Source organism: Pempheris klunzingeri, chromosome 1 (genome assembly GCF_042242105.1).
Source record: "Pempheris klunzingeri isolate RE-2024b chromosome 1, fPemKlu1.hap1, whole genome shotgun sequence".
Classification (NCBI taxonomy): Eukaryota; Metazoa; Chordata; class Actinopteri; order Acropomatiformes; family Pempheridae; genus Pempheris; species Pempheris klunzingeri.
The window spans coordinates 28,913,880-29,177,223 of record NC_092012.1 but is presented as its reverse complement, the minus strand read 5'-3'; the positions used below and the strand labels follow the sequence as shown (position 1 = coordinate 29,177,223).

General features: G+C 41.1%; 8 protein-coding genes across 9 annotated transcripts; 5 read left to right on the top strand and 3 right to left on the bottom strand.

The window, feature by feature from the left end:
- Positions 1–23,100: 23,100 nt before the first annotated feature.
- On the top strand, positions 23,101–43,912 carry aldh1a3 (aldehyde dehydrogenase 1 family, member A3). The gene is made up of 13 exons (XM_070845628.1): positions 23,101–23,228; positions 23,395–23,499; positions 23,976–24,116; positions 26,718–26,847; positions 31,829–31,890; positions 35,503–35,631; positions 36,206–36,319; positions 38,431–38,533; positions 39,586–39,770; positions 40,718–40,882; positions 42,920–43,077; positions 43,405–43,479; positions 43,582–43,912. The coding sequence occupies exons 1-13, from the start codon at positions 23,130–23,132 to the stop codon at positions 43,649–43,651; spliced, it is 1,536 nt and encodes a 511-aa protein (XP_070701729.1). The 5' UTR covers positions 23,101–23,129; the 3' UTR covers positions 43,652–43,912.
- A 4,834-nt stretch (positions 43,913–48,746) lies between these two features.
- Positions 48,747–114,990, top strand: lrrk1 (leucine-rich repeat kinase 1). The gene is made up of 37 exons (XM_070848703.1): positions 48,747–48,858; positions 58,750–58,940; positions 64,615–64,786; positions 66,622–66,801; positions 68,822–68,958; positions 69,306–69,532; positions 70,533–70,660; positions 71,262–71,425; positions 71,941–72,078; positions 73,314–73,426; positions 74,564–74,634; positions 75,743–75,872; positions 77,281–77,393; positions 77,816–78,030; positions 79,697–79,861; positions 80,513–80,685; positions 80,806–80,920; positions 82,124–82,283; positions 83,439–83,617; positions 83,761–83,858; positions 84,058–84,229; positions 84,316–84,485; positions 85,185–85,324; positions 90,894–91,203; positions 94,358–94,527; positions 96,564–96,767; positions 96,847–96,986; positions 97,219–97,356; positions 102,594–102,788; positions 103,297–103,448; positions 104,790–104,907; positions 105,303–105,419; positions 106,729–106,926; positions 107,060–107,274; positions 108,782–109,207; positions 110,027–110,128; positions 112,637–114,990. The coding sequence occupies exons 1-37, from the start codon at positions 48,786–48,788 to the stop codon at positions 112,812–112,814; spliced, it is 6,087 nt and encodes a 2,028-aa protein (XP_070704804.1). The 5' UTR covers positions 48,747–48,785; the 3' UTR covers positions 112,815–114,990.
- A 16,052-nt stretch (positions 114,991–131,042) lies between these two features.
- On the bottom strand, positions 131,043–188,479 carry chsy1 (chondroitin sulfate synthase 1). Its single transcript, XM_070829356.1, has 3 exons — positions 187,764–188,479; positions 183,521–184,016; positions 131,043–134,220 (listed from the first exon to the last, which is right to left on the bottom strand). The coding sequence occupies exons 1-3, from the start codon at positions 188,072–188,074 to the stop codon at positions 132,628–132,630; spliced, it is 2,400 nt and encodes a 799-aa protein (XP_070685457.1). The 5' UTR covers positions 188,075–188,479; the 3' UTR covers positions 131,043–132,627.
- A 3,420-nt stretch (positions 188,480–191,899) lies between these two features.
- Positions 191,900–196,846, bottom strand: selenos (selenoprotein S). Of its 2 annotated transcripts, none has more exons than XM_070829635.1 (6): positions 196,602–196,846; positions 195,768–195,899; positions 194,214–194,320; positions 194,038–194,124; positions 193,696–193,759; positions 191,900–192,476 (listed from the first exon to the last, which is right to left on the bottom strand). In XM_070829635.1, the coding sequence occupies exons 1-6, from the start codon at positions 196,702–196,704 to the stop codon at positions 192,397–192,399; spliced, it is 573 nt and encodes a 190-aa protein (XP_070685736.1). In that variant the 5' UTR covers positions 196,705–196,846; the 3' UTR covers positions 191,900–192,396. The 2 variants fall into 2 exon arrangements, with proteins under 2 accessions (XP_070685736.1, XP_070685744.1); XM_070829643.1 differs by having other exon boundaries at positions 195,768–195,896.
- Positions 196,847–197,938: 1,092 nt separating this feature from the next.
- On the bottom strand, positions 197,939–203,954 carry snrpa1 (small nuclear ribonucleoprotein polypeptide A'). The gene is made up of 9 exons (XM_070835091.1): positions 203,775–203,954; positions 202,308–202,455; positions 201,122–201,200; positions 200,968–201,014; positions 200,770–200,872; positions 200,369–200,448; positions 199,779–199,854; positions 198,869–198,962; positions 197,939–198,263 (listed from the first exon to the last, which is right to left on the bottom strand). Exons 1-9 carry the CDS (start codon positions 203,854–203,856, stop codon positions 198,052–198,054), a joined length of 921 nt encoding a protein of 306 aa, XP_070691192.1. The 5' UTR covers positions 203,857–203,954; the 3' UTR covers positions 197,939–198,051.
- Positions 203,955–213,049: 9,095 nt separating this feature from the next.
- On the top strand, positions 213,050–239,969 carry LOC139201190 (mucin-5B-like). The gene is made up of 31 exons (XM_070830490.1): positions 213,050–213,110; positions 213,274–213,333; positions 213,450–213,711; positions 214,256–214,370; positions 214,665–214,755; positions 214,844–214,950; positions 215,837–216,065; positions 216,693–216,818; positions 217,506–217,623; positions 217,848–217,986; positions 218,333–218,443; positions 218,856–218,925; positions 219,611–219,748; positions 220,656–220,820; positions 220,904–220,998; positions 221,091–221,217; positions 223,850–224,105; positions 224,511–224,563; positions 225,576–225,679; positions 225,814–225,965; positions 226,103–226,241; positions 227,265–227,375; positions 227,718–227,897; positions 228,038–228,277; positions 231,109–231,265; positions 235,010–235,138; positions 235,344–235,494; positions 235,606–235,649; positions 235,736–235,942; positions 236,036–236,214; positions 239,877–239,969. The coding sequence occupies exons 1-31, from the start codon at positions 213,050–213,052 to the stop codon at positions 239,967–239,969; spliced, it is 4,209 nt and encodes a 1,402-aa protein (XP_070686591.1).
- Positions 239,970–242,433: 2,464 nt separating this feature from the next.
- LOC139201102 (salivary glue protein Sgs-3-like) lies at positions 242,434–244,313 on the top strand. Its single transcript, XM_070830373.1, has 4 exons — positions 242,434–242,912; positions 243,216–243,512; positions 243,816–244,213; positions 244,288–244,313. Exons 1-4 carry the CDS (start codon positions 242,434–242,436, stop codon positions 244,311–244,313), a joined length of 1,200 nt encoding a protein of 399 aa, XP_070686474.1.
- A 1,362-nt stretch (positions 244,314–245,675) lies between these two features.
- On the top strand, positions 245,676–254,133 carry LOC139204826 (intestinal mucin-like protein). The gene is made up of 19 exons (XM_070834842.1): positions 245,676–245,986; positions 246,570–246,706; positions 246,937–247,114; positions 247,263–247,510; positions 247,762–247,945; positions 248,127–248,310; positions 249,030–249,208; positions 249,334–249,403; positions 249,528–249,658; positions 250,019–250,053; positions 250,158–250,326; positions 250,795–250,890; positions 250,990–251,030; positions 251,618–251,740; positions 252,004–252,102; positions 252,447–252,575; positions 252,987–253,026; positions 253,524–253,647; positions 253,889–254,133. Exons 4-19 carry the CDS (start codon positions 247,385–247,387, stop codon positions 254,112–254,114), a joined length of 1,956 nt encoding a protein of 651 aa, XP_070690943.1. The 5' UTR covers positions 245,676–245,986; positions 246,570–246,706; positions 246,937–247,114; positions 247,263–247,384; the 3' UTR covers positions 254,115–254,133.
- The last annotated feature ends 9,211 nt before the right edge of the window (positions 254,134–263,344 follow it).

Below are 263,344 nucleotides of genomic sequence, written 5' to 3'. Positions count from 1 at the left end.
CCTCTAAAGTTCAATTCAGAAAGTAGCAGGGGGTGACCAGAGTCCGCTCAGCATAACATCAACATGTCAGGCTGAATGAGCCAAGTGAAATGACAATTCAGTGCGATTATCAGGCCACAAAATGTCCTCCTGATGGGACGGAACTTCATTTTAAAACAACAGTAAGAAGGAGGAAATCTTGAGGTTCAGGGCTCCTATAGGGTGACATAATCAGGGAGTGTGTCTTTAAAAAAAAAAAAAAAAAAAGTAGAAGTAACTTGCAGATAAACATTTTATTTCATAATGACACAAGGAAGACTATAACGTGCAGTTGAAATTTTGAATTTGAACACCGCTGGTTGAAAAGTGGAAGCGTTTGCAGCGATCAACTATAAATCACGTTGCTTTCTCCATTTGTGCACTATAAACAGTATGTATCTTTGAGTTTGGAGTGAGTGCACTGTGATGGAATTCTGTTCTGAAAGCACCACATTTTACTCACTAAAGCAGTTCATGTAGTCCTAAGTAATAAAAAGCCTGTTCTGGATAACACTGACACCCAATCGCTAGAAGCTACAGTCAATGTAAATATGTTACATATACAACAGATATTTTTGTAGAATTTATTTAAGCAATGATCTCTGATATTCTTAATGTATTTAAAGTTTGGAAAGTATTGTGATCTGTTTGGTGTGACTATTTCTTTTTCGTGCGTCTGAGTTCAAATACTCTGTTGTACAAGAATAATTTGGAATCAAATGTTCTTTGATTTTTATGGCAGAAATGTTGGGTGCTTTCTTAAAATTCATCATCTCTTACAGGTAACTCTGTTGTGGAGATCATACTGTGAATTTTTCATTTTGACAATTTAAAATAAAATGTAGGATTTGGGGTTTAAGCAATGCCCACGCCACAGGAAATATATATTTTTTTTCTTCGTCTCTGCATGTGATTAAAATGCGTAGTGAAAATATGTGGCATCCAAAGTTGGTTTTCCTAGAATGTTGTATTCGCGAATCCATTCTAACAAAGCTCCCCCACATTAACGTGTCACTGTCATTTTCATGTTTAAATTTGCATGTTTGTAGTTTGGTAAGAGGATATTTTTGTGAAAACTGCACATTTTGAAATGCGGACTGTGTGCTCTATGCAGGTAAACAGAGAAATTAGACCAAATATTGAATTGGTTTAAAACAACCATGAAGATACACGACTGTTTTGCCCTCCAGAAGGCTCCTCCAAATGTAGCCTTCTTCTCCCCTACTTATGAAGGACACTGCCTTTGTGATCCTCAAGGTCCCTTCACATAGTGCGCGTGTCCAGGAAATGGGGAAAGTTGTGGTTCTTGAGTTCCCTTGTAAACAAACAAAAGTCATGCTTGCAGTCAGTATTACTCCCTAAGACATATTGTTTGGATCCTTGAGTGCATTTCCTTCTCCATAAATTGGATTTTTCTTCCAAGTTTGAACCGTGCGTTGTGTAGGTCCATGTTTACGAGCTAGCACTCTTCTTTGCCTTTGCTGGCACATTGCTGTGTTTGCGTACATGCGTCCTCGTCCGTGTGCACAAGACAAACAAAACGGGGACCCACTTTTTTACTCTTTTTTTTTTTTTTTTGTTAGTGTCAGCGCTATGACTGAAGCACGACGTGAGGCGACGACGTCTCTCTGCTCACGTACATTTTTTTTCTATTTCCATGTAGATTCACAAAAACCTTCATCGCACATGCTGACATGCTTCAAAATCAATATCACAGATTGCGGCCGATCTCACACAAATGAGACGCGTTAATAAACCTGTAAGATGAAACGCTGCCATCGCCCCGCTCATTGGGGCCTTGCTGCATGGATGTTAGTTTCATGGTGAAGTCTGGTTATGCGTTCGGTGTGTTTACAAGGTGTTTGAGCCCAGTTGGTAATCGGTTGTCAGCAGTTTGGATATGATGTCAGTCACAGATTTGGAAGGTCACACATATACTTTTAATTCTCCAGAGTTAACCTCTGGTATGTCTTACTTTCTCTGCCTCCTAAGGATAAACTTTAATTTGGAAAAGGATCCTCTGACTTTGTGAATTAGCTCCGAGTAGCTCTCAGTCTTCCGAATGACAGTTTTCTAGGCTGTATCCTCTGTAAGAGGCAGTCACTGAAATTGAACTCTATCATAAGAAAGCCAGGAGTGTTTGTGTCACTAGGCATTTATTTTCTCTAATTTAAGAACGTGGTTTTTGTAATTATGCATACAGCCTTGGTTTTCTGATGTTTGAAGGAGTAGTTTAACTGGTGTCTTTAAGTACTGCTAATTCTTTTAATGACACATTCTGATTACTAAAATTGTGGATGCAGCTCCCTCCCTTTTTGACTCGCTAATCGTTTTTATAACGCAGTACTCCGAGGTCGGAGTGAAAATAAACGCTGAAGGTTATTCAGTGTTCAACGTGCCAGAATATTGTCCACCGCATTTCAGCTGTGAGTTCCGAACTGTTCATCTTTCTTTACCTGACTCTGGATTTGATACGATGCCATTTTGCAGCAGCAGTTTTGTATTGTGTGTGAATACGTCTGTCATACGTCGACTGCCTTCTCCAATCAGTTCCTCAGCAGACTTTGGTCGTCACAGTCAGGGAAACACTTCATACATGTCTTATGTGGCTATCAAATGGCTGTAAGTCTTCCTCACCATTAACTACTGAATGTACAGAATATGCAGATTTTCAAATGTAAAAAACAAAATGTGTGAATAAACTAAAGTTAACGTTTCTCGTTTGTGTTTGTTTGTATTAGGAATTTACCTTCAGATGTTAAAGGGGGCAGAGATGACAGATTTTAACAGTAAGGACACTTTTCCAACTTTTCTTTCTTTTTTGATAACATACAAAAGATCATTATTATACTGTTAGTGGTAATAACACTACTCACCAAGTTAATATCTGAGTTCTGACAGGTCAAGAAACCTTATTTGGAAGAGAAAACAAAGTTAATTAGTAAAATTATTAGCAGAACTCCCCGTTATACACACTGTAAACATCCATCACAGTTTACAGACCCACTCTTTCATTACTTCTGTGCATTCAGTCTTCCTGTTCACTGAGGGATTATTGCCAATATTCCAGCTGCCTCCACTTTCAGATTAACCTCCAAATAACGAGGTTTAGATCATCAGTTCTTAGTTACTGAGGGCTGACTCAGGTGTGGCAGGAAAACAACCACTAACTAGATTCAAAAAGGCTTCAAAGAGACACGAAAGGACTAGAAAGAAATGCAAAACGACTACAAAGAAACACTTGTGGTTACTTGATGGACAGCGTTTCCCAGATGTTGAATTTTTAATGTTGAGATGTCGACCAGATTATCAACACTATCTTGTTGCTCTTTATATTCCCCCAGACACAGATTCAAACAACAGCACCACAGATTTCATGAGTATATGTACATGACTGTATCGCTTTATATTATTTTCTTCTATAGTATTCTTGTTTTACCGTATTCTATTCTAAATTTAGATCTTTTTATACACGGTTTATGTGTGTAGCATGAAGGGGCTACAACTTACATTTCATGGAGCCACCCTGTGTTGTAAAATGACAAATAAACAACCTTGAAACCTTGATTTATTGGCCGAAATTTAACATGTACATTTCACCTGCCTACGCATTAAGTCCAGTTTTTTTCACCTGCATGCATAAATGCTTGAGCCACTTGAGACATTAGACTAACCTAAGTATACCAATTATTTAAACCCTTATTGCAGGGTTATTCCAGAGCCAATAAGAAAGACTGTTTCATTAATTGAATGACATGTTTTTGTTCACACCCATCCTCCCATTAGCACTTACTGATCTAGTGTGGCTGGACACACTAGATCCTTCATGCTGCTTAAGCAACACATCCTGTGTGGATGCATTAGCCTCTACTATTACTAAGGGGCTGGACCAAACTGCTCATGGTTTTGGTTTTGATCACTTAAAACTGGGAGCAATTGAGCAAGTGTCTGGACAATCGAGTAATTTGGAGCTGGACAGATCTGTTGGCCTCCACTTGCATTGTTAGATCATGTGGTGGGCGACAAGGGGAAAGTTAAAAAAACTCTTAAATTCGACATTAATAACAACGTGCAGCCTCAGTCTCACAACTGGACACTGTGTCCCTGTTTTTCCATACAGGCTTTTGTTCGATTTAAAATGAAGAAATGTGCTATTTCATGTGATTTTTGCTGTATTAATGCCGTGTTCAATAGCTCCTTTAATTGTTAGACTGTGGTGAAGACCGGCTTTCATGTCAGGATACTTGGTGGCAAATCACTCATCTGTTCATAATCAATTTTTCCTACTTAAACCACAACAGCGGAATGCAGTTGAATCAAAGCTGTTAGAATGATACATTTTTAATTCAATTTTAAATTATTTTTCATCTGGGATCATTTAAAAACTGGAAAATTATTAAATCCAAGATAGTTTCACCTCTGGCCACCCTTTCCTGCTTTACTGGACACACGAATAGAGCTTTTAGCAGCTATTTATATCACCACCACGACACTAAACAGACGTATTGGACATGATCAGGCTTTAATTATGTTCCCCACAGTAACTGTTTCTATTCTTTCATTTACTTTGTGATAGAGTGATGATAGAAAGGTCTGCTTTATTTCATTACTGAATAGTTAAATAGAGGAGAGGAAGATGGCTTCATGAGATATCTGTTACTGAAACATTTTTGGAGGAGAAAACACCGGCAGTCCAAGCGGACCAGTCAGAAAGTCCACATGGTATTTATCTCTGTAGCTGCCATTACAATGTTTAGGAGGTGCATGTCAGCTATAGAGTAGCTAAAGCACGTATGCAGCAGCTAACCGATTAGGGTTAGTCCGTTTCTAATTTCGGGGATCATTTAATTATCATCAGCAATATGAAAAGTACCATTATTTCAGTTTTATTATGTAAAAAAAAAAGAAATACCAAATCAAATATGCTAATATTTTGGGACTATTTGAGTAGGATGTGGAAGATAATATTACGGCACCGTCTTCCTCCAGTGTGGAAAGTAAGAATCATCTGATAATAACCACCACCGAGCCTGTACAGGTCATTCCACTCACGCTGGCGTGGGACCAGAGTGTTCCCTTTCAGAGGATAGCTCAGCACATGTGTGTGCCTGCTTAGCTTGGAGGGACTGGAAGCTTTTTAATGCGTGCATGTTTGATTGGTCACCCACCCAAATAACAGAATATAAAAGCACCAGAAAATGGCAGTTTGTCAAGCTTCCCTCCTGAGTTCTGTATCATTTTACAAAAGGCATTTTCCCTTTTCTTTCTCTATTTCCCCTTTCTTTTTTTCCCTCCGGAATGCTGTCTTAAAGGAGGTGGTTTCTGCTTTCGCCTCCATTTGTTCTCAGCAGGACTCAAACACTACACTGAGCTGAGGTGACCTAATAGTGGCTGTGATATACTTCTGTCTTACTTTACCAAACATAGGGTGCTATCGTTGAACAGATCACCGGTAGCATTACATGATAAAACAATACCATCCCTCTGTGGGCCAGCAAGCCTTCAGACAGTAGAAACAATAGCAGCTTTGTCAGGAGTCTGTGCAGCTCTGTGTGCTGTCTAAAAAATCTAAATGTTTCTTCCTCTCCTACCTGATACGGCACCTCCATAGTGTCCCACCTAAATCAAATATGTGCGCCTATCCCCCTGTGAAGGATTTGTGTTCGATTCATGTTTGTTTCTGTGCATTTTTTGGTAGTGTCATATGAGAAAGGGAGGTCCCTTCTCCAGGCCATATCTGAATAAAACACTCAACAATGTTTTACTGTTGTATTAGAAAAGTACAGACTTGCTGGCATAATTCTCAAGGTCTCCAGGAAAAACACTATCAAATGACTGCTTGAAAGGGGTCTCTTGCGGAGACGAAGCCACAGAGAATAATCTAAACGCATCTTATCTAAACACAACACTGGATGTCTTTTTGATACCGAAGTCGAACTGACTGAAAAAGCAGCTGTTAGTTGCTCGCCCTGTTACGGGTGCACAACAGTGAATGAGAATAGATGCAAAGTGAGTTCCTCATCTCCGGCTGCTTCTGCAGAATCAGCAATGCAAAATTCACACATCGAATCCCAGACGGTCTCTGTTCTTACAAATTTAAGCAGCTCTTTTATAAGACGTGGCTATTTCTGGCACCCACAATGCTGAATATTATTTGTATATATGTATTGTTTATATCGTTTTTATAGATATATATTTGTGACTGCTGTAGTACCTCTACTGAAGAAACCACACCTTGATCCTGGGTCTCTAAAGAACTGGCGACCAATCACCAACCTTCCACTCTTTAAAGTACTACACTTGTGTCTCAGCAGCTTTAGGCCCACATATTTAACACTAATCGTTTTTAACCTACTATGGATTTAGATTCCTCAGTGCCTCAATTACCTGATCTCAGTGCAGCATTTACTAACCACCACTAATACGACTGTTACAGTGACTCTTGATAACTGTTTGAGTTTTCAATGTCTGACAGTGTTATGTTTGTTCCCACCCATCTTCACTCTGCACATTAAAGAAATCACCAAGGTTGAGTTTTTACCACTTATGAGACATAGCTAATCAATCAATCAATCAATCAGTCTTTATCTATATAGCGCCAATTCATAACAAGTTTCCATATAGAGCAAGTCAAGAGAAGCGTTCACATGGCTGATAGGAGCAGAAACCAGGACGGTCAGATTACCTGAAGTGTGGATAATCATGGTCGTGGTAACCTATGAGAAAAAATACCATTTTGTTTTTACTTCTACTTTCTGAATCTCTCTCTTTCGACGAAAAGGACACCTTCTGCTTCATATTCAGACTCGCTGATGTTTGTTTTCAAAGTGTACTTTGAAGAAAATGATTTAAGATCACCTGCTTCAAGACACACTCAGGCCTGTATGTTATTGTTGCAGGATGAATGAAACATATTTGTCCTCCAGGAAACGAGAAGACATTCCAGGAGCTGCCATTGGCTCGTTTCCACTGGGCTTTCTCAAGGGACTCTTTATCTTATTGCTCGGTCCAGGAGACAAGCAGCTATCAGGGGTCAGCTGTGTGACGTTCGGCCGCCTTGTGCCGAACTCCGAGAAAACAAAGACTCTCTTTCTGATGGCTTTTGCTCCCCCCGTTACCATAACCAGCTGTTAGCTGCACCATTTTATTAAGACTACATTTTGTGGTGAAAGCATTTCACCTTCTTGCCAGATGCACGGGCCACTGAGGCAGAACCGAGTGACAGAGAGGCCAGTGCAGGAATTCCCTCATGCTCTGACCACTCATACACTCACATGCTTCCATTCTCTTCCCTTTTTTAGCAAACTCAAAAACAAATGAGATTACTGCAAACCCACTGCTGAGGGTAAAAACGATGTATCCTGCGGTAGGCTTGTTACGTCCAGGGCTATTGTCTGAAAAGCTGTCTGAAAAAGTTCTTTTTGCTTCTCTCTTTCTTTTTGTTTTTACTTTTTTGAGCACCTGAGCAAGTGGTGCTGTGAAACACATCACTAGGAAGGATGTCGAACTCCTATCTGACGACACACATATGACTGATGCTGATTCACACAGACAAATCAAAATATGTCAAAGCCCTCGTTCTCCTACACAAGACATAGTTTTTCACTCCCCTCTTGATAGTTTTGCTTTTATTTCCTAAGATCCTGAGATACCGGCCTTCACAATACAATGGAGGTGAATAGAACTTTTAATTTTTAGAAAATTTTAAATCAAATAATGTGCACACTACTCCAGATATTCCACATACCTCAACATTAACATTTTTATTGGAAATGTGGACGTGTGATCTGTGCATGGATATCTTTTCTGAGCCAAGAAAAATAAAATTAAAGGGTAAATGCACTCAGAACACGTTGCAATCAGAATGCTACCAGATCAACCAGACCACACTGAAGGTAGTCATTATAATTCCCATATAACCTGCTCAAACAAAAAAGGTGGACAGTCCCTTTATTCTCAGTTTTGGCATTAAAATAGATTCTGATGACATTTCTAATGGTGAATATAAACTTTATTTTCATAATCTTTGTTCAGTAAATTATACAATCTTCAGGTTGTCAGCTATTATGAAGATTCTGTAATGTTTTCTGTCATTGCTATGGTGGTTGCTATGGACGCTGCCATCACTGAAACCTCATAGCTTGCATGTTGTTTTTAACATTTCTCAACACAAACACAAAAGATTGTCCTTAAGAACTCTAGAACAAAATTTCTCCTTTGTTTCTGAGGAATAACAATTGTTTTGGGCAGTTTTTGAAGGCTAAGGAAGGACATGGAGGAACTGGGACACCAAACGCTTGTGACGCGGTCTGTATATTACTTCAGAGTAACAGAAATTACACATTTACATTTCACCAGAAAAATATTATTCACACCCTCCGTAATTATCACGCATGACCATCATTTGCAGGTGAACTAAAAAGGTTAAAGACAGCAGGCTGAGGACACACTACTGATATTGTTTCTGTCCTGCACTGATATGAATGAATGACAGTGTAACAGAAAGGTCACACACACACACACTACGCAATTATGAAAATCTATGCCCACACATGCACTTCTGTTTTTTCTTCTCTCATAATGTGCATTGTCCTCCTTCATTTTACAGGTTTTGTGGGCTGTTTTTGTCTCTCGTCTCATCTCGGAGTAAAATGAGTAAATAGGTGATTGAATGTTTTTCCCACATTAAACAACTGGCTCTTGGCTCATGCTGCACTACTTTGTGTACGGCGTGTTTCCCAACCTGTTCTGCCATGGCACACTATTTTTCCCCATGGCACTCCACTGCCTCATACCAAAACACCACAGCGTATCACACCCATGTTCAGCTGTGTTTGTGTGACTTACCACCGCAGTATCATTCACTCTCACTGTGAAATCTGAGCTTGTTGTGATGAACATAAAGCTGGTATCCAGGCTGGAGGATGGCAGCCACACACACAAGGTCACCTGCACTCATCTGTGTGACAGACTCAAAATGCTAAAGTAATATAACATGCTGAATTAATGCTAAATGTTACTGTTTGAACTTTATTACATATCCTCAACTCACCACTTTTCTAGACCTCACCTCAAACCCTCAGGTCAAGGTCTGCTTTCAAGTCACCAGGTCAACTGTAGGATGGTGGATATGAAGGGAAACCTACAGACAGACAGGAGATATGTTGGCCAGAAATCAGTTCATAACCTACTGTACTGCAGGGGACTTTTGTATTAACCTCAGTGCTGCAAAAACTCTGAGGTTTTAGGCTTAGAGTCTGTGATTCACTTACCTGCTGAGCTGGAGAGAGCAAAGTCTCATTACCCCTCATGCAAGAGCTGGTGGGGGGGGGTTATAGAAAGCACCAGTAACACTGATGAGTGCTTTGAGGCCTTAATGGGAGAGGTGGAAGGACTGCATCAGGAGTTCAGAATCACAAGGTAGCCCCTTGGACTGTACCCCCCCTTTCCTTTCCCCTCTAGTTCCTGGTGTAGTCACAAGCCCATTCAGTGAAAAAAGAAAATTTGATAATAACTTACTGGGCAGTTAATGTTGCTGTGACATGTTAGCTGGTAAGCTGGTTGTTAGCCATCACTAAAGTAGGGTTACGAAGTTATTACCGAGCTTGTTTCTATCTGTACAAAGTATGAGGGTAAACGCCCTCCAGTTGGTGCTCATGGTGAAAAAACAGCGTCAGTGTCAGTTGTGTTGGATGAGATTGTTTTGTTCTGCGCAACCAAACTATATGATCGAAATATGATCGTATTCCAATTTTTCTAACAAACTCATTTTTATATGATATGACCGAAGTACAGCGACACATTCTCTGCCTTTATGACAACATACATAGTTCAAGACGTTAAACCAAATATAATTTTCAGTTGGTGACTAAGACTGAGACTACATTTAAAATTCTTGTCAAGCTTAATACTGCACAAAGTGTATGGAAGGTGTGCTGAAACTCTCAGCATCATTGTCCGATCGCTGCAGCGCTCTGTGGTCCGGATTGTTTGTTAAGTAGAACAGGACATTGTCCCGTTTTGTGTAATCAGTGTTACAGATGAGGATCTAATGTTGAAGGGGAAAGTTGAGAGTTAATACCTTGTATTTAGGTGGGTGGAGGTTTGAGGGTGGAGGTGGAGGTGGAGGCTGAGGGGAGTAAAAGGAGCGAGGTTCCCAAGTTCTCCTGGTCTGTAGATTCCCTGGTGAAACGGTTGGGGTGGATCAGATGTGGTTGGGAATTTCAGAACAGCGAGCTATGCTTTATGTATTGTACAAACGAGCCTGTATTTTAGTACGGGTGATACAGATCCAGGAAGAACCCCCCCTCACAAAGCATAATATTGATACCAGGGATGCCAAGCCTGCTAAGTTTCATCCACGCCATGTCCCTCTTCATTTCCAGGAGGAGTGTGCAGAACACATAGAGCAGATGCAGGCAGGTGGTATCGTTCAGCCTTCATGTAGCCCTTAGCCTGCCCCTTTGGTCCTTGTGAGGAACCAGGTTTAGGGATCTCTGAGTTAATTATCATTGGCTTAATAATCTTATCGGAGGGGATGCCTACCCACTACATAAAGCCTGCTGGTTTTCAATCCCCAAAGCAGGTCGAAGTCAGTTTTTATAACTTGACAAGGACTGTTTGAGTTTAATGTGTCAGTGTAATATACCATGCACATTTCAGAGACTCGTGGATGTGGTTTTTGCTGATTTGGTCTATGTCTACGATATGATCGCGTTGGGCCACACATTTCTGAAGCATCTGTCATGCTTAGATAGTGTTGCTCAAGTTGCCTGAGGCCAATCTTCAGGTCAGGTCCTCTAAGTGCAACTTGTTTTCTATATCAGCAGAAGGGGTTAAAGCACATCCAACCAAGTAATGAAGAAGTAGCTTGGAGTGGCCTTAAAATCAAACAGCGGTGAGAAGTTTTGAAGCGTCCGTATCTTATTACCAACAGTTGATAAAGGGGTTTGCAGACATAGCACACCTTAGCATGTTTGATTCCTGTGTGCATGACAAAGAGTCAGTTTTGGCTCAAAATGTTAGAAGCTTCCTAATGTCATAATAACACAAAACCTTTGGGAGATTTCAGGGCAAAATATCAAAAATACAGGCTTGGTTTACACGACATGTGCTGTGTATGATCATAGACCCCACAGCAGGGTAATTCTGTGGGGTCTATGATCATCCTTGATTTTCCTCTAGTACCACCATCAGGCCAGCACTTCCACACGTACACAAGATATATCAAAGCCTAAAGGGGTGACTGCCATGAAGTGTAGCACGCACACGTTCTGTCGCACATCTGTAACTAACGTTAATGTTTAACGTTAGCCCTAGCCACAGTCTTTCCCTAACTTTAACTACATGGGGGGCGGCTGCAGCTCAACAGATTGGTCACCTGCTATTTGCAGGGCTGGTAGTTTCAATCCCCATCTCTCACTGTCTTGTGCTTGAGCAGGACACTGAACCCAAGTTGCTCATGTTGGTTGAGTCAAGTATTGCTGCTGTCGGTGTGTGAGTGTGTGTGAATGGGTAAAAAAGACTATGTTCTATGTACATGTTCAAGCGTTCTAGCTGCCTAACCTCAACCGTACTGTAGTTCCACTTAACAGACAGGCTGACTAAGGGATGTTAAAATATAAATGTCTAATACTGTCATCCTTGCCTGGCACTGCAGTTGCTCTACTGTATCCATCACTTTTGTATTGTCAGGTGTAATGAACACAGTAGGCTCATCTGGTCTTATATTCTCACTCCTGATATACTTTGCATGAAACTGAATTAGCATATGGTTCCCTTGGTTTTTTGGGTTTTTTTTTTGCCTGTCCAGAATGCACAACATTTAAGTACACTACATTCACTGTAAAAGTGCAGAATATTTTTTGTTCAGAGGGCACTGATGCATTTGGGTTGTGCAAACTGGCTTATAAATAGCCCTCAAGAACCCTCTGAACAGGGGCCCAATCAAGCTGAATGCCTCATATGCATGAAAAAGGACAGTTTCAGTACAGTGTGGGAGAATTTAACATTTCTGTTTCAGGACTTTGCCTCTGTTCAGCCACATACCGTAAAAGCACTGAACAACAACCTGCTTTTAAAGGGAAAGCAAACACAGAAAACGGCAGGACAGTTTCAAGTGGTAGATGCTCAAATGTGACCGGGCTTCCTGTTTCAAATGGGCTTACTCACCAGCTATTTACAGTTCATTTGGCCCACCAATGCCTCGCATGTGACTCTAGTTAGAAAATAGATACTTTTCTTTTCTCTTCCACACTCATCTTTGTTCCCATGAAGAGCTCTCGAAGCTTCCTTTTCTCCTCTGTTTTAGTCGGTACTAATTGTTCTTATTATAGACATGATTAACTCTTCTCTGTAGCTGTAACTTTAGGAGAATAACCAGACGTTTTTGTCCGACATGATTAAATCCATGAAAGGAATTTTGATTTGTTTTTCTTTCCGTGATTTCCTTTACAGGTTTATTTTTACATCATCAGGAAAGCAGTCAGACTCCTCCGAGAAACTTTTAGAAGTACTGTGACAGATTGTTGTTTCCATTGTCCAAAGAATAAGTAGGACAAAACATATTTCACATATGACATTTTAGAAACTAAGTGGCATGAAGGAGGACTGCATCACTTGACCACGAACATTTTATTGTAGAAATTTGACTTGTTTTTTATGCAGTGTCAGAAAGGTGTTGATTCAGATAGAATATATAGAAAATCTATACCTCCCCTCCTCTGCAGACCATTGCCTGCACCAAACACAGTGCAGTTTGAATAGTAGGGGCCAATTAAAGTTTGTTGTCCATCTCTCAGGTCCCTGTAGATATTATCTGTCCAATAAATCAAGTGCTTAGTGGAACCTTTCCGCATTCATTAAAACCTCAATAATGAACCTTGGACAGCTTGAAATGCCAGTCTGAGGGTTGTTTGTTCAAAATCATAGTGTGGACTAAAAAGTGAATACTGGAAGTCATAAATTTAAGCTGTAATATAATTGTTTATTCACTGGAGTTCATCCTCTTTTGTACCTATGAACCCATTCCAATACCCTGACAATCACTGATTTGGTGATTTTATGGACAAAAACGTCCAGACTAATACTAATCCAGATTCGGTTGAATTTGACAAAAAGATGTGTAGGTTTCATACAACATTTAACAATATTTAAACATGTGGTTAGGACCTAATACCAGATGGAAATAGGATTCTTGTTACTGGCATTTTGGAAAAGCATTTGGGACAGCTCACAACAAGGTCAAGACACACCTTGGAAATGCTCAAACTAGACAACGTGCTGTGATGGGCATGAGCAGGGAATCTGTGTGCTGACTGGAGAGTTTTTATCTCAGATCTTAGACAGGCAAATTGTGGAGACCGGACCAGGTGTTACGAGCAAAGAGTGTGGACACTATGAAATCCTTTCCCTGATGTGTATTTGAAATGTTGATCACATCTCTACACCCAGGAAACACCACACCACGGTGCCATGATGTGTGTGTGGACTGTCTACAAGTGAGCTACTCTGAAACTGTTCTCAAAATGAAAGAAGTATCTGTATTCTTAGTGCTGGTGGCCTGGCTAGATTTTTAGGGTAGACAGATTGTTATGATGGTTCCGAAACAGATTTTAAATAAAGAGAGAGGAGCAGGCAGAGAGAGATGACTGTGTGTCCAGACACCACACACTGTGTGCACTAATCCAGGATCCACTCATGCTTCCCTGAACAGCAGAGGAGAGCAGGCCAGCTATCCTAAATGCTGTGGGAGTCTCTCACAGAACTGCTCTGAGTTTCCACACAATAGAGCGTATTGATTCGACGTGTATCCAAAACAGTTCCACTGGAGCTGTGTACTGTGTACAAGTAGCCTCTGAGAATTTCTCTGCAACAGGAGAATAGGTGATATGTCCTCTGTGGCACTGCCATTAAAGCATTGCATTTCTAAGCAGAGAAACACAGCCCCAAGTGTGGCTGTGTGTGTGTGTGTGTGTGTGTGTGTGTGTGTGTGTGGATCTGAATTACTGGTGTTGTGGGGACATGCATCTGTTTACACATTGTAGAGACTTGCCTTGCCTCCAGAATGCAGGTCCCCTCAATGTAAGCCATTAAATCTTAGGGTGAAGGCTTGGTTTAATGTTAGGGTGAGGTTAGATTTCAATAAAGTAATATTAAATACTGAAATATACACTAAACATTCGTAAAACAAAGCCTGCCAGCAGGATTAAGGAGGGAAATTAAGAACTGTGAACAGGACAGGACAGAGTGGACAGAACTGAAGTTAAGAACATTATTTATTTATTATTGATTTTTGGACGAATGTAAGAACAATCACTCTTGAGTTTGAGTCAAGGCCAAGTCTGAAAGGGGCTCATCATGATCACATTTTAAATGTCACTGAGATTGCGGCAAAACTAATTCAGCTTTTAGAGTTGAGACCGTTCTAGGTTTGCTCTTAGACTAGACTAACTGAGGTTAAGCAGTTTTACTAAATAAACTAGACTAGACTATCACTGAACAATAAACCATGTTTCCATGCTTACATGTTAGAGATTATTTTTAGAGATCTCCTTCAAACTCTTCAAAATATATTCTAATTTTCTTTTGCTTGTGTTTTGCCACACCCTCGATAGTAAAAGATGGTTTTTACTGTCCTCAACAAGGAACTATTTTTCTTTGTGGAAGAGCAGCAAAGTGAGGTGAACAGCTGTTAACATTAGGGGTGGTGTATATACTTGAGATGCTGTGTTATCAGATGGGGGCCGTATATATTTGAGACTCTGAGTACTCAGTTTTAGGGTGTGTCTATTAATAGTTATAAAAGTCTCCAAGTCCAAAGTCCAAGTCAGCAACTGCTCCTGTGCATGCTGGGATTTAAGTCATGCATACAAGTTTCTGCACAAAAGAACAAGCCAAATATGTCATCAGTATGTAAATATGTCATTTTTTTTTTTTTGATATCCCAGTAGTAGAAATGTTGCTCACTATTTCTAACATTTTCTGACATCAGCTCCATCCACTGTCAGCTAAATTTGTTTTGGTGCACTTTCTTTAGGTAATTGTTCAATTTTTATTTGCATTCCAAGGCTTTCTAAGTGCTCCTTGAACTAACCAACAACCTCTTTATGGATGAACACATTGCGTTAAGAGATTCCTGCCAGCCAGCCAGAACCCATGTAATGAATTTTTGTCACTGTTAATCTGCCAAGCATGTCAGCAAACTGAGACAGATGAATGTCAAGATCCTCCAGCAAATAAAGTCCATCCAAAAAGTGAGATATAAGATGAAAGGGATGAGCATCATGTTCTGCTGTGTGAATGGAGACTAGCAGTCCTTCTTATTTCCCCACTTCCAACCTCTCAGCCCCCCCCCCCCCCCCCCCACCCCCCACCCCCCACCCCCCACCCCACCACCACCACCTCCAGGCCAAAAGGGAGATGTAAACATTGTTCTGTCATTCAATCCTGCACATTAGAGTGGAGCTTTTGCATCCACTCACAATGCTGCCACATTCTTCAGTCCAGAGCAGCGATGTGGGCTCCGTCTGCACTGTGACACATTATCTACCAGACTGCCTTTCATCTCAGCAGCCTTCTACGGCACCGCGCACTGGGCAAAAAGATGTACGAGGGAGAAAGATGACATGATTTTTAGTCTTACTTTAATGATGTAGCGCACTATTTAACATCAGAGGTGATAGGCCAAAATAATTGCTCAGTGTTGTGTATGTGTCTGGTGGTACGTTGTTGTATTTAATCTGAAACTTAAATACAGTATTTACAAGAAAGGAAACACAAAAGTGGGGATAAACTTCTATGGAAGTCCATAGAACATGTGCAATAGATTTCTGCATTTGAGACTTCCTGTTGGGTCCATACACACATCAGTGAAATAAAATAATTCAGTCACATTGGTTCTCTTAGGTTTCTAAATGTTATTGGATGTTATTGTTAATGGGGTCATTAAAAAGGGTCATTTTGGTGTGTTTGAAAAACATATATGCAGGTTAACAGCTGTCCCTTTTCCAGCGATGGGGAAAAGGCCTTTTGTGAACAGTGTGCGACACGTGATGCTGTCAGGAGTTACACTAAAGTGTGTGGCCACTACAATTCACTGCACTCTGTATCACCCAAGACAAGAGGTTACCTCGGAAAACACTGCAACAAGCAAGTCAGCTGACTTGGCACGGTGGCGGTGAAGATCTTCCAGAATGGTAGAACTTCACCACGCTGACATAAAACGGCACTCAGGGGTTTTAATGCTGTAGTTTCCCTCACTTTTATCTACAATATACCAGAGAAATATGCCGAAAGTGCAGAACCAAGTGTGGCAAACATAATCAAAACTATATCACCTGGCTGGCACTCTTGTCATAACAACACCTCATCTTCACCTGAGCAGAGGCTCTGGTTACAGAGCAGGCTTGTTGAAGGCATCAGAGCGCCTGATTATGCCACGATGATTTCAGGAGTGACACACCAGTCAACTTTCGATGTTAGCGATAGCATCGTGTCTAAACACTTCATCAGTGGCACTGAAATTCAAAGTCCCCCTGTTTTCAGCATCTGTGCTGAGCGTTTTCAGCACCTCCGACTGGAAATTTGGACTCAGGTCAGTTGCATCACCTTTGGGAAGCCTAATGCAGAGGCTTTGTGATCAGGGGAGGACTTCTGGAAACTGTCAGGCATCCTCCATGAACCCTCCTCACTTCAAGCAGAAATAAGAGCAGTGCAAAGTTCTTCATGTTTCAAAGGATCAAAGGAATGATCATCTTTTCTAATCTTATCTGGACAACATGCTTAATGATGGTAGCTCCCTCCTGTTGTTGTTTTTCAGTCAGTTGTCAGTATTACACTAAAATAGACCTTTTACTTAATCACTGCTTCATCACAATCATATCTAACTTTCTTCCCCAATTGTGCAGTTAAATAACTGAGATGCCATCACGCAGGAAAGTTAATCTACTGCCCATTCGGAACAGCGACTCTATATCTAAGCTCCTTTGTTTAACACTGTTCGTGAATGAACTTGCAAATTGCTCTGATCTGCAAACACAAAGCACTCTCTCACTCCTTATAACAGACCGGGTAAGAGGCTTGACTGATGTGAATTGGTGAGAAACAGCCAGGAGTAAGAATCTCTTCCTGACATCAAAAGACTGCCATCTCACTTCTGTCAGCTTAGGCAGGGAGGGATGACAGAGGGCCGCCAGGCAGACACATATCCCTCTGCAAGCTGAGCCCACAGAGCGCTCTGCACTGAATGGATGTTGATGCCGAGGCCTGCACCGCTGATGAAACCCTGGGTAAATATAGTGCCAGAAAGAAAGCTGAGACAATGACCACAGTCGTTCATCCCAGTGCGAGAGTTTTGGTTTGAAAACCACTGCCTGCGACATTTTGTTCAATTATGACCGAAAACTCTGACATCAAGAAGAAACAACCTAATCCTGATTTAATTTCAGTTTGATGTGCTAATATGGTTGAATTTGCGCACTACTACCTTTTGGCTAAGAGGGATCAGATGAACTGCACATTTCAGTTGCATGTAGGGATAAAACTCTCTCTGATCTTCAGCTGCATGTACACATGGACTGTATTAGTGCAGTGATCCACTATTTGTTATTTAGAAAGGAACATTTTGTGGTCTTTTTATTTGCCCACAAATAAAAAGGGTAAAGTGCACCACACTGCTTTATACTTTACTTACTGTTTACATTACTAAGTAGTTAGTTACAGTTTATTCATTTTATTATTACTATACATGTGCTAAAACTGTTTTATATTTTATTTTATTATTCATTTACATGTATTATATTCCTATATTTTAACTTCGTCTTAGATTCAAATTTTTACTTTTATTTGCATGATTTTCTTAATAATTATCAATTGAGCACTGTTGGATGGAACTTTAGACGTTTTTCATTGTCACTGACGGCTTCACTGTAATTGTGAATAAATGCCAGAGTAAAAAGGGAAATCTACTTATCTATACTGTGTATAAACTAAAGTATATAGTGTGTGAAATAAACATTGCCTTGCTTGATATGTGAGGACACATTTCAGCCTTGAAGATGTATTTTGAGGTAAAACTTGTGCTTTAACAATCACAGAGGAATTGTACAGTGACTAACGTGGTGGGACTCACTTGTTTTCAGTTTTTTGAAGGCAGCATGTGATATTATCATATTTATACAATTTTCTGTTCTGTTCCGAATGCCACATTTCCATTCAGTCTCTCTTCATCTTTGTCTATCCTGACTATGAAATAAAGACTGTTGCTGCTCTGATTTACAAGGTGGACAAACTTCAAGAAGGTAGGACAAACCTAACTAATGGAAGCCAAGGAATTCTGTTTTAAAAAAAAAACTAGCACTGTTTTTTCCATCCATATTTTATGTTCTCTTCTGTCCAATTCAGTCTCTTTGAAATTCTGTCTATATTCAACTAAATAACTAAACCTGACTGGTATATAACTAAACCAATATGATGTTCATAGCTGAAGTTTTTTAAATGACTAATGTGCTACATTTATCTACCAGACCAGAGTTTCTGGGAGGTGGGGGGGCTGGCTGGCAGGCGGATAAGCGCAGAGCTTTAACACCAGAGACTGGGCTTCACATTCCCAGTCCTGCCTGTGGTTCGGTTCAGGCTACAGGAGCATGGTGGTTAAGGTTTAGGAAAAGACTGTGGTTCTGCTTACACCTTAACAAAAACACTACGCCGAGTGATTTAAGTCACTGCAGACATTTTCTGTATTAAACAAGACCACAAAGACCACAAATGCAGCAGAACCAGACACTTTAATCAGCATTTCATTATTGTGTTAATAGAAGACATAATGCGGCCAGCATTACATACATAGCTTACAAACATGGCTGCTGTTGTACATTAGTTGTATATAAATGCAATTAAAAGAATGTCACCATACTAACAATCCCGCTCTCTTCCTGCTGTGATGATCTCTGCTTATTAGCTTTTCAGACTTTAAGATCCTGGAGAACTTTCAAACAAATGATACTTACTGTCCTTCATCTGCAATATAACACACTTCACTGTCTGTGGTCACAGTTCCAGCCTCAGCTCTCCTCTCTCCCAGCTAATACTCTTGTTTACTGGCGGCAGAGAGGCTCATGTAATTGGGTAGGCCTTCCCCTGGTCCACTTTTTGGTACAGTATCAAAATATAAGCTTCTGCCTGAGTTGTGCTGCTTTTTCTATCCTGTATATTTTGCAACAAGTGGAGGAGCGGTGCGTTCTCATCAGGGCCTGAAAAGGGCCTTTGTTTGGCTCTGAACACCTGGACAGAGTTATCTCAGTGGTTCAGACTCTCCCTCCCTCCCGCTCTCTCTCTCCTTCTCTCCCTCCTTTCTCTATCTGTCCATCTTTTTCAATCTGAATTGTTCTCTCCTTCTCCCCTCCCCTCTCTCTCTCTCTCTCTCTCTCTCTGTTACGCTCTGTCTGTGTGTGTCCAACTGCAGCAGTGTGTGCACAGGCATGGGAAAGTGCTTTAAGTTGAAAGAGAAAGGAGCACAAGGTAGGAGTGATATTTACGGTCAAGGCCACTCTGGTGGTCACATCTGAGGTCACATCCATTCCAGACAAGGTCCAGGAGATTCTCAGATACGTCAAGACTGAGAGCAGAGCAGTCAGGAGTCCTGTTCAAGGACTGTTTTTATATTAATCATGAAGGCTGTTTTCCCCCAGTAGCTTTTTTAATTGGCACCCTCGACTTAATGAATTTGTTTCCTTGAAATTAATCATTTGAGCCCTGAATTATTGGAATAGCTTAATTAATTCCCTCAAATTAATAAAATTCTTATCTTAATTCCCATATTTCCTTTCTTTGATACTTGGAGAAATCTTTGGGTCTCAGCTTTAACTGCTACTTCACTTCTAAGTTCGTTCACGTGGACTTTGAGGCTGTACTTTATCTTCTGAAGTGTATCATGTTGTTATGAAATATGATTATTACGTGTTTCTAATATATGATTGAGCGCAAATATGACAGAGCAGCACCGCATCAAACCACAACCCCATCATATCAGCACCTCTCTGTTCAGAAGGTTTGGCTGCACTCTATGATAGGACTGCATTACAAAGTACAGTAGTTTCTATTTTTTAGGTCACTCAGTATAAATTAACATTTTTGTTCCATAAAACCATAAAATAGCTCAGTACTATTCTTCTGTAAAAACCTACATGGACAGTGTGGACTTTCTTTTCTATTTAGACACTATACTATAAACTATCTCATATATACTATTACACTGCATGCCACTATATTTTACTTGATACTTGGATATATTATTTCTGCAGAACCTGTATGTTATTTTTATTACACAGTGGTTTCTACATTGTTTTAATATTCTCTTCCATTCTTATTTTGACTCCATAAAATGTGGTCACATGATCATAATGCTAGAGCCTTTAGACTTCATATAGTCACTCATACACACCATTGAATTTCTATTAGTGGAATTCCTGTTATTTATAGTTTGCTTTGATGTGCTGTGCTCATTTGAAGTTACAATGCTCCATTTGAGATCACTTTAGTTTTCATTTATGTAATCACTGGTTTCATTACACTCATTACAGCGGTATCTGAAATGAATGATAAACGACTCTTTGTCTTTTTTCACAGGCTTTTTAACAAATAAAAACAAAGGAGAGCGATCACACACTTATTTACACCTTATTAGTGCATTCAGGTTATAGTCTGTGTCATGAAAAAAAGCAGAATGCGCAAAAGTCTGCCTTAACAAAAGTCAGATTGGATTTACACCACAGTATATAGATCACATTTCCACTCTTTATACCCCCTGCACCAAAATAAAATCCTTTTAGAAAATTCCTTGTAGATTTCAAAAAAGCTCCTCCTACAACAACGGTACAGGGGGCAAAATGTATGGTTTATTTACTATATTTGTAATTACTGGCATCATTTTCACAACATACAAACACTGATTTTGGGCTCAAGATCTCATGTAGCAAAGAAAATTAAAGCACTTGCATGGTAATAGGTGACACTGATAAAAAAGCATTATATTCACAGGACCATCAAGGCGTTGTGTGTGTTTATTATCATATATGTACATGTTTCATAAGCATTTTTGAATAAAACAATCATAAAAAGTCAACCAACAGCGTGTATTGTTATTGATTCACAACACATCAAACTTTCCTTTGTGCGAAAAATCTAACACTAAAGTATTTGAAATTAGCCAAATCTTGTGCAAATTGCTGTAAAAAGTTAGTTGCTGTTATGTAAAGTGGTCTAGATTTTCACTTTATGTACCTTACACAACTGTAAGTCCTACATTTGTACTGCTATGCATCTCAGCACAACACAGTCAAAGTTACACAATCTACACAACAGATAGATATTACATTTTATTTATCACCAAACAAAAACAGAGAGATGCATTATGAAGGTGAAGTAATTCACAGTTGCGCTGCAATGCTGCTCAACAACATAATATTGTCCATAAAAGAATGATGTGGATGTCTCGGGGAGTAAGAAGCAGATATGATGTTGCTATATCCTTAGAGCTGCGTAGTTTTTTGAGCACTCTAATTGTTAGTACAGCACTTTTGTGTAAGTCAGTTTGGCTCTTTACATTAATATGGTTACAAATGGAGGTTTATTGAGAAAACTGAAGCAAAGCAATTATAAAATACTGTATAAAAAACACAAACATTTGCTAAAATTTAATCAATTTACTTCCCCATTTCAGGGGTGTGAAACAAGGCTGGCGTGTTAATCTAACACTATTTAAAGGATGGATCCTCTCATATTTTACGTGTGTGGACAAATACCATCTGCAGAGCTAAACCAACAATGAAGGGGTCCCACTAACAAGTACTGTGTGTGTATCAAAGCCAGATAGATCTTAATCCTCTGTGCCATAGAGCTCCATTGTTGTCCAGAAACTGTTAAAAACACATCAGTGAGCCCATCATCAATGCTGCATTGGGTGACAACACACACTCTAGTTCATTCAGACTCAATCTGATATACAACATCCTACTGCCTGAAATAATAATCCGCTGCTGGAAATAGTCCCCGACGAATACACTACTTCCTTCTGTCTGAGTAGTGTTTAGTAAAAACTTGGGACTTCGTTAGAACAAATAGATATTTGTTTGCTGGCTCCGTCTAAAAAAATATTTACGGTGATTCCTCACTTCTCACATGGTTAATCCCTCAAACTGTTTGAGCAATCGACTCACCCCCTCCAAAGCAGGTTCCTGCTTATTTGCATGGGTCTGGGCCCATGCTTTGCATTTCATATTATTTCTCCTGACTTATCCTGCCGAGGCCTCTCCTTTCCTGCCCCTCCTCCTCTCTCTCTCCTCGTCTCACCCTCCTCTCGGTCAATCACGTTGAGCCTCTCTCTCTCTCATTATGAAGTGTTAGAAAGTTGCTGAAGTGAGAAATGAGCCTGCGAAAGCTCGTTGTCCTAATTAAACTTTGACATAAAGAGTGACAAGAAGCGATGAAGGGGAAACAATGGCAGACTGTGTATGAGTGCAAGTCCAGAGCGAGCAAGCAGCTTTGTCCCCAAGAACAAAAGCATTTGTTTGCATGTGTTCAACTCCATTCAACTTCACCAGGCCCAGGTGCAAAAACCAACTTTGCGAGGAACATCACAACTCATAACACCTTTGCACGGTTGATGAACAGCCTGCAGTCGGCCCAAATAGATCGACGGGAGCAGATCAAAGCTGCTGTGTTAGAATGTAAATATTGTGCAGCAGAATGAATTCAGTCTCATTACTTTCATTGCCTGGACTAAAAGACACAGCAAAGTAATTCATTTGTGAAATTTTACTTTTGACTCACCCTTTGCTATTGAAAAGGTCTCACACACACAGCTCATGAATGCTATTCACACCTCATTAGTAATAAATAGGATACATGTTGCTGGATGTTTCCAAGGTGCTGCAAGAAGAAGAATACCCTCAGATATGGACCCTTGATTATTGACAGGGGCGGAGTTGGCCTCTCCTCTTCTGCTGTGTGAGGAGGGAGGAACTCCACATTCTTATAAAAAGCCAGTGGATGGGCTGACACTGTTGACTAGACGGAGCAGACAGACTAGCTCTGGGCTGTACTGCTGACCTAGAATGGCACAGAATGGAACAGCAGAGAATGGAGTGGTCGAAGATATCCCAGCTTTGCCTTTTCCTCAACCTGTCAAAGTCCAGGATATCAGATACACCAAGGTAAGGGAGCTCTGCACAGAAACCAAATACAGCTGCTGCAAGTAGAGTTTGTAAGTGCCAAGACAGTCAGTGCATGTTACCCTCTTTGTATTTTGGTGATTGTATAAATCAGGTGTAAGGTGAGCCACAAACTTAAACCATTACAAAAACTTCCCACTTTCTGCAGATTTTTATCAACAATGAATGGCACTCATCCAGCAGAGGAAGGACATTTCCAACTTTCAACCCAGCCACAGGTGTCAAAATCTGTGATGTGGAAGAAGCAGACAAAGTAAGAAGGCATCAATTGCATTCTTATACAATGTTATTAATTATTAATAATTAAACTTTGTATATGAAAATATATTTAGACTTGGTTTAAGACTATAAATTATACCACTGAATGAAAACGTTCTTGCCAAACTTGACTTAAGTTTTTGTTAATTTAAGGTTTTTGTCACTGTCAGAAGGAATATCTATGAAACACAGCATGGCATAAGAACTTAATCAAATAGATAAGGGCTTTTTGCCAAATTCGGCCTAAATGTTATCTACAAAATAGAGTTTTATATCCGCAAAATAACCTACAGACAAAACATTTTTAAGCTGCTTTTTTATCGCAATATTTCAAAATAAAAGTATTATCATTACAACCACTCCACTTATCACGCGTGCTAATGTGATTGCGAACTAGAAAAAGTCACTGATTGCAGTAGTAGTTAATCCTTGTTGCTCAGGGACCTTATTCCGCTTCATCGTCCCCTGCAGGAGGATGTGGACAAGGCGGTGGCGGCAGCCAAGGCGGCCCGGCAGAGAGGCTCTCCGTGGCGGAGGATGGACGCGTCCAGCCGCGGGAGGCTGCTGCACAAACTGGCCGACCTGATGGAGAGAGACCGGCTACTGCTGGCGGTGAGCTCACTTCTCTGAAATGTTCCTACATGCTGTTCAACTTCACATAAGAGACACTGACTCACTTAAATAATTCGTAAAGAAGTGCTTGTTTTGTCCTTGAATATATGATGCAGGTTAACAGACCAGAAACTGCATATTAAAATCAAACTGGGAATTTAAAAGGTACAACTTACTGCTAAGTGTATCATCCTGGTGTTCAATTTAATTACCAAGAAGACAAATAGATTAAATTAAATACATCAATGACGTGTGTGTGTGTGTGTGTGTGAGGTGTGGAGTCTCAGGAATCATTCAAACCAAATATTAATTCATTCCAACATTACATTTCCAAAACTTCAAAAGATTCCTTTGAATTGGTCATTGTTGCTGTTGATCACCAGGAGACAGCAGATCACTAATAAACATGCTTAGGCCACCAGTATACTGGTTTCCAGGTGTACATAAATTATGTGGAATAAGTATTCAAATCCTCTTCTTAAATAATACTACGCTCCATTAGAAACAGAAGTCCTACATTCAATTTAAAAGTTAAAGTACAGGAGAATTAGAAAATGTACTTAAGTATGAAAGGTACAGTTACTCATCATGCAGCAGAATATTTGTGGGGCATTAACTCGTAGTCACCATTTTAAGTTTATAAAATTAAAGTATAATCATGGTTGTTATAGATTTTTAAATAATCTTCTATAGCTGTCGGATAAATGTAGACGTGTGGCGTAGAAAGTACTCTCTAAGACTTTTTCCTCTGAGAACAGAGTAGCATACAGTAAGCAAAGTACAAGAACATTTGAGCGTGGTATTTAGGTACTTTAGGCGTTACTTCCAGAGCTACTTTGCACTGCTGCTCACTATTTCTTTTTACAGAATTCTTTTTTGTTTGATTGTTTCTTTCCCGCTTGTGTCCATATAATCAAAGTGCCAGATCTGGACAAACCCTGAGCAATGAAATATCCCCTAATGACCAGTCAGTCCATGCAGTATGCAACTAACTCTTGCTATGTTTCAACTGAGTGACAATAACAGGCCTTGTTCGCATTGACTGCCTGTTTCTAGTGTTGCTGCTGGTTCAGATTTTATCCATTACAAAAAGATCTCAATTATAGGAGCAAGTACTGTCTCATAAGCAGCAAACTTATGGGATTTCCCTGCAGCTGAAAAACGTCCATGTGCTCTCATGATATTGACTTATTCATATCAGGGATTGGCCTATATTGTTGCATGACATCATGACACCGAGACCCCACCCCAGTCTCTCTTTTTCTCCTTGTAATGATTGCTGGATGTTACTCTCCCTCTCTTTCAGATATTGTTTGGAATGAAATCCCCTTTGCTGTGCCTTTTCACTCTGTTTAGCTGCCAGCTTGCATTAAGACTCCGATCTGTAAATGAACCATTACAGATGTGAGTGAAGTAATAATACCAGATTGCATGTGACTGCTAATTGCAAACATGCTCTGGAGTGGTAGTGTGCAGGGTATGGCTAATTACACTAAACTCCTAGCTATGTTTGGGGAAATAAGGACCAGATTCAGACCATTTAACTGTACACTAAAGTGGTTCAGTGGTTTTAGTGTCTGCTAGAACTAGAGAACCTTACTTCTTCTTATTTTTCTTTTACAATGAAATAAAAGTAACTCCAGTAAACATGGTATAGAGGTTAGAGAGAAGTATGGTTCACAATGCAGTGTAACTCATGTCTAATACAAATGCAATCATTATTATGCCTTACCATGATCAATTATCAACTCAGTTTTACATGCTTGGCTTAATGTCACGTATTTATCAAGATACTGTACACTGCAGCGGTCCACTGTGGCTGACATCCCACTGCACCACCCTTGGCTCCACATAGAAACTACCTCGCCAGCTGTTTCAGCCTCTGTTAGCCCCTAGATTAATTTACCTTTATTATAGTAATTATTATTATTATATCTGGAACCAACAAGTATAACATCATTATAAATTCCTGGTATATTGTATAACAGAGAAATAAAACAGTTCGTAGATGGCCAGCAGCAAATTTATGGGCAACCTGCACTGTGCAAGTAGAGGCCTGGCAGGTACGAGCGATTGTAGATGTTTATTTAAGGGTTACTCTGATTTATTACAATTTTGTTCTGATTTTTATACTTGAGTCCAAAATTTAGATCAGTTATGGCAACACTGCATTTGCCAAAGTAATCGCTGAGACCTGGAACACGTCACTATAATGAAGCCCAAGCAGTCAGACACGTTGGAAACAGTTTATCTAGATTATCTAAATCACTTCATTTGGAGGAAGAAGAAGTTCAGGATACTCTGTGGCATGGGACACACACACACACACACACACACACACATCATCTTTAGAGATCACAAGAAAAAAATCTCACTCATTAACTTCAGTGTGAGTAAATATTATTACTTCTGATAGGAATGATGGTTAAAACTACAGTTGTAATAAACTAGAATTACACTTGAAGTCAAAGTTACATAATTAAGCCTTTGTTATGGGGCCTGAGGATTTTTTTTTTTCAGTGTCACCCCTGCAGCTAAACATAGAAGAGAAAAGTCAATAAAATGCATAGAATAGTGATGCTAGTTTTTCTGATCCTGTAGACTCTGGAGACTCTGGACACAGGGAAGCCCTTCCTGCAGTCCTTCTTCATTGACCTGGACGGCAGCATCAAAACCCTCCGTTACTACGCAGGCTGGGCTGACAAGATCCAAGGCAAGAGCCTGCCCATAGGTGAGTGTGTGCCATCTTCTTCAAACTGTCGTGAACTCAACCAATAAAACCGTCATGGACGAGAAAGATATGAAAGATCCTCAATGGTAGACAACACGGCAGCTTAGCGCAAACACAAAACCCCAAAGACAACTTAGAGAAAATAAAACCTCATGCAGTCAAACATATCTATGTGTAAAACGTTGGGTGGCTCAGAGTTCCGTGTGTTGGTTTAAGTGGGGGGGCATTGTGTGGTCTGTTTAAACAGCTTTATTGTCGGAAATATAAGAATATATGTTCTGTTAGATGCATGAAGGACAACTAAAGTTCTCTAAAGTGTCTCTTGTGATGACATGAATAGGTGCTAGTTTCTAGTGCACAGCATAGTTTGTTAGAGTACATGGGTCTTATGCACCATTCCTGTGTCACTACATTAATTGTAGTCCAAGTCAATTTCTGCACAAATACACCACTTAATGAGAGCCAGCAGATTTTTTCTTTATGCTGTTACACTAATTTGACAGTATTTTGACAGCATGAATTAGCAATTTGTACTCTCAAATGAGTAATTTGTCATCCTAAATCAGGCTACTTAATTCCTGCCATGACAAATTATCTAATTTGTGTTCACAAATGACTATTAGTGACACAAGTTAATGTCACAGCAGGAACTGAAGTTAAAATTTGTTTCCAATCCGGTCATTTAGGGAATCTGAGCCGCAATGTTTTGGTATGGGTGGTCAATTAATTCATTCAATTATTTATTCAATCATACAAATTTATTATTTGTGTGCACAGTTGTGTTTATTCTCTTTATGAGCTCCATACAAAAAATGTAAAATGAATATATATGAATAAATAGACAAAGCCAGTAAGAGTGTGAGCAAAATCATAAGTGAGTTGAGTTTCCAGTGCGTGTTCAAAACATGGAGGAACTTTTTTGCACTTGCCCCCTCGGGGCCTCTGTAACCAGTGCACCATTGGGAAACAAGTTAATTACTGAAGAGCAAGTGACTTGGCTTGGCTCAGGATTGTCCTCAGCCCTGGGTGGTATCTCACCCAGCCTCTTAATACTCTCCCCTCTTGTCAGATCCTACTTTGTGTCTCCTCTGCCTCGGCAGGACAGCGGATAGACAAAACACGCTTGCCTTTTCCTCTCGATTAGATGCCAATAGAGTGGTGAGAGACGAAAGGCACGGCAGGACAAAAGAAAGAGGAAGAGGCTGAGATAGTAATCAGTGAGGTGCAACAGTCTGTGGGGATTAACAATCAGTGTTGGCTCAGTGCCTCACCAAGCCGGCAGCCACTCAGCCAGTAACCCCCACTTTTATACTGGAGCAGTCATCAAGATGAGACACGTAATTGAGTTGTAGTTTGATATGAAAACTGCACAATCAGAAGCTATGTGCACACTGTGGAATGCAAACTGGAATTTCAATTTTGCAAACATAGTTTCACTGGATGCAAATGAAGCCAAAGTAACTATTTTTCTGGATAGGTCAGAATAGAATAAATATCTCAGTAATGGCCAAAACCTTCTCCCTCATTCATTTACACACTATTTACTGACTACTGTGCACTTGAGAGATAAGAAAGCCAAACTAATGTGCATGGCATGTGTCCACCTCTTTGAGACAGAAGGAAACATGAGCAAATAAATCTAAAAGTACCTGAATTTCCCTTTTTCAATTTCACTTTTGATTTCATTCATTCCTCTTACCAGAAGTGGACTGTTCTTCTGAATCAGCTGAATCACTTGCGCCGCAGACACAATAAGAGGTTGCTCGGCTGCTTTCAATTTCTATTTTACAGAAAGAGTCATTTTCACAAGAGCTTATCAGTCACGCTGACCTTCCCAGGTCAACCCAGACTGACGAGGCTTAGCTACCCTGCTCACTCTCAAAGATCAGCCATGAAATCATCAGATATAAGAGACAAAGAGTTTATTTGACAGATACATGTCCAAAATCGTATAAACAGAGCAAATATACAGAGAATCCAAGTGACATCAAGCTAACAGTAAAGCAGTACAACAAATACCAGCATTCTCCTAAACCTATAATTAATACTTTAGGGTTTTGTTGTTATGTAAGTATTTGTTATGTAGGTGATTATTATGTAGTTCAGTTAACATGAGCTTTCAGGTTGACTAAAGTGTTCAGGACCAGCAGCTGTAACTATGCTTTTTTCTTTTATTAATGGAGCCTCTCTAACCAAAAACATAGTTTCTGTTTCTTTCTTCCACTGTGGTCATTGTAGATGACAGATTTGTCTGAAAAAAGTCAGACCATTTAGGACAGCACTGCTCAAGCATATTTATCCTAACATTTGGTCCAAGTAAAAATGTCCTTCTGACAAACCTGAAGTGAATTGCTGAATCAGTATATACAAAGAATCAAATTACAAGTTGTTCACATTCAATAAATAAATGATAAAAATGTATAATGTATAAAACAAAAAAGCATTCAAACAAACAAACTGGTGGCAGCTTCTTAAGAAGGAATCTGTGGTTTGTGGAAGTTTCATTACACTAAAATGCAGCTTACCAATGAATGCAATAATATAGGACCTAACACTGTGATGAGTTCTTTCACTATTCTTTGAAAAAGCACCCTTTTTATAGTGGGGTATAGCTACTTTACATAAGAGATCTCAATACCACTTCTTATTTAAACTTAGAAATAAGTGATTTTAGCCCCCCACCCCCCTTTTTTGATATAACTCCATCAATACCATGAGATATTCCAGCCTTCAGGCGAGCTCTGCCTCTGATTTTGTATGTAGCACCTGAAGTACATTTTGCCGTAGAATATCAGTTTGTGCTAGTTTGGAATGAAGAGTGTTAGCATAGCAGAGCAACAGCAGCCCTGAGGCTGCCCCTCTGATTCTTGTGTTACATGCTGATAGCAGCTCCCCCTAACACTTTTGTGCACAGACGTTTCCCCATTGACATCCCCGTTGAGGGAAAATAACCTTCAGTAAGCTGCAATTGAACATGGACTCACCCACTGACTCAAAGATAAAGGCGGCTGAAGATGAGTCCTGTCGTGGGGGAGTCTCCCAGTCTGTGATCAGTCACGGGGGAAACTGGAGAAGGTCAGGGTGAAGACTGGAGGGCCAGGTTTGGCCAGGTATCTGCTGAGCCTCTGACAGTTGTACAGTACAACTTCACTCATGTACAGGGAGTGTTGATATCACTATCACGAACACTAAAAGGATTAATGTAAAAACAGCTTAACAATACAACAGAAATAGTGCACTTGGATGTTAAAGAGCACAATGGAAACAAGGGAAACTAAAGCATAACATTGATTATGGAAAAGCCCAAAATGTGGCTTAATGCAGAGCAACCTCACTTGAAATCTGCCCAAATTAGCTTTGTTCATCTTTATATCACTTGATTTTGTTTAAAATAAAAGTATTTTCACTCCAGCCATTATGTGATTTTTTTTAAAAGCTGGCCAATTTAGTCCAGAACTACACATTGAAGCATTTTCTAATCAGAGAATGAAGTCACACTCCTCACACCTCTATGTGGTTTAATCTGAGTTTTCTGTTCTTTGTCTTGGTATCAAGGACAGATGTGACTCCGTTAGTTAGTCTGTGTGTTAATCCAGTAGCACAGTACACACCCACTGAGCCAAAGAACAAGTGAGAGCTGCTTCTCAGAGACAGACTCTTATTCTGTGAACTAGCAAAGTAGTTAGTTGGATTCGAGGGATCACCATCAAGCGAGATTCTATCTCGCAAGGCTCCGAGTTATGTTCCTGTGGCCGAACCACAGTGGTTCGCACCAATCAGTCACCAATTACATGTGACAACAGCGAGAAGCAACTTTTTTGAATTCGAAAACAGCAGTGGCGGCTCCCAAAGAGGTTAGCGCAGATGCTGGTAAAGAATCAGTTACATCTGAACTAGAGAGTATTTCTTCATTGAAAGAAGAGCAATGAACTGTCTTCTGTAAGAGTTTCAACTCCACAATGGTTCATTGATCTGTTTGGTTGAAGTTAGCCAATTGGTTGTTAAATGATATAAAACATATAAACATAAAATGCAGACATCAAGCTAAAAACATAAAAAGAATCAAGTTTGAATAGATCACTAAAATTAAGCAAAAGCAGGTTGAAACGCAAATCTTAAGTCTGAAGGGAGGGAGATCCAAAGTTTAGGAGCACATTCCTTTTGTCTTCAGCCTGGAGCGAGGAACAACCAACCAACCCTGAACAGAGGACCTCAGATTCCCACTGGCTGCCGTAGCTCTTTACTGTACGCACTGTGTGGGACCATGTGAGGCTCCAAACGTGATCACAAGAATCTTTCGCTGGATTCTGAATTTAATGGGTAAAGAAAGTGTAAAGAAATTAAAAGTGGTGTGGTATGAGACTTTTTGGAGGATTTTGTCAGAAGCTTGGCACCACTTGTAAACAGCTCAGGGATGTCTCACTAAGGCAGGGCAGGAGAGAACTGTACTAGTCAAGATGGAAGAAAATAAACGTGTGAATAATTCTCTTCATTGCAGCAAAGGACGTTGCTTAACTCATAGCCATGTTACTCAGCTAGTGACTGCATATCAAATAATTCACATGCTGGTCAAGACTCAAAGCCTGGCCCATAAAAATGCCAGATTACAGAGGGTAGGTTTCACAGAAAAGGGTAGAGAGCTTTAACCTTTGATTGAAAAAAATGACTCCAGGCCCATTTACTAACCTTTTCTGTAGCTTTCCCCCACATCTCTGTCTTCTCTCTGTATGGAACTTCAGTTAGGAATCAGCAGATGATTGTATTTGACAGTTTTAACTTGAAACCATAACTGAACAACTTTCTTGTGCAAACATCCACTTGAGCTCAGTTAACCTTGAACTTTTAACGGTACCTTTATGCAATAATAAAAAATAATATGTGGTGAAAATAAAAGAAAATAAGTACTGGCAGTGCCGGACTAAAAATCTCCACCTCGAGTACAGTGGATCAAGCTGATTGTGCTGTTTCTGTTTTTGTACAGATGAAAGCTTCATGTGTTTAACCAAACACGAACCTGTTGGCGTGTGTGGAGCCATCATTCCAGTAAGTCCAGAGGGGATCTGGTTTGAATTTATGAGCAATAATATATAATAGGAATTCTTATTACCGTTAGTATTACTTTGGCTTGGTGTGAAGGACTTCTGTGAAAATTTAACACACACATACACACTGGGGTGCATTAATAAAGTAAAACAACACATAACATTGTTGTTTAAATATTGTCACAGTGTGTGTGTGTGTGTGTGTGTTATTCATTTATTATTTAGTTATTATTTAGTTGACGAGATCCAGGTACATTCAGGTAATCTGACCATTCTGCTGTAGCACAATCTGTTCTCAATGATTATTTGAAAAATCTGAACATTACACAATATCTGATTTATAACTTTTATAACTTGAGTCCAACACACTGTCACGCCAACTACTGACAGGCCCATGTACACTCTGCTTAAGGTTCTGCTGTAGTCTGGCTTACTGTTTGTCTACATATGAATCATAACCATGAATGTGTTTTAAGAATGGTATCAGAGAGATAAAGGTATGCTCTGACATTTTGGGGGGAAAAAAACAATATGCTTGTCTGCTGTCATCTCCAGTGTCAGAGAATGTGGATATCAGTTTAATCTTCATGAATCAGTGCAGAGATAGGTCCAAGCCCCCGGGAGCACAGCTGGGCTGTGTGGCAGCTTTGGCACAGTTTTGGTCACATGACTCCCTGGGATCCAGGAAAACTTTCTGTCACACACATCTATTCCAAAAGATGCAGCCGTAAAAGCATAAAGACATATTCCTGATCTTGACGCATATGTCTTTCAATTATCAAAATTTGAATTTGAAACTTTTTCGGCCTAAGCACTGGGTGAGCAGCCTTCATGGGGACGACTGGGCCGCCATGTTTGTATACATTATCTATTGCTTAATGCATCCACGGCTTGGTCCTAGAGGCTAAGGTTCTAAGTAAGGGACAAATTTATGATGAAACATGAAACAATTGCTCCATAAATTTCAGATTTGATCTTTTCATTTAGTTTTTTATGGTTTTAACAGCAACACAGGTTTGTGCCCAATTCAAACCTGAAAAAGTGCGTTTTGGTGCAGCTGGAAGGTTGTTCTTTATGTTAGTACAACACCACAACATCTTGTGGGAATGGATATGTCAAGAAAGTGCATCACTGTGGCACTGTGGTTTCTTATGTCTGTGTTCATTTACTAACAATAAACAAGGAATTTTATTATGATTATTATTCAATGACAACAATGAGAGATGTCCCTGATTTCCAGTCTTTGAGCTGTGCCAGGCTAAACAAATTCCAGATCTATCTTTATAATGGACCATGGATTTCTAATAATTAAATACAGGACTTCAAGATGTTTCCCTACATTCCAGTTGTTCGCCAATTGTTTATGCCAAAAAAAATTAGCGTCTTGTCCTGGTTTGTTCCTGCATTGCGCACTGAATTTGCTCATTAGAGAGTAGAGTCTCTCTCCTCGGCCCTGCCCCTTTATCCCTGTTGGAGTGACATCACACTCATAGAAATATACTTTCTTGACTGACCTTGTTTGCAATTTGAGGTGTCCTTTTTAACAATTTAACAAAGATGCTTTTTGAGTTGCTGAGGGATTTCTGTGTTGCAGTACCACAATTGGCCACAGGGACAAATTGGCAGCAGGGCTTCATTCATAAACTAGACACACAGAGATAAAATTGATAACAATCTTCTCGTCTTACTATCCCAAAATGTCACAGCGTTCTTTTATCAAGCCTTAAACTTTAGCGGGTTACAGTCTGTAAATGTTAACATGTCTGGAGCTACGCTCAAGCTTAATTGGAACGACTGAAGACTGAATAAATGTGTATCGCTGGTAGGGCAACTGCACTCAATTTAAAAGCACTGTCTTGATGTGCGGATGAAACGAAACCCTGGTAAATGTACCAGAAACCTTATCTTAATCTTTGCTCTCCCTAAACAAGACGTCCTCTCTGCTAATCCCTTCAGGGCTATTCTTACAGGAACACACAGCTCCAATCCTGTGCTGCTTGGATTTACTTTCACACTTTGGAATATATGTATTTTTTTTCTTTTGATAATAACTTCATCAGATTTAGGGTGGGGCAATGTTTGGTGTTTCACCGTATTGTATTGCACATGAATATAATTTCTACATCATGACAGAATACAGCCTTTCACTTTATCTTTGAGAATAAGCCTATAACCTCTAATGTTGCTTTGGCAACAAAGGAACAAAACGGCTGTTGTTTGACATGGGAGATTATATCATAAAAGTGAAATTTATACTGAAGGACGTTGTGTAATTATTGAAAGTACTGCTGGCGCTCACACAGCATGAGTCATTGTCAGAGGAAAACAGGAAACCTTTCTCCCGACTTGTGATCCCAAGATCCCTTAATGGTGCTGAATGTTTCCAAAGTGTTGTAAAAGTTAACAATGCCTAAACAATAAACATGCAGCACTCACATGTATTGCCGTCTAATTTGGGTTTGAGTGCCCAATTATGTGTCCATTGGTTTCCAATGTGGAAACGAGCAACTGGAAAATATATGTCATCTTTTTCTGAATTTGTTTACTTTGAATCATCTCCAGTCTTGACGATTTAGAGGTTGTTTTATTAATTTATCTTTTATTTTCTCTCCAGACCGACATCCAAGCGATAAAGTGAATTTCGCTCTGAGTTAACTGGGGAAAGTACTGATGGCACATGTGGTGCTTGGATTAGTAGCCTCAGTTTGTACCTGTCACGTGGTTATTATTTCCATCGGAGACTGTGGCAGTGATAATTACAATTGACTCACAGAAACAGACTACTGTTTATATGACTGAAAATATACTGGACACAGTACAGATTGGACCCGTTATCCCTTCAGTGCGTTCCTTGTCTGCTGCAGCCCACCCCCCCAGTTTGACATGCCCAGAAAACTTCTAGAGGAACTCATCCAGGAAGGCATCTTATCCAACACGCACCTTGACAGAAAGCCGCAAACCTCTGAGCCCGATCTTGTTCAAGGTTTCTTCCTGTTAAAGGGGAGTTTTTCCTTCTGTCTGATGCTGCTCATGTGGGGATTCTTGAATCGTAGAGTCTCTCTTAAAGAGTTTGGTTGAGACCTGCTCCTCATGGGAACCGTCTTGAGATTACATTTGTGATGAATTGGCGCTATATTAATAAAACTTGATGGATTGATGGATTGATTGAGTCATCTCAAGCGGTTTCTCTGAATGTGAGAGAGCAGGGGCTCAACTCAATCCTTCAATTAGTCTTTAGGGTTGGGTTAACTACAAGGTAGTTCATATAATATGTATTATATTGTTCAACCACATCTGAAGTCAAACGATGGCTGGGAAAACCAGAATATGCAATATTAATGCAGAACGCTGACATGATAAGCCTGAAGGTGCTTCCTGTTTCAGAACCTGATCTGGAGTTCCTGTCTTGAAGAGTAGCCCTGCGTTCAAATGTAGTTTTAAAAGCTCACCTGGTGCATTTTGTTGAATTATTTGTGATAAATTCAGTTTGACTAAATTCAGTTTACCCCTCTCTAAAAGTAGGATTGTGCCATTTGTTTATGACAGTGTGCTTTAACTGACTTGTGCAGTTACGTATCGAAAGCAATCAGCTAACATGTGTTCTTCTGTCTAGTGGAACTTTCCTCTGCTGATGTTCATATGGAAGATAGCACCGGCCCTAAGCTGTGGAAACACTGTGGTCATCAAGCCAGCAGAACAGACCCCCCTCACGGCCCTCCACGTTGGATCGCTCATCAAAGAGGTCTGATGTTAGGCTCAACATGCACAGTGGAACAGATCTAAGCCATGGGCTGAGAGGGGTTTTGACTTTAAACCTCTCATTCCTCTTATTGATGAATTCTGGGCCTGTTTTCTAAGCATCACAAAGCAATCCCGACGGTTCTTGTCCTTCATTAGACATAATCACAGTTTAAGAAATGTTTAAATTGGAATTTCACTGTCACTGTGATCTGCTAACAACTTCAGGAGAACAGACTTCATCTGCTAACACACTGACAAGTAAATCAACAGCATTCTTTCCATATGAGACAATGATCTTGCACAACAAATGTACAGTGTTTTACTTCATACTTTACAGGATTTTTTTGTCACTTCTTTCAAAACCTCACACAATGAAACAGAATGCAGCCCTCAATCTATGATGATTCTTTTACTTCTGAGGAGAAAAAAATGTTAAGAGATACGAAATCACATTTACCCCAAGATGTCAGAACCCCAGTCCAATACTGGTAATGCTAGTAGGTCACATCAAAAAGACCCCCCTTAAGTCACTGATGATTCCCTGCACTAACATGTTCTCTGGGTTCTGATTTCAGTCGGAGTTCCCTCCAGGAGTTGTGAACATTGTTCCAGGGTTTGGTCCCACAGCAGGAGCAGCCATCGCCAGCCACATGGACATCGACAAGGTGGCTTTCACTGGCTCTACAGAGGTATGTGAGCGTATAACAGCGCACTTCTCCTGCCTAATCATCATTTAGACAAATAAATGAAACACAAATATCCTCAAATACATAGTATTTGAACTAGACTTCAGCAGAAGTTGTCTGTGTTCAACCAGTCAGTGACGGGCAGCCCTGCCAACTTGGCCTGGTAGCTCTTGAAATATCAGAAAGTATTATCCCCGTCACAGGAGCTTTTTTTCAAACCTGTTGTACAGGAACTGAATTTAGTCTTTGGTTCCTGCGGCTGAAATACTGGTAAAGTTCCTGAGTTTCTTTAAAGGTTCTTGGTACCCTGGTTCCAATAGTGGAAAGGCCCCGATAAAGGCAAACCACAATCATGTGGTATAAATACATTGCAAAAATGCAATTCTAAGTAGATCATTCCAATATTTTTAAACTTGGCTCCTATTTTCATCCATCTTGGGTTTCAAATAGATAAGTACAAAAATGTTTCTAATTGGTACTAGAGATGTGACGTTCGCGAACGAGTCGAGTCTTTTGAACGGCTCTTTTAAGTGAACGATGAGAACTGATTTGCAGTTGCGAGCCGTTCGCTTGCGAGTCGTTCTTATATGCAAATTGCCCACGTTGCCTTCATGTGTCACCTGTGTGCCCCACAAGTCTGAGTTGTCCACGCTGCCTTCATGTGAACGACTAATGACATCTCCGAGTTTGAGTCGTCCACAGCGCACTCCATTCACGTAAACGCAGCTAAAGATGCGCAGCATTAGGGGAGGAGCCCTACTGGACTAAAGACATTTACATTTACCGCTGGATCAGGGAGCAGGAGATATTAACAACTGAAGAAAAGTCATTTGTTATTGTTTCCATTGTTCTGATGTGGATTCGAGTCAAGGAGCTGAGTTCCTGTTTGTAAAGTATTTCAGGTGTACACACACCAGGTAGTTTAGTACAATTATGCATTCACATTTGTATCATGTCCTAATTTTTATTCTAGTTTTATTTATATTTTTTAATATATATATATATATATATATATATATATTCTTATTTATTATTTTCATATTTTTTCTGTATTGTTAAAATGTGTGGAAAATTTCACACTAAAGTTATTTTGCATGGAAGTTATCTTTAGCCTGCGTAGTTTTTATTGTGCCACAGTTTTTTAGGTGAAGGGAAAATTCAAAATAGTGATTTCACTGTCAAAGCATGTTGGTATGGCACCATCTTATGGAATGATTACACTGAAAACACAAGCCAAATTAAATTATAATCAATATTTCAGAATAAATATGTATAAATTTGAATTATTCTGAACCAAATCTTATTTTACAACTGCTACCAGTGATTGTTTCCTTGATGAAAACAACTTACCCCTGGTTGACTTCTAATAAATAAATAAATAAATATAACAACGAGTCAGTCGTTTGAACGGCTCTTTTGAACGGCTCTTTGAAAGGAACGGCTTCTCAAGATCCGGCTCCCTTCAAAGAGCCATAAATCCCATCTCTAATTGGTACAGTAGATTGACTCCATCGGCAGGTGGGATGGAGAGCAAATGAGCTACAATGGCGGCAATGTAATCCCTCAGGGCGACAAGTTCATCTATTCAAAGTGCTTGTTTTTTCCACTGATAGGCTCAGATTGCGGTTCGAAGTGTCTGACAGCATAATGTAACAACATATTGCATTAATCTCCACAGAGACCGACCTGTAAGATCATCTAAGCGTTACATCGCTCGGTTCAAAGCCACCAGACAAAATGACCAAAAATATTTGACAGTTATAAGTAAAGTTCGGTAGGCTTGAGTAGAACAGTCCAAAAGCTATTTCTTTTTAAACAAAAAGGATCCTACAGGTCTATCTCTGTAGGGTTCCCTTCCTTAATGTTGTCAGATACTTCAATCTACTGAGTGAACAATACCATTGGTAATCATTTTGAACCTAAAATATGTAAAAGAAAAATGACTTCTTAAGCAGAAAAACCAGAAGACATTATTATCACCTGGCCCCAACACTCACATCTGAGGACTCTCTTTTGTTCTATGACTAGGTATATGTAAATGAGTTGTTTTCCCAGTATTACCCATGATGCAATAAGATATGACCCCTAATTGCTGTGGGCCGTCTTGAGTGCAGGTGGGCCAGCTGATCAAAGAAGCGGCAGCCAAAAGTAATCTGAAGAGAGTGACTCTGGAGCTGGGAGGGAAGAATCCCTGCATTGTGTTCGCTGACTGTGACTGTAAGTAAACGTGGCTCTGCGTCATTTTTAGTAATTAAATGCGACATCAAAATATTGTATTTTGATCATTTAAGCATCTACAGGAGTCACAGTATGACCAGTTGTATGGCTCCACTCATACCTGGTGTTGGTGTGAATTCCTTAGAGTTTCACTTCATCACTTTACTACTCAGAAATACTGAATATGGACCCTGTCAAGTCTCTTCTTTCACCTGTGCAACTCATTTTTTGTGCCTTTGCTGCCGTCTTACAACTATAAGGTGAAGATCCCACAGACTGTCACACTATCAGAAAAAAATGCTGTAGCTCAGTGGAGAACTGCCGGGGGGCTGCAGGGAATCATCCCTAGCTTCAGTTGCTGTGCTGCTGACAGTGCTGTTATTATAGAGCAGCAGAAGAGGAAACAGCCTCAGTACATCCATGTGTTTGTTGGACTGATAAACACTCCAGCGTCATATTCCTTGATCAGCACGAAGCAAAACTAGCAAACAGCTATGAACTTTACATTTCTGGGTCCAGTTTGGTGTGTTTACTGTTTGTCTTTGTTGGACATTTAAGCTAATTGCAGTATGAAATACACTCATATGGAACTAATTTACAGCAGCAAAAATGTTTTGGGATAAACGTAATGCTGCCAGGATTAAGTGTCTGATACTGACTGTGCAGTTGACTTTCTATCTGCACATGACAATTAAAATATTGTTAAGGTCAGGGATGTAGGCACTGAGGTCCTGTCTACTATAACTAACTATAGGCAGTGACTGCAGGACGGAAAATATGTAAATCACAACGCTTCATCAACTCACCATTAATTTTCTCCTGATTAGCATTTCTTAGCAGTACTTGACCAAATGTCTGAGCAATACTCCGCGTGACACAACTACATCAGTTAAACTGCAATGCCCTCTCCCATCACGGAAACAATGTAATCAACCTGATCAAACCCAAACACAGTTCATTATCTATGTTAACACCCAGTTATTCAGTAAATGTTAAATAGATTCTTTTTTGTACCTGTGTGTGTGTGTGTGTGTGTGTGTGTGTGTCTACAGTGCAGCTGGCTGTGGAGGAAACCCAGAAAGGAGCTTTCTATAACCAGGGTCAGTGCTGCACGGCTGCATCCCGTGTCTTTGTGGAGGAAAGTATTTATGAAGAGTTTGTACGTCGCAGCATAGAAAACGCCAAGAAGATTGTTATAGGTGACCCGCTGGACCCCAAGACATCACACGGGCCACAGGTAGGGACACCCTGGACATTTAGGGGCTGCGACACACGTTGTGAACACAACATTTACATACCATCACCTTTTAAGTTGATATAGTGAACTTGGTAGCGAACAGTAGCTTATTTACATATCCAGCAGAGATGGAACAACATTACCACTGACCTGGAGTCATTTTTCTGGTCCAATGTCTGTTTTAGCTCAGTTTTTGGTTCTCCTTAGTTCCTTACCTGTTAATTAACAGCTCACTAATCCAGATCAGATAGGCCATAGAAGAAATCTGCCCTTTAAAGGACTATGGGGCTGATCTGCTCCAAAGGAGTTTAGTTCACATAGACAGTAGAGCAGAAACTTTTTTATAATGATATCTGTGTTTTTAGTAAATCTCGATCAGTCATCAAATACAGTATTTGTTGTTTGAATGGTTGTTGGAAAACTGTCCATGTGTCTTGGTGAACTTGTAATTTCTTTATTTTTGGATACATTTAAATCTGTCCACAACATTCCCTGTGATTGATCTGACGTACTGAGACGAAACATGATAAAACTTTATTCAGCAGAATTTACAACATGTTGATTTTTATATTTACTTCGACAGTCATCTGTATACAAGATGAAAAATAAAGGAGAAAGGACATTGAGCACAAACTGATTCAGACAATGGACCATTTACAATTACTGTCTAAGCTGATTATTTATCTGATGAGCTGATGATCTAAGTGGAAATGTGATTTTTAAGCTTTTAAGTATGTGAGGTTACATCATGTTAAATGCTGAGGAGATACTTTAATATAGAGGTGTCTATATATAGAAGTGCTACAGACCTCCATTTAATGTCATCAATGACATGTCATGTCTGTGTGTAAGTCTGGAGTCAGGACATTGCTGGCCAAGCTTATTGAGTGCTGTTATTAAACTGAGTCATTTCCCTTGTATGCTTGTCTGCCTGATGGTGGCTCCAGATTGACCAACAGCAGTTTGATAAGATCATCGATCTGATAGAGAGCGGGAAGAAGGAGGGAGCCCGGCTGGAGTATGGAGGAGCGCCAGTGGGCGAGAAGAGTCTCTACATTCAGCCCACCATCTTCTCCGGGGTCAAAGACCACATGCGCATCGCCAAGGAAGAGGTTACAGCTTTCTTTAGTTGACTACAAATGAAGTGGGGTCAGTGGGTAGTGAGGCGGTGCTACCGGGTCAAAGTAAAGCCTGACCCCCAGTGGTGCAGTGTGTTAATTACACCACAGACAGGCCACTGGTGAGGAGCTGAGCACACAGGGAATGTCTAAGACAATGGAAAACAGGACAGAATATTCTTTCTAGGTAGAATCTAATTATTTAGCAAATAAATCAATCAAAACTGCTAACAGAAGCCCTAAAACTATACTCATTTTAATTTATCATCACATAGTTTTGACTCAACATGAGCACTTTTTTCATTTTTATCTGTTTGTTTTTTTCCTGCCAGAAATGAGCTTCCATAGTCAGGAATACCTTTAACTGACTGAGAAAAGTGATTTTCACCAGGGTACTGGTGGGTACACTGGGTGGGCACAGAGTTCTTCCTGTGATAAGGGAACAGAACTATGGACTATGGGATATTCCTATTTGGTGATACTGGCACCTAGTGCTTCTTATTGGAACTGCATGTTGATATGTCACAAGGCCAATTATAGCACCCTTTTAATTTAAAATGACCCACTGGCCATATAGGGACGTGGCTGCATAAGGCCCAAGGGCTGCATACTCCTAGTAAGGACAGTCCTGCTAACATACCTGTAGGCAGGTTAGTGGCCATGTTTTGACAAAAAAGTTTTGGCTATTGTGTCATTAACATTATTCCTTGCTGTATGTCAGTCTCATACAGATATCTTGTATCGTCTTGTTCAGGCACTTCATTGAGGCTTACACCAATTTAAATATTCAAATCCAGTTCAATTGTTTTACTTTTCAGATCTCATTTCATCATTTTTATATCTGCAACATCTTGTACACAAATTTCTCCAATATTCAGAATGACACACTCAACCACACGTCAGGGATGTCCCACTCAAGTGGTCCTGATCCCAATCTGATACTTGTGTTCACATGTTGGTTAAATACAGTGTGTATGTAGCACATTGAAATAGCACTTGTAGACGAACATCCTGAGTCAACACTATTACAAACAGGGAGGATGGCACCCCTGAAAATGATGGGATATGATCAGCTAGAGAGGTATTAGAACTAGTGTTACAGCTTCTTCCATCACTAATAGTCTCCAATAGGCTTCAACAAAACAAACTAAGTGATTGTACTTGTACTTCCTTCTGTCTCTAGTTATTTGCTATTTTATTAGCATTTAAAGATAGTTTCACAAGTTATTTAAGATTCAAATATATTATAGCACCAAATGACACGATATGTAGTGCAGATTCAATAGAAAGATCATAAAGCAATGACACATGCTACCTAAAGAAAGGAAGAACTTTACTCAAAGAGGCGCCTTGTTCACCTCTATTAAACATATTGCTTGAACGAAAAAAACTATTTCCAAATACAACATTAAGACATTCTTTGTTCTTGCTTAAAAGCATTAATGCATTAATGTACTTTGAGGATTGAGGTTCACAGTCATCTATGGTAGCTCCTAAACACTCCACATAGCCACACACAGACCATGTTATAACAGGTTAAAGAAATCTAAAGTGCAACTATTTGAATATATCATTTATCTTTAAACCCCACATAATAAGTGTGATTAACCTGTCAAATAGATATGCTTAAAAATGCTGATCTGTGGTCTGGAGGCACTCTGTCCAGCTCTTCAGCGGCTAACCAAATGAACCATCGTGGTTCATTATGAACTCCAATACTTACAATAACAGTCTCTACGTCTTCTGTATTATATTTGAAACTTTACCTACATTCAAAAAGTAAACATCAGATCCCCTGCTTTTATAAAAATAAATTATGGAAATACATTTGTGAAAAAGTACATCTGGCCCAGAGTACAGAATTGTAATTCTGTTGCATATAGGACTGTATTGAACTAGTTCAGCTGTTCTTTGCATTCTTTACACTCGTGTTTTTTATATTATTCTAATGGCCATCAGGGAGGACAGCAAGCAAAATAATTTCACAGTAAAATGTGACTTCCTTCTATGTCTATATCTTCTCCCTCTCAGATCTTCGGTCCAGTGCAGTGTATATTCAGCTTTAAGAGCCAGCAGAAGGCCGTAGAGAGAGCGAACAGCTCACAGTATGGCCTGGTGTCAGCGGTCTTCACAACGAATATGGACAGAGCTCTGGCTGTGTCTGCAGCCCTGGAGACTGGCACTGTCTGGTAGGTCCCCGTCCACAGTCCTGACACCAGAGGAAAGTATTCGGACTGGCTTCTGACTCCCTTCTTCGCTGTTCATTAAATATTACATTTTGGTTGTTTTTACTGTACAAAATTCAGGCACAAACAGATTAAGTAATAAAATGATAAAGTGTTGTGAGAGACTGCTGCAAAGTCATTAAACAACAAACACAACCTTTCTTGCTCAGCCAATCCCTGCTGTCCATATTTCAGTGCTGGTAAAGGCTTTATTAATGTGATTTTGTGGTGTGTTTACAAAGGACAACAAATGAAATCAAACCATTGCTCTCTCTCCCTTGCTCTGTCCAGGATAAACTGCTATAACGCCCTTCATGCCCAGACTCCCTTTGGAGGGTATAAGATGTCAGGCAATGGGCGAGAGCTGTAAGAACCATCACTGTTTCTTCATATTTCATACTCCTCACTTATTCCTGTTCCCTGTGATTTCCCTAACCTGCCTATGTGCTGTCTCTGTCCCCCCTCCAGGGGAGAGTACGCCCTGGCTGAGTACTCAGAGGTGAAAGCAGTGACCATCAAACTGAGTGAAGTCCTGTAAGAAGAACTGGGAAAGTCCAACGCTCTGCACTTCCCGCTCCAGCACACACCACAATTGTCTACAACCCACAACACTCCCTTCTGTGTCTTCAGTCATGATGTTGAGATTATGGTTGGGCCAATATGTCTAATATATTTGGTCTACACAGAGAACCAGAGCCCCAAAAGAGTCACTGTTTGTTCACCTTTTCTGTGATCTACTGTAGGTGAGGATAGGGCTTCACTCAACAGCCCCAGTAATGACAGCATATAATACCAGGAATCCTCTGCTTTATGGGTTTGTCTTTATCTAATTTCAATTTTTTCTCATGCCCTAATAATTTATTCACATTCTCTCCAGAAATAAGTATGTGATTTGGCACTACAGTAATTATATGAAACAGACAGTGTTCAATAGGTACATTTCCAACTAATTAATTCCAAGTAACCGGTGGCTTAACCCAAGAAGCATGCATTGCAGTACATATGAAGAATATGGTTTTAAATGGGACAGTTCTTCCAATGAAATTCCAATTTTATCTATAATTAGTACCTACAAAGTTCATACGATACAAAAGCACTGATATGATTGTTTGTCAAAAAGAATATTAGCAATAGATCCACTCATTAAATGATTTTTAGAGCTTTCAGACATGTCTCCTGGCCTTCATCACTCATCACTCCGGTGGTTGAGCGTGTAGTATGTGGGGGAAGATGGTAATGCCTGTCTGCCTGTCTGCCCCCTGCAGCACCTCCTCTCTTTTGTTGACGTATCCTGGAAAGCATTTTTCTGACTCTGTTTAGTGACTTAGACATATAATCTGTGAACAAAGAGAGGTGACATCTTCCTCTCTGCGTACGACCGCCTGTTATGCAAAATCTTTGAAAGTTTAATTAGCGAATCTTTCAGCTGGAGCGTTTTAGTGTCACAGTCTTCCAGCTCTACCCCGGTCTCTCTGGGTCCCTAAGCAGACCTCTATGAGTCTAATGTTTTTACTGCACAGGAAAGGTAATAAAAAGAGATGAGAGCACGACTCTGAGGTGCTTACCTGCATGTAGATTGTCTGTGATGTCCATAAATATTCCAGTACTTATAATAATGCTTTTTTTGCTAGTCAGGCCCTGAAAGCAGACTGATACACAAATGCACGAAACAGTGATTAATCAACAATGACGGGATCTGCATATGAATTCCATCAAATCTCCTGACATGACACAGTGTGGGAACATCAAAGCAGAAACACTGTTTATTTTTGTAATTGTCGAGTAGCTAATGTATTAAAAATACTTTTTGTTTTCTAATTCCAAGCGCTGATTCTAACATTGTGTGATCTAATACGGATGTTCTCTCTGCTGAGGAGAATGTGACCTCCCTTTCAAACAGGAACTCTGTTTTCTGTCCCAGATAAGGTAACATTTACCTTGCCAGTAACATTTTAGTACTGTAACAACAACAATGTTATCAATGCATGGATAGTGTCACCAACATATATGTTTGATGTTTACTGTCACACGCTGGAAACAAGTCTGTTCCTGCATTTTTCTCACAGTAGTTTTGTATTTAAATAGAAACTCTGAATAAAGAAAATCAAATACACTTTGTATGTTTGTCTTTACTTCTGATGTATAGCAATGCATCTTTTATACAAGGAAGCAACGTTAAGTTGCAATCAATGTATTTTCAGTGTCTGCACACACAAACACACACACACTGTGAAAGGTGGACCAGTTGTACATGGACATGTAATGATATGACAGAACACTTTATTTGATTTTATTCAATGTATATTTTCTAGGTATGAGTCCACTGCCACATACCACATTACTTATAGCCTACACCACAACACTATATTTAAATGGCAGATATTCTGAGCCTGAAGCAGTAAGGTCTTGAGAGCTTCAATGGGATAATTTAAGAGTAATTTCAGTTTAATATTGCAGAACATAGCAGCTCAGGTAGCACGTCACTATCTCTATCGGACACTGAGGCTATATACTGTTTAATGCAAAATATCATGATAATTAAAAGCCCAGAGATGCTTTACAGACACCGGTAGTTCTTTTCAGTGGGACATCCTTAATCAACAAGGCACTCATCTGAAGGTGTTTTTTCTGTATAGCTGCTGTTGTTACAATAGTGAATAGGAAGCTTAATAAGAAATAAGAGTCTTTGGTTATGAATGGGAGATGTTTTGGAAAACAATATCCTGCTGTGTTGCTGTTGTTGACGAAATCTCCTTTGGTTTATTGTTGCCACCAGCTTTTATTTTGAAATTTCTACGTTGTTTTTTTGATTAAGCGAGCGGCTGGGCTTTATTTTGAAATCCATCAGCGGAAATACCTCCGTTGTCCGGTGTGGCTTGACGCAGCGTGCGTCTGGATTGGAAAAGTTTGCATCGTGGAATCAGGAAGTCCCGTGAAACGCTTCTGTCAGACAGTGATCTGTGCGTGCTGCTGCGGGGGATTTTAGCGCCGTGAAGACCTCCGATGAAGCTCCCTGGACTTCTCCACCATGTAGTGAGTTGGCACGTAAACGCTGTTGTGTCATAACGTGGAATGTCTGGTGATTTAACGGCTGCTGTGAGCGCAACAAGTGCTCTGCCTCGTTCAATCCGGTGCGTGACGTTGTCATCAGACAACAACAGACAAATCTGCATTCAAAAATCTGCCGATTTAATTAATCATTGAATGCATTTGAAATAATTCACACTGTGATAAATCACTAGCATGTTTTCCATGGTCCCAGGGTGTGCTTTTCATTTCGGTATTATCATAATCCAGAAAGAGGCGCTGATTTGAAAAACACACCATTCTGCTGTTTGTGAAGGTGAGATGGAGCTATTCGTGAATAGGATCCAAATTAAGTGGAAAGGTATTTTCCTATTCGTTAACACCAATCAAACGAGTTGAGCTGCCATAGAGGTGGGATATGCATTCAGTGACTCCATTTTTTTAATAGAAGAGGGCATCCACACTGTACTGTACTGTAATGTCATGTCTAAACCATGTCTTGGAATATTTAGTTCTCTAAGATCGTGTTTTATTAGTGGGATGTCCTTGAAGAAGCAAACCAAAGACTGTTGTCCACAAGTTCTCCTCCTCTTGAAATCCTTAGAGCTCACAGAACTGTCTTTTTGGGATATCTTTTTCATTCCTCTTTTTCATTCCTCCTGAGGATGTCCTCGATAACAGCAGCTCCAGGTAACTGGGACGTTTCCACCTTCTGTGAACATGATCCCTTTAGAAATGCACACCAGCAGGAAGGACCTTTTCTTTGCTGCTCCATTGGGTATCCGAGAGTTTCTGTAGCTGAAGGATGACCCTTTGACCTGAATTCTTGGTATTGCCCGGCATTTCGGAGAGATGGAGATGAAGGTGTGAGGGTTTTGCAACTACAAATGCCTGCTTGTCTTTGCTCTTTCCACTAAAACAAGATTCAGGCGGTGTGTCGGGGAACGTATGGAGCTTCTTTCATGTAGCCTGTAGACTCTGGACTAAGGATTCTGGATTCAGTCAGTCTTGCTATCATAACCGTGGCCATGGAAATCTTTTACTTTCAGATGGTTTTCCTCTAGCACAGTCAGCACCTCTCCTGTTGTAGGCCTTACATTACACAGCTGGATGAAGCTGCTCCCTTATGGCCAGCCAAAGCTTTAACAGTTCTGTTTGAAAGGAGAGATACCTGTTTTTGTGTGAGGCTTGCTGTTCCTTGATTGCATCAAGAATAATCATAAGGACACTATCAGACTGTCTAAGCAGCTCAAGGAAGTTCCTTGTTTGAAAATGGAGAGGCTCCTATCACGACCTCTGGTGTCTCTCTGTGTTTGTCAGATTGCAGGTCGTGGTCGCTGCCTTTCTTTTAGAGGCTGAATATGCTGAGCACATGTGGCTGATTTTATGTGCGGCCCATTTCCACTGATGCTTTTCACCACTCGGAACAGAAAGCAGCTGAAGTAGCACACAGCGTCCTTCTCTTTTTTTAATTAGAAAATGTAATTTTTGTGTGTGGTGTTTTGACTTTGGACATGTTGGAATTTGGAAACTGAAGCAAAAAAAGTCAAATTCTGCAAACATTAGATTAAAAATTGAACTTAATTAAAAGTAAAATAATAATAATCAATCGAACTGTTGATCTGCGTCTAAAATCCACATAATCAGTATATTAAGTATAATTCTTGTTAATATATTAATATTAAATTTAATACAATTACGTATAAATTATATAAAAAATTAAATAAAGAAAGTCCGATTTTTTTTATGAGTAATAAATTTCATAAAGCAAAAAAAGTATCAAGTTGCATTGTGGGAAATGTAGGTTCTTGACCAGTCTTTCTTTTTAAAAAAAATGTTGTTTGTCATGTTGTTTCCGCATCTTTTATGGAAGTGAAATACTGAATCACTGAGTACCCTTTTATGCTCTCTCACACTGAATTCCTTTTTTTGCGACCCTTGTTTAAAAATAGTTGAAATGGTACACACAGTGTAGTACAGTAGTGCTGTAACACACATACATCCAGTGACTAGAAGAAGGAATGCCTGTGCAATCTAATCCCTGCAGTAGAGCCTTGCTTTATGTAATGTATCCTCTACAGTTTTTACCTCTTCAGCAGGCTGTGATTTCAGTCCAGTTCATCTGTTAGTTTGTTAGTTATTAGAATATATCAAAATGAAAGAGTTTGGTGTAGAGTCAGGAACTTTAAAACAGATTTCTTTGCTATTTGCTATTGTTTTCTTTGAATTTGTATTTTATAACTAACCACCATATTTCAATGCAGAACATGTCAAAACATTTCCTACTTTTGAATTAACACGTTTAAATGATTTGTCGAAGGTACACTGTTGCTAAAATAGGAAAATATTAGAAACATATATATATATATATATATATATATATACTGTAAGTGTATCCCAATCAATGAAATACCAGCACAGCTCCTCAATCTTTTAAAACACTTACAAAGTAAAGGTCAATAGTTCTTTAATAACTATTGTACATCTCAATTGTGCCTGTTTGACTGGTTGAAGGATGTTTCGTATGAGTCCAGAGAGCCGCATGTGTTGCTTCATCACTGCTGCTTTGTCTTTGTGCAGGGAGGCAGCTGAGCCCAGGCCAGGAACTCTGCTCTGACAGCGATCAACCAGTGAGTCCAGTAGTAATGTCCTACTGGTCTATTGGCCTTCCCCAGGATTCCTCAGGAGACACTCACACCAACATGGAGCAACAAATCGGTGAGTAATCTCTCTGCATCTCATCCATGCCTCTCTAAACTCTGTCACTACAAAGCCTTGTTCTCTTGCTGTGGTCTCAGAGGCACCAGGCAGGTTCAAACTGAAATGTATCGACGTGCGGAGCTACTGCGGCTTAAATTTAGCAAAAACAGAACTGAAACAGCCCTTAACTGTTGCTTTCCACCCATGTGTACCAAGGAACAGGGAAGCTGTTGTGATCTGCTCCATTGAGTTCCTGTCTACGTCAGAAGTGATTAGATTTCTTGTTGCTTGCTTGTAGCCACCTTGTGCCTGCATTTAAAACACACATCAGTGTGTATGTACAGCAGCGTTTGAGAAAGTGAGAGACTTTTCTTCCAAAACAGTTTTACAAACAACAGCTGCTTGTCGGCCCGATGCTCCTGCTGGGTGCCAAATCAGCTCATCATCTTATACAAAATGTCCTTTTTAATGTCTCTTTAGCATAAATATGCATCTCTCAGACTCTGAGTAAAGACCGGCCTGTCTGTCTCCTGTTCCATCTTACACTAAATGTGTGTGCTCTGTGTAGATGAGACTCCCTTTATGATATCATAACGGGATCTGTTGATCATGTGAATCACGTTGATCTCCTGAGTCTGCTTTGCTGTCCTCAAGTGGATTTTGGAGAACGTAGGAGGAAAACCTCCACATACATACAAGTATGAGCCTGAACAAGAGCAGACTGTAGGACCTTTAATAGTCATGGCGACTGGTCAGTGATGGTCCTGTGGTGTGCTTGGTTGTGCTTGGCTGTCTGTTCTTTGCAGTTTGCTCAGAATTTAACCTTTAGATTTTAGTCATGTAATGGTTCCTTCCCAAGCTTTGTTTTTACTCCATACATGCTCCAAAACATCAGTAGCTTAGTTTGAGCTATCAGGTGAGTTGATGTAGGTACAATGTTAGAATGGGCTTAAGGTTAAGGTAAAGTCCCTTAGGCACATAGTGGCATATCCATAAGAAAATCACTTCAAGTTGGTTTGGATTTGTAAGTACTCCTCCAATTTGACTTTTTTAGTAGAATGTAGGTTCTAGAAAGCAATTAGTTTGAGGGATAGTTGCATTTAGACTTATGTGCATTTATGTGATTACTAATTGGCAAGCACAACTACTTTTTGGAGCTTTCATCTGCAGCTGACATTTACATCTGCTTCTTCTTTTATGGAATGGAACCGGTTCAGGTGTCTGCATGTGAACCAACTATGGACCCTCAAGCCGGTTTTGGTCCGGTGTTCACACCCAGCTGATGTCGTTTGTTCCTGGCGTTCATTCAGTCTCTTGTCCAATCTCCTTGCTGTTTTACTGACGTACTGACGTTCCCCACAGCCGTCATGTGTGATGTCATGTCACACACCGCTCCATTCTTCCTCTCGGGGGGAAGTAGAGTTTAATTCCCACCTGTCGTTATAATTAAACAGACTTATGGTCATACAACAGTTATTTTCCCTTCCCAAGTGCTTGTGTGTATTTGTGACGCTCTGTGCTGCTGCTGTTCAAGAGCTAAATACACACTTAGAGTGGGCAGGCACCACCCATGGGTGATACATATTGTCTCTAAGAGGGACAGCCCTGCTATATGAATTATGTGTTGAAATCGCATAGAAAAACTGTTGGCTGGAGTCCCCAACTGAATGCATTCAATGTGTCAGAACTTTATATAAGCCTATTGTTCTAAATATTATTAGTACTATTATTATTTTTTTATTTAAACATGTAGTCTCATTGAGATTTGGATCTTGTACACAATAATAAACATGTATAGGTTAAACATACTCAACTACAAGTGTGATTGTGAGTATAACCTTTTAGAATGTTAAAGTGAAGTGGGAGAATGCAGTTTCATATATACTTACACCCACTTTTCCAAGTTCAGTGTGAACAGGAGGTACAGCTAATGTTTAACTGTTCTTACAGTAACCTGACATAGTAGGTGTGACGTTTAAGTGCAACCTGACAGCAGAGGTAACCAGTTTTTGCAGTCCAGCCTTATAAACAAACGACATACAATGCAGCTCCCTCCTGTTTGTTAAAGAAGATCCCAGTTTCGACCTTCTGCTTGCTTGATAGGTGTTCCACATGGGTCTTAAAAGTGAGTCACAAATCTTTTCAATTTCAGGACCCTGAAGAGTTTGGATAAGTGGGCTGGATACTCTTCGGTGACCTAGAGAACAGCATAGATTTAGATTCGCCAGGATTTAAAACAAGCTTATGTTTGATGAGAGAGATCTGAGATGTCTCAAAATCAGACTGTAGATTGGCAATGGCCTGATTAAGAGAGGAGCTACTAGTATATAATTTGTATGGGAAGTACAATAATATATGTTCAATCTGTCATCTTTTACATTTTATAGTAGAATTCTACTACAGGAGGCCCCTTTTTATATGGCTTTATTATGTGGTGAAGCCCATACTGAAGCTGGAGGTCTGCAGTCCCAGTAGAATTACTTCTAGAGGGTTGTATCTCTACTGAGGCCTATTGTTGGGTATTTGTGTGTTTTGAGGAATTAGTCCTGCGGTTAGGTAGTTGTTCAGGGGGTTTCAATGCATCAAACAGTCCAACATCCTCCTTGAGGACGGAGGGACTTTGAGCAGTTGCCAAAATGTCGTAGTTATGAATATATTCTTGTATGTAATATATATTTTTAATGTCAAGGGAATCAGAGAAAAGTCATCAATGTGACTAACCAGCAGGTCAACACAATGCAGCTAACATACAGGTGAGAGAGATTTGCTGGTGAATAAGGAATTAGAGCTGGGATATCTTCTATGCACTGTAACCTCCCAAACAACTACCTAAGCCCAGTACTAATTCCTCATAGAAAAACACACAACAACAGGCCTCAGCAGAGATCGAACATTCTGCTGGGACTGCAGACCTCCAGCTTCAGTATGGAGTTCACCACATAATAAACAGAGTTGTACCAACGCTGTAATGTAATTGCAGCTGTGGACTGTAGCAGCATCAGCTGCTTTTAACAACACTTTTCATTTTTGGGGGTGGGGGTGTGACGAGGGAGGGTGTTGTTAGGACAGTTGCTATGCGGCGATGTGAAAGGGCCTTTATCCAAAAATGGCCAGAATTCAATCCAGCTTTTGGCCTTGTGAAGCAGACATGACTGCTGGTGATGTTAATCTGGTGAGATGGGAGTCAGAGTGTAGTCTGTCTTTCATTTTAGTGTCATACTGTTGAGGACAAAACTGTGGAGGTAACCCTCCATTCACTTCTTTATCATTGGCGTCGTGAGACAGACGATTTCCAGTTCAGCACAGATCACTGTGTGCTCTGAGCCACTCATCCAGGAAGATAGCCTGGACGGGCTTTCTTGAAGTGACATGTGAATTAAATTTACCAGACACCACCCAAGGCAGACGGAGATAATTATCTCCGCTGTTGAGGGGATTAGCAAATAGGTCACCGGCAGATTGTATTGTTAATTAGCCCGTCTAGGATTTTCCTGATTTCTATTCTTAATCTTTTTATTCTTAATTTGGCCTCAACTTTTAGTTTTAGTTTACCTTTGTTGTCATGGTATAAAACCTTTTATTCCTAATGTCCGTCCTGAATTCTTCTGAAGCTTACGTAAAGATTCCTTTCTTCATTTTGGTTCTTGAGTTACATTTTTCAGGGGGGTTTGTCTTTAGTGTGTACCAGCAGAGGTGTAGAATTAAAGTGTAGAATAGTTTGTGGTGAGTGCTCACTTCTTATGACTCATGTAATTGAGCCCGGCGAGGCAGTCGGTTTGAGTGTAGACGTGTTTGTGGGGGTGAAGGAGGAAACATTTTCCTCTGCATTTGGGCTATTTTTAGTTACAGCTGCATGTAAATCAATCTAGTGGAGTAGATTGTTTTTAATGACAATATAACAAAAATAGAAATGCTTACTTACTTAAAACATGTAGTTTCATGATGGTTAGGGTTAGGGTTAGGGTCTTTCTCTGTTTGCAGCTTCTCAAATGATTTCTCTGTTTTACATCATAATAAATTGATGATCTTTGGGCTTTTGACCCAAAGATAATCAAGACATTTGATGATGTCATAAATTGTGATGGGACTTTTTCGCCATTAAACAAATGTTCAGTCTAGTTAGGTTTCCACCAGACAGTGCGATTACAGTAGGTCATAGCAGAGACGGTGTAAAAGGAGACAGGAAGCTCAGAGAGTGGCGTAGCTCTTAAACAAAGGAGCACCATTCCCCACTCCCTCTCCCCGCTACTCCCTCCTCCTGTTTCATTACCGCTCCCACCCTGCCTCCCCATCCTCCCTCTCTCCTCAGCCTGTCATAGAGTTAGCGAGGGGGCGATAAGGGGAACGCAGCCAGGATGGCTGAGGATGCTGGGTAGAAGCCACACAGCAGCTAAAGGGCAGCCATGAAAAGAAAGCAATCAGCTTTAGATGTGATGGAGGCAGAAGGAAGAGGAGGATTCGCTGCTGCGCTATGAGCAGGTTAGTAGGAGAGACGAGCAGAGGGGCAGAGCTAAACGCAGACCGGAGCCTTGTTTATATGCTGCACATGTAGGACTGGCTGAGCCTTAAAGCTGCTCTGCGCTGAGCTTTGACTCTCCTAGCAGTTTACTGACATCAGATCTGGATCATCTCTGACTCTGATGTCACACTGAATATATTTCACCTGCTTCAGATGCTTTTCAGCACCTTCAAGAATAAGGAATTTGTCCACTGACCTGGCTAGGGGTACACTACCACTGCTGGGAATTGAAGAAGAATTTTACTCCTGCGCCACTTGTGTAGTGAAAGGGTTTTACTCTGTGTAACAATGGTATTTATAGGAGTAGGAATGGATTGCTTTTTCAGTATAAATTAGAGTGCACCATCTGGCCACCGTAACTGTTATGGCTGTATCTGAACAACTTTTGTTGTCATTTGTCATGTTGGCGACGTTTGATCCCTTTAACATCACTGCGAATGGACAATGGTCATTCAGAGACATTTGTGTCACTTTTTCTCTTTAAACGTTTGCTGTCAGACCCACATCCTGACAGGAGTTGGATCAGCCAATCAGGTTTACACGCTGCATTGTTGAGACTTGGGAGTTGTATACGTCAGCTCTTCTGAGAGCCTGTGGTTGTGATGAAGACCGGGGGTGGATGGGCTGGAGGACGGCTGATCGATATTGAGACTGAAATGACAGCAGCAGAGAAAGCAATAGTTTTGAACTTTGGCAGCAACGACGTGATTGGCTCACAAAGGTCGTGGCACGATCTGAGTGGTTTAACTGAAAGAGTGGACGCTCTCAGTCAGCTGATTGAGTTGAAGGCAGGAACAGACAGAGAGAGGGAGAGTAAATAATACATAGTATAGCATGAAGACAGTCAGTCATCCTGATTATATATGAATTATTTTAGATGGTTAGTTTTTTCATATTTGTTTAAAACAACCATGCAGCAACCAAATCAAAGGATTTGACAAAAAAGAAAAGACAAACGGTGTCTGTGCGTGTCACAAGCCTGTAACAAGATCATCCAGTCATTTAATTTGGACCGTATAAAATGGTTGGACGGCCGACCTTCCTGTCTACCTGCGTACCTGCATACCTGCATACCTGCGGAAGCCCTGCCTGTGAACTCGCTGTGCATGAGCGGAGGCTTCCACTAGGCAAGGCAGACTCACTGTTAAAGCTAGCGAGCTAGCGAGGCCAAATTTGAGCTGCTGTTAACCAGCACGAAGCCCACACCCGCTGAGCCAAAGAACGAGAGAGGGCCACGACTGTGCGCCGTGACAGACTGTTATTTAGTGGAGCTAATCTGTTAGTATAAAGCACACCCTCTGAGCTGAGTGAGCAGTAACTATAAGCTTAAGATAACATTAGGTTTGTGACGGCTGTTTTGCTTGGGTTTCTATGATTATGGCATTCAACAGAGTTGTTTTTTGTTCGACTGAAAAGCTGAGAGAAGCTAAGCTAAGCGGTTGTGTACAGAACAAATGAGATAGTGATGCACGGCTATCCTAGATGCATCAGACAGCGCTCTTTGAATGGAGGGGGTGGGATATTTTCAGTTTGGTACTTTCAAAATCTAGCTATTCTTGCTACATTGTCCAAGGGTGGAGACCCTACCTCTTAACATGTGTCAAGTTGTTCAGTCCTGGTAATTTGGTGACAGGTCGTTTTTGTGGTAACAGCAAATGCTCCTTCAACAGCTACTCTGTCAGAAATACCGGTGGACCTGTTTCCAGTGCAGCCAAACAAACCCAGGTTGTTTTTGATAAAGAAGTAAATCAATAATCAGCTTTTTTCCATTTAGAGCAACCATGATCTGATTTCATGCCACACATGGCGTTAGTAGGAAAAGGAGTTGGTTAACCTTCTGAGGAGTCTCATCCTACTCTTCTTTCTCTGGCTGCTCTGGCTTGTTCCATTACTCTTCTACAAAAATTAAAAAAGTTCTGCTGATGAAAAATCGCTAAAATGATTGTTGACAGTTGCCTCCAGCAGTAGCCATGGTTTAGAGAGTTAATTACACAGTGAGGGACTGTAAATCTGGCACATGCTATCGGCCTGAATATGGAAACTAGCTAAATCTCAACAATCTCTTTCCAGAATCACTGACTCCACCTTTAACTGCAGCGTTTCAAAAGAGGAAGGCTGTGGTATGGTTATCTGTGAGTCATTACAAGTACTGGGTCATCAGGCACAAATATGAAGCTGTTGAAAATGATAAAGAGCATTTGGTATCTGTGAGAACATGAAATATATATAAACCTTATGTATACAGGTACGGCTGAATTTTGTGTTGCTTGATATTAGAGTATCGGTATAATCAGTAGAACGGCACCATTGATTTGCAATGCGATCATTGTCTATTGGTTATGTGTATGGTTTAGTGTGACAGCTAATTGGCTTGTAAATTATGCTGCCACTTTTGCCTGTTTGAATACTATCGACAGCCTTCCTGAAACCAGTTCCTTCTTGTGGTCCAGCACTGACGGAGGGTAAGTGAAACAGTTGTTGAATGTTTGGTGTTGAGAGGATCAAGATGGAAATTCCCCTGAAAGCTTCACACTGACACTGATCAGCAATACTCGTATATGATATGTGATGGTAGTTTTGTATAATAGTATAAATACTGATCACTCCCTCGAGTCTCACAGGATGTTTTTTCTGAATCACCATGTAGGGAATTGTGGACGGTTAAAAGTTTCCATTGAAGCCACTGAATGAAATTCTATTAGGTGCTTTAGCAGCTTCTTAAGCTCCTTAAGGCTCCATAATCCTTGAGGCAGCATTCATTGCTGTTTTTCTTTAAAGATTATTTTTGTGGAGTATTTGCCTTTGCTCAATAGATGACAGAAGAGACGGTCGGGAAGCAAAGGATGCGAGTGAGGGGGAACTGCATGTAACAGAGGTCCCGAACCAAAATCGTACCGGTGACACTGTAAAGTACGCACCATGCTGATGGGGGTGCCTCCAGTGCGATTTTACACATCATCCCACACCACATTCAAATGTGTTTTGCCATCATTACATGAATAAAAGGTAGACTTTTCCCCAGTGATGGACAGGTAGGAGCTATCAACTGAGATTGACACCATCTTGGTATTACCTGTTCCGTGTCTAGTTAGTTATCTTATCTGGATATTGACATCTGATCACAGAGCTTTTGCATCTCCGACTGCTGTTATCTTAGTTCTGCCTGCACTATGATCAGATCTCAATGTGCAAAGTTGGTAGGAGAAGTCCGTGTGTTCTGTGGTCATCTGAAGTGAAAGGAAGCCATGTGGGATACTTTTGAGGAACCGCTACGTTGTGCAGGGTGAGGGCCATTTGACAGATGGAGACAACTGAAACATTTTTCAGTAACCTTGCTAACTAGGCTTATGTTAATGTGGCTCAGGCTGCTTGAGATAGCAGGAAGAGGTGCAGTCAGCTTTCAACTTGTTGGGAGAATTTTCCAGTTAAACTGGACAGATATATGATGGCCTATCACTGCTGTGCGCACAACTCCTGCAGCCATGCATATGTATTATTTTTGTGAGCACTTTCACAGCACATGGCCTCATGTGACCTTACATTAAAATGATTCCGTCGATTTCCACCCAAATTGTTAATATCCAGAGAGAAAAAAGTTGGGGTTGGAAAAGTTGGTGCATACCTATCAGACATATTTGTCTTCCACTGGAAGTTTCACATATGTGTGCCGTCTATGACATAATTCTGTGCTCCATTTCATTCATATGATCAGACACTGCCCGGGTCCTGCTCATTTGTCTCAGAAACAAAGCCTCCTGCTCTTTTCTCAGCCCCTCTGTAATCACATTCACTGCTGATCACAGTGATGTTTACTCTCCACTTTTGTTTGTTCTGGTAGCAGAAATCAGGATTGCATGTTTTCCTGGATCTCTAAACCAGATGGACCAATAAAAGGAGAAATTGAGCACTGGAGTAGATGCTGACAGCCTCATCCCTTCTCAGTGTCCTCTTTTAGCTTTCCCACATAGGTCGTATAAGGCTGTGTGATAGAGGAGTATTGATGTGGATGGGAGGCACATGTAGGTCTAATGGTTTCATTCCCTCGGGCTTTCTCATATAGCCTCAGCAGCCCAGTCGGACTCTTTCTGTCTTAATTATTCATTGAAAACCCACTGGGTCGCAGGGTGCAGGCCCATGCAGCTCAGACACAGCTGCAACAGGAAATGGATGAAATGAATAACTGCCCTGAAAAACATGAGCAGTTCTTACTCATTCTGATAGTTAAATCCAAATCCACCACTATTTTTAGGGCAGGTTTCATTACAGTTTGTGCTTCAGCTGCTTGTGTTACGGGCAGAGGTTTTAGCTGTTTTACCAAGGGATGTATGAACAGTATGTAATGTGTTGTCCCTGAAAAGGAAAACATGCTGGTAACCACCAATTACCAACTTCCAGTTCCAAATTCCCAGCCTTATTCTGAGCAACACCTTTGCAGGTGAAAATAAAGATGTATTTGCTGTAGTCTGTTTTCAGTATTACCCAAGGATACACACAGAGGTGTCAGAGTTGTAAATGTAGTGCAAACTTTACTCGGCAATCGAGGGATCAGCCTTTTCTCCAGGGTGAAAAAGAAACCCAGTACAGTGCAGGCACATGCTTCAGTAGGCTGACATCCTTACATTTAGCTTGTTTTAACACCTGCAGTCTGTAGATGATGATAATCAATCAAATCCTTTACACCGGCTCACAGGGCATGTAGCACACGACAACTTTTAAAGTCACCACCAAAGTGTCCTAGGGCGAAACTGCCAGCAAGTCAGAGTGGGACCCACACACACCAACAACAGCGGCAGACTATCATTTCCACTCAAACACAGACCCACACAGAGTTTCACCAGAACCACAGAAACTACCAACATGAGAGAGAGGAAGGCAGATGTGTTACACCACAGGACATCAAGGCCTGTGTCTGATTAACGGGAAAGACAGCTGTTTTCTCACTTTGAAAATAGAGAAAATAAATCAACATTCCATGTTGCAGATCCTGTCGTGGTTCCTAACTAGCTAAGTGTTAAAGCTTGCTATCTATCTAGCTACTTTGATATGTACTATAATCTACAGCGTCTCCATTGACTTACGTGAGGCACACTATCATAGACTTTTATGAGGACGGAGACACTGCAATGTTGTCGGTGTCTCCTACTTTAGGAGTGTGTGAAATCGTTTAATCTCCCCCTCCCTCCTCCCCTTTAATTTGCACCCTGGTTGTAAATGAAGAAATGAGCAGGCCCTGGCTGTCATATAGTGCAAATGCATTGAAAAAAACTTTTCATCAATTTTTTAAAACAAATATAAAAGGTGCTGCCAAAAGCCTCTGTATGCTCCCATTCTTCTTTTTAACTCCGATTTGAACACTGTTTTCCCTCTGTGTCTGTCCTCTGTGCTGTCAGGCCCTGAGAAGGAAATGGGAGCCAAGGCGTCGTTGGTAGAGGGTCCGGGGCCCGGCGCTGCACTGGTTCCTTCGCCCACTCTGGAGAACATCCAGGCAGCGTATGAAGACGGAGATGAGGAGGCTGCCAGGGAGCTGATCCAACAAGCCTGTTGCGTGGAGTGCAGCGCAGGGAGACCCCGCATTGACGGGGTGAGTACACCCATAATATATGTGGCACATTCCCGGCTGCACCACTGGTTGGGATGTGGACATTGTGTTATGTGGGATGGGAACTAGGGTCACAGTGATGTGCTGGTAAGTCTTTGCTTGTGTTATATGGACAAATCTCCATTTTGATCATATACTGCACATATTAGGTTTGGTACAGTACATCTCTGATAGACTGGAAACAGTTAAACTGAGTGTCTGATAATTAAAATATTAAATTGCATTAATATTTAGCATTGTGTATTCAAAAAATGTAGTTTTGTGAACTATATGGTTCAGACTGGGACCTGCACTCACTTGGCAGCATGTTTTTAGACCAGAGATCAAAGGAGCTTTCACAGCGAGTCTGACATGAAATTATAGTCTGCTATTTTTAGTAATTCCCAAATTGGGGACACGGATCCCCAGAATGGGTCGCATGTATAGGAAAAGCAGAAAAAACATGATATACAATTTGCCCACAGCCAGTCCGCCAAAAAGAAGGAGATAATTTGAGCCTGGTAGTCAACTCCTCGTCCCTTTGAGCCCCTCGATCAGACTGTAGTCATACTGGGTAGCTTCCATGTGTGAATGTGTGGAGCAGTGCACTCCTGGACTCCTTCTGAACTCTCTCTTACTGGAACTTCCCTCGATAAAGAAGGTGTGATTCTTTTATGCCTTTTTTTTTTCAAAAAGATTTACAACTGAAAAAAGTATTTTCTACACGGGGCCACAAACTCAATCAGGATGGAAGGATATAGGATAGAAGTTTCTCCACAATCTTCAACCTCCTCAGCTGCAAAAAAAAAAGATGAATAACAAATGATGCTAATAAAGAGCAGGCTGTGCTAAGCAGATACAAACATTGTTAGCCATCTACCGGTTATGTCAGAGAGGTCAGTTGCCCGAGCAGAGCATAAAGCATATTAAAACAGCAGTGTGTTCAGCCTGCTGCTATCTGGCAAGAGTTGCAGAAATACCCACTGTCGCACCAGCAGACTACAGACTGTAAGACTCATCCTCAGCACTGTTCTTTTTCCTTATGTAGCAGTTGTGACTCCAACTTGCATTTCTTGTGCAAACCTGTGTTGTAGAATGACAAATAAATGAACCTTGCTCCCTGTTCTTTGTGCACTATGTTTCTATATCTTCTTCAGACAAACAAATCCACAAAAGTCAGAGAAAAACCTTATTAGTGTGGCTTTGGGTTAAAACATTTAGCAGTCTAAAGTCATTTTTAACTAAACCAATATCCAAGAGGGGTTTGGGATTAGAGCTAAGTAATAATTAGAGTTTAAGATAAGTTCATATCACAACTGAATGTTGGCTTCGAACTCTTTAAATGTACATCATGTCTTTCCGCTTTTTTGGTATGTTATGGTGACTTCAGTCTGTACTGAAGACTCAGCAAATTTTCTAAATAACGTGTGGACAGGGGATTCTCCGGTCTCTCTGAAGTGTCTTTCTTTTTTCTTTGCTCTTATCCTGTGTCATAGTTACATTATTCAGTGTTCCCTGCAGTGGTGCAGTGCTCTGTGTTGTGGTGTTAAGAGGAGCGAGTGGGTGTGCTTGTTTTTATTTTGTGAATGTATCCTCAGGCGTCAGCAGAGATTTGGCCTACTTCTGCCTGTGCCAGTGCAGCTGATTGGGCTGGTTGCACGCTGCTATCCTCCAGGAGAGCACGAGATCTAAAGATGAACCAGAATCAGAAATACAAGATGCATGCAGAGGGGAGATGAGGATTTCTGCATACATCTACGAATCCATTGATATTATCGTTACCGTCATTTCCACCAAAAACTCTGTTAAACCAACTAATGATTGGTGTCAGTTGTGATAAGCATAAATGATTTAAGTCATTTGTCAACTTAAAATACCAAGCATGTGGTTACAGGTGCTAAGTGTGAGTATTGCTGTTTTTATTCACACCAGCTGTGTGGCTTGAGTCTGTTGGACAATGCTAAATGGATGGACTGTACTAGTATAGTGCCACATAAAGCACTTGAACACCAGACAGTCACATTCACCCATTCACACATCATTCATGCAGGAGGTATCTAATTTGAGTGGAGGATACTATTCATTGACACATATTCACACTCCGAAACTGTGCTTCTTAATCAATGGCATGCCAAGCAGCCTCAGCTCTGCTCTGGGCTGATAATCTAATGTTACCATGCCAACATGACAAACTAAGATGGTGAACATGGTAAACATTATACCTGGGAAACTTCAACATGCTAATATTGCCATTTTGAGTCAGTTTTAGCATGCTGACGTTACCATTATGTGCTACTGTGCTACCTCACAGAGCTGCTTGCATGTCTATAGACTCTTAGTCTTGTTCTGTTTTGTGTGATGAATAAATGAATGTTTGTGTGCACAGCACATGTTGAGAAATGTTTTCTTTATCATCCGTCTCACGTGTTTCTGATTTAACAGATGCGCAGCTATTTAAATCAATCTAGCTGTCACCACAGGCTCACCTTTCACTTGCACTATACGCATCTAACCACAAACTGAGGCATATTTTTACGCTTCCGATTATTATGCTGCTGATGTGCTGCATTCACAACGCATTCTAAGTTGTGCTTGTGATCTCTGCTTTTTCTCATCTATAGATGTTCTTTTGTTTTTATAAATGCTTAACATAATTACTGCTAAGCTATAATTATGAGTTACAGCACAGACCTGCACACACACTTTTACTAGTAAGTGAAAGTAGTCACACTTTTTACCAGTAAGACTCACATTTTAATGCCTTTGTTCATTATCTGGAATCTAAAATCATTACATTTCTACACAGTCAAAGAAATAAAGTGTCTTGGTCATATTACAGCTATAAAATCCTATTACACCATGTCACCAAGCATCTCTCCTGATGGGCTGCTGACAGCTCCATCACACTGGATGATAATAAAGGAGGTCATACAAGCATCTGGTTCAAAAGTAATTCAGCTGACATCACTTAACATTCTGCACTGTGGCTGAAATGAGTCGCCCTGCTCTACATCACTCTGACCTCCACCCTTTTTTATTCCCACTACACATAGTTTTGTAGTTAGGTGATAGAGACTTGGTTTCTTTATAGCCTGCCATGCTCTTATCAGTCCTGTGTATTTGTGTACAATCATGGAGATAAAAAAAAAAAAGTGCAGTAATTCACCTGACTTTGAATTGTCATATAGTTAGACATGGTCGAAGTTTAGTGGAAAAGGATATGAATGAATGGTGCGAATGCAATGTTTGTGTTTTAACGTGGCGGTAGTGTAAATTGGGCTGGAGTTTGATTTCAGTTTCTTCTTCTCCATCTTAAGTTCTTAAGCACCAGTGAGTGTTGAAATCAGAGTTGCCCAGTTTTATCCAGAATGATGAGAATGTTCATAATGAGTGTGGTTCTGTTTGGTTGATATTGTAGATGGACTCTTGTGTGAATGTACATAGACCCAGAACTCAGCTATTCTCTTTCCACCCAGGACTGCGGCAGTGTCAAATGTCAGTACATTTGTTCTTCATCCTTTCTGAGCCTGGATTTTTATTCAATTCCAAATATAAATGCAGATTCTATATCCTATTTGAAGATTGAATTGTTAAATAACTGTTCCCCCTGAATCACCCATATTGGGTAATGTCTTAATAGTCCGGCATATCTGTCTCATCATGGACCAAACTGACATTGTCAAAGGAAGAAGCATGAAACTTAAACTCTGTTCAACCAGAAAAACCAGTCAACCATGATCAGTGTGCTGCTCTAGCCAACAAGACAAAAACTACATTACGCTTCATTTATGTTTGAGACTGTGTTGTGTTCTCCTCTGTTCAAGTCTGATGCTCTTTTCATAGAGGCTCTACAGTGTTCCCAACAGAACTGCTTTGGTCATTTGTGTCTTCACATTAAATCCACTTGACCTAAGCTCAGCCTTGGAGATTCTTCCTTCTCTTGTCCTCTCATTTTGGGGGTCCCGTCAGGTTCTATATTGGGTCCCTTCTTATTCACTACTCTAGACATGACATTGATTTTCATTGCTACTTGGATGATGAAATGTTTGAAAAGAGGCCGACCTTTCTGATTTTTGACGTCTTTTGATGCTCAGGTGACCAAAGTGGTGCTGTCCAGCTGAGACAGCTAACCAAGATCAGGTCATTCCTTCCCCCTGCAGACTTAGATAAGGGCATCCATGCTTTTATCTCTTCCAGACTTGTTGCAACTCACTTTACTCTGGTATCAGCAGGTGAAACATCCAGATTCTGCAGGTGATACAGAACACCGCTGCCAGGCTTTTAACATGTACCCAGAGAAGCAAAGTTACACCAATCTTTGCAGCCATTTTAAAATTCATTTTAAGATTTCAGAGCTTTTGTTATTAAAGCCTTGAATGGTCTTGCTCCTGCCTATATCTGTGATCTGTTGACTTTCTTTGAGCCTGATCACTGCTACAGATCCTCTAGTGGGACCCTACTATATGGAATCAGATTTGTTTCAAAAGTTTCAAGCAAAACTTATTAAAAGTCAATCAAAATAAATGGATTTGAGAGAGAAAAAAATGAACTCAAGCAAAAAATTATAACCTTCAAAATAAAAAATGTCTCTTGAAAACAAATAATTCTGTCTTTTATTTTCTTCAAGGATGTAGTTTTGCTCTCGCCCTCTCTCTCTCTTTTGGTTACGCTTCTGGCTTTTTCGTTTGCACTGCCAGATTCTTTGTTTGAGTTTTGACACAAACCTATTGCGTGGGCGGGCTCTTTCAAGGGCGCGTTCCTATTGGCTGTTGAGTTTTTGAGCGACACGGCTGTGACCCGGAGGTTGTTCCCCTGTTTGCTTGAATTGACTCCTGGGGATCTAGAAAGTTTTTTGAACTTTTTCTAATCACCAAGCGGGAGAAAGAATCTTTCATTCGCCATGCAAGGCATGCATGAAGAGGAAGCATAGGGGGGCATACAAGCAACTGCTTCAAGGAAACAGTGGAACAACCTCCGGGTCACAGCCGTGTCGCTCAAAAATTCAACAGCCAATAGGAACCCGCCCTTGAAAGAGCCCACCCACTCGATAGGTTTGTGTCAAAACTCAAACAAAGAATCTGGCAGCGCAAATGAAAAAGCCAGAAGCGTAACCAAAAGAGAGAGAGAGGGCGAGAGCAAAACTACATTCTTGAACAAAATAAAAGACAGTTATTTGTTTTCAAGAGACATTTTTTGTTTTGAAGGTTATAATTTTTTGCTTGAGTTCATTTTTTTCTCTCTCAAATCCATTTACTTTGATTGACTTTTAATAAGTTTTGCTTGAAACTTTTGAAACAAATCTGATTCCATACTACTAATGGGTCCAAAAACTCAAGCTGTCACTCAGTCACTAAAGGTTCCCGGGCCTTTTCTGTCTGGGGCCCCTCAGCCGTGGAACTCCCTGCCTAAAGATGTCAGGCAGGCAGACATAGTATTGTGTTCAAACCTCTGTCTTAACTTTTTATATTACTTTATCTTCTTTATATCTCAAGTTTTGTTTCTTATGTACTTTTATTATCTGTTTCTTTTGCAAAGCATTTTGCAACTTTATTCTTGAAAAATGCTATATAAATATATATAATAATATATATATAAAGTTTGTCATTATTCCTGCTAGTCATCAGTAATGAATTTTGTCCTTGCGTGTGTGTGTGTGTGTGTGTGTGTGTCACTACAGGTACGTCTGCTGTGTGTGGCCACTCGGCACGATGATCTGCAGAGTGTGTGTTACCTCCTAAAAGAAGCCCGAATCACTGTGCCCCAGGAGCCATCCAACACCAACCCAGCCATCCTGGCAGCATATTACGGCCACACCAGCTTGGTCAAAGAGCTGCTGGATTCTATACCTGGTAGGAGGAAAAGGAACGGCTCAGCATTCAAAATATACGGAACAGGGCTGGCAAAGGCCATTTGATGTAATGCAGCTGCGACACGATACATAGGATGCAGTTTGTTTATGACATGTTTATGGTGTTATAGTTACTGCTGTGAAAGTTAATGCTTAAAGGACTTTTAAAGTGAAATAAGTATAATATCCCCTTTGGCTCTGGAGGAGCTGTGTCAAGTCTATATGAAATATTATATACCAAGATTATGCCATAGTCTGAATGAATACTTGAGTCTGATTGGCTACAGGTGTCCATCCTGTGAAACTGTTCACTGTTCTAAATGAATGTGCTGGCTGCATTAAATGAGTAACCATATCAAGAGGGAAGCAGCCAAAACCTCTGTGTACAATTTATTCCAACTAGTTAACAAGTTAACTTATTTCCGACTGTGACTGTTATCCCTCACTAATTCATCCTCTAAACACCACGGGATGGTAACTGTAACCCACAAACTGCAGGAAGTACACTGCCCCTCTGACCGTCTTTGAACAGACCACACATGGTGATCATCTCTCATGGGAGCGAGCCCCATTTTACGTGTGATCTGGGGCTTCAAAAACTGTTGATGAGTGGAAAATCAGGGCTACAGTCCTGCAGTATGAATTCATATCTCCTGTGGTATCTAAGGTTCGTCCTATAGGTTCGTCCGCTGTATGTCACATGAACCATCAATTCCTGATAATGGACACCTTGTCGAGCATTATCCCTTACTTATTTCATAGTGATGTCATACTTAGCCTGGATTTGGAGACTATGAATTATTAGAACAAAAAGCTGGAGGAGTGGAGTGGGTAAGATATGGGCATTTACTGGGCACAGGGGGCCCAATATAAAAATACCTAAAGCAAACTACATTATGGGTGTGCAGTGCTAAATAACAGGAGTAACCATTTAACAGAGAACATTCTGTTGTTTTAAAGATTTGTTTTTCATTGGTTTTGTCAATCTGCTCTCTGGTGTTTAACCCTTTATGACCTACCATCAGTCCGCCAGAGCATTTTTTGTTTTTACATTTACTGTACTGTACTATAGTCCCATTTTTTGGAGTATTTTAACTTACTATACATCAATACAACCCTTACATCCTAAATTTTAATAATATGTATAGATTCATGCCTATACTAGGGGGGCGGGAGTGGAATTACCGTAATGACACCATATTGGCTGTAAAGCCCAATGTCTCATCTTTCAGAAACTGTTGTTATTTTTCCGATGGCACAAATTGTGAGCGAATTACGGTAATCCAAAGAGCGCTTGCACACTCGGCCCACTGGCAGGCCCATAGGTCTTAATGAGTTAAAGGCTACCATAGTACAGTATACCCTGATAATAATGCCTTGGTCTTAATTACTTATCAACCTGAGAGAGCCAACATGATCGGCATGTCTTATTCATATTCATTCATAAGTTAAATAGATATTTACCACTGAACTGAAAGTAGAATTTAAGCACATTTAAACAAAGATAAATCAGCTGTTTTGATAGTATACAGACTGAGTCTATGTACAACTGTACCTATTAAAACCTCAGAGAAATAATTTATGTTTTTTTGATGATGTGTTTTTTAATATAATCAGGTAGTTTAAATTTAGTAGTAGATACTGAGAAAAAAAAAAGCCCAATATCATGTTTGACCTTCTCATCAGCACTGAAAAAAACATCATAGAGAGAAGAATCTGTCTGACAGAAAACCATGGAGGGTCAACTCAGAGTCTGAACTAACTAGAATAACCTGTGCAGTGCAGTCTGTGCGGCTGTTAATGATGACTGGTGTTGGGTCTCCGTCTCCCTCTTAGCTATAACTCTGAGAAGAGACTTGCTGAACTGGATGCTGGCCACATCTTGCCAGCAAAGTCACCTGGACGTGGTCCGGCTGCTGGTCCACGGCTACGATGTCGATGCCAAGGACTGTGCCATCCACAGCGATGAGTTCGCTGTCATCACTGGACTGCCACTGTACGCTGCTGCACGAGCAGGTAGGGAGACGCACACGGACAAACTCCAAACGTTATCTGTGCTCAGAAGGCAGCACATTTTGTATTTGCTTCTTCACTGACACAAAATCCTCAAATCCATTTCTACATGGTTGTCAGAAAATAGAGAGAAACACTTAGGTGTTTAATCGCTTCTGCGTGGCTGCTTCCCTGAAGCTAATGTGGCTGTTTGCTTCCCTCACTCGCATCTCTTCCTCATGTCTTACAATAGCTGCCTGTGGTTCCTTAGCATAAGTATGTATGTTTATCCTACAACAATTATGTGATCAGTATACCTCAGTATTAGCTGAGACTGACATCCAACTAAAATAATTCCATGTAACAATATATTCCATTCCATATAAACAAACATGTTTCCAGGTAATTCTTTTAAAAAGAACCAACGTGGCCTCAGTTTAGCTTTAGCTTTTTTTTTCTTTCAAAATTCCCTTATATATTAGGTTTGAGTGTTCAGACAGTCTGAGTATGTGTATGTGGACACATTCTACTGCAGGGTGCATAGTCTTATGGCATGCATCGCTGTGGTGGTTTAATCGCTCAGGCAGAGCGTCTCAGAGCCACAGGTTCGGGCTCTATGAGCTCCGGTGCCTGCAAAGTACAGTCAGCAATTTCCTGCTCCAGTAAAAACAATCTCAGAATCCACAGGCTATCATCTGATGGCAACTTTTGCCCCTGGGGGCAAGGGCCAGTGATTCTGTGATTTCCGATGTATCAGATGCAGTCTAATGATACCTGAAGGGTTCTGAGATCGCATTTAGGGCCACTGCATTCCACCTCTTTCCATGCTCTCCATGCAGACTGTTGCTCAAATGTGATTGGTCAATACCACTTGGACGAAAAACTACAAATGGAAATGCTTCTGATCCCAAAATCTGACAGAAACACTGCAGCCATACAAGAAGTGGGAGGTTTTAGACTGGCCAAGTCAACCTCCACACTTCAACCCTATAGAGCATGCATTTTACCTGCTAAAGAGCAGACTGAAGGGAGAAACCCCCCAAAACAAACCACAACTGAAAGAGGCTGCAATGAAAGCCTGGAAAAGCATCACAAAAGCAGAATGCAAAAGTTTGGTGATGTCAATGGGTCACAGACTTGATGCAGTTATTTCAAGCAAAGGATTTGCAACTAAATATTAAGTCTTTTCACTTTAATCTATTTTAAGTCTATCTGTTCCAATACTTTTGCTCACCTAAAAATTTGGTGTTCCGTTACAAATAATGCTATCTTCTAAGTTGTGTATCAGATCCAGATGTAAATACCTGGAAATAAAAGCTGAAATGTTGATCTCTTGTCTCATATTCATCTTTTGATGTCAAACCCAAATGTTTTCAGTCTACAGCAAAAATAAAGGAACTGGCCTCACTGTTCCAATACTTTTGGAGGGGAGTGTACATCCCATGAGACCACTAGTTGCTGGATATCCTGGGGCACTTTGGAGAATTCCATTCTGCTTGGCAGAAGTCTGGAACTCCACAGATGTGAATGAGGTTGTGCTGTCTGTCACAATTTGTTCAGGCAGACCATAAGAATCAAACAGTTTCCTTGTAGTGGTAGCTTGAGACGTGACTTGTGATATACTCACTTTGTATATGAATCAACAACAATCCTGTGAAGGTGTTGCAGATATTTCCCTTTCCAAGCATACCATAATGAGCAGCCATCAGGAGAAACCACTGGTAAATCTTTCATCAGACTTTCTATGATACACTGGAATACGGAGGGTGCAGAGCTCGTTCCAAAGGGAAGTCTGTTATACACAAAAAGTCCCATGTGGTTGTTGATGGTGGTGTAGTTATTGGAGTCACCATCCAGCAACAACTGCTGCATGTAAGCTGTAGCTTAGAGACTCCATCAAGGGTTGCTATCAGTTCCACTGAACTAGAAAAGGGGTACATCTCTGTTTCTAACTACCTGATTTACTGAAACAGTACTGCTGTCAGGTACTGCACACTGTAAACGCAGAGGTTGGTGGAGTGAGCAGTGTGTTTTTGTGTTACAGGTAATGAGGAGATAGCTAACTTCCTGCTACAAAACGGAGCAGGATTCTCCTCGTACACCCTGATGGACCATCCAGCCTTCAGCAAACACCTCCTGAGACTCAAACTACAAGAAACCTCCAACACAGAGGGACAGGAGGTCTGTGTTCTGGAGGCAAAGGGGGGGAGCACCGTCGTTAATCAGGATTTATATTAACACAGTTTCTCCTTCCTTTTTAACTTTTGAAGAAATCATGTGTCACTACTGTGCTCATTTCTGTTCTATCTCAATATTATTAAAACCATTATAAGCCATAATGAGGACGAGTGTGCATGCAAACATACAATAATACAAGTTTGTGTTTCTGTATTCTAAAACAATCACAATATAGTGGTAAGATGCACCGTTCATTGTTTATGGATTAGAAATCTGTCTGTGGTTATAAGTAAATTAAATTGAAAACCAAATTTGTGTGTGTGTGTGTGTGTGTGTGTGTGTGTGTGTAGGTTGTCAGTGTGTGTTGGAGTGGACTGCAGCTACCCTGGTTGGAGCTGGACTGGTTCATGGATGTCTCGTCACGTATCACCCATCTGGATCTGTCATCCAACAGCCTGGCTGCCCTTCCCTCTGTGGTGCCCTGGGGTCTCATCCACCTGCAGACTCTGGATCTTTCTAACAACCTGCTGAAGGAGCTGCCAGCTGCTCTCAACTCAGAGGACGTCATCTGCTCCAGGTACGCGTGGCAGGAGGTTGATGCAGCAGAGACAAATATATTCTCACAACACAAGGATGGCAGCTTGTCCTCCGTCGTGGACATGATGGATGTCCTCCAGTTAATTACATTTGTTGTGTAATGTAAATGTATCAGTGCCACAGTGGTTGTTGGTCCTACTAGAGGCTGCATTTATTCCAGTGAAACAAAGTCATCTGATTTCTCATATATAGGAATAGGTGTGACATAACTGCTATTATCCTCAGTTTAAATTGAGACTTTAAAGGAACACTCCAGTATTTTTCAATTAGCATGTTTTCTGTCATCAGTCTGATGTGAACCAAGATCAAATTCAGCTGTGTGTCCATTACAGTGATAGTTCTGAGAAACGTTTCCTGTTAGTCCAGGTGAGCACAATGACAATGGGTTGGTTTCGTCTGCTTGAGTATGTCCATTATATGTTTCTGTAGAATTTATTCTATACAGTGGATAGAAAGTGAATATATACCACCCCTGCAACATTTTATTATAGTACATTTCATCCGTTAAAGTGGGACTTATGTAGTATACAGACCATATGTATGCAGTGGAATCAGTTTAATTAGAAAAAAGATTTAATGAACAACACTGAAATATGTAAACACCTCCCTGATCCAGGATTGGACAGAAGCACCTTTTCCAGCAGCCAGAGCTACTCGTCTTTTTTTTTGGCTGACACACCTGGATTAGAAGATCTGGTGGTATTGTTTTGGTGACGGAAGGTGCTGTAACCTTTCTAACGTTCCATACAAACAGCCCTTTTTCAGGAGCAGCTTTTCTCTTGCCACCCTCCCACACAGGCCAGATGTGTGCGATCTATTTGATACTGTTCTGTGACACACGTGCTGCCCTCTGTTGGCCATAAAACCCTTTTCAAGGTTGCCTGTCAGACCAAATGCCTGCCAGTCATCTAGTTTATCATCTCATATAGAAGAACCTGTCAGCTGCCACCCTCTCAGCCTCCCTTTTTCCTGTGCGTCAGTTTACAGCAGGTGAATCTCTCTCAGAACCAGCTCACCAGTTTGCCACTTGGACTTCTCCATCTGACCCGCATCCAGAGACTTTCTGCAGCCAAGAACCAGCTCACACTCCTGTTTGACATCCCCGCCAGTATGTTCCAACTCAGCTTATATATAAGCATTGCATGTATGTAGGAAGAGAATTTGAATATAGATTTAAAAAATATGTGAACTGAATTTTAGTCAGTTGCACGTCAAGGTCTTTGGCTCAAGGACGACACAGAGAACGGCAAACTCCAACTTTAGTATCATAGTGTAACTGCTGCTCTCGGCAAACGTCCCCTCAAATCCAACTGGAGGGATGGATTTACTCTTAAATCAGCTATCACTTATTAGTAACGTGCCTGAAACAGTTTTTTTCTTTTTTTTTTTTTTTGTCTTTATTTCATTGTTTTTCTTTTTGTAACCAAACTCCACCAATTAAGTTACTCTGTTGTTTAAGATTTTATGTCCCTACACGTCCTGCTGGTTCTAGAAAACATCAGTTCCTTTTGCTCTTTTTGCAGTAATGACCGGCTCGATGTACATTATCCCGTATATCTCATTATATGGAGGTTGCTAAATATTTAACATTAAATTTACCATTTAAAGACAGATTCAGAATTATTAGGGCTAGAAGGCCTTTTTTTGTCATTAATTTGTCACATGCGCAGGTCTGATTTCTTCTGTGTTCTTAAATTCCATCCTGTCAGCTACTAACTGGATCGGTCTTCGTAAGCTAAAGGAGCTGGATGTGTCCGATAACCGTCTGAGCAGTCTGCCCACGGCGGTCATGCACTGTTTGAAATCCCTGAGCTCCCTCAACGTGTGCAGGAACAGTCTGAGCACCTTCCCGGACCCTTGGGCCTGTCCGCTGGTAAGAAACCAGATACCACCACTTCCTGTTTGCTTTGTCTGCTGACAAAGGATTTTTCTTTTAATTAGAATATAACATTCCAGTTGCTCTTGTCCATGTTGGATATTCTGGGTATTTCTATGTGGAGTTCATTTGATGATATATTTGTCACAGTAAGCCAGTCAGTGTCACATCATGGTGTTAAAGCTATCTGAGAGTCATTGCTAACATGCCAGACAATGAATGCTATTTTTGAATAAGTCTTTTATTATTGTTATTCGACGGGTGCAAAGCCTTGGTTGTTGGTTGTGCAGAATAACTAGAGGAGGGCTACATGGACTATCACTGCATTATCATAATTTAGATTTATATAAGTTATATTTAGAGAAATATTTAAAATATCGTACAGCAACAATTTACATTTGTCACATTGAGGCTCATAGTTTTTTGTAGTTTCACTGAAACTAACTATAATTTAAAAGTAATGTTTCCACATAATAACACAAATGGAAATTCTTCTTTCTCCTCCCCTGCAGAAGCAATGCAAAGCTTCCTCCAATGTGATCGAGAGTCTTCCAAACACCATCTCCATCTTCTGGAGGACTCAGCTGCAGGAGGTGGACTTCTCTGACAACAGCCTGAAGGAGCTGCCCTCATATATCTTTGAACTGGAGGTGGGAACCATCATCTCCATCTGTTATTGTAGAGACGGAGTGTCATTAATAGTTAAAAGTCTCTGGATGAAACAAAAATAAATTCATATAAGAAACAAAGTAGGCAGGCACCTGTGTGATCTCTTGCAGTGCCTCCAGATGGCACTGCTGCTATGTAGTTAGCTCCATGTTTGGGTCACTGACTCATTCTCAGCTTCGAAGCACCAGGGGATAGTTAGATGCAAAACTATTTGGCTGGCTTCACCAACGCTAGTGATAGAAAGGGGTTTTGGGATTGAATTGTGCAGCTCTTCCATAGAAACGCAAACCAAATAAGGATTTTTCACAGCTTTGGAATGTACCAACACGAGCAGAGAGATGCAAAAATCAAATAAACAGAGAACAACAATTGTCTCATGTCTTAATGTTCTCGTATTTACATTTTTTTTTCTTTAATATGAATGAGATGATTGAGCTGCAGATAGCCGGCCTTTCTCCACTGGAGCTCAATCTACAAAAATAAGATGCGTTGACCACCAATCTGTTGACCAAATTGGTGTGATTTACATCATGACTACTTTTTTTCCATGTTTTTATTGTCATTGTCATTATACAGTTAACCATTTGTTTGGAAATGTGTCCAACATATATCCAGCAATATTATGCAAGTCGACGTCCAAGAAAACCCGCTCATGATAAAACATGACAATATAATGGAGTGTGTCATCCATCTCACACCTCCTTGTCTTAAGTCATGGAGTCATGGAATTTTTTTTTCATCCAGCTTCATGTCAAACCATCGCTCATTACTTTATTTTACAGTACGACTCCACGCTGATGACACTGTGTTGACAGTATTAGTAATATTTACAATTGTTCGGCATATTTACAATTTGCCGTCAGTCTTCTGCTGATTTCTAACAGCACGACTTGAAGCTCTGTGCTGTGAGGTTCCTCTACTCTATCATTCAAAGTCTTTCTTTTTTAAGAATCTCCTTCTGGAAGCTGCTGCTGCGTCAAGCATTAAAATTTCTGTATCATACTTTATATATGTTTTATTTTTGTTTGGCTTCAAAGCCGCCAGAAACTTCTCTTAGATTTGAGACAATACTTCTTTTGAAGCTTATGTTCTTGTTAGGAAAGCAGACTAATGATACATTGGTCTGCTTTTTAAAGTGCCAACCGTCTGTGTATTCCTTGAAAGGAATGTGTGGTTCACAGTATCTCACCCCTCCTCCCACTCATCTTCCCATCAGGCTCTGGTCTCGCTGAGATTGTGTGGGAATCACATTGCAACACTCCCAGCCACCAGCAAGTGGAAGTGCTCTCAGCTCAGAACCCTCGACCTCTCCAGGAACCAGCTGGGCAAGTAGGTCCACGCAGATACACACTGCCGGAGTCAGCTGTTACTGTTCAACGCACATATGAGTGAAGAAACATTATGCAGCTTTAATGCACATCACAGTTCAGTCAGTCAGCTTTAAAGAAAGACTGTGATACAGTTTATTTAGGTAAAAACTGATCTAGTCTAGTGTGGGGTTTGATAATTTATAGAATCTGAATCTGTGTAAATGAATTCCATTCATTTTGAATTCCTTCTGAAATGTAATACGGTTGAGCTTTTGACATTTGCCAGTAAATAATATATATGAATATATACATGAATATGAATAAAATATAGAGATAATTAGCCACAACTCAAAGGTTAGATCTGTCATCAACTTTTTTGGGATTAGAAGGTAAAAACATTGATTTTAAGCTGTAGCCTAATTAAACTTGTAGCTACAACCTTCAAATCAGCAGCATAATACATGAAATGTTGATTAAAACTGTATGTGTGCACATTGAAAACCAAGCTCACATTGCTCGCCTTATGTTTCACAAACACCTTGATCCAAATACTAGAGGTCCTTATTCAGAAATACTCCGCTGAAAATATCATTTTGATATGTATAACGGCTAAACTGGAGCTTCTGAACACTGTCTTATTTAACTTCCCATAACACAAAGTGCACTCCCACTTGTGAAGTGATGTTACATGTTATGAGCGGAGGTTCCTTTTCTGACAATCTTTGGCTGAATACAGACGCCAGCTGCAGAGAGCACATGAGGTCCAACACAACAGCCAAAGGCTTCACTGTGGTTGTTGGGAAGTTCCAGCAATAGCATTAATGTTTGTTGTTTTAACCAGCTAAAGCAACGGCAAGCATGCAGACGAGATGAATCTGATGCCATTTGTTTGGTTACAGCCTTTTTCCTTACATGTATTACAACACCAGTTGTTACTGAGTGTTATTTACTGTATCGTAGAAGGCTCAAGGCAGAGTTCTTCTCTTTCTAGCTAACATTTTAGTTCTGTTTCTTGGCAGATATGTGTAGACAAGTGAGTCATATTAAGCTAAAGCCCTTATACAGTATACTGTCACCAGGTTAGAGATGAGGACTGCTGTTGTTCTTTTTGTAATGTTAGTCTGCTTTCATTCAGTGGACACATTGTATGTTTTAGAACAGAGGAGGAGCCCAAAACCAGGAGGCTGGCCTTCTTGACTACATGGCACAGGAGGGACCCAGACCCAGGTAGATCTGCTTTACATGCATGGGAATGATTTCAATCGAAGCACCAATTAACATAAAGCTGTGTTTCCCCTTGATGCTAATGTGGGATGAAATGATATCAGGACTGTCTCTGCCGTTATTCAGTCCCTCGGCTGGTAAGATGTTGTGATTGCAGCAATTAACTTACAAAGCTTTTTGAAAGCTTGAGATTTCGTCCTGTCCTTGATATAGTGAGAGAGTGTCTACAGCATTGTGTTATTCAGGTGACACCTCCTTAACCTCCTAAGAGGAAGCTCCCTGGCATGATTTTTTTTATCTTTGGCTTTGATATTTTTAATTGTTGCAATAGGCTTTTTGTACAATGTCTTTTTATTTGGCTGTTTTGTTGTTGTTGTTATGTGTGGTGTGTCCAGAGTTCAAACTTGCGTAGCAGAACAATGTTTTCCCTTTTTATATCTTTTCATTTATCATCTTGTGTCCCCTCAAATGACTTTTTCCATTAAAGCGTTCCCACCCACCAGGTTTGGGAAACACTGCTGTAAGACACAGCCTCTATATGAAAACAAACAGCAACCTTCCACGTGAACTGAACCCTCTCTGACCCCTTACCTCAGACTAACCTTTTTATATACAGCGTTTGTTGGGAGTAAACACAAACTTGGAGAAAGACCCGTCTAACATATTCCAACTTAATTCCGAGCTAAATAAGCCTCTTTAATTGCTCTCCCTCCTGGTGAGCTACCTGATAACACGCTAGATGCTGTCGTCTCTTACAGCATTGTAACCTCCTAACTCTGCAAAACTTCTGCACTTGCAAAGATCATTTTCACTCCGCTATCTAGTAACATATTATGATTATTGCTAAGATCACTAAACCGTCACAAGATCCTGCTGGGGCTAATTATTGTGTAACAGTGTATTTTATCTGTATCAGTGTTAGATAAATGTTTCATCCTCCTCGATCCAGTTCTGTGGAAGGAAATGCATGCTGGAAGTGTTTGGCACAAGCTCAGTCAGACACAAGTCCATAACCCAGCATTGGTTCCATTCTGATAAACTGTATGTAGTGTCTCGCTGTGTGTGTTTAAGCTCACATGCTGTTACCCTCTGCATGGCCGTGTCTTGGCAGTGTGTCCCATAGAGTTTCCCATGATTCTGCGGGATTCACTGGAAGTGCTTTTCTTGAATGACAACCAGCTGGAGTGTGTTCCCCAGTCAGTGTGTGGTTTGCACAACCTCACTGAGCTCTACCTCTCCAAGTGAGTCCCTCCGTTTGTCTGCCAGCTTTCACCTGCACGTGGTCCCTCTCAGTCCTTCCTGCGTCACACTGATGACATTCATGTAAAGATCGTCAAGTTATACAATAATCCTCACCTCAGTGGGGTTTTTTTGTTTGATTTTTCTCTCTTCTTTCATTGAAAAGTATCTGAGAGGTGCACTGCAGAGATAATGCAGTTATAGAGCTCGTTTCTTTAAGTGCTCAAGGTGAAAATGTAAAATGCAAACAGTTTCCAGCTACTAGGCAATGTCTCTATGTACTTGCCTAATTCCCTTTAGCATATTCACTAACATTCTGCAGGCGCTCACAGAGCTGGTCACGTCATCTCAAATCCACATCCTTTCTAATCCCTTATGGTATCTTATCATAACTTACTATCTCACTGAGCTTCCAGCACTACCTATTGTGTGAGGATCTGAGATTAATTTTTGATGAAGTACATCCTCAAATTGGCAAAGCAATTTTCAGCATATTGGATTTTCAGTTTAAAATAACAGCGGTGCCATCAGTTAAAAATCAGGTATCATAAAATCAGTTGTGATGGTGAGACGCTGGTCAAATAACACATTGCTTTGGCTAAATAATACTTTGTTTTGTGTTTTTTACACCAAAGAACACCCTGTGTTACCATAAAAAGTGCAGCTTTTTTCTTGGCCTGGCCACCCAAATCAAGTCAGTCCCTGGGAATCACTGCTTGGTATGAGGTCAGTCCTCCTACTGCAGCCGTCTGCAGCTGGTTTATATAAGCAGCAGACTGCTCTGCTCTCACACACCACCCAGAATGATTGAATTGTTTGGGAAGTAATGGATACACAGTATCCTGTTGCTGCCAGAAACGACTTTGAGAACATCAATTTGACTGTATTCCAAAAAATGTGAAAAGGTAGCACATTTTAAATTTCTAAGTCAAGGAGGACAAAATTCTCAAATTTCACGTTTATTTGGCTCACATCACATGCGGCACAAAGCTGAGCAGTTAAGTGCTCTGAAGAAGGCTTTGTGTCGAAAGCCGCAAGCGTTGTTTCTATTGTGATGTGAGCCAAATAAACAAGTGAAACGTGAGTGTTTTGTCCTCCTTGGCTTGTACATTTGAGATGTGCTATCTTTTCCCATTTAGCTTCCCGGATTTTGGGTTTTGCACTCCACTGAGAATCACATTGTTGAAGTGTGACCTCCTTTTCTAACTCAAATATCTATCTGTTTCTTAACATGGGGTGTAGGGCCCCTGGTAGGCTCTTTTAATGAAAGTCTGTGAGGTATAAATAGCTTGATTTATGAAATTATGAATTAGATCATTAAAAACAGACTAAATGATGGCAGGTAGCTTTGTGTGCGCCGTCTCTCATGTGAGTTGTTGACCCATGTTGTCTGACATGCTCTGGTGACAGTAATCCTGGGATCCGGGAGCTTCCAGCAGAGCTTGGTCAGCTCTCCAACCTGTGGCAACTGGACATTGACGACCTCAACATTACTAATGTGCCTCAGGATGTAAGAAAAGAAGGTACTGTCCAAATGTCTTTACAGACACCTGCAGCCGACTTTTCAAAAGAAGAAAAAATGTGCAGAAATGTTTTGCTCTGAGTTTATAATCCTTAAAGCACAGCTGAAGCTTCAGATAAGCTTTTCATTATATTTTTATATGTTTTTCAGTATATGTATACCTTTAATGGCCAATTTGAATGGGATGAATGATTTCAGCAAGCAAAGCCTGTCTCATCAGGCACCTGACTGTAGATTTAACATAAATTTGAAAAATTCCTTAAAGGAAAACTATGGTTTATAAGCTAAACCTTCATAGCTAAGGTCTGGGAAGATCTGTGATAATCCCAAAAAGTGTAACTGCATGCATTTGTATCTAGTGTAATTGGTAATATGATTTCCAACACCCTGAAAACCAAATCTTGACCTCTCTGATTTTTGTAGGTCCTGCATCTGTGCTGGCTTTCCTCCGGGCACACCTTCGAAACGCAGAGCCTTTTAAACTGCTGAAGATGCTTGTGATTGGTCCACCACGGCAGGGCAAGTCGGCGCTTCTGGAGGCTCTACAGACCGGCAGGTCGTCCCCCTTCACCCCAGTGGAATGCAGCATCTCCACCTCCACCTGGGAGCTGGACAAACCCAGTGGAGGCAAAAACAGCGTGAGGACAGTGCAGACGGCACACATATTCAGTACACACACATACAGTGCATCGTCTAGATTGCAGACGATAAAGATAGGATAATCAAGAACTATGCCAATGAAAGGGGAACTGAACTGTGTTGTACCTACCTGTAAGGTTCTACTTTTGAAAATACTGCAAAATCCAATAATTACAGTCTTTCCCAGTAGGACTGCTTCATTTAATGAGCTTTTTTGTCATTTCTGTAGCTTTCTCATTCAGAAATGAAACAGAGTGTGCTGTACTTAGTATGTGGAATGGCAACACCCTCAGAAATTCGTTCAGCCCTTTTGGGTCCAGTCAGGTGAAACCTACCCTCTTTTTTTGGGATCAAAAGATAAACTGAGTAGAACCCACCCTGCTGTGTCTGACGATCTACTCTGCCAATGTCACCCCTCTAAAGGAGGTGGATATTTTCTGTCTGAGAGCCTGAGGCTTTGTGGGATTGACTGTGGTCACTGGAAACTGGGAGCCAGCGTCAGTGGAACTGAAGATTGTGGCCTTTTGGAGAAGGTTCTGTAGTGCAGCTTCCCAAGTGCCCAATAGCCAGCAAATCTGAACTTCATGAACTTAACATCTGAAGTTTTTACATTCTCAGATGACCTATTTGAACTAATTACTTAAGTTCAGTTAAGTTCCATTTTTAAGGTAGCAGGGAAGTGTATTCATATGTTGAACCAGTTCAAAAAGCTTTACGGTGTACATCAGATGGAGATTTTTGGGAGCCTTGATGCAGATCAGTCTAGTAGTGCACTTGTGATAATTTCATGGTCAGGCACATGGTTCAGGCTGGTGGACCTGTGGCACACTTAGATACAGATGGGACCTGAGGGAACACGTTATTAAATATCACAAGCGGACATTCTAGAGGTTTAATCTTTCCTTTAATCCCCTTTAAAGTAAAGTCACATCACATTTCCATCCAAGGAAAATGTACCCACGTCATGTCACATTTCTAATGCGGATAATCTAATGCGAACATACTGTTATCACAGACTTTAAACAGCGTATAAGAGCAACGCTACAGTTTGCAGTCTGGTAGTGACATAATGTTCTAGAAATAGTGATAAAACACTAAAATGATAGTTCCATTCCATTCCCAAACACAGCAGTAGTGTTGCTATTGGCTGACGGAATACATCCGCCAGGTCAAATTCAAACAAAGCTGAACTCTGACCTGCAAAGCCAGCTGGAGAACGGGAAAAGCATGCTCAGCTTTGTCTAGCTTCTGTGGAAGTGAACGGGAGTTGGATATTTTTATACGGGAAATGTAATGTGACCTTTATTTTATTTATCCAGGGTTCAGTAGGATGTCAGATACAAGACAGAGTGAAGACACACATCGGGGTTGAATGGAATTTGCGGGATTGAAAATGTAGATTTCAGAGTTGAACAGTCTCTGTTTCTTGGGATAATTCACATTACACAATGTCAGCAGTTTTACTTGTAATAATAACTCTCCACAGTGAGGTCTGTGGGTCTGTTGTTGGGAACCGTAACAACATCAGGGAGTGGATCTTTAATGATGACTTTCTGGCATTTTCAAAAAGTCACCTCAGACCGTTTTTTTTTATTCCTGACTCATCATGTGGTCACTTTCCAGGTCCTTCTTTAGAGTTGACGTAGCTCTTGTCTTGTTACACAGAAGGACTCAGTGGCGTTCAATGTGTGGGATATCGGTGGTCAAGCCAGCATGTCTACAGTGAACCAGTGTTTCTTCACTGATAAAGCTCTGTACATGGTGATCTGGAACCTGGCTCTGGGAGAGGAGGCTGTGGCCAACCTGCAGACATGGCTGCTCAACATAGAGGTGAAATCACACCACGCACACACTCCAACAAACACACACACTCTGAAGAGAGCCCGGTTCCAGCTGTACTTTACTGCGAGTGGGTCAGAAAGTGACGGGTGTGACTGTAAGAAGCAGACAGTTCTCATGGCCGAACAAAGAGATCCTGTTTGTGCTTCCACTGGAAGGGAGGGGAGCTCTGATTCAAAGGAAAATCTTTTGCTTGTCAGACCACATAAAGCAGCCACAGTCTGATGGGTGTCATTTAATGGGGGCATGATGACATGGAAGATGTTGAAACTGCCTTATTTCACTGAAATGGTTCATTGAAGTCTAATTACTCACTGAAACATTTAATAATACCTTCCCTTTGCTTCATACTGATTCGTGGTGTTTACTGCATTAATCACACCTGGGTTGGTTGAGTGATGCTTTCCTCTGTTGTCCTTATGAGTTTTGTTATTTCCAATCTCAATTTGTTTCCCAATCCCATTTTAATGCAGCCAACCAACCTAACCTGCAGAAGGCTGATCAGTCCTGAGGATTACATTTAAGCATGCTGAAAGGTTTTTGTGTATGCAAAGCTGACGAATCAAATCTGTGTATCTTTGCTCATGGTTATCCTTTCTTTCTTCGATAAGCATGCTCATCCCTGTGTGTTGTGGTCTGTAGGCGCGAGCACCCAACTCCGCAGTGGTGGTTGTGGGAACACATTTGGATCTCATCGACACCAAGTTTCGCACCGAGAGGCTGGCCACGTTGAGAGCTTACATTCTTGCTCTTTGTCGATCCCCATCAGGGGCTCGAGCCACCGGCTACCCTGACATAACCTGGAAACACCTGCAGTAAGCACACGCTTTCCATTTTATTCTTTGTTTATATTGATAAGAAGATGCTGCGTTGTTTGCGTATGCTTCATGCCAGCTGAGGCAGCATCACCGGTGTGTGTCTGTGTTGGTGCTCAGTGAGGTGTCCTGCAAGACCTTGGAGGGTTTGGATGGGCTGAGGAAGCTGATCTACCAGGTGACTCTCTCCATGAAGGACAGCAGCAGCTTTGGCAGTAAACTGCTGGGGAGACTGGTGAGTGAGGCAGTGTGGCTGATGACACTCAACAGCGTGTGCCAATCAATCAAGCAATCTTTATTATATAGCGCCAATTCATAACAGCGTTTAATTAATTAAGAGAAAGACCAGGATTCAGGAATTAAAAATTAAGGATCCAAGAATCATGAGCAGCATCAGATGCTATATTAGCCAATATATTAGTGGGAGGAAAACTTCCCTTTAGCAGGAAGAAACCTCGAACAGAACCAGGCTCAGAGGTGGGGGGGGCTTTCTGTCGGGTTCCATGTTGGGTGGAGGTTGGACAGAGAGAAAGAGAGAGAGGTAGAGGGGTGGAGAGGGTGCACAAAAAACAACAACCAAAATACCAACGGCAACTATAGTGCTGATAATTGGAATGTGACTGACAATTAGCAATATGGTGACAGTGAAAAACATGTCAATAGTTAATATATGAATAATAATAATACTATAATACTAATATCAGTAAAAAGTGACGGCAGCTGATTATCCGCAGCAGTGATTCATGAAGCCAGAGAACCACAGCAGGAGAACCAGGACCAGGATCCAGAGGAACCAAGTTAGTAACAGACATTAAGTCTGGTTAGAGAAAGCTTGACAGTTGGGACCAACAGAGAAGCTGATTGCTGAATACATACAGTAATACAGATAGTTCATATATCACTGATAATTCGTTTTTTGTTTGTATTTTGTTGTATGATTGACACACTTTCATAAAACATGAACAGAATGGGGAATAGTGTTCGGTATTATTTCCCATGAGTGAGTCAGGAACTCTTAGAGCAGAGTTTGCTTCATGTTGCTAATTGGCCAAACAGTAGCAACAGCAGCAGTAATAAGAAGGAAGCTCTGAATTCTAGCTTTAAATCTAAACTTTAACTTTTGAGATAAGATAATAGAGGAAGGCACTGGGCTGCAGTGACGGACTAAATTACATTATTACTAATTACTAAATTGCTTTAACAGTGGTATTCTGGAATTTTTAATCTTCCTCTCAACCTCTGCATGTTTGAACATCAGGTCATAGTCACACAACAGTAAAGACCAAAAGACAACACTACACCAACATTCCTGGAACCATTTGATCAAATACTGTGTGAGATTAGATCAAGAACTGGTTAAAATGATCAAGTACTTCTAATCTTCCTTTATATTATTCGAAAGCACAAACAGATTTTCCGCCAACATCTCCTCCACCAGATCCCCAGGAGCTACCTGACCCTTCAGGAAGCTGTGATAGCAGAGAAGCAGAAGCGAGATGCTGAGGGAGAGGTCCAATACCTCACTGACGACCAGCTGGAACGCGTCATTGAGCAGAACCCAGGAAGTGACATCAGGGACTATGAGGACCTGCAGACTGGTACTTCAAACGTCCCCACCAATGTTAATTAGTAATATAAAGCAGTGTTGAGAAAGTTACCAGAAAACTGTAATCAGTGGCTCATTACAGGTTACTAATTGAAAAAGTAATTATATCGCTGATTATCCAGATGCATCACGTTACTCACTACAGTCAAAGGGGCTTTTAACCAACTCCACATACTCTACACATCACATCTTTTGTATTTAACATGTGCAGTTATAAAAAAAAAAATTAGACATTGTAGTTTAACAAGCAACAGCCCTACAATTTGTAGTGACTTACTCACCCTCTGTGGCTGCTCACCTCAAAGCGGTTACACACCCTCCAACTAAACTAAACTAAACCCTCAAAACTAAGTGACTCCTGAGCCAACATACAACATTTAACTTTGCAATAACTTTTAGTTGTTAACAGGACACACACACACACACTTACCAAAGTCTTCAGCCACTCTGCATCAGATCAGATCTGTGATCTACATTGATCCCCTTTACGTCTCAACAAGTAAACACAGTCTGTTTGAGTCGCAGCGTCATTGATTCACATTAAATCCAGTTTCTTACTCTTGCACTTGTGGATTAACACACCTCGTTGGATGTTTTTCATTGTGTGTGTCTAAAATTTCACACACAGATGTTTTTGAAAAATCAGGTCCGTAGTTAATTTGATTTTAGGTTATCATCTGTCCTAATTGTCGTGTTTCATGTTTCACTGAATATCCAGTATGTATTCATTGGTTAGACTGAAATCACAAAAGAGTACTTAAGCTCGTATATGAACTTTGTGCCGTGCGTGCACGTTATGACAGAAATAGGAGTCTGACTTGTGAGGTGATTGGTTGCTTCCAGATTTCATCAGGCTGTCTGTAAGGAGCCAAGCTGACCTGCTGATGCTGGTGTGGCAGAATATTTCCCAGATCAGCAACATTGGCTATTATCTGTTTTTTTAAATTTGTACATAACTGTTCTTTACATTACCTTCAATTTATAGAATGGTTAAGAATTTGTTAGTATATCTTATCTCCGTATGTACATCCTATTTAGTGCCCCCCCCCCAGTTCTGGTTGAAGATTACACCCTGGACTACACCATTCATGCAGGACCATCATTAACACAATGCTTAAGGCTCTTTTTTTTTTGCAACCACATGCAGCCATCAACTTCTTGATAGAGACGGGGACCCTGCTGCACTTCCCTGACACCAGTCACGGCCTGTGCACCCTCTACTTTCTGTGCCCTGTGTGGCTGTCAGAGTGCCTGGAGAGGATCATGCACCTCAAGTCCTCTCGCTCTGTAGCCAGGAACGGAGTGATCCGAGCTGAAGACCTCAGGGTGAGACTCAGGAAGCAGGTGGTAGCATGGAAAATAAACTCCAGACAAGCTGCTTGAATTTTAGAAAGTTTCGGCTTTCCGGTTCTGTTGTTTTATGTGTTAATGATGATACTGACTTGTATGTGGTGATGTCTGTTGTGCAGATGCTGTTGGTAGGAACAGGGTTCACCCAGCAGACAGAGGAACAGTATTTCCAGTTTCTAGCCAAGTTTGAGATTGCTCTGCCTGTTGCCAACAACAGGTAAAATGTTGTCTGTGTACTTATTGATACAAATACTGATTCTCTGCACATTTTAGAGCTCATGCTACTTTGCTAGTAGAAAGCAAAGGATAGAATCCACGTTTTTCTCAGTTTCAGTACAGTTTTGACACCATACAATATTCACTGGCAACCATGCAGGTCTTCCTTGTTCTTCATTTTTCCTTCTCTCTTTCTATAGCTATCTGCTACCCCACCTCCTCCCCCCCAAGCCAGCTATGGACATCCATGGCTTCCGCCAGCAGACCAACAACACCCTGCAGCGCCTTGTCAAGATGAGCTTTGTTCCCGCTGGCTTTTGGGAGCGCTTCATTGCCAGGATGCTCATCAGTCTCACAGAAATGGACCTGCAGGTGCTGAAATCAGCAGATCATTCACCTATGTGCTTGTACACCTTAAGATTGTTACATTAATGGCCTGAAATATTGTGTTTGTGCAGTCATTTGAGCCCCAAAAAAACACCAGGAGTCAGCGCAACCGGAACTCTGTGATCTACAGCTTTGCTGGAACCCAGCAGAGGAACCGCTGCAGCACCTTCAGAGTCCGCCGCAGCCAGACCATCTACTGGAAGGAGGGGCTGCTGGTCACTTTTGATGGAGGTTACCTCAGGTCAGAGCCGAGGCTAGAGGGATTTGGGCAGTAATTTAATAATACAAATGCTCAAGTGAGTAAATGAAGATTATGAGAAATTCCTGTCAGAGGCAGTATTCTGGTGCCTTCAAGGTTATAGTGGTTCACAGGAAGGGGTCTAAACTGCACAGTTCAACCTGAACATAACAGTCTGTCAGGGTTAGTGTTAGTTAGTTTTGAAATTCTGACAAACGCTGTCTTATTGAGGAGGTCTTGAACAATAAGAGCAAGCACAGCAATACTGTGTATCCAAGGGCCCTGTTTGTGAGTGGTGAAAGTTCATGGTGTTGGTGCATGTAGGGCATATCCATCTCCACTTTCAGTAGTTAAATGTTGCACAAAGTAAGGCGCCAACCAATCAAATGTCACTTTCCATTCTCTCTCTGTTGTTGGTCATTGGCTCAACCGCTTTCTGCAGCCTCCATACAGCAATGTGTCTGACCACACTTCTTTTTAGGACTGACACGCCCATGGGCACAAGTATGTTTGATCCTCATGCTTCCAACACAACATGAGCATAGGGTGTGAAAATGGCTAATGTGTTGGTCAGAAACTAGCAATGACTCTAGCGCTCTGTTGTGTGCCACTTTGCGCCGGGTGTAAGATAGGGCTAAGATAGTTCTAGATAGTTTTGTTCAGTGTTTGTTTAATATATGATGCATATTTGTGTCTCTCCAGCGTGGAGTCGTCAGATGTCAACTGGAAGAGGAAGAAGAGTGGAGGCATAAAGATCATCTGCCAGTCCGAGATGAGGGATTTCTCCGCCATGGCCTTCATCACAGATCACGTCAACTCTCTGATTGAGCAGTGGTTCCCTGGTCAGTGTACTGCTCTCATTTCTGTGGATTAATACCCCAGCTATTGGGTTTTTATTTTGGTTATTTAAGTGCAGCTGTTTGTCTGAACATTAATTTTACAATTTTGATAGATTTATTAGAGGAAGAAAATTGGTTTGATAAAAAAAACAGTTCATATTCAGCAAGGTAGGTTATCAAAAAAGTCTTATTAGATATCAATTCCAGACATCATACTGGCACCAATATTAAAAGGTTTCAAAGATACTCAGCTCTGCTTGAGCTGCACAAATAGAAAAAAAACTCATAGTGGTTATTTTGAATAAATATGATGTTCACATGAGTCAGCCCAAAACCACATAGCATGACTGAGCAGGTTATAGAGAAGCTGATCCATAAATACTCCACTGTTATTGTCAAATAATCCTTGTGTCATTTGTGGTCTACATACTTGTCCTTAAATGTTTTTGGGGAGTGCAATGTTAAAGATACAGTGACTGTGACAGTGACATATTATCAGCTTTAAAGCTGTTGGCGTGTCCAGCAGACACATAGCTACATTATCATCCATATGGAGTCGTGTCTCCGTCCACCTGTTGAACAGAAGTCTAATATTTGCCCCTGGGTTTCCCCCAGGAAAGTGATGTGTTTGAACGGGCATGTTGAGATTATACAGCCAGCCTCTATGTCTGATATGAGCCATTAATATAACCAACGTGAATCCGCTGACGTTAAAACGTGAGTTCAATAACTAAACTAACTTCAACTCTGTGCACACTCTGTTTGGTCAAGTGGTGATACATAAAGGCACATTAACATATCTCCCTGATGCAGAGATTTATTGACATGAGCCTACTGACATTAGATTGTGAGTCAATTTGAACAATATCTATACTAACTGCAGACTGTGTAACGGAGCTATCAGGGAGACGACTGGGGCAATATTTGCTTTTAAGGTTGAGGCCTGGTGTGCACGTCACAGTGTTAAAGGAACAATGCAGTCTGCAGTTGGAGACTATTTTCGTCAGCTGTAAACCATTGTATTCACCACGGGATTATTCTGGTCGGTGTTTACATGCCACTTCAGGCCTGTGTTAGTGAGGCGTTACCACACCTGGCTGACCAGATAGCTGCCACTGAGCACAAACATCCAGACTTCCTGCCCATTCTTCTTTGGAACTCAAATAAAGAAACCCCAGAGAATACAGACGCCGTATAAGGTGTCCCGTCAAGGATATAAACACACCTGACCATTGTTGCAATATATTTAAGGATATCTCCCATGCAGCTGTAATCACTGTCTGTTTCATCTTCTAAAACTAAAATCTGCTAAAGCCTGTGGTCAAGACTGTGGGGAGATGGACCAATCAGAGGCAAAGCTGGAATTACAGGCCTGCTTTGGCTGCACTGGTTGTGTTTTTTAGGGCGCAGCTACATACCAAGACTAATTCTTTTATCAGCTTTTGTGAGGATGTGTGTGCCGGCTAGAACCTTCTGCACACACAACAGCAGTAAACCCTGATTTACTGCTAAACTCAGACGGTATCGTCTCCAGAAGTGGATATCGGAGAAGCAAAGAGAAGCTATACTGAAAATCTGGAAAAAGGGGTTTAGAGCCAACAACCTACGTCAGTGTGGAAATGCCTGCAGGACATCACCAGCCTCAGGAAACCGTCCCCCACAATGTGAGGACCATAAACTGGCCGACAACTTGAATGTGTTTTACTGCAGGTTTGATAAGCCAACATTCACACCTCTCCCCCGCTGATCACACACCTGCACTCTTAGGTCTAAATAGTGCGTGAAGGGGACGTGTGTCAGCTCTCTCAGAGGCAGAAGATCCAGAAGGCACCAGGCCCAGACGGTGTATCACCGTCCTGTCTGAAAGCCTGCTCTGACCAGATGGCCCTCGTGTTTACACAGATCTTCCACAGATCACTGGAGCTGCATCGTCTCCTGTTATAATCATCCCAGTCAATGGATTCAATGACTCTGGGCCCTTCGCTCTGACATCTGTGTTCATGAAATGCTGTGACAGACTAGTTGGCTCATCTAAATGTCATTACAGCACCCCTTCTGGACCCCCCACAGTTTACCTACCCACTACATCCTGCAGTACCTCAACTCCCCAGGGACACATGCAAGGATCCTGTTTGCAGACACCATACTTAATAGCACTCCGTCTGCTGTGGAAACCTTAAGCTTTCTGGGATCCACAATCTCCCAAATTGGGAGACCAATATCGACACAATCATCAAAATGGCCCAACAGGTGATTTACTTCCTGTGCCAGCTCAGGACGTTCAACCTGCCCAAAGAACTGCTGATCCAGTTCTACACCGTAATCATCCAGTCTGTTCTCTGCACATCCATTATTGTCTGAGGAAATCATCAGTGCCCTCCACTCAGGACTAGTTCATCTTCAGAGTCAGGAAACATCACTGCAGACCCATCGTGCCCTGGACACAACCTGCTCCTACCCCTCTCTGTAGCAGCTACAGGGCACTGTGCATCAAAACAATCAGACACAAGAGCAGTTTATGTCCACATTACTCTGATGAACAGCTAATTCAGCAACATAGCGTCAATAACTCCGTAACACTTAAACATCCACTTACCTGTGTGTGTGCATATCATTGTTACCGTCCAGTGTGCAGAACTGTGCAAAGGTTTTAGGCAGGTGTGAAGAAATGCTGGAAAGTAAGAATACTTTCAATTCTGTCTGGGATCACATGAATAGACAGAAGGATTTGGGGCAGCCTACATCCACAGAGGATCTGTGGTTAGTTCTCCAAGATGTTTGGAACAACCTTCCTGCTGAGTTCCATCAAAAACTGTGTGAAAGTGTACCTGAAGAACTGATGCTGTTTTGAAGGGAGGTCACACCAAACATTGATTTGATTTAGATTTTTCTTCTGTTCGCTCACTTTGCATTTTGTAAATTGTACAGTACTGTATGTATACATCTATACATGCACATGCTGCACATGATCAGCTTCTTCATGTATATCCATTCCATATTTATGTCTTTGCACTATTTTTGTATACATTGTTGATTAAAATAAATCTGGCTCAGTGCAGCTCAAAAGCGTGACTAAAAGTTTAAATAGACACACAGACAAGCAGTCGCTGGCGCACACACAAGCATGAATTGCCCAGGGTCACCAAGAGTTGTGTATGTGTGGAAGACTTAACTATTAGTCAAGACAAATTTTATTTATATAGCCCAAACTCACAACTCACAACATGCCACAGGGGGCTTTAAAATCTGCACAGCGTATGACATCCTGTGACCCTCAAATTGAATAAGGAAGACCCTTCCCCCATAAAAACCCTTTAGCTGTATAGCTGTATATACTACATGTATATTTCCAGCAGATGTTTCAGCTCCACGACTGCTGGAGTTTCAGCAGTCCTGCCATGCAAAGCAATGTTTTACCAGACACTTATACACAATATATAATATTTACACTACAGAGTCATGTGGGCCACGTTAGTACAAACTATTTTTATTGTCATTAAATTGAAACTAAACAGAAAAAATGTGTTAAAGTGACAAATTAAATGCAAATAAAGTAATCCTGCCACACTTCTGATTTGAACCTCTCGGTTGCAATGTTGTCAAGATTTATGCTTCAAAACTAACACAGAGCTCAACTGAGCATTAAAGACTAGTCCTTCATTAGAATGTGCAAAGCCTCATGAGGGCACATGCTCTCAACAGCTTGAGGTAGTTCTCGGTGGAAGATTCCGACGGGATTCCGGCACTCCACCGGAGGGCAGCAACAAACCAGTTTTTAAGATTTATTTTTACATCATGCACAGGAACTCCACTAGGAACACCATGAGATCATGAAAGATTTTCAAAATAGGTCTAATCTAATTCTGCCTGTTTTGCCCCTGTGACTCACCGAATCTGCAGCACACAGAGGTATTTCACATGTGGTGAAATCCGACGTGTGTTTTAATGAGTTAATAAGAGAAATGTTTTTCAGTACCCTTTGTGGGTTGATTCACACCTATGTTATTACGGTAAATTAGCAGGTCATACTGTGTGCGAGTGTACAATGCTGTACCTTTAAACAGCCAAGTTATTTAGCATGTAATCAAACTATGAAATTAAAAATGTAAAGAATAAATGTTGACAAGAGGTTCTGGAGAATCTTCTGACACAGGTTTTGTAACACAATTGGGAAAACCACAGACTAAAACAAAAAGGAGAAATAGCATATTTGGCGACTTAGCATAAATGGGTGTGGCCTGTACAAGGAAATGCAGTGTGACATAAAAATCACAGGAATATTGAATATTTTAATGGGAAATCATCTGTGCTTGTATTTCGCCTTTCTAGTCTTTTCGACCACTCAAAGTTCTGTATCACTACGCTCACTTTCACCCATTCACACAGCATTCATACACTGACGCTATGCTTCAGGAGCATTTGAGGTTCAGTGTCTTGCCCGAGGACACTTCAACATGCAGACTGGAGGAGCCACCGATCTTCTGATTGGTGGACGATCCTCTCTACCTCTGAGTCACTAATGTGTAATGGTCAGTGGATTTTGAATGAAAACGCATTTGACTTAACAGCACCTCCTTTGTGGTTGACCGGTTTAATGTACTAAGTTCCAACTGTGGTCCCATTTAGAGGAAAATATATGCTAAAGCAGGGTGTGCTTTAGGGTGGGACTACCTTATGACTAACCAGTAAGAGGCGGGTCATGCCAAAACCTAACTAGATGCGGGGGCCTTCATAGAATGAACATCCCTACAAAACCAAAATGGTGACGGCCTAAATGCCAAACTTAAGGCTTCAAAATGGCAGACCATGAGCCAGTGACGTCATGGTGGCTACATCCACTTCTTATATAGAGTCTATGGGACAAACACAAACAACCCTTTCCTCTCTCTGTTATCAGCAGGGGAAAAGTAATGATAATGACAATAATAAAAGTCAAAATACAACAGGATTCCAATTCTGTTTCCTGTGTGAATCACTGTGTGATGGTTCTGCATTTTGCTGCATTATTTTGCAGTTGCTGCACATTTTCTTTAACTACTTAGTTTGTTCTTGTTGACAGAACCACCAAATTATCTGATATAAGAGCCTTGGCGCTAAAAAGGGACATGTATTATGTGCATCTTTTACCGTGCATGATCATGCCAGACAGATAACAAAACATGCATTGAGGGAATATCCAAACCAGCTTCACTTTATACTGATCAGTCTTTTCCAGTCAAGTTCTTCATTAGATCCGCGTGCTGTAGTTTCTGCATTCTGTCTTTTTTTTGTTCAGTTTCACTGGAAGAATGTATAACAATACATAGGTGCCTAAAAATGTGAGACTATTATCATTCCATCTTAAAGGTGAACATCATTATGTTAATTATTATTTAATAAAATCACAGAGGCTATGTTCATATTTATGTTATTATAACCTGACAAAGTCACACATTTGCAGTAGAGAAGTCATCTTAAAACTGAGAGTAGCCCAGTTCTATCTATTGTAGGTTGTGCAACAAGTTCAGTGTTCAGCTTTCAAATAAGCAAGAGATCATGTAGATGTCCTTTGTCTGTGTGTCCTCTGTTGTAGCTCTGACAGCCAGTGAGAGTGACGGGACCCTCCTCATAGAGCAGTTTGCCCTCTGTCCCCTCTGCGCCTCACTGGGCCAACAAAAGCAGGCTGAGTTCCGGGCAAGTCAGCGCAATCAGGTCGGAGAGAGGGGAGGACGTGAGGGAGATGACGGTGGAGGAGAGGGTGCAGAGGTTCATTACTTTAACATGGAGGACTGTGTGTTGGCTGCAGTGGAGAAGGAGCACATCATCTGTCCTCAGCACCCTGACCAGCCAGTCGCCCTCCAGGAGCTGGTCCCAGAGCTCTTCATGACTGACTTCCCTGCAAGGTAGCCTCTCACTATTTTAAGGACTGTGCTCCCTGTGGGCCTGACTGACTTAATATCAGAGAAAGTTGGATATGGATGGAGGGCAGGGTCAGAAAAGGTATAATGGTAGTAAGGTGTAACGCTGTCCTTAGAGATCTCTTTTAATGTATGTTTAATAATGGTGAGTGCACATAATTAAATACAGTATGCAAAGAAAAAACCTGCTGCAGCTTTTAAAAAGATGCCAGTTCAAAAACACATCTGGAAATCCAAGACAAACGCAACAGAAACCTGCTACAAATGAAGAAAAAAAAACTGCTGCAAAAAGCCCAAACTGAAACATCAACACAATGCAAATACAGAAATAATGCAAATTCACATAAACCCAAAAAACTGATGCAACAGATAGTCATATAGAGAGTGATAATGTGAAACAGATAAAGTGCATATGCAGCCCAGCCAAAGTGCTCCAGGCCTCTAGGGTGAGTGCGAAGTAGAACAGCGTGATTTTGAAAGTGAGGGAGAGAGACCGGAAGGAGCACGTATTCTTTGGTACATTCTTCTTATGTTGCCTCTTTACTACCCTTTTTTTTTTCCCAGCTTTGAAAACAAACGCGCACTCTCATCTGGTCTTCCTCTCTCAGGTTGTGCCTCTGTGTGTGATCAGTACAAGTCAGCAAGGTTTGACTCATAACACACAGGCCTCTGTGTGTGTGTGTGTGTGTGTGTGTGTGTGTGTGTGTGTGTGTGTGTGTGTGTGTGTGTGTGTGTGTGTGTGTGTGTGTGTGTGTGTGTGTGTGTGTGTGTGTGTGTGTGTGTGTGTGTGTGTGTGTGTGTGTGTGTGTGTGTGTGTGTGTCTGTACGTCTGCAGCATGTTGCGCATCCTGCTGACGTTACACATGCCCATGCAAGTGACATCAGCAGTTCACATCCTGCCTCAAGCATATTGTTCAGCCTCAGTCACCACTATTTGTTACATTTTTCTCTAATGCTGCATAATTCCATTAGGGTAAGTCAGCAAACCTTGTTTTTTTTTCGTTTTTCCTAAATTTTAGACAGGTTCTCTGTTTCGTTGCCATGGCAACGGTGGCCCATGTCGATGCAGGGGCTGGAAAATCATAAAAATTCAAATGAAGCTACATAAATACTGAAAACAGATGAAACAATAATGAATAACGTGGTCTAATTTTAGATCTCTGATAACAGTGTTCACTTGTTGCTGGAAACTGAAGCCTGACTGCTTAGAGTCACACGTGCGTGTGCAGGTGCTGGATGGTAATCGCACACAGACGTACATACGCACACGTATGTGGGACATACATGATCATATGTGCGTAGATCTTGTCCTCTGTGAGCCTTATCATCCGTCATATACACACACACGCACACACACATATATACAGTGACAGTGGGCAGGTCTCTATGGCTTTGGCTCCATAATGAGTTTCTGCCAATTTGTTGCCAGTGACAGCATCTGTTGATATATTGTCAGGGTTTGAGGGGAACTGCCACTCCTTCAACTATTGGAATAAATACCCAGTCTGCCTCTATGTCATACCCACACACTTACACATTCACAGTCCATGAAGTACTCAGTGTTTCTGAGTACTGTGTGTATATGGTTTTTGCTGGATGGGCGGTTAGTTGTGCAGGCATATCTCTGTGTATGTAAAATAACACAGACCCATGGAAATGTTTGCTGTAACAATTAAACAGCTCCTCCAAATATTAGTGCGACTGTAACTGCAAATGTTTTGTACTGAGCTCTTAAAGAATATAAGAGGGATGTTGATCTTAACAGTCGTGCCTCTTACTAACATCATCCACTCTTATAGCTGGATAAGATAAGATAAGATACACACATTAAAATGAATACACAAATTTACACAAGTAATAGTGCACCCGCTCCTATGTGCCTGAGCTAGAAGTGCACCATTATCTCATGTAACAATGCTGGTATAAGTGTGCACACATCAGGCTTAGATTATCCTGTTACTTCTGGCCAATATCAGTTATCATTTCGTTAAAAATGTGGTAGCAGGCAGGTGGTGGTGTTTATGTCCTATATGAAGCTTAAAACTGGAGGTGTGCACGTTACACTAAGATGTGATGTTAGATAATCTTGGACAATCGTTATAATCCTCTCTTTGTATAATTTTATGTTGTGGTTTGGGTCATAAGTTAAACAAGGACATTTGCATTGGCAGTTTATAATTCAATTGAATATAACTTGAGAGATGATACAAAGCAGTGATCAAGCTGTTGACTGAAACTATATTGAATGTTTGATAAGATGTTTGTAATTCAAGGTTCACTAATTAACCTCATGGAGATGACAACTGAATCAGTGACAAATAAATCTCAACAACAAATTCCATCTGCTGATGAAGATCATGAGATAGAGATAATAGCTCTGGATAAAGGCTGTAAGCTGACCTTGAGTTACAGTTACTTTGTCAAAAAATAACAAAAGGATGATTTCAGGCAGTATCTGATCAAATAAGATTTAAGCTTTGACCAATAATTTGATTCCAACTCAGAATATACATCAAAAACAAACAGGAAATACATTATAAAGCATGTAAATTGAAAGAATGGGAACATAAATAATAATACAGTAAAAATACAGTAATACAGGGTGGACAGTGACGGCTGGAGAACATAAAAGCTTTTAAACTGGATTTAAACTCAGTCAAAGCTGCTGCAGCTTCCAGTTCTACCCTCTGCTGTTTGTTCCAGCTCTCTGGTGCTTCTCCATGGTTAGTGGGCACTGACAACAGACTGCTGCCTGATGACCTGAGAGGCTGACAGGGGTCGTATGGTAAAAGTGTGGTATATTCTGGTCCAGACCATATTAATAGACGTGACACAGCCTGCTCAGAGGTGTGAGGTCTGGCTTTTTCAGGACTCAGCGGCAGTGTTTGAATTAGCTGAAGCCGAGTGACTTTGGATACATTTGGCTGTTGCTGGTTATAAACAAACCAGATTAATGAAGCCCCTTTATTTGGAGATGAAATTGAAAGTGAGCACACTTGAATTATGTGTTCCCTTATGGTACACATCAGCATGAAGTACAGCAGGTCAAAGGTGAAGCAGGAAGTGGGTCATTAAGTATCGATTGTGTGTGTCTGTGTGTGTGTGTGTGTGTGTGTGTGTGTGTGTGTGTGTGTGTTAGGCTCTTTCTGGAGAGGGCACAGCTGGAATACTCTGAGGAGCAGAATAATATCCTTGGCCAGGGTGGCAGCGGGACCATCATCTACCGAGCCCGTTATCGTGACCAGCCAGTGGCCATCAAGCGCTTCCACTTCAAGAAGTGTAGGCAGCAGACCATCAGCAGCACCACAGGTACAGAAACCAAAACCTGTGCTCTCCCTGCTACTGTGAGTCGAAACATCTGCTGCTCTGGTGCAGCTGTGATCCCGCAGTAGTGTTTAATCTGGCATTATTGTGAGCAAAACTGTGATGCCCCTCCCCCTTACTCAACACCCCAAAACTAATAATCAGGTCTTTAATAATCTTGTTCCCTGAGCTTGCTGTAGGCCTGATTTCTAGCCAGTACGCCCACTTTCAGGGTAAATAATGACTGCATGCTGCCTGCAGGAACAATGTCCCTTGGTATGTGCCTAATATAGATAAATAGTTTGTTTTCAGTCATGATTCTCAGACTATGACATTGCACTGCTTTGGTGAAACTGTTTTGCATGAATCAGTCAACCTACAATCTCTCTACAGCAGAAACATGGACCAAATGACTGATCATGATGTGGATTTAGGGAGGTAACGTGACCCATGTGCTTGAACCCAGGTCTCCTATTGTCAAATGGATTAACAATATGGATTGTGGCGTTTCCTTTATCTTCCCTGTGCAGATCCACAGTATTTATTTCTGCTGCCTTAGCCAGAGGTCACCTCTAAAGCCGTTTCTAAATTGCTCTGCCTGCTAGCTGCAACTAGCCTGTCACTTTGGGTAAAAGATGTAACTGTTCAATAATAAATAAATGAATAAATAGACATGATCAGCTATTAATCTGTCCAGAGGAACAGAACCTGTGGGAGTGATCTTACCTGTGTTTTCCTTGTGTAATGCATATATAGTCCCCAGGCACTGCAGCATAGCTTCCTTTATATATGGGCACCACATTGTCCTATCCTATACAGTCCTCTGATACATGTCTAAATGCAGGAATAGAAGGGGAGTGCACATATAGGAGAATATGATCAACTAGAATGTAAAAACTTCCCCTCTGTTTAGTTTTCTTCTGAAAAAAGGACATTCATTTAGTTTTGTAAAGCAATTATAAATCAGTAAAAACATAGTTTTTGCATTCTTATGTTTGGAGGATAAACTACAAACTCGACTGTAATCCCAATTGTTACAGTTTTCTCTGTAACCGGCTCAGAGTGTCTATTCTGAACAGCATCATTTCGCCAGCCCACCAGTCTCCCGTCCCTTCCAGGGATGTGGAAATTCATTGATCTTAAGTGAAAAAATAATCCCATCACATGACAAAATTGTCGAACATCAGTCTCATGTTAATAGGTGGTGGTAGAGGGGGGGGGTATCCCTTGGTAACCCTCGGTAACCCTCGTCTCTCTTCATGGTCTCTGCTATCTGATGTTAATGTAATGCTGCGATGACCTTGAGATGTGGTTGAGAGCTCCAAAAGTGTTATCTCAACAGACATGTCTGCAAGCTAAGCATGTACAGTAGACCTTCTGTTGAGACTAACTTATCGCACCTCATGTTTACATAGATGGAGGGAAGATTAGATTAGATTCAGCGCTATCATCAGCTTTATCTTTGTCATTGGACGAGGTACAAGCTCTGAGACAAGGAAGTGCAGTTTAGCATCTAACCACAAGTGCATAAAGGGGTTAAGAGCAGAGGATGCACACACACACACATAGTAATGACAGTATGGTCGGTATGAACAGTGTGGAATAGATACGCAAGATATATGCAGCAGTTATATTCAGCAAAATATATATATATTATATATATATATTGCAGGTATAAGTAGAATAACAGAAATAATGAGATATACTGAGCAGACATGATGACTACAGTTTGTTATAAATCAGATATTTATATTTAGAATAGACAAACAGTGTCTAGAGAGACAGTATTCTGAATACACTATGGGTCACATATATACAGTATGGACAGTAACAAATGTGTAAGAGTGTGTGCAAGCACATATACTACAGGTAAGTGTATGCACAGCAGTGTGGTGGTAGTAAAGAGTGTATTTACTGCAGGAATTTTCAGTATGAGAAGCTTTCTGAAAACTAGTCCATATGAGCTCCTAGAGCATTCTCTCTAAAACTATTCCTTCTTTTCACTTTGGGGCTCCTTCTCGCTCTTTTGTTTATTTCCTCAGACACCATGGTGAAACACCTGCAGTCTGCAGATGCCTGCCGGAGCTTCTCTGAATTTCGCCAGGAGGCCAGTATGTTGCACTCTCTGCAGCATCCCTGCATCGTCTCTCTGGTGGGCATCAGCATCCATCCACTCTGCTTCGCCCTGCAGTTAGCCCCCCTAGGCAGCCTCAACACTGTTCTGGAGGAGCATCACAAAGGCAAAGGTGCACAGAGTGATCTTCAGACTGGTGCCGCGATTGTGTCTGTATCAGTAGAACATGGAATTTTGTTTTGTCTTTGTAGGCTCCAGGTACATGCCCCTAGGTCACATGCTGACCTTCAGAGTGGCCTATCAGATTGCAGCAGGACTGGCGTACCTTCACAGGAAGAGCATCATATTCTGTGACCTCAAATCTGACAACATCCTGGTGTGGTCTCTGGAGGTCTGTACATGGATTACCATTAGAAAGCCGTGCAATTTAGATTTTAGATGGACAATATATTTATGAAATAACATGTAAATCTGCTAGACTTTGGCAATAAATAGACTTATTTCATTTGTTGCCTGTGCTGTTTTCTTTATCAAGGGACACAGCCATCCTAAGTACAGCAAACAGCCCTGCTGTTTCTATCACAGGATTTAATGTGTCCACTCGTTTGTGTGTCTTTTTCCAGGTGAAGGATCCAGTCAACATTAAACTATCTGACTATGGCATTTCTCGGCAATCCTTCCATGAGGGCGCGCTGGGGGTGGAAGGCACGCCAGGCTACCAGGCTCCTGAGATCCGACCAGGCATTGTGTACGATGAGAAGGTAATGCCCACCTGTTCCCAGCCCACATCATGTGATGTGTGTGGCACGATGTCTTCTATGCTCTTGCATCCTCGTTAGGCGGACTGTGATGCACTTGGCAACACATACAGTACACAACAAGATATCATGTAAACCTCTTGCCAGATTTTCATTAAGTATGAGCAATCAGCTAAATTATATGGATACAGTGCGTATTACTGTACTACGTATTACTGTTTATGCTAATAGAAGATTACATTGTGAGAACAGCCAAGTCACAGAATCACAAAAAAAAAGGACAAGGTTACTCAAGGAGGTAGTTAAGAAACAAAACATAACTAAAATTAAAATAAAAAGTCTGAAAAACAGACTGACCTAAATACTGGGAACCCTAATGTGTATGGAAAGTACACTGTCCGATGATAATGTGACTGTACATTAGTGAAAGTAGGTAATATTGTACATCAAAGTATTGGATAGACTATTGATCAATATTACTATGTAATAAATGTATGGATGAAAATAAACATCCGTAATAGGCAGATATAAATTGCCAAGAAATGTGTTCAGCATCAAGCTTTCCAGAGATCATTTTTGGTGAGTTTTCCTCTAGTGGCACCATCACTTTTGCACACCAAATATAAATCTACATATCATTAGCTCCAAGTCTGGAACCATACAAGACCACAGTTGTGACAGCAGACATCCTCTGTTTCATGCTAGTGACAGTGATAATAATGCCTCTCTCCACCATGAGATCATGCAGTATTATTTAGTTTATTTTCATGCCTCTCGTGGTTTGAATTCCTCACTGAAGACAGAAGGATTCTCTCAGAACAAGCCCAAGCACAAGCAGGGGGGTTTAAGGAGAGTGCTTGTCACAGACTCCACATCCTCCATCCTCCACCCTGCAGCTCTACGCTGCATGTGATCCATTTTTCCTTCTTCTCCAACCGTAGGAAAGTCTGCATAGAGGCACTTGATTCTAACATGGGACACATGCTGAATTGATAAAGGAGGGTACTAAGCACTTTGTCTGATGCACTAATCAATAGGAGGTGTTAGGAATTAGCACTGCCTCAGTATTTATTCTGCCCACCAACAGGGGGTATAATGTTACCGTGTTGTCCTACCATCCGTAGATCTGTGTGTTTATCTGTATGTGTGTATATCCCTGCCGCTCTCATAAACGCAGTATCTTCATATTTGGCAGTAACGTGTCATGGATGAGCTGATGAGATTTTGTTGTTCTTGGCCACAGCTCAAGAATTTATACAGTAATTATGGCAGAAATTCACACAAAGATCTATTAAGATAAAACTAAAGCTTAACTTTGATATCATAACGTTCTGAAAAAAACCACTAACCACCCCATCATGTCACATCAATTTCCTTTATGTATGCTTATATCATAAATTAAAAAAATGCCTCAAGGGACCTCACGAGCTGTACAGCAAACAGCATCCTCTACTAGCTGCTATGTAAAAAAAAGCACTATTGGGGATTCTTGAATCCTTAATTTTGAATTCCTGAATTGTTGGGTCTCTCTCTAATTACAGAGTTTGGTCTAGACCTGCTCTTTATGGAAAGCGTCTTGAGATAATGCTGTTATGAATTGGCGCTCTATAAATATAGATTGATTGATTGATTGATTGACTATTGGCAGTAGAACTTTTTTTCATTTTGACAAACAGTCAAAGTTGCACACACCTATGTTCACACTCGTTGCAGTTGCCATTGAGCTGGGGCATGTGGACAGTGTTGGGTCACACAGGCCATGCTGTGAGGATTGTTCTGATTCTGATCCATGTCTTGATGAGTAAGACGAGCATGTGTAATTCTTCACACTATGCACACCAAATTCCAACTTCTATAATGAATTTACCGTGCATGTAATGTTTTTTGTGTTAATATATGGAACACTGAATGACAACATTCTTTACATTAAATCATGTCTGTATGATTCAAATGTTATTTCCTCATGTAGCTCACAGATTTCAAAAGTGGCAGACAAAAAAAAAAACTCACTTAGACCCACTACTCGGATGAGGACCACTGGTTTTCATAAAAGGCATAAAACCGTGAGGTGGTTATTCTAGTTTTACTTGTCGCTAAAGATGATTTCCATTAAGAGCTGGTGGCTTTGACTGGCTACTTCCTCTCTTCAGCATGCTGCCTTTCTGTCTGATTAGCACCACGTGTTTGCTTTGATGGCGAAGGACGGAGAAAAGCAATAGATACATGCAGGTTTTTACCATGACTGTAAACCTTTAACACAAAGGTTAAAGGTCTCAAATGTTAAAAGTTATCTAAACACAAGACGCCATATAAAAACAAGAAGAAAAAGTCCGAAATCAGAAAATATCTGAGCCAAGAAAAAGACATTCAGTCTTCAGTCTGAGTATTTGATTTTAGAAAGAAATCCAAACAGTCATTAATCTGAAGATGTGCTTTTCACAATAAAAGCAGAGAGAGACTGAAGAGGAGGGAACCAGAGAATATTAGATCACAACTCCTTAAATGACTAAAATGAATGAATTGAATAACAAAATGACCATGTTTTCCCACTGGTGAGCAAGATTATTATGATAATATTGCTTCATACAGTTCTGTCACAAATTGGGTGGAGTGTATTATTAATAGCTTAATTAACACAATAGACACGGTGTTGTGCACAGGCCATTGATCTTGCTCTTGGAATACTTGACTGAGAATTAGCGTTTGTTTTAGCAAATGGCATTTGATTCAGCCGGTTTTTATTCCAGACTGATCACAGCCGTGTGTGGATCCGATACGGCTGGCCCAGTCTGCTCGGAGCCCCTCCCCTCCCCAGGGAGGCTAGCTTTACTAGGGCTTACTGTTTTACTAGCCCCTGTCCCTGTAGAGGACGCTTTGAAAGAGCAGAGAAAACTATCCGTAAGCCTCCACCTCTATTCATCAGCCTCTTTCCCACAGAGTCCGCTGACCTCAGCCAGTCGAGCACCTTTTCGCCTCTGCTGGGCGTTAATTTCACTTTTTGATGTGGTTTATTCTAATGAGATGCAGACGAGGCTGGAGAGGGAATAAATGATGGAGAAAGAGGGAAAGGAACGAAGTGGATAATAGGGAAATAAATGGCCATCAGATTCACGGCTGTGAATGTGTTTGCCAGCTGTGAGCTTGGCAAGAGATGGAACACATATTTTTCACTTGAGGATCTGGACAATATACAATAACACCAATAGAGCGCTGTTACAAGCCGTTTGTTTATAGGCTTGGATAATATCAACACTGCTGCCGAGTGATGATTAGGAATCTAAAACAATATTTGTTTATTGTAGGTGGAATGTAATGAATGAAGTGTGCGTTATAGACGTGTGTAAAAACAGAGCCTGGCAACTGATTTTGCTAATTAGGTGTGAAGATTTTAAGAGCTTGTATTCATTTTTCATCGCATGCCACCACAGCCCCGTTCTTCATATTGGTTTAACTAATCCAGGCTGTCATACAGCTGAAATCACGTTAATTCTCATCCATACAACCTGCACGAGAAGGCTTGAAATTTAGTGTTTCATGAAGTTATTTCCCTTCTGCTCTCACATGATTACACACGTACTGTGTCTGAGTTAGACAAATCAAGTCAGAAACATTGAGCCCAAACGGAAGCAAACCTACCTGAACCCGATTTGCAAAATTTAATTTTCAAAGAAAGAGACCACGATCCTAAAGGGACCAGAGGATAATTAGGCCTGATCCAAAATTAGGTCACAGGCGGTCTTGGGAATTAGAAAGGTATCTCAATCAAACACTTGCAGAGATCGCTTCAGTGTGACGCTCTTGTTTTAGTGAAATATCCTCGTCGAATGTTGCCATAAAACCGTCTTGTCACAAAGAATTAAGATAGCAGAGGCCGCTCCAGTTCTAGTGGCTGAGGCTTCAGTAATGATCCTCAAGTCTGTGTTCAGTGAAGATAACAATACAACACAATAGCTGGATGGAGTATTGTGTGGTGGTTATTTGTTCTGATATAGCAGCCGTGTTGAAATGTATTTTTCATCTCTGATTCTGTAGGAGAGGAGAAAAGTGGGTGCCAGATATGTTTTTATCTGCACCGCTCCACTTCATTATTCAGCTTCTTCATTTGTCACCCAATACAATATGATACAATATATAACACAGTAGCTTAACATGCCATGCAAGGAAATACCTGCACTATAAAACAGTATGTATGGCTGTAGCTGCCTTATTAAGGTTTTACATTTAGTCTCTGTTCAACAAGGATGAAAGCTGTAGACAAGCTGGAGAGTGAGAAGGTTCTAGGGTAGTCACATTGAGGTCAGGAGGACTGCCTTATATGAGCATAGTGTTCCATAGCCCCAGCGACGCTACAGCATACCACAGACCTCAAATATATCTGGTGTCACTACCGAGTGATGTCACTACAGAAGTAGTAGAGTGCTTTGGGCTCTGCACTTCTGTTTACCTCCAGAGATATTGTGGGAGGTTTCACAGGGCCCCAATCACTATCTGTGACCGTTCAGAGACAGGAATCCACTTGGGTATTTTGGTGCTCGGTTACAGCTTTCAAGGACGAGTTGAATCAGGAAGAAGGGACAAAACTGTGATATAGCTAAGTTTGTCTTTGCTCTATGAAGAAAAAATGTTTTTTTTTTTTTTTTTTAAATCACACTAATTGAACAAAGGTGCTCACAAGAGGAAAAAAAATAAAGAAAATCCGAGGCTTGAGTTTAGAAGATGAATGAGCTCCAGGAGATAAGAGGAGACCAGGATGAGCCAGAGTCCTGTTGCTTTTTAGTGTGGACAGTCTGTCAATCAATGTTTCCATTGTCCTTATCAGTAAAAGTCAAGCTATCAGTATCATTCACCCCACCCCCACCCCCTACTCCCCTGCTGATAAGCTCTCTGGGATAACTTTGTTTTGATAGCTGAAGGGAAACTATAATCCCAGTTTTGGGGCATACATGTATATATTTTACAGCTGTTTTTATGGCATCATGCCTTTCTCTGACTAACTGTACTAACTGTTCTTAGTAAAAGTGCTTCCATGTGTTTACCTAACCCTGTTTTCTTCTCCTCATATTCATGTTTAGTTCTGCTGTGGGATCAGTTCAGTCGTCTTTATCTTACATTTATACTTTCCTGACACATGTTACATAACCTCCCACCACACACTCATTTAAATCGAAATTGCACACATTGCACCCAAATCTGACTGGAGGTCTTCATGTTTTTTTTCCTCTCATCCTCACTAACTAAAGGTGGACATCTTCTCCTACGGTATGGTGCTGTATGAGCTCCTGTCCGGACGGAGGCCAGCGCTGGGGCACCACCAGCTTCAGATAGCGAAGAAGCTCTCCAAAGGCATCCGGCCGGTGCTCGGCAGTCCTGAGGAGGTTCAGTTCTACTGCCTCCACAGCCTCCTGGTGGAATGCTGGGACACTAAGCCTGAGAAGGTGAGCCTCTTGTTTTTTCGTTTCCTTGTTTGTCGTGCATTGTAGTAAATTAGCGAGTGTGGCTAGGGTAGTGGATGAGCTGGAGACCAATAGGAAGACATTAAAAAAACACTGATAATGTTCTCATCAGCCACCACAAAGACTCAGGGCCAGTACCTATGGCTTGCTCATGTGTTCCAGTGCACAAAACTGATCATGTTTATGAGTGGGAAGCCTGTGAGGGATTACGCCCTTATCATATGAGATGGTGTGAACCCTCCATGCAGTTCACCCTCCCAGCTTAGCTCCTCACTGGCAGCTAAAATACTGGCGTGCAGCATGTCTGTCATCAGCCTGCCACAAGACAACCGTATTAGCAGAGAGAACAGCTTAAGCCCAGTGATATAATAACGTGTGTATATAATGTGTGTGTGTGTGTGTGTGTGTGTGTGTGTGTGTGTGTGTGTGTGTGTGTGTGTGTGTGTGTGTGTGTGTGTGTGTGTGTGTGTGTGTGTGTGTGTGCGTGCAGAGGCCAGTGGCCATGCAGTGTCTGAGGCAGATGCAGGAGCCCAGCTTCCCCTGCCTCAGGTACATTCTGTCCTGTGACAGCCACTCGCAGCTCTTCCTGTCCCAGCTGCAGGGACACAGCGCTGTGTTCTGGAATGGAGACAAGGACGACAGGTTTGTTTCAACTCTTTAGCCTGCTAAGTGTAACACCAGCATACGGATGTCCCAGTCTCACTGTTTGCCCATGATCCGGATCGTTTATGATCGAGCGCAGTAAATGCGACATGTCAGAATTGCTTTTGCTGAGAGGAAATCGTCTCAGATGACAGTGTTGATAATGTCAGCGACATGTCACAAAAGATACATTTCTTTCTTTTAATGGTTTCCTGTAATGGTGTTTTTGAGAGAGAAGCTTGATTGATGTGTATTCATTGAATTATCTGTCCAAAAACTGCACCAATGTTGGAAATGTTTCAGATTTGTCACAATATCTAAGACTTCTCCAGTGTTGCTGGAGGTCTTTTTTTTCTTTCTGAATCCAATAATGTATGATCTGGCTTAAAGCCTACATGACACCCAGTCCTATATTTTTAAATTGCTGCTAAAGTCCTTCAGCCCAGGCAGCATAGTGATTTGTCTCTTCAGAGCGTTAACCCACAGCCCAGCCTCTCGCTCCAGGTAAGGTAAAGATCACAGCTTCACTCTTCTAAGACCATCTCAGACAAGGATTTTCCCTCAGGACTCAAGGGGACTACAGAAGTGTGCGATTTTCATTTTGAAGTTCAGGATCAGAGTATTTAAGCTCTCTTTACCGTAACAAAATCAGTTTTAAAAGTGCATATACATTCCGCTCTACAACACCCTCAGATGCTTATACAATCATACACACACACTGCTGACTCCCAGCTTTCTGATGTAATAGCGCCATTGTTTTCCATATGTGGCAGCAGGATTCCAGGCTAATCTCCGTCCAATAAAAGCAGCTTTCATCCCTTCATCCAGGTGGTGTTAATGACTGCTGCTGACTCCTGTAGACTCCTTCCTGCTGTTAACTCCTTCACTGTGTCAAGGTTCCGTCGCCTCCCCTCCCCCAACCCTCCCACTGCCCTTCACTAGATCACGACCTCTACGGGAAGCCGTGGACAAGCACTTTCAATTATTCAAACGATGCATATCCTTATTTTCACTTCTTGCTCCGTGGTTCAGACAAAAAGGTTAAATCCGTCTCTTTCGTTGGGCCGCCTGCTCTAATGCATTTGCAGGTCAGGCTGTGTTTAGTTGCTGCATCACCTGATCTCAGCAAAAAAGATAATAAAATAATAATGATTTCATAATGTGGTTAAATACATGGCTAATCTATGAAAATAAGACCAAGGTTATAACAAAAAATCTTTTAAATCTACAGTGTCTGTGTCATGTGGCTCTACAGTCTTCTAGGATTTTATCCAAAGCAGCTAGAATCAAAGTGTGTGTGTGTGTGTGTGTGTGTGTGTGTGTGTGTGTATTGTTGTTCAGGAACTACAGCGTGGTGAATGTGGAGAAGGGCCAGGTGGAGGTGAAGAGGATGTCCTGTCCAGGCAGCAGGATCAGCTGTCAGATGAAGATGGGTAACACTGTGTGGATGGCCACTGAGGTACTCACCCAACCAGCTCTACCTCAGATCACATTCATGTCTTTTTACATGGCACAGCACTGGTTCAGCTTATAGTTAAGCTATGTTATGTGACAGCCTTTGGTAAAGGGCAATCACATCAAATCATGTAATGATACACGCATTGTTAGCGTAGATTAAAGAAGGAGTTCAACACAGGTTCCCTTGAATTCACAAATTTTAGGTTTCTTTTTATGTTCAGATTAAACAAACAAATATAGCATTTTAATTAGTGAGCTTTAAAATCGTTGGTAGGTTTAGAAACCTTGAGAATCCAACGTAAAAAGCTGTAAACAGGAGTGCTCAGTGAGATGTTGTATGCTTTACACAAAACTTGTTTGCTATTCTTTGGTATTTTGTGTGTGTTTATGTGACAGGAGCAGGAAGTGTTCATCTACAGTCTGAAGGACATGTGCCCACTTAGTCAACCCCAGAAACAGTTCTCCTGTCCAGCCGTCATCACCTGCCTGTTCCCTGTACCAGCAAGAGAACAGGTCAGGTCTCAAGCCCCCCCCCACACACACACACACACACAGTGTTGTACTCATGTGTATGTTCATCACTGTGTTAGTACTGTGAGAAAGAGAAAGACATTTTTGTGAGTGGAAGATCACAAGTTTGAACCCCTGGATGGATGAGAAAATGTGGGTCTGTCCATCAGTGATAGATTTTATTACCCAGAAACCATCTACGGTGACATCAGTCAACTGCCTTAATGTGCTGTGTTTCTTGATAAGACTCAAGGTTCTCTGGAGCGCAGAGAACTGGAATAAATGTTTTTTTTATCATTTGTGCACAGAAATGTGTTATTTGTATCCAAAATTAGTCATTTGTTCCCTTATAGGATAACCCTGATATTGTGGGTTCAAAAAGACAGGTAAGCACAAAACGTTTTGGAACTCAAATCATCAAAGTACGGCCACTAAAGTTGCCGGTTGTTGCCCCTGACAGGCTCAGATTGTTATTCATAACGTGTGACAACATTATGGACAGGATCCATACAGAAGTGTAGGGTAGACCAGCAACTGTTGTGCTCTGCATGGTAAAATGACTCTTTATGCCAATGGACTCTGGTGGCTTCGAAGAGAACGATGGAGCAGTTCTCACAGGTCTTATTAATCTTAATCTGTTGGGATCTTTTTCATAATGTTGTCAGACACTTCAAATAACAATCCTGCCAGTGGCAAAAAGAAGCACTTTTAGTGGGCGTGCCGTAAAGAAACACATCGCAGCCATCGTAGCCTGTTCACAGCTGCCAGCTGAGGCGATCTACTGGACCGATTCCATAACTTTTTATACGTATCAGTAATTCAGAACACAGAATATGTAACCTTTAAATTATTATTTAATTCCTTGGCATGACATTGTGTTTGATTAAAGTGAAGGCATAGAGACATTGATGGCTGGGATGTTCACAGTTTTATGACAGCCAGTAAGTGCTAATAGCTTACCTGCCTCTCATACCTGCCCTAAAACATCCCACTGCCAGTAGCATAACTGCGAGTGTCAGGGACCAAGCAGCACTTTTGTGGGGAAAGTTGTTTTATGGTCTGTTCTGCTGCCCCCCCCCCCTCTGACTTCTGACCTGCTGTCCTGTTACACATCTACACCTAACGGCTGTGCACCCTGGGTACCTTTTTGAAGTCGAGCTGGTGGAATCCAGGTGTGAGGATGGTGATGGGTGGGCCCCTGGAACATCATTCAGACGATGGGACAAAAAAAGCTTTTGTTGCAGGAGACTTTGGGTGTAACCTGGTTATTAAAATCTAGATGTAAAAATATCTGCGTTCCCCACCTGTTCAGAGCCTGGCCAGAGTGCTTGCGGGGATGTCCGACGGCCTGGTGGCAGTGTATAGCTTGATGGAGGACCTTCCTCTGGATGGGGAGACCTACCTGTGTTCACACACCCTCAACAAGACGGTGTTTGGTCTAAAGGACTCAGATCCCAGACAGAAGCCCTACCCAGTGAGGAGCATGGCTCTGGTCGACAGCGGTTCCCAAGTGAGCAGATAACTGCATGTTTGATAAGTCACTAAGAAGGTTGAGGAATAAAACGACATCATCGACTCATCAGTCAAACCCATGTTTTTACACGATGACTCCGTCCTCACTGTGTTTATTCTGTCCCCGCCAGTTGTGGTTCTCCAATGGTCCGGGTGTGCTGGTCATCGACTGTCTGAGTCTTCTGGCAGTCCGAAGGCTGGAGCCCTACAACCCGCCATCCTCCATCGTATCCATGACGACCAGCTTCAGTCTGTGGGGAGAGGAGGCAGTCTGGACCCTGGATGACCACATCAACACTCTGCTGCTCTACCATGCTGCCTCCTACCAGCTCTGTGCCAAGTACTGGTGAGTGGAGCGTTAATGTGCAGGATTTGGGTTGGTGAATGTCAGTCTATGACAAAAAGCGTCATTTCCAGGAGGACAGCGACTCAGGAGGCTCATTCTGCCGTGCCTCGACATCATATTAAAGATATATCAGTAATGGCACACAGCTAATTAGTAAACATAATTAGTACATGATTAATTAGAAATATCAAAGACATGCTTGAGGTAATTTATAATCAGTGTCTTCATTACAGTTTTTCCACCAGAATAAACACTTTTCCATCCAGTGCATTTGACATCAGTCAAGCTGGTAACAAAATCCGCCTGCCAGCAGCTCTAAAGCTCACTTATTAACACATAATGTCTTGTTTGTTTAGTCCATACAAAAAACCAAGTGGGTAAAAATGTCAGGTTGTGGTTTTACAGTTGATCATGTGGTGGACTGTTTCTTAGCCCAGGGCTCTAACTTCCTGGATTCTTGTCGTCACCATAAAGTTACCACGAAGCTCCAGGAAGCAATTCCTGAGCGTTGATTCATAAAGCTTGGTCTGAAAAGGCTTATTGTAAAAGGCACGTCTTATATTAACCAGGCAAAACTGAACCGAGATTAATCTCTTCCATTAGGCTGGTGTGGAGCTAACGTGAGCTGACTACGTCAAGTCTGGTTTAGTTGATCACATTTTACCACAACTGATCACATCAATCACACAGTGAAGAAAACAGATGATAAGATAAACACACATAAAGTTTCACTCCCTTGCAATTATTAAAATGATGCGTACATCGTAATGATGAAACAAGTTTGCAGTTGGTCTACTTTTCAGCTTTCCCGGCCAAGTATGTGTGCACACATCAGGAATTTGACTCCAGTTTTGTGTTGCTGTCAGTACACTTACTTAGGATTTAGCTGCAGAGAAAAAACATGCAGCAGCTAGATTGAACAGTTTGAAGAACTGATATGTGTTGAAGCTAATACACTGATATTAGCGTATTATAAACCTTTGTTGGACTTGATTCCTAAAATTTTATTTATGTAATTTTTCTCCTCCATTTTCAGCTTTGGAGGGGTGGGGGGGGGGGGTCTTTCTTTGAATTGTCTCTCCAGAGGTTTCTCCAGGTTGTTTTTTTTATGTGTTGGGGAGTTTAAGAGTTGGACCGAGTTCGGAAACATTCCTGATGTGAGTCTGTGAGACTCATTAGAACACTGAGTGATTCTGACCTGTGTCGGGAAACCTGACGGTGACTGACAGTAACTTAAGCTGCCGAGCAAAACAAACAAAAGTCTCTGACCCGTATGATCCATGAAGCAACATGATATCTTTGTTATTCCAAGTTGGCTGGCTAATGCTAATTAGTTAGTTGTACACTTACACAACAATGATGTAACACACCTCATTCCTCATGCAATCTGACATTCACAGCTGTGCTTTTGCTGTTGATCAGGAGGGAAAAGTGTCTCATGCCCCAGTTGAAACATAATTGAGTCTTGATCTGAGTGGCTGTTTTCAAGCTCGTGTCATGGTTTCAGCTGCAGAGATGCCAATCCTCTTCGGGACGTCTTCACCGTGCAGCGTCCTGCAGGGGTTACCACGGTGACAACCGCTGACCTCAAGACCAAGGACCAAGACCAAGAAAAGAAGCTGGAATGGTCTAACGGAGAAGTGACATTGATCTACAGTGAGGGGGCGGGCACTCAGATCATCCAGCACCAGGATTCACTGACAGACTACTGCTCCGTATCATCTGACTGCTCCCTGGAGCTGCTGGGGTCAGACTGTTCCAGCACCGCAGGCCTCAGCTCATTAGCCAGCCACAGCAGCGTGCCACTGCCCTCAGACCACGAGGAGGCTGGCAGAGATCTGGACCTGGAGTCTGCAGAGACGGGGAGCCCTGCAGCGCCTCAGCTGCAAGCCTTCACTGTGCTGCCAGTGAATGGCACTCTGTGGATCCCCAGGTACAAGATGCTGCACACCAGCTGGACACAACACAACAACACCTGCTAAAATGAATCAGTGAGCTAAATTTGCAGCAGCAAGTAAATATGAATATGATGCCATTGAATAGCGACAGATCAAATAAAGGTATTAAACATACCCATTTATAATTGTAATATTAGAATTCTAAAAGCTTAACAAATGCAAAAAAAAGAATACTGGAAAAATAAGTATAAACCATAAATATACATACAATTTAGTAAAATCTTATCTTATACAATTATACGTGCTGTAAAATAGATGTGTAACACATCCTCAAAAGCTGTTCTTTGTAAGTTCTTGCACCATTAAACAGGAAATTGTAGGTACAACACTGAAGAATGTGCAGAGTTGTTAGCTTGATGTGTTGTAATTTGATGTATGTTGTGTTATTTTGTGAAGTGTATTTTAATGGTAATGAAGAGAATATCCAGTTCCTTGTAAGTTTTTGGCAAAGATTTTGGTAACAAAGGTTATTGTACAAACATATTGTTTAACAGTTGACACTCGTAAAACAGGTCTGGCATGTCCACCGTATTCCATATTACAGCCTATACTCCAGTTAGTGTTCAGTAACAACTAATCTCTATGGAAGAACTAGTTTGTGCACAACCCATTTTAATTGAGTGGTGCCTTTATGTCCAAAGAATTAAGACTTTTGTTTTAAGTAGAATTGAACTGAATTGAAAAATAGTTGATGCGACCTTGTCCAGTGTCCAGTAGTATTTGTATAAGGGCACATTTATGCTCATCACATGCTCCCATTCTGTGTGTGTGTGTGTGTGTGTGTTACTTGACAGGCGCGGAGGAGATGTGATGGTCATTGAAATGCAGTCACATGCCGATCAGCTGAGGGGGCGTGTCATCGCTGTCCTCAGTCCACCTGGATGTTCCTCTTTGGGGTGAGCTCATTTCCTGTTTAGAGCGCTGGTGTTGAACAGTCTTCACCAAGTGTGATGCTTGTTTGTTTTTCCACTGCTTTAGTAATCCTTGTATCCGTGAAGCACATGTGACGGTGGGTTTATTCATTTAGCAACATTTTTGTGGCTAGAAACTGTTTTTTGAATTGCTGATTTTATTGGCTCATATTGACTAAACATGTGTTAGGTGGCAAATTTTGAGAAACCATAATGGGAGGAATGGTTGTATTCAATTTCCATTTCCAACACTAATATCCAATACTTGTGCCAGTTAAGTGAAATGCAGCCTTTAAAGAGCAGAAAAAGCAACATTTTGAACAACTACATCAAGATGTAACAACATCAGATTTCCAAGCAGTTTGTGGTTTCCACTCAGCTAGAGGTTCCAGCAGCGCTTCGTATAAGGAGAGTGCACCATGAAGACATTAAAGCACACTGGTTGCAGGGCAGCTCTGTGTAGGAGATACCCTATAACCATGTTCAGTGGGAGCTGCATGTGTCCATCATGGCTTGAAGCTGGGGCAGTTGCACCAGGACACTAGCACTAGAACTGGGGTACAAGTTGTCCCCCCACTTTTTGGTGTTGTGGTTGTCAGGTGGTAATAACATCTAAGCCAGTCATAGAACCGTGGTGATAATGTCTCAGTCTATGGCGTCTATCATGTTGGACCTTTAAGTCCTAATCAACCAGTGTGTAATTCACTCCTGATTAATGGTGAAAACCATTTGAAATCTATGTATGTAATGCTAATGAGCCCAATTAAACAAAAAATTAAAAAAATTCTGTTAAACGAACTAATGTTGATCCAACATCTCGGTGCCAAAGTCAAACAGAAATCGAAGTAACATTAAAGCTCAGCGCACCTTTCTTCAGAGAATGTGAGTGTTTATTGGGTCAGTAGTAAGACTACTTTCATGACTTAACATGTTGGCTGCACTGGCTTTGAACCCTGTAGGTTTGGGAGAGTAGCTATTCTACCCAGTGATCCACAGTGTCAGCTGGGGAAATCTCTTTTCCCGATAGAACATCAGCTGATGTGTTAATGAAAGTTTAAGCCCGGGAAGACGCTTCCACAGCTTTCACATAAACGCCTCACTAGCTAGCGTACTGCTCCCCAGTGTACATAGCAGATAGAACTAGATCTCAGCCAAACAGGCGAATGAAGATTGTATTGGTACAGTGGTTATTGGTTTTAACTCCTGTATATGATTTTTACAATATAAATGTGTTATTTTGCATCTACTTTAACATGCATTTCCTAATTTTCTCTTTTTTCCCTCTAATTTATCATTTTTTAAAAATTGCTAAATTTACTGTGCATAGTCTGGGGCTTTATCTTATTTTAGTATTTTAATCTGTGTAGGAATAAGTACTTTGTAAACTCACTATGACCCTCATAGTGAGTTCTAGATTGGGTTTTCTTCCACCTGCATGGAGCCCATTATTAGTTATGCTTGAAACCATTCCCTGCTGGGGGAGGAAAAGCCAAAGAGCTATATATTAATTTACCGATGCAGCCGCAATAAAGCTCAGCAAGATCCTTCATCATGTGCTTATGGTGCTTTGCTGAGTCTGTAATTATTTCTGTAAAGAAGCCAGCAGCTGGTCCTCTGCAGAAAGGACTTCTGTGTGAGTTTCCACGGAGCCGCCTGGCCTTTTAGCAACAGGCAATAAAAGGGCCACCCAAAGCAGGGTCCTTAATAAGCAGTTATTTCATGGTGCACCTGTAACGTGGGCGACACGTTAGGGGGTCATGGCTCAGGTCAAGGCGGGGGTCATCAGGCCTGTAGGGCTTTATTTGTACCACATAGCTGCTGTTGTGTTATCCTTCAGATGTGATGATCCTACCTCCATTCCAGCTGTGTTTAAACCCTGAGTTATTCTGTGCTAGCTCATGCGTTGGCTCGATGTGCCTCACAGCTCCTGGTGACCTGACAGAGCGCAGCCTCACCTGCTCTTGTAATCACGAGGCTGTATATCACAGAACATGAACTAACAGCTAATGACACGCCTCAGAAACATGAAACAACAATGGAGGGAGATAATTCTGGGTTGTTCTGCATGATACATGGGGGTTGAGCTCAGGATGCAGGGTCAACAGAAAGCCCTCCTTCCTCCCAAAACGCTTTGTGTCACATGCTTCATAAATTAGTTTCTACTGAGATTGCCTCGTCCCCTTCTTTAACAATGTTCTTTGATCCATTTTATGTTTTTGGAGTAGACGTTTTAGAGCAGAGAAGTGCAGGAATGTAGTTATTTTCCAGCACTTAGACAAATAGTAACGTCTGTGCTAACAGTGCATTCAGTGTCCTCAGTGGCTCTCCAAGGAGCCGCCTCCTAGAACTGCCCACTAGCTTCTAGGAAGAGCTAATTACAGTGCACAGAGATGTGCCACCAACTTTAGCTCCTTCCCCGAACTGCATCCCTCTTTCGCAGATCGATCGCTTCTCTTCCCCTCACTCCCTCCCTCTTCTCTCTCTTTCGCCCAGGGTCCTGGAGGAGGCAGCGCTAGTGGCGAATGACACAGTTGTATGTGGCTTTCATAATGAAAACATGGAGTGGTGCCTGTGTGTCTGGAGGGGCTGGGGCTGCCACGAGCTGGAAGTCTTCTACCAGTCCTACGAGGAGCTGGGCCGCTTGGAGACCAGCATGAGGAAAAGAAGGTAGCTGTTGTGCAGCGACAGCGAGGTGCAGAATCGCAGCTCTGTATGGAGGGTGAGCCGAGGGGGAATACACACCCACAGACTGCCAGTGTTCAGAGCAGGGGGCTGCTGAACGCTGACATCAGGGCAAAATGCGGAGGCGGGGGGGGGGGCTTCCATAAGGGCTGAGCCTCAAGCTGTGCACAGCGGTTATGTCCCGTCACTACGTACTTCAGCACCAATAATAAGTTAAGACCTAAGAAATTCATAATCCCACAGCTGACATGAAAAGCCCTAAAGCTGAGTCACAGATCAAGGTTGCCAAAACAAAACTTGGACGCTTTAGCAGGTTTTAATGTTGGTTGCATTTTAATGTTTAGTGCTATATGCCATATTGGCGCCTGGCTGCAGTCTGTCAGCCAGTTTGGTTTGACTGGGATTCAGTTCAAGACTGTCTCTGACTGCAGCTGCTGCACTTCGTTGTTTATTCTCTGTCTGTCTGTTTCAGTTTTCCTTCATTTAACTATTCCAATCTGCAGCTTCATGCCCTCCGGAGGAGACACCGGGCGGGGGCTTTTTTTTATTTTATTTTTTTTAAGGCAGAAGTATTGACTGTTTTTAAATGAAATGGCATTGGAGTTCAGATTTGGGAGACAGCTGTGATCCAGAAACAAACTGCAGTGTGTAGATGGGTGCATGCCAGTGACACTGACACTTTCTCACACTCAGAACACAGTGTTCCTCTCTTTTCCAGGATATTTTAGCCCTAAACTGTGTCATATGAATCTGCATGCCAGCCGCAGCTCCCAGCACTACCAGAGTGGTGTGTTAGCAACAAACTAAAATCTGTGTTCTGTGCTGCATTGAGCAAGAGACCAGCTTCTGTACCTCAGTATCACCTGAAAAGGTGAAAAAATGTTGAGGGTTGGGTTTTACTTATATATTAATTGGTAGTTTTTATTGTTTCTTGTCTGCCTTTCCTTCACAGGGTTCAAATCACCCTCACGTGCACTGCAGAGATTTTCAGGAACTGATGCAGCACGTAGTGGCCGTGCTCATTTTACATAATGTGGTCGACAGCATTGCATCATCAGTTCAGCGATGAACATTGCTTCTTTATTCTTCTTTATTAAAACAACATGTTGCGATGAATCCTGTCGGCCGCTTTCAGGCAGAGTAGCTTCTCAGGGTGTGTTTGCTACCCCTGTGATTAATACATGTGTTACTTCAGATAGAACCCTGCGAGTGAAATATTTGTCACCAAAAGTAACCGCAGGTATCCCTTTACGTCAGCCAAGGCTGAAATCAGAGAGATAACAAAGTTAAAATAATGTGTTTCAGCTCTCATGAGGCTTTCACAGTGTGTCAGTAGCTTATTACGGACGTTACAGTTGAAAACCAACAAAGCAAGAGTTTTTTTTCTAAATGAAAATAATAAGACTGTCAAATTGTACTGTTCCAAACAAGAGTACACACCAGTGCAGGTTATCGACAGAAAACACCACCAACATTTTTCAGCTTTTCAGAAACACTGTTTGGAAGTGGAATGGAAGAAAACCCACTACTGAGTTACAGACGCTGGTAGAATGGAGGCAAAAGGGGTCAGACACTGGCGCTCTACAGGCTCGTCTGTCCGTACCCATACATCAGCCCTCAGCGCCAGCACCACATGATCTGATATATATCATAAGTGCATATATCCTTTTTGCTTGTTTCCTTCCTTCTTGGTCTATTCACACACGACTTCACTAGTGTTCCCAGGGGACGTCATGAGATAGAAATGTACCCACTGTGCTCATACTGGATGCTTCGTTCAGTGTTACTGACCAAAAGGCAGCACCCATAACCCCTCCGTACGAAAGAGAAGAATGGACGGGGAGAATGTGAGGGCCAAATGAACCTAATCGAATGAGATAATGAATCACATGGCACTAATGCTCACATTGTCAGATGAAGTCCGTTGGGTGAAGTGTTGAAGCATTTCCAGAAGGATTTTTACATGACCGACCACAGACATGGCATGACGTGCAGGATCAAAACCACAGGACAACACTGAGAACAAGGCTTTGGGTTTATTTTACATAAGTGAGACAGAGGTTATTTATTTCTCAGAATTTATAATGAAAGTGTATTGCAATAGAATTTTTGTGTATATAATCAATGTACAATATGGTCCTGAATAAAGTTCTTATGATAACTCATTTCTGAAAATGGTCTGCTGTAATCACTGAGAGGCATTCATGTGCCGCACACTCTTGGAAGGAGCGAGAGATGCCTCCTCTGATGAAGTGATGATGAAAGGTGGGAGGAGGAAGCTGTTAACAAGAATCCTGCTTGGTATGAGGAACATAAGAGGCTGCTTCCTGCTCAGGAATTTGGCAAAGCTTCTTGCTTGATGGTTGGAAAAATTCCTTGTTTGACCTGTTCCTGACTTGTGTGTTTACATGTCACAAAATCAAAATCCTTTATCATGGCTCAGCATAACTATTGGAACTGGTCCAGTAGATCACCTACACCAGCAGCTGGAGCAGGTGACGAAAGAGCTACGGTGGCTGTAATGTAATGCTTTGGCGCAATTGCACCCGATCAGAGTATCTCCTCTAAAAGTGCTTGTTTTTGCCACTGACAGGCTCAGATTGCTATTCAAAGTGTGTGCCAACATTACAGAAAGGATCCCTACACTGATTTACCTGTAACATCCTTTTTGTTTAACCACAAACAATCGTTATGTTGCTCGATTCAAAGCCACCAGACTGCAAAACGGTAATTTTACGCATGAGTTGCTGGTCTACTTCTGTTTGTTTTATTGTGCGACTTTGTGTTCAGTACAATTTTTTTTTTTTTGTAACACACAATAACGCAAACAAAATAACTTCCTGAGGAAGCAGTAGACCGGCCGCTCCAGAGCTCTGAGAGGTAAAATAGTTGTTTTTGTCATTTGAGTCAGGTGGGTTTGAAAACTGATACAATGGCTGTTTCTCATTAAACCAAAAGGATCTTATCTCTGTAGGGATCCTTTCTGTAGCTGCACTGTAGCCCATTCACAAGGCCCAGGTTTAAACTGGAGTTGTCCTTTAAAGATAGGTAGTCAAAAGTGTGGCCCCCACACTGGTTACAGCTGTGGCTACAGACATCATGTTTTTGGGTTAACTGTTCTTCATTCTCAAAATGTAACGATGCTCCCACCTTTGCTTCTGACAGACAGTAGTCCTGATTTGCACTCCCATTAGAGGTCTTTACCAGGTACATGTAAACAGACTAATGAACAAAGCACAGATTCTGTCTTCAGTCTTTTCTACTGAAGAAACACCAGCCACTTCCAAACTCCTCAAGTTTTGTACGTTTGCGTCGCAGCATGGGCAGTGGCAGTTGTTTGACAGGAGAGAAGTCCATGTGCCGATCATCCATTGTCTATTATCTATACCACTTATCCTTAGAGGTTCATGGGCAGACTGGAGCCAACCACAGCTGCTGATTAGGCGAGAGGCCGTGTACATCCTGGACAGGTCGCCAGTCAATGACAGGGCTGACTCATAGAAGCAGACAACCCTATACGCTCACATTCACACCTACGGGCAATTTAGAGTCAACAGTTAACCTGCATGCTTGACATTTGGGCGGCTTACATGTATGTTAACACAGATATTTTTGAGTAAATTGTATTGTTAGGAAACATCAGTGAAAAAATGTGGGGAAAAACTTGAACTCTGAGCGATGTTTGACCCTAAATGATCCAGAATCCTGAAAAGACAAGAAGCTACAGAGATTTTCTTGGAAGTACCTGCGGGCCCTCCTGTAAACAAGATGACAGGGCTGGTGCCAGGAGTTTACTCAGCAGCCAACATGGTGGCACTGCAAATATCATGAATGATGCTCTGTCATTTAAAAAGACTTGGCCCTCTGTTGCACTGATATGAATAAATCATGCTCAGTCCTCGGGTGCTCTCATTTACCCTCTGCTCAGGCCAGAATACCCACAGCAGCCCCGGCCTCACCGCCGGTACAGCAGTCTGATGAGCTCCTCTCTCTGAATCTCTGCTCATGATCAAATGCATTCTTATCTCTTGATTTGTAACACAGACAAGATTTAACTCCAAACTGTGTTACTGAGCAAAAACCCATTTTTTAGCTTGTCACATGGATCAGAGGTTCATAGGTCTACTTTTTCCAGAGACCATCAGACAGAAGAGGGCAGTAGAGAGAGGAATTGATGGCTAATCTGCTCTCTGACATGCTCCCTTGATGCATTGCTGCTGTCACTGTTTTGGAAGGTTTCCCCTTTTCTCTTCACTTCGTTGAGTTTAAGTTTGTCATTCTAGGCCTCTGAGTCATGTTCATGACTGTTATGGCATGTTCTGTTTGTCAAAGTAGTACTAACTGAATGTTGAAATTGCAATCATTATGGGAAAGTGTGACCACTCCAATCAAATTGTATTATTCATTGTGTACTACAGTCATTTTAGCGCTGAACCTTCATTAATTTGGCGCTCACATGAGAAAAAGGCAATACAGTAGAGGGTGACGTGCTGAATTTTAGTTTCTTGTATTGGTCAAGTTGCTACATTTCCCATAATGCAATGAATAGCATGTTTTCATTAGAGTAAATCCACCCAGCCGGATAATGTCTTTTGTTTTTAACCCTTTAACGCCAAGTGTGTCATATTTGATACATACGCCTCTACATCATCAGTGTGATATTTTTTTGTATTTTATCTGTATTTTATATGTTCTGTGAGCAATAAATTGGATTTTTTTTTTTTGTAATTTGTCAGAAGGTTCAATAAAAAAAAATTCCAAAAAATTTGAATTTTCTGGCAATTATTTCATGGTTCAGGCATTAAAGGGTTAAAGCAGCCTTTCTGTTATAGATCTGTAGTCTGAAATAACCCTGGTGACATCAGCAGTAAACTGAGCCTTAAAATAATTTGAGTGTCTTTTCACAGTTTTTTACTTCCACAATTTACTTTTAATTTCTCTTGTTCACTTTTTCAGAACTCTTCATGCAGTTCTTTCTACCGACATACAGCTCAGCTCAATAGTTAATCACACACCCAAAATGCACTAATGCAACCAAAACACTTCATATGCATCTCAGTATCAACTGTGGTACCCAAACACAACATCTGTCTGCCATTAGAAAGACTTCATTCATTATATAATGCCCATTAAAATCACTAGCAGTAGGTAGCATTACTGTTAGTGGTACTATTGTCTTTGTAAAATTATCCTTTATCTATTTGTTTATTAAGTGATTTAGCATATCCAACAAAGATGAGGTAACTGTTCTATTGCATTGTTTGTGCTTCCTTACCATTATATGTTACCATATGCTTCGATATGGTCTATTGCCATTTTTGTTTTTTATTTGTTTGAGAAAGCTACGGATATAAAAACACAACAGTGCTCGTCAGTCCTGTTGTCTGTATTTGGCCACAAGTTTTCACCCACATCACACCTTATGTCTTCTCTTACAACACGCTCGGAAAAGGATCTTTGCAATCTTCTGCAGAAATGTCCAGGCATCCAAGATTCTTCACGTCCAAGAGACATCTGATCATGTGGATGGTGGTCATAAACTTTCCACCTCCATGAGGAAAAGAATTCCTCTATGGGGCTGAGGAATGGAGTGTAAGGTCAAAGGCGAAGACTGTAAACCTGTGAAACACCACATTGTCCCCACACAACAATAAAATGTTTTGGATTAAGCCACATTTGTCCCATTTCCTCACATGGCACAGGTCTTCCATGAAGGTCATCAAGGCACTCGGTGTCCCAATTAGGCTGTAATGGGTTTTTTTAGGTTTTAAGAATAAATTTAGCAGTTTTGACAATAGTTTGCAGGGTAAATATGCTAATGTAATATACACAATGTAGCCTCTTGAAGATGCTTTTATATACTGACCATGTATTGAGACATATTTTCTTAACCCTTTCTTAATCAACCCATTAAATTAGAATGCTGATGAAGCTGCAGACCCACTGAGCATCTGAGACATGTGAACCATCACCAGACAGGACAACTATCTGAACAGCATATCAGCTTCAGTTCAGTTTTATCAGTTTTATCTGACAAGAAGCCATTCACCAAGCCAAACAACAGGAAAGCTATGATAATGCAGGACTTACTTCCTCTTCCTCCAAGGTACCTTCTCCATGCAGCGTAGAGAGTGGTGGCTGAGTACAGCATGTCTGCAAACCTTCACATAGTCTCTGTCACGGTCGATTTTCCTCTTGTTCAGCCTTGAATAACGTTAAATAAGTAAACACCATCAGGTTATTTGGAACCAAACGTGAGATACAGAAGAGTGAAACTCTTTATTTCTTTTCGTACAAGGCAGTTTATTCCTCAGATTGCAGAAAGTACAGTACAAACCTGGAATACAAAGGATTTGGACTCAGAATGCAAGACAGCTATATTTCTTCTGGCAATAGTTTTTAAGCTTTAATGCTCCACTTCCCCTGATGGTTTGGGATATTCCTAATCAGTCCGTAAAGCATGGAAGTCACTCAGAGTCTCTTCTTATGGATTAAAGATGGGATCGTATGCCATTAACTACATTCTATCAGTGAAACCTCTGCCAGCCTGGATCACACCTGTGCAGGCCCTTCCCCAGTACTCTATTATACAGAAACTGTCTCTAAAACTCAATTCAATAAAAACTCTAGTTGCATATGCTCTAGTGTGCACAGGTCAAGATGGTCTTCTACCTCTTTTACTGTATGTTTGCGTGCTTGAATAAACTTGCTTTATGATCACCAGTGCTTCATGTTTTCTACAATTAAAATGAATGCACGTAGGTTATGAGTAATGTATGTACTTTAAATAAAATAAGCACATTTAGGTTTCGTGCCTTAACAGGGTGCAGAACCCCACGTGTGCTCTCTGCACATATGTGCCTTACATATAATCACACCACCTTCTCATATTTTGCAAGTGCCTCAAAAGTGTTTGGTGATGACTTTTCCATAACACACCATCGCTCATTGTGATACTTCCAAAATGGTCTTCTTCTATAACACGATGTCAGAGTGGGCTATTTTATCAGCTAGATTTAACCACTGTCTATATTGGGGACGCACACAGTGAATTAGGTTGCCAGGTTCCATAGCAATGGATTTGGATTTTGGGTACATTCACAGCCAATTTTCAAGCACCATCTGTATCTGTGTCTGTATCTGTATCTGTATCTGTATCGACACATGCATGATCATCACCTATCAAAGGCTTTATTGAAAGCACTGCAGCCAGAGTTCCTTTCCTGCACTTCATTTGCCCAATGAGAGGTTTTTGGTGATCAGTTTTGGAATTTGTTAAACTGAGTTGGCAGAGTAAACTGAAAACATGAACATCAAGCCATTTGTACAACTACAAGGGCGCACATTTGATTGCCCTGATGGCTACCTACAACCCCAGATACAGGTTTAAAATGCTGGATGTAGGGAGATATGAACAGGCAAGTGATGGGGGCATCTCCATGGAGAGCAGATTTGGTTTCATGTTGCTTCAACACAAACTAAGACTGCCCCCAACAGCCAATATTCTTGGAGAAGGAGTCATGTAATCCTTAGTGATACTACACAACAATCTCATTCGTCCCTTTGCAAGTATGTCAAGGACTTTGAATTCAATGACAATTATTTTTAAGCGATTTATATATCCCTCTAAATCTATCATGATAATGATTTTCCATTTATCAATACTTTGTAAGTTTCACATTTTGCTGAATAGGGATGAACAGATGGATGATTAAGGAACCCACTTTTAATTTTGGTGGTGCGGTGGATCAACAATTAGAATTTCTGCCTGACAAAGCAGTGAACGTTGTCAAAGCTTGTATCACTCTGCACAACCTCCTGGCCTTCACTGCTGACGCCAACACACCTGGGAGCAAATACATCCCTGCTGAGTGTGCAGACTCAGACACTACAGGGTTACTGAAAGAAGGCAAGTGGTGAATAATGGAGGCAGGGGACACAACATGTTTTGAAACCTCTCAATCCTCTTTACCTTTCAAGGTATCTGTATCTGGCAGGATAGGCAAACCTGGCAAATCCAAACATGTATTCCGGGTGAACTGGGATGTTGGTGGAGTCCGTATGGTGTCCAATTTCCACCTGTGGAAGAATTTTTCACGCAGAAGGTCAGGGACCTATATTCAGAGTGGGTTATGCTAAAAGTCTCCAGTGAAGAGGTGGCTGCTAGGATCTGTGGTTAGAAGACCATCGGTGCCTGTCGCCCCAGTAACCTGAGAACCTGCCCATGGACATCAGAGCTGAAGGAAACTGTCAAGTTGAAGAAGGAGGCCTTTTGGGCTTGGTTGGCCGAGGGGTGTCTTGAAGCAGCAGACAGGTAGTGGGAGGTACTGTAAAAGGTACTGTAGCTTCATCAGTTACCAAGACAAAAACCCTTTCAGTTGGCCTAAAGGAAGTTTTGACAAAGCCCAAACAAAGGGCTTGGCTGACAGTTCAGTGGCTGTACGAGGTGGCTTGGCTCAGCCTTTTAGGTAGGGTGAGGAGATTGGACATCCAGAGGTAACCTGGAATAGAGCTGGTGCTTCCTCCCATTGAGAGAAGCCAGTTGTGATGGTTCTGGCATCTGATTAGGATTCTTCCTGGGTGCCTTCCCTCTGGGCATGACCCTGTGGTAGACCCAGATCTTTCTGGAGGGACTATATGATATCATTTGGCGTGGGAATGCCCCAGGATCCCCGGTGAGGGCTAGATTGGAGAGATTGATGTCAGGAATACTTTGCTAGCCTGCTGCCCCCATGACCCAACTGCGGATAAGCGGAAGAAGATGGATGGATGGATATTCTTTTGCCTTATTATTTCAATATACTCTATCCCTCTCAATCCAACGTATTCTATCACCCCCGAGCTTTGCTGACAATAGTACATTGATTTAACGTTCCCTGTCTCTTCTCAAATCAACATGCTCTGACAATCAATCAATCCTGTGAAAACAGCACACAGATAAATCCCATTCAGAGCTCACTCAATTCAATCCAAGCCATTCAATCTTACACACACACACACACACACACACACACACAGAGGTTTGGCTAAAAACAGCACAGAAGTTCATCTGGAAATGGCCCAAACTCAGCCAGCCCCTGGTGTCCTCATGTCTTCTACTCAGCACTGCCAGCCCTCTCAGCTCTTCTGGGAGGCAACACATCTCTCCCACACATGCATACCTTTGCCCCAAGGTGCTATACACTTAGAAAAATATAATCTCCACACCCCAAGGCAATCTATGTTTACCATGTCAATCAATATATTGTTCAAGTCTGTATCTAGGTTTGGCTCCATTTCAGGGCGTCACTCATTAAATGCTAACACCACCGGCACAGAGGAGGAGAAGATGCAACACTATGAAATCAGTAGAATTTAGAAATGTTTCTGCTTACAGTACCTTATTGCACTTTGGTGGCACTTGTGTTGCAAATCTCCAGCCTCCCTCAGTAGCTGCAGCTGTAGTGGCATGATGTTGCAGTTTTGGCTGGCTTGCCAAATGTTGTGGTTGACTTTCCTTCCTCTTCTTCAACCTTCACTTACCTTAGATAAGTAACTACTATGAATCAAATATGAATATACTTGAATATACTTTCTCATCATTAGTGCTTCATGTTTTCTATTATCAAACAAATACATTGGTATGCAAGTAATGAGTGTACTGTGTTTAATTCAGGATCTAGGTTATACTATTTTCTTTAACATGGCATCACTTCTTACCGTCATTGCCAAACAAACGCCAAACAAACATTTACATTCAGCTTTAGCCCGATCATTCAGACTGAGATTTTCCATTAGTGGGTGAAAGGGTCAGTGATTCATTTAGCTAGTTAACATAATCAGATAGTTAGCATGTGCCTCTTGCGTCAATCTTGCGCAAGAGGCGCTCGTCACATTTTCATCAGCTTTTGCAGGACTTGCACACCAAGTCACACTCACACTGCTTTCATCCATTACATGTCACATGACAGCTGAACACAGATGAAAAACTACTTTCAGCTTCTTTGCAAATGACAGTCCTACTGCTTTCAGTGCCTTCACATCAACGCTTCAACCGAGGTTTACTCATCAAACAACAGTTGAGCTAATTTACACTTCAACTGACATTTCAGCTGCTGTGAATGCTGACATACCAAGCTCAACTTCAACTCATAAATCACAATTCCAACCATCTCCAACTATCTGTTTCTTCCATAAATTTAACAACTTAACAGCAGATGAGCCATCAGTTGAAGAAGAATGTGTGGAGGGAAAACAGAGGGAGGCATGAGGCAGCAGAGCCAAGAGAGAGTAGTGACACACGCAGAAGCCAGTGACTTAAACCTGATGTCTGTTGTGCAGCAGCCAGTTCACGACAGAATACAGCTCGTAATCACACGTTCCTCAATCAACAAGTGACTGTCCTGTGTCTGCTTCTATAACTTTGTCTTTTGTTGGATATTGTCTGTCATTGAAGTCAAATAATAATAATAAGATTGGCACCAACTGCAGCATCTGTGGACTAAAGCTGCCAATAATTAATTTCATTTTTGATTGTATAATGTGCTCATAATATATCACAGCATACATCCAGAGCAGCAGATGTGTATATATGTTTCTCACATGCTGGGTCACCATTACAGTTCTACACAGGGAGATAATGTTGATATTAGATACGATTGAACTTGTGAATTCATTGTTCCTTGTTGGGATGGAAACCCACAAAATTTAAATCATTTAACGCTCTGATCCTAGGGTGAAGCTCTGAGTATAAATATATACTGTATAGTGTCTGACAAATGCCAGCAACACAGCATGGTATGTTGCTTGTGCATCTATTGGAGTCTGCTGATGTGTGTCATCCCGTCTCTGAAGCAGCAGACAGGCAGGGGGAACCTTGAACCTTTCAATGACAGTTTGATCTCTGAGTTCCTCAAAGGTTCCTCAGAAGTTCAAGCAGGAACTTGGTTAGTTCAGACTGTTTCTGATTTCCTCTCAGCTTAGTTTTCTCTGCCCATTAATCCACACTGTTCGGAGTTCTGACACAAATAAGAGGAAGATGATCAAACTAGAATTCATGAATAAACATCATCTTCCTATTTGAAAAATGGGGTAGCTGTTTACACTGAAGGAGAGCGGAGTTTATGAGTCAAGAAAAATCAAGAAAATATGTATGAGGTAATATGAGTATGAAATGTTTTTTGTTGCTGTCACCTTTGTGTTTTCTCCTGTCTGTGTACTGGTACCACAGATCTGTTTCATTTTTATTTATTCAAAAACCAAATAATATTTGTCCAGGAGTATTTTCTTAGATAGATTTAGATTTTCAAGGGTTCACTTTTACTAAGTGGTTCCCAATCTGGGGTTTGGATCTCCCTTTAGGTCACAAGATAAGTGTTGGTGAGAGGATTCACAAGGTAGGAAACAAGGGAAAAAATTACTTCTTCTACGCAAAATTATGTTATATTATCCTCTGATGTTTCTCTAAACTTTTCTTTTTTTCTTGTGAAATATTGGTTTTACTTACCAAAGTCTATAAAAATAATTCAACACAATCTTTCTCTACCTCAACTGTTCATAACTCATACACACATACAACCGGTCATGGGGTCACAAGTGGCATCCTTTCATTCTTAAGGGCCCTGAGTCAAAAGGGCTGCTTTTACTGATACATCTGGCCACAGTGGAGGTTGAAGGATGCTGATGTCAGCAGGCCGGTCTGTCTGTGTATCCATCAACAGTTTGGTTTGAGTGATGCTGTATCTCAACAAAAACTGGCCACATTACCATGTATTCTTATGGATGGTCATATGTGTCAAAACCACATAGGAACATTTCTTTGGTTTGTGAAGTCATCCTCAAAACTAATTGCCAAATTTCAATGAGGGTTTCCTCACAGGATGACTCCTAATGTTATCATGGTTATCTCCCAACCCTGTCTGTGGTGTCGCCAGGACTCTCTCCACTGCGTACGGAGCACATTAAGCACAGAACTGCTTAGCTTTTGTCAGTGTACGTGTATTGATGTGGTCTGATGTTTATTCACTGAGCTTTATTGTTTTCTCTTTTCATAATTAGATTATTGGCTAGTTGGCTCTGTCACACTGCTAAGATGATGTTAGTTATGCTTCACATAGACGCGGTGTCTTGCATGCAAACTAACCATGGCACTAACCTGGCGCCACTATCCTACACGGATCACGTTTCTATAGTTGTAGTTGGCCTTAAACATAGCACACATGGTGGAGAAGAAGCTCAAAGCTCCTGCTTCACATCCTATTTGTTTCCCATATAACACGTGTGTTCATGCTCGTGCAAGTGGAACATACAGGGAGAAAAACACATACACACATACAAGTATATACAGTAGTTAGATTACATATTGTGTTTTATTCTCTATGTTTGAAATAATGTTGGATAAGAGTGCTTCTACTATTTAGAGCTCTAAAACCCTCTCTTGATATGGTATTTTTGGTTGTAGTTATCAAATGGCTAATTAATCAGAAGTCCAAATTGGTATTTTAGTATATTTTATGAGATCTAACTATCTTTTCCCTTCTTTAATTTTTAATGCTGCTTCACTGTAATCTTCTTTAATAAAGACCTTGAACTTGAAACTAGTTTGAATGCAACATGAAATGAACGTGTGTGTGCGGTTGTTCTTTTAAAGAAGTTTTGTGTGCATAATGTTGTGGTGAAAAACAACTTAAATCTGCAATCAGAGTTAGAGTGTGACTAAAGGGGATCAGAGCTGGGAGGATGGGAGACAAAGTCGGGGAGGCTGGAAGGCTGGGTTATGAAATAAACAACACCCCCTCAGAGCAGGACAATGCCTCTGTTGTTTACCACAGTTGCTTCTGGTTCAATGTCTCAAGGAGATTTGGCTCGCTCAGAGAAGACTCTGCACAACACTGATCACTTCCACACCTTACTGTGTGTGTGTGTGTGTGTGTGTACTGGCATGTGTGGCTGCTTTTCATGATAATGATGATGTCTTTAGGACTTTCAGCAATGACAAACAAAGTCTGAAGGAGAGCAGAGGATATATATATTTAGCTCCAGTCGATACCTTCCATCGCATCAACTCTTCTTGTCTGTAACTGAACCTGGAAAATGTGTGGGCATAGTGAAAGAATCAAGTTTCATCTTATCTCAGTGACCTGCCTTATTCTTTCCTGTTTCAAGATCTAGAAACTCTTAAATTCTGTTTACTCTGGTAACACTGCCCACTGATCTTTTTCAAGTCTAAAAATAATAGTCTATGGAAAAATTCTAATATATTCCAAAGCCTATCTGCAGCTAACTTTACTTGTTTATTTAACATTATGTGCTTCAACAATCCAAGTTAAGTTAATTCAGTAAGTATCTTCTGAAGTTGCTGTTTTTTCTTTTCCCCCTTTGTGTTACTGTCCCTCCACCACAAACTCACCATCGGAAACTCTGTTCATGGAAACATCGTCTACGTGGCCAATGAATGTGTACTTATCCTCTGAAGTTTCAAAACTGTCTTTACACAGAACTCCCCCTCTTATATTGATTTATTATTCAGATTATGTTATTAGATTGCTCTAACTTAGCCGCTGCTGATTTAAACGGCACTTTAATGCTGTAACTGTAGGAAACTTTAATTAGGAGTTTGTTCATTTTAATTATACTACATGCTTTTGGTTAGTTTAATCCAGGCCCGGAGCACATGGAGAGACACTGAGCTTTATAGTTTTCAGCAACTTTTACATTCTCTAATTAAAAACTTAAACAAATGTTTTTTTTATCAGTATGTTTTAGATCCAGCACTTAATTAAACTGAATAAATACAATTTAAATACTACTACTACTGACTTAGCCTGTAAGAATGCATCATATTTTATGAGTTCATCAGTTATGCAGTGGAGAAGAAAAAGCAAAGTAAATGTATAAAGTAGAATGAAATGGAAATATTCCTCAGACCTGTAGGTGAGTGCAGCACTTGGACGCTCGTCGCTTGTACTGTATGTGGCGTCATTCTCCAGATGTTGTCGTGCCCCTCCTGCTGCTCAGGCTGTTTCTCAGACCGCTTCGTGCCCGGCCCATGTAGCTCCTAAATGACAGGACCGGGCAGAGCCAGCGTTGTGGGGCTGAAACCAGGATTAGGCCTTACTTATTGGCAGCGTACTGTCGGTGATCAGCGCTACACTCCTGTACCCAGGAGACTATTTGGAGGGCATGTTTCAAGAGATTGGTTCCAGATAAAAGTAACCCCCTCAGTCAGAAATAGACTCAAACACCTCCAGATCCCGTCAGGAAGCCCCCAAATTGTTTTCAGCTCAGTTTGCCTTCAGGAAACGACAGCATTACGTCTAATGAAAACATTGTGTGGCTGGACAAGCCAGCACAGGAAGACTGAGCTGCTCCATCTCCTCAGCAGTTTGCCTGCCCAGGATTACTGCCCAGCACCACATTAATATGCATTTGATTTTTGTTGTCTCCAACAAAAGATTAGAGCCTGAGTCTGTGTGCCAGAAGTGGCCTTCAGGCAGAGTTTGTGACAGATGTGGAGTGTTTGGCTGATTTTAATTCACATATGGCAAATATGATTATCAGATCAGCTCTCAGCTAGTGATGGCCCAAGATGTTTTTGAGAGTCTGCAGACTTTCTTTGATCTGTAGCCTTCAGTGCAGGCGGATCCATCATCACTCAGCACTTCTCAGTATCACTCCGTTCATTCCAACATGGTCTGTTGCTGCAGCGGCCGACACCACCCAAGCCTCCTCCTCCATATGCGCCAGGCTTTTGTTATTTAAGATTTAATTCTCACCTAATTTCCATGCTAGTGTTTAAGCTCGATTGCATGTGTTTAAGGAGGCGTTAGCTCACCAGCAGAATCCTCTACGCTGCTTGGAGTCTTATAGAGCCCTTCAATTCCCTCCGCTAGATCTAAGTGTACGACCATGTGCTGTAAGTGGCCAATTCATTGACATTAGCCTCTCTGACTGAGAGGCAATTTCATTTTCTCATGTAATCTATCTCCAAATAAGGGTTTTTCATCAATTTTTACTGTCCAGTGACATCAGCCTCTTTACTGCTGTGGTCGAAGACAGAAAACAGGTTAATCTGAAGCTGAACTATGAATCAGTTTCTGCACCGAGCATCTACAGCCAGAGAAATGTAAACCAGAGGAAGTATAATTCCACCATTAACATTAACTTGAAATACTTGAAGACAGCTTTGGAAAGAATAAAAAAATGTGATGGAATTAAAAATGTTCCTTTAAATTAGAATCACATTCACATCCATCACATCCAACACCCAAATACATTCAAGTTGGTTGTTTTATATAACTGTTGGTCTGTTGTTGGTTATATGGGACATCAACACAGAACAAGGCAGCAGGTCTGTGTTAGAGAGCAGCAATCAGTACAAAGCACACTTTGTTCTAATAGAGCACATCAAGCAGACGGTTGATTTTAAGGGAGAACAATGGGGCCAAAATTTAGTTAAATCCTTATGCATGTTATCTGTCTTGGAGCTAGGAGGACACAGTAAGTATGCGTTAAATGAGAAAAACCCCCACACCTTTAGATAACTCCTCAGTTAGCTTTGAGCAAGCACATTTCCAACAATATCAGTGTTCCTTCAACATTATGTAAACAGAGGGATGAGCCATCTATCTATGGATAATGGGACATAACTGCACCTCTCTCTGCCTGTCACTGATACTGGCTGGCAGTGATGTTGTAGCACAGCAGGGAGTTTTAATGGAACCCTCTGTGGTCTCATCTGGCTCCTATCAGTCTGATCAGAGTAGCAGATACGGCCGTCTGCTTTCTGTCTGCTTTCACTTCCACATCCCGCTGTGTTCTCTTCACGCTCTGCCCTGTGTGCTTAAAAGTTTCACTGATAAAAGACAAAGCTCTCCTGATTGGAATCTGGAGGATTTAAACAGATCCCCAGCTCTTCAGTGATTGAACAAACAATGACTATACAGAAAGGCTTGACACTCCAGGATGGATGCATATTTGCAGTCTTCAGTGTACACAGGCTTTGACTCTGACATCACCTGCAGTCTATAGCAGTCAGGTATCAGCGTTGCCCTTTCAGATATCTAATATTTGTTCTAGAAGTTATAGAACCGATTAGTGACACTTCTCCTGTCCACTACGACACTGTATCACACATTAAGCACCACTAAAAAATTATTTATTAAGAGAATAAATGTGTCGCATATACTTCTGAAAAACATGTTTCAGCATCATCACGTCAGCCACAAGTACGATGCAGGTATCGGGCGGTTTTTAAGGTAATATATGAGTAGCTACAAGGCTGGCTTCGGTCTAGCCAGGGGTGCCCAGAAGTGGCGTGGCACCCCCACCACCACTGGACTCATACACAGCATGTATCATACAAGAGGTGAAATGTCAGAGGCCCCGCTGTCTCCATGTGTGTCTTTAAAAACTGACCGGTATGTCCATAAAGCAGCCACTTACTGTGTGTGTGTGTGTGTGTGTGTGTGAGAGACGCAGATGATAATCCCTAAAGTGAGTGTGCGGTCAGCAGAACGAGAACATTGTTACTGGTTTGCTGGATTTGCTGGCCCGGATTTCCAACCCTGGTACAGATAATTATTGAGTGAGCAGAAAAATAGACACCACTGTACAGTGTAATTTAATGTATTACAGCAGTTGGAAATAGAAGTAATAAACACTGTCTTTGAGAAACTTGTCATTTGAGATGGTTGTGGATGTTATGCAGGACAGCTTGACAGGTCTTTTCAATATTTTGGCACCTCCATATATGTTAATGAGGTATACAGACACACAGTCATGTTCTCAGATGAACTGTCCAATTAGAAACAGTAACTACGCCAAAGTGCTTTATTTATTAGCATTTATAACAAAGTCTTTAATAATAAATGGCCATCTGCCATTGCTACCAAACATTTGTAGAATTGTTCTATGCGTGTTTCTTCATGCCGACATCATAAAACATAATGACATCGACAATTGCAATTGGCATGTCTTTTGTGAAATAAATGCGGTGTCGACAAACCTCTCTTACACCCAGACAAGACTGCACATGAAATGTCATGATACACAGATGATCTTCCATTTTCATCAGAAATGATCCGTCATTGTCAATTCCCGCTATTACTGTAGTAAGTGTGTAAAAAGGAAAATAACTGACCAAATAAACACGTTCACCCATTAAAGAGCTGCAGTAATGACAATTATCTCTTGTCCAACACCGTTATAATAAACGTGTGTATGTGCACTCATATCCAAAGTAGGTGTGAAGAGAAGAATTGAGGATGATCACAGTCAATCAAACATCAGCTTCAAAGTCGGGATCAGTTGGAGCACAGGGCTGTGGCTGTGATGACCTCCCCCCCCTCCTTCCCTGTCTGCCCCGCAGCAGACACAAAAGCAAAGTGTTGACTTATCCCAGCATTTGCTTTGGAGGCCCCGTTTTATTGTCGCTGCAGGGGCTTCCGTCTCAAAGACAGGGATCACACACACAGATCACACAACCACCGATGAGATTCCACTAAGCGGCTTCAGGGTTACTGTTCGCAGCCCTTCAGCATTTACTTGCAGCTACTGAATGAAATGTATTGCTGTTGATAAGTTAGTGACGTTTTAATTAATTTCACAATCGCAATTTCTGGGAAGCCTTCGTGGTTTGAGCCTGTTGTGAAATGAGTCTTTTCAAGGAGTTATGAATACTAGCACAGGAATGTCCCCAAAGCTAGATTACTGACGAGGGAAAGCAGGGAAAGCTCCAGACCCAACACTCTGAAGACACCGTGTCACCATTTGGGCTGGGTATCACTTAAAAAACACATTACCAGTGCCAGTGCCATTACACTTAAAGGGATACCGATAGCAATGTAGTACTTCATTCAATACCTTTTCTCCAAGATCGATGAGGGGCTTTATCATGTTACTCATATTCCCAATTTCCTCGCATTAAATCGAAGAACGCTTATTGGTAATTGGCTGTGAGCAACACCTTACAGTAATTCTTAGATCTGTGATCAGATACATGTAGTGTTTGACTGGAAAAGTTTCCATCCTACCTGGTCGATACCTTAAATGGTGCTGATAGATGATCACCACTTAGGCACAAGCTAAAACTGAAACAATGAAGGTTATAAGGTGACTCCTGCATTTACCTGTTGTTCCTATAGTGCCCATCATCCTGTCAAGTATAACTGAGAATGTAATCAGCTGAGAAAAATACCACAAAAAGCAGCAAAATTGATACTTTTCCCCCCATTTTATTTTTAAATAGAAAACCTTGCCCAGCTGGACAGAGTTGAAAGAACAAAAATGACAAAAAAAAGTCAAAGAAAATAAAAAAAACACTATGATTCATTCTGTTACATCAGTCTTAAAAATCAGCCATTCATGTTGTAATGCTGACAGAGGAGCATTAACTCAATGGGAGTGCTACGGCGTACAGTACCTGCCAATAAGCAACACAGACAGGAGCAGGACAGTGGCCTGCCACGAGGAAATGTTCTGCCCTCAAACCTGTAACACAGGACCAGACAATGTGGGTTTTCACATCACAGCTCAATGTAATCAGCACTGATGCCACACCTCTGTAGACTGGGACCAGCCACAACACTTTTTATTTCAACATAAAAGAACGTAATTTATAAAAAGAGACAGTGATGTGTGACTTGAGCTGGCCGACCAGGGAGTCGCTCAAATTTCAACCCACTGGAAAAAAGGCCAGACTGGTTCCCACTTCACCCATCAGAAAGGCCTGGGATAGAGAGCTTTTGTGTTTACTCTTCATTATACAGCCAGTTTCATGTTTGTGCCTGCAAAACACCACCCACACATGCACACACACATGCACACACACATGCGCCCACACATGCACACACATGCACACACATGCACACACACACGCACACACGCACACACACACACGCAAACACAGGCAACATGATACCTAAAGCAGACTGTGCAAAACTCTTTGGTGATAATGAGTTTAAGAAAAGGAACATAAAAAAAAAAAAAAAAACACTATCCCAAATCTGACACGGTTATACAATCTTTCCAATATACATATTTCAACAGTCAGAGAGTAGAAAATGGAGCCTGTAAATTCAATAAATTAGACAGCAAAAGATGAATTGCAGATATAAAATCCAGCAGTTGGGTTCACAGAAATTAATAATAAAGTGTAATACAAAAAAATCCTGGAGAAACAGTAACAGTGTTGTGTCATATTACCAAAACCTAAGAAGCGAATGGAAAGGAAAACCACTGTAAATCAAAGAAATCAAATTAAATGGCCCTTAGTAATCATTGAGATTGCTGTGATTTAAGTTTTCATTGATGACATGTTCAGAATCAGTCTTTTGTAAACATTTACAATCAAGAGTTAAGTTATGTTTCGAGCACTGCTGGTCTGAGAGTACATGGACACCAGTCTGTTTTCTGTGCACGAGACAAATTGAATATTTAAGGACCATGACGGCGTACGCGAGGTACACATTAATAACCCCGGCTTCCCCTTCTCCCACTGTCCTGACAGAGAACATGTAACAGGCTACAGGAGCGTCAGGCCCCTGCTGTAATCAGGCTCACACAAGAATATTGGTCAATATTCCATCTATCATTAATCCAAACACATACTTCCATACTAGAGCCCAGACTGTATCTATGAATTGTTCATCATGGCGGTTCTGTATATTTTCTTTTTTAAAAAAAAGACATATTTTCAAAATATATCCATGTAGTCTTTCATTTCAGTAAAAAATAAATTAGGTAGTGAAAACACCACTAAGAGGAAGAAGTGAGAACAGACCGGGTTCAGGTTCAGTTTGTGACAGTCTGCAGCCCGGCTTTTCTCACGCTGTCCTAACTGAGCCGTTATTGCTGGCCAGTCTCCTGAAGCCGTGGTCGTTCTTCTCCAGCCAGAGCTCGGCCAGCTGCTGGGTGGAGCCATGCGACGAGGCTTTGGAGCCCAGGCACATCTTATATTGCTTCGCCTCCAGGTTGGGGTCACATATGACAGGGTGGTGGACGTGCACTATCCCTGTGTCTGTGCTTCTGAACAACTTAATCCCTGACTGGACAAATTTATTAAAAAGGTCCACGTCCTCTAATCCCCACCCCTGTATAGAGGTATCAAAGCCTCCAGCTCGGACCAAGTCGCCCTTGTAGACGCAAACGATCCCAAAGCCGTAGTTCCTCCACAGGCCTGTCTTGGAGGTGAAGACGTAGTGGTTGTTACTAGGGACCTTCCCAGCGTACACCACCTTGGGGTCATACTGGCTGAAGATGATGGGGAAGTACGTCTGCTCCCCCAGGGCGGTATTGGTCCGACATCGCTTGAGGAAGTCGCTGGTGAAGAGCAGATCCACGTCACAGTAGAAGAGCAGTGAATCGTTAGAGAAGTGCAAGGAACCCACTTCTAACGCCAGAGCCCTGGAGAATGAGCCAGTGACGGGCTTTATCTCCATCTCGGCCCGCGGATACTTCATGTGATACTCCCTCATCAGCTCCACCTGCTTGACCCGCTCTGTGTTGTTGTCTGTGCTGAAGAGCAGGATCAGCAGCTTGACGTTCTGGTTGGGGATCAGACAGACTCGTTCAAAGTTGGCCATGAAGCGCACAAAGATGTCGTAACGTCCCGACAGAGGTACCAAGATGTTGATTTTCTTCTCTTTTGGCTCCCTCTGGTCCTGGCCAGAGGTGGCCAGCTTGAAGGGCACCAGCATCTTGAGGGAGTTGGACAGAAATGAGAGGGAGTCTGACTCCTTGTTGATGTGGCTGGCCAGAGCTCTTGCATCCATCTCCTCCTCCTCTCTGAACTGGATCTGGCTGAAGGTTTGCTGCAGGTAGGCGTGCCTCCTCACAGGGACTGTCATGGTCTTTCCTTTGTGTTTCTTGTATAGCAGCAGCAGATCCAGCACATACTCTGCCCCGTATAAGGGATTTACCCGCCGGTAGCCGTACTGGATTTCTTTGAAATCAATGACCCGTCCCCGTGACTTGGCATTGGCATTGATCATCTCCATCACTTGCATGATGATGTCATCGAGGGCTTGCCTCTGGGAGGAATCCATCCCGCGACGGGGCGGCTGACTGTCAGACGAGGAGAACAGGTACTTCCCTGTTAGAAACTCCCACTCCAGGACCTCCTCTCTCTGCCGTGGGTGGAAGCGCATAAATGAGGGAGGCATGCCAAGCTGGAGGTCCTCTCTGCTGGGTTCAGCCGCTCCGTAGCGCCCCATCTGGACAATCTCCCGGTGGAGCTGAATGGTCCGGTGGCGCAGGTCTGCAATCTTGCGACTAAGCATATAGCTGTGTAGGCGATACTGGTAGGGAGGGTTCTTGTTGGGGTGGAGGGTAATGGCTCGATGGATCTTGCTGTTGTGAAGATCTCGTATGTAGCCCTTCTTATTTGGTTCGTAGTTCTCATAGAAGAGCTGCTGCATCTGTGAAGACAGGAGATGGATTGGAGTTAGTGCCACTGAGCATTTGGAACACTGGAGATTCATTAGTACATTAGGCCCTAAGCACACGTCCCTTTGTTATCCCTGTACAAATGACGGTAGAGGGTTGACCAGCAATTTTTGTTCACAGCTGCACTCAGAACCATGATGTTTATGAAAGCTACTCTCTAAACTCTTGACTCAAAGATTGTTTGAAAAATAGAGATGTATTCGTGGCCAATATATTTATTGCCCGATAAGTATGAAAATTCACCAGTGAGGAAGTCTGGAAGTTCATGGTCCGCTTGTTTAAGAGGCGCAGTTGATAAATTACTCAGAGATGCAAAGTCTTCTTCCAATTTCCCTGTGGTCAACTCCATGCCCGCTCTACATCTACAGGCAGTCCTCTCTACCAGCAGTGAGTCTCTTCACATGAGCAGCAGAGGAAGGAGGACAGAGGATGGGATGAATGATGTTAGCGAGTTAATTGTAAAAGGCCAGTGGTGTTAGGTGACTATTAATTAGTCAGTATGTAATTGGATTTTGGATTTGGATTTTGTAGTCAAAAACATGCTTGTCTAGAAGGAGATATGGTCTACATGAATTTACAATGAACAAATATTCTTTGATCGAGGGATGGTGACAGCCAATCTACTCAAAACTAGTGCATGTAAATACACTGAAAGTAAACCAGTAAGGAATACTCTTTGTTGTGTATTCTTTAGATACTCACTTACATGTTGTCAGCAGTGGACTATGTAGTGGGTGCTGTGCGACATAATCCTTGAGATCCTTAATTTGGATTTAGTGAATTTACTGCAGACCTGTTGGACTTTTACAAATCTACTGTTCCTCAGCTAAAAGTGTAAACATTGGGACAGCTGCTTGGGAGCAGCTGGCTGGATCTCAACCGTGGTCAAGAAGGCAGGGTTTGTGTCGTTGCCTCCCAATGAAGGGAGCATCAGAACAGCTGCAGCCCCCAGAAAGTCTAATTTCAGCGTACGGCCCTGGAATGCAGCCACAAGCCTGATCTCCTGGGAAACGCCATACAGGGAATAAGACAGGACAGGCCTGAGAGCTATGGAAAGTAATACCTGAAGCTGAATATGATCACAGGAGCTGCCTGAGTAACTCTTTGCTTTTCCTTGGCTTTAGCCCGCATTCCTCTGCACCTAAGAGGGCAGCCTGCCAATCAAAACACACTGTAACCTTGTCATTAATGGAGGGCTTGAGCCAAGCTGTGCCTTCGGAGGTGAAGGGTCAGCCTTTACATCTGAAACCAGGCCACTGCATGTGCAGCAACTGTCAGAAATTTATGTGTAGCGTTCTGTTGAGCAGAAAACACTGCCTGCAGTTTTACCTGACAGTGTTCACATAGAGACCATTTCAGACATGGAACACGTAACATTGATGGCGATGAAGTTTGGCATTCAGACATAGGTTTACTTTTACGTCACAGCTTCATTCAGACATGACTGGATATTTACTGTAAGCTACTGCATGTTTACAGACCAGGTGTGTGAGAGGAAGCCTGCAGCCTGATAGCAAGTTAGAAGAGTCTTTTCTGTTCTCTAACAGGCTGCGTCACTGGTGGATTTTAAAACCTATTTTGCCTTTGAAACCGTATCTATGCAGATCCGCCCCCCCCGTCTTTCTGTCCCTTCTTTTTGGTCCATCTGAGTTTGACATTGAATGTAACAGCTGTGAATAAAACCACTCGTTGAATGTAAATCTATTCTTTGTACATTGTAAATATTATAAAAGTGATAACGCCACTACTGGAGTATTGGAACATGTTTTCTTTCACCATTCACCAGGTGGTTGTTTGTGCTATTCCTCTCAAACTTTGAAAGAAGCTACTTTGCATTAAAAAAAAAAAAAAGATATTTAAACATCTACAAACACAATCCGGGATGTGTTATTACTGTTGTTGCATACTTCCTTTTCAGAACTCCCTCCAATAACAAAATACTGAAATAAAAAAAAATAAGCATGGCGTAAACTGCATGATAATTACAAGGTATAAAATAAGCAATGGACATTTCATTTAATGATTGTATATACTATGTGTATGTTGCTGCCACAGACTCAGGGGAACGCTGGGACGTCGTTTAGCTTGCAGTGATTCCATTTCTCCATTTTACAACAAAAATTATTCACTCTATAGTCCACCAGCACATTTTATCTGCTGCTAAAAAAAAATGCTGTTTTACAAATTGCAATGAGTAACCACTGAAACAAATTATGCCGCTGCACTGGCCTAATGCTAATATTACACATTAGATTATGCATAATGACGGTCTCACATGGCTTCACTATATAATGTTTCTGTGGGTGAATCTTTGCTCACAGTGAGCGTCAGCCTGATTTGGAACAGGTTTTATACACATCTCATCTGATAAAAATCTCCTCTACAACTCTTTCACAGGGTCTTCTACTTTATTACAATGATAATGTGCATACAAGACAATAACTGAGATAACAAGTCTCCAGTTACTGCCATATGCTTTTGTCTGCATGGGTTTTATTCTTGGGACAAAAGGTTTGAGCTATACAACAAACTGAGTAACTTCTCTCCCTTCCACACAGTATTTTTCCAGGCCGGTTCAGTTGACAGTGATGTTGGAGGAGAGCTCTGTGCCAGCTCAGACTGTATCCAGCAGGGTAACACCAGTGGTCATCAGCTGACAGCCAATTGGTCAGGATGTTTATGTCTCTCTCCTGCGGCTTCACCATCATTAGCATCCTTCCTAATTACATGACCTCTACTTTTGTGGCCACCATTGCAACTTATGACTCATTAGTGCAATTTCTTCACAGTCATTAACCTCACAACATCCCTGGCCCAACTACAGCGGTTCTCTAACAAAGGCAAGACAAAGTTAAGTCACAAGTTATTGCTGAGAGCTGAGGCCTTGTGTGCTTCATTTCACACAGCTGTTAAATAGCTGTGGGAGGTGATGATAAAATCTCAATACTGAACTTAAATAAGCTCTTTTAACACTTTAAATGGTCTGGTGCACTTATAAACTGTAAATAATTTCCACCGTTGGGTCTAGTATAAAGGGGTTTGCCTCATGCCTCTTCAAATTCACTATCCTATTGAGTAAACTAAGTTAGTAATTAATGAATGGGGAAGGACATACTATATGGGTTGTTTGAATTTATCTGAAAGAATTACGTGTTAGTTCCAAAAAGTGACAGCCCTATCAATCAGCTGACTATCTTTTTTAGCTTGGTAACACAAACACAGTTATCACAGCAGAGCAAGAGAAACAGTATTATCAAACCAACAACACAGTCAACGACAGAGGGAAAAGTTATCTGAACTGAAGGCAGATGCAAACTAGTGAGCACAGCCTGTGAGTCCATGAGAAAGGGTCTGTGCTGTGATTACATTACTGAAATGATACCATTATCCTGCAGGGGTTCAGACCCTAACTAAACACACAGCTACATGCCATAAGATCACAAATGCGCTGAGATTTATCCTCTGCAGAGAATCCCTCTCCAGCCTGGCAGCCCTCAGGACTCAGCATTGCCGGAGGAACATTGAGAGAACATTATAAACCAACGACACAAGAGACTGAACACCAGACACCAACCCAGTTTACTCTTAACATGTATCAACACACAGGAGAGGTGTGATTGCGTTTGGCTTCCTACGCTACCCCCCCACTATAAATTCTCATTTCATATTTTTCATTTAACAATCTCAGTGCTCCTTAAGATAGAATCGAATGAGTCTCCTGGGTAATTTAACCATATTATAAGTTTACGTTCTGACCATCAGGTTTAATTATCTTCTGTCTCTTATCTCCTCATCACATTATCTCTTTTCAGTCTTCTCTACCACCTGGAGCCCCACACTCCCCCACGTCACTTCTACCAAGCGACTTTGTTTACTTTGTAAAGATAGATGACACACAATCCTCATTTTCCCACCCACCTGCTGATACCACCTGTTCAATATCCACCTCTTCCTTTCCTATCCTAGCTACCTTTTCACCCCCTCCAACCTCCAAATGAGGTACTAGCAGCAAGAGTGAACCCTCTTTTAAAGAAACCCACACTCAACCCTTCTGATCTGAAGAATTACAGATCTGTCCCTCTGCTTCCATTTTATTTTTCTTCAACACCTGAACGTGCTGTCTTCACTCATTTCTCACATATCTCCACCAGAACAACCTTTTTGACCTACACGAGTCTGGCTTCAAGGCAGGCCACTCACGAGACCTGCCCTCCCTGCTGTCAAAGAGAACTCCACAGTGCTAGATTAGCATCCCCCTCCTCTCCTCATCCTGCTGGATTTTACACTGGTGTTTGACATTGCCAACCACCAGATCCTCCTCTCCACCCTCCAAGAACTGGGAGTCTAGGACGCTGTTAAAATCCCACAACAGTGACCACACTTCCAGGCTAACTTGGAGAGAGTGTCTGAACCTTGTAGCCTCACTGTTGGGGGTCCTACACAGTTATGCTATGAATTGCCTTCCTCTTTTCTCTTTACACCAAGTCACACGGCTCTGCTGATGACATTCAATTAAATCTGTCCTTTTGCTCGTCTGAAGCCCTTGTAGCAGCACAAATCTTTGCATATCTGGCTGACATTTTTTAATGGATGTTTGTGCAAAACCAGAAACTCAGCCTCAACAAGACTGAGCTGCTCTTCCTTCCAGGGAAGGCATCTCCCATTCATAATCTCTCCATTACCACTGAGAACTCTCTAGTGTGCTTCGGACTGCAAGGAACCTGGGAGTGACACAATTTAATGTAATCTTCCTTAAAGAGAAATCATATGGAGAAGTAATCAGAAGTACAGAAATGTCTCTATGCTTTCTTGTTGCAGTTGGGAATAAAAATGTTGCCATAGTTACTGACTTGACTAAGAATCTTAAACTATCAAATGTATTAGTCTAACACAAATTGGTCTTGTTGCAGCACATCACTTCATTTTGTGCCCATAGCACCAAATGTGTCACACAGACAGAGAAGCAGTCATGGTGCAGTAGTTGATCTGTGTAGCAAATTTGACAAAAGTACTGTTTTTGTTGACGAGCATCAATGCAGGGAAATAGGATGGTGGCGTATCCTGACTTGCTCACACATCAACCCACAATGACATGCATCAAGACAACATTTTTGTGTGATCTTATACTGACAGCAAGTGCATCAGACTGTACCTCAGGTTTCTACAAAGTCCGCTTAATGTCAGCAGTGACCACACAACAGAACAAAACATGAGTTTGCTGATTGGATATTTCTAACCAATGGAGTCATAAAAAGAAATGACATCAGAATTGGAGCACAAGGTTAAGGTGGACCTTTCTCAGGGGAAGATTTTCCACCATTCAGTTGTCTCTTAATGTCAGTTTTTGATAAGTGACAAAATCACATTCAAGCATTAAAGAAAGACTGTCACTTTCAGTGGACACTGCAAACAATCTTAGACATAAAGATCAGTTTTGAGTTTACTTCAGTTTTTCATTGGTGATACTATGCTGCCTTAGAAATGACAGAAACAGAAATGTTCTCAAGTCTGAGAAAATAACCCCTGATGAAGTCACAGTGATGTCGTCACGCTTCTCTCAGTTCGAATTTGGAGACAGAAATTGTTACAGAAAACCTGCATTATTTGGATTTTGAAAGATTTGGGCATTTAATCGCCAGAACTAATGAAAAGATGTGATTGAGTCGACTAATGGTAAATATTGTGATTTGGGACGTTGATGCATATTGAGGACTAAAGATCAGGGCATTATGCTTTATCCTCCATTGATTTTGACCATTCTTAATCTGTCTCCTGTGAGTCCCCAACATTTTTTGAAGTGTAGCACTAAATTGCTGAAAAACTTATTTAACATAAATAGCAAAAGATACTCCCGTCATACAGCAGAGTAAATGCATGCTAGCAGAAACCCATCAGCACAACAGACTGTGTGCATGCTTGTGTGTTTACAGATGTAGGCTTGTGTGTGTGATGCTGACAGGCTTGGAGCAGCAAGAGGAGCATGTGTGGGCAGTGGAAGTGAAGCCTGAGGCTCAGTCAGAGCAACATGGCTGCTGCTCTGGCTGGGTTTAATCTGCAGGACAATAGGCAGTGCCTGCCTCTGAGTGGGCCATGCAAATCTAATTGGAGACGGCATTATGCTGCTGTAATTGGCTCTTTTGTAAATGAGGGTGGTCTGTCTAAACTAATTTCTCAACTCAGGGAAAAACCTCTCACACCTTAGACAACTCCACAATAGGTCTGGTATTGAAGTGTGTGATGGGAGGTGGTTGTGCTATCAACAGCATCATGATACCAGACGACTTCATCAATATTTGCCGTCTAACCGGTGGACTGTTGGCGAGTGAGTCCGCACTGAGCTGTGGATTGTAAAGCTGAGATCTTCACTGGTCTGAGCGTGTTTCATCACATCAGAGGTAGGCTGACGTCCTCTGACTGCCCCTCAGCAACTGCATAATGAAACCTACAGATTCTTAGTGGTACTTTGAAGGACTGTCCATGTAAATGTTGACAAGCAGAACTTGAATATGATTGATCTTTTGAGGAATTTCTGATAAATTCTGGGTGACCACTATCCTGTGATTAGAATGCACTGACTGAAGAAGTGATGAGATGCCAACCATTGCAGATTGAATGTTGAAACATATCCTGGTGCCACACACTGAGACTAAGACAAAAACGGTTCCCACTGGCAGGATGTGTGGAAATTGAGGACGGCTGAACTTGCAAATGTTCCCTGGCAGACAGGATAATCTTATTTTGATTCCCAAAGATGTTTTCTACTCCACTCAGCTACAAATATGGACAAGCAAAGATTATGATGATCATAAGAGGTGGGTATACTCTAAATCTTTACACTAAAGGGATATTGGAGATTTTCATGGCAGTGTGAAATACAAAATAAATTACTAAGACTGAAAAGTCACGGCTTGAATTTTCCTGCTTTTTCTCTGCAAAGCCTCATCTAAAAACTGTTGGTCTAAAACTGTGTGGCTCCAGCACAAACCAATTACAGACTTTATAACTTTTCCAGCTGTTATTCCATGTCTGTTGGTGTTTCAACAATAAAATGTATTTATATTTCTATGTGAAACATTTCCAGTAACATTCTGTGACACCAACAATAGATACTGTCTGCGGGGTCAAGGATTTGCAGTTGAGGAACTGTGCAGAAACGCCTTACTCTAGTCTTTCTGATGACAGGATGGCCAATCCAGTTCCAATCATAAACAAATGAGGAGTCAGATTAGTTTAAACAACAGTAAGAAGACAGAATAATGCCCATTAAGGCATGTAAAAGCCTCTGGCGAGAGGAGAGATTCCGTAGAAATGACTGATGAGTCAGCAGAGGAACTGTAGAGACAGTGAGGGTAGTGGCCTCGATTCATTTGATGAAGTACCAAATAAAGACAAGGTGCAGTTTGAACAGGACCAGGTCAGGATATTAGACAGACGGGCGGCAGGATATGAGAACAGAACAACAGACTTAGTACTGCCAAACAATGAGGAGAGAAGAAAATGTACCCTAATTGGGCAAACCCTACAAATATTTCTCTATACTTTTAAGCAGTAGAGTGAAAAAAAAAAAGATACTAAAAGCATAAATGAAGACTAAAGACTAAATTGAATAAAACAGTAACAACATCTATAATTTCTATTAATCCAATACATGAATACAAAGCACACTGCTTGAAAAATGAAACCTTTTCCTTTCCTGTATGCTTAAATAACATCACCAGGGTTACTGGCTACAAACTGCTAAAACAGAGACATTCCAGTTCCAACATTATTTTCCTGTTCGCTCAGTTGGAAACTGACCAAATAAAAAAAACAAACATGCTGACAGATGTTTATCTTTTTCAAACTGCTTTTCCAGAACATAGCAGCAGTGTGAGTAAGCAGGCTGTGCTGTTATTACGGAGAAATGGCCACAAGGATACGACGCAAGCACTGACATGTTCCTATTGGTGTGCAGTGCAATGCAACCAGCAGTATCTGACTTCTAACAGCACTCTAACCAACGTTATGCAACCCCGTCGCAGTACGCCGCACTGCATCCATCTACCCATCCATTCAATACATTGGTTTTTTCTGTTCAGGTTTGCTGCTGCTGGTGGTGACCACTGCCACTCTGTCTGTCAAGTAGCATAATAAAATAACACTGAAATCTCATTTGGTCTCAGTATACAGTGTAGAATCTTTGGCAGTTCACTTTACTATTGATTTCCTCAACTGTACGGCCATGTTCCAGTTAGGTCATCCCAAGTCTTGTTGATGCAACACATTGGCAGATAGCCTCAGTTGACAGACTAGCTGGAGAAATCTAGACGAGGAAACTGACCGAGCAACACTATCCCCCCCGTCCGGAAACAACATTCCACTGTTTCCATGACAGCAAACCTATGAGAACGCATTCATCATACAGCTAAAGGTACGATCTAGGGCTTTAAAGTAAAGTGAAGGATTGTTTCTTTTACCTTGAAGTCCAGCTTTCACACTGAAATTGGGGAATACATTCCAGTCAGAATCTTTCAGAATTCCTCTGCTTTTAAATTTATTACATCGCAGTCTTAAGAAGGTAGCCTAAGACACAGGTTTAAATCATTTGCACATTATATGTAGTACATAAACATTTAGATCATAACATCGTGTGTGCTGGGTCAGTTAATGTGGTTGCAGTTGAGTTCAAAGGTCAGCCATTTATGAGGACTTACCCAAATGTTACGAGATACTGAGTAAGCAGATAGACTTTAATGGGCAATGACTCGTACAAGACTGTTGATATTCATTTTATTTTCTCACTGTCGACAAATCCCATGTGCAGATCAAAACCAACAATGTATATCCAAAGCTGGACGCAAACTACAGTGAACAGCTGTTTTAGAAAACTAATGAGCCTTTTTAAAAGATGAAACTATATTTGTGTTTGAATATTCACAACATGACTATGTGCCACAGACAGGAAGTCAGAAGATGGATAAACACATAGTTGGTTTGTGTCTTTTCATGAGATTTGATGAAAATAGGAAAAATATAGAATCATACCTTATTCTCTTAACTGCAAGTGCACTAATTAAGAGTATAGTGTATGTCTGAGTGATATTTAATTCAGTTGTAGTTTAATCATTTATCACAGTGTAACAAATCTTCAGGCAGACTTTAAGAGGACAATCATAAGTGGCCTTATCACTTAGTGCTACCACTGAATATGAGCTCTTATTACACCAGCATGCTGAGAGCACTAATAAAGGAGGAATGTGAACGGGCCCTTTGGTTTGTGTGTCCACTGAGGATTGGACGGGACTGGGTGACAGGGAGCAGAAAAGGCCCTTTGTTCCCTCCAGCCGGTCCCCCTATCCAGATGTCTTTTTTAGCTCAGGCTCCCAGGGAGAGATGGGAGATATGCACTGTTACGACTCAATTACAGAAGGCCACATGAAGAAAAAAAAGTCCTCGGATGTCTTACAGTTCTCTGAAAAAAAACCAACTAGAATTATGACAAAAGTCTGTGAGACGAGTGTTAGAAATCATATTTTTCTCAGATCTGACTTAATTCTGTGATCTGACTTTTGCTCAGAAATGACTTCAGGCCGGACAAAATGACAAAAATCACTACAAAATTGTATCATTTTACCAGGAGAGATCAATTTGTGAAGCCAGGCCTTTTATCAGATTTTTTTCTATTTATCTGATTGCGAATGAACCAACAGTCACACACTGTAACTGAAACCTGAAGCAGATCAAATCACTCTAAGATAGCAGACATAGTTTATATCCACCCTGACTTGATTTTTCCATCCTGTCCTGATCCTAATGACACAGTGTGGATCAAACATCCTAGAAGTGGGGGACTCGGGGGACCCACCTGAGTCATGATCAGATGTCAGGACATGGCTTCAGCCAGAAGTCCTTATTCCCAGTCTTAAATATAGCACCTCTCTTTTGACTTACCAGTGCCAAAATGGAACCTCAGTGGGGGACAGACAGGTTATCAGTGGAGGTCTGACAGATGATATTATATCCAAACACACTAGGAGTAGTTCAAACAAACAGTGTTTTAGAAAAAGAGCCCATTGAAAGCTTATCTCTGAAGTCCCAGTTAATGATGCAGCAACAGCTCTCCTTCAGATAACTCACTGTTTAAGTATAGAACACTGCATGTATGTTTTCATGGTACAATTTACAAAGGCTGCATAAAAAGTGCCTTTGTCAGAAAGTCATTACGTTCACAATGTCTCGCTTATTTTTTAATAAATTTAGGCCTGATCTCAGTTGTGGAGTGCTGAAAAGAAGTCCTCTAAAAGTGTTGAATTTCTACCTTTGGCAAAGAATCAACAGAGAAAGAACAACAGAACTTGGAAGACAGAAGGAACAGAAGGAAGGAGAATCTTAAAGAGGAACTTGCGGGTTAATTTTATACATTTATATTTAACCTTGTCTGAAAATTACCATTTTTAAGGGTAATGCAGTCATATGACGTGACATAAAGGAGTCTCTGTCGCTGCAGCAGTAGGAGGTAGTGAGTCTAAGCTGACAGTGAGTTGTTTTCAGTAGGTTGTAGTGGCATTACACCACATATCATCATGGTAAATTATTGTGCAGGTTGCACAAACTCTAACCTATCAGCACATGGAGTCCAGTTTTCCTAGCAGGAAAAGGAGAGCTGCTACCTTTGTGCGTGGGTGCGTTTAGTGCCGGAGTGGAAATGGGACGTTACTGCTTCATCCGTTAAAAAAAAAAAGTGCTCATTTATGGCACTCATTTTAGACCAGAGGATTATCTTCCCAGCGATGTGATGGAGTTTTCAAACTGAAAGCTGTTGCTGTTCCTTCAGCACACAGAGCTGCTTCACAGGGAGCAGCAGCTTCTGATTCTGCCGCCGCAGCAGGCGGTGCTCACGGACCCATCAGAGACTCAGTTTAACCAAAACGTGCTCTGTGCACCGTACGTCTGGTTTTCTAACTTTTGCTAACTTCCAAATTTGTCAGCACACCGATTTCAGTGATGAGAAGCAGCAAGTGACATATAGTAATTGTAATCAGGCAGCGATCTGTCTCTCTCTCTCTTCCTGATCTCTTGGACTCCTAACAGGCTCATAATTATATGGCTGTGGTCTGTCATAGTCGTATGAATAAATATTTACAACCTCCTCAGTATCAAGATTAGGTTCAGATCCATTCATTTCTATTGTGTAAATCTAATGCTCTCCCTTATGGTACGTCACTTTTGGTTTGGCTTATTCACATGCGGAAGTAAAGTTCTCTCACAAAAATGATTCCAGGAGTCACTGTAGGGAATATATGAGTATATTTTTATGAAATTCTAGTGTGTATGTATCTACAGTGTGTATGTTTTATACACGGTGCACAGTTCTGCAGAAACCATAGTCTTATGCACTGCACAGAATATAGTAGGATGTAAAGCTGCTCAGTAAAAACTGTTCAACCCATCATTCTGTGTATACGGGGAAACCGAAATGGTAAACGGTCTGTATTTGTATAGCGCCTTTCTAGTTATTTCGAAGTGCTTTTACATTACATCCTCATTCACCCATTCACACATCATTCATACAGGAGGAATCGAAGGAACCTAGGAAGGACAAAACAACCACTAGGACAGTACACAGGCCAAAAGCAGAACTACACACTTGCTTCATTTCCGTCTAGATAAGGCTGCACTTTAACAGATACACTCAGTTAGTCTGATGTTTCATTTTCCATCAGCTGAGGAGCCAGAGTTCATTGAATATTCACCAGCATGAACAGGTGACCACACAGGCATCTTGATCACGTTGCATTGAAGCCACTGGTCACCAAGGCTCAGCAGAAAATTCAAGACTATAACAGCTGCTACTAATTCCTGATAATGTTACTACTACTGATTAATGCTACCAGGGGCACCGTGGCTTATAATTATGGGCATTTTTCACATGATCTTGGTGGTCATCCCCACCTCACATCTCAACCACACACACACACTTAAAACACACCTCTACTCAGTAATTTACCAACCAATTATCAGATCCACCCCACCTTGTAAGGTACATAAATTAAATGATAATTCCCGTTTGGTACAACTTGGCCTTATTTTCAAATGGGTATGTAAACAGTGGTGGAAGACATTGACTGGGATAGTACCCAGAATTACTGCTGCTGGGTGACTGTAATAATAAGATATATTGGAAAGGTTGAATTCAATTATCTTGCTACTGAGGGGCAACAGAAGCTACGGTATGGAAAATTACTAAATAATTTGTGAGCAAAGCCAAAATGCTGAAAGAATACACCATTGCAAAAGATCTGAAGACTTTCAGAGTGACTTTCATCATTCCATACCGGAGGCTGCCGTTTCTCTGATTTACAAGCACTAAAACTCAAACTCAAGAGGTACACATTTTCATCTTGAATTTATGAAAACATACCAAAAACATCCACTCAAAGACAAACACAGAAAGGTGAGCCTCAGGTTGCTGGCTTTGTATGACAGCCCTCCACCATGAACTGTGCAAACACTTATAAGGACTTCAATGACAAGCAAAAAGAGAAGAAAAAAAAACTGGAGTGGTGACAGTGAGAGGGTGGATGTCCTGCCTTTAGTTCAGAAGCAGTGGATCGTGGTGTAATGGTGAGGACTTGGGGTTCTGCAGCACAGACTCAACTAATGCAGGATGTGTACTGTATGTCCTGACTACATTCTGGTACCACAGCAGAGAGATTCTGCTTCCTCCTCTCCCTCAATACATAACTCCTCTTAAAGTGCTGATCTGCTACCAGGAGAGGCCAGGATCATCCCTTTCAGACCAGTCAGCTGCTGACACACCATCAGTCCAGAGCACAGCTCCACTTCTGTTCATTAACTTTTTAAAAGAGGTTTGTCTCTTCTCCTGATAATGATTTCATATATGCATCACATAGAATAGAATTGAATAGAATAGTATTGGTTTGAAATGACCAACAATACTGTATGGTTACATACAATGCAATACAATGCATATTAATAGCAATGGTTACCAGTTCCGTCCTTACACTTGCCATACCCCGCAAAAGAGGCTCAGACACTTTCATTTCTTATCACCGTAACCTGGAACACTTGACTGAAAAGTTTTTCCCACAGTTGGATCAGGTGTGATATGGATGAAGCCCTCTTGTCAACACAGGTCCATAGCAGTCACTCATTATTCTAAGAAGAAGGCAACAGCTGACAGCTGCTTCATTACTGTCTGCCTACAGAAGAGTCCGACCATGGGTGGATCCATGGCATGAACTGCTTTCTGACATCAAGGCAAAGGCCTAAATTAAAACCTTCCATGAAAGTGAAGGGAAAAACTACCCAATATTGGTCAAATGTTTCTTTTTTTTTTATTGTTGAAGGTAATTATAGCTGTGTGGTGGGCAACAGCATACTTGTGGAGCCCTGGTGGGCTACGGAGCTAGCATTTAGTGAGAGCCGCCCAAGGAAGCTGGAGAAAGAACAGGAACTGGGACGTGGGCGTAGGAAAGCTCGGAGACAAGTGTTTCTGCACACACACATACACACACACACTCTGCAAATGAAAGTGAATATGTTTATGCAAGTCTATAATCTGCACCCCAGTCCCTGCCCTAAACAATCCCTCCATTCCAAAAGCAAATCTCCCTTTAAATTCCTGCTTTTCTTCTGAGAGACAACAGTCATTATTCAGACAGCTTTTAGAGGTCGCTTGGAAGGGAAATACACACGCAGGTCATGCAAGTAAATTTGGACAAACAAATAATGCTATGCCCTTTGTCTGATCAAATAAACATCCCAGTGTAATCAACACAGAGCTACTGACATTAATACACTCATCAAGATGGTGAATATGAAACTTCACACTAATTTGAACAATTCTTTGACCAGCAGTGCTTATGTGTGTAGTGAGTTCCTTCTCAGTTACTGAGGTGCTTTGGTCTGTCAGGGATACAGGAAGTACTCATGAAATAACTGAATGTCGCTGTGTGTAACAGCTCCTCTGTCTTCTACCAATTTTAAGAGTTTCTATTCTAAAATATAGAAGCATTCATTTTTTTATGACACTCTTGGAAACACTTTCTATATGTGCGGATCCTTGACTTTTCCATGTTTTTTTCTGTGTGTATGTGAAAATTACATATATAACTAGTAAAGTGCATTTATATGCAGCAGGACTGGGAGATAATTCAATATCTTGTATCCTTTGAGTGGAAGCGATATTGTAATGATGTGACGTGACATTTTATGAACGATTCAAAAGGAACTTGTAATAAAACTACAAAACTAAACTAGTGTTTCACACATTTGGTCTGATGCATAACAGTTCAAATCGGATCAGGGATCAACTGAAAGAACTAAAATGCTGCTGGACAACCAGTAAAAGTACATTTATTTATTATATTTAAATATATATTATTATACATATCACTATATATTTATTTGATCCATAGTATAATAGCAATAGGTTTATTTATGTCTGATACTGTCTTAGTTGCATCTCATTTAATATAATTATATCATAATCTTCACAATTACTGTTCACTATTACTGTAGATAGAGGCAATAGAAAGAGACAGACACATTTCACAATACATAACTGAAGCTTATTGTCTGTCTGATGAAGCACAGACTTGTTGAAAACTCACTACATTTCAAACTCTTACTGGATAGTGGCCCTGCGGTGTCACAGTGATCCAAGCAAAGCCCACAATGGTATATATGGATATGACTGTAGCCTGCTACACCTGTGATGATCACACAAGTTATTGTACTGCATGTCTGCTCTATAATGGCATCATTTAAAAAAATACATGAAAATACAAATACATAAGTGATGTTTAAAACTAATCTTCACATTGTTTGGAGTAAATAGAGAAAAACTGGTTTGCCATTATGTGAGTATGATAGACACCCTGAATAGACAACAGACAACATTGCCGCTCCCACAGAGGATCTCACTTCATCGGCAGAAAGTCAAAGAAAGAAGGTGTCCCACTACTATACACAGTGCAGTGCAAAACAGAGAGTCACAGAGATCCGTGATCAGTCAGCACCAAGGATGAAAACAAACTAATTACAGGTGAATTATAACAGACAATAATGTGGATAAAATCTCTATATCAATCAGCCTTCTTAATGTTTATATAATCCTTAAGGATCCTACAATATGACTCCCACTTTGTCACATTTAATGTAAAATACCTATCTCACTGCTCCTAATGATGTTCCACCAGTGCGGTGGCTGATGTGCTTATACATGTAACCCATTCACAACTGAGATTAAGCTGAGGGTGAGTGACGCATTTCTCCACACAAAGGAGATACTATGCTCCAAATACCTTCTGAGCCCAACCTGTGTACGGAGCAGAGGTGCTGGTGGGTAATGGTGAGGACAGAATGCCTGGTAAAACTGCAGAGCAGCGAGGTGGAGCTGGCTCTTGAGTTCCAGGAGTGTCTGCGGAATTCAGTTGTGGAGCTGAAACATGCATACAGTGATTTGCCCCTCCCCCTAGCCCTGTGGCCTGCCCTGGGGGTGGGATGGCGGGTGTGGGCTACTAATTACAACCCTGTCCCTTTTTGATCCCACCGACAGCATGGCTGTCTGACCTCCAGGTAAACGGGGCAACAGCTGTACGCTGATGGTTATGGCTCATTGTCCAGATGTCACAGCTGACACAAGGAGCAGACCTGGGAAACTATCTGGGATCTCTTCGGATTCCTCCCAGCGGCCATGTGACAACCGCTGGCTGCAGACAGTGAAAGGAAATATGCATAGCCATTTTTACAACCTATCGTCTTTTTGATTACATCTGAATATGGAGAAGAGTTGTTTGGGCACTTTCAGATGTTTACATGCATTTCCATCCAAATCAGATGCCAAGTTCTTTCTTTTGGCATTTTAAAACCTGCTTTGGTCTAAAATAAGTGCTGTTGAAAAACATGTTGGTTTCATGTCACATGGAAAAAATGCTAAACTTTTAGTTTAAGTAAATCATTTCAGTCATTTCATTCCTTTGTTGCACCAAATAAACAAATGTAGAACTGCATCAACTGGCATTGGGGATCACTGTCAGCCAATCACATCATGCTTAATGTGGATTAGGTGCATTCAAATCTACTGAGGAGAAGCACACACTCATCTTCCCATCAGAGCCAAGTGTCTCTACAAATGTAAACCATTTATTTTGCAGTAGGTTTGAGCCTTACTTAGTACTGGTGGCTCCTAAACTGAGCTGCTTTCCTTGACCACAAAACTGACTACAAGCAAAGATCTCTCAGGAATTTACCAACAATGTTATGTTCTTGAAACTGGGGGTGAGAGGTGAGAAACTCAGCCTGATCCAACTAAAGCCGATCAAGCCAGATCCACTTTGGTTCATGCAGAAATGTAAAGTCTTGCCTGCGAGCTAAAAGGACAAATACAGCTCTCTCTGTAATAACTCCTGATGTTAAACTTTTGTAAACTGGCACCCAGTCCCGAACACGTGCAATCAGGACTTGAGTGTAACCGCTTTGCGAATGAGCTGCCCTGCCTTGGGTGTCACTCCAGTTCTAGCAAGTGAATGATCCTGCTGGCAAAAAGAGAGTCAACAGAGTGACAGTGGCAGCGCAGGAGGCCCAGGCTAACACTATTATATCAGAGGCCACGCTGAGGGCAGCAGGTTGCCTGGCATCACTGAGGGACAGCTGGGGGGGATGGTGCTACCACTAACTGAATTTGCAGAGCTTTGTAGTCTTGATCTTGACAGGAAAAGGGGGGAATAGGGAGAGACACACACTGTCTCACACACATCCCATCACTTTTCACATTTATTTTGTTGTCATTGCTGTGTTGAAAACATACTGAACTCAATGCCGAGGTACATATCGAATCACGACTACTGCACGCTATCAATCATTTTCATCTTCCTGTTGGCCACAGCGACGTTAAACTAAAAAAATGTAAACAATGGGAGATGGTCTATGTTTAAGCAGTGAGTGCAGAATGGCAATTAACTAGTGGGCACAGTGACCCTCTCACTGCAGGGGAGAGGGCAACAAGAATGCAGGTCTTGACTTGCTAGCTTTGGTGGTTTTCTTGTAATCTAATGAATGTCCAGCCAAACTAACCATTGCATCATAAAGACAAACAATTTGCTTACTGCTGGTTTAGTGAAACAATTACAAGGCGGATCCAGAGCTGGAAGGATAAGCAGATATGAATGCATGCCCTGAGTGTGGCTTTAGACACGTCTCCAGTGTGTTCGAACAGCTGGCACAAAGAATGATTTTTGATGACTGAAAGAATTCAGCATGAAACATTCAATCACTTCATGGTTTATCTAGTGGGGGAGGATGTGTTGTTTTGCATTTACAGCACTAAGAGAACATGATGCCCCACATTGTTTGACCAGTGTTTTCATTCAGGGAGTATTTTCCATCAGAGGGAAATAAAAAAAGGTGAACAAACGCAGTGCGATCAGCCGAGATACTAGTGCAGGGGGCTCCAGCAAAACACTACAGGGTCACATCACTCTGCAATCTGCCGCTGTAGCCAAACAAATACATGTAAGGGTAGATTCCTGGTGGAATATTTTGTAAGGGAAAGCTGTATTATCACAGCTTATCACAGCTATTATTACTGTATTATTACAGTTTAACAACAAATGCTACAGGCGACAGCAGTAAACATACTTTTCCATATGTTTTGTCCGATTCAATAAATGTGTTTCCATTCAGTTTTTAATACATAAATACAAAACCACATCAAAGGAAAAAGCTGCAGCAACAGGCACGACTTGGCTTGTATGGACATGGAAGAAGTGGAAGGAGCACAGAAAGTTTGATTGTTTCAATTTTGATGTCTTTTCTTCTCTTGCCATGACTGAATCGCCTGAAACTGCTGTCTGACCATAGCTGTCATCACCCACAAAGGTGCAGGCTACACACTTTTCAGAGTCACCTTTCGAGCACGGATCGATTTCCTCTACGCAGATTTTGGCTCGAAGGTTCTTTTCAAAAACTGGCTTACGGGATTTTGGTTCTGGGCAAAACTTTATAGTTAATCCCAGCTGTATGGTTTATATAATTAGCAGAATATGGATATAGGTGAAAGTATGACAAACATTTAGTGCACTAAGTGGTATGGAAAACCAAATATATGTGAAACCAAACATTCAAAACACCAGCTAACACTGGAAGCCAGGAAATCAAAATTCAGGCAAGCTTTTTAGTTTGTGTCTATACATAGTTACATTTTATCACACATAAAACCCATTTTAGCTACGTCATTGTAGGGTATTGAGCGTGTACTGATGAGGGAAAAAATTAATTTAAGCAATTTTAGCATAAGGCTGGAACACAACAGAGCGTGAAAAAAGTGAAATGCATCGTATGGGGAGTCAAGGCAACAGGTCTGAACAGGTCCTCTGAGAACATGTTGTTCTGCTTAATAATCCACATCATCCACATTCTCATTGAAGCTAGCCAAAGTCACAGCTACTACTGAGCATAATAAATAAACAAGTCCGTGTAATGAAGTCTCGGCTTCCTAAAGAAATATTGTTGGAGGAAGTGTGTGATGTGCCAGGGAGTGCATTAGCCAGGGTTCAAACGGAAGAAACCACTTATTGTTCTCAGAGGAAATGTCCAACAGTCACAGTACATAAATACCAACACCTACTGTAACTGTTTCATTAGTCTGGCCGCTGATCTGATCAAAATGTCCTCTGTCTCTATTATCTTTTACACTTCTTCAATCTTGAATCTTAATATACTTAATGGCACCACCCACCACTACTCAAACTGAGACTGAGAAGTCACCCAGTGGTGCTATGTAGAGAAATTCATTAAGGTTCAACTTAATGCAAATGTCTGATGCACAGGGAGCAACAACCAATCGTGTTATTTTTTACTGACACAAAAGTATTTCAAACGAAAGGTAGAGTAGAGGCAAAATAGAGGTAAAGTCGATCATTGCAGTCAACAAACTTAAACTTGCAATAACTGATTTTCTTTGCCAATTAGGAGCTTCAAACAGTTAGGAGTGCAACCATAACATAACATAACATATGATCACCTCTTAAGAAAACTATTTTGCAAACACTTGCTTCCAGCAGATAATAATTAAACAAATAAAGATGAATTATATGCTGAAGTTGCTCCATTTAAGTGCTATAGTATACATTTCGGTTTGTTTTGAGAATACTCAACAACCTCCTTTCAGAAACAACAGGAGTTCTTAAGATGGCTTTTAGGATCATCTTAGCTTTAACATGCTTTTAGGACACCGGGCCCACATGGACCCCGGTGATTAGCCTCCCATTGAGTAACTGCTGCGTTCTGCTTCCTCCTCCTCTTCCCTCCTGTGTGAGACTGTGAACAGATAACAGCAAACAGGGAGAAGTGTGGCAGCTTTGGCCATGCGGACATGGTAGAGCTCAAGTGCACTTGCACAAAAATGGTTTGGTAGGGTTTGTAGAAGAGCGTTAACCCTGTGACTACTTCAACAGGGTTAGGGTTGCATTTGGCACTCTGAGCCTGTATCATATGACTCTGCTTGGTTCAAGCAGCTAGCATGATGAATGGTGGCACTACATCAGTGTGAAATGACTCTCGAGAAGAGACCCACGAGATGAGGTGAGGCATGCAGGGCAAGTTATCAGCAGCTGTGAGTGTTTGTATGTGTGTCTGCAGTAGTCTTTAAAGTCAAATCCTTTGACATTAGGCATGAATTCCATCAAACTTCTGCTTCACGCACAGAGAGAGAAAGAGAGGGAAAGAGAGAGGGAGAAAAAGACTTGCTATGATGCATGTCTGTTTTACCCAATAGGGCTAACAGTGCAATAAAGAAACAGTCTCACTGCGGTAGAAATGAGGAAATGAGGACATTGGCAGGTAATGAAAGAGAAGTTTTAGTCTGTGCTTTAAATGACCAGCTGCATACAGTTTTATGTGGAGCCCTAGCCACTCTTTTCGAACACATCTTTTCAAAATGGATTAACAGTTGTGCCAACGCTTTTTCTAAAGCTATTCTGAGGCACCAGCATTTTCCCTTTCTCTGAGAAAATGCCTTCAAAAAAGGCAGCGACGAGTGAAGATTTCCTTTCAGTCAATCGATTTGTTGCTGCTAACCTCTGAAAGGAGGCCACTTCTCCCTTGGCAATCATATTCACCTCCCAGTCTAATTAAAAGTGTCCCAATACGCAACAGATAAGTGGGAGAGTATGACTGAGTTTCATGTTGCTTGTCAAACCATGCACAGGGGAAGCTTCGTAGTCCGACTCTGAATTCACATTCAGTTAATTAAAACATTCTTACTGAACAAAATGACCAGCACTGCAACATTCACTAGGTACACACGCCACATTTCAGAAGACTTGACTTGGTCTTGCTCCAAAGGGCTTAAGACTCGAGGCTTGAAATTTGAGCCTTGGACTTTACTGATTTGACTTGATTTGATTTTGCCCCAAAATACTTAGATCAGAAAATCCACTTCTATGAAATAATAAGAAACTTGAGAGGTGAGATGGATAATATGTGCAAGTTACAGTGTGATCTGACACATGGGGGTTAACCGAATGAGTGTAAGACGGCAGAAATAGCTTTGATGAAAGAAGCCAAAAAATCTGAGGTCCCAAAAAGAGTTACATGATGAAGTTTCCTTGTCGAGAAGTCAGAATAGCCAAGGGCAAATCAAATAACAGAGGGCAACAGAAACGCATTATAATCCTCATGTCTGCATCTGAAATGAAGAACAGCCAACTGAAATTAATGAACCGTCTCTATCTGGCTTTGGTTAAGTTCAATAAATAACACTGCAGTTTATTTTCATCCTCATTTCAACACAATTATTGATCAATGAACCGCAATGTAGCAATTATATGGGAGTAAAATAAAATAAAGTTGGGCGATCGTACCTCTATACTGACACTGCTGCTACTGTTACTCCTGCATGTGGAGCTGCTACTGTCACCGCAAACACTTCAACTGTTAAGTGACTATACTGTCACCACTGATCCTACGGTTGTATTTCAGAGCCTGAAAGTCCCTACTGACTATTCCTCCAAATAGCAACAGAAAAAGGAGAGGCAAGAAGCGGAAAGCTGGGATGCCTTGGGTTTTGAAACAAGCTCAAGTGTCGGGTTGGAGGATTTGCCTCGTCATAACCTGTGGATTTGGGGAGACGACTATTTTGAACTGAGGAAAGTGGAGCAGGGAGAGGAGTGAGAAGATGGAAAAAATGAGCGCACTTCTAGACAGGCTACACAGGTTAGGGAGAAAAGGGAGGAAGGAGCTGAGGAAGCAGTAGATGATTTAACTCAGGGAGTGAGGAGACATGTCATGATAGATGTCATTATCGAGTGTTGAGGGGAAAAAAGAAAAAAAAAACCCACATATTTCTGCTCCAGGCGAGATATTTAGGCAGGCTGCTTCCTTTCCTCACTCTCTCTGCAGTGGACGTGAAGGAAGACAGTCTGAGAGGGCTACAGTCTCTGTGCTTGGAGCTGTGAGTGTAGTCTATGATAAAACAACTGCATTACCAAATAGCAGCTTGTGTTCACACGTCAATAACTTTAGATGTTTGATGTAGATATGCTTTGGAGCTGTTGAAGGACCACAGCTCAATGTGTCACACTGCTGCAACAAACTACAAGCCACTGCCTCAAGCTTAAGGCATGAAGATCCACGCCAAGATACAAACGACCACAACAAATGAATGTGTACTGCCATTATTGCGCTGACACATGTAGAATGCTAGAAGCAGCAGTCCGGTATCCCGTCTGCTACAGCTGGGCAAAGCCCGCATTTCAGTCAGCACACACTACCGAGGGATGATGAATCACCTATTCAGACCCAGCCAGCCTGGGACGACGGCATCAAGGACAGACTCCAGTCAGCGAAACGCCTGCCCCATGCTCCACGAGGCCTAATGAGTTTCCATCGGCCTTCTTTTTCTGTCTGACAGCCTCCCTCTGCAGCCCTGGGACTGTAGGCTCTGCACAGTGGTGCTGCCAACCTTGCACCTCAAAGATTCATCGTCTAAGAATGCAATCAATCTGCGCTATTCCACACATGAAAGAATACCCTTATTTTACAATCTCCATCTGGACCAATCAGTGACAAATATAGCAACCGCTGCTTATTTACTATATACTTAGATTTAGGTATCCTTAAGTGGACATGACTTAAAATGTACTTAACCTATTCTTTATTACACCACTCACTCAATTAAAACAAAAGACCTTGAGTAAAGGATCAGCTGTGGTTTTGGCACATGGTGCATGAAGCAGGCATTGTTCTCTAGTTTTGGTATCTTGGTGACTCGACATGTGCCACCAGTGGGAGAGGAAGTGGTGATGGTCATTGGAAGTCCTGTATATAGGCGTATATATTCTTATTGAAGCTCTGCAGGTCATGAACATGGCACACAAAAGATGCACTGGCACTGCTGGATTTATAAGAATACAGCCAAAAGATTACTACTCTGCTGTAGGGAAACACTATGTTTCAGGGTGTAGTGGTATACTCAGCTGTACATGGTACATCAGGGTGCTGAAAATGTTCTTTGAAAATGACACTGACATGGTTGGCCATACCACATGTTCACATTCATGTAACTTTTCCTAGTACTAGCAGTCTATCAAATTGGCCACCACAACAATAAATCCTCTGTGTGTGTAGTTTGCTGGTAATCTATTCAAATCGATAGAAAATAAATAAATGACTATCAATTAAGTGATTTTCAAATAAACCATCACATATTTGTTGGCAACACCTTTAAAGTGGTTAAGATCTCATTTTAAACTGGACTAATTACCTCTTGAGTAGTTTGTTGAACATAATAAGTAACTGGAAGACAAAACTTTGGGCTGTGGTAGCGTATGTTTTATCAGAACCTGTAAGTAGCCTGTCACACAACTGACTTAATATTTTCTGGGGGAAAACATAAGCATTGTAATGGTATTGATACAATAATAATATATTTAGCTTTTGCTAGTGAAAGAAATCTCAGATTCCTGATTTCCCAGAAAATCAGAGGCAGCTCCACATCTAAAAATTGTTGTGGTGCTAATTGATTGATGTGGAAATACTATGCATAGCGCCTTTGAGGCATGCCTGAGGACAATCGTCCCCCTGTGTCTGGGCTCTGATTCCTTCCTCTCTCTGAGGCATCCTCACCTCTCCCCTACAGTCATTCCTCTAGCAGCAACCTGAGCCCTCCACCCAGCTCCAACCTGCTGCAGCTCACAGACAAAGGCAGCTTTCTAATCCCACAGCCACACACAGCACTCTGCACAAGGAGCAAGGAATTCCTTCTCCTTCAAGTGCATATGCATGAACACACACCTTACACTCTCAACTCCTATAGCTTGCTTTTTTCCAATCCTGCCACAGTGAGGGCAAACTGTGTTCTTTCTATGTGCAGTTACATTAGGCCCAAATCTTATTATGCCCCCCAGTGATTCCCTAGCTTCTCAGCAAGGGGGAGGAGGGAGAGGACTAAGCTCTTTCACACACAAACACACACACGCCATTTTCTCCAGAGAAATAAGTGCGGACATTGTCCGAAGTTCACACATGTAGCACCCAACAGGATATTGTTGGAGTCAGAATAGTTCTCAGCTAGTGTAGATACAGTTTGGTTTGGGCGAGTGGTGACACCTGGGTAGAGTGCGCAGGAGGAGGAAAAGGACTCTGTAATGATGACTGTTTTTCCAATGATAAAAATACCACATGTATGTGGACGTGTCTGCCTTATCAGCAAAACAGTGGAAAATAATATACAGGCGAGCAAAAAAGGAGCACGGGGCAGCTGCACTCTGCAACATCATCAGCATCATCATCACACCCACTCGCTCACTGTGAATTCTCAGGACACAGGCTCAACCGGACATTACACTGACTTTGTACTAGGGAGCAGGGTAAAGTCCAGTTATTGCCTGGTTAAACTGATGCGGACATTTATGTTCTCACATACAGCTCCTCCGGGTAATTTCTAGATAAGTTCAGGGTTACCGTGCATCTGTGACAGGCACCACACACACACTCACCCCCCCCCCCCCCCCCCCCCCCCCCCCCCCCCCCCCCCCCCCCCCCCCGACAAGCGTTGGAGGGTTTCTGTCTGTCTGGACAGATATGCTCAGTGCAGGTTACATACTGATGACTTTGGTACGTTTTGCCTGGAAGGCTGCAGGAATTCAAACAATGTCTGGATTCTATTTTTTGACCATGGATTCACATAAATATCACATTTTCCTTTACAGGGAGCAGCATTTCATTAATGTGGTCTTGACATCCGAGACAGTTTTATCTCCTCATTCTGAATCACGCTACTGGAAATATTCATCGAGGACAACAATTCTTTAGATGCGACCTTCACGTCTCAGCATAGGTGTTTCTAGGATTTGAACAGATCCGAGGTTAAGCCAAGATCATCTGCTCCTTTTTTTTTTTTTTTTTAAACCAATACAAAAGTTCTGTATTGACTACAACAATGAATTTATCTCTTTTGACTCTGGTTTTCATGAATACTCAGATGGTGTTTTGCTGTGACCGATTGGCTATTCTAGTCATAGTTTGGGAGAGAAATAATCTACTCAACAAATAAAAATGGCCTAACTGCTGTTAAGGAGGTCACTAATACTGAGAATGGCTGCTATATTCAAAATATTTTTGGAGTTTGTGTGTAATAGCTTTCCTGTCTGATGTGTAGCAAAAATACAGACCATTAATTACCATTACATCATGACCAATCCTGTTGGCACGTCAAGAGATTCCAATAATAATAATGGACTTAACAATGCTGCACCCAGTGCGTCTCTCATTTTGGAGATGAACATGCGGTTCCTTCTGCTGTGTGATGACTACAGCTATCTTAATAAAGTCAAATGAGAGAATCCTACAAACAGAGCATCTGTACTCGTTTCCACAAAAACCTGGACCACATTCACTGCCAAGTGAACAGCATTATTGGGAAGACTAACATACATTAATCCAACCCATTACAGACTGTGTCTTAATCTTATTAATAGTTGTATTTTAACAGATATTGAAGGTTTGTAATAGATACTAAATTAGAGCATAGAGAAAAGTAGCTAAATTAAACATCCGTTAAAGTGATTTGTGATTTTGGAGAGCTGTCCTCAGCCAGCTAAATCCACGCCAACTGTGGCTTCTGCATGGATGTAATGTTTATGGACCTGTCATACCACTGAAATGTAAAGAAAAGACAGAAGTGACAGTACATTTACTGTCTATTTGCATGTGTCTTGTCATATGCCGTGCTTTATCACTCCCTCTGGTGCTCCAAATAAACTCAGCTCTGCTTTATTAAAATGCCAGTTTATGAAGACCAAAAGAATCAGACCCAGACTCAAAATATTTAGATTGAGATTACATCTCATGCACCACTTGACTGTAATGTCTTAGTAGCATTGTTAACTAACTGGAGATCAGCACAATGGTCAGCTGTCAGTGAGTCCAAACAGACGTGTCAGTACCCTGGTGGTCCTCACTGTATGCACACTGTGATCACTCCCTCCTGAGGGCTGTGGATTTTTACAAATTCAAAAGATAGAATTTGCCTTCATATTATACTAGTTATAACTTGTGGGTGAGAAACTATTTCCCTCAAGTGTTTTCTCAGTTCTCCTCTTCCTGACATCACAAGCAACTAGCTGTTCTTGCCTGTCATTAGTCAATTATCACCTTGTGGACAATATGATGTAGTCTAGTGGGTTTGTGTGGGAGGGGAGTCTCTCCCGACGTGTGAGAGAAGTACCTGCATGTTACAGCAGCCACAGGAAAGTGAATGCTATTAGGGGTGGTTAAGTTACTTTACTCAGCCATAAAGTGTGTAGGTAAGCTCAGGTTGCAGTGAAATAGTTACAGAAGGGTTGTGTGGTGTGTTTGCTGCCAAAGAAGAGAAATAAAAAGTCCACGTCATGCAACGCTACTACAGTGGCTTCCTGCATTCTTCACAGCAGATTTGGTCTGTAGGTTCAAAACAGATCTGGAAAGGTCACCTCTAAATCATTTTGATCACAAAGTTGCATCCTGAAAAGAGTGACAAACATGTATGTTTTCAGAAAGTGCACCAGATGACTAATCGCTAGGGATGGGTATCCAGAATCCCGTACTAAATTGGTACCGGTCTGTGATTGGTCAGTACCGAAACAATGAGAAGCTGGAGAGGCGGTGCTGCTGCTGGTATTTATGTAATGTTATGTTATGTAAATGTCTATTTATTTACAAATAAAAATAAACGGAACTTTAACTTTATTTTTAATGATACCCGTCATTTGTTTCTGGCCTTCTCCTCATACAGCAAAACATTTTCATGTTTTAGTCAGGGAGAGAGGGAGGGAGACGGCCTGTTAAACCTCCTGACCTGCTGAATTCATAACACAGTCGTTCTTATTTACATATTTTCTCATAAGTACTTTCCTGACCAGCAGTCATTACCAGGCTGCTGGGCTGCAGATAAAGTCAGCCCTTATGATCACAGCATTGTATGACAAAATAAACAAAAGACAGCAGCTGTGCTGTGAGATCGGCTACACTGACATTTAAAAACACAGCCACAAAGCATCTGTCGCCACATCTGAATGAGATGTGAACGAGAATTTATGCTTGTAAAATACCAGAGGACAATGAAGCTGCGCCTCAGCAATGACAGAGGCTTTAGACATCTGTATGTCCTGCTGTACATGAACTCCAGACCAGCAAATCTAATCAGGTAATCATATATCGTCCAATACTCATTTTCTTTACACAACTCGTGACAAAAATAAACATTTTAGATATAGTTGATTTAACAATTGCGACCAAGAAATGTACTGAGTTGGATGCTTACAGTTTAAGAATAACAGTGACAGTGAAATATATCAGTGACAAGTGTCGATTTGTACTTAAGATATGATGACTCGTGCTTTTGGGAGAGAATATTAAAAAGTGGTGATTATTCCAGTGTCTTACATGCAGTTTTTAGGGCAGGATGGGGGGGGGGGGCATCCTGCCCTAAAAACTGCATGTAAGACAACTGATCTAGCAGAAATTTGGGCCAATTCTAAAATGAGTCTGCCCAGTCCGTACATCATCTGGCCAGCTTCAGAGCAGCATTGTTATGAGATCCAGTCCAAGAACTACTGCCACCATCATTAAATCCATTCAGGCAAGGCACAGCAAAGTCCTTTGACAACGTGAAGCTCTTTGACTCCCATTAGCAACAAAATGACTGCAACCAGGAGTCCCTCAGCTTATTCACATTATCAGGCGGATGTTAATGGGGACGGTACACAGGTAGGAGCTCCTGCAGATAACAGTATCAGAAATGTATTTACACACATCACATCTCCCACAGCAGCACACACAGCGGTGTGTTTTTACACTGAATAAATGCATAGTGTGTGTACATACAGGCGTTCTACACCACAGCTACCATCCTCTTGCCATTGGCTAAAGTCCAATGACGGACTACAACGGGAACAATAGAGGATTAGCAGTAATCCACACAACTATATGGTTGTTTTTTTTCTTCTTCACCAACTCTATGCAACCACACATCTCACACTCTTCTTCTCTCCCTATGACTCTATACACTTAGTCAGTCACATATGAGTTGTGCTTCTAGGGAACATAATGAGCGACACAAAGCATTTATTCTGAATACTGATTAATTATTTCAGATTTAGGTCTCCAACAATGCAATTTGCAAGACTTGTGTGTGACATGCGGTTATCCTATTTCTACTTGCAGCTACAAATCAATGATTAAGTTAAAATGATCCCTTATCCATGTTAAATCCTCTGTACACAACAACATACAGCATGCAGGTAAAAGGCCATGGTGATGTGAACATGAAGTGGTATCAGTGCCAGCTCCTCTGTGATCCATCTATGAGGAGGAAACACATGGCGAGGAGCTGTATGGTCATTGTAAGACTCTTAGAAACTAATCTGCTCTAATTGGATGCTGGAGGCTTAACAACACCGCTGTGATTGACTGTGATGGGTGTCATGATGGATCGAGCGTGATGAATGGACCAGCCTCAGGGTTCCTGCTGCAGCTCTGCCAGGCCCCAGCTGCCTGTTTGCTGGCTGTTATGCCGTCTGAGACACAGCAAGTCATTATTTTCATTATCAATTAACTTATTAACCAAAAAAAAAAAATCAGCTAAAGCAGCTGATTCAGCTAAAGCAGCTGACCCAACTGGGCATAATGGTGCACCTAAATGGAATGTAAATACCATATATACCTGACATCCATACATTTTCAAAAAATAGAAGACCTGAACTGATGAGAGGACAATTAGAGCAGATTTAAAAAGTGATGGACCCAAGCACAGCCAAACAGAGGAAGAACAAAAACACTTGCAGCAGCACGATAAAAGAGAGCAACAATAAGGAACATTTCCTTGACTCCACATTTCAGACACTTAATCTTTTCTCGTGTGATGATGAGGAAGCACCAATGTTGTCAGAGCTGATATAGATTTCACCTAGGTCCGTTTGGGTATTAGGGATATTGACGCACAGACCAGTCAATAGTGGCAACATGAGGCCCTACTGGGACTCAACTCAAGTCAATATTATTTACAAAGCCGAATTTGCCCCCAAGGGGCTCAATTGGACTGAACATGATTTGTACCCAGTTTGACATGAAGTGGGCAATTAACACAAAGCAAATCAGCAGTGACTTTAGCCAAGTCATAATTAAATGGGCGTCGCGCTGTAGGAAAGGACAGGAGTTATCAGGAAACGTGTGGTGAACTAAGACTACAGAGGCTATCCAATCCAATGTGCACAGACCAGAGCAGAACCAGAACAATGAGCAAATGTTTAGATGATGACATGTGGCTGGATGGACAGACAGATACATCCTGCCATGGATGGATAAAGATTATAGCTTACTGGTTAGTGCACTACCCCCAATGTAGGACAACGTCAGCAGCAGAGTTTAAATCTGCTTTATCTGCTGGGGAAACGAGTAGCCGCTCCTCTGCTGGGCAGAGAGAGCTGCTATGAAGAAGAGGAGGAAGAGCCTCTGACCACCTCACCTCAACCAGTACTGAAACAAATTTGGTTAAGTTTAGCACTGCTACCTTCACCTGCTTACAAACAACTTTCTCACTTTCACACACACATAGTAAATGTGAATTGCACTATTTCCTTTATTTCAGCAATTGTGTATTTTTAATTAATGAAAATCTTTCTTGAAATTATTGAAGCCTCCGGCAATGTTGCCTTTGTTAAAGTCATGCCAATAAAGCAAATTGATTTGAAATTGAGAGAGAAATAAGCATTGAGAAAATAAAAATCATGGAGGATTTTGGTGGAAAACAGTGTATGCATGTACACAGTAATGTGTTGATGGTGTGTGCCTGTGTGTCTCATAGGTCTGCTGTTTACCCCCTGTAAATAATGTTTCACTATTGAAACATTTAACAACAATACATTTATGTAAAATGTTAATTATCAAATGTAAAAAAACAAAAAACACATGAAGCAGAGAATGAAATCAGGGGCAGGAGCTGTGAGGAGACTCACTACAGCTGTAATGTGTTGTTGTGCTGCTTGTCTGTGACATGCACTGACATATCTTACTCTCTCCCACCCACTGCTGCAGCCTTTCTGTTAATCTGATGGAATTCACTTCAAACTTGTTGTGTGGTAAAAATCATATGGATGATCATCATATGTCACTATGACTTTTACAAAAAAGGGCTTGTTCTGACATGAGATTGACATGTTTAACCCATAAAATAAAGCCTTACCTACGTTTGTATAACTGAAGTATTTGACACTAGCTTGCATCGACATTAAATTCTTAACAGAAAATGAATCTCTGCAAAGTTCTGTAGTGCATGTTGTTCTGACGAGCAGTGGGGACAGGAATGCGGTGATGGACAGGCAGAGGGCTGAAGGAGAGGTGATAATGGTTGAACAGCAGAATGTAAAACAGGCAGGAAGATACAATTTATGGACAGATCAAAACCTCAGGTCGTTACACTGTGGCACATCACAACTACCTGAGACGCCTGCACGGGAACAGCTAACATATTTTACATTCCTGGCATGATGCATGCCCCTGGAAACCCTCCAAACAAACGTACAATGTTCTTGGATGATGCTACCACACTAAACATAGTCCAAACTACCACAAAATGATGCCAATGTGGGAAATATAAGATATAAGAGAGTGCTCCAGAAAACAAAAAGACACGTGCTGCTCTCTGGACTCCCTTTACTTTCTTTCAAATTCTTTCGTTCCAATAGTTTCCGGTATTTCAATTTCTCCGGGAGTAGAACAAAATTCTAATAAAAATGATACTGAACCTTAGGATAGTGCCTGAATCAGTTCCTTTTTACAATATGTGGACAACAATGATAAAAGCAGCACATTTGTACGTAATATAGTGGTAACCTTATCGCTCTTTATAGACCGAGACCAGTCAAAATATGCTGTCAGCAGAGTGCAAAATGGTGAGATAAGGTCTTTCTGCAACAGTAAGTGCAATAAATAGAGAGCTGGCTGCTTTGCTCATGTCCATCCATGGCTTCTCACCTCCACACAGCCAGGACAACTAAATACAGATTGCTTCCCTCTTAATCTTCTTCCATTGCTTGTTGAGAGGAGCAGGAGTGTTTCACTCCACTTCCCTCAGGCAGAATTCAAAGTGGCTTTCCACTGATCCTGCTGTCGCCCCAGGCCCCAGCACTGGTGGTGTAAATCATGTAAGCTACATTGTTTTCCATCCAACGCTTTGAGATTTTGAATTCAAATAGATGCAATATGTAAAACAGCCTCCCAAACAACATGCCTGTATCATGTGGAAGCTGTTAATGAATCTGGGCTTCAAAGACATCTGTGAACCTTTGGCTCAGTTTACAGGAGCTGCAGTCCTACAGTGTGATATGGACTGACATTACAATAAAACTATTTCAGATTTTGACAATTTTACACTACTATATGTAGGCAAAGTTCTAGTACTGCTGCTTGTGTTTAGACAAAATTTAACATTTGATTTTTGAACTTTTCTTGCATGAAAGTTCATGCAGAAAAAAACATGTTTATATTTCTCAATGTAAGGTAGTGAAAAAAGTATAAAGTACCGAAAGTCATGTAAAAAATACAAACACCATACTACTAGAGTAGTAGAGATGGGTGAGTAAAAGGTTAGAAATTGTACACTGAGATTTGAACCACTGGTGCTTGTTGAAGGCCAACCAGTAACAGTAAAATGTGCCTGAAAAGAAACTTTGGCGCAGAGGAGAAAAAGTGGAGGAGGAGAACTGAAAGCAGTGGCTCGTAGATATGCTGCCTGCTGTCTAAATGAGCCCAGGAACCCCTGCCTGGTCACTGATTGAATGGCACACACACACACAGAGCTCACCACAAATGAGATGGAGGTAGGTGTTGAATAAACTCACTGCTGCTTCTGTTGACGACACATCCACTCAGCACTATAGTCACCAGATGTGTAGTCACAACACACACACACAGCAGAGCAGCTGCAGCCATCTGGATGAGACTGGATCCAGGTCTTTAACCCTCTCGCTCTCACACAGCATTGTGTGTACCGTTTACTGTGGAGCACAATAATGCTAACTATATTCTACTACTGGTGTTTGGAAAATCCTGTCCTAACCTAACTTGAGCTTTGAAGTTTACAGTTCATTTTCTTGGCAGAAGGGACTAATAATCATCTTCCTTTGGGTGGATTCATTCCCACTAGCTTGATGACAAACAGCGGAGGCTGATTTTTCTGGGACAAAGTATCCTTGTGAGTCTCCAAAGATTTCAAGCACTTTGAAGGACATCAATACATTTGACATTTACATACAACTTTCGTAATTTTAGTGGGGTATTAACCTCCACTGATGATGTAAATGAGCCTGTAGTTCATTTTGTTGAACACACCAATGAAATGTTTCAGTCATGTCTTTCACACATCTGTGAAACAGTGGAATGCAAGACAGCATTCTATGCATGGAATACTGGAACATGGAGCTGAGTAGAAGAGACTATTGACACTAAGGGGGATATTTAAGGATCTGCAGCCCATTTTAGGTGCTTAAAACTCATAGCCCTCATTTACCAGAAAAAAAAAGTGTTTTATGCAGGTAAAATGAAAGAAAAGCTACCCCCTGAAAATTGTGTGTGTGTATTTATGTATATATTGTATGTATGAAAATTGTTTTGTATATATTTATTTTAAAGTTCGGAAGCACAAAATATGGGAAGATGGAATTGGAATTTACATAACCCTACATAAAAGGTTCTCTATAAGACATTCAGATCATTAACACAGCATTAAACACCTACATGCTATGTGAAGATATAGTGGAGTAGTAGCGACTCGAGCAGAGAATTAAGTCACACTAACTGTGTGTGTGTTGTAATCCGAGCTTCTCTATCCTTTGTTTTGGTTGTCTGGTAGCCCCACCTGCGTGTGAGTCCATCGATCGCTGAGTGAGCAAACCCGTAGCCGAAAAAAGAGTCAGAGCTGCTGCCCAGTGACAGACTCGGATACTACTACTAAGCTACTGAGCTAACAAAGCTAAAGCCAAAGAGTAAATATTAACATGTGATATTTGGCTATTCAGCACCAAAAATGCATCCTAACTCTCAGTAAATGTGCCCCCATGTTCATGGCACTGTGGGGGTGTGATAGAAAAATAAAGGAGCAGGGCAAATGGGAGTGATGTAAACCTAAAAGGTGTAATAAGTCATGTTAATTGAATGGGTAAATAATAAGTAAACGCTGACTGCTTGGAGCTGTAGTGTTTTTTCAGTCTCACTAACATATGTGAAATTGTGCCAAGCGGCCATGGAAGAAATTTAACTTAAAGCATCAGTTTGGGTTTGAGCATAAACCTTTTCAGGATGTGGCTGAGCTCACTACGGGTGCTCCATATAGTTTTAAGACGCTTGACATTAAAAGATTGACACAGAACGACATAATGAGGAGTAATGGCAGCCAGGCCGAGCCAGCAGCAAGCTGACAACTGCTGAGCCCAATTAACCATAGTGAATGGGCTAATCCTTCCACAAACACACACACACAGTCTGCACGCATATAAGCAAGAAGATAATGGATTCAAATTACAATGAAATGAGAATAGTGAGTCAGTAAGTAAGTAAAATAAACAGAACTAAGAAAGAAATCAGTCCGATTGAATGCTCATATGAAAAAGAGCTAGAAAAGGAAAAGTTATGTGTTGTTAATTTCAACAGCAAGAGCAATCCAAGCTAGACACACACAGAAATGTTAATAACCTAAGGCACCCATTGAGATGCACTTAGTTCAGACATGTCAAACACATGAGTTTGTGTATGACGTGTTGTCTGACCATGTTAAAAATCCCAAGTGTTTTAACTTGATCCAATCAGAACAGGTAGAGACACTCATGCTCAAAGGCCTGCTGTCACAGAGAGAGGAGAGGCGCAATGAATCGTACTAATCACTCATCCATGGCTGCCTCTGACAAAGTCTTCATTGTCTGCTTCAGGTTCCTCCACAAACATCTAACCAAAGAGGACTGCAGCTGATCTCCCCGCAAACGCTCAGCGAACAATCTCATCAGTTTGTCTAGAGATCAAAAGCCTCATTCCACATCTAATGCATCTTTCCACATCACTGTGAGCTCCACAAAGAACACTTTCTGCTGTGACTCAGAACTGTCTTCAGCCTCTTGCTGTGAGCTCAGCATCTCAGCAGAATTTGACGGATGGAAGGAAAAAAGGAAATGCTAAAACAAAGTGAGGAGAAGCAAAAACCTGTGGTGTAAACTAAAAGTGAACGTTGAACAGCAGGACAAAAACAATACATGAAAAACAAACAGCAACAAACAGATGACCCGCCTAATGTTTTTAAATCTAGACTTGGCAGCAGCAGTTGTACTGTTGAGCTAGACAGCCAATAGGAAACACATTACATCAAACAGGACATTAACAGATCATAAGTGTAACAGCAGTAATCAGGGGCTGATTTGGCTACTGCTTCAAAATTGGAAATACGAGTTTCTTTCCATCACATCTTCTCTTTGCATGCAGGAATATAATACAATAAGAGAGAAGATACACTTTCTAAGCTGGTATTGAACCTGGTTGTGGGTAGAAGCTGACTCTGCAGTCAGCAGATGGCAGAGAGAGGCTGGCCATCCCGCTGGGCTGCCTGCCAGCCTTTAAACAAGCCCATTTACCAGAATGGCTTGATCAACCTGGTCCTGGGCTAAACTTGGAGATGTTGTGATGAGCAAACCTCCCGCACCATCCCAGTCCTTAAATGTCCCTGCAGAGTGTCTACGATAAATCACTGTAACCTGGACTGGACTGGGCTTTCGAAAGTCTTAACCATTATCAAACTTTTTGGAATTAAGGTATGGACTGTCCACTATCATTGTTTAAATTGACTTTTCTTTTTTTGGTTCCTAATTCTCCAACATTTCCGACCAGTCAGTGGTTTAATTCTTGTCAGGGCTTTGTCCGAGTTAAAGGAGGGAGAAAGAAAAATGTTCGGAGGGAGAAGGCAGCCAGGAGCATGACTAAGGCCTACAGCGGCAGAGCTTTAGAGAGGTTTAGAGTGCCAGTGCCAGCAGCTTTGGCCAAGCAGACAGGAAAGAGGAGAGAAGGCTTCTGGGTACAAGAGAGACAAGAGAGGAGGAGGAGAAAGCAGACAGTCAAACTGGGAGAGAACAAAGATCTAAGTGAAAAGAGGGATGTGGAAAAAGGGAAGAGTTGTTTCAATACAACTGGAAAAGGTTAAATTAGGTATTGACTTTCATAGACGGGCAATACATTCACTAAAAGAGTGTAAAATGTTCTGAAGTCCCTCCTGAGCGTCTCCTCTAGAGGGAATGCCGACTGTAGTAATGGAAAAAAACAGTGCATAGCAACAAACACGACAAAGGCACCATTCACGCTTATCATCCCATTTGTGTCGTATCAGATACGATTTAATACACATTCTTTCACAATTATTCGCATTTACTGCATCTCAATTAGCCCGACAAGAAATCTCAGCACCCTCACAATGACCCGCCAAAAATGCACAAACTGCTAACTGCTAAATGGAACAGATGGATCACATTTTTCTCAAAAGTTGATGTGCTTTTATGTTGCAAATGGAATGGAGAGTATGTGATAGTCTGAAGATCTGTCGTTAGGACTGTCATCAGAAAGAATAGTGAAATAACTGAGTGTTATAATAATTCCACATACTGCTTGCTGATTAAGCACATTTAGTTTTACCCTTTTAACCTCTTTTTCAATTGTGGATAGCAGTCTGATCTAACCAACACACATACAGTAGCATGAAGTGTAGATGGGGTAACAAAAACCGTACAGTTTTATATAACCTTAGGGAAAACTGCGGCTTTGTGAATGGAGAGGAGAAAAGAGCAGAAATGCCAGCATTCTCCTTCAACAGTCCTGGCACAGTTGGTAAGCATACAATTAGAAAAGAAAAAGAGGAGGTGGTGTAAAAAAGGAAAGCAGGAGCATGAGCTGGCAGTGGGCTGGACTCATAGGAGGAGCCTTGCTTGCTCCGCAGCCCTCTCTCTCTGGCTGCGCTGACTGGGCCAAGCTGGCCCAGTGGGGTTAACCTCAGCCTGGGATTAGGGAACTGGCCTAGAAGGAGACTTTTCTAACAGGACGGGCCTCAAGCGAGAACATTATTCCTTATTCTTACCCTAAACCTCACTTACTTTTTTCTGTGAAGTTTGTTAGTATGAAAATCAGATTCACCAAAGTCTCTTAATTTGGAAATCATTCACTTTAGCCTGATGAATATTATCATGCATGAGTAAATGCACATTTCAATGATCATTTCCCTTATAATTGCGATTTAAGACCACCTATTTCACTCCCTTTGTTGGCAAGTTTCATTCACAAAACTGTTAATCAAGAGTAAAAAGGAAGATTTTCACACACAACGCCTCGAGTCCTGCTGTTAGAAATTAGCAGAAAAAAAGATAACTTTATGTTTAATAGTGTCAGTAGGGGGTTAATTAGGGAATCAGACACAAGTAGAAAATATTAATAGAACAGCTGCCAATGATGTGTCATCAAAGCAGAGACACACAGAAATGAAGAATGAATGGCCTGAATTAAATTTAGACACTAAAAAAAAAAAAGAACATCTCTAAAGGCAAACAGAGTCGGTCAGAGTGGATATGACAGTCAGAGATACTAAGCCAGAGAATATTATAGCCTACAATTAGCCACTGCTGGGTAAGTATTGTTTAAATAAAACTGTAGACCTATGGTGAACAGAATATTCATTTTGATTCATATTTTCTTTCAGTTAACTTCAGTGAACTTTGTAAAGCACTGTGAGACAACTCTGTTGTGATATTGGGCTATACAAAATAAATTGAATTGAATTGAATTGAAGTGAAGTTCATTTTGGTATCATATTTGGAATGCAAGTTCATTCAGATTGAGGCATTATGTTTACAGGCCAAGTGAGTGTTCCTGAAGCAAAACGCACGGATCTGTGCCACTTGTGAATTTCATTGGGGCCTACGAGAAATTGGAATTTGTCACAATTCAACTTGAATCGCTGATATGTGCCAGTTGAGAATGAAACTGTTCATTCAAGTGGTTCGTGTATGAGACACAACGTTACGCTTGTCATGCTTTCAAAGCATTTTCCCATGATCAGCTCTGCCACATCAAACAGACAGTGGCCGGCCACTGAGAGCCAAGGCTTTGAATATCAAATCATCCAATAATCCACCTATAACAGGATTTATTTTACATATTGACTGATTATATAATTGAATAGGGCGTTTTTACAGGAGACTGGCCAGCTCATGTTGTCTCTGTTTTCCCGTGGCTCTTGTTAGACTCATTGTAGCAGCTTGACAAAAGCCTTGGCTTTGGGTCTGGAACATCTTCAAAACAACCACTTTTTTCACTGACACACAGTCATTCAACACTTTGCAAATCTGAAACTCGCCACATAGTACGAGCACAATGAAACTGACACGATCAAAGTGGCGCCACAGTGATCTGATAACCCACTTTACACCAGGCTTTAAACCAGGCCAGGCACCACTCAATGCAATCGCCTCTGGTTGTCTGCACGGCAGCTCTCCACGACACATTCAAAATCATTTTACGATAACCTAATTTGCTCTTCTGAAGTTTTTATAAAATGTAGGAGTGTGACTGAATATACCTCTGGATTTATATTACAAGATATTAGGGTCTGTACTAGTTCTTTTTTTTGTGGTGTATTTTATTATCACGCTGCAGCCTCTTTTTGTTCCCTCTGTCTGCTGAACTCCTACACGGCAGAGAGGCTGTGCTGGAGACACTCTGAAGTGAAACATAACGTTTTACTCAAGGTGGCGGCAACTACTTTTGTTCATGTTAGTGTACAAAAACTCTGCAAGTAAAAAGCCAATACTTTCAATCAATACAATCAATAGACCCTTTCAGCGAGTATAAACATGCAGAAAAGCAATATTTCAGTTTGCACTGCCCGCAGTCTTTCATCCACCGCTGCAGTGTGAGCAGAGCGGGCTAGCTCGGTTAACAATGAATTATTACCAACAAGCTAAAACAAAAGCTGTCTGTAAACTGTTAAGCTTAGTTTGCCAGTCTGTTAGAGTAAATGCTGTCCATCATTACCAACACAGCGCCACACAAAGGAGCACCGTCTCTACGGGTCTATTTACTCTTTCTACAAATGAAGGCAGGAGTAACTCCTGTTAAAGTTGCTGATGATATGGCGGTTGATGGTTTGATCACTGAAGATGAAACATGCACACAAGTATTGTGGATGAGTTTGTTGATTCGTGTGAGGCCAGTTGTCTTCAGCTAAAACACCAAGAAAACAAAAGAAACTACTTCTGATTTCAGAGTAAGCACAAAGACACACCAACAAGTAGCGATCAGTGGTGACTATACTGGATATACTAAATGGTAGTCATTGATATAAAATTGCCATAGGACCTAAACACAGGTGTCATACACAGGAGAGGATTACAGCCATTACAGCCACTGTGGTAAATAGGAGTTGTTACTATCAGGGCACATGCAGAGGGTACTGCAGAGACTCCTTGTGATATCATCATTGGGATTGTTGGTAATGTTGTTGCTGTCTAACACTATGGAGTGCTGTGCTGTCTGATGTCTGTATTTAATGGTAATGTCTGTTGTTGTTGTATATGCCTAATGCCACTACCCAACTACAGTATATAACAAAAGCAGATCACATCAGCCTGGTGAAGCCTGTTCCACAGGTGTTAGCAGTCTATTTAGAGGCAACACACAAAAGCTTATGATTGTGACATTTGTGTGATTTATAATACAGAAAAGCACCCTGCAGTAAATCTGTCTGCTCAGTCAGGATGAGTCTGTAAAACAAAGTGTTCTGCCTCATTATCTAAATTAAAGATGTGTGAGGGGGGAGTGAAGGGTAATAGATACCTACTGCAGAGCAATTATAACTCTGAAAGAAGCAAAATCAAATCAAGAATGTTTCTGTTTGCTCTCTGACAACTATAAAGACCTTAAAAATTATGACAGTATTTTTGGATGATGTACAATAATCTGAAACTTTTAAAAGTCCCTGTATGACTGATGGAAGGTGGATTCAACATACAACAGAGTTAAGTGACCTTGGACAGAATTAGGAAAGCGTGATACTGAAGTTATACTAACGTAGTAAAAGATCATTTCAACGGTCTTCACTGCACCAAGTATTAGATTGTACCAGTGCAGGTCAAGTGTTCTAATACATTATGTTTGGTGTAGATGCTGGCATGTAAAGACACTGATTTATTAGCAGCTGTTGTTATTCAGTCTATTCCACAGCAGTGCACTGATTACACCTGTGTGTATGTGTGTAAAGTAATTGAGGGAGCAACTCTAACATCACTAAGATGTCACTCTAAGACATTGTGAGACTTAAGCAGAACACTTGTTAGGTCATTGGCTACCAGTGCAAATAGATCCTTCACATTTTCCCTGAATGTTGACTGTCTCACTGCCGCCTCAAGTCAAAACTCATTTCTGTTTTATATGGCTCAATAGTTAGATATGTCAGAAAGGTCCAAGCAGCTCTCCTACCGGGAGACTAATTGCTCCTTAAACACATACATGAACATTAAATCTTACCAACATCAACAATGCCAAAAAACGTAGCACACACGGTGGAGGCACAGGTTATACTGACACTGCTGTATGAGTAGGGTTGGATGTGACAAGTCAGCTGACAGCCAAACAGGGGAAAGAGCCACTGATGGTGTAGCATGAAAGAAGCAGCTGATGCCAATCAGGTGATGGTTAAAGGGAGCAGGCTTCCTTTTTCTAATATAACTAAGATTTAGCAATGCACAGAATGGCAAAACTGCTTAGTAACTAATATACTTACAGAAATAGCCATTATTGGTTAAAATAAAAGTGTGCACCTGTAATAAACAAATCAAACCTCCACATAGTAAATCACTATGATATGTTTGGCATAACTGATCAATCTCAATAACAGAAATATCAGCATTATTGCCTGATACTGATAAGCCCACTGAAATATTGTGTAACCCTGCATTCAAGAACATTCTATTCTTTAGTGAAGTCGAGCAATCAAGCAACCCTTAAACTACATGGTAGCATTGTTAATCATCTTACAAGCATCACCTTGAAGTAATAAAAGGAAATGACACATCACACAGAGAAAGGGTACTTCTTATTTGAGTCTCATCAGGTGCAGAGGTATACTGGGCAGAAACTAAGAGGCTAAGTAGACGGCATAAAGATGCTTACACTGAATTCAAGGAGCAAACTAAATTCTGCTGGTATGACATCAGCCATGCTGACGTGAGGCAACACTGAGCCGCTAAGAAGGCAGCAGGGCTCAGATGACCGACATTCACTTAGAGCAGGTTAGAGCAGGCACATCACACTTTAATGATGCTGCAGAAAATGATCTGAGGTCAGTTTGAGGTCAAGGTTTTTGGGGAATTAGAAGAAAGTTCGTAAAAGGCCCTGATCAAATCTGAATATACTGGAACCTTTTTAAAGATCTCAGGGTGTGCTTTCTACTCAGCCAAAAACTTCTGGGATTGGCTTAGTAGCTTTGAATGCTGCAGATTAGTCAAAACTTGCTTTTTAATCAGCAGCCAACGTGGACTCCATTTTCAGCAGACCAACCCTGCATCATATACTTCACATTGTGTGTGTCATGCCTGATGGCTCGGAGAAGGACTTGTGATTCACCTGATGGAGCTTCATCCGGACTACAGTTAGCCATGAGCGCTGCATTCCAGCTACAGTGTGTGTTGAACTCTGTGTGCCTCATCATGCTGCGTATTGTGATCCTCTTACGCAAGCGCCTGCCAGCGCACCAGAATGCATGTCGGAAATAGAAGCTGTTTGGGCCGAGAACCAAAACACTCAATGAACCTTTCTTAATCAGGCAAGTTTCAACTCTACTGCAGGTACAGCACCATGCCTAGACAGCCAGTCTGAATGGGAGGTGGCACTGCTGATTTCCTTCAGCCCTCGCTTCGTGCCAACCACCAACCATTCAGTCTGAAAACAATTAGGGAACCCAAGTGCATGAAAGGAGTTACTGAAGGCATTCGTGCAAATGTAAACATGTTCTGAGATGGACAGAATTCACGGGGCCAGATGTGGCGATCCTGCAGTGAGTGTGTTACAAACATTCTGCCTCTATGCCCATTATCTACAATCTGTGTACAGGATGCACAGACACACAGCTCTTATATGTGCACGGACTCATTATGCTGATACTCTGGCTGATGTAGGAGAAATTTACCATTAACTTACCATTAAAGATTATATTACTGCTCATTATTTTTAATTAGCTGCCACCTGCTTTGCACATACCATTGCTGGTCTTTCCCCTAGCACACATCACTGACTATGAAACTAGAGGCCTATATTTTTTTCAAATGGATATATTCTTTTATACAAATCTTCTCTAAAAAGCATGATATATTTGTCAACTCTGAAATCTTCCACAATTTAAAGATGTGTAGGAATGGCAATACTGCAGAGTGAATGCACAATGCAAGTTTGTTAGGATGTAACCACCACTGGTTAAACAGGGTATAATACAAACACTGTTGTGAATTATTTCTATTTACAGAAAATACAAATTTACAAAATTCAATTCATTATATTTTATCTTTTGTACACATGCAGCAATACCCAGGTCTATGTACACAGTATATTTTGTGCTTGAATGGATGTGTAACACTGCTTCTGCCACTCTGCATAACAATCCCTCTAAGATTTAAGAGGAAGTAGCCCCGACAACACATTTATCAGATTAGATATGAAGTCATGTGCAGCTGGCTGTGAAACAGGCCAATTCCTAAGTACAAATTGAACTGAGATAGGACGGGAGAAATGGGAATGCAGTTAGTACTGAAGAACAGAGGCAGTAAGCTGAGAGTACAATGGTGCTGTTGTTGGCAGGACGAGTCCGCATGCAGCAGCGCACAGTGAGAGGGCCCAGCCGCAGGTTTGGCAGCCGTGCAGGTCACTCAGGAGAAATTAGGATTAGGAGGTGGACTCATAGCTCTCAGCAGCGCAGCCTTGTGATTCCATTAGCTGTGTTGGAGCTTGTTTGTGAGCTGGCGTGTGGGATGGGGTGGGGTGGGGATGGAATGGTCTGGTGCTTCTTAGGAAAGCAGGTTACTGCTCACCTCAGGGACGTTATCACCACACAGAATAAGCAGTTTGAGTTGAACATAACAGGTCCATTCGGAACCTGCCTCTCAACAGAAGGAGAGTAGGATCAATCCACCAGCTCAAGAGATTTAAGAGGCGTATGGGTCAGCTTCTCTGCAAGCCTCTGTGACCTATGGTTACCCATAACACCCTTCTCTGTGTAGGTCCGCAGAGATGTCCCTCTGTGTTTTTGCTTACCTATAATTCCAGTTTAATACATCTTTCTAAATTCATCTTAAGTTTGTTAAATGAGTGTTTGGCTTCTGTATGAAGAAGTGTTCATATTCGTTCAACAAAATAAAGCATGAAAAACATTATTCTGGTATCTGTACCAATTTTCAGGTAATGTATAGACCCCAAAATCAAATATTTTGGATGACAATAAGGCTGCAACTTATGATAACTTGTATTATTGATTCAACAATCACCATTTACCATCATTAATCATTATCAATCACTTAATCCACAAATTGTTCCAGCACCAGACGACACACTTCGCAATTCATATACAATGCAATGGAACCCAAGTACTCCAGAGCCGTAGTACAGCCCAACAGGAACAGAATCAACTGACGCAGTGACAGCAATAACATGGAACAGCATATGGCATTTGTTGCGCAATGGCATTTTTAAAATTGACACATGCCTCAGAGTTCTGCTGTGAATGGGCTCAGGTGTGGCCAGCAGGCTCTATAGCGCCTCCAAACACAGGACATGTTGGAATAAAGTTGTTTTGATAATGAAATTCAGTGGGATCACCGATCTCATCATTCTCAACATACTTTTTTTTTTTTTTTTTCGCCTTACAGTAAGTCAGCCATTTTGGAACTCATGCGTTAAGTTTCATTTTCCAAACACATTTGAGGCCTTCAGATTTGATTTGTGCACCCCTGTTTGAACCAGTAAATACTTTACCATACCATTTGATATTATAGTTCGGTTCGTCCACGTGCCATGTGGACTCTTTAACGCCCCTTAATTACTTTGCAAATGCATCAGATGTACGGGGTTGTGAATCTTTGGCAATCTCAGGCCCAGGTCGGGCCAATCACAATCGTTTATCTAATATGGGGCGAGTTTGATACAATGACTGACAGAAGGTCTGCACCCATTGATAACATCCCTTGGAAATTGAAAATGAACTGAATGGTTAATGAACTCGCATTTGAGAACTGGTCTGGCGAAGGTGAGCCAAAATATGACCGAACTATGACAGAAAATAGCACTTACTCAGAAAAAAGCCCACCCACAGTAATGAAGACTTCTGCAGGTTGCAGTGGTCGCTACTAGACCTATAAAATCTCTGTCTCATTAACTCATCCCAAAATGTCACCATCCTGCATACCAGTTCACTGCTGCCCCAGCCACACACAGCCTGTACTTCATGCTGCAGAGCTGTAATTCATGCTAATTCAGCACTCCGGCCTTCTATTTCTGTTTATTTCTGAATCATGTGTGTAAACATTTATTTGCTCTTTGGGCCTCACTCGAAAGGTCTACTTTTAGCACGATACGAAGGCACTGCTGAGGAGAGACAGGGGAGAAGCACACAGAGCGCTGGCCACAGGATGTCTGAAAATACACGAGGCTCACCACATACTGGGCCGTCTGAACACACTCCACAACAGGAAGAGACAGACACATATTGTATACAGATGCAGACAGAACGCTTCAGCCTCTCATTATTATCATTATGATAATTATATTATCCTTATTACTACCATGATGATGATGATTATTATTATTTATAGTAGTAGTAGTAGCAGTACTAGTATTTTACAGACCAGACCAGTGATATGTCCAGAATAATTCATCGTCTTCCACATTTTTAAAAACACTATTTAGTGATAACTTATTTAGTTATTACTAAATTAAGAGAATAATTAAGAGAATTTCTCCTGTATGATCTGATGTGCTATATCAGTAGAAAAAAAAAAAAAAGAACATACACCAGTACCAACATGTTTCGACCATTTTTTCTTTCATTTAACAAAAGTATGTGAAACTGCTCGGTGTTAAAACAATAAACCTTTACTGTAAGAAATACAGTCTAAAGTTAGAAAGTCTAAAGTTGAAATGTTTGTTTGATTTGATGTGTCCAAAAAAAAGGCCTCCATTGGGGAGAAAAGAAACATTGCACTGAGAATTTACGGTGGAGGAAAATGAGAACCAATGCCTTCTCACACTGTAGGACTGCGGTGAGGGGGAGAGAGAGTGACAGGACCGGGGGAGGATGGGTTGAGAAAACAGTCAGCGAGATAAGAGCATGTTGGGGCATCGAGTGTGGGCGGCTGGCTTCCTGTGTGACGGGCCACTGTCCTCGTCAGCATGTTAGTGTGCTCCCTAACACAGGCTCTCATTCTTTTCTGCCCTGTTACTCAATCTTTGGTCCCACAGCAATTACACAATCAATATGCATTGTGAATCTGATTATGGTGTGTTTTCAAACCAATGGAGGGAGCTCCACATAGATAATAATAAATTACAGAGCTGGGTAGAAAAGCTAATGGAGTGCATATATTGGCCCATTAAGGACTGAAACATGATCAGAAACATTAGCTTTGATTCTAGTGAAATTCCTACAATGAGCAGCATCAAACAATTCCACTATTTTGTTTTTCTAGTTTTTAATCTTGACATGCATTGTGGGCTTAGTGTTGTGACATATCAGCAGAGATGCAAGAATGTCAGATGGTGAACACAGCATGTGGTCTACAGTTGGAGTGAATTTCATAATAACTAAGATCAAACTGCAGCGACAACTGATGTAGCAATAACTAAATAAATACATAATGCATCACAGACTCAGGCTGCAGAGGATATACATCAGATCTGATGGCAGAAAAGTCAACAAAGGGCAATCAGACATTCCAGGGTTTTCAATTAAATGTGAAATACAGACTTGAGAGAGAGCACTTTGAAGGAGTTTTTGGTCTTATGAGGGGAGTCAGCAGACTGCAGACTGTACACTGAGCAGATGATTCAGCAGTTGTTACAATCAGTCAACAGTCAAGGACACTGGTCATTATTTATTGCATTAGTTGAGCACATCCTCTCAAACACTGCGACTGCAACTGTGTGTCTGTGTGCTCACCCTGTAATAGACCAGTAGTCTACCCAGGCTCGTCTGTCTCTGTCTAAATGCCTCTGCTATGTTTTGTGTTGGGATAGATCCTTTCACCCTGTAAGGTTTTTTAGTTATTTATTCTTAACTTTTTGTATTCAGAACGTCACAGAACATACAAATCACAGATCAAACAAGAAGTCTTATTTTTCCTTCATTTACCTTTTGTGAAAACATGTAAAACATGTTTCTATTTATGAAGAATGAGTTGCCTTGCCAACAATGTGACGAAGGCAATAACATGTTGCGTGACTTTAGAAGTAGCATATTAGGCTGTAGGGGAACTCCTAAGAAGGCCGGGAGAGGGACAGAGATAATAGCAGCTTTATGCGCTATATTAAGTGTGTTGAAAAAACTTCTAACCAGGATGTATTGAGCTACGGGCAGGACCAGAACATGTGAGAGTGGTCAGCTGGATATTGCCGTCACCTCTTCGTCACGAATTTAAGTCTGTTAAATTAGGGTGAATCCTGAATGGCTGGCATTGATATAAAGAACTCTGTACCCCATCTTACAAAGTAGGACACCACAACCTGCACACGAAGTCGTGTCCTTAGTTCTTAGGATTGTTTGTTAGGTGTTCACTGGTTCAGTGGTTGTCCTATCCAAGTTAACTCGATAGGTATAGGAACTTGGATAGGACAACCACTTTAACCAGGTCAACCCAAACCCCCACTGACAATGGAAGATCTATCAAAGTCAAGTTTTGACCTTTCAAGAGGAGGTGATTTTTGAAAATGAATAAATAAATACATAAAGCTTTCATTAAATCAGTCATATTAGTCAATATTAAATCTGTCAGTTGTTCATTTGAAAGGATAAAATGAATGAGGTATATTTTTGGCTGAAGAATTAACGGTAAGAAGTTCACTTTTGTGGAGGTTCATTTTGTATCCTCAGTAGGAGCCAAACGTATTTACCACCAGAGATGTAGCAGGATTCGACATGTATGAAAAGGAGGTCATCTGCATAAAGAGATAATTTATGAATTGCTCCTCAAACAACCAGATGGCAAAGTGTTCAACCGCTAAGACAAGAGGGGAGAGAGGGAAAACGAGGTATACTGAAGTCCACACGGACTGAGACAACTAGGGTAGCATACAGTATCCTAATCCAGGAAATAATTTCAAAGCTAAAGCCAAATTTCTGTAGTATGAAGAAAATGTACTTTCGCTTCATCCCGTCAAACAAGTCCTGGCCGTTTCCCTGCCTTCTGCGATGTTTATATACGGAGGTTATTTCTGCGAGACCTGTTTACTAAATGATATTTTGATGACCTTGGCGCATTTTGTTTTGGGCTTGCAGTGACTTCAGTTGTTTTGTTGGTTGCTGTAAGACAGTCCTGATAGTTAGTCAGTCCTGTGGCTGTTTAAAAAAAGTAAAGTTTGTCGGGTAAAGGGCTAAATTGACAAATAAATCAAGAGACTTCTTTCACTTGAATTTCCTCTGTATCTTCACAACTGGACGTCCACCCTGTAAGGCTTTTATCATGCTATGGTGACAAAACTAAAAGAGCCATTCAGTAGTTCTACATACTGAACTCGTTTCATGTTTGAGAGGAGACTGTTTCTTCCACAATAATTCTCCGTCATTACAGCAGGACATGGCTACCATGACAACAAATGCATTCAACACAGGGGGAAAGAGGAAGGCTTTACGGTACACTGTAACTGTGGCGGGTCTGCCATCCTCTACAAGTTTTGTTGCTGAAGCTGTCCCTCATGCTTAAAATAGTCAAAGAGCAGTAACAAGGGCATACATTTTTGTCCATATTTCTGCCTGAAATTTACCTGAACCACACTGTATTGAACTAGCTGGTGAAAATGTCTATTAATAGAACAGAGTTGTCAGTTTTGCACCTCTTTTCATGTGAAACAGTGAGATTCATAAAGTGCACGGTCAGATTTGCTCACTACTACATAACCTATATCTACTAAACCAACTCCATTTGAGAGTTTTACCTTGGAGCCTGCATTAAACATAGACAGGTGAACTGTGGATCTCTATTCCAATTTCTTCTTGTGGCTGACAGAACAGACACAAGCTCAGCACATGCTGAAGACAAATTTTAGCATTCAGCGATGTCCTGTCAACTCAGATAGTCACTTCATCAAACCTCCACATTCGTGTGTAATTTGCATTAGTCTTAGTGGGCTGATTCATGTGAACACCGGTCATGTGAGCAACAGATTTTCGGCACAGCCATGTCTAGACATGTCACAGAGCAGGCTGGTTGGAATAAACACTCAACATTCAAATCAGCTGCCTGCTGAATTACAGAACTGAACTACGGTTAAACCTAAACCGCACAGTGAAGAGGAAGCCCTTAGTGAGAGCAGGCACAGCTTCTTTTTTTACACTCACAGTATATTCACTTTAGTCTTTTGAATTGAACACATGCCAGTTTAGGCTATGTCCACCCTTGACTGATATTATATGCAGATCGATTTAGATTCAATATTTGTGTTCGTGTTTGCTGCATGTCTCTGCCATCATGCTGCATATGTCTCTGCCATCAGTATTGTGTGCTTTAGGTGATTTATGTGTGTGCAATCACACCACTTGAAAATAGCATACCATTCTAAACAAAACAAAACAAAACCTTTTTGTGTAAACATAACACAACAGTGTAGGCAGGACACAGTGTACCAATAAATGGAATGCAATTCTGTAAACTGAGTCAGGTCAAAGGTTAGCTCACAGGTCATGGTCAACACACAAAAACAAGGATCACTGTGACCTTATGATGGCCTACACCTTGTCATAACTGTGTTAAGACAGAGATGAAAAGAAACAGGCTTTGTTCTCTTATTCCACTCAAAAACATGGATGTTAGCAGCCAAATGTATGTAAGGTCCAATTCTGACTGCACATAACCTTGCTGAACACATATAATGCCATGATATCAGTCATCAAACCACAAGAATATCTAGAACATAATCAATCATGCAGCTCTCTTCCTGATGAACTTTTGTAGCCGTACTCTGAATCCTTCATGATTCACTACACAGAGTTAGTTATTATTTATTACCATCTGTACACCAGTACAGTATAATACAGTGCTACAGTAAATCCTCTTATTCTGAAGCTCAATATATTCCACAGAGAACTCCCTGAATGATGAGTAGTAACGCAGCACGTAGCAAGTAGCCACAGGGACACGACTTGGATCGAGTCGAGGGAACCGGAGTATGTCATTTACAGGGATATGAAGCGGCAGGTACAGTGTTCAATGGTTTGCATTAGCCTCCAGTGCAGAATAGGCCTTTTTCACAGCAGACATTTTGACTTGTCATGGTAGGAAAAGCACAGGGGTTACTACTAACAGTAATGACGGTTCTGTCCCAGTAAGTCGTGACAATAAAGCAGCACTGGCAATGCCATGCCCAGAAACTAAAGCACCTAAATGGAATCCAGCCCTCATTCATTTGATTATTTACACTGGTGCTTTTCCTACTGTGACAAGTCAAAATATCCCTCTTGAGAAAAGCCTATAAGGCTGGAAACAGAAAGTTGGCAATTAACACCTTCAGCATCTATACTACTTTACTTTGATGGAATTCACTCTCAAGGTGATATCTCAGTCCTTGTCTCAGTACTCAGTGACTATTGAGCTGCTATAATGCGTAAAGTTTATGGGTGAAAAATAAAGTTTATGGGTGGGGCTCAGGTTGTTGGTTAACACATACTTCTACAGGTTGGGCCGTAGATAGATAGATAGATAGATAGATAGATAGATAGATAGATAGATAGATAGATAGATAGATAGATAGATAGATAGATAGATAGATAGATAGATAGATAGATAGATAGATAGATAGATAGAAATACTTTATTGATCCCCGGGGGGAAATTCTGGATTGACTCACATAATGGGTCGGGTGAATGACCCTCACACCACAACGAGCAACAATCTACTTTTTTTGTTTTCATTCATTTAATGTAATCGATTACATTGTAATTTTAATCGAATTAAAAGGAACTAAAATACACTCTTTCCCAGTCATTTGTATTCCTCCTATGACATCAAGTGGCACACTGATCCTCTGTGGCAGCTACTGACACCTGAAATCTGAGCAGCAGCAGAGTGATAACTGACACCGATGTAAGTGTGAAGTCATTGCAATGGAACAGAAACTGTATAATCTAATGGTATGATTAAGTACTCCTATTGATACTCGGTATTGACCCAAAGTACACACCCAAATGCAAGTACTTCACTGTACAGTGCAGACCAGGGGTTTTTAAAGTCCGACGCTGTGGGCCTCTCTCAGACAAAACCGAGACAACTGAAGTCCCAGATTTATGGCCTTTCATTCAGAGTGGACATAGGAGATAATGATATGCAAGTGGCATGGAATCTAAGAATACTACCCCTCCCTTAAATGTGAAGTCTTAAATCTAGTTGGGTTATGTACCCTGAATTACGCGTGTTCTGGAGTCAATAAAACGTGAGATATGAAAACAAAATTAAACCATCTTACCTCATAGGACCAGACACACTGGACTCCGGCAAACCTCCTGACACACCGGCCCACCTCCACGTCCTCATGGGTGGTGTACATCTCCTGCAGACACTCTCGGATGTGGGGCACCATCCTCTTGAGGACCTCGCGGCTCATGATGACCCCTGGCCCTCCCATGCAGAAGTTCTCCCCAGGCTCCAGGGCCAGTTTCCCCAGTTCGTCCCGGGCACCCATGCCCGTTTGGCCCAGGAAGACGGCCTCACTGCTGTTCAGGCTGCGAAGGAAGCTCTCCAGCTTCTCGCTCTTGATGTAGACATCATCATCGGCCCTCATAAACCACTCATACTTGTCTAGGTAGTGGTCGTGCATATACTTAAGCATCATAAAGGACTTCTTCTGGGGTGGGTATGAGTCGTCCACATTCCTCAGAGCCACTATGGGAATGGGTAAGGAGGTGTCAGAGCCCTCGCTGGAGAAGAACTCCACGCGACCTGGAATTGTCTGTGCCCACGTCCTGTAAATACACACACACAAACAAAAGGATGGAGTCAGAAAAATGTTTGATGAAAAAGTAAGATTGTATGCGACAACCTGCAGTAACAGGAAAGAAAACCAGAGCCAGAACACAAACGGTCAGAAATCTGGACACCATATACGGCCTAGTTTGTATAGCAGTGTCAGGGGAAGTGTATATTTTTCACTAAGCAGTGTACATTCTTAACATCATCCCTCCATAGGTCCAGAATGAAACCTCTTATCCACAGCAGCCCGATACATTCAGCCACCGGACCTGCTGTGGACTCAGTGGCACTCACATCTCAGACATACAAAGCAAAATTGCTCTAGTTACACACACACACACAAGTCAGGAAAAAGAAATCTTAAAATATGCTTCAGGTCCCTGTCACACACATAACGTGCAAGTGAAGTGAGCTGTCATGCAGCTGCTGTAGACAGCTGTACTGATTAAAGGGCAAGACATGCAATAAAAGTGATGCAGACATAGATGCAAATGCTTTTTATGCTGCAGACACAGATGTGTTCTGCGTGTTTCTGTCTGACACATGTGAAATGGACAACAAAACAATGCAGCACACACCAAATTCAGAAGCTGTGTCTTGTCCCATGGGTCTGACTCAGAAAGCTGAACAGTCCACTAGGACAATCTTTGAGGCTTTAAGGACCCCTGATTTAACTTCTTTTTAAAGATACTTTTCTTATGGATGGAAGTCTATGAAGCATGTTTCTATCAGATATTATCGACTTTCTTCACTACATCTGCATTAGAGGAAAGAAGTGGTGCAAAACGTTGTCAGTTATCATGGTTTTTATCATCCGAAAAAGGATGAATATACATTTGGGAAACATTTACAGTCTGCGTTGAAAAACTGTGACGCTGTCCTGTAACCTGTTAATGGCACTGAGACTGATGTGTGATGGTTCCTCTACTAATGTACCAAAGAGCGCAGAGGGAATCCTCAACGTAGGAAAATCTGAGAGACTTGGTGACCTGAGAAGTAACACTGAGCTTAAGCTTATTAGCTTTTTGATACTCATCGCTATAAGTTATTGCAGATGGCCGTAAGCTAACATCACAGATAACGGCTCTCACTGCATTCATAATCACCGCTGAGATTGCAGGCATGTGATATTTGTCCTTGCAATTTCCTCTTAGCCTGCATGATAATTCCACTGAAACCTGAAAATAAGTATTCAGTCCAGGTGTGAACACTGTCCAACACCGTCTTAACCCAGAGGCACGTGAAGGATTGAAGGATTCTTCTGGCGTACTCAGTGTATTTTCTACATCATCATATCTGCATAATACACTTGCAGTTCCTTTATTATTTTGTTTTAGCTTTTGTGAATTTTACACAATTATCCTAACTTAAACACTGTAAAAGAAACAAAACTAGGCTGTTTTTTTTCCAGCTGGCCTAAAGGCTACAAAGCTCTAAACCAAGGTTGGAGCAGAGGAGCCTGACCTGAACATGACATTACTTTAACTTACATTGATCATTAAACTGAGCATACACTCAGTCTTTGCCCTTCATCACCTTTCTGTACCTTAAAGCGTTTCAAAATCTATTTCATTACGCACAGGAAGGTTTTTTTTAGTGGCAAGTCTTTCTAGAGTGCAGACATATTGTAGATTTGTGCTTGTTTTTGAGAAAAACACCAGCGCATTTCTAGGACTACACTGTTTCTCATCAGTGCAGGAGTCGATAAAATTGTGAAAGCTTCAGCCAGAGGTCCCAGGACATGCTCAGTAGAAATGTCAGGACAACTCTACAGAAACAAATTGAGTTCTGACTGAATGACTCTGTATGTAGTGCAGTGAGGAAATGCCAGCGCTCAGTCAGACCTCGGATGTGATTCTATCAGGTGGCTGTTGAAATGAGATGGTCTGAGAGGCCCTGGTTTGGCATACTGTCTTGGTAGTCTTGTAGTCCTTAAGCAGGACTAGCAGACCCAATATTTAAAAAGGCACAAGGTTTATTTATTTGCCAGTCTGCAATACAGGGTTCCACAACAAAATGTAAGTTGTAGTCCCGTGATTCTACATGAGAAAAACTAATTTGATGGTGGAGAGCGGAGGATTAGTTAAGGAGTCTCAGAGTCTGAGGAAAGACGCTGCTCTGTGGTCTGATGGTGCGACGGCAGATACTTCTGTATCTCTTGCCAGACAGCAGCTGGGTGAACAGGCTGCAGCTGGGGAGGGTGAGGTCTTTTAATATACTTTGAGGAGCTCTGCACAGTGATATCAGTGATGCTCGGTAGACGGCAGTAGGGCTGAGTCACGAATTTAGTGGGAAAGGTAATTTTTCCGTTTAATTTTCTCTGGAAAAGAGAGATAAAAATGATGAAGATAATGTGATCCCCCCCACAGCCTATATCAAATAAGCGTGTTCCCGTATGTCTGGAGAATATGAACTGAAGGTCAGGCCATCTCTGGAGCACCACAATGCTTCATTTACAGTGACATATGATACATTTTACTTTTATCAAAACAATGTAGTTTGGATATTGTACTCAGTGATATTTCAATCAAGTGTTCAGCTCTAATGGTCCCAGTAATGTCCTGCTGTGCACATCCCATGCCAACATATACATGTTCAGTGGAATTAATGAGACACTTAGGAGACATCAGGCTTGATGACCTCTTAAACCCCACTGACCTGCCAGTGGATCGGTCAGTACAAAGTCATTCACTGCAGCCAAACCACAGAGCTTTTTTTTTTTTAAATGCCAGTGGAGAACCTAAAGTAGCACTGCAGCAATTAGTCAAGCATTCATTTAGGGGAAATTTTTAGAATTTTAGAATCGATTAATCATTTATGTAATTTGCAAAGCCAGGCTCTCACACAGTCTGACTGAATATAATTTTTGCTTGTTGGATAAGACGAAGCAGCACATTTAAAAAGACACCACCCAGGATTCTAGGATTACGATAACAGCATTTCTCTGTTTTCTGGATTTTGTTTAGGACAAATGGAGAAATAATGAGACCGATTAAGGACGCAAATAATGATTAATTGTAGTCCTAACACAAAAAGTTTCCACAAGATGCCAAATCTGTCTGGCTGAAGTTTGGAGAAGAGGGTTTAAATGACGCAGCAGAGGTAACACACATTCATCTGGAGCAGCCTCACAGAAACATGGAGTCTTTGGGTTTGAATACTTCCCTCAGTCTGTACATCACATTGCTCCAATCAAGAGTCACATTATGATGCACTGATAGTGTGGAGTGAAATTATTTTAGCCACAGTAGAAGCCACTGAAGGGGACATACAAGTGGAAACTGCATTACAAGCAGTTTTAATGGCAATTTTACAGCACATAGCTAACAGTTAGTTATGTGTGTTTGGGGATTAAGGAATCACCAGGCTGTGCTTGTATTTCCACCATGTCAGTACATATATTAGCACACATTACGCAGCACCTAATTTGGTACATTTTTGTATTTTCCTATTAATTCTATTGTGGAAACAGATTACACATTACTGAAGGGCTGGCTGGCAGCGGTGTGGAGCAGGGACAAGAGGTGGAAACGGGTAGAGATAAGTAGCCATCTAATAAATGTGCCGTATAAAAGGCCTGTGCTGAAGTGTTTTTATCGGTCCACATTAGCTTGTATAGCAGGCCATTAAAGAGCTGCAGTTTTAAGTGAGGCTGCTGGACCGTTACCTTCCGTGTGAGACAGAAAGCAGGGCGGCTAGTTCGAGGGAAAAGCGGCATTCCTGTCCGACACATCACATACCTGTGTGCCGCCACGGCTCGGTTGTTCAGGTACTTCTGGGCGGTCATGACACCAACGAAGAGGAAATTACTGGACCTGGAGCCAGGCTTCTCGGTCGCCGGTGAACCGTTATCTTGCGGTGGCCATAGTACTCCGCCGTATTCCTTTCTGAGACCCCCGTTCAACCCACAGCCAGCGGGGTTGGCTTTTCGTTTCTGTCCGGCTTTCTTCAACTCGGTCGCCTTGGGTAAAATGAGTCTGGAAGCCAGCGTGAACCCGACTACCAGTCCCAGCAGAACACTAAACCATGCTCTTCGGCTTCGACCTGCCATTCCCCAAAAGTTCACCAGCTCGCCGTGCGTCCGCACTGTGTCCTAAAACAGCGTAGGTGTAGAAGAACAAAACAAACCAATGCACTGAATTAAAATAAAATGAGACAAAAATAATAAAAACCGGATGGGTAGAGCTCCCGTGTCTCCAGAAAACCGGGCTCACACACACTCTCTCATGGTAGAAAAGCCCCTTTCTTCCAGTTGCCTACGTAGCATCACAGCAGTCTCCTTGAAGCCGCCACCTGAACCGCTCTGTGCCGCCGCTCCGTCTGACCATCAAGCTGTCCGACGCTACCAACCATCGGAAAACTTCAGCGCCGATCGACAAACGCAGCAGCTTCTGTCTTTGCCTTGAAAAGCGGCCCCATTCTCGGCATTATCTCGCCGTTGGAAGTATGTCGGACTGTCGAGGGAGCTGATCGCGAAGGGTTTAACAGTGATTTGACCCAACGGCATTTCCGTAGGAGCGCTCTGACTGGCTGGCTGGATGAATCCCTTCTAGCCACACAGATGTCGCTGGTTCCGGAAGTGCGTTCCTTCAATCTGTATCACTGTCTCTGTTTTTTCATGACATGACTTAACATGGCGATTAAGTGATCGTGTATATGTATGTTATCAACGCCCACTTCAATTATTTCCACTTTGTTTCCGTGAAACCATGTTTTATTCGTCATTTATACTTGGCCAACGACTCAAACTACTACAATACCCATGGGCCTCAGCTGCCGTTGCCATGGAGAAGAACCCAGTCGTGGAGTGCGAGTCAGAGTGGGACCGAATTGCAAACGCGCCATTGTTGCTGAATTCACCCAAGTTAACCACAAAAGTCAATGTGAATTGATTTAACTTGCAAGTTAAAATCAGTTCTCTCGCAAGCATAATCTAGTTTCTCCTCACCGTTAGCTGTGCATGTTATATCATTTTGGGCTCAGTGATTGGATGTTTCTTGCCGAAATGCACTGTGGGAGTCGTAGTCCCCCGCCCCCCAATTTTATACACGCAAGCTTAGACCCGCTACTTTTTATTAAAAGAACCAGGAGGTAGTTGCTATTTTTGTTATTTTTTCTGGGAGAGTTCCAGTCTAATCCAAGCCGTAGAAGAGCCCCGAGCATGGACGTATAAACGGTGAATAACGTAACATGGTCTATGAGAAGAATTTATATACAGTTAATGGAAGAATTAATGTGACTTTTACTTCCGGAGCCAGGCTCCTCCCACTTCACAGTGGTATTCGGTCTGACGATGATTCGTTCAGGCTCCAAGGGAAAATGCCACTTCGCAGGACCACTGAGACCATCTGCAACATAAAGCTAGGTGCATATACACTTGGGTTGCGCTCTGTGGCAATTATTAATTATTATTATTATTATTATTATTATTATTATTATTATTATTATTATTATTATTATTATTATTATTATTATTATATTAACAACACCAATATAACAACAACAATAGATATAAACGTCAGTAAAATTACGATTACTTATTACTATTATTATATCAATAATAATTGATTATCATTACTAATAATTTATTATGGGGAACCACTGCTTTTCCGTGTAGTAGCGCCCTAAAAGCTCAACTGAACAGCCTAAAGTAAAAATAAAATAAAACTCAGATCTGTGGAAAAAAAACATTATTATAAACATTAGAAAAGTCTCGCGAAACAGCAAAGAAATGTTTTGTGAACGCCTAAAAATGTAATCTAGTTTTTTAACTGTTTTTGTTGTGTATTTTCACATTACATGTGTTTACATCACTAAAGTTATCAAGTAGTAAAAGCGTAAACGCAGCACGTCTTCTCAGCCAACTCTCTGGTCTGGAGCTCCCCCGTGTGGTTGTAGTCGTCTACAGCAGCCAGACAGTGTCAGGAGAAACCTGAGCATTTGTTTTAGTGTTTCCAGACAAGCTGAAGTTGTCGTTCGACTCGATCTGCATAATGTGCAGCAGCTGAACACATCCATACACACATATCTGTGTCCTGTAGCTCTGTCAGCCTCTCGCCTCTGTCTAGATGCATGTGACTGCATGTGTGCATGCAAGCATGTGCGTACAGAGTGTGGATATGTGGGTGTGGGATAAATGCGACTACTCTGATTATTATCATGTATTGTAATGTAATCTTGTGGACCCCTTTGTCACACTCCGGTTCTAACACATGTATTATGTGTATTATGTGTATATTGTGCTAACATGTTGCATTTGCAGGCAACAAGGAACCAGCACAGTTTAACTGACAGGGTTGTCAGGTTTACAGTGTAACAGGCCACACAATCAGAAAGAAGTGACTGTTGCGTTTGTTTTAGAAATAAATATGGTGAGAGGAAGAATAATTCATACACATTTCATCCCATTAAGTCCATTAATTGTTATTCACTGTAAGGACCACATCGCTGTGTGGGACAGGGATGCAGGGTTTATGAGGGGATCACAAGGTGTAAAGGAAGTAGGTGAATTATCACCATCACCTGTGGAGCAGATGACCAGAACCGATTGTGGGTTAAACTTTGTGTACTGCTGAGTTTACATTTCTCAGGGGGTGGGTCTCACTCGTCTGCTTACCTGTCAACAAATCCTACGTGCAAACCCAAACCAGAAAAACACTGATCATGCCAGCAAGGCTTGGATGTGTATCCAAAGCACAAAGTGTCCTTCCTCTGTGCCACAGAGCTCCGCTGTTGTCCCAAAAACTATTAAAAACCCATCAGTGAGCCACACTGTTGCACTGGGTGATGTGTTCCTTTATTATCATGAGTGCACACGCTGTCATTTTGATTAGATCCCACATACAACATCCTGTTGCTGCAAATACTCACCACAACACCAAATATGGATTAATCTGCCACTGAGTTGACTCTTGCACCATTTGCTCCTGTTTGACTAAGATTTGTTGAAAACTTGGGAGTCCAGCTGGTTTAGGAAATTACTGAGCCTTAAAAAAAAAAAAAGGAATACATCTGTGAGCCATTTTTAAAGATTTACGTCTTCAGTGGGACACAAAAGGGCTCGAGGCTCAGAGCAGCAGACAGGACCGGGGAAGTTAGAAAGTACTGAGAGACCAACTGGCACAGTGGTGCTGAACTATTCATGGGACTTGTTGACTGTTTGAAAAGCAGTGAATAAAAACCAAGCAGACTTGATGAGACTTCAAGTTTGGGTTTCTGGGATCAGAATCCTTGCTGATACAGAGGAGATCTTAAAAACTATACATAAACTCAACATTCATGCTGCCACTACTTTTAAATCAGTGGAAGTTATTTACCGCTGTCATTCCAATCATTACTGAAGACAGACGTCACACTAAGCACAGTTAAGTATAAGGAAATACCAAAGGTTACGACTGACATCTGTTTTCTTTTATAAGCTGTTGGAATCTACATTTGCTGAGATATTAAACATCATCAGGTCATCAGAGAACAACCAGCGCTCCTGTGGGCCCCCAAATTATGATGCATGACGCCTTAAAGCCCTCACCGTTTCAGTCAACACTGTGCTTTAGTGCTGCCAGTTCAAAAACTAATGAGCAGTTATTATAAGTTATCCTGTGGAATATTTGACTACTAGTGCGGAGCAGTCTTTTAAGTTTGCTTCCTGCCAACGGTTTCAGGTGATGGCAGCACGCCAAAAAAAACACAGCGATCTGAACGACGCGAGATTTTAAGAAAAATCACCTTTACAAATATTTTAGGAGGACAGAAATACACACATTGATGTTGGATGGATGTCATTTGTTCGTGGATGTCTCTATGAATATAGGAAGTGTTTAGAAAAGCAGCAAGCACCTTCAGGTGCTCGAGGATTCACAGCTGGACAAATACAAACTCCCGGTGGCCGAATCTTTATTGCATAAAAATGTGTGCAACAGTACAGATATACCCTTGTTATATTTTGATAGATCTAAATGTCTGAATTTGTATTTTCACACTACTGTTATTGTGACTGACCGTGGTTCATCAGGTCTATTGATTGAAATAATAAAATACATCAGAAATAAACACAAAAACACAGTGACTGTAAAATTCATCAGCCAATCCTACTGGTTATGTACCGTTTACAGGAAAGGCGTCATAACAAGCCGTCAATTTACCCCCTAAAAGCATGACTCACGATAATCACATCATCTCTGATGCTTAGCACAGACAGATTAGAGACTACATGGGAAATCAAACAGGAAAACAGCTGTATGCTATTAATGATGAATGGAAAAATGATATTGGGGACTTTGTGACATTGTCAGCTTGATTCAATCAGCCAGTGTGCTCATCAGGGTGTCAGAGGTCAAAGGTCACAAGGACCAGAGTCTCCGACGTTCTTTAACCTCATCCACCAGATGACGGCCCTCTCCTGCCAGGTCTCCAGGCGCAGGAGCCTCCTCCCTGTCCAGTCAGGGGATTGTAGTCTGAAACGCACACAGAAGAGCAGAATGCAGACAGCTGCTATGGGACACACACCGCGAGGACTGCCGACCGATCCAACTTAGAGCTACACAGCAGGAATGTACACCTCCGCCATGGAAGTGATGCAGATGTGTGTTTTGGCTCATAAAACACAACCTCTGATTGGTTACTCACAAGTTGTCCCGCCCTTATCTATACCCTGCTTTATGCTCCATTTTCCTCTAAATGAGTCCATAATTAACTAAATGAACATCCTGCGGTGTTGAAGACTCATCAGGAAAATGTTTGCTGAGTTAATAAATCAAGTGAGAAATTGGCTCATTTTCTCATAGACTTCCATACAATTGGACTTCCTTTTGCACATAGCAGAGTTAGTTGCCCCCTGCCGGCCATTAGAAAGACTGCAGGTTTAGGGTTTATACAGTCTATGGGTCAATGCAAGGCGCCATGTTGGTCAGACCTTGTTTTGCTGTGCCCCGTGAGGTAAGTGGTGTAAACATTAATATGAATGGTAATATTATGTCAAGCTATAATTCCAATTGCGTGAGGTTTACTTTTTACCTTTTCCAACCTAATTGTAGCTACGATGCTGTGCTACAGAGCAGTAGCAATTCTGCTCACAAACGTTGTCTTTATGTTAATACAGTGTATCTTATTGTAATTGCCAGAATATTGTTTTCATATGGGATTTATATCTAAAACCAAACTCTGTTTTGCTCTGCCCAGCACTTTCTGCTGTCATTGTACACAGTCCCATTCAAATAAATCAACTAAACTGAAACTGACATTTAAATTCCATTGTTACTTTGTGCAGATGAAAGGGCATGTCACATGTTTTTAAAATTGAAAAACTGCAGAAAAAAATAAGGCAGGAACTAGCATCACTGAGGCAAATGCTATTTACACCCGGGTGTCAGTAGGAGTGTAAATATCTAATGTGGCTATTTACACCCAGGCATATGTTGGAAAGAGTTGTGTTGTACCCTGCCTTCTATATTGTACTTTAACCCAAACCTAACCAACTGCAAATGAAAACTGATAATAATGAAAGTCTACACATAGATACATAATAGTAATCTATTTTAACAGCTGGTTTCACACAGGATTTGAACCCTGATCTCCTGGATGAAAAAGCTAAGCTATGCTAACCTCTCTCCTCCCCACTGAGTATTCAAAGCGTTACTGTGTGCCGACGGCGGCTCAGCTCCTGTGAATACATACCCGCGCTGCGGAGTGGCTTCTTTGGTTTCAGCGCCGTTGTTGAGGAGCCGGCCTCTTCAGTGGTCTGCAGTGATAGGAACCAATCAGATGCTACAGTGAGGGACTCAGGTCATGACCGTGCATGTGTGTGCGAGTGGTTAGCCTTAGTTAACAGCCACTACAAACTTTGACCAGATCACTATTTTATACACAAGTAGTCGCCTGATTGCAGGGATAAGATAGATAGATGTTGTTTTGGTCTCCTGTGAAATAAATCATGAATCATTTTCCATCATCAATCATTCCACCATAGTGAACAAGGCCTCAGATTTACTGTGACAGATGATTCAACTTGAAACTCACTTGAGAGCCTGCAGTTCCTTTGTAACTCTTTCCCTGTTGCATGCTCTCCCACATCTCTATTTTCTGCCTCCTCTTCTCTTCTTCTTGCTGCTCACAAAAAGACGTCGCAAATTCAGTTCAGGCCCGACATCGCGGACAGTCGCTCATCTTTCCTTTTTTTTGTTTCACTACTGCACCTGTTGCTGTTTCTCTCTGAAGATGGCGGCTTTGGCATCGAGCTCCTCTTGCATCCTTTGCCGAGATGCTTCCATGGCCTCCTGTTTTCTCGCCACTGATGCAGCATCTTTATAAAAAACAAAAGCCTGAGCATGACATTTAGCCCTCATTGATAAGCAGCAAATTGCAATGTCATAAGATGCTTAATAATAGGAGAATTTTATTTAATTTCGTGACCTGATCATCCCTTATTTTTACTGTGGTGCAACTTCTCAGCATTTCATCATCTCTCAAAAACCCATTTACACACATATGATGAAGTCTTACATAAGCAACACGGCTCATGTACGTGGAGCAGGCAGACATCAGAGAACAGGCTGCTCATATAGAGCAGAGATGGAAAACATACTGCAGTGTGTGTGGTGTGCTGGGTCAGGGGGAGAGGAGGACACAGAGACAGAGACAACCATTACCCCAGATACAGAATGGGGTAGACTGGAGTGTTTAGATGGCCAATGATGTGTGAAAGTGGATCAACATTTACGTGTTCTTCTCTAAACGTCCTGTTTTACATCACTGTTGCACAAAAAACATTTAGTGTGAATAGGGGACAGACCAGTCACTAGTGTCTTCTGTCATACTGACTCACATAATCAGACATTTGTCATCCTTGACTTAGCCGGCGGTATTTTGTTTTGGTGGCAGTGACGAGCTCATACTGACACTGAATGAAAATTAATTCATTTGTTTTTGACACAAAAATTAAATGTTTGGAGTGAGTGAGTGACGGCCAGGTCAGGACAACAGTCACACATCTCTTTCAGAAACTTTGGATAATCCAATAAGCAGTTTACAGGAACTACATCTTTCTAACTAATGCTATGTTGGTTAACATCTGCATATGTCTAATAAGACGTTTTTTTGAGCTATTATAAAAACAAATACATTGTAGTGATATTTTTTCCCCCAATACTGTGCCTTAATATGGAATTCTGCCTGATTCCATTGACTAGAGCTCCAAAAGTTAATCAACTAGCTGTCAACTATCAAATAAAACTATTTTGATCCAATAATCAGTTTGAGAAATTCATTTTAAAAAAGGTCCACATTCTCTGATTCCAGCTTCTCGAATGAATGAACATATATATATATATATATATATATATACACACATACACACACACACACATATATATACACATACATATGTATATACACACACATATATATATATACACACACACACACACACACACACACACACACACACATATACATACATACATATATATATATATAGTTTCTTTCTTCCTCTGAGACAGTAAACTGAATATATTTGAGCTTTAGACAAAACAAGACATTTGAAGAAATCACTTTGGACTTCAGGAAACACAGATAGACATTTTTCACCATTTTCTGACATTTTACAGACAGAACTAATCGATTCATTAAGATCATAACCAGCAGGTTAATCCGAGGTTGCAGCCCTATCATGGACTCATGGATCTGACCTTAAGCTTCCGTCTTTGTACCAGGTATATACACAGGTGTGCAGGTACGGTGCTGGGGCTGACCTTGCACTGTTTGTGGGGGTGGGCTGCCGTTGCTCTGGCTGGATCTCCTCCTGCTTAGGTGCTGGATGAGCAGGTAGACCAGCACAGTCACAGCCAGCAGGTACCATCCATACTGGGACAGAAGCTCTCCTACTGTGGGGGGGCAGGAACAATCACTTTACACATTCTGGTGTTTTAAGACAACTTTTTATGTCATTCAACTTAAAGACATATTTACAATTAAAGGGTTAATGATCCAGATCACGTTAATAAGAATCAAACTAAGATCGAAGGAAAATATTGATTAACATAAGAGGAAATAGATTAAAGAGGCTTTGTGGCTCTTTTGTTTACATGAGTGGAGATGATTTCACTCATCATGATCACAGACACCGTGTCTGTTATTTCGTATAGAGATACTGATTTTATTGAAGATTCAAATCAAATCAGATCAAACTTTATTGTCATTTAGCTGTACATACAACAGCAGTGCAGGCAAAATGAGACAGCGTTTCTGTCGGATCCGAGAACGAAAACACACACACACACACACACACACACACACACACACACCTGCACCTGTAGCCTGCTATGAAAACACAACCATATTTCTCACTGCAACGACTACAGAATTGACAGAAATTACCACATTTCCCAGAAAATCATCTTCAGGAACAAAGTACTTCTACTGACAACTGCGGTGTATTGATGGAGAGTCACGTTAATTGAACACAGACAGAGCTAATGCTAACTACTAGCATGCTATCGTTAACTGTTACTAACACTATTGTTTCGTGTCAAATGAGAAGTAATAAGTTTGCTAACATTAAATAAGTTGTTATCATGTCAAGTTACCTGCGAAGCTCAAGGAAGTCAGATCCTGGTTCTTCGGAGGCTCCTTCTGCGTCTGATAAGGGAAGTGGTCGTCGTCGACGTCTGTAATCTCCACTTCTTCCATATCGAACTAAGATAAACGCGGTCAGCTGAGGACACGGAACCCACGAAACCTGTACGGTGATGAGCAGCAAATGTTCTCGGCTGTGAAGTTACTCGCCGTGGACGGAACTCCCTCCTCTGTCTACCATCTTTGCTACAGTTGCTAATGCTAGCCAACAGAGACAGTAGCATTAGGATGACGTGGCCTCGTGCTGCGTTTGCGGCCGTGGGAAACCATAGAATTGTTAAAGCGACGTCTGGTTTCAGTTCAAAGTGTTTTGTTGAGGTATTGTTGATTCAACTTTGTAATCATTTTAGAGGATGCAGTTTGTGGTGCTGTTCTAAATGGACGTCGCTACTTCGCTTTACAATATGGTGCACAGAAAGAGCATTGTTATTTAGGGGCAGTAGCTGTTATGGCAGGACTGAGACAGTGAGGGATCTGGCATGGGACTGGGCAAAGATGGGCAAACATGATGATGGACTGTTGAACCTGCACAAAACAAACTGAACCACAGCTGTTGCATGCAAGAAAGAGCATTTTTATATGCAGCAGTCACGTCTGGGTTCACAAATAATCAGAATGAGGAGCTGCTGAACCCAAGAACCAGACATTTATCGAATTATCCATTCAGCACTTATTCCAGCACTCCTGCTCTATTACTGCACATTGTAATGACACAGGCTGCCCCGGATATGCCCCCTTTTTTCTCCTATTTGTAACATGCACACTGACAGCTACTAGAAACTGGACTTTATGTGTGTGAACATGGACCATGAAGCTGATTGAAACCACTGCAGAAAGTAAATTTAATAACATAATATGCAAATGACCGGCCTCTACAAATAATGACCCTCAAAAACATCCATACAGATATGGATTAAGTCAGTATTCATAATGTGGTGTATTGTTCAGCCTATGAAAACAGACATCTCTGCTGTGTCTGAAAATAATGTCAGTGACACAAGTGTGTAAGAGAAAACCACATACTGGTATGCAGGCTTTCAAACGTGTGCATTTACCAAATTTAAGTATGAAACGGAATAATATCATTAGTTGCTTTATGGGAACCAATGCTCAAGTGTTCTACCAAGCTGAAAGACAGGATATCCTGGCTTTTATCATTTTTATTCCTTCTCTTGAGTCGTCGAACTCTACTGAGGGGAAACACCCTTTCAAAACAGACATTTCAGATGGCCTGCACTCAGCTGGGAATATCAGCTGACCCCTACAAGAAATTGGTCCCACACAGCAATATAAGAAATCAGTTTAATGTAAGTCATTTTACAAAACATAAACCGCCCTGATAAATGTATATCAACACAAGAAATCTACAACATAAAAAAAACAAAGAGACTTTCAGGGTACTCATGAGCCATTAACATGTGGCTCTACATCCATGCTCTCATTATCCTCCTCCTCCTCCTCTTCTTCTTCTTCTTCTTGATCTCCCTCATTCATCTCCTCTCCAGCACCTCCATCCACATGTGACTCCATCTGTGCAGTGTCACCCTCTTCACCCTCCTCAGCCTCTTCCTCCTCCTCCTCTTCCTCCTCCTCCTCCACCATCCCAGCTGGACCTGATTTAATAAATGAATATATGCATCAATCCATGGCCGTCTGTCAGCCCCGAGCCCACCGGCTCCTCCTACTGAAGCAGCTGGACACTAGTTTTCAGCTCAAGTTACTCAAAACAGGAGGTGATGTTTGTTGCATTTCTTATTGTCAGCAGCAGATTAATGCACCATCATGGTGCTCTAGTGAGTATTTGGAGCAGCAAGATGGTGTATGTGGGACTGAGTCAAAATAAACTACAGTGTGTGTTCATGGTAATGAAGCAGCAAGCCACCCAGTGCAATAGCGTGGCTCACTGATGTGTGTATCGTCTGAACAAGGGAGCTCTGTGGCACACAGGAAGAAGACATTCAGCCTTTGGATACACACAGTACTTGTTAGTGGGATATATTATTAGTTCAGCTTTTTATAATAAGGTAGGTTAAAAACTACTACTAATTACCATTCAGAATCTACTGCTGTGATTGGCTGGCAATAGAGCTGCCTCAGTATGCAATTTTCTTACAACTCCTGAATAATAATGCCATGCCATGCCATAACAGGAGTAACCCCCCCCCCCATGTTCTACAGTATTAGTGGAGTTCTGGAGGAGTGTTTGGTCAGCACTGACCTTGTCTGAGATCTCTGCCTGGGATCTGACCGGCCTGCAGCATTCCTTTCAACCTCTCCACCTCTGCCAACGATGAAGCATTAGCGATGGCGTTCTGAAATGCAAACACACTCATGTAAATATCAGCTAAAATGCTCCGACAAATTGTATTCCAAGAGTTTCAGTTACAGACATGTTGGAGGGGAAGCCCGCTGCACCAAAATGTCACCACCACTGCATCAGAACTTTAAGAAACGTCACAAAGTCGTAATTACACAACCCAGTGGAGCGGTGTTTTCGACTGAACTCATAGCAGTCACCTGCTCTCTCTCTCCACTTCGAGGAGGAGAGGACATTGGGCAATAGGTGGGGTACACCCTGGACTAGTCGCCAGTTAATCAGAGAGAGAGACAGAGGAGCATTCACACTCACGAGACGAGCAATTTTCCTATTAAACCTAACCTGCGTGTCTTTGGATTATGGGAGGAAGTGACTGACACGACTGTCAGTTACACACAGTACAGCTATGAACATCTAGTCAAGAGTTTCAAAATAAAACCAGCAGAGAAGGAAATATGGGTTTTGTGTATGATATACAGTACTAAGGGTGGGAAGTAATTAAGTACATGTACTGTAGTCAAGTACAATCAAAGGAAATAGACTTTAGCCTTTCCATTCTGTACTCTTCACCTCTAATTTTGTACTTTAATCCATTCATTTGAATGCAGCATTCAAATACTGTTTTGAAAATCGATTTCCATGGCAAGCATAGAAGGCTCGAGTCACCTCCACATTCTGAGGATGACTAAAATGTGATTGAAATGGACATTAATGTGTCCCGAACAGAAGCTTCAAGTGGCAAACGTGCACATATTTCACATTTTGGATGATAGAACTACAAGACCCAATAGCACAACGTCAACAAGTGAACCTTGATTGCTTCCACATCAGCCTGAGACGGCCCCGTCCTCTTCTTCTCCGGCTGGGCTGCCACTCCGGGAGTGAATCTGAAAGGAACGCACATCACTTAGACAAGGTGGACGCGCATGGGCTTCTCTGACCTCTCAACCAGTGTAGTCAATCTCATGTGTAGTATCTTTTCTTGAGTCTAATAAGCAGATACATTGTCCACAGACAGCAGTCCTGAGCAACACGGAGGAGTGTTTCTGGCTTCAGGTTTAATCAGATTTATGACCTCCTCTATGGAAGGTATGTTTTTGCTCACATTTACTGAAACAAGGATCAAGTGATTAGCTTTTGGTGCAGATCCCAGATTTTTAAAAGAATTCCCTTACACTGTGAAACACTACAAAAATGTAAATCTGATTTTAAAGTTTTGGGATCTTAACAGCACATAGATAAGAAATATGCCAATCACCATGTGTATTCTGCTGTACAGATCTACTGTACATGACAGGTGGTGCTGGTGTGTTTTTGTTTTTTTTAGCATTTAACCCGTTCCAGCAGCCAGGATCCAGTGATTCTGAGGAGCTGCTGTCTAACATGGACTTTCAATCTTACGTTTTCGTTTTCCTGGCAATATCCTTTGCAAGCTGAGCACCTCGTTTGCCTTTGAACATTTTCTCTGCTTCCTGGCGTTCCTATGGCGATATCACACAGTCAAAGTGAAAACCCGCATTAATCACAGGAAGAGCTTCATCTAAATGGGGGCAAGGCCAGGCAGGAAAATGCAAAAAAATCCACCAGAACTCCTTTGGACATTCAACAGGATGTTAACTCCAGGGTGGAAGAGTTTAACACATTGTTAACAACCACTGTAAAGCTTAAAATGTAAATCTGCCACTGTAATGCCATACTACTGTTTTAGCTTCCATCTCCAATACATATGATGCATGACTAACACCACATGCCAGGTGTTGAATACTGCAGAGGTTCAAAAGTACCCGCTCACTTGCACTTACCTTGAGCTTTACCTTCTGGAAGTCAAGCACACGGATCTGTGGGATTTTGTTGATGACATAGAGCCTGTAATGCTTCTTGTTTGTCACTGGGTTCCTTAACAAGCTGGAAATTCAGTTATTACAAACATGTATGATCATAATTCAGCAGCACACAAGAAGGATCAATAACCTATTTATGTAGAGCATGGGTATTCATACCTGAGAAGGGTCAGTGTCTTTACTGAGGCCAGAGGGTCCAAGTCACCCTACGCATGAAAACAATCACAAACTTGTATTCACCATTTATTAAGAAATATTAATCTATAACACTGAGACGGTTCTCTTGCACAGACAGCTGTTGAAATGCACTCACCAGCTCCTGAATGTTGTTGTTTGTGAGAACCAGTTCTGTCAAACTTGGCAGAGATTGTTCCAGATTCTCACCTATGCGACTGGAGAAACAGTTCAGAGGGTTACAAGCATGCAGCCATGTGCACTATGACCAGTTTAAACCGTCTCCATTAAGACAGTGTGACATCATAGCTCGCATATAAACCATTATCAGCTCCTGTCTAAAAAAAAAAAAAAAAAAAAAAAAAAAAAAAAAAAAAAAGGGGGTATGCAATCAATAATCAATAATAATCCAAAAAATATATAATTTTTCAACTATGCAACTTTAAGCAATTAGCAACTTTCAGACACCAAATACATTAAGCTTGAAGTGTGGGAGCTGTTACTTAGTTTATTAGCAGAGGCTCTGGGTAAACAGTTATGTATATTATAACATGTGTGTCTGGGGCTTTATTGTGAATGATAAAACGGATCTCATATGCGCTGCCTTTGACACTGTGGAGTAGAGTTTGTTATCTGGGTTCAGACCACAGAGCCTCCATGTTATCATGTAAGCCTCACAACTGTCAGCTAGAGGGCTAAGGTTAAAGAGCAAAGTAAGCGTTCTATGGATCATGAGCAACATCAACAAATATCTTTTGTATTAAATGGTGGGAAACTTAAGTCCACTATGAAAATACTCCATTACAGATAAAAGTTCTGTATTCTTAACCTCGCTACGGTAAAATTAGCTACGTACGACAGCAACATTTACTTAAAATACTCAGAAATCCTTAATTTCACAGTACACTACAGAGCTGACAAGATGTAATAAGAGCAAATTAGATCGATCCGAAAGTCTCCATAGATGGATGAAATGTGTTGACTAGCCAGTATAAATTAAACCCACCATAATACCATAGCTTCTGCTACTGGGGGCCCACTACCTTGCATGTTTTGGATCAAACCTGTCTCAAATGACCAGATTGTCATCAAGCTCTGCAGAAGCCTGACAACGACCCATTCATTTGAATCAGGTCTGTTGGAGCTGGCAAACTTATAAAGCATGCAGGCCGCTTTGGCTTTAAGAAACATCACACATGAATATAATGCATATGAATTATAGTAGCTCCTTGGTTAATCTGTGCATACAGCAGCAGGATTTTTCTTAACTGGAACATCATATTGCATTTTTTTGGACATTGGAAGGAGTTGCAACGATAACTTACCAAATCCTGTTGTTGTTCATTAGCAACGTTTTCAGTCTTTTGAGCAGAGGGAAGCCGTCCAGTTTTCTGACTTCATTATCAGAGAAGTCGATGGTGTCAAACTGGTCCAGAGTAGCGCCAAGATTTTCAAGCACTGGAATTTTATAACCTGTGAGATGAACAAATATGAAGGTTGATTAGGAACTTTTTCTAGGCCTTGAAAAATCATCATTTTTTTCCCCCACAGAGATCAGGATGCCATAGATGACACATAAAGTGACTGACAGAGACACTTAATATGAGACATTATTGGTCAGTCAGCTTTTCAACAGAGGGGTTTTGGTTAACACAAGAGGAATTCCTCTGTAGTTTCCCCCAATGTTCCTGTAAACCAATTCCCTCTGGAATAACAATATTCCAATCAATAGGAAAATATGTTTTTCCTATGCTCCAACATCATGTCCTTTACATGGTGTCATTATTTTGAGTTACCTTTACTTGAAATAATTTCAAATGCTTGCTAGAAAAGGGTTTCATCAAAAACTAGATTTGCCGCAATCTTATCAAATTTGTCGAGACTATTAGCTCTATTTCTGCGAGGACTGGAATAAACCTGTCTGTTATTTGGGACTGTCAATATTGTAAAAGCATTTAGAAGAAACGAAAAAAGCCAAATTCCATCCACGGCCATTCTATGATTAGTAGGAGTTGTTTTGTTGTCATTACCACTGCCAGAGAAGCTTCAAATAAGGATATACACAGTGTACACAGTAGATGCCCCATTCAGGCTTGTGAGAAGCCTGTCATCATGTTTCTCTGGGGGCTGTGGCCTGTTCTAATAGGACTTTTATTTCTGATGAAAGAAACCGAAGAACACAATGGTATAATTCATTGGTGACATTTTACTGTTAAGAACGTGTTGAATTGAATACACCACAACATGGAATCTTACATTTAAGCACAATGTTAAATTACTGTCCCGATACTAATGTAAAGTTGTTGTAAAAGTCAACATGATCAAAAATAAAGGTTATTTTAATAAAATAATTGAGCTTCCCCCTCCCTCACTGTCTCCGGAAGCCATGTTAGCTGTCTATGCAAGCTAGGCTAGGCTAGCTATGAGAAAGTCACACTGAAAACTTTAGAAAATAGTACGACTGTTTCCACTAAGGTCACCAAGTCTTCCGCTCACTTGTGTCTTCGTGTCACTTTAACTTCATTCTCAAAGCTGCTGATAATACAAACACTGATTTTGGTAGTTGCGTTACTTGAGCGTTCTGTCATAGCTAACAGCTAACTAGCTACACAGTAAAACAGTTATAACGTAGGCCCATGTAAAGGATGTTTTGCTGTTCATATCGTGGAGTTCACACACTAATTTATCACGTTTTGACCCAATTTGGGCTTGAGGCCCGCGGAAAGCCTCAGTAAGCTAACGATAACTTAACACATCCAACGAATACGTAGTGGTGAAGAAGTTTAACCGACCTCGTAAATCCAGCTCTCTGTCTCTCACGGGGTTGGTATATTGAGCAGCCTGCTCAATTAGCTCTGCAGACAATTTCACCATGTCGAGGCCAAGAATAGAGGTTACCCTCTTTTATTATTTCTGAATTAAAGAACCTTCTGAGTGCACCACTCCAAACACGCTGCTGCTGCCCGCCCGGAACAAAGGTTTCAATCGCTGTGTGGTGAAAAAAACACTGGCTTTATTTTGTCGTAACGCCCCCGAGCGGCCGGAGGACAATAACACATCACACTGTTTAACAAGGCTGACAGGAGGGCAAGTTTGAGGTCCCTCTCACTTATATCTATATATGTAGATGATAATAATAATGATAATAATAATAATCTTGGCCATGTGAGTGTGTTTGTGCATCTATTTTTGATATTTAAAGCCAGTGTTCAAATGATCTACTCATTATCAAGCTTCTGCAGAGGCCTGATGATCCATTCACTTGAATCAGAGAGAAACATCTAAAACAGGGGTGCCCACACTTTTTCGGCTTGCGAGCTACTTTTAAAATGATCAGGTCAAAATGATCTACCTACATTAAAAATATATTTATTTATATATATACTGAGTATACTTTATATATACGATATATGTTGGTGTATACACTAATGTAACCCTTGGTATTACACCTAAAAATTGACAGCAGTAATGCACATAGGTGGCAAACAGTGATGCACACAATATATTATAATATTGCACACAAGTGACAAGACTAACTGGAACATTCAATACATTTATGGTCACTACCTTACTCTGATGACTTGCACTGAATGGAGTCAAATATCCCTTCCTATCCTATTCCCCATCCCAGAATATCCCTTCTTTAGTAGATATAAATTGGAAGGCTAACCAGTTCACTTTGCTCGCTGGAGTTTTGCAGTACCTAGCGCATTTTGACCGCGCATGTCCCTGCCCGCGACCCGTAGCAGAGAAGAGATCTCAGACTGGCCATCCTGTACGTCAATCAAGTCGCAAAAGCCATAGGGAAGATACATAGAGTCATTCATTTTCTTTTTTCTTTTTTTTTTTAATGTCACACGATTTACCCGCACCACCTTCGCGATCGACCAGTAGATCGCGATCGACGTATTGGGCACCCCTGATCTAAAACATGAACTGACTTAAGTACATATTTCTGTCACCAACACGTGCATATTAAAACTCAACATTTTGTTAAAAAACTAAATTTTACCTGTGAAATCTTTGCAGTCACGTTCAATCATCCACCCATCCATCCATCTATCCAACCACTTTCCTCTGTTTGTCAGCGTGCGCTGTCTTGTAATGGTAAAGTAAAAATCTTACAGGCACAACACATTGTGACTGAAAGTATAGCCTACTAATAAAATGCCACACTACAGCAGACTCTAACTAACCAACAGTAGAGTAGTTTACTTTGTATGTTTTGGTAGTTTTTGGCAGAATTTTGGCAAATGGGATAAATAGTGAAGTATGACTTGACATGAGTCACACTAAATCTGAGGTGTGTGTCACACACACACACACACACAAGAGGGCAGAGTTCTTACTTGCTGTGTGCATCAAAACAGAACAAAGCTCTAAATTGACCTCCAAAGCTTCATGTCAGGATTTCAGGCTGTACAGCTCAGACAAATCAAAAATGATCTTTGAACTTTAAGGATAATGCCTGGTAGTTTAATATAGTTTGACAGTTAATAGCTAATTTGTGTTTTTCCACAAGCTTTTATCCAAAACATAATAATCTAACAACTCAGGCCTTACTGTGAATGGAGCTATAAGGAATATAAAAGAAAAGGTGAAACAGATTTGATGTTTGATTTGGTGTTTGAGAAAGATCATTTACTAAACTAGAGAATGACAGACGTAAAACGGCGAAGAACTAAAAAAGTAACTAAAACATGATTAAAAAGATGAAATCTCTCAGTTAAATCACTTGATTGGTGGGAAAGGAAAAACAATTTTCTTATTTTGCAAAATCAATTAAAAACGCATATGGCTGTCTTTATTCTTTTGACTACATCTTATAATCTAAATAACCAGTGTCCGATTCATGCTATTTCAGGGGTAGGGCAAAAACAATAAAAAGGGCAGCAGCACGCAGAAAGGTGTGACATATATGCAGTGGAACAGTTCCAAACCCTGGTCAAGATTTTTTTTTTTAATTCAAACAAAGTCAAACCGTTTGTCACTTCTCAATTACAGTTTTCTGATTAGCGAGGATACAGAATCTGAAGATCATGTAGCACTTACAAAACATAAGATTTAAAAGTGCTGTACAGCTCTTAGTCAAGCTAAGTAAAAAATAAAACACTGGTGTGAATGATTCTGTTCACTGACAATATTTGTCAGCCTTCCATACTTTTCAGTTGATCACAAAATCTGTGTTAATTTTGGTAAAATTGTTGCGATAGTTAAATATTCAAGGAAGCAAAGGTAACTGTTATTATGACACTGGTGGCAAACTGCTGAACCTTTAATCCATCAAAAAAGTGCGTCAGTCTGAGTTAAATTTCCACTGTTCTATAAGAATGTCACACTACTTCATGCATTAGAGCTGAATATTGACATTACATATAAATTATGTAAAGTCATCCTACATGAACACTATTACTGGGCCTACTGGAATTCACAATGCTGCTGTTGTTTTCCCGTACTCTGTCTGTATTTTTCTATATTTTTCATCAGTTTCCATCTTGCTTTTTACTCATCAGGTTTAGCTCCCTGTCCAGCACCACTCCTGCTAGACAAACAGCAGCACCCAGCATCGCCCAGACCTATCAGTCTAACCTGCTGCTTACTGATAACAGCTCGTGCACTTACACATGTCAATATCAACCTATTTGTAGCCTGTGCGTATTCTGGACAGATAGTCATCTGGAGTTTTTCAAGAAGTTGGATTGGTGGGATGGATCAAAATAATGCTTGTGATTTTCATTATTTATGTATTTCAGAACAAGCGGTCAGTCTTGCAAGTGCAGTTGAAAAATGTAGAATACAATTTTAGGAATACAGTATTTGATATGAAGCTTACAGTTTAAGCACGTAGATGCATGGCAGCACCATGTCACACCTCCTTAACAACTAAATATTTTTATTTATTAGTATTTTATTTTATCTTGAATGGAAACTGTTGCTCATGCAGCAACTGCAACATAAAACAAAGGGACAACTCCCACCCTTGAGACAGAACCAAATGTTTACATCCAGCAGAGAAACTAAGCAGCCTACATCTTCTCAAGTATTGTACTTCACTTGAGTGTTTCCACTACATGTTACATGTTCCATCAATTCCTCCGACAGCTAGCATAGCTGGTTACTTTGCACTACTGTAAAGGTTTTAGGTGCAAAGCAGATCAGATTATTAAATTTGATGCATTGTTATAGATTTAATTACCCAACTGCATACTGTATATGACAGTGAGATTTAGCTCCAGTAGTTAACTGGCTAGTGTGTAGTGTTCCTGTGTTAGCTCGCACGGCTAAATACTCATCTTGTCTGGACAATTTACAGTAGAGTTGATCCCTGCCTTAATTCAGGCTTGCTATTTGACCGTTTACATGTCATTAAAAACCTCAAGCCATTGGGATGTGTCTATTGTGAAATGGTAAACGCCATTTATTCCTGATGCACAAAAATTGTTGGTGATTGCCAGTCTGCCAGTCTTCTCAGATTTATTTCGAACACCTGAAGTGTAACTTGAATGTGCTGCTTGAGGGCATTAGATGCACAAGTTTAGATTCTTTGATCACTAATTTAATATTTAACAAGAACAGGTGAGTGACGTGTAGCCAAACATATCAGCAAACAGTTAGCATTTTTGCTAACACCAAACATTAAAAGAAAGGATATCAATGAACACTAAATCACTCTATATGCAGATGATATTGTTCTCTTTCAAAAAAAAAATCTCAGTTTCCGTTCTTGTACTATTATTAGATTATTAGATCTATATGGACCCTCTTCTGAGAACTATGCAAAGGCAAATGCCCCTAACCTAATGTAACCTGTTGTTAGCACGTCTGAAAGAGATACCAAAAATCATAAAAACATAAGTGTCTTATAAGATCAGTGTTCACTTGGGTATTGCTCTGTCTTTATAATTTGGGGCAACTGTAAGTTTATTCCAGGGAGAAAAGAAAATAATAGCACTGATTCATTACCATGAACATTTAACCTGTAGTTTATTGTCACTCAGTCTCCCATACACCATCTTCCTGCCCTTAATACTCTAAAAAAAAAAGCACCAAATATGAATGAAATTATCTGCAATTGAAAGTAAGCTTGAAAGTTTTCTCCTAGTTGAGTAACTGTTTTTAAAGGCGTCTTGAGTAGGAACCATTGGACTTGGGGCTGAGTGTCACAGACAGGATTTAACCACTTAAGTCTTAGTCACTGATTACCACTTATGACGTGACTGCTGTAGTTAACTTTGCCAATGTTGACAAGGTGCCTTGTGTTGCTAACACACAGTTGACAACACTGAACAATAGATGAAACAGGTTTACTGTGATTAATGACTATTTTCATGTCAGAGGAAGCGTGTGCACTTTAACACACTCAAACATAGGTTATTTATGACTCATATAACTACATCACAGTTACACACAGGTGCTCTGGCTAGTCTGTAAAGCACAGGGCTTTGTCACCACAGACAGGGGTCCACATACTAAATCCTACATGTGGTTAGATTTCAGCAACAGCAGCACTTTGTTTAAAAGTTGGGGAAAGATCACTTTTTCTGACTTATAAAGCCAGATGAATCCAAACAGTTGACCAAGCTCCAAGTCTGCCTTAAGGTCATACAGTCCTGGATGACCAGCAATTTTCTGCTGTTAAATTCAGACAAAACTGAAGTTATTGTGCTTGACCCTAAATACCTTCAAGACACATTTTCTGATAAAATATACTACGCTGGATGGCATTACTCTGGCCTCGAGCACCACTGTAAGGAATCTGGGAGTTATCTTTGATCAGGATTTGTCCTTTACTCCCACATAAAATAAAGTTTCAGGACTGCCTTTTTCTATGTACATAACATTTCTAAAATCAGGCCCATCCTGTCTATGAATGATGCAGAAAAACTAGTCCAGGTTGGATTATTGCAATTCCTTACTATGAGGTTGCCCCAATAAGTGTGTGAAGACTCTCTAGCTGGTCCAGAATGCGGCTTGTATACTGACGAGAACGAGGGGAAGAGATCATATTTCTCCCGTACTGACTTCTCGTCACTGGCTTCCAGTAAAATCCAGAATAGAATTTAATTTCCTTCTCCTCACCTACAAGGCTCTTAATGGTCAGGCTCCATCATATCTTACAGAGCTCATGGTACTATACTACCCCACTAGAGCACTGCACTCCCAGAATGCAGGCCTACTAGTGGTCCCTAAAGTCCTCAATCAATGATTCTTTGTGTTAAATAAAACATAATCCATAAGGCATTTCATTCCTTTCAAAATGAATTTGCTGTTGAAACTTAGTAGTATATAAATAGAATTAGTAGGAGACAGGGTTGTATGGTCAAAGGAAGCTTGACAGCCAGGATGAGTGTACCACATGTTACCTGAACACATAGCAATTTGGATGAAACTCTAAATAAAAGTATAGCCTACACTACTAGTCTTTGTTGGATTGTCCATTATTATGTATACATTCAGATTTCTTGAAATAATCCAGGTTAACCCTTGTATGGTGTTCGGGTTTGTGGGCCCGATTTCATCCGTTTTCATATTCTTTATCAAAAGAAAAATTATACGATTAATAACTTTTCAAACTCAGACTCATCAATATGAGCCAAGGTTAATGAGTCTGAGATTGAAAAAATAATTAATCGTATCACTTGATAAAAAAATTAAAACGGGTCCCACAGACCCGAACACCATACAAGGGTTAAACCACAGGTTCTGGTTTATTGTGACTGGGCCCAAACCACTAGTCTCAGCCTAGTTATCATTGTTGGTTAAAGGAGGTGAACGCTGTCCAAACACACTTTAAACCATTGTAGTCACATTTCAGGTTGACTCAGAAAATCCCAATATTATGCAACCAAAAGAAAATAGGACTAATACAAACAGAAACCAGCAATGGAAATTTCGTAAAATGACAATGTTTATCTTGTCATTGACTAAAAGTTCAGCTTCCACTCAGGTCTGTTCTTATATTTTTCATTGTGATCTTCCATTCTTTTTCTCAGCTCTGACTCTGGTCTCATTTCAGACCCTGTCGTTTTTCCTCTGGCCTGCTGTAGTCCTTCCTCTTTTCCTCCGCTCCCCAGTCCACTCACCAGCCCCTCATCACGTAATCAGCTCCCTAAAACACACACCCACTTACTTATCCCTTTTGCCATCCACTGACAGAATGAATGGGTCATCATCTTAAAACAGGACTAAAATTTCTCAAATGGCAACAATGTAGTAGCAGCTGAAAAAGCTGCCAGCTCTGAGAGCTGAACCAGTCAGAGGTGAAAAAGAAGTAGCGACCTCAGAGTCTGCACAGGTAGAGCAAAAGAGCAATCATCCATTATGACACCACAGGTGAACCTGGTCAACAACCCCAAACTTTGTGTGTAGTATACCATACCTTCACAACATTTGTTTTCAAACTAAAGTGCACTGAAGATTTTGTACATTTTTAAAGATTATCTATTATTTTATACATGCACATCTTGTCACTTACAGATTCTGGGTATGACACAATGGCTGTGGATTGTGGGTGAGGAGGTGGCAGAAGATGGCAATGTGTCGTGTTCCAATGCCTCTAAAGCACCTCGTCCCTTCAGCCAGCTCTGTCTGCCACATGCTGTCTGTCACCGGCAACATAGGGAAACGGTATGGATACTGGGTCAGTCTAATTATGCAGTGCCGGTGTCCTGAAACCCTAGGATGGATGGATGGCTGGTTTCTGGAGATTGGTTGCTCTCAAGTTAGGCCCATTTCAGCACACAACTCGAAGGAAACTGCTGTTGAGAATCAAAATTGGCTTACAAGCCACTTACCATCATGGGTTAAAAAAGCAGTGTGGCCCTTCCCAGTCCATAATGAAAATTAATTGATAATTAACCTTTTTGGTTTGGTATCATGTATTTTATTGCTAACAATACAATTACACAGGCATGGGTTTTTATGTTATTTGCAGGCATCTGAATTTCATATGAGGTCCAAATAATTGAGTGAAATTGTCATTAGAACTTTTCTTTTCTTCACTGCTTTGCCTGAGTTGCTATTTCCCCTCTTGCTCCATAATGTTCCTACGTATGGGTCAAAGTTTCTGTAAATTTATTGTCAAGTTCTTTTTGGTCCATGTGCATCTACAGCTCCTCTGAAATGCACATATTCCTTCCCATGAAAAATGTGTGTGTTTATGTATTCAAATGCATCCAAAAGACACATCAAGAATCCTGCTTAGCACTTCTGGCTGCACAGGCAGTTTGTGGTGCGCATATATGTTTTCACATAGACCTCTAGATTCACTTTTCCTTCAGTGGACACATCAGGCCAAAGCTTCCTTGTACACCACAAATATCACAAATCGTATAATAGGTAGTGCTGATTTTTCTATATCACAGCTAACAACTGCAGCAATGGAAAGCTGGTGTTTGTGAGCACTAGGACACACCTTTGCCTGTGGCCTTAGGTGAGATTTTAACTTGTAGGTCCTCTCCACATGTTGACCAAGCTTTAGCCAATTATATATATTGTGGAATCAGTGAAAAAATATTTTCTTGTTTGAGGCATTGTTATGGGGTACTGCTGTGGGTGTGATTTAGAGAACCTCCTATGAAGCAACATGATTCAAATAGCATGACAGAACACAATTGCTGATTAGTGCTGCTGCGTAGATGGCAGTTACACCCATGCACCATAGAGCAGACCCACATCAGCCAGCCACATAATGTCATTTGGGTGGACAGTGAAACAATACTAATGGATCTATAATGAACTGAGGTGAATGTAGGTAATCTCTGCTTTCCATTCATGTTGAGTCATTGCTGAGTTCTATTGTTAAAGATGACTGCTGGTGATAAGAAAACAAAAGACAAAAGTGTTAATCGCTCAGCAATCTGAACACACCTTGACCAGGTTTAGCTTTTATCGCTCGAGTGAAAAGTTTTTATTTATCTAAGGCTTTATATTATATCAACTCTTAATTGGTCACAATGTCTTTTGTTCAAATGTTCTATTATTCCCACAGGTGTAAATCAGATTTGGTTGTTGTGCTTTCTATTTGAACCTTAAATAATGTCAGAGCTGTATCCTGAAGCTCTGAGCCTGAAAAAACAGGACCTTTGCTTCTCTACTTCCTCCTAATGGCATGTGTCCATCTGTCTCCACACCAATACATTGGAGGTGATTGGAATTTAAATGACAAGATGATGTGCTCTAAGTTGAAGGGTCATCTCCACTGGTCTATTATGTTGCAGGTGCTGGTTAGAGTTTAAATTAAGAAATTGGTCTTTATGGGATAGACAAAGTCTACTGTTAAATGAATGTAAATATATAAAACTTAAAAGTCAAATTTAACTAAACACATTCTCAGGTATTCTATAACAGGTACCTATTCTTTTATTATGACATACATTATTACTGAGTTTGGGGGCAATGAGCTCAGTAGCATTTTATAAATCTGATTTATTTCAAAATTACCATATACTGCTTAGCAACATTGGAGGGCACAGACGATAACAGGCTAAATAAATTTTGTTCCCTTGTACCTCTGTGTGTGTATTGATACACAGACATCATTAATTCAGAAGAATTACGCTCTGTATTGTGGACCATAATCTGAAGCCAAATGAGCATAATTACAAAGATACAGCTTTGGAGTAAAAAGTGATTTCTACTTCATTGATGTATGTTATATGGATACAGAAAGTAACCATCTATATGGTTGTATGGATGTATCTGTATGATCCAACAATACATCAGATGGACCTGGTAAAAACACCAACACCGTGTCTGGCCATCATTGTGGACGTGGATTCTACATTTGTGCAGGCTGGGGGCTTTAGGTATTTTTCTCCATCACAGATGTTGAGTGAGAGTGAGGTGAACATCTGAATGTATGCCCTGTAACCTCGCCCTTCATATCAGCTGTGTGAAGGGGACCAGGAAAATAAATGGGACGGGCAGGACCAGTGGTAATGAATCACCATGTGAAGCTATGTGAATGCCACTCCCTCACCTGCCACATTAAGACCTTCCCCCTTGGTATAAAGAGCTGGGCCTCCCTCCCATCTTCCATAGAGTTCCCGTGGAGAAGCAAATGGCTATGGCTAACAAGTGGCTGCTATGTGTGGCCCTGTCAGCCTTCATAGCTGCCTGGCACAGCGGTACATATACTATATTTCTTTACGCAGCTTGACAAATATAACAAATGGAACTATTACTGCTTCAGATGTTGAGCCATGTGCTACAGCAAAGCTCAACTTTATTCTATTTTAATGTACTTTGAGTTTTGATTTCTTGACAAATAAGTCTTACTTCTCTCAACAGAGGCAAAGTCTGCTGTGAACACCTTCCCCTCCATGTCCCAGATTCCTGAAAAAATAACAGGTGAGCTTGTTGGTTGTTGGTAGTATCTGTAAACTGACTGTTACCATGTGTGAACATTCATTAATGTAGGTAAAGACCTGTGTAAAATATTGCTGTGGTGTTATGTCCTGATCTAGGTGTGAGTCCCATCCACAACGGCCAGGTTTGCAGTACGTGGGGCCACTTCCACTTCAAGACCTTTGATGGGGATGTTTTCCAGTTGCAGTCCACCTGCAACTACATACTGACCTCTTCATGCAGGAGCACTTACAAGGATTTCAACATCCAGATGAGAAGGCAGGAGGTTGACGGCAGTCCCACCATCAAAAATATTGTTATGAAGCTGGAGGGTTCAGTGGTGGAGCTCTCCAAGGGCTCAGTGGTCGTGGACGGCAAATTGTAAGTTTACCATAAACCCTTTCCACTTTCCCTGCACCATTTATCGTTTTAGACTGGATTATACATCTGGGTTATACTTAACAATATCTCAAACCCTCACTATAAAAACACCAACAGCACTAGAGTGGATTTCAGTAATTACTTGATTAGCATGAACCGGAACAGTTACCATGGCAAGTTTAGTATGTTAAGTTAGCAGTCTATTAGTGGTGTGTAAACACTGTTGGCTACAGTGTGTAGTTACATAAATTCATGTTGGCAATTGGCAAACTTTGTTCTTTGCAAATGTTTTAAGCCTAATTTATGATGTTTTATGCAACTTGATTTTGAGACATGTCCTTTGTGAAAACACTTGCCTGTGTGATAGTTGTTATTACAGCATGCTCAGAACCTAAAGACAGTAAAATTGCTTAACAAAATATTGGCATCAACTGCTACTCACTGATGCCTTTTCATATTTCACAGCTCTAGTCACAATCTCCCATGAAGGCATAATGGCCAAAATAATTTGATTTGTTTTTCTTTCTTTTTTTTCATTTTGCAGAGCCACCCTACCACTCAGTCAATCAGGAGTGCTCATCGAGAAAACTCCCACCTACATCAAAGTCAAAGCAAAGCTGGGATTGATTGCTATTTGGAATGAAGAGGACTCTTTTCTGGTAAGATAATGGCTACAGAAAACCCTGCCATGGCCATTATTGTTCAAAAATGCTGTCAAAGTATAACATAGAGCTAGGCTGCACACTAATGTATATACATACATTTTTTGGTTTTCTAAAATAAATAACCCTTTAACCCTTTATTTGATTTATTCTGACCACTGGTGATCTGTAGACAGCGAAAAGAGAGTTGATTTATAGTTACTAACAGACAAACTTGTTGAATGCCATTGAGGCTGTGCTGTGGGTTCTGTCTGCTGCTCGTCATGATGGATGATGGGTTTGTCCTCACAGGTGGAGCTAGACCAGAAGTACAAGAACCAAACCTGTGGTCTTTGTGGAGACTTTAACGGGATCCAGGTCTACAATGAGTTCTACAGTCATGGTACATTTTGACCCACTTTAACAGTTTAACAGTCAGTGAAGGTATAGCCACACAACTGAGCTGTGTTTCTGTGATATTATCCAAACAGGCGTGAAAATATCCCCCAATGATTTTGCTAACTTCTGGAAAATGGATGGACCAACTGAAAGCTGCTCTGACTACACACTGGAATCAACGCAAAACTGCAACGACTTGGTGAGGTTTTACCCATTTACATGAAAATCAAAAAGGAAAACCAGATTTGTTAGGGGGTGGGCATTATTTCCAGATAAAAATGTGTCTTGTGGTGTCAGAGCACAGCTGGAATACTACCGGTCTCAGCAACCGTGTTCTGTCAATGGCTTTTCCACAGCCAAAGTACACAACTGACACTAATATTAAGTTTGCTTTGAAGAATCTATTCACTCAAAAGAAAGCCAGCCTATATTCTGAATACTGGTTGTGTCCTAGTAGAGTATAATCCACTCTGACTAGTGCTAATGCAAAAAGTGATACACAGCATAGAAGCAGCCATAGTAATAATCCCTGGTCATACCAGTGGCGGTCAGTGGATAGAGGTCAACTGACCTGTCCCCCATCAGTCACATCAGTCAGAGTAAGCAATCTTAAAGGGGCTCTGTGGAATAATCTTGTAAAGAAACAAACGCTATGTTTACAGTCAGTGTTGCTCACCAAAGTATTGTTCATACTTTGGGTATCCTAGGGCCCAACAAACGTATGACGCATGTATGAGTGCAATTTTTGTAGATTCAGGCCCTCTTGTTGGATTTTACATCAGCTTGTGATGGCAAAGATGATTGAAATAAAGATTCAATTCTCATCTGATTTCAGTGGTACCACTCATTTTATAAAGAGAGTACAGATAGTTCTAGTTATTTAGACATATTCAAATTGCATTGTTACTAACTCCAATAAAACCAATGTTCCAAATACATTTATAATGAAGTTTCCAGTTGATACAACACTGTTGTCTCTATTGGATTCTTAAGATGATCCTTGTATACATCAACATTATTCAGATAGATTACTTATTAGTAATCTCTTACTCCACTTTCCTTCCTGTCTGTTGTGTGTCCTGTAGAAACCTCTGTGCGAGCAGATCCTTACAGGGCCGGCCTTCAAGAACTGTCACAAGCTGCTGGACATTGACTCCTTCACTTCTGCCTGTGTTGCTGACCTATGCCACTGTGGCAATAGCAAAGCTAAACAGGCAGACCCCTTTTGCCTGTGCAATACTGTGTCTGAGTTCTCCAGACAGTGTGTCCATGCTGGTGGAAAGCCCCAAAACTGGCGAACCAAAGAGCTCTGCTGTGAGTACACTCATTAGACACTGCTAATGAAATCTTGCATCAGTAGGAGGGGTTGTCAGCTCTGTCTGGGCTTTTGTCTACGCACTCAAATCATGCAAAGACACACTGTAACTAACAGAAACAGAAAATGCTACATTTAAAAATAATGTGCAAATATGTTTATATTTCATGCGTATGACCAAAAAAAAATAAAATGTTTCAGCCATCATGAAGTCTGTGAACACAAGAGTAACTCCAGGCCTCAGTTTCAGTCAATACTGGTGTTTGTACAGTAAGCATGATTCAAGAAAGTTGGTGAGGAACATTGTGAGGAAGAGAATTGTGAGTTTAAGTACTTGACATACAGTAGTTGATTAAAGAGATCATGAACTTTGACTTAGAGTTGTGATTAAAATGACCAATTTCAGGCCCACCCACACAGGGCCTCATGTTTGTTGTAACTTTAAGACTCTGCAACAGACCACCAGAAAAATGCTGTATCTACTGAATCCTTTTTTGTATTCATACATTTTATTTCACATTCACACCCACAGACCAGTGGAATCAGGGTAGACTGGGGAAGCATGTATGAATGAATGCTATCAGAGAGGTTGCAACAACTGATATAAACAACTGATGTATTCACAGGGAAGTCATGTCCCGAGAAAATGGAGTACAAAGAGTGTGGGAGTCCCTGTGCCGATACCTGTTCCAACCCAGAGGCCAGCCAAACATGTGACAACCACTGCATCGATGGATGCTTCTGCCCTGCAGGTATAGCTGAGTGACGCTCATACATATATGCATACAGTGCACACACACATCCGTGCTTGTTCTTCCATCTTTGTGAGGTCCCCTCATTGATATAATGCATTCCTAAGCCCAATAGCCTAACCTTCACCATCACGACTAAATGTGTAAACTCATATCTTACCCTAACCCTAGCCTAAAACTAATCCTAACCTGAGCCTGAACCTTATCATGTTTTAACCCTTTCATGCATGAATTACGATAACCTCAGTCAGGAGTGTTTTTATTCATCTTTAGGCATGAAAAACAAGATTTGTCTCCATATTTTTCTTTCCTGCTAGGGTCCCTTTTTCTAGAAGGTTTGAACAGAAACAAATGAGCAACTTGGTGTTTCTGGCTGTCTGTCGACCATCTTTTTTTTTCACTTGCAATGGCTTGGCACTGGGTAGCAGTGTATGAGATGATGCAACAGCATCCACTGTAGTGGCTGATGAGCAACTATGCCATCAAAACGCATGCATATACAAGAAAACTTTTGAATAACTGCACACTGTAGTGACCTCTATGCATGAAAGGGTTCATCTTTAAACTGTCCTTTGAATCTATCCATTGTGAGGACCAGCTAAAATGTCGTCACTTCTCAAAGCGTCCTCACTCTCATACACACCCACACAGTGTGGTCTAATCCAGCAACACTTTACTCACTTTCAGGGATGGTGCTGGACGATTTGAATGGAAACGGTTGTGTGCCACTGAACAAGTGCTCCTGCAGTTTCAACAGCAAGATCTATGGGCCTGGAGAGTCCTACACCAGCAACTGCAAAAAATGGTATGATACGTAGTATGTCAGTCACTCCACATTATGGAAAGTGTGTTTGTTTGCTATGAGAATTAAGAAGTAAATTTGTGTTTGTCCAGTACAAAGATACATTCAGTCCCAGATAATGTTCAGCGTAATTTAGTCAAATTTTTATGTAAAAATTTTGGAAGTAGCTGCAAATTAGTCAATAGGCTACCCACTGGCAATTAAGGTTAAATTGTGTGTGCTGACAGTGTGTGTGAGAGTGGTCAGTGGAAGTGTACAGAGGAGAATTGTCCAGGAACCTGCTCTGTGGAGGGAGGAGCTCACATCAACACCTTTGATGGGAAAGTCTACACCTTCCATGGGGACTGCTCCTACGTTCTGGCTAAGGTAGAACACATCATCATCACTGCTATTATACCACACACACACACACACACACCTGCTAAGGTGATACATGCACAATGACGTTGCTACACAAGTCCAGACACCAGTTAGCTAGTGTTGTATATAATAAAAACGAAGGAGTAGAGGTATGTATGTCATCTCCGTATCATCCCACGTATTAAATCAGATCATCTGATATTTAAAAAGGCAAAATCTAAAAGGTGACACAAATGTAACCAAAGTGTCTTCTGTATTCTGTACCATTCACACTGCCATCTGCAGGTATGTTTTATCAATTGAGCAGCAGTTGAATAGTTTTGTGTGTGTGTGTGCGTGTGTGTGTGTTCAGGACTGCAGTGGAACCCAGTTTGTGGTCCAGGGAGAACTGGTGCAGTGTGGACTGACTGAGAGTGAAACCTGCCTCAAGTCTATCACCTTGGGTTTGTCCGGAGGGGCTAATGTAAGTGTGAAACACACAGAGACACTGTCACACACAACTCTATCTATCTTACCTCACAGGCAGAAACCCTGAATCTAAATGCAATATGATGGAGGAAAACACAATAACAGTTTTGTTTTACTCATCTTCAAATACCAAACCTGTGGTTGGCACCCATAATTTTCCAAAGCATACAATGAAGTTGGAGATTGTAAAATGGGTTTTTCTTATAATTCAGCCAGTTTATGGTTCTGTATTTATTTCAGTGTGCAGTGAAAATAATCTTGCAATCTTGGAATCCATCACAGTGCATACTGTGTCCACTTTTATACTTTATCAGTGTTGCATAGTCATGCAGGGCAAGCAGGATTTTTTGTTTTACAGCAGAATTAATTCATTTCAGTAATAATGTGTTGTCTCCTTTCACATGAAGGTGATCACCATCCAGCCCAATGGCAAGGTTTATGTTAATGGCATCTTCGCTCAGTTACCCTTTTCTGCTGGTAAGTGTTAACCTCTGAATTTTTCTGTACCTGCCATGTAGGAAAGATGCACTACATACATACATGAGATACAGCACATCTTTCTATGTAATGTATACCACCAACAGTTCATCTGAAAGCGTCACTGCACTAGCAACACTGGGCGCCTGCATGGAAATGTCTGGATATTGGGAATGTGTTGGTGTTAGTGTGTGTCGTATGTATTACACACTGAGAAAGAGTTCTTGGTGACATGATGTGACCATGTGAGGTCACTTTGTCAGCTCCACAGTAGGGTTCACTGTAACAAGGACTGGTGTATACTTTGGAAAGAAATTACACAACTATTGTAAAAAAAAAAAAAAAAAATCAATAAAAAATAAATAAGTAAAAATTAAATGAATTAAAAAAACATACAAATGGTGCAGTATTTTTAAGCACAATTTTCCAACTCCTACAGAAGCTCATTCCAATGAACATCCAGTTTCCACACAATTCAAACAACGTGACCGTCTTTTCTGCATAGCCAGTGAAATCTAATTTGTTTGTGGCCTGGATAGGATGACAGCATGCACAAAAATATAACATGCTTTACCTGAACTGTCTTCCTGATTTGCCACATGGACACACAAATAGTATTTGATTCTGTCTCCTCCCTTCCATTGCTTTAACAACTCCCATCCCCAACCTTTCTCTTAACCCCCAGCTGGGATCACTGCCTTCAAGGCATCCTCGTTCTACCTGCTGGTCCAGACATCTGTTGGTGTTCTGTTGGAGGTGCAGCTAAAGCCGATCATGCAGCTTCATGTAACGTTGACCTCTGACCATAAGGCCAAGACCTGCGGTATGTACACTACAATGATCTCTGTGTGCTCTCAGACTGGAAACGTCCCACAGAACTCGAACAGTGACGGTGTTATTGATCCCTGTTGGTCTTTGTGAATAAAATAAGGAAAATAGGGGCACATCAAACTCAATCAACTATTCCAGCACACATGCATACCGTGTACACTTGTTCAAATGAAATTGTAATAGAAAATCAGTGTTACAACATAAACAGCATGTGAAATAGTATCACACATATCAGCTAAAGGGAGAAGATATGAACGCTGAGCTTGAAAACAGTCAAATGGTTATACAACAATGTGGTACTGGTTTGCTTTAACATCATATTTCTTGGCTTCATGAGGCCAGAGGTGCTTATTCACTGTAAAGTGATGATATCAAGCTACCTTAAATCAGCAGTCATACTGCATAACACAATACATAACACAATGATTACATATTCAGTATTCCATGTAATTCTATTTTCAACCTTTGATCCTTTTTCAAACTATATAGTGGAGTTATTTTGCAAAGGTACATTTTGGTGAAATTTACAGAAACTATAGAAAATTTTGATTAGGTTTAAGGATTTTAAAGATCTTATTGGTGGACCTAATATTTTGTATTATTCTGTAATGAGTAAACAAATCTTAAAGTAAAGTAAAACCCTACACAAACACAGACAGCAGGTTTTTCTTTTTAATTAGCTGCTCTTGTGCCTCAGTGTGGCTCATTTTCTCTGTATTGAATATTTATGCAGTTTGGAACCAGAACCAAATTTATGCAGTGTCTTCAGCATTGTAAAAGTGATTTGTAAATGATGACTGTGCCACCCTGTGGGGACAAAGCACTCACAAGATCAATTCGGTTTACCTCCAAATTAAAGGCTGAGGTGTCGTCATTAACAAGATGATGTCTGCCTGCAGGTCTGTGTGGGAACTTCAACAGCAACCAAGCTGATGACTTTCTTAAGCTCAGTGGTGTTCCAGATGCCACAGCAGCTGGTTTTGTCAACAGCTGGAAGACACATGCTGGTTGCCCCAATGTTAAGACCAACTTTGAGAACCCCTGCAGTCTCAGTCTGGATAATGGTAGGTCTCTGTCTCTTAGATTCTCAGTTATCACTGTTTCACTCTTCAGAATGACAAACTCACTGCTTGTGTGTCAATGACAGAAAAATACGCCCAGCACTGGTGCTCCATGCTCAGTGACCCCCAGGGAGTGTTCACGCCCTGTCACTCAGAGATCAGCCCTGACTCTTACAAAGAGGTAGGCCTCACAGCTACAGCTCTTCCATATTTCTGTGGACTATACCTATACCAGTCTCCAGAAGTGTTTATTTTAACTTTGTCTCCTCACAGAACTGCATGTATGACAGCTGTAACTGTGAGAGAAGTGAGGACTGCATGTGTGCTGCCGTCTCCTCCTACGTCCACGCCTGTGCAGCTGCAGGAATCCAGATCCGCGGCTGGAGGAAAACTATCTGTGGTGAGTAGTGAGGAACTGTGAAACCGAAGAGTGTGTGTTATGTGTGTGATGTGGAATACTTGATAACAGTAGCATTAAAAACCTAAATATTTTCAAGGGACCACGTGTCCTCAAACGTATCAGATGTCAGTTTGAACAAGCTTCACAGAGAAATCCAACATGGACTCCCTAGCACTTAGAGTGCTGATGGGGGAAACAGCCTTTTGAAGCACTGACTCACTATGAAGCAGTTATGCTGATACAATTAAATCCACTCCTTTACCGCTTTTATTAGTGATATTTTGTTCAATAAAGCTTGTAATATAAAAATCCCAGTCAAACAATCAACATCTCTGTTTTTAAATACTTAAACAGACTGACGAGAATATCACATATTAAAAACCAGCGTAACAGCTTCTTTGTTTAGGGTGGTCATGTGATTTTTGACGTGGTAAAGCAGCCAGTGAAGATCTGGCTGTGATACTTCTGCTCTGAGGAGTCGATGCATCACTACTTTCTGACATACAAGCTCACTTTTTTAATTAGAAACAACTGTTTCCCCAGTTTGTTCTATTCTACATTCCCACTGTGACATTAAGGGATCTAATAGAGTTCTAACATATTCTAACCAAATTAGTAAGTAACCAATATTTACTACAAATTATGAATACTTTATAATCATTTATTTTTCTTATCATACCCTTTTTTCAAATTACATGACTTTTCTTTCTATGTAAACTGTATAAAATGCAATCCCTGTTGTGTGTATGCAGAAATAACGTACAATGAGATTATTACTCATGAAGGACACACTGTTATTTTTAAAAAGACACACTTGAGGTGGGTCTTTTTCCAACTGGACAAACCAAATGTTTTCCTGATTGTGTGAAATCGGTGGAGCTAAAAATTGTCTGAAATGTAATCAGATGTTCAGCAAAACACTGAGACATAGTCTGGTTATTTAGTCTTGTGTACTCCTCTATGAAAACTGTAAGCACAGACTTTTTATGATGAAGTCATCATGGATACAAATGAATTGACTGGCTGATATATGATTCAATGGTATATATTATACATGCTCCCACCATGGAGGTTTGACTGCATGAAAAAAGAATTTCTGGTCTTGATAGCATTTCTTTCTGTGTTTGATAACATTAATGTTAAAATCTATGTTCATATCTAGCATTGGCAGCAGAGAGAGCTTCCACTGTTCAAACGTTGAAAGACAGTACTGTATGTGATCAAAATATCTATACAAAGCAGGAGTTGAGCCACTAACCAGAGTATTACAGAAGCAGTCATCTAACCACTGGGCCTTAACGTGCATCACAAGACTGAATAGAGAGGCACGAAAAGCCCCGCAGAATTAAGCTAATAATCTTGGCAGTTAAAGCTGCAAGAATGCCGAAACTCTTAAGGTCCACTAGGGAGCAGTATGATGCCATGGTAGCCAGGTATGAATTAGCCTCATCATGTGGCCTCTACATTGTCTTTATGGGATGGTTCCAACCTGAATCAACTGTTTGGATCAACTGAAGCCAGGCTTTTCACAATAAGTTCACCTTTTTGGAATTGTCCACAGATTTGTATCACACCAAACACACACACATAAGTGAACAATACAGATACATATCAATATTTGACAAATACTACTGATAATACTAAAGTTACCTTTAAGTGGTGTAATTTCGAATTTTTGCAATTTCCAAATGAATTTCAATTAAATTCATAATTGAACCTTTATTATGCTGCAAGAGCAAATAGTGCAGCTGGTAAAAAGCAGAAGTTATAACATTATACCATCTGAACTCGCACACAGTGACATATAGTCAGAACCATTATCCATTTTGTTACAGAGGAAAATACACTCATGAAGACAGTGAAACAAAGAGGAGTCAGAGGTGTGAAAAACCAGGATAGATTAATATGAAACACACTGATCAGACAATTTGCACCAAATCTTGCATGCTGAAGGTGGAGCAGATAGTCAGTGTGTATATCAAATAAGGTCAAATAAAGACTGGGCCCTCCAGACACTGAGCATAGCTTCAGTGAGTGAATGTATGAAAGAATAGTCTCCTCCAACTTAGATTCCTGATGTGTGAATGAGTGAATGAGGATGTAATGTAAAAGCACTTTGTGTGACTGAACTGGCTAGAAAGGCGCTACACAACTACAGACCATTTACCATTTCCTGTAAGTTAAAAAAAAAATCCTCCGGCTACAGGATGTAGAGGTGGATTTAGTATATTTTGCAAATTTGTAAAATTGTTACAGCCAGAAATTGACATGGTCTATAATTAAGAAGCAGCTGAATGTACTGAGCACATAGTAAGGATTATGTGCATAATAAGTATAACGGATTTGAATGCAATGCGAGTTATACCTTCCCTTCAAATTTTACATTTGCACCACTGACTGCCACACAATCATGTCTAAATGTAGTGATAACAGTATTGATTATAATCTAACTAAAAACAACAAGGAAAAACACATCCAACAACCTAAAATGTTACAGCAAAACTACAAACAAAATCTTGCAGACATATTGTAGCACAGTGGGCAAAACTGTGCAAAACCTTTGTCGTGGGCCTTTAAACATCTTTAGTTAGTGCAACAGCTTTTCACTGATTCTGTGGTCTGACCCCCACAGGTAAATATGCCAGCTCCTGCCCCAGCAACATGGTCTACTCCTACAACATCACGTCCAGCGGTCGCACCTGCCGCTGCCTCGACACCGCAGATCTCAGCTGTCACATCTCCTTCCCGCCCATCGATGGCTGCATCTGTGCAGAGGGAACTTATCTGGATGACTCTGGGAAGTGTGTCCCACCTAAAGCTTGTCCCTGTTATGACAAAGGCACAGTGGTGCCGTCTGGAGAGGTCGTCAACAAGGACGGGGTCATGTGGTACGAAAGTGATGTTTTTTATTATGTTATTGCATGTGATTGCAGGTTGTACATTATAACTCATGTCTTAGTCTTCAGGCCCCAATCTGAAATGTTTTTGAGCACTCAAATGTAAGCTATATTCCTATATATAATTATAATAATTAAGAGTTTGACTCACACATGAAATGGTAGTTCTAAACCAATCATAATTGAAATTGCTGACTTGCTGTACTCCCTGTGATAAAACACCTGTCAATCAGTTTGAGTGGCAACAGTTGACAGGCAGGTCAACAGCTGTCACTCCCAACTGCTGTCACTCACCATTTACTCTTTAACTTATTTGTGATATACTGAAAATCACAAAGTGTGCTGCAATGTTATTTGTGTATATCAATGATTTATTTACATATATTTCCCCAATAGCACCTGTAAGGAGGGCAAACTCAGCTGCATTGGAGAGTTTCTCACACAGCCATGTAAGTTATATAATACAGCATCACCTTAGTGCCTTAGAGTGCTACACTACCTGAGAGTACCATAAATGGCAAAGAATTTCTTTATGCTAATCACCAACTGTCCTCAGTTACCAGAAATTAGCATCTATGAATGCTGTGGACAGAGATTCATAGATTTGAGCGAGCCTACATGTCCATGACTTACAGTAATCTCTATTTCAAGTCAAATCTCTCAGATTCAAAGGCTTGAACCTTGGCTGCTTACATTGTTAAAGATAATAAATATATATATATTTTTATTAGTCTTATATTTCAAAATACTATCTGAGTTTATGACAGTGTTTTGAGGAAATGTGTTCATTTGTTTCTCTGAGTGGGATGTTGTGAGATCTAATGTATTATCTCTGGTAAAAAATACAATCACAAACAGCTCAAGAGCTCATTTGTTAAATGCATCTACTTATCTACTTTCTGCACTGGAAGCATTTTTCAAACTGATGCTACAGGAGGAACTAATTTGCTGTAACCTGTTGTGAGCAGGAATCAGTAGATGGGGGGCTTAAAATAAACATGAAAGTTTAAATGAATGTGCTTCGGGTATTTTGGGGAGACAATTTGCAAAAATATCCTTTAAAAAATCGAACTAAATTCAAACACATCAAATATTCTCATGGTTTTGTTTGAGAATACATGCAAGCTTCAGCCCAGCCAAAGCTGTTTCCTGCTGCCAGGGGACAGTGTTTACAGCAGTTTATAGTAAACATCTAAAAGAAGAATAGTGACAGACAGAAAAAGCAGCTGCCAACTGGCCAGCATCACTTAAAGATGTTACAATTTAATTTTGCTCTGTAAATTATATGTGAGACTGTAATTCTCAGGATATTTGACATTGGGCAAAATTATCTGAGCTCCATTAATTAAGGTGTAAAATGAACAGTCTTGAATGTTGCATTAAATAAGGACAACAGTGGTGTAAGATTAGTGATTCATTTTAGGAATACAGTAAAGTGATTTCAGACTTGTCTTTTCTCAGCTGCCTGTGCTCCTCCCATGGTGTTCTTCAACTGCTCTGCCAATGGTCCAGGGGCAAAAGGAACTGAGTGTGAGAAGAGCTGCAACACATTAGATATGGCCTGTGTGAGTCACCTTATCCCCAACATAAAGGACAATTTACATGAAAATACAGATTGGCATTAGAGGTTAAACTTGTTATCTGCTGCAGCAGAAATTAAACATGTGACAGTGGGTTGTAAGTTTGATCTTTTCTCCAGATGACCACAGGGTGCGTCTCCGGCTGCGTGTGTCCATCTGGGATGGTATCTGATGGTAAAGGAGGCTGCATCAAGCCAGAGGCCTGTTCCTGTGTCCACAACGGCATCTCCTACCAGCCTGGAGAGACCACCAAGGTGGACTGCAACACCTGGTAAGTGAATCACAAGTGGAAGGAAATGCTGTAAAGCTTAATTCTTTTGGTTATACCTCCATCTATGACTGACTTGTATAAACAAAAAGATTTCATTATTAGAAACCTAATGCAATCTTATCTATATCTGGTTACAGCACCTGTAAAGACAGGAAGTGGCAGTGCACTACGGACCAGTGTGATGGAACCTGCTCAGTTTATGGTGCTGGACACTACGTAACGTTTGATCAGAAGCGCTTTACCTTTGATGGCAGCTGTGAATACATTCTCGTGCAGGTATGAATGCACACAAAAACAGCTGGTGAACAGGGTGGGGTGATGGAACTGATGTGCATTTTCAGACACAACTTTCTGGACTGAGGACTTTCTCTGCGACTGTGCACTTTGTGACCCATCTCAGACAAAATCATTAGATAATACCGGTTCTACGAAAGGTTTTGGTATGATGCACAAAATCATATTCTTAAATGTCATTGTTCCCTTTAACACTAAATCATTGTAAATGTGCATCCTTTAAAAATTATTGTTATGTACAATTTTCAAATTTTGGTCAATGGTGTGTAACACGTACGCTCTGAGACATGTCCTCCATCATTCTCTCAAAGATCTTATTACTAACTTTTATATCTCATCTACATGCTTGGGAACCTCAGTAACAAGGGTTTAGATTAATCCTTATGGCTACACTTTTACTGCTTTTACACAACTAACAAAATGCCAACAAGCGGAACTTATTCACAGAGAGGCTCGTGACAGATCAGTAGATTGAGCTGCCTTCCTCTTTGTTTCATTAGATAGTGTAGGCCTACTTATTTCTCTTTTAGCATATCAACGCTCCATTGGATACAGAATATTGCAGGGACCGTGTCTGCTACCACTGTCTTTTTTTTACTTCAGAGTTAGCATTGCTGTAAATTTTCCAAACAGAACATCATTGGATTTCTCAACAGATATTACCAACACCTCTAACTCATCTGGCTTGAAGCTGAGGGCCAGTCATTGTTTTTACTTCAATGTTAATGTCATTCTTATGTCATTATTTTTCAATGAGAAAATAGATTAAGGAAAGTACCATTGGTTTCTAGGTAACAGACATAAAAGTTGATAACTGATATTGGATAGAGTATTTAGGTTTTCCTAACCTGAGATAAGATGAAGTGAGATAAAATAGAAATCGTAAAGGTAGTTGGAATTTGCTATTTCTATAGGCTATTATGTATGGCCCCAGGAATATAGGAATCATGAATTGAATTGTGTATGTGTGTGTGTGTGTGTGTGTCCTGTGTCCTGTTTCCACAGGACTACTGTAGCAGTGCTCAGGTTAATGGAACCTTCAGAGTGCTCACTGAGAATGTTCCCTGTGGAACCACAGGAACCACCTGCTCCAAGACCATCAGGATCCTCCTGGGGGTACACAGTCAATCTAAAACCTTTTCAAAAGCCAAGTGCATTGTCTGACTCAATGTCAGACAATCACACAAATAAACAGATCTGGCATATCTAGCAGTGCTAAGACAGTCAACTGGATTTGCTTTGGATTCTTAAAGATGTTGTGCCTCTCCTCCAAAAGGCCTTTTCAGTTTTCACAAAATCACTTTATTATTGAGGGTGATGTTGATGGAATAGAGGAGGACAGAAATAGAGCGTCTCACTGTTGCAAACAAAGTGAAGCAACTGTTGGCAATTATTTGATGGCTCCAGTAAAGTGGTAAAACTGCCTAGCAAACATTTCCTTTCTGTTATTTTATCCAGAGCGCCGAACTGATTCTAACAGAGGGAAGCTACCAGTTGCTTTCAGGTGGAAATGGAGACACAGCTCCATTCCATTACAGCACTATGGGCATCTACCTTGTAATTGAAGCCAACAATGGACTCATTCTCATGTGGGACAGGAAGACCAGCTTGTTCATCAAGCTCAGTCCAAAATATGAGGTAACCCTACAATATGTGAAGGAGGGCTTTGGTTTTAATGTGGCTACAATTATTTTGTTCAGACAACAAAGGATAAGCTTTAATTTGATATTTAAGTTAATCAGCATGATATAATTACCACTACTATGTTAATTTTTCAGGGTCATGTGTGTGGGCTGTGCGGCAACTACGATGGCAATGCAAATAATGACTTAACTACAAGGAGTCATGCTGTGGTGGTCAATCCACTGGTGTTTGGGAACAGCTGGAAGGATTTACCAAGCTGCCCCGATGCTCAGAGCACCACGAGCCCCTGCACAGCCAACCCATACCGACAGTCATGGTCCCAGAAACAGTGCAGCATTATACAGAGTGAGGTCTTCTCTGCCTGCCATTCCACGGTAGGTTTCTGTTTTTTTTTAACCTTTCAAGCAGCAGGGCCTAGTGATGATGATTCATTTTTCAGCTGCTCTGCCTGTCCCTAATCCAGAATAACACTGCTAGACGGGCTTTGAGACAGAATGAATCCTTATCATTTTTGTAACCACTCACTTTACATTCAGTCCCTTTGTCAGTATCTTGTCCATGAAAAGGGTGCTCAAAGACAGACAGCTAGATTGCCATGCAATTTGCTCTGGTACCCAGCAAACGAATACAGAACATCCCCCTAATGGCACCAGGCCATATTTCCCACTTCAAGATTCAAGATTCAAGACCTTTATTTGTCACATACACAGTTATACACAGTATAATGTGCAGTGAAATGTTCTGAGTGCCTGTTCCAGGCTGAAACAATAATAAAATAAAATAACACACAAAGTTTAACAGTAAGAGTAGAACACAAGATAAATATATATATATACACACAAAATGGCGTAGTTCCAGGTTGGGCGAGCAGGACTTGGTGAGAGAGGCAACATTTCTTGTAGATGAGAACCATCAAAATCTTTTTCAGACCATGTCAGGCTAATTTTACTCCATATTTTCAGACACTTGGAATTAGAAGATGTACTTTGATCAGGCACAGTTGCCCCGAAGTATTATGATGCAGCCATTGAAGCCTGTTTTTGTAACTGCTCGCTGACAAGATCTACTGGACCAATTCCAATTACCAATTAAAGCTGCAAGCAGCGTTGGAGGGCCCTCGCACCTTCCTGCATGTCGGGGTGTGCGGCGGCTTCGTCCTGTTGCTGGACTCTGACCCTTCCATGCGGATCAGAATTTTCATGTATTTTGGACAGTGCATGAAGCAGTTACATGTCACTTCCTGTGTCCCCTATGTGGCGCTAGAGAACAGTCACTAATCACATCCTGTATTCCAGTATATGAAGCGTTGACTACACTGTGAAAATTTCATGCAAATCAAATGATTATTGGCACGGAGGTGTTACTTCCTGTTTCCACCAGGTGGCGCAATGAGTGTAGTTCTACATGTACGTGTTCAGCAGACCCTCTTCTCTCCACTGATCAAATTTGAAATATCTGTGATTTATCTCCTGAGAGAGAGAGACGTTCGAGAAAAAACCATGCACTTCCTCCCGCCACTAGGTGGCGCTATGACTATTGTTAGAAATTGGCATGTACATGTCTTCAGAGCTGGACAGTCATCAAACGGTATAAATTTGGTGAAGATAGGATCTTGTACAGTGGAGTTACAGCACTTTTAATGCTCATGGCGAAGGAAAATGTATTATCGAAAATCGCCGCGTTGTCACGGCAACAGCTTTTGACGGAGTGCATGCAGTTTTCACTACAGACCAACATCAACGTCTTGAGGCTTTCCTGACCAAATTTGAAGTGGATCTGATCAACTGGCTGGTCTTGAGCCATCATAATGTAAAACATAGCATTTCCTGTCACCACCAGGTGGCGCTATGACTGTGAGTGAACATTGACATTTAGACGTCTTCAGGGCGGGACTCTCATCAGACATGTCAAGTTTGGTGCTGATTGGATCATGTACAGTCAAGTTATTAACAACTTCCTGTTTCATTGCGAGTCATGGCGAGACACTGAATTTTGACAGCTCGCCACGCCCAAACCGTTCCAAATCTGTAGAGACCTTTAATAACTTTTCATCATTAATGCCTTCTCTACCAGCTGACCAAGTTTGAAGTCGATCGCTTCAACCCCCTCGGACTAGTTCGTTCATTTACGTCCCCTGTAAATCGCCAAAAATGTGTGAAAAATCCAATGTGGCCGACTTCCCGTTTGGTTGAGGTCATCACTCCAAGAGACTTTTTTGTTCGTCTCGAAGAGATACATGAACCCACCGAATTTTGTACATGTACATAAAACGCAGTTCCGGGGCTGAGTTTAGGTGGCGCTATAGAGCCATTTTGTCACGCCCATTTGCGAAACCTATGAAATACGTAATTTTTCACCACAACTGAATTTTCTGCAAAGTTTCATGAGTTTTCGTGCATGTTTAGGCCCCCAAAAATGCAATTCATTTGGGAAAAGAAGGAGAAGAAGAGGAAAAATAATTCCTTGCATTTCAACTATGTTTTTGGCCCCTGGTCGCCTGGTTTTTTGCATTTGACGTATTTTTTCATCCCCTTCGTGCTCGGGGCGTGTGGGTTCCCTACACCTCTTGGTTCTTGGGTACTTGCACGTTTCCTCCCTTGCATGTTTTTCCCCCACGCAGTTTCAATAGGGTCCTCGCACCGCTTGGTGCTCGGGCCCTAATTACCCATTAGTAATTTAGCCACCAAAATGTGTATAATTATGGCCCAGGTTTAGAAGGACGGGGGTTGTTCATCTGTTTAAACTACATAAGGGATTTTCAATCATAGCCACGTTCACATGCTTGTCTGTGCATACAGTGGTGGAGGATATAAATGAAAACTTAAGTAAAGTTAGCAATGCCACACTACTGAAGTAGAATGGGACTTTTCAGAGAGTGTTCAATTATTTTACAATACACCATATTATTTGATCATAATACCAGTGCATTAACATCTATGCAGTATTTTAATGTTATATAGTTGTGGTGTTGAAATTGAAGTTTGTTTTTATAACTATGTTTTATACTGTTGGACTGTTCAATCTCTAACAATATAACGTAATCTATCAACTGTTCATCGGCACAATATTTCAAAAAGCACAATATTTTCTTCTTAGATAAAGTTAACTTGAAGTAGTGCAGCAATGTCTTTCAGCATTTTGTGTTGTGGAGTTGCTGTTTTTTACTCTATTTTTAATTAGTGTATCATCATACATTTGTCTGTAGGTGGACCCGGCGCCATACTATGAGGCATGTGTGTTTGACTCATGTGCTTGTGACACTGGTGGAGACTGTGAATGTTTCTGCACTGCTGTGGCCGCTTACGCTGAATCTTGTAACCAAGCGGGCATCTGTATACGATGGAGAACCCCCAAGATCTGCCGTGAGTAACCAGAGTGAAACATTCTTAAATAAGCACATGTCCATACAGTTTATCTGAGCTAAACACATATTTATGACAAAGAAACACATGAGTCTGTCAGGGTTGCATAAGGTAAAGCAAAAATATCCAGTTTTACTGTAGTACTGCTGTAATATCAAATCGTATGTTGTAATTTTTTCATCAGTAATAGCTATATTTTTGTCCTTAGACTTTTTAAGTTTAAATCTTAAATACTATCGACTCATTTTATAATCCAGGGCCTGTACTTATCAAAGGTCTGAGAACTACAGTTAAGAATACTCTAAAGAACCAACTAAGGAGTAGGAAAAACTTCACAAGATATTCAATGTCATGAAGGATTTTCTGAGTATCATATAATTTTGTGAAATGATCTTGATATGATATTCAATGAAAACTATTGTGGGTTCAATTTAGTTTTGTTTTAATAAAAATTACATACAGTAGGCTTTTGCCAAAAAATCCTTGAGATTTCAAATCATAGAGAAATGATATGATATTCAGGAATAGCCTTTATGATTTAATTTGTAAAACATTATTTGTGTGCCTTCTGGATTATTTTAAGCAGCCTACATATGAAATTAATAACAATCTATCTTCAACCATTTTGATACATACAAAATAATAGGAAAGCGCTTGAAACTGAGACAACAACTACTACTATTAAAAGAATATGACTTTGAGGAATCAGTCTAAAACAGTTAGCCCAGCTCTGTTTTAAGTTCAAAGATACACCTACCACCTTGCATGTATTGATCGTGCATTAAGTGCCTACTTTTGTGCTGCCACGATTAGTGCTTCTGTGCAGTCTTTTAACCCAGCCTTTTACAGCCAGTGGTAGGATTTCTTGATATCCACCACTTCTTCTATCTGTCAGTGGTACATGCCATGTAGTAAGCCTTGTCCCTCCATGTAGGTTCATCCTCCTCTTCTGCATTATCGGCTTTCTGTTGCCTGAGGAATTCACTTAGTAGTTCATCTTTGGGGGCCATCTTCCTGATGTATTCATATCTTGGTTGTTTTGTCCTGGACCATGGCTCTCACGCTCACCAGTACTCAGCCTCCACTAAATGTACAGTCTCAGTGTGCTGAACTTGGGATGAAACGCTTCATGCCAACTTATTTCACCAGCGGGGTATCTGATGACTGGCAGAGCGTACGTGTTGATGGCTTGGACCTTGTTCTTCCGATTTGGCCAACTTTTCAAGATTTCAGGCTTACTCTTTTTAGCTAGGGCATCCTCATGGTTCACATTTGGCTGCCGGATCCCAAGGTAATTGTAGCTGTCCTGAACATCTGCAATGCTGCCTTCTGGTGGTTCGACCCCCTCTGTACTGATCATCTTCCCTCTCTTTGATACCATCTGACCACACTTATCTAGTCTGAATGACATTCTGGTGATGTGAATAGGTGAGTTGATGTCGCACTCATTCCTGGTATACAGCTTGATATCATCCATGTGGAGGAGGAGACTGAGGAGACTTGCTCCACTTTGGAACTGGTGTCTTTAACCAGTCTTTGAGATGATTTGGCTGAGGGGATTCAGGCCTAGGCTGAACAGCAGCGCGGATAGTGCATCACCTTGGTGTATGCCGCACTTGATGGTAACTTGTACAGCTTTCTTTGAGTTGAGTTGTTTTTATGACCCCACTGAGTTCTTGACGAAGGCTCTTAGTGCCTTGTTGATGCTGTACATTTCCAAGTATTCCAGTATCCATGTGTGTGGCACTGAGTTGTAGGCTTTCTTGTAGTCCGTCCAGGTGGTGCACAGGTTGGTCTGCCTGATCTTGCTGTCTTGGTTGACGGCGTCATTTCTCTTCTGGGCTTCCTTAATCCTCTGATCTTCCCAGTTTCACATCTTAGGTAGTAATAGTGAAATGATTTCTTGGCACTTCTAGTGGATTTAATTAATGTACCAAGCACTAATGGACCATTTATGTGGGAAATTCCTTGAGTAGTCTGGCAATAATAAAAGTGTGAAGGCCTTATCTGAAACAGCTTGGTCTTCTTCTGCTTGGTCTTCCTCTTGTATCAACAGCTATGCATGGAATCCATCAGGAATAAGCGTCATCATTATGCTCGCAACATAAATTTGCTTTGTGCAGATATCTTCAGCACACCATTTTCAAGCATCCATATCTCTACTATTGTCGCCCAAGCGTGTTCTCAGTGGGTTTTGGACTCCGCCAAGGCTGTCCCTTATCACTGATCCTGTTCATGATTTTCATGGACAGGATCTAAAGGCGCAGCCGAGGTGAGGAGAGCATCCGGTTTGGGGACCTCAGAATTGCATCTCTGCTTTTTGCAGATGATGTGGTTCTATTGGCTTCCTCAGACCGTGACCTTCAGCATGCGCTGGGGTGGTTTGCAGCTGAGTGTGAAGCGGTCGGGATGAGAGTCCGCACCTCTAAGTCTGAGGCCATGGTTCTCTGCCGGAAAAGGGTGGATTGCCCCCTCTGGGTTGGGAGTAAGTTGCTGCCCCAAGTGGGAGAGTTTAAGTATATCGGGGTCTTTTTCACAAGTGAGGGTAAAATGGAGTGCAAGATGGGCAGACGGATTGGTGCGGCATCTGCAGTAATGCGGGTGCTGTACCGGTCCGTTGTGGTGAAGAGGGAGCTGAGCCGGAAGGCTAAGCTCTTGATTTACCAGTTGATCTACGTTCCAACCATCACCTATCATTTTCAGTCTTTTCCAAACCATATTATTGCAACAGTGGTAATAAAAATGAGTGTGAAGGGGACTCTTCATTTTCATTTCAAAGTGGGCAGTGGTAGCCTATAGGTAAGAAAAGCTGGCCTTTCATCAATCACAACAGGGCATTTGCCTATCCCTAATTTCCACCACTGGAGCAAGACCCTTAACCCCCAACAGGTCGAGGGGAGCTTCTCACTGGCCACTGTTTGTGGCTGTGGTTGTAACTGGGTTTGAGTGTGAATGTGTGTAACTGCATGACTGTCAACTGGGCATTCCCTAAAAAAGCACTGTTCACAGTGAAGCTGAATGAATTTCTAAGAAAAACAAAATGTAATAGCATCATGAAAATAACTCCAAGGTCATTTTCATCAGTATTGCAATGCTCTGACTTCTGAACAAGGTACCATATCTACTTAAGATAAGATGAGATAAGAGAGACTTAATTTATGCCACACTGGGAAAATGTACATGTTACAGCAACAGAGGAGACACAGAAGGTGCAGAAATAAAGTGTCAGTAGTAGAATTAGTGCAAAAACAAGGTATATAACAAAATGTAAAAATAAATGCAAATATAAAAATATGAGAGAAGAAAAATCAAAATATATATGAAATATATACATGTATGTATTGCACAGGATATTGCTAGTGTCGCACAGTAGTAAGAGTAACAAAAACAGAAATGAGTGGTGATAAAGCGTAGGTAGTGGCTGTGATATTGTCAGGAGATTTATGTAACACTGTTGAGCTACTCAGAGCCCCCACAGTCTTGTGCAGTCTCAACCACCACCTCAGTGGAGTCCAGGGACAGTCCCGAATGGAGGCAGCCCTCCTGATCAGTCTGTCCAGCAGACCAAAGCATAGAAGATAGCTGAAGCTACCACAGTAGTACTTATACAAGTATTTGCACTAAGTACAACTAAGTAGTTGTATTTAGTCCAAAGGTCAAAATAAGAATATGTACCAAAGGTCTAAAAATCATCAGTATGCTTTCCACATACCTGTACCAAATAAGTATTGTTATCTTTTCTAGCTCTCTTCTGTGATTACTACAATCCTCCTGGTGAATGTGAATGGCACTACATGCCATGTGGATCTCCTTGTATGAAAACCTGCAGGAACCCCTCAGGCATCTGCTCTACACAGATACCTCCTCTAGAAGGTACAAGATAAGGTCTTTATAAGATGGCCACCTCTGCTCATCAAATTAAATTTAAGATTCAAGATTTGTTTAAAAATTGCTTATCATTCATTGAACCACAATGCCAGGTGGGCACAAAAACATTACTACTTTCAACTGGTTGTACCAATGGTTTTAAAAATGCCCACCTCTTGCACTGCATAAAAACTTTGTATATTTCAATTAGGTTGCTATCCAAAATGTCCTCCTGCTCAGCCATATTTTGATGAGGACTCAATGACATGTGTTGTAAAAGAGCAATGTGGCTGCTACGATACAGAAGGGAGACACTATAATAATGGCGACAAAGTGCCAACAACTGAAAACTGCCATACATGGTAGGTCTTGCAAATATTCCATGTACAAATTGAGGTTATATAGCCTTGTGGAGTTCAAATTAACTGAATACAAATGACAACTGACAATATACTTTGTTTTCTCTCTTGAAGTACTTGCAGTTCAATGACTATCCAATGCCGTTACGATGTCCAAGGTATGCAATGATTTGACAAGACTGTGGATTGTACAAATGCAATATTATAGGTTAATATGTTGATAATAGATCTACTCTCTTTACAGCCTGTATTTGCATATATCATGGAAACAAATATCCCCCTGGCAGTACAATTTATAACACAACAGACGGGCATGGTAACTGTATCACAGCAGTGTGTGGGAAGAATGGTACTATTGACAAGGGCTCATATCCATGCCCAGTGCCAACACCAACCACCACTACAACCAGCCAGTCACCAACCACCTTCGTTTTTAAATCAACCACACCAGGTATGGCAAGATTTTCATTTCAGACCATGAAGATTATTTAACTGTATGTAAGATGCGCCACATAACCAACCCCCCTATTATGTGTGTCCATAGTTACGTGTAAGCCTTGCGAATGGTCGCCATGGTATGATACCAGCTTCCCCACACTGGGAACTCCGGGAGGAGACAGTGAAACATACCAAAATATTAGAAAGGCAGGAAACAAGATATGTGACGAGCCAAGCCAGATCCAATGCAGAGCTGAGAAATTCCCTAATGTCACCATTGACAATGTGAGACAAGTGGTGCAATGCAATCTTGCAAAGGGACTGACATGCAGAAATGAAGACCAGTCAGGACCACTGGCCTTGTGCTTTAACTATCAAGTCAGAGTTTTGTGTTGTGACTATAATGCATGCCAAACAAAGCCTACTCCTTCAACAATACCTACAAGCTCAACCTCAAAACCTTCAACTCCAATAATATCTACAACAACAAAATATGTTACTGAAACACCTTGTCAGGAAACTTTGTGCGAATGGTCACAGTGGATAAGTGCAGACTACCCTGAATATGGTCCTGGAGGTGGGGACAATGAAACCATCAAATATATCATCAAGAAAGGATATAATATCTGTAAAAATCCAGTTGCAGTGGAGTGTCAGGCTGTACACTATCCAGGTCTTCCCCTAAACCAATTAGGACAAACAGTAACATGTAATAACCAAGGACTCCTGTGTGAGAACAGCTTACAGCAACCCCCTATATGTTTAGATTATGAAGTAAAGGTAAAATGTTGCAAGACAGTGCAATGCGGCACAACTCCAAACCCTACAACCACAACTGAAACAACTACAACTCACACACCTACTACTACTACACCCTCTACCACAACTGAAACAACTACAGTTCACACACCTACAACTGCACCTTGCCCTGGCGGACATGATATGACATGTGGATGGTCAGACTGGATCAATCTTGGCAAGCCTACACCAGGCCCGGACGGTGGAGAAAATGATTCCATCAAGAAGATAATCGCTGCTGGTTATCACATTTGCTCAGCACCAGTAGAAGTCCAATGTAGAGCTGTTTCTTACCCAGATCTTTCAATGTCACAGCTGGGACAAGCTGTGACTTGCAATAAAGATGTGGGTCTCATATGTATCAACAAACAACAAGGGCTTCAGCAGGAGTGTTTTGATTATGAGATTAAATTTAAATGCTGTGCGTGTCCGACACCATCAACTCCAACTACAATGTCAACTACTACGACCACAACACCTTCTCCCACAACATACACACCCACAACTACTACTGCAACCACGACAACTTCTACCACAACTGAAACAACTACAGTTCACACACCTACAACTGCACCTTGCCCTGGCGGACATGATATGACATGTGGATGGTCAGACTGGATCAATCTTGGCAAGCCTACACCAGGCCCGGATGGTGGAGAAAATGATTCCATCAAGAAGATAATCGCTGCTGGTTATCACATTTGCTCAGCACCAGTAGAAGTCCAATGTAGAGCTGTTTCTTACCCACATCTTTCAATGTCACAGCTGGGACAAGCTGTGACTTGCAATAAAGATGTGGGTCTCATATGTATCAACAAACAACAAGGGCTTCAGCAGGAGTGTTTTGATTATGAGATTAAATTTAAATGCTGTGCGTGTCCAACACCATCAACTCCAACTACAATTTCAACTACTACGACCACAACACCTCCTCCCACAACATACACACCCACAGCTACTACTACAACCACGACAACTTCTACCACAACTGAAACAACTACAGTTCACACACCTACAACTGCACCTTGCCCTGGCGGACATGATATGACATGTGGATGGTCAGACTGGATCAATCTTGGCAAGCCTACACCAGGCCCGGACGGTGGAGAAAATGATTCCATCAAGAAGATAATCGCTGCTGGTTATCACATTTGCTCAGCACCAGTAGAAGTCCAATGTAGAGCTGTTTCTTACCCACATCTTTCAATGTCACAGCTGGGACAAGCTGTGACTTGCAATAAAGATGTGGGTCTCATATGTATCAACAAACAACAAGGGCTTCAGCAGGAGTGTTTTGATTATGAGATTAAATTTAAATGCTGTGCGTGTCCAACACCATCAACTCCAAGTACAATTTCAACTACTACGACCACAACACCTCCTCCCACAACATACACACCCACAACTACTACTACAACCACGACAACTTCTACCACAACTGAAACAACTACAGTTCACACACCTACAACTGCACCTTGCCCTGGCGGACATGATATGACATGTGGATGGTCAGACTGGATCAATCTTGGCAAGCCTACACCAGGCCCGGACGGTGGAGAAAATGATTCCATCAAGAAGATAATCGCTGCTGGTTATCACATTTGCTCAGCACCAGTAGAAGTCCAATGTAGAGCTGTTTCTTACCCAGATCTTTCAATGTCACAGGTGGGACAAGCTGTGACTTGCAATAAAGATGTGGGTCTCATATGTATCAACAAACAACAAGGGCTTCAGCAGGAGTGTTTTGATTATGAGATTAAATTTAAATGCTGTGCGTGTCCAACACCATCAACTCCAACTACAATTTCAACTACTACGACCACAACACCTTCTACCACAACATACACACCCACAACTACTACTGCAACCACGACAACTTCTACCACAACTGAAACAACTACAGTTCACACACCTACAACTGCACCTTGCCCTGGCGGACATGATATGACATGTGGATGGTCAGACTGGATCAATCTTGGCAAGCCTACACCAGGCCCGGACGGTGGAGAAAATGATTCCATCAAGAAGATAATCGCTGCTGGTTATCACATTTGCTCAGCACCAGTAGAAGTCCAATGTAGAGCTGTTTCTTACCCAGATCTTTCAATGTCACAGCTGGGACAAGCTGTGACTTGCAATAAAGATGTGGGTCTCATATGTATCAACAAACAACAAGGGCTTCAGCAGGAGTGTTTTGATTATGAGATTAAATTTAAATGCTGTGCGTGTCCAACACCATCAACTCCAACTACAATTTCAACTACTACGACCACAACACCTTCTACCACAACATACACACCCACAACTACTACTGCAACCACGACAACTTCTACCACAACTGAAACAACTACAGTTCACACACCTACAACTGCACCTTGCCCTGGCGGACATGATATGACATGTGGATGGTCAGACTGGATCAATCTTGGCAAGCCTACACCAGGCCCGGACGGTGGAGAAAATGATTCCATCAAGAAGATAATCGCTGCTGGTTATCACATTTGCTCAGCACCAGTAGAAGTCCAATGTAGAGCTGTTTCTTACCCAGATCTTTCAATGTCACAGCTGGGACAAGCTGTGACTTGCAATAAAGATGTGGGTCTCATATGTATCAACAAACAACAAGGGCTTCAGCAGGAGTGTTTTGATTATGAGATTAAATTTAAATGCTGTGCGTGTCCAACACCATCAACTCCAACTACAATTTCAACTACTACGACCACAACACCTTCTACCACAACATACACACCCACAACTACTACTGCAACCACGACAACTTCTACCACAACTGAAACAACTACAGTTCACACACCTACAACTGCACCTTGCCCTGGCGGACATGATATGACATGTGGATGGTCAGACTGGATCAATCTTGGCAAGCCTACACCAGGCCCGGACGGTGGAGAAAATGATTCCATCAAGAAGATAATCGCTGCTGGTTATCACATTTGCTCAGCACCAGTAGAAGTCCAATGTAGAGCTGTTTCTTACCCAGATCTTTCAATGTCACAGCTGGGACAAGCTGTGACTTGCAATAAAGATGTGGGTCTCATATGTATCAACAAACAACAAGGGCTTCAGCAGGAGTGTTTTGATTATGAGATTAAATTTAAATGCTGTGCGTGTCCAACACCATCAACTCCAAGTACAATTTCAACTACTACGACCACAACACCTTCTACCACAACATACACACCCACAACTACTACTACAACCACGACAACTTCTACCACAACTGAAACAACTACAGTTCACACACCTACAACTGCACCTTGCCCTGGCGGACATGATATGACATGTGGATGGTCAGACTGGATCAATCTTGGCAAGCCTACACCAGGCCCGGACGGTGGAGAAAATGATTCCATCAAGAAGATAATCGCTGCTGGTTATCACATTTGCTCAGCACCAGTAGAAGTCCAATGTAGAGCTGTTTCTTACCCAGATCTTTCAATGTCACAGGTGGGACAAGCTGTGACTTGCAATAAAGATGTGGGTCTCATATGTATCAACAAACAACAAGGGCTTCAGCAGGAGTGTTTTGATTATGAGATTAAATTTAAATGCTGTGCGTGTCCAACACCATCAACTCCAACTACAATTTCAACTACTACGACCACAACACCTTCTACCACAACATACACACCCACAACTACTACTGCAACCACGACAACTTCTACCACAACTGAAACAACTACAGTTCACACACCTACAACTGCACCTTGCCCTGGCGGACATGATATGACATGTGGATGGTCAGACTGGATCAATCTTGGCAAGCCTACACCAGGCCCGGACGGTGGAGAAAATGATTCCATCAAGAAGATAATCGCTGCTGGTTATCACATTTGCTCAGCACCAGTAGAAGTCCAATGTAGAGCTGTTTCTTACCCACATCTTTCAATGTCACAGGTGGGACAAGCTGTGACTTGCAATAAAGATGTGGGTCTCATATGTATCAACAAACAACAAGGGCTTCAGCAGGAGTGTTTTGATTATGAGATTAAATTTAAATGCTGTGCGTGTCCAACACCATCAACTCCAACTACAATTTCAACTACTACGACCACAACACCTTCTACCACAACATACACACCCACAACTACCACTGCAACCACGACAACTTCTACCACAACTGAAACAACTACAGTTCACACACCTACAACTGCACCTTGCCCTGGCGGACATGATATGACATGTGGATGGTCAGACTGGATCAATCTTGGCAAGCCTACACCAGGCCCGGACGGTGGAGAAAATGATTCCATCAAGAAGATAATCGCTGCTGGTTATCACATTTGCTCAGCACCAGTAGAAGTCCAATGTAGAGCTGTTTCTTACCCACATCTTTCAATATCACAGGTGGGACAAGCTGTGACTTGCAATAAAGATGTGGGTCTCATATGTATCAACAAACAACAAGGGCTTCAGCAGGAGTGTTTTGATTATGAGATTAAATTTAAATGCTGTGCGTGTCCAACACCATCAACTCCAACTACAATTTCAACTACTACGACCACAACACCTTCTACCACAACATACACACCCACAACTACTACTGCAACCACGACAACTTCTACCACAACTGAAACAACTACAGCTCACACACCTACAACTGCACCTTGCCCTGGCGGACATGATATGACATGTGGATGGTCAGACTGGATCAATCTTGGCAAGCCTACACCAGGCCCGGACGGTGGAGAAAATGATTCCATCAAGAAGATAATCGCTGCTGGTTATCACATTTGCTCAGCACCAGTAGAAGTCCAATGTAGAGCTGCTTCTTACCCAAATCTTTCAATGTCACAGCTGGGACAAGCTGTGACTTGCAATAAAGATGTGGGTCTCATATGTATCAACAAACAACAAGGGCTTCAGCAGGAGTGTTTTGATTATGAGATTAAATTTAAATGCTGTGCGTGTCCAACACCATCAACTCCAACTACAATTTCAACTACTACGACCACAACACCTTCTACCACAACATACACACCCACAACTACTACTACAACCACGACAACTTCTACCACAACTGAAACAACTACAGTTCACACACCTACAACTGCACCTTGCCCTGGCGGACATGATATGACATGTGGATGGTCAGACTGGATCAATCTTGGCAAGCCTACACCAGGCCCGGACGGTGGAGAAAATGATTCCATCAAGAAGATAATCGCTGCTGGTTATCACATTTGCTCAGCACCAGTAGAAGTCCAATGTAGAGCTGTTTCTTACCCAAATCTTTCAATGTCAGAGCTGGGACAAGCTGTGACTTGCAATAAAGATGTGGGTCTCATATGTATCAACAAACAACAAGGGCTTCAGCAGGAGTGTTTTGATTATGAGATTAAATTTAAATGCTGTGCGTGTCCAACACCATCAACTCCAACTACAATTTCAACTACTACGACCACAACACCTTCTACCACAACATACACACCCACAACTACTACTGCAACCACGACAACTTCTACCACAACTGAAACAACTACAGCTCACACACCTACAACTGCACCTTGCCCTGGCGGACATGATATGACATGTAGATGGTCAGACTGGATCAATCTTGGCAAGCCTACACCAGGCCCGGACGGTGGAGAAAATGATTCCATCAAGAAGATAATCGCTGCTGGTTATCACATTTGCTCAGCACCAGTAGAAGTCCAATGTAGAGCTGTTTCTTACCCAGATCTTTCAATGTCACAGGTGGGACAAGCTGTGACTTGCAATAAAGATGTGGGTCTCATATGTATCAACAAACAACAAGGACCTCAGCAACAATGTTTTGATTATGAGATTAAATTCAAATGCTGTGCATGTCCAACACCTTCAACTCCTACTACAATTTCAACCACTACGACCACAACACCTTCTACCACAACTGAAACAACTCCAACTCCAACTACTACTACAACCACCACACCTTCTACAACAACTGAAACAACTACAACTCACACACCTACTACTACTACTACAATGACTACACCTTCAACCACAACTGAAACAACTACAACTCCAACTACTACTACAACCACCACAACTACTTCTACTACCACTCCTACTACACCCTCTACCACAACTGAAACAACTACAACTCACACACCTACTGCTACTACTACTACTACACCCTCTACCACAACTGAAACAACTACAGTTCACACACCTACAACTGCACCTTGCCCTGGCGGACATGATATGACATGTAGATGGTCAGACTGGATCAATCTTGGCAAGCCTACACCAGGCCCGGACGGTGGAGAAAATGATTCCATCAAGAAGATAATCGCTGCTGGTTATCACATTTGCTCAGCACCAGTAGAAGTCCAATGTAGAGCTGTTTCTTACCCAGATCTTTCAATGTCACAGGTGGGACAAGCTGTGACTTGCAATAAAGATGCTGGTCTCATATGTATCAACAAACAACAAGGACCTCAGCAACAATGTTTTGATTATGAGATTAAATTCAAATGCTGTGCATGTCCAACACCTTCAACTCCTACTACAATTTCAACCACTACGACCACAACACCTTCGACCACAACTGAAACAACTCCAACTCCAACTACTACTACAACCACCACACCTTCTACAACAACTGAAACAACTACAACTCACACACCTACTACTACTACTACAATGACTACACCTTCAACTACAACTGAAACAACTACAACTCCAACTACTACTACAACCACCACACCTACTACTACTACTACTACTACTACACCCTCTACCACAATTGGAACAACTACAGTTCACACACCTACTACTGCACCTTGCCCTGGCGGACATGATATGACATGTGGATGGTCAGACTGGATCAATCTTGGCAAGCCTACACCAGGTCCTGATGGTGGAGAAAATGATTCCATCAAGAAGATAATCGCTGCTGGTTATCACATTTGCTCAGCACCAGTAGAAGTCCAATGTAGAGCTGCTTCTTACCCAGATCTTTCAATGTCACAGCTGGGACAAGCTGTGACTTGCAATAAAGATGCTGGTCTCATATGTATCAACAAACAACAAGGACCTCAGCAACAATGTTTTGATTATGAGATTAAATTCAAATGCTGTGCATGTCCAACACCTTCAACTCCTACTACAATTTCAACCACTACGACCACAACTGAAACAACTCCAACTCCAACTACTACTACAACCACCACACCTTCTACAACAACTGAAACAACTACAACTCACACACCTACTACTACTACTACAATGACTACACCTTCAACTACAACTGAAACAACTACAACTCCAACTACTACTACAACCACCACACCTACTACTACTACTACTCCTACTACACCCTCTACCACAATTGGAACAACTACAGTTCACACACCTACTACTGCACCTTGCCCTGGCGGACATGATATGACATGTGGATGGTCAGACTGGATCAATCTTGGCAAGCCTACACCAGGTCCTGACGGTGGAGAAAATGATTCCATCAAGAAGATAATCGCTGCTGGTTATCACATTTGCTCAGCACCAGTAGAAGTCCAATGTAGAGCTGTTTCTTACCCAGATCTTTCAATGTCACAGGTGGGACAAGCTGTGACTTGCAATAAAGATGCTGGTCTCATATGTATCAACAAACAACAAGGACCTCAGCAACAATGTTTTGATTATGAGATTAAATTCAAATGCTGTGCATGTCCAACACCTTCAACTCCTACTACAATTTCAACCACTACGACCACAACACCTTCGACCACAACTGAAACAACTCCAACTCCAACTACTACTATAACCACCACACCTTCTACAACAACTGAAACAACTACAACTCACACACCTACTACTACTACTACTACAATGACTACACCTTCAACTACAACTGAAACAACTACAACTCCAACCACTACTACAACCACCACACCTACTACTACTACTACTCCTACTACACCCTCTACCACAACTGAAACAACTACAACTCACACACCTACTGCTACTACTACTACTACACCCTCTACCACAATTGGAACAACTACAGTTCACACACCTACTACTGCACCTTGCCCTGGCGGACATGATATGACATGTGGATGGTCAGACTGGATCAATCTTGGCAAGCCTACACCAGGCCCGGACGGTGGAGAAAATGATTCCATCAAGAAGATAATCGCTGCTGGTTATCACATTTGCTCAGCACCAGTAGAAGTCCAATGTAGAGCTGTTTCTTACCCAGATCTTTCAATGTCACAGCTGGGACAAGCTGTGACTTGCAATAAAGATGCGGGTCTCATATGTATCAACAAACAACAAGGACCTCAGCAACAATGTTTTGATTATGAGATTAAATTCAAATGCTGTGCATGTCCAACACCTTCAACTCCTACTACAATTTCAACTACTACGACCACAACACCTTCGACCACAACTGAAACAACTCCAACTCCAACTCCAACTACTACTACAACCACCACACCTTCTACAACAACTGAAACAACTACAACTCACACACCTACTACTACTACTACAATGACTACACCTTCAACCACAACTGAAACAAATACAACTCCAACTACTACTACAACCACCACAACTACTTCTACTACTACTCCTACTACACCCTCTACCACAACTGAAACAACTACAACTCACACACCTACTGCTACTACTACTACTCCTACTACACCCTCTACCACAACTGAAACAACTACAGTTCACACACCTACAACTGCACCTTGCCCTGGCGGACATGATATGACATGTGGATGGTCAGACTGGATCAATCTTGGCAAGCCTACACCAGGCCCGGACGGTGGAGAAAATGATTCCATCAAGAAGATAATCGCTGCTGGTTATCACATTTGCTCAGCACCAGTAGAAGTCCAATGTAGAGCTGCTTCTTACCCAGATCTTTCAATGTCACAGCTGGGGCAAGCTGTGACTTGCAATAAAGATGCGGGTCTCATATGTATCAACAAACAACAAGGACCTCAGCAACAATGTTTTGATTATGAGATTAAATTCAAATGCTGTGCGTGTCCAACACCATCAACTCCTACTACAATTTCAACGACGACACAGTCAACTTCTACGACACATTCAACTACTACAACCACAACATCTTCCACCACAACTGAAACAACTACAACTCATCCACCTACAGTTACCTCTACTACCACTGTGCCTACCACAACTGAGTTAACTATATTGACAGGACCAACCTCTCAACCAGCGTCTACTCGGCATTTAATTTGCAGCTGCTTTTTTAATGGCACAACGTTCCCACCTGGTAAGTTCTCATTCATAACGACAGAATTTACCTTGCAGATGAGCCACATCAATTGCAAACACCATTATTGTCCAATTTAATCTTCCCAAACAACTCTTTTTTTCCCAAGCATGGTAAAAAATATCCCTAATTTAAAGTAGTGAGCAAAATAAAATATACACAATGTTGTCATTATGCATTTGCAAAAATCAATTGCCCACCATTGACCTATCAAAACTGGTCACAATAATGTAATATCTATATAGTGAATTTAAAAGTTGGCCCACTTACCTAGCTAGCTAATTTAGGTAGCAGGCTTCAAACCATCGTTCAGTAAACAGTTGAACAATGTATTTCATTGTTTAAGGAAAACTAGTTTCACATTTCATTTTTGTCTGACCATGTCCGATGACAGAAGTAGAATGAATTCTGGGCAAGGAACATGAGCAATCAAATGTTCAGAAAGTTTGAAAAGACACCCCAGGTTGGCCAAACTTGGAAAAGAGAAAATTTATTTATCTATCAGTTAGCAAAGTAGGTTGCTTGGTCAGTATTGGGAAAATGTTCACACAGTTTCTTCAAGTTTTCAATCTCTCAATTTCAGGCTCCATAGTCTACAATAAGACGGATGGTGATGGCTATTGTTACATTGGGAAGTGCAACGAGAACTGTATTATAGTGCCCAAACACCAACCGTGTCAACATCCCATTGACTGTGATAATGTCAAGCCTCACAGAAAGGTACTTCTTAATTTCCATGCAGTGAATGCTTAACTTTGCTTCCTTGAGTAAGGCACCAAACACCTAATTACATCACTCCAGCACTCACTCTGTCCACACAAATGTGTGTTCTTCTAGTCTAAACATGTTATCATTAATATGGATTTTGCATGACTAATTCATATGGTTTTCTATGAAAATACCAACATTTTCTTTTTTCTTTTGTTTACAATCTTTGATTCCCCTCATAGGATGGTGAAAGTTGGAAGGAGGAAAAAAAGTGTAGTATAGGAAAATGTATTAATGGTCATGTGACCTATAACCACACAGACTACTGTCCACCTCTGAAGCCTATTGTGTGTGAAAATAACTTCCCTGCTGTAAAAGTAAAGAAAGATGGTGAATGCTGTTTCCACTATGAATGCAAATGTAAGTCTGACTTATACAAAGCTTACAGTCTTAACTGTAGAGCCTTTTTTTTTCTTTGTTACATGTATTTTGGAACAGTGGATGTTGTTTATAATTCCACGTGACTTGAAATGTCTTTTTGAAAATTAAATTTCTTAATTATATGAAGGTGTCTGCTATGGATGGGGAGACCCCCATTATGTGACCTTCGATGGAACCTACTACAGTTTTCAAAGCAACTGTTCTTACTGGCTGGTGAAAGAAATATTACCCAAATACAACTTCAGTGTTATGATCGATAACTACTACTGTGGTGCAGCTGATGGCTTATCCTGTCCTCAGTCCATCACTGTCTTCTACCAAAGCTATAAGATCTTTATTACGCAGAAGGATATCAATGGCCATTTCACAAACCAGGTAATTAAATGGCACTGTCAACTTTCTCCATTTTTAATTCCAAATGTAGTTATCATCGTAGCATTATCTGCTACTTTTTTCCTTCAATACAAATGCAAACCTTGGTTGGACGTATACACATTTTGCTTTCCTACATTTTACTTTACACATGTAAAACTGTCCAAAGAAGGGCTTTTACACCACCACTGTAGATGCACTGAACCTTGCAAAGAAGTTTGTAAAGTAAAAAATCCTAATGCTTTTTGTTTTAGGTTTATGTGAATGACAAGCCTGTAAGTCCTGCATACCAGAGTGGTGACTTCCGTATAGTCACCACTGGCATTGATACAGCGGTTGTCATCCCTAAAATCGATGCCAGGGTCACCTTCGCAGGCCTTATATTCGGCATCTACCTGCCATTTAGTGAATTTGGCAACAACACCGAGGGACAGTGTGGTGAGTTCTGTTGTAGAAATTAATTGCATCTTACTGTCTGTCTGAACCAATTGCTATTTGTCACATCCTGCATTTACTATGACTAAGTCTTAGTTATAAAATGGCTTCTACATAAGTCTAGTGATATGCAGGACTGACTTGAGTTGTGTCATGGTTTTACTAATGATGAGGGTCTCTTTAGGCACGTGTGACAACAACCGGAAAGATGACTGCATGTTGCCCAGTGGCAAAATTGATCCTTCATGTCCTAATATGGCACACGCATGGCATACTAACAACAGTCACTGCGAACCTCCAACTCCCCCCAAACCATCACCTAGGCCTTTTACCTGCAATACAACCATATGTCAGATCTTGAAGAGCAGGTAATTTAAGAATTTACAAATTATTAAATTCAAGTTTGTTTTCTGGATTCTGCATTTTTCTTTATTTTACCAGAGAGTCTTGAGTCAATGAGGACTTGAGGACTTGACTGCTTTTCATCTGCAAGCTCTTGCCTGAGTAGTAATGGTCTTACCTGCAGAGATTATCTGTTCAATCACTATTCATTATTCTCAAATTCCACTTCAGATATCGTCCTTGAAGCTTCCAACACAGCACAAGCTTAAATTAAATGCATTACGAGTCACATCAGTACAAAGAGTTGAAAGCAAATACAGATCACTACAATGTGTTTGTCATTAACTAACACAATCGGTAGATTTGTCTCATGTCAGATGCGTCTATATTTTTTCTCCTCTTTCCCTCACTGTCTAGGGAAAAACAGATACACATAGATTCATTTAACCTCATACAACTGCAATAATAATCAGAACTGCAGTCATAAATATCCAGCTAAAAGCCTTACATGTTGCATGTGCGCAAATAGAAACAGAAAAAGAGCTCAAGATTAATATCTTGTCATGTTTGTGCGTTGCTAGACACAAATACAGGCAGCAGAATTCTTTGAATGATGAAACAGATGAGAGAATGTATTTATGCAACACATCACTAGTTTATTCATTTGTCTCAGCTTGATAATGTGTTATGATGTATTCAGTTTGCATCCAGTGTCCATACTAACTGCAAATCCCATTTTCCCCAGTGTGTTTGAAAAATGCCACAAGATCATTGACTACAGTCCATTTGTTGTGGCATGTGAGTTTGACACTTGCCACATGCACATTGGTCATATTGGCTGCACCAGTTTACAAGCCTATGCTGATGCATGTGCTGAGAATGGAGTGTGTATTGACTGGAGGAGTGCCACCGATGGAGTCTGTGGTATGAATCTAGAATATGTTTTGTCAGTGTCTAGCACTATTACACATCTGCTTTTACACTGCTATAATTTCACAACTCACCACAAACATCAAAGTGATGGTTAGTTTCTCTACATCTCTTCACAGAATACAAATGTCCAAGTCCCAAAGTGTATGAGGCCTGTGGCCCTCAGGTGGCACCTACCTGTGAACAATGGTACAGCACTTCACCAACACATTCTTTCTCATCACAGTCAATCATTTTTTATTTTTCATTTATGCTTTGACTTGCGTACAATAATGAGCCGTGGCCTTGACACAGTATGCTGCTGTCTCTCCAGGTACAACCAGAAATTTATCTATACCATCAACCAGTTCAGTGCCATGACTGATATGAAGATAGAGGGTTGCTACTGCCCAAATCACACCTACCTCCTCTCTTTCACCTCAAATGAGTGTGTGCCCAGCTGTGGTAAGTGCAGATAGTGCTACTGTATGGTAACATTTATGTTGCATTTAAGAATGTCCTGCACTTTTTCATGGCCTTTTGTGTCAAAATGTCATTAGTTACATCATTAAAATCTCAGATGTATGGATACAATTAGTATCCAGTAGCAATGGAGAAAGAGAGGACATAGAGGTCAAGGTAATGAATGGGTGAATGGATAATCTATTTTCAATGGTAAACCAATGTTTAGAACGTTTTAAACGTTTTTTTTTTTTAAACTTTTAAAGTGATTTTAGGTAGGATATATTGAGCATTTACTAGACTTAGCTGCTGAGGCAAGCTAACCAAAGACTGATGTTATGCTTTATATTTTTCTCTTGACAGAAATTTGTCAGCTGGCAAATGGAAAATGGGTCAAGGTAAATTATTTCTCTGCGATGCCCGTCCGAGTTTTACATGGCATTTGAAAAGGCCGGCGATAGCTGATAACGCCATAATTCTACAATAAACATTGTATCCACAGGCCAATGCAACATGGATAGATGGCTGTGAGGAGTGTATATGTGAAGAAGACACACTGCAGGTCAGCTGCCATCACCTATCCTGTCCAGAACAGCCATTCCTCAGCTGTGACCAGGACGGTCAGGTCAAGGTCAATGAAAGTGTTGGCTGCTGTCAGAAGGAGAAGTGTGGTAAGTGAGCACCAAGTAGGTAACTGCTCCTGCAGTCACTACACTTTGTATTTATAAATAGGCACCGTAGTTATATTTTTAACACAATGTGTATTCCATCAATTTTCACACCTGTATTCAAAGTCAAGAGGAGTCTTGAGCCTATCACAGTATTCACTGAGTGAATACAGACAGTGTAACAGGACACCTAAACGAAATACTCAATTATTAAACTCCAGCTATCACCTGTCTGGTTTTTAAATACCAGTAATGCAAGCAGCTGTAATTTTAATGTACAGGAACCGTCTGCGAATATTTATGAGACAGATCAGAAATGTGAGAGGATGACTGATGTTTTTGATTAGTGGATAAATCGCTGCAACAGTGTGTTTGTGTTTAAGGACTTGTTTCTCAGTGAAAGATCTCCTTTTTGTTATTTGCTGGTGTGAATATTCCATCGTTCATCCATCCGTCTGTGTGTTTGAACAGAGTGTGACATGAAGAAGTGCCAGCCTGCGCCGGTCTGTCCGCCTGGTTCTGTTCTAACCACCACTATGGGAGTCTGCTGTCCCAAATTCACCTGCCGTGAGTGTGCTCACATGTGCATGTTGCTGTAACTGCATAACCTGGTTTCATTTCGTTTTTGTTTTTTGCGGCGCATTGATTGGTCTGTTTCCTTCACAGCGCTAAAACCTGTGTGTGTTTACAACGAACATGAATATCAGGTGAGATATCATATTTACTACCTCCATGGGAAACAGATGCAAAGTCACTAGAATACCACAAAAAATAGTAAAAGAGGGCTTTGTTTAACCACACACTGTGCTGTGTGATTGTGTCATTTTTCTATGACCAACAACTTATGTCTTCAAAATGAGAATTCAAGAGGTCAAATGATCACATAACATTTCTAGACATAATGACTAGTGGTCATGGTGAACAGTTATGCCATGATTTACAGATGTTACCTTGTCTGGGAATAATAGGCTTGGTACATAAAGACAATTTGGCCACAACTCATAAGTACAGAGTTATGACCATCTAAATTGACTACGCTGCAGTACTGCCAACCCAAATGCAATTTTGCACTTTGCTGGTTAAACCTGAAAAACCAAAAGCAACCCAATACAAAGCCCAGTCATAAATTCTCCCTTTACAAAGTTAATAATCATTTTTTTAATGACACCTGAAGATGTGTTAATTTGACCATGACTGCATTATATTGAGAGGTTCTAATATTTTACCCCTAACCCACCCCATTTAAAACAAGACTTTCTGTATCTGTACCGACCTTTTCTCCTTGTCCATCTAGGTTGGAGAGCTGGTGCCCATGAGGCCATGTGAAAAGTGCACTTGTGATAAACAGAAAGATGCCAGCACTGGTCTGCTCAAAGTAGACTGTAAGCCTATACCCTGTGACGAATATTGCCCTCAGGTAAGACTTGTCTCTTTCTCTTTTGCTCCCTGTCTCACTGACTTACAGACACACACACTTAGAAACACTTTTTTCAAAGTTCATTCTTACAGACACTTGTGATTTTACTTTTGCCGGAATATTAATCTTAACCTTAAATTGAAATTATGACATTGAATAGCCCTTAATTGTGTCATTCAGTAGCCTATTCCTCTCCTGATTTTAGGCTGGTTTACATTTTTATATTTTGTTTATATGCTTTTTTTCTTTGTGTTGCTATTCAGGGTTATGAGTACCAACGTACCCTTGGCCAGTGCTGTGGGAACTGTGTCCAAATAAGTTGTATTATCTCACTGTCAAACAACTCCACAGTCACATTGAAGGTTGGTATACGTGTGTGTGCATGCAGTGTGTGTGTGTGTGTGTTTGGAGATGAAACAAAAAGAGGAGATCAGGTTTTGAACATCTGTAAGGTCACTAAGGTCTTTTAATCTAAATGTTGGATTACCTTGTGTAATCAAGTTTCAAGTTGATTGTAAGTAGTGAAACGATTATCAACCAACCTCAATCAACCTTTAAATTCCTGACATTTTACTTGTCGAATCAGCACAAATCACCAGGAGGTGAAGCACATCTCAAACAAGGCTATAAAATCCAGCACAGGACTAGTTCATACATGTTGTCCCTGCCTGACTGTGTTCCACATTTCTGTTATGTTATTCTTCAGCCTGGCAGCATTTTGACCCCTGCTGGGAATCCCTGTGTGGGCTATGAGTGTCTGAAGATCGGTAATCAATTCATCACTGTTGAGGCCAAGATCTTCTGTCCACCTTACAACCCTAAAGACTGCATACCGGTAGGCTGCACACATACACACACGCGCGCATATACACATGCACACACACACAGTCACACACATCGTTGTATCTTTCATGACTTCAGACTATTATATTGACTTACACGGATTTCCATGTAACAGACTTACTGTAACTTGAACCAAGTCTTCTCCCTAACATTTAATGGTTTACATACACATACACACATACACACACACACATACAGAGATTTGAGTCCTTCACATTGGAGTATAAAATATACACATTCACCATGACATGATGTTCATGTTTCAGGCAAAGCAGCCGGGACACAGGGAAGTGGTGTAAGCACACTGCCACCTACTGTCTACTACTGTTTACCTGATGTAATTCTCGACAAAATGAAACATAACCCAACAGAATACTGATGTGAATGTTTGTGTCTCCTGCAGGGAACAGAGACCATAGCTCCAAACGGATGCTGCCATTTCTGTATGTACTTCTTCCATGAAGCCCATCATGACATTAAAGCTTCAAACCCTTCATGCAAAATGAGCAGAACCATTATGATCAGCTCTGACACTTGGATTTATTAAGTCATGTAATTCTGAAGTCTTGTGACTCCTCAGATAAGACACAATAATGCATTATCGAGGGTCACAGCGACTCTGCATTATGAAGTATCTGTAATACATTAGATTTTAGGGCCGTCATAGAACTTATTATCAAATATGTTATGGGCAATGAGATGAGAAGGCATCATTGGTATACTGACCCTCTTCATGTATTCAACAACTTGTTCTCATTCAGTTTATTAGTATTGATTCAAGGTAGTTAACTGAGTGCAAAGAGTTCCATCATGGTTTGCACCCAAGAAAACCAAGTGTAATTGTGCTTGCACAACACTCTTCATTTTTCCACAGATGTTCACTAAATCAGGTCAGATGATAAGTCATTCCCTCTCAACATGTTTCTCCTGCCTGCCTTAGGTATAAAGAAGGGTCAACCATGCAGTGTGTCCACCACTACTGTGCGCCTGGAGAGCAACGGCTGCCACTCCAAAGGCATGGTCAATATCACCTCCTGTAACGGAGCATGTGGTACCTCCACCTTGTAAGTCCCCTCATGCCATTTTTCTTATCGTCAGTGTCGTGGAAAATTTCCAAATAATTTTTCTGTATTTTTTTGCATGTTAAAGTGGCAAATGCTCTATACCAGAAAATGGCTCTACTAAGGAGCTTTCTAAACTTGCTCTGTAATTTTCTTGAATTGAATTTAATGTCTCCCAATTTCCTTGTTCCTTCCTTCTTTCTCACTTCCCTCTTACCCTTTTTTCCTTTGTCTCTTCTCTCAGCTACTCAAACAGCTTGAGATCCCTGCAGCACTCCTGCTCCTGCTGCCAGGAGTTGGCCACGTCTGAGCGGCAGATCCAGCTCTTCTGTCCCGACAACACTGACTTCACTCATACCTACACCCACATCGACTCCTGCGGTTGCCTCAAGACGGAATGCTCCGTGGTTGGCCGCGGTAAAATGGCAACCACTCCCTCCAGTGTCAAGTCACGTCGGCGCAAGAGATAAAATCAGGACTAGCATATGCATTGAATTCATAGGACCTGAACAGTCATAAGTGAATCAGAGTTAAATTCATCAGCATACATCCCTTCTCTATTTATGTCTAATGTATTAGCGTACTTAGTTTTAGCTCGATAAGATTGTAAACACACAAAGATCTCATTAATAAAGGTCATACTGTAGCTGCAGGCTGAGCATGTGTGTTTCTTTCCTGATTTCTTACTGCATGCAAAGTGTGTGTAAGTGTGTAAGTGTGAGTGTGTGTAACTATCCAAATTTGACGAATGACTGCCCCTTTCTTTTAAGTTTAAGCCAAATCACATCAAACCTCCCCAGCATCAGTTTTAATACATTTAGGCTACATTATTGAGTGAAGGGCTGTTTACTCCCATGCTGTCAGACACCCTGATAGTCTCCATCAATTCAATTTAGTACAGTGTCTTGTGTTTACTGTGAATTTCATCACTGTACTAGTTAAAGGTTAGTTACAACAGCTCAGAAGAGAAGAACAGGTGAGATGTTCTTTTAATAACAGAGAGCAGAGAGATTTTCTTGTCTGGGGACAATAAAACCTGAGGGATTTCAAATCCAGAATGGCTAAGTCAAGGGAAACTGGACTTTCTTTAAATCTAAGCAAATGTAATATAATCAATTAATGAAGAATTCAGATGAGTTGAGAAATCAATTAAATCTGAAACTTAATTGTCCAGAATCAGAATCTGGTTTGTTGAAGCAGGTTTTCACATACATTTACATAAATTTGATTTGTTATTTTGGTGCATCACAATAAACATCGAGGGAGAACTATAAAAACAAGCACAATAAAAATGAAGAATCATAAATATAAGAAATAAGTTGTAGAAAAACAATTCAATAGAAGCCTACTACTGACTAGAATAAGCATGAAGTGTTTTGCCAGAGGGCAGTGTTACACAAAGTTTCAGTTCGCGGTGGGAGGGGTCAGCCACAATCTCTCCTCAGGGTACTCAAAGAGTCGTGGAGGGATGGCAGATTGCAGTCATTCCCTGTCTGGTGAATGACAGGCTGTAGACTGCCCTCATCGGTGTCACTGGTGTCACATGGGATAAGTCCACATCCATCTCCGCTTTGTCTTTAGAGATCCCACCTGTAGCTAGACTCTTCCCCACCAGAGAGTCACCCACCCACCATGTGTATTGACTAAAAGGCCATCTAGGTTACAAAATGTACAAAATTAACACTGCTTCTGTAATTTGTACCAAATGACGATTTTTTCCAGGAGTTAGTTACATTTTGATTCCTTTTTAGGAAACTACATATTACTTTACTACATTACCTCGAAGTGTAGTTCAAATTTGTTTTTACAGAATGCTCTAACATGAGGGCCTTAAGACCTCTGGATAGAACTGAAGTAAGTCCTAGAACTGGAGTGCAAAGGGCCCAGCCTTGGACTCCTATAAGCTTTTAACCTGACTTCTCTTGATTTTTCTTGCAAAATCATCTCCACTAAACAGAATGCAACATCATCTTTGTCAGGATTATAATGCTGAACTTTTGCTGACAGGCGTTCATTGAACTCTGGTTATTCTGGAGATGGTAGTTTGCACTGTTGCAAAACATACTGTCTCAGTGCTCTCAGCACTACTGTCCTGGGAAACTGTGAACACGACAGGTGTATGAGGACAAAGTCATTGGCTGACGACCATCTACATCGGGGTTGTTATTGAACATCAAACTTGCCGCCTCCTTGACACCTGTGGTTACACTTCACATTCAGCTGTAGCACATCAATCAAGCAGCTCTGTAAGATGCCTATCACCTCCATAAATGCAGGCTGTGGCCACATCCTGCTTCGAGTTTACTTCGCAACCCAGAGTATTTGCCCAGGACGTGTGAGATAAAGTTCTCACAGCAGGATCATGGCAAAGCTCTGATGACAGAGCAGCCAAACACAGCACCTGGAAACAGAGAGCTACACACACACAGTCGCAGACAAACACTCCCAGTGTGACACAGTGCCTTTGGGCAAGGCGGTACCACACAGCACACATCCCCAAGTAAAATCTTTCACAGGCTACTGGGTGGAGAGAACAGGTATTCATATGAGTCTTGGTAAACAAGGATGTTTACTTAATTCAACATTTATCTAACTAGATACGTCAATGAAAGAAAGACTTATATATCAACAGAACCATGATTTAAAGACACAAGCAAGCAAAGTGCAGAACTAACAACTACAGGTCGTTCCTTCTGCACTCTAATAGACTGATCAGTGCAGATATATCAGCATGTTAAATAAGAAAAAGTTGTGCATCATTGTAAATAATTCGATTACGAATGAGATATGGTGGTTATTACTATATGACTTGCCATAAAGACTATATGACTTGTTCACTCTTGGCTCAACTTGGCCCACATGATGGGAAAATTAAACACGCACAGAGGATACGTTTGATTACAGTAACACATTCAAGCATGTGGATGCAAAGCAGGAATCACACTGATGAATCACAAGCAGTTACGTTTTCCAAGCATGCAAACTTTTGTGACACCTTAGTTCTGTGGTTCTCGTGTTTTATAAACTTTTTTATCCAGCATGTTTTTTGAACTCTTGCCCATAAATCACTTCATTTCAGACATGTTTAACTGCTGACATTCATCAAAGCAAGAGAGCTTATCTTCACATCTATCTATCTATGTAGTTAAAACTACACCAAGTCCAGTTAGTTAATAAGCAACCCTTCTGAACTTCCTAATAAGTCATTACTTTGTAGTAATATTGTTTTTTAACAAATAATTTATTCTAATTTCCATTTTGGACAGTCACATAATGCAGACACAAATCCAGAGATCTTTGTGTAATTAAAAATGCCAATGTGCTGAATGTGCTAAATCAATGAACAATATATCCAGGATCTTTCAGATTATACCTGTAAAAAACCTGTATGTATTTCTACATGCTGTTTTGCTGTCAGCAACATAAAAACAAGCCGGCGTTTTGGAGCCACAAACAAAATGTTTGACTTCATAACCATTAGACTTGCATGACTAAAATATTGAAAAGTTAGTAAACCTATAAGTTGTCATTGTAAAGATGTGATAGTTTCAACAACACCCATCATAAATTAGAATATCAGAGCAAGTGTAAACACAATCTACTGATTCGTCCTTTTAAATGAATCATTATACAGCACTGTTGAATGATAAGGCTGGCGCCATTCTGTATTTTCCTTATCAGCAACAAATTCAGTGTAATCCCATTCTTAAAATCATTCCCTATCAGTGCACTATATTTACTGTTCACCATTTCTTTTCTTATTTGAGTGTCCAGAATCTCACTGAGAACGTCACTCACTATATAATGCTCTCAAAGACCCCCCCCCAAAGAAAAAAGTATCTCAAGTGTGTCTCAATCACAATAAGATTGATTTAGAAATCAATACATATCTACACAGTAAGTGTAAAACAAGTAAGAGATTTGAACATACTGTGTTAAGTAGTAGTAAGTACAATTAGTTGTTTCCAATTGGAAAAAGGATCTTTAACTGGATACACAATTGATGGGTTTAGATGAAATACTGTATGTACACTGCTAATGGTATTGTGTAGCTTGCATTTATCTATGTTTTAATATCTCAATACAGCAGGTAAAGCTGTCGGTACTGACTGAGAGGAGTTGTGCAATACGTTTTTTTTTTTGACTGACTTCAAAATGGACTCAAGAATAAAACAGTTGAAGTTTGGCTTCATGAATACTGACTGACTCAAACCATTTTTCTCTGTCTTTGCTTGAAGCCTTGATCACAGTGATTTCACAGTTTGACAAAAAAAAAGCATTTAAAAATTATAATAAAAAGATTCTTCCAAGTTCATCTTATTGGAAAGTTGACAGCACAGACCACACAATCTGTGCTGATGTAATTTCATGCTACATTTATGCAAGGACTCAACTTACATCACAGTAACATTAATTGCATTTGACGAAGCACAAGTCTTTATTGACACTACAGAATCTAGTTAGTTAAAACAACGCAAAGTTTTTATTAAAGATGCACCACAGGATGCATATCCTGGACTGAGGTAGCTGAGTCACTGCGGATTATTTACGCAGGCCTCTGACATTAACACAAGCCCAACAAGCCTTCACCTCCTTAGAGCAACACACGTTATGTTTACACCTGAACAATGTGTCATATTATGTTCAATTCCCATAGTGGACTAAGTGATGGGTGCGGACCATAGCATATTGAGACGTTTTACGCAGTGAATAAGCCATTGGTTCGATATTCAGTTTTTTTCCAATATCCAATACTGCTTGGTAGCTGAAAGACATTTTTATCTATTAACATGTAGATTTTGATGTACAATAGTAATCTGCAGAGTCAGTTATGTGATTGGAGGAAAATATTGTCTCTTTGAATGCATTCTATTTCAGCATGGACAGACTGACGGGGAGGGGATTGGCCCCTGGACACACACAACTCATCCAGACATCATGACAACTTCTGCATCATCAAACTGAATAGTTAACTTAAATAAGATCATGTGAAATACGAGGCATTCAGAGTGCAACGCTCACACCACACAATCCTACACATAATCTAAATGGCAGGAATTGGTTAGAAAGCATGAAAATACACAGTGGTCAACATGATGTCAGCCTGTTATGGTTGGATATAAAATCCTGTTGATCAGGATGTGAGTTAGTTCTGATGTTACATGTAATACCAGAGCCCAAAGAGGAGCTGTTCAAAGAAAATGTCATTTGGCTAGTGACCCTTTAACCAGTTTGCAACATTTCATCAATGAAATTGACCCTACTCATTTGGCTAAATTGATACATGATAGAAATATAATACAAGTTAAGATAAAATTCAGACATAGATTGTCCTGGTCTGAGTACAAGACCCAGTCCTGTTTCTTCACTACAGTTCATTGGAGGTCTTAATCTTAACTCATTTTTGTTCACTTCAATCTCAACACTCCCCATCAATATCATTTCACCCTTTTTTTATCATACGCAGCAGTTCAGCATTTATGGGAAGTGTCGAACGCAGCAAACAGGCACGAGAGCTGATATCAGCTCATACACAGTAGTGAGCTCATACACCTACAGTAAGCTCCAAAGGGAAAACAAGTCGCACCACTGATACGGTGTAAAACAAGCTAGATTGTCAGTTTGTCAGAAGTCCTTAAAGAAATCTGCAAAAGACACAGGTCCTTATTGTGATCCCAATGCTGTTACACTGTATAACAGCTGTTCTATGAGAATTAAGCACTTTGCAAACATGTGGACATTCAAAACCTTTTGAGATGATGTACTGTGATTAGACAGAGCCACTTATTGCCTGCTTTTATAGCAAATCTACAACTAACAGAATACTGATACTAGTAAGGTATTGCACTACCCTGGCACTAAAATTAAGCCATTTTCTTAGTACTTATACTTTAAGAATAACAGTGTTTGAAGAAGAGTCACATTTCAGTTACAGCGGTGCAGTGTGAGTGTGTCTGTGTGCAGGGCTCTGCTTTCACTCCCTGTGAGGAGTCCACGTCTTTTACATGGACGCTGAAGCTTTCACGGTGACAGAACAGTGCATGGCTGAAAGTACAAGTGCTCTAGCAGATCATCCACAGCTTGTTGACAAAGCAAAATGCACAGAGCGAAATGTGGTGTTATTTCTTTAACATAGCCGAAAGTCAGAGCAATCCCACAAAGCACTTATGCAAAAGATGGTTTAAACCACCTCAGACTCAGGAAGCAAACACATCCAACATAACAAAGCATCTCTCCAACAGACATGCCAACCTGTTCAAGGAAGAGAGACCATGATAACTGGGAGTATTGTGTCATTTGTGTTCAGTCTGTTTGAGCTACATCGCCATGAAAATCTTAGATAATGCACTGTTAAGTATTTTCTACTAGAGTGTTGAGCTATTAAAAGCTATTAAAACTATCAAAACAATCCCATAAACGCAAGTATATGGGACATTAGATTACTGCACACCATGTAAAAGCTTTAATAACATTATTACCTCGATCTAATTATTTACAAAAATCCAGTTATTAATGTTGTAGATATACTAATTCATCAAAAACACACTTACATGTATGAAAAAACAGTTACTGTAAGTCTGACACTTTATGACGACGAAGCTCAAACACAGAATTATTAGCCTGAACACTATAGTAGTGCACTAAAGTAGACTGAACACAAATGAGTCAACAGACCTCCTTTGTGGAGGCCTGCTGCACTGTCTAGTCCTCTATAGAGTAAAATTACATTTAAAAATGACGATTGAGAACAGGTTCTCATTAAATTATGTAATATTAAAGTAGGCTATTAAAACATTAGAATAATTTATGCGTCCAAAATAAAGTTTTGATTTTCATGTTTTGCCTTCTAATATATTTTGTTTACTTTTCCTGTGGTTACAGGTTTTTCGCTGTGGTGTCACTTCAGTATCAGTATCGAGATATTTTGCCAGGTATCAATTGTCATCATCTTTGTGACAACACTGCTATGTACACAACTGCTGCAACTCATTTAGATGTTACAGGAAAATGTAGTTAACAGCTTCAGTTATCACAGTCATGGCTGTGATCCCAGTGACAAAATATAACATTACAAAAACATGAACTTGAAATGTTACATTTATTGTCAGCCACTTTTTTGGACTCTCTTTTTTCTAGGCTGCTTTGCACCGTAGACTGTTATTCCAATGTTGAAATAGAAACTTTCTCTGCAGGACTTTCTGCCAAGGAATCAGACTTTCACCAGCATAGGAAGGAACATGCATCTGCATTTGTAGAACAGCCAATAGGAACGCTCTCTCTGAAAAGGCCTGTGATTGGTCAAAATCTACCATTACAACACAGATTCTAGATTCTTTCTACAGCTTGAAAACAGCCAAGTAGAGGTGCAAAAGCCTAGTTTTCCCTCAAACCACTGGCATTACAATACACTCTCCTTTGTCTAATTACACCAAAAATAAAGTGTCTACCAGTTCAAAAAGCCTAATTTTGCCAGCAGGTCTGAGAGGCTTGGAGCACTAACAACAAGAACGTCAGTCCAGATCTGTTATTTGTCAAGCTTTTCAATTACAATATGCTTAGTGCAACACCACAAGCAAATAAAAAATTTTACTGACTGCCACAAAAAGGTCTGAACCAAAGAACTAGGGTGTTAGAGTTAATCTTACTAGGCCTGGAAAAAAACTGGAGAGCCCATTGCTCGCTCAGATTTCCCACTCCTGATGGAGCACGGGTCATTCATGTTTGCATGTTCATGCTTGCACCATCCTTAACCAGGAGGTGAACCTCAGAGAAAACAAATGAAATGAAAGCAAACAAGAAACCAAAGAAATGAAAACAGAGCAGATAAAGCAAACACATCACTCACCTAAACCAGAGCTAAAATGCAGTTTTACTGAAGCAAAGAATAAAAGAGCTTCTTACCTGATTGGTGAGGGAGTCAGTGAAGTAAATCCTGTGTATGAGTATCTTTGGTCAGGGATGAGCGGTTCAAAACTTAAAGTGAGTCAGACTTAATGACCACCTGTGGCTGTTCAATTCCCATGTTGCTGTAGTACACATGACAATTTAGTTTTCAAACAAGGAGTGAGAGAAAGCAGGAATTTGCTTATATCTGCAGAGCACCGGTTCACTGACAACGATTTGGCAACCAATTATAGGAGCAAAGATTCAAAGTATTCAGTGAGCCCTTGTGATTTTACATTTAAATTCATTTAGCTCATGCTTTTATCCAAAGCAATTTACATTAAGTGCATTCATTCAAGTGGATACAACCCAGAACAAAGGCACAAGTACACCAACTTTATCAAATATGCCGAACTGCTTCAAGTGCTTCATTTAGAAACAATAAATGGCAAGCGTGTCTGATTACATTTTCCTCACAGACAAACATTTCAACTTCTTTTGGTTGTGCAAACACAATCTGTCAGAGACTAAGAGGAAGTAGAATTGAGAATATCTGATAGGGAAGAAGACACGCTGGTTGGCACAGGAAACTGTAATTACCTGTTAACAGTGAATGTTGGTTTCACTTAAACATGACATGACGTTTGCCAAACCCTAAGCAAATAGTTTTTTGTTGCCATCTTTCAAATTTTTCTGTTGACGTGTTTTTGTTCACAGAATGATCATCGATCACTCAATCAATCAGTCTTTATTTATATAGCAGCAATTTATAACAAACGTTATCTCAAGACATTTTCCATAAAACAGCAGGTGAACACCAAACTCTTTGATAAGCGAGACCCAACAATTCACATATTCAAAATTAAGGATTTAAGAATCTCCACATGAGCAAGTGTCAGACAACTACAGTGAACTTTGATGCACATCATGCCAGGCCTTTTACAAAATAAATTCATATTCTATGACTCACTCTGTCAAAGTGGAGGAAACATAATTGCTGCCCAGATTACAATAATTTTCATTGTGTCACTTCCAGGAGGTGTTGCCAGATAAAAATGACCATTGTGCAAAACCCCCATGTTACTTTCAATGACATCCAGTGCCAAAATTTTTTGAAATTTGAAATTAATGCAATGGATGCTTATAGTTAGCAACAGAGCACATAGGGACAGGGTTTGTGTCCTGCATTCCAAGTGTTATTCTGTGTGAAGCATTTGGTGGGGATGGTGGTTTTGGTTGAATACTGAAAAACTCATTTTTCAACTCAGCTTTGACTTTTTCAAGAAGAAGAGTAACCCTAACCTTTAGATACATGACTGCAGAAAAGCTCCATCATAACAAGCCATTCTCCCCTTCATGCCAGGTAAAGAATAATGTACAGTGAGTCGATCATCATTGCAAAATGTAGCATTCTGTAACAATAGCCGCCTGCCACTGTATGCTATCCTGCTTAATACCCACCTTTGTACTTAATAAATCAATAATTTGACATGAAATATATTTTGAATGTGTCCTCCATCAAACAGCGTCCATAGCAACAGTCTATTATACATAACAATGGTCTGCTTCACAGAAATAACAACCATAGAATTGTTTAATTGACCAATCTGAATTGCCATGTAATGAGTTGAAATAATTTTCTGCCAATTTCAGGCTTATTCTGTCTTGTCCCAACATACAGACACTGATTTCCACTAGCCTGCTGGTTTTCGAATTTATCATATTTGAGAAAAAGCCTCCAGTTGTTTCTGTAGTTCATCAGGGGCCTGTAGACGAACAAGCTGCTTGGTGGAATGATGGAGTTGATGACATGTTT

Excerpts from the sequence above, each read along its gene's own strand:
- aldh1a3 (XM_070845628.1), top strand. The coding sequence starts at position 23,130 with ATGGCACAGAATGGAACAGCAGAGAATGGAGTGGTCGAAGATATCCCA. Across the intron at positions 23,229-23,394 it reads AGGATATCAGATACACCAAG|ATTTTTATCAACAATGAATG; the intron begins GTAAGGGAGCTC and ends CACTTTCTGCAG. Across the intron at positions 43,480-43,581 it reads TCAGGCAATGGGCGAGAGCT|GGGAGAGTACGCCCTGGCTG; the intron begins GTAAGAACCATC and ends TCCCCCCTCCAG.
- lrrk1 (XM_070848703.1), top strand. The coding sequence starts at position 48,786 with ATGTCCTACTGGTCTATTGGCCTTCCCCAGGATTCCTCAGGAGACACT. Across the intron at positions 66,802-68,821 it reads GTACGCTGCTGCACGAGCAG|GTAATGAGGAGATAGCTAAC; the intron begins GTAGGGAGACGC and ends TTTGTGTTACAG. Across the intron at positions 84,486-85,184 it reads TTTGATGGAGGTTACCTCAG|CGTGGAGTCGTCAGATGTCA; the intron begins GTCAGAGCCGAG and ends GTGTCTCTCCAG.
- chsy1 (XM_070829356.1), bottom strand. The coding sequence starts at position 188,074 with ATGGCAGGTCGAAGCCGAAGAGCATGGTTTAGTGTTCTGCTGGGACTG. Across the intron at positions 184,017-187,763 it reads CGAGCCGTGGCGGCACACAG|GACGTGGGCACAGACAATTC; the intron begins GTATGTGATGTG and ends GTGTATTTACAG. Across the intron at positions 134,221-183,520 it reads AGTGTGTCTGGTCCTATGAG|ATGCAGCAGCTCTTCTATGA; the intron begins GTAAGATGGTTT and ends CTGTCTTCACAG.
- selenos (XM_070829635.1), bottom strand. The coding sequence starts at position 196,704 with ATGGAAGAAGTGGAGATTACAGACGTCGACGACGACCACTTCCCTTAT. Across the intron at positions 195,900-196,601 it reads GACTTCCTTGAGCTTCGCAG|TAGGAGAGCTTCTGTCCCAG; the intron begins GTAACTTGACAT and ends GCCCCCCCACAG. Across the intron at positions 194,321-195,767 it reads ACCCCCACAAACAGTGCAAG|ATGCTGCATCAGTGGCGAGA; the intron begins GTCAGCCCCAGC and ends TTTTTTATAAAG.
- snrpa1 (XM_070835091.1), bottom strand. The coding sequence starts at position 203,856 with ATGGTGAAATTGTCTGCAGAGCTAATTGAGCAGGCTGCTCAATATACC. Across the intron at positions 200,449-200,769 it reads TCCAGAAGGTAAAGCTCAAG|GAACGCCAGGAAGCAGAGAA; the intron begins GTAAGTGCAAGT and ends ATATCGCCATAG. Across the intron at positions 198,264-198,868 it reads AGGCAGAGATCTCAGACAAG|GTCCAGCTGGGATGGTGGAG; the intron begins GTCAGTGCTGAC and ends TTATTAAATCAG.
- LOC139201190 (XM_070830490.1), top strand. The coding sequence starts at position 213,050 with ATGGCTAACAAGTGGCTGCTATGTGTGGCCCTGTCAGCCTTCATAGCT. Across the intron at positions 218,926-219,610 it reads TCAGTTACCCTTTTCTGCTG|CTGGGATCACTGCCTTCAAG; the intron begins GTAAGTGTTAAC and ends CTTAACCCCCAG. Across the intron at positions 228,278-231,108 it reads TCTCTGCCTGCCATTCCACG|GTGGACCCGGCGCCATACTA; the intron begins GTAGGTTTCTGT and ends ATTTGTCTGTAG.
- LOC139201102 (XM_070830373.1), top strand. The coding sequence starts at position 242,434 with ATGTCACAGGTGGGACAAGCTGTGACTTGCAATAAAGATGTGGGTCTC. Across the intron at positions 242,913-243,215 it reads CACACACCTACAACTGCACC|TCCAACACCTTCAACTCCTA; the intron begins TTGCCCTGGCGG and ends ATGCTGTGCATG. Across the intron at positions 243,513-243,815 it reads CACACACCTACTACTGCACC|TCCAACACCTTCAACTCCTA; the intron begins TTGCCCTGGCGG and ends ATGCTGTGCATG.
- LOC139204826 (XM_070834842.1), top strand. The coding sequence starts at position 247,385 with ATGATCGATAACTACTACTGTGGTGCAGCTGATGGCTTATCCTGTCCT. Across the intron at positions 249,659-250,018 it reads TGAGTGTGTGCCCAGCTGTG|AAATTTGTCAGCTGGCAAAT; the intron begins GTAAGTGCAGAT and ends TTCTCTTGACAG. Across the intron at positions 250,891-250,989 it reads CTGTCCCAAATTCACCTGCC|CGCTAAAACCTGTGTGTGTT; the intron begins GTGAGTGTGCTC and ends TTTCCTTCACAG.